Source organism: Equus caballus, chromosome 10, assembly GCF_041296265.1.
Source record: "Equus caballus isolate H_3958 breed thoroughbred chromosome 10, TB-T2T, whole genome shotgun sequence".
NCBI lineage: Eukaryota > Metazoa > Chordata > Mammalia > Perissodactyla > Equidae > Equus > Equus caballus.
Genome location: NC_091693.1, coordinates 22,732,625 through 22,991,127, shown reverse-complemented (window position 1 = coordinate 22,991,127; position 258,503 = coordinate 22,732,625). Strand labels below are relative to the sequence as shown.

General features: G+C 39.7%; 8 protein-coding genes, 2 long non-coding RNA genes and 4 pseudogenes across 32 annotated transcripts; 4 read left to right on the top strand and 10 right to left on the bottom strand.

Moving 5' to 3' along the window:
* Positions 20,545–21,485, bottom strand: EQUCABV1R-PS943 (vomeronasal 1 receptor equCabV1R-ps943 pseudogene; annotated as a pseudogene).
* Positions 26,074–72,500, top strand: LOC100064037 (zinc finger protein 677). Of its 8 annotated transcripts, XM_023651462.2 has the most exons (7): positions 26,337–26,745; positions 27,706–27,796; positions 28,833–28,893; positions 30,982–31,135; positions 39,568–41,164; positions 41,315–41,541; positions 70,142–72,493. In XM_023651462.2, the coding sequence occupies exons 3-7, from the start codon at positions 28,879–28,881 to the stop codon at positions 71,167–71,169; spliced, it is 3,021 nt and encodes a 1,006-aa protein (XP_023507230.2). In that variant the 5' UTR covers positions 26,337–26,745; positions 27,706–27,796; positions 28,833–28,878; the 3' UTR covers positions 71,170–72,493. The 8 variants fall into 8 exon arrangements, with proteins under 8 accessions (XP_023507226.2, XP_023507225.2, XP_023507227.2 ...); XM_023651457.2 differs by lacking the exon at positions 70,142–72,493 and having other exon boundaries at positions 26,295–26,379; positions 39,568–42,964; XM_023651459.2 differs by lacking the exon at positions 70,142–72,493 and having other exon boundaries at positions 26,295–26,379; positions 27,706–27,835; positions 39,568–42,964.
* On the top strand, positions 59,919–104,364 carry LOC106781577 (zinc finger protein 677). Of its 9 annotated transcripts, none has more exons than XM_070224831.1 (4): positions 59,919–59,996; positions 61,031–61,091; positions 95,831–95,957; positions 101,874–104,364. In XM_070224831.1, the coding sequence occupies exons 2-4, from the start codon at positions 61,077–61,079 to the stop codon at positions 104,042–104,044; spliced, it is 2,313 nt and encodes a 770-aa protein (XP_070080932.1). In that variant the 5' UTR covers positions 59,919–59,996; positions 61,031–61,076; the 3' UTR covers positions 104,045–104,364. The 9 variants fall into 9 exon arrangements, with proteins under 9 accessions (XP_070080932.1, XP_070080927.1, XP_070080933.1 ...); XM_070224826.1 differs by having other exon boundaries at positions 95,831–95,984; XM_070224832.1 differs by lacking the exons at positions 59,919–59,996; positions 61,031–61,091 and adding exons at positions 90,472–90,731; positions 93,740–93,800.
* Positions 104,365–106,521: 2,157 nt separating this feature from the next.
* LOC111775455 (uncharacterized) lies at positions 106,522–118,973 on the bottom strand. Its single transcript, XR_002811155.2, has 4 exons — positions 118,669–118,973; positions 117,106–117,236; positions 116,224–116,359; positions 106,522–109,172 (listed from the first exon to the last, which is right to left on the bottom strand). It is a non-coding gene; the product is annotated as an uncharacterized lncRNA (long non-coding RNA).
* On the top strand, positions 118,921–138,358 carry LOC106781581 (zinc finger protein 677). 5 transcript variants are annotated; one of them, XM_070224877.1, is made up of 5 exons: positions 118,956–119,028; positions 121,749–121,812; positions 126,110–126,213; positions 127,740–127,893; positions 135,118–138,358. In XM_070224877.1, the coding sequence occupies exons 4-5, from the start codon at positions 127,833–127,835 to the stop codon at positions 137,028–137,030; spliced, it is 1,974 nt and encodes a 657-aa protein (XP_070080978.1). In that variant the 5' UTR covers positions 118,956–119,028; positions 121,749–121,812; positions 126,110–126,213; positions 127,740–127,832; the 3' UTR covers positions 137,031–138,358. The 5 variants fall into 5 exon arrangements, with proteins under 5 accessions (XP_014585760.3, XP_070080978.1, XP_070080980.1 ...); XM_070224878.1 differs by lacking the exon at positions 118,956–119,028 and adding an exon at positions 119,314–119,370; XM_014730274.3 differs by lacking the exon at positions 126,110–126,213 and having other exon boundaries at positions 118,921–119,028.
* An 11,629-nt stretch (positions 138,359–149,987) lies between these two features.
* On the bottom strand, positions 149,988–175,265 carry LOC102150815 (zinc finger protein 665-like). 3 transcript variants are annotated; one of them, XM_070224815.1, is made up of 4 exons: positions 175,194–175,265; positions 165,360–165,595; positions 160,286–160,412; positions 149,988–155,120 (listed from the first exon to the last, which is right to left on the bottom strand). In XM_070224815.1, exons 2-4 carry the CDS (start codon positions 165,372–165,374, stop codon positions 152,797–152,799), a joined length of 2,466 nt encoding a protein of 821 aa, XP_070080916.1. In that variant the 5' UTR covers positions 165,375–165,595; positions 175,194–175,265; the 3' UTR covers positions 149,988–152,796. The 3 variants fall into 3 exon arrangements, with proteins under 3 accessions (XP_070080916.1, XP_014585765.3, XP_070080914.1); XM_014730279.3 differs by having other exon boundaries at positions 165,360–165,446; positions 175,194–175,259; XM_070224813.1 differs by lacking the exons at positions 165,360–165,595; positions 175,194–175,265 and having other exon boundaries at positions 160,286–160,445.
* Positions 175,266–175,590: 325 nt separating this feature from the next.
* On the bottom strand, positions 175,591–186,264 carry LOC138915958 (uncharacterized). Its single transcript, XR_011422510.1, has 2 exons — positions 186,117–186,264; positions 175,591–175,729 (listed from the first exon to the last, which is right to left on the bottom strand). It is a non-coding gene; the product is annotated as an uncharacterized lncRNA (long non-coding RNA).
* A 45-nt stretch (positions 186,265–186,309) lies between these two features.
* Positions 186,310–202,476, top strand: LOC102150861 (zinc finger protein 677). Of its 2 annotated transcripts, XM_070224839.1 has the most exons (5): positions 186,338–186,424; positions 188,380–189,334; positions 189,655–189,745; positions 192,928–193,093; positions 199,469–202,476. In XM_070224839.1, the coding sequence occupies exons 3-5, from the start codon at positions 189,731–189,733 to the stop codon at positions 201,529–201,531; spliced, it is 2,244 nt and encodes a 747-aa protein (XP_070080940.1). In that variant the 5' UTR covers positions 186,338–186,424; positions 188,380–189,334; positions 189,655–189,730; the 3' UTR covers positions 201,532–202,476. The 2 variants fall into 2 exon arrangements, with proteins under 2 accessions (XP_014585711.1, XP_070080940.1); XM_014730225.3 differs by lacking the exon at positions 188,380–189,334 and having other exon boundaries at positions 186,310–186,424.
* Positions 202,477–219,008: 16,532 nt separating this feature from the next.
* EQUCABV1R919 (vomeronasal 1 receptor equCabV1R919) lies at positions 219,009–220,076 on the bottom strand. Its single transcript, NM_001166863.1, has one exon. The coding sequence runs from the start codon at positions 220,074–220,076 to the stop codon at positions 219,009–219,011; it is 1,068 nt and encodes a 355-aa protein (NP_001160335.1).
* EQUCABV1R-PS945 (vomeronasal 1 receptor equCabV1R-ps945 pseudogene) lies at positions 221,404–222,131 on the bottom strand (annotated as a pseudogene).
* On the bottom strand, positions 236,426–237,460 carry EQUCABV1R920 (vomeronasal 1 receptor equCabV1R920). The gene has a single exon (NM_001166864.1). The coding sequence runs from the start codon at positions 237,458–237,460 to the stop codon at positions 236,426–236,428; it is 1,035 nt and encodes a 344-aa protein (NP_001160336.1).
* EQUCABV1R-PS946 (vomeronasal 1 receptor equCabV1R-ps946 pseudogene) lies at positions 239,371–239,875 on the bottom strand (annotated as a pseudogene).
* On the bottom strand, positions 248,757–249,773 carry EQUCABV1R921 (vomeronasal 1 receptor equCabV1R921). The gene has a single exon (NM_001167170.2). It carries the CDS (start codon positions 249,771–249,773, stop codon positions 248,757–248,759), a length of 1,017 nt encoding a protein of 338 aa, NP_001160642.2.
* On the bottom strand, positions 251,139–251,805 carry EQUCABV1R-PS947 (vomeronasal 1 receptor equCabV1R-ps947 pseudogene; annotated as a pseudogene).

Sequence of the window (258,503 nt, the reverse complement as noted above, 5' to 3'; positions counted from 1 at the left end):
ATAAAAAAGAAGACATTGGAATTCCAATGTTCAAGCTTCCAAAGTCCTTGGGATCCAGTTCTAAGGATGGTTTCAACCATCCAAATTCCTCCTTTTTCTTGTTCCTTCTCTCTGTCAGTCTTGCTAAAAGGTGGTGGGGTCTGGAGTTGCTGGGGCTTCCTTAGTTCCAGGCTCTCCTATTCCTTATTTAAGCCCAAGGGCTGGAGCACAAAAGCCCCACCCCTACACTTCACAGGGCAGCTCTGGGCCACCCTTCCATGTCCAAAGTCCTGAGATTTCTTGTGCATTATCTTTGGGTTGAAGAGGAAGGTGATCAGTGAGTCAGCATGAACCACAAGCAGTTTACAAAAGTTGACGTTAGGACGTACTTTTGGATTTGGACATTGGTTTTTCAGGAGGGGCCACAAACATGTGACCCATTAAGTGTCTGGAAATTCATGATGCAATAGTCATATCCATGACCTCTTTTAAATAGGGACACATGGAGAAAGGATCAAAAGGTCTGAGGATGATAATGATCCAGCTGTCCTTCTCAGCTCAGATTGTGGATTCTGAGAAAATTCCATGGGAAACCTTGGGACCTCCAGGATAACTGAGGCAGGGTACTAAGAAGGGGAGGTTTCCCTCTCCTGCTGACTTTTTTGTTGCCTCAGGATGCCCTGCTCAAGCACTGGTACTAAGCTAATCAGTTCACTGCAATTGCATTTGATCTAACCATCTGCCCCTTTCCCAAGATACGAAGGGATACTGAGTTCCTCTTTACTTTTCCTCTGCATTTTTATTTTATCGTACATGTGTCTACCTGATATAATCAACCATAATTTCATCATTCTCATTTCCAAGCATTTAAGAAATTTTAACAAATATATATACAATTTTTTTTTTCCTGAGGAAGATTTGCCCTGAGCTAACATCCCGTGATAATCTTCCTCTTTTTTTTGCTTGAGGAAGATTAGCCCCGAGCGAACATCTGTGCCAATCCTCCTCTACTTTGTACGTGGGACACCGCCAAAACATGGCTGGTGAGTGGAGTAGATCCACCCTGGGATCCAAACCTGCAAACCCGGGGCCGCTGAAGCAGAGTGTGCGGAATTTAACCACACCACCATGGGGCTGGGCCCTATATGTATACACTTTTAACACTATATATTACTTTCTGAAAGTGCAAAATATTTATACATATATCAATATACTGTCTAACTCTGTATCATGATTTTTCTCTCAATTGTTTCTGAAAAATTTCCTTTTACACATGGACCTCTAGTTCATTCAGTTTCACCACTGTGTGTTATTTCTTTGTGTCAACGTAGTGGACTTTTTGAGTTTAACCTCTGATCTCATAGATGGGCATTTATGTTGTTTCCAATATTTTCCTCCCCCTATTAATACTGCCACGAACACACTTAGGCAATATCCTTGTTCCTATGAACAGAAAGTGAGGAATTGAATTTCTGGATCCTCCTTTTCACACATCATCATGTTTAGTTCATGGGACCATATTGTCCCCTGAAGGAGTTAAGCCAATAATGCCCACACTAACTCTGGAGAAGAGTCTCCATTCCCCAGAGCATTGACGCGCTGTGTGATGGATGAAATTTTACTACTTGTATGTATGTGAAACAGTGGTGGTGTTCTAATTTGCATTTATTTTATTATTAGCAACGTTGTATGTAACATAGCATAATATTCATGAGTTTACTGACCTGAGAATTCTGTTTTCAAGTTTTTTTCAACTAATTGTGGCTTGGCTCCCTCTTTTTTGAATCAGTAGAAGCTAAATTTTTTATATTTTGGATATTGCTTCTTTATGACAGATGGGAAATGCAGGTATGCACTTCCATTTTGTAACTGGTTTTAAATTATATCTATAGATGGAATGTACCAGTTTTAACATTATAATAAGGAATACTAATGTAGAAACTTTGTTTCAATCCTTGTTCAAATAAACAACAATAAAAAATGTCTTTGAGTACTTTGGGAGAATGTGAATATGAACTGGGTATTAAATGATATCAAGAAATCATAAGACTAATTTTGTGTTATAATAACCTTGGATCCAATAGGAGTGAGCCACGCCCTGCTGAGGGGCTAATTAAAGGCAGGTCTATCAGGCCAAACCTCACTCTGACTCTGGATGCCTTGAAGAGAGGGTCTTTCGTTTGGGTTTCAAAATGGAACCAGCAACTGAAGTTCAAGACCACCAAAGGCCCGCCATCCCATGCCCCACTGAGCAGCCCCTTTTCCAACAGAACTCCCGTAAAGGGACTCAGATGTGGAAGAGAAACCATTTGAAGAAAGAGGCAAGACATTGTCTTCTCAGTTAAGAGACAGCTGTGTTACTGAAAGTTTGGTCTCTGATCCCCAAGTCAATCCAAATAATGAGAACAGAGTCTTGGGAGAAAAAGGAAAGGCTTTACTTTGCCAGGCAGAGGGAGCAAAGCAAGGGCTAGTGCCCCAAAAGTTGTTGCTCCCCATTAAGAAATGGGTAGGGGTTTTTATTTGGGGTTTTAGGTAGGGGAGGGGTGCTGTGGACTTCTTGGTCAGCATTTTCCCATTGGCCTGTGTCTGGGCCGCTTCCAGCAGAGGAGACAAAGGATTTCTCACATGAGTGTCCTTGGCTGTGTATCTCCATGGTGGAAGGTAGACTCTGACCTCAGGAAGCCCAGGAGTTGGGCCTGGGGACCTTCGGTTTCTTCATATTCTCTGGACATTAGTTTCTCCGTAAAAGAACTTCAGGGTCCTGGGATTAGCCACAACTTTAGTGGGAGCCCAGCTTGAGGCCATCTGGGCTTTAACAATTTGTAACTTCTATTTGGTTGTAAAGCTCAGGGAATCAGAGATTAAAGACACAAACATTTACATGTGAGTGTAACTAAAGACCCAGGGAACTAGGAATGCAGGTTTTTACTTTTAACCCCATACATGCCAGGTTCACTGTAGGGGAACCAATATCAGGGCTGATATTAACTAAGAGCCAGTAACAGCTGCACCCAAAGGCGAGGAAGCGACCCAGGTGTCTATGGAGACTGGAAGCAGGGATAGGATCAGGGATGCCAAGTATTGTATCTTTGGTTCGGTTTTATTTTGAGATTGGTGATAGGAAATGTCACCCAGCCTTCAGGAGGGCTTTGAGAAATGAAACTATGATACCCTGGAACCATATTACTCCAGTTCCCACTGGATACTGGCTGAACAGCTGCAGTGGAGAGAATTGCCAGCAAATATGAGTCAGGGATGGACTAGGGGGTTCTTTTGCCTCAAGGGAGGCCAGTCACCTAAACTCCCTTTTTCTCTAGGGTCAGAGCCCAAGACAGATGAAGAGATCTCCAAGGAAACTGAGCTCCAAGGTGGAAACAACTGCATTGCTCCATCAAGTAAGATTTGGTTTTTCTGAGGAAGAGACATGAGACATGGAGCCACTCAGTCTCCCTGAGAAGGGAACTGGATGCGCTTTGACAGCCAGCTTTGCAGATCCAGGACTCCAGGCACAGCCGGGAGTTTTGGTTTCAACCTTGCTTCCTTCTGTGTCCAGGTTGGACTAGGTTGCCAGGGTCTCCAGTTGCAGGAAGTCGCACAGACTCTGATTTATCCACAGAATCAGAAAACTGCTGCAATTAGGAAGAGTCCAGAAATTGGAAAAACCGTCTGGGGACAGTGCCTGTGATACAATACGTAGGATCTTCCATTTTGGTCCTGAGGTGTACGCAAAGAAAAGCAGGTGACCTATCCAGTGTGTGGGCGTGAAGCAGGGTGTTCAGTGTCTGAAGTGGGTTTCGAGACTCTGGAATCCAGGGAGCGTTTAGGGACCTATGATGGGCATGGCACTGCCTCATGCTAGAGATGGGGCGGGAAGGAACAGGAAATAGCTGGGGTTCACCAGAAGGCAGAATGCACCTGTTGGGATCCTGGGAATGGCGGTCCATGGGAGTTGATCTGGCAGGTCTCTCGCCCACATACTTCCTGTGCAGGCGCTTCTCTACATGAGTGCAACATGATTTTGGAAAACAAGAAACTGAAGGGCCCTGACGAAAGCCACGCCAGTTATGGGACAAGACCCCAGATGCCTGCCCCAGGAGACCCCAAAGGAGAAGTACTAGGCGCAGCAGGCGGCCCAGATCCAGGTCCCCAGGAGACCTGCTGCCTCCACTTCGGAAAACCCTGGTGACCTCCCTGCGCACCATGTCTGAGGCCATTTATCAGGACATAGTTCAGGTGCAGATGCAGCAGGCACGTTTCCCGCTGACCTGGGAGGAGCTCGCCTGGCTCGCCCAGCTCCGGGGGCCTCTGTACACCCTGGTGCAGATTATGCCATGGCCTCCCAGGCGGCCTATGCCTTCCCTGCTGAGGGCTGGCTGGTGCCAGCCCCACCACCAGGTCCCCAGGGTCCAGCTGAGAATGGAGGAGAAGCCCAGAGCTCCTCCTAGGAGGGAGACTGGTCCACCTCTTCCCCCAGCGGGAGACAGCTGAGGCTGTCAGAACACCGGATTAGTCTCTAGGGAAAGGACCCGACCGTTCCGCGGAAGACGCAGCGCTGGGAGGGAGAGCAAAGCCCTGCTACCCCTCAGATTCTTCCAGAAGACCAGCAGGGCCCATTTTAGACGCAGTGCGTTAATAAAAGGGAGAACTTGCGGTGGCCATAAGAAAGGAATTTGAAGAGTAGACTCAGAATGACTAGGATTAAGTTTAAGTTTCATGCTAGACATTTTATGTATTCCGACTATTTTAGGTCAGTTGGGCATTATTTTACAATGAGAACAAATATCAGGTTGTAATTCCCATGTGCTTATATATTTTAAAGTGTAGCCAAGTCAACATGGATTTATATCCACCCTCCCTCAAATTCTGAAAGGCTGTAACTCTTCCCTCTCTTCCCCGCTGTCCACGGAGGACTGATACTGACAAGCCTTTAACAGCCTCTGTGTGGAGAAAGCTTTCAATTTACCAGTTTCATGAAATCATGCTGAAGTCTTCACGTCACCTATGTGTGCTTTTCACTTGACAGAAAACCTAAGTTGAGATATATTAAATGCTATTGACCACATGTCTTTATTCTTCAGCTGTCTCATATTATATGCCGAATTTTTAAATTTCTTCTACTTTATAAATTTCATTTTCTCCCATTTAACTAGAGGATTCAGAGCTAATATAGATGTTGTCAATTATTTTGCATACTGTTATTTCTTATTGTATGTAGTTTTCTCTTTGCATTTTATACTAGGATAATGCAATCTTTCATCAGATGAATATATCTCATTTTATGTAAGAAAAATAAAATTAAACTTTTGCAATATTGTTTTATCCTTTGCCTTCTACTTTCCATAGTACATAGTGATGAAATAAAAACTAATGCTTTCCATGCATTGGATATTTTACATAATTACATATATGCACCCATATGGAATTTGTTTTGCTTCATGTGTTGGTTAAAAGGTTTTTTGCTTTCCGCATGACTTCCTCTCCACCTTGATTTTCCAACACCTAACAGCTCTTGTTGTAAGGAGAGGATCGCAGTTTATCATTCCAGTGAATGGGGCCAATTCAATGACACTATATTCCAAATCAATATGAACCCACGGCATGGCTTCAAAATATACTAAATAGGTGTCTGTATATGTACAAAAATTACAGTGTACAAGTCACATCTGGAGATTAGGGGTGCATCTACAAAATGATAATATAAAATACCTAAAATTAAATCTAATAAAAATGTATCAAGTGTATATGAGAAAAACATAGACTATTCCTGAAATATATGTAGGGAGACATAAACAGATATAAAATCACATCAGGTTCTTGGGTAGAAAAACTCAATATCATCAACACATCAATTGTCCCTAAGCTAATTTATAAATTTAATTTGATCCCAATACAGATAGTGCCATCAATTAGTTATTGGAGCCAGGGGTGCTATTGCAAGTAAATCATATAGGTGAAAATACAAATAAGGATAGGCAAGAAAACACTGGAAGTTGGAAAAAAAAAAAGAGGATAAGATTTCAGTTAAGCTAGCTCCAGAGATCTCTTGTACAAGACTATATGTATAATCATCAATATATTATACACTTAAAAAGTTATTAAGAGGCTAGATCTCATTTGTAGTGTTCTAAACACTTAAGTGTTCTCAACAGAACTATAACTACAGAAAGCGAGAAGTTTATGAGTCCCCACAAACAAAACCCCCAGGATCAGAGGGTTAAATGGACAGGTCCCACAATTCTTTTAACTATCTGATAACCCAATGCTGCTTACTCATTTTAACAGTAGTGTCACCTTATCACATTTTTCTACATCTATTTTTGGTCAAATTTTCAGCAATCAGCTCTTATCGCTTTTGTAATTAATGAAGAAACACAATATGATTTCAAATTAATCCTTTGTTTTTTTCCTAAACACAAATTCATAGGATGTCAAAACACAGATAAATGGGATCCATGTCCACTATCCAGTACTACCCATATCCAAGTGAGAGATTAGAGCCACCATGGTGGACAACCCACACTGCACAAACACACACACCAATACACAAACACACATAGATGCAAACACATGAGTGTGCACAACCCACATTCAAATACACAGTCAAATACCCTCATACACTTACACACACACCCACATACACTTCCCATAGCAAACTCACACTCACCCAGATGCTCATCAAATACAAGCACACACTCACATTGACACACACTCAGCCATACTCACACAAACCCATTTGTATAATCACATTCACACCATCAGCATTCGAGAGTGGATTTCCACATGCGCACGTATGGAAGAATACAGGCATCTCCTGACTTTGGATACCTAAAAATCGGGGAGGGCGCATGTTCCATCCTTTTTACTACACCCTGCAACAACCCACAAAGATGTAATGTACCTTGTTCGATATTTCAAAGTACTTTACTTTGTGATGAAGGCACACAGCATCCATCAAACTTGGAATGTTGCAAGTGAGTGAGAGAGGAGGGCACAATGAGGGCAGTGGGAAGGCAGGGTGCAGAGGGCACGGGGACTTGGAGGAATAGGGGCAAGACCCTTCAAAGACATAGAATGCCCTAATACCTGATAACTACAGACAGGGACAGAAAGCCACTAGGGAAAAGCTACAGTGGGCCCTGTGGCACTGGAGTACACTCAGGGACATCAGTACGAACACAGACTTAGCTGTAGACAGATCAATAGTCAGATAGATCCAGAGAAAATTATAGATATGTGTGTGAACAGATATTCCCTAGGTCCATCTGCTTAGAGGGACTAACAGGGATGCTACTCAGGTAGCAATGAGAACCCCCAGCACCTACATCCGGGTTTCAAATACCATTCTCCAATAAAAGGCTCCTTGGAGAAATGGCTGATTCTCAGGCAGCAGAAGGGAAGAGATAATAAGAGCCTGGAGGATCTTGTAGTTGCAAAAGCACCAAGGAAGTGCTCCAAAAGTGAAAGCTTGGGGACATATCAAAGGAACTCAGTGGCCACCTGAAAAAGCCCCAGTGTTCTATCACCAAATCTGTGACATCAAAGGGGTGTCTCCCAATTCACTTCAATTCTGACATTATCTGGCGTTAGTACAGACCCCACAAGGGAAGGGCAAAGTCCTTCACAGGACTGTCCCCAGGTCAGAACCACTGAGGAGTCTCAGGCATTCCCCAAACACCTGCACTTCTGCCAGACAAATACAAATGCAAGGCTTCACACAGGCCCCTGTGATTCAGATTTCTAGGGGATGACACAGAACTCAGGAAAGTGCTCCACCTGGGATGATCATTGATAAGGTTACTTCCTGTATCCGGATCCACAAATGGAGGCCACCCCAGTGTCCCGGCCACTTCACAAATCTAAACCTCAGTCAACCTGAACTTAAGGGAAACACCTGTCACGGAAACCTACCGTGTACCCATGACAATCCTCCAACTCAGCTTTGGCTAGCTTACCTTAGCCTAGAAAACGGGACCTGCTAGCTAATCATGCCCTGTTTGCCAGTTGCCCCTTCTAAGGCTCGATAAAACTCCCTTTCCCCAGATACCTCCAGAAGAGTCTCCACTGCTGTGGGACACTGCATCCCCCCAAACCATGGGTTGTCTTCCCCGGAAGAAAGGATATAAAAGTCACTACTAAACTGTTTTCGTTTTGTCATTTGACATTATTTTATTACAAAAGATACCAAGAAACAGCCAGATGAAGGGATCCATAGAGCGAGATCTGGGAGGGTCCCCAGCACAATAGCTTCTGTTCCCCACCAGGACTCTCCCTGGAGCTTCTCTATCCAGAGATTTTAATCAGGGTTTTGTCACCTGGGCATGACTGATTACATCACCGTCCATCTGATTGAACTTAATCTCCATCCTTCCTCCCCTCCCTGGATTTTGGCAGCTGACTGTTCCAATCCAATTGTGTGCTTGGTCTGTCTGGTGTCCAGTCCCCTGGTGGGACCAGACACACACACACACACACACACACACACTCACAGACACACTTCCATTTCCATTACCTCATTAGCATAACAAAGACACTCTTACCGTTAAGGAAATTCCAGGGGTTTTGAAGCTCTGTACCAGGGACCTGGGACAAAGTCCAGGGATATGTCACTTTATTATACCATGGCTCCAAAGGACCGAAGCTGAAAAATTTAAGCAACAAAATAAATAGCATAACATTGAGTTATGACACAAAGTACAAAATAAATATAAATGGGTTCATGCTGATATGAAGACATCACAGAATCAACAAATAAAGGAGTTAGAAGAGACATAGCTTTCACACAGAAGAATCACAAACAATACATGTGGCTACCTAGCCCTCCAGTTGGTGGAGCTTAATTCAACACCCATCTGAACCCCAAGCACACACCACACAGCGTTGTAACTTTACAGAGAAGAAGCCTGTAGACCCTCCCTCAACTCAACAAGATTAGCATCACCCAATATGACACAAGTTAATTGCATGAAACCTGTAACGGTATATGCCATAGTGAGATGCGTGCAGTATTCAACTGGGAAACCCATCAGCCAAATTCAGGTTCAGTTAGGAGAACTTGAGGCTAGGTTATAAAATTTATAAATCCTTAGAGAGATGGTAGTCACTTAAAACATGACTACTTGGAGGAGTGTTAGCATATTGAAAACGTTTTCATGTAGAAATGGCCAAACGGACCTGAGTTGGGAAAAGGAGAGAAAAAAACCCTGTTTTCACTGATCAAAAAAAAATGAAGAGAGTGTTGATATTTAAAAAAAAATTGTAAAACCACTTGTTACCTGGGATAAAATTACATGGATTTGTAGAAGGTAGATTTTTCTTTAAAATGTGAAGATGCCAACTGGCCATGCTGGAATGAGGTTGATTTTCGGGGAGCACTCTCAAATCCCTACCATGAAGAAGCAAGCAGAGCCTTCCTTTTCATTGAAGTTCTATTCAATGGATAAAGAAAATGTGGTATATATATAGTTGACTATTATTCAGCATCACAAAAGATGGAAATCCTGCTGTTTGCCACAACATGGACGAACCCTGAGGGAATAATGCTAAGTGAGATGTCAGTCAGATAAAGATAAATACTGTAACATATTACTTATATGGGATCTAAAAAGGCCAAACTCATAGAAACAGAGAGTGGAGTGGTGGTTCTCAAGGATGTGCGCTGGGGAATACGGGAAGATGTTGGTCAAGGATACAAACTTCCAGTTCTAAGATGAATAATTTTGGGATTCTAATGTACAGCATGGTGACTATAGCTAACAAATCTGCATTATAGAATTGAAAGTTGCTAAGAGAATAGATTTTAAGTATTTTCATCACACAAAAAAATGGTAATAATGTGAGGTGACAGAGGTGTTAACCAACTCTACTTTGCTACTCACTTCACAAGATGTATGAATATCAAATCATCACTTTGTAAAACCTTACGCTTACACAATGTTATACGTCGATTTTATTTCAATAAAACTGGAGGAGAGGGGGAAAGACTCATCATCCTCACACTGCTTCCTTAAGATGTTAGAATCCCTTTCATATTGTGGGGGATGCCAACCGTTTTGCCTCTCTCTCTGTTTCTCTTCATTGGGATGTTGTCCCAGGCACTGCAAACTTTGTGCATATTGTGACTACCAGCGTGGCAAAGAGAGTGGGATCCTGGACAAAGTGCTTGGGAGCAGCATGGGACCCATCAAGAAGTCTACCTCCATCCTTAGGCTGGTCCAGGAGGTAAGAGGAAACTCAGTTCAAATCTTTGGATGGAAAGCTATGCCAGGTGGATGGATCTCATCTGAGGTCTCTTGACATCCAGGACAGATCTATTCTTGGACGTATGGGCGGGCATCAGCATAGTAGGATGCTGTGTGAGAAACAGCATTCACGGAAAATGTGTTTTACTCTAAAGGAACAGTAAAATATAAACAGCTCAACTGAAAAAAAAAAAAAAAAAAAAAGAACCTAAGAAAAGATTTCAGAGTAAAACAAAACAAATGGTCAGTTCACATATAAAGAGGTATCCAATCTCAATAGTGATCAGAGAAAAATAAGTTACAAAAAATCATTTGTTTGTTGTGTGACCCTCAGTTGGTTAAATTAAAAGTTCACTAATATTGTCACTTTTTAAGATCAGTAGAAAAACATCATTTCATACTGGCTTGTAGAGGATATAGATGGGCAATGACTATATGTAACATAACATAATATTCACCACGAGTTTACCAAACTGTTACTTGCCTTTTCAATTTTTTTTCACCTTATTGTGGATTGTCTCCCTTTTGTTTTGAGTGGGTGGAAATAAATTTATACATTCTGCATATTGTATCTCTCTGAGTGATGGCAATTGCGTTATACACGTCCATTGTTTAACTGGTCTTAAATTACATTTGCAGACAGAATGTACCAGTTTTAATGTTATAATAAGTAATAGTAGGTAGAAACTTTGTGTAGGTGCTGGTTCCAAAAAACAACAATAAAAAAATATGTTTGAGTAACTTTGGGAGAATGCGAATATGAACTGAGTATAAGATGAAATTAAGAAACTTTTCAAAAAAAATGTGTGTTATAATAGCCTGGGAGTATTTGATTGTCTTTTATGTCCTTGAAGAATTATTTATTAGAGAAGAATTTTATGGCTCACAACTTATTTATTAGAGAGAGACATCATTCAAGCATTTGCATTCACCCTCTCTAGCTCTATTTCCCACTCAACCCCCATCCCAAAGGAGAACTTTGGAATGGATGCACAAGACTGGCAAAACATTGGCACATTTTGAAGTCATCTTAAGGGTAAACAAACGGCTGCTTTACTTTCCTTAATCCTGTGAAAGTTTAACATTTCCATAACAATAGCTTTAAAGAAAAGAAATCATCAGTGGGAAACTCTGTTTACAATTATTTATTTTTAGTTCACTGCTGGTTTCATTTTTATATAAAGAGATGATATTTGTCAGATACATTCAAAGGTAAAACTGACTTGTCAATTTTCCTACAGTGAAGTCTAGTCCTTAAAGATCCAGTGCAGGGGCCGGCCCCCTGGAGAGGGGTTCAGTTCTCAAGCTCCGCTTAGACGGTGAAGGGTTTCGCTGGTTTGGATCCTGGGCATGGACCTAGCACCGCTCATCAAACTATGCTCAGGCAGCATCCCACATAGCAGAACCAGAAGGACCTACAACTAGAATACACAACTATGTACTGGGGGTCTTTAGGGAGAAGAAGAAGAAGAAAAAAAAAAAAAAAGATTGGCAACAGAAGTTAGCTCAGGGCTAATCTTAAACAAACAAAAAAAGATCCAGGGCAAAGTTTCCACACTTGTTTACCAAGAGTGGCAACAGGAGATGGAAACACTTCATTTGCATAAAGCTTATGAAAACACATTTTTTTAAAGTTTAATTTATATGTAATTTGTATAAAGTGACATTATCAGAGAGAAGAATATTGAAAATACATGTATTTCATGGATATGGAAGAAACCTTTCTGATGAGCCTGTGTAATCCTTGCACCCTTGGGAACCCCTCACTTCCGGCTTCCTGGCGGAAGCAGCAGAAATCTACCAGGGTCTTCAACCGTTTTGGGTTGGAACTGGGTCAGAACTAAGATACTGAGGACTTCCCTCCCTTCCAGTCCCCATGTCCCCTAACTTTGCCATTTGACACCATGCCAGGACCCTGCAAAAGTGTTTCCCCATCTACATGGGTTTTTCCAGTACATCTACAACCAGCAACATTCCTCATCTGAGCTCAGCTGAGGCTCTGATGAATGGCGGGAAAGTATAACATTTTCAGCCAATAGGAGTGAGCCACGCCCTGCTGAGGGGCTACTTAAAGGCACTCCATCAGGCCAAACCTCACTTCTGAGTCTGGACGCCTCGGAGAGAGGGTCTTTCGTTTGGGCTTCAAAATGGAATCAGCAACTGAAGTTCAAGACCCCCACAGCTCCTCCATCCCATGCCCCACTGACCAACAGGACTCTCGTAAAGGAAGGGGCTCAGAGGTGGAGGAGAAAGCATTCGAAGAAAAAGGCAAGACATTCTCTTCTCAGTTGAGAGCCAGTTGCATCCAAAGGCGAGGTGGGGACCTGGGCTGTGTGCATGGAGGCTGGAAGGGGGGATGGGATCAGGGATACCGAGTTTTGTGTCTTTCGTTGGGTTTTTCTTTGCTATCGGTGATAGGAAACGTCACCCAGCCTTCAGGAGGGCTTTGAGAAATATAAGTATGACCCCCTGGAACCATATTACTCCGGTTCCCACTGGACACTGGCTGAACAGCTGCGGTGGAGAGAATTGCCAGCGAATACGGGTCAGGGACGGTCTAGAGGGTTCTTTTGCTCTGAGGGAGACAGTCACCTAAACTCTGTCTTTTTCTCCAGGATCAGAGCCCAAGACAGATGAGGAGAACTTCGGGGAAACTGAGCTCCAAGGCGGAAACAACTGCATTGCTCCATCAGGTAAGATCTGGCTTTTCTGGGGAGGAGAGACAGGGGAGGAAGCCACTCAGTCTCCCGGAGAAGGGAAGTCGGTGCGCTTGACCCCCAGGCCTTGCAGATCCTGCACTCCAGGCACAGCTGGGAGTTTGAGTTGCAACCTTGGCTCCCTGTGCGTCCAGGTTGGACTAGGTTTCCAAGGTCTCTGGGGCAGGAAGTCACTCAAACTCTGACTTTATCCACAGAATCAGAAGGCTGCTCCAATCCAGAGAGCTTCAGGAAGAGGAAAACCCGTTCCAGGGACAGCACCCGCGAGACAATAGGTAGGCTCTTTCATTTGGGTCCTGAGGTGTACAGACAGAAAAGCAGGGAACCTATCCAGTGCGTGGGCAGGAAGGGGGTTCTTCAGTGTCTGAAGTGGGTTTAGACACTCTGGGATCCAGGGAGCAGTTAGGGACCTAGGACAGGCGTGGCACGGCCTCATTTTAGAGATGAGGGGGCGGAAAGGAGCAAGAGATGGCGGGGCGGGGGGTTCACAGGAAAGCGGAAGGCGCCCGGTAGAAACCCAGGAATGGTGGTCCGTGGGAATTGATCTGGCAGGTCTCTCACCCACATACTTCCTCTGCAGGGGCTTCTCTACAGGAGCGCAAAATGGCTTTGGAAAACAAGAAACCGAAAGGTCCTGACGCTGGCCACACCAGTGAGAGTGAGGAGATCTGGGATGCCCGCCCCAGGAGACTCCTGAGGAGGAGCCGTGGGCGCAGCAGGCGGCCCAGATCCAGGTCCCCAGGAGACCTGCCGCCTCCACTTCGGAAAACCCTGGTGACCTCCCTGCGCACCATGTCTGAGGCCATTTATCAGGACATAGTTCAGGTGCAGATGCAGCAGGTACATTCCCCGCTGACCTGGGAGGAGCTCGCCCGCCTCGCCCAGCTCCGGGGGCCTCTGTACACCCTGGTGCAGACCTTTTATGCCATGGCCACCCAGGCGGCCTATGCCTTCCCTGCTGAGGGCTGGCTGGTGCCAGCCCCACCACCAGGTCCCCAGGGTCCAGCTGAGAATGGAGGAGAAGCCCAGAGCTCCTCCTAGGAGGGAGACTGGTCCACCTCTTCCCCCAACGGGAGACAGCTGAGGCTGTCAGAAGACCGGATTAGTCTCCAGGGAAAGGACCCGACCGTTCCGCGGAAGACGCAGCGCTGGGAGGGAGAGCAAAGCCCTGCTACCCCTCAGATTCTTCCAGAAGACCAGCAGGGCCCATTTTAGACGCAGTGCGTTAATAAAAGGGAGAACTTGCGGTGGCCATAGGAAGGGAAGAGACACAGGAATAGGAAAGGAATATTTGAAGAATAGACTCAGAATGGGGAATTCTGGGCGTCGTTGAGGACTAGGGTTACAAAGTCTAAGTTTCATGCTAGACATTTGATGTACTCTGAATATCTTAGGACAGTCGGGCATTATTTTACAACGAGAACGAATATGAGGTTGTAATTCCCATGCGTTTGTATATTTTAAAATTTAGCAAAGTGAACGTAGATTTATATCTCCCCCCCCCCCCCCCCCCCCCCGCCCCCGGCCAAATTCTAAAAGGCTGTAGCTCTTCTTTCTCTTCCCCGCTGTCCACGGAGGACTGACACTGACAAGCCTTTAACAGCCTGTGTGTGGAGAAAGCTTTCTACTTACCAGTTTCATGAATTCATGCTGAAGTCATCATGTCTCTGTTGTGTGCTTTTCACTCGATAGAAAACCTAAGTTGAGATATATTAAATGCTATTGACCACGTTTTTATTCTTCAGCTGCCTCATGTTATATGCTGAATTTTAAAATTTCTTCTACTTTATAAATTTCAATTTATCCAGTTTTCCTAGAGGATATTAAAGCTAATATAAATATTGTCAATTATTTTGCGTGTTATTTTTTACTGTATGTAGTTTTCTGTTTGCATTTTACACTGGAATATTACAATCGTTCATCAGATGAATGTATCTCATTTTATGTAAGAAAAATAAAATTAACCTGTTGGGATATTGTTTTATCCTCTGCCTTCTACTTTCCATAGTACCTAGTGATGAAATAAATACTGATGTTTTTCATGTATTGTAGATTTTATGGAATTACATATATGCACTCGTATGGAATTTATTTTATTGCATGTGTGGGTTTGGGAGGCTGTTTCCTTTTCACCTCCACTTCATCTCCACCTTGACTTTCCTACACCTAACAGCTCTTGTTGTAAGTAGAGGATCAGAGTTTATCATTCCAGTGAATGGGGCCAATTCAATGACACTATTTTCCAAATCAATTTGAACCCACGGCATGGCTTCAAAATACACTAAGCAGGTGCCTACATATGCACAAAAATTACAGCCTGCAAGTCACATCTGGAGATTAGTGGTCTGATTACAAAATGAAAACATAAAATCCTTAAAATAAATCTAATAAACTGTATCAAGTATATACGAGAAAGACCACAGAAAATTCCTGAAATATATGAAGGTAGACATAAACAAAGATAAAGTTACAGCATGTTCTTGGGTGAAAAACTCAATATTATGAAAACATCAACTGTGCCTAAGCTAATTTATAAATTTAATTTGGTCCCAATAGAGATGGCACCATCAATTAGTTATTGGAGTTAGGTATAATATTGCAAAAAAAATCCTGTAGGTGAAAATACAAATAAGGATAGGCCAGAAAACTCTGAAAAAGGAAAAAAAAAAGAGGATGAGATTTTATTTAAGCAAGCTCCAGAGATCTCTTGTTCAAGAATGTACCTATAGTAATTAATGATTTATACACTTAAAAATCTGCCAAGAGGCTGCATCTCATTTTTAGTGTTCTAAACAGAACAGTATTTATAGAAAGGGAGAAGTTTATCGCTCCCTCACAAATAAAAGCATCAGGATTAGAGGGTTAAACGGACAGATTCTGCAATTCCTTTAACTATCAGATAAACCAATGCTGCTTACCCATTTTAAGATTAGTAGACAATTACCGCATTTTTCTACACCTATTTTTTTGCTAAATTTTCAGCAATCAGCATTCATTGCTTTTGTAATTAATGAAGAAACAAAATATGATTTCAAATTAATCCTTTGTTTTTTCCTAAGCACAAATACACAGTGGGATCCATGTCCACTGTTTAATACTCCCCAAATGGAACTCGGGCATTAGAGCCACAGTGGTGAAACACCCACACTGCACAAACACACAGACCAACGCACAAACATTTGCACATAGGTGCAAACACATGGGTATGCACAACACACTCAAATACTCAGTCAGCTGCCTTCACACACTTACCCACATGCTCACATACACTTTCCATAGCAAACTCACCCTTACACTCATGAAATACAATCGCACACCCACATTTCCACACACTCACTATTAAACACACACCCACACTCACACATTCCCATTTGTATTATCACATTCACACAGTCAGCAGGCACAGGTAGACCTCCATGTGCTCATATATGGAAGAATACAGGCATCTCCTGAACTCGAATGCCTAAAAATTGGGGCAGGGGGCACTTTGCACCCTTTGTACGACACCATGCAACAACCCACAAAGATGACATTTGCCTTGTTCAGTATTTCAAAGTGCTTGACTTTTTGATGAAGAAACACAGCCACCGGCAAAGTTGGAATGTTGCCAGTGTTTGAGAAAGCAGGGCACAATGAGGGCAGAGGGAAGGGAGGCGATAGGTAGGGTGCAGAGAGCATAGGGGCATGGAGGAATAGATGCAAAACACTTCAAAGACATAGAGTGTCCTAATACCTGGTAACTACAGACAGAGACAGAAAGCCAAGCGGGAAAAGCTACAGTGGACCCTGTGACACTGGAGCAGAGTCAGGGCCACCACTATGAAGACAGACTTAGCTGTAGATAGGTCAGTAGAAAGATAGATCCAGAGAAAATTATAGATATGTGTTAACAGATATTCCCTATGTCCATCTGCTTAGAGGGACTAACAGGGATGAGAACCCCCAGCACCCACATCCGGGTTTCTAATACCATTATCTAATAAAAGGCTCCTTGGAGAAATGGCTGATTCCCAAGCAGGAGAAGGGAAGAGATTAAGATGAGCCTGGAGGATCTTGTAGTTGCAAAAACAGCAAGAAAGTGCTCCAAAAACAAAAGATTGGGGGCGTATCAAAGGAACTCAGTGGCCAACCTGAAAAAGCCCCAGTGTTCTATCACCAAATGTGACATCAACGGGGTGTCTCCCAATTCACTTCAATTCTGACATTATCTGGCGTTAGTACAGACCCCACAAGGGAAGAGCAAAGTCCTTCACAGGACTGTCCCCAGGTCAGAACCACTGAGGAGTCTCAGGCATTCCCAAAACACCTGCACTTCTGCCAGCCAGATACAAATGTAAGGCTTCGCACAGGCCCCTGTGATTCAGATTTCTAGGGGATGACACAGAACTCAGGAAAGTGCTCCACCTGGGATGATCATTGATAAGGTTACTTCCTGTATCCGGATCCACAAATGGAGGCCACCCCAGTGTCCCGGCCACTTCACAAATCTAAACCTCAGTCAACCTGAACTTAAGGGAAACACCTGTCACGGAAACCTAACATGTATCCACCACAATCCTCCAACTCAGCTTTAGCTAGCTTACCTTAGCCTAGAAAACAGGACCTGCCAGCCTTGTAAGGAAATCCGAGACCCCCTAGCTAAACATGCCCTGTTTCCCAGTTGCCCCTTCTAAGGCTCGATAAAACTCCCTCTTTCCCCAAATCCCTCCAGAAGAGTCTCCACTGCTTGTGAGACACTCCACCCCCGCCCCCCAACCATGGGTTGCCTTCCCTGGAAGAAAGGACATAAAAGTCGCTACTAAATTGTTTTGGTTTTGTCACTCGACATTATTTTATTATAAAAGATACCAAGAAACAGCCAGATGAAGGGATCCATAGAGCGAGATCTGGGAGGGTCCCCAGCACAATAGCTTCTGTTCCCCACCAGGACTCTCCCTGGAGCTTCTCTATCCAGAGATTTTAATCAGGGTTTTGTCACCTGGGCATGACTGATTACATCACCGTCCATCTGATTGAACTTAATCTCCAGCCTTCCTCCCCTCCCTGGATTTTGGCAGCTGACTGTTCCAATCCAATCGTGTGCTTGGTCTTTCTCGTGTCCAGTCCCCTGGTGGGACCAACACACAAACACACACACACAGACACACACACTTGCATTTCAGTTACCTCATTAGCATAACAAAGACACTCCTACCACTCAGGACATTCCAAGGTTTTTAAAGTTCTGTGGCAGGAACCTGGGACAAAGACCAGATATATATTTTTTTATTATACCACGGCTCCCAATGACCAAAGCTGGAACAATTTAAGCACAAAATTAATTGCATAACATTGAATTATAACACAAAGTATAAAATAGGCATAAATGAGTTCATGCTGATAGGAATACATAATTGAACTAATAACTACAGGAGAGAGAAGAGACATAGCTTTCACACAGAAGAATAGCAAATAATGTATATGGTTACTTAGCCCTCCAGTGGGTGGAGCTTAATTCAACACCCCATCTTGACCCCAAACATGCACCACACAGCATAGTAACTTTACAGTGGAGAAGCCTGGTAACCACTCTCTTAACTAACTGATCAAGGTTAACGTCACCTGAGATAACGAAAGTCAATTGCATGAAACCTCTGATAGCATATGCTGTAGTGAGATGTGATATTTCTCTCAAAAATCTATCAACCCAGTCTATCCATGAGAAAAACATCACAAATTTAACTTTAGGGACATTCTAAAATGGGTCAAACCGGTGTTCCTCAAACTTGTCATGAAAAACAAGGAAAGACTGAAAAAACATCAAAGAGCAGAAGTGACTGGGCGACAAGATGACTGAATAGAATGTGATTTCTCGGATTGGGTCCTGAAAGAGAAAAATGACTGTTGTAAAATGGGTGAAATGTAACTAAATTCTGGAGATTAGTAAATAGCAATGTACTGCCAACCTACAAAAACAGAAAGCAGTTAAAGAGGCAGTGTTTATCTGGGATCAAAGAATTGCCATTGGAGGAGCACAGATTCAGGTAGAAACGCAAAGTGTCCCAATTACAGAAAGAGGGCTCAGGGTTTTTATGGGCAAAAGGGACACAGATGAAGTAAGTTGTATTAAAGAAGAGTTCATTGGTGCTAGATGAGGTAAGGCTAGGTTTGTACTTCATAGATTAACTTGAGATTTTGTCATCAGGCCAAAGGGTAGGCTTGTACTTCCTTGATTGGTTGGTGACTCGGTCATCAGCCAAGTCCAATTTCATCAGTCCTTACAAACAGGATATTCTTGTCCTTACTGACTTCTTGGAACGTTGGCGGTTCGGTCCAGTTTGGAAGATAAGACAAGATGTGCAAGGTGATTCCTCTGAAATGGCTGCCATGGCTCTCCTTTAATATGGCTGCCCCCATGTCATCTTTCACAGTACCAACACTGGTTTCTTAGTTTTGAAAATGTACCATGGTAAAGTTAAAATGTTAACATTTCAGGTACTGGGTGAGGGATATTTGGGAACGTTCTGTGTTATCTTTGCAAATCTTCTGCAGATTTAAAGGCATTTCAAAATAAAACGTTTACTTTTAAAAATTGCAAACGTTTATTTTTTCATAACAGAATTATATTAAAATATTTCTACGTTTGAGTAAACATCCTGTTTTTTTTCTTTCGAAGGTGTCCATTTTCCTTCCTTGGTGATTTCAAAAGCAATAAAACTCTTATTAAACAAAATATGTTCATGTCTTTCAGCTCCAAATTGCTACTCATCTAGTGCTCCAAGCTTCGTGAAAGTTCCTCCACAAACTTGCATCCTCAAGTTGGAAATGCAGAAGTCCATCCTGAGACCTCTTTCTTGGCAATGTAGCCAAATGCCACAAGATTTAACAGAATAATCTACCTTCTAAACATCCCCCAAATCCATTCAATCTTTTCCCATATACCAATTCTCTGTTCACTTGCTGCATCCCACCTGCACCCTTTTTAAAATTCAGCTGACATATCTTCCTGCATTCTTTGTCCCCCGCAGTTTACTCTTCAAATGTATACCTGAAAATATTTTAATATGCTAATCTTCACCATAAACATTATCACATTTCAAATGCCCACAATTCCTCTTAGGATGTAAGGCACAATAGTCACAATCCAGCCTCCGAGGCCTGCAATAACTAAAACGTAATTTTCCCTCCAGTTTTGCCCTAGGCCATTTGTATCACAAATTGGGGCCATTGTCCCCACCCTCAATTTCTTGAAAAACTATCCACATGCTATTCCTTTTTATGCAACTTTCCTTACAATTCCAAGCTCAGGTACCTCTTGGAAAAATTTAATATCTCAGATTGAAAGTTACACATTCCAAGACATTTCCAGTATCTTTACATTATTTCAGGACTGTTTTATGAAATCTAACTTTTCCACTGCAAGCATTAATAAAAATAAAACTATATAAGTACATACATATTAATTACATGAGATTTCATTTACCATAACTATTGTTATTTACTATTTCATATTAGGCCAGTGTCAATTGGTCTTGTTCACCTTTTTCTCTGTAATGAAAATGGTTCATAATTGTTAAGGTTCTTGGAAGTCTGAGGGCATCAATGACTGAACATGGTGCAAGACAAACCATTTATATTTTTCTAATGAGATGAGGACATTGTGCATTTCTTCCACAGCAGACACAGTAGAGCCTGGATATGTTGGAGTCACGGCTCTTGAGAACAAAAAGGCTAATAGCTGGAAAACATGCAGTAATTAGTACAGCAATGTTCACCAGCCACCAGCTGGAATTATTAGAGAGCCAAATAAACATAAATGATGGAGCAGAGGGCATAAAATGATAGGAAGATGGTCCCCAAAACGAGGATGCTTTGGGTGGCTTTGGTCTCAAGGGAGGATCTGCGGGAGAGGCTGTTTCTACGAATGCATTGGACTTGCTGCTTCTGCCTGTACAGAATGAAAACCATGGAGATGCTGGCCCAGGTCATGAGTCCCAAACACAAATCATCATGGAAAGACGTCAATGCTGTACATACTGAGTCTACAACCTTGTCATGCAGTGGAGCAAGACAATATCCAAAATCACTCTCTGTAATGTTTTTGTTGCTCCATTTACCAGTCATATAAATAGGAAAAAAACATATTTAACAGCATGCGGAGCACCCAGCACAGGATATTGGAGGGGTCAATGTACTTTGGGGCTTTTACTTGAAGCTCTGCCCACCTGGAGTTCCCAGGGCTGACCGTAATGGCCTGGAAGACACTCAGGAGACAGCTGGTACCAATGGACACACCCCTGGCTACTATATGAACATATGAAAGAACTTTGTATCCAGAATTATTGGCAAAATGTTACAACTCCAAAGCTGCCATTGTCTCTGGGATTCCTCTAGAGAGAATGACCAAGGAATTGGCTGCAGACAGGTGTCTGAGAATCAAATCTGAGGATCTTGGCTTGCATCCCCCAAAGTAAAGGGACATATAATGATATAAGGGTGAGAAATTCCACAGGATTCCAACGACTACCTGGAGTAGGAAGATGGTTCCTATTTTCCAGTCCATAGAGACCATTCTGTCATTTTCTAAGGCTCAATATTCAAATCCACAAGCAGAGGGTTCTGAATGGAAACAAGAGTTCTGGGCTACATTTTCATGGAAAATAAAATCTCCTGCCCTCTTTGAATTAATATATAAAGTATATTTTCTTTTGTTAAGAAATTTCCCATATTTCCTTTGATAGCACTTATGCTGTTTGGTCACTTTTGTTAATGTTTTACTTATTCCAACTTATTTCACATTCACAACTCTGTGAGTTAGGAACTAATATTACTCTCCTTTTACAGACTAGGAGACTTTAACCAAAGAGAGCTAAAGTGACTCATCTAAATAGCACTGGGTAGGCTGGTTGCAATGACAGGCGTGTTTACTACTGTACTGTATTATTACAGTTACCTAGTTCTGCTCTAAACACATATATATATCTTGTCATATTTTAAATTTATATTACTTTATAAACTTGGTTTGATAATGTCCCATTTTTGTCTAAATATTTGTTCTTTAGACTAACATAACTTAGGGGTGAAGATTCAGAGGTCTTAATAAATTATAGATGCACTAAATAATTATACATGACCCAATTTGATTTATTTAATGTGGATAAATGTTAGGACGGCAACAGAAAAACTCCGTCCATTTTCCACCTGGACCAAAAATACAATGGCACTCATTACAGAAATTATTATACAAAATTGGACTGCGCACTAAAATGGGGGACACAAAACATACATGCAATAAGCACTTTAGGGCAGAAAATAAGTTAATCTTATTTAAAGATAATATATATTTAGTATTTTAGAAAAAACTAACTGGAACTTGAATTAATATTTGATTTGGGAAAGCTATTAAAAGACAATAGCAATAAGCAAACTGGAATTTGAAGGCATGGAATTTTTTTCTGATGAAATTATATTTTAAATTAATTTTTAAAAAATTTTTTGCATTCTGAAATCCTCTATTGTGACGTTAACATTTTTTAAAGGACCTTCCCTAATTTCACGAAGGAAAATAGTCTCTCCATGATCAGCAGACCACAGATATTCCCAGCCTAATTTCACGAAGGAAAATAGGCTTTCCATGATCAGCAGACCACAGATATTCCCAGTAGAGAAACATTTACTGTCTCCATTAAGCACATCACACCCGAATGACAGAAAAATAATTATATTTCAGCAATTGCCATTCAGTCACACTGTTTCTATTGAGAATTAGATCATTCCATTAGTTCCATGATACTCATTATCACATGTACACAGCTTTTACAGACATCATGACCCTGATCCTGAAGATGTCTCTGTGGCTTTTGCACACCGTATTGAGTAGTAGATTAACTCTGAAATTATAATCTTGAAGCATCTTAAAATTCAGACTTTGATAGCACTTGGATCAAACACCACAAACCCCATAAACGAAGATTTTATTAATCACATTAGCAGCAGCAGCCATGGGTTGTTTTAGAGTCTCAGACCTCCCGTCTCTCTCCACATGCTCGCCCCATGCCTCAGGAAGTATTCCTCCTTCCTGTACAGTTTTGCCACTGGATCGCATTTCCAGACACGCACACCTACCTAGATTCCTGATACTGCTCCTAACCTTCCCACTTCTCTCAGACTGAAATAGAAAATACTCACGGACTTCTTCCTGCTGCCAGGACTGAGAGCTCAGTGTAAGGATCATAACAGGCCAAGTGTGTGCGAGGGAGGAAGCCAGATCCTGAGATGCGGGGTAGTGATTCTGTGACCTCATTCCCACAAAGAACTGAAAAAAATATATTTTACCAACATTGACTTCAGCAGAGATAGCAACACTAAAGAGACCAATATCCATAGAGGAAAGGGAGGCATTTATAAGAGTCCCTCACAAATAAAAGCACCACGAACAGATTAGCAGGCAGATTCTTCCACTCTTTTAAATAGCACATAAGCCAATGTTATTTACTCGATTTAAGAGCATTAAAAGTAAATTTTCCAAATGATTTACAGGAACCAAAATACTGATACTAAAATGTCCCAAAAGTTGTACCAAAACAGAATACTACAGAAAGATCTCACATCTGCCTACAGATGGCAAAATCTAAAATAAAAATACAGCAAAAAACTGAAAAATACTAGAATACAAAAGTAATATATAATGACCAAGTAAACTCCATATCTGAAAATCAAGAATAAGTCAAAACTTGGAAATCCATTAATATAGTTCACCATATTTATAAGGAGAAATGAGGGGATCCTATTCATAGTTAAAAAAACATCTATTTGGAAGAATTCAATATGTATGGATGTTAAATTAAAACACTCAAAATTAGGAATTGATGCATCTTTCCTAACTTGAAAAACAAAGCCTTCATCTTGCTCATGGGGAACACTAGAGACATTCCACTAAGGTCAGAAAACCACACCAAGAAAGCATATGATCTCCTGTTGTATTCAGTTATCATTGTGTTGGAGGTTTAGCCAGAGCAACTGAAAACGGCATGAGAATTGGAAACAAAGAAGTAAAACTATGTTTGTAGATGATACACTTATACACCTGGAAACACAAATGAATTGACAGAAAATCTACTACAAAAAAATTCATTAAGCTCATAGAACATAATATTCATTTACAAAAACAATAGCTTTCATATATATAAATAACAATCATTTACATACATAAAAACAATTTACATATATAAACAATTTACATATATAAAAACAATCATTTACAAGTTACAGTGGGAGGGGTTGCAATTACAAAAGCATAAAATATAGTGACATAAACTAACCAGGAATAAATCTAACCAAAATATGTAAATCCTATGTGAGGAAAATTATAAAACATTCCTGAAATATATGAAAGTAGCTATAAATAAATGGAAATTCCCATCATGTTTTGGGTAGAAAAACTCAATATTATTTTAAAAAGTCAATTCTCCTTAAGCTAATTTGTAAATTTAATTTGATCCTGATACGGACACCACCAGTTAGTTTTAGGAACTAGCAATGTTATTGCAAAAATCTTATACAATAATGAACAAATAATAGCTACAAAAACTCTTATTTGTTTTTTTTAAGATTGGCACCTGAACTAACAACTGTTGCCAATCTTCTTCTCTTTTTCTTAAAAGATTGGCACCTGAGCTAACAACTATTGCCAATCTTCTTTTTTTTTCCTGCTTTTTCTCCCCAAATCCCCCAAGTACATAGTTATATATTTTAGTTGTGGGTCCTTCTAGTTGTGGCATGTGGGATGCTGCCTCAACGTGGCCTAATGAGCAGTGCCATGTCTGCACCCAGGATCTGAGCCTGGGAAAGGCTGGGCTGCCGAAGCAGAGCGAGGGAACTTAATCACTCGGCCACGGGGCTGGCCCAAAAACTCTTAAAAAGACACAAAATGAGTGTGGCTGTCCCCACGAGAGATGTTTATTCACGAATATACTGATGGATGAGTGAAGGTAAAAATTCGGAAATATGCCAAAGCTCATAAGAAAAGTTAATAAGCAGCAAAAACTACAGCGGAGATAACATTAATACTTGATCTTTGGGAAACGGAAATTCCTATCAAAATGACAATAAAATCGTCTTATTTATTGTCCTATAGCATCATAGTAAGTAAAAAAACAAGAGAGACAGAAATCTTCATGGTAAAAATAATTAAAATAGGGTTGAATTCCTTCCTAAGGCTGATTCTCAAGCACCTGACTGTAGTCAACTTCCTACTCGTTGCCTCTAAAGGCGTCCCTCCGATAATGACGTGTTTGGGGTTGAAAAATTTCCTCATTGATTTTTGATGCAAACTTGTTGTGTATGGAATACACAACTCCCTGAAACGATAATAAGACAGATGTAAATTTTTGTTTCTTTAAACAACGTGCAGTCATTTCCTCACTCATTCCTGACAGAGATTTAAGCGCTAGGATGAGCAGTCACATAACAGAGAGGCTGTGAAAAACAGACTGAGTCTGCGTTCACAGAATTCACAACGTAGTAGGCACAGTAGGTACTAAACTAAATACTATGTAGAATGTAATAAAATTTCCATTATATTCAATGTTGCAAAGGAGAAGTTTAGAGTCTAAGAATTCATTTAAAATTGGGATGTCTAGCACCTTGGAGTTACTAGACACTTACATGATCATGTAACTTCGAACTTGATTAATTAAAATTTCTCTGGAATCAACTGGGCAGAGAAGTGTGAGAAGAATTTAGTAAATGGAAAAGCCTGTGTGATGATCAGTGAACATGAGAAGGAAAAATAACGGCTCTGTAGCAAGTGGTCCTGGATGGAGGTGGAGATAAAGAATATATATCACACATGCAGGACACAGGAGATAAAGTTTTGTGTCTTTACCTCAAATCCTGAGAGGAAAGGTAATCAGCTGAAATATATGCTAGTTTGGGGTGAAGGGGAGCATATTTAAAATACTTCTTGGTTAAATGGACGGAAGGATCTGGTTGGGGAGAAACGTGCACTCCTGCTCCCACTTAATTAAATAAATTGTGGTAACTGTCCTGGGTCTCAGACTTTCCAGGATCAACCACCGCCTGCAACCCCCGTCCCCACCTCCAGGTGCCAGCGCTCCCGCCGCCTCACTCTTAGGACACGCGTCTCTATCAAGCTTCCAGGGAAACTGTTTTCAATTTGCTCAAAGAAAAAAACCTCCGCTTCCAGGATAAGTGCCCCCTACATGTCTAATTCTGCAGGTAGCCTGGCTCCAAAGGACACCAGACAGATTCAAAGGAACCCAAAAGCAGAAAACCAGAGGTTGTTGGCCTGGAGGACAAACAGGTCCGGCACATCGCGGGACTAAAAGGATGGCCTGACCTCGCCCCGCCGGGCCCGCCCCTTCGGCCCCGCCCCACTGCGCACGCGCGCGCGCAGTTTCCTGCAGGCCCGGAAGCGGATCGTGCGGAGCAACCGGCACGCTCGGGTCAGTGAGTCTGTTTTTCTGTTTCATACCTGCGTTTAGCGATCGTCAAGCCCCCATCCTCCAAACCCTGGTTCGGGGGTCGCTGCCTAAGTTAAGCTCTCTGAACCCGCTCGTCCCTCTGGCTGTGAGTTCGCCCCTCTCGCCTCTCGCGGCGTCTCCATATGACGCGCCGAGTCCTGTGGCTCCGCGCGGGTCCGGGAGTCGCGTCCGTTTCCGGTTAAAATCGCTCCGAGGCAGGTGCCGCCCGACCTTTCTTTCTTCGTTCCACGGAGACACCGACCGGCTGCCGCGTCGTTTTCCTGCTCAAATCCTTTGTCTGACGCCCGACTCCCCGCCCAACCGCGTGATAAAGGCCTCGCTCAGGAGGTGGATACAAGCCCTTCGTCCCCTCCAGGGAGAGCAGAGGGGGACAGGGATGGGGAGAAAGAGGCAGAAATATATGGAGTTAGAGGGTCACCAGAAAGTTTAGGGAGAAAGAATACCAGGCGTTGAAACAGAGGTTGCAGCAGAGGGGTGCCAACACTCTAGGAGGAGGAGGAGGAATAGAGAGGGAGGGAAACAAAAGGATGCGGAGAAACAGGGAGAAACGCGGAAATGGACAAAGCAGAGGAGAGAACCGGAAGGAAAGAGACAAATACAGAGAACAAAACACAGTGGTGAAGAAAGTCAGGGACCCAAACCCAAGAAATATTGAGTTGATTGGATATGGGATATTAGGTTGTGAAGTAGAACTGATTTGTGGCTGTGTAACCTAATTAATTTCAGATTTGTTGAACGGTTTAAACCATGCAGAAGAGAGTGAGAGTTACAAAACCAGGTGTTTGCGACATCTGCACTTTCTACTTATTGCACCAGAAGACAATTCCATTTGCAGCCCCTGTGCACCCTGAGGGCAGAGACTTAGCTCAGCCAATTCCAGGTCACCCTCTTCCCTTTCAAGAAATGGGGGAGGACTTTCTGTCACCTGTGGCTCATCTCATCCTTTTCTAAATGTGATGTGTCCTCACACTTGTTTTAACTTTAATATTTTTAATTTCCAAAATGTTATCCCTCTTAATTTTATCGTTCAGATGATGATGTTTGTATGCATTCTACTCTATTATATTGGAACTATTCTTTGATATCTGTAAATACCCACAGTATTTCACTATGCATCTGGTAAGGATGTTGATAATCTTTTAACACTGTAAACCTTGTTTAACCAGTTAGTTTTATAGTCAAGAGATTCTTTCTTCCCTGAAGTGATCTGTTAAATTAGTGACCTCTGAGCTGAAGTCTTCAACTAAGTAGATGTTCCTCTCAAGTTCTCTGTGTCTTTCTGTGCAGACGCTGAAGGATGGGCTGGATGAATGTAAAACTTTGTTCCAACAGAGCCCGTCTGTTCATGGTGAACAGATTGCTCAGAGCTCAGCTCCAGGTGACTCTCTTTCCTGTTTTCCAAGACTAATAACTGTTTGTAAGTTCATTTTGTAAATATTTTTCTGGAAAACAGGAAGTAAATGCTTGGGTTTGGTTAAAGCCATGAAAGAGAAGCTTCTCTTGCTCAGGAATATGTAAAGGAATCTGGAATTAGAGCAGACCCTTTCTACTGCCCTCTCCAGGCCACCACTTACACCCAGGTCTGCTCACTGAACTCAGCCCTCTGCAGGGTAACTTGGTAAACTTACTCCCCCTCTGAGCCTCGGTGCACCCACCTGTAACATGGAGATGATAGAGCAGACCAGGAATTCTGAGTCTGAGCAAATGGGAGCCCTGGAATGATGTTCAAAAGTGGGCATGTGTCTACATTTGGTAGTTTGCTGGGAGAGGGTGCCAGTTACAATTAGAATTTGGAATGTGACCCAGTCCTCCAAAAAGAATGAAAACCACTAAGAAAAAGGCAGGGACAGAGGCTCAGAGACAGAGGCATGCCTCTCTTTCAGCTTCACTCTCTGCCTCCCTGTGTTTCGTGGGTAAATCTTAAGTTTGATTGTGTCCTCTCCCGGCATTAAGCCCTGTTATGGTTCCTCCTGGTCCTCAGGACAAACATCTCAACTCCTCAGTTTATCTATAGCGGGGAGCTCTGGAGCTGGGTGGCCCTTAGAGTTGGTCCAAATTGAGGGAAGGGACAGGCTTCTGTCCCCTGCATCATCCAGGCATTGGATGCTGGCTGCCTATGGAAGAGCCAAGATTTTGGAAAGGCAGTTTCCGGCCACTTTGTGCCAACTGGACAAGGACAGTGCAGTTGCAGCAGAGTGTGTGGATTTCAGCAGGAGGGGAGGGCTTTCTGAAGAAATGGGTGAAAACTCACTTCTTGGTCCCTATATGGAGTTTACTGTCCCTGAATCCCTCCTCTTGCAGTGGGCAGCAAAGGGCCCTCTTTCCCCTGTGTTAAGGTTCTCCCTGTTTGTGTACTTGTGGCAGAGGAAGAGGGTGTGTTGATTCTAAGCATTGAACATGTTTTTGTCATACAGAATAATCTAAGCTGAGAATCCCAGAGGAAGAGGAAGGAAAGAAGGAATGGCTCTTTCCAAGGTAAAAGTTGTATTCTTAATGGATTGTTCTGTTTTCTCCTTCCTAAAATGCCTCATTTTAGTTTGTTAATCTTCTCTGTCTCTGAAGGGTCCTACCTAAAATGTTGACTTAGTGTTGTTCAGGTCACAGTACTCCCCAAAGTACTACCAAGATTCAGTGCAATCCCCATTAGAATCCCAACAGCCATTTTTGCACAAATAGGAAACCCAGTTTTAAACTTTATATTGAATTGGTAAGGATCCCAAATACCCAAAATAATGGTGAAAAAGAACAAAGTTGGAGGACTTGTAATTCCCACTGTCAAACCTTACTACACACCTAGAGTAATCAAAACTGTGGTTCCTGCATGAGGATAGAAATAGAAATCAAAGCGATAGAACTGAGAGTCCACACATAATCCCATACATCTGTAGTCAATTGCTTTTTCACAAGACTGCCAAAACTTTCACTGGGAGAATAGTCTCTTAAATGGTGCTGGGACCACTGCATATCCACAGGAAAAAGAATGAAATTGAACCTCTGTCTTTCCCCATATAAAAAAATAATTCAAAATGAACCAAAGACTAAATGTAAGACCTAAAACTAAAAAACCATTAGATGAATCGATGGAGGCAAATCTTCCTGACCTTGGATTTGGCAGCGCATTTTTAGATATGATCCCAAGAGGAAGGAGAGAAAACAAAATAGGTAAATTTGTCTCCATTAAAATAGAAAATGTTGGTGCACTGAAGGATGCTGTCAGCTAAGTGAGAACCCAATCTATCAAATGGGAGAAAATGCGAATCACATATCTGGTCAGGATCTAGTGTCCAGAGTATATGAAGAACTCTACAACTCCACAACCAAAATACAAAGAACTCAATTAAAAACTGACCAAAGGATTTTAATAGATGTTTCTCTATAGAAGATGGACAATGGCCAATAAGCACATGAAAAGATGTTCAATGAAATTAGTCGTCAGGAAAATGCAAAATCAAAGCCACAATAAAATATAGTTTCACACCCACTAAGATGAGTATAAGAAAACAGAAAATAACTAGTGTTGGTGAGGATGTGTAGATATTAGAATCCTGATACCTTGCTGGAAAATGTCACTACTGTGGAATACAGTGTGGAGATCCTTATAAAAATAAGCCACATAACCCAGTAATTCCTCTGCTAGGTATATACTCAAAAAAACTGAAAACAGATATGCAAACACATGTTCAAAGCAATACTGTCAACATTAGCCAAGAGGTGGTGACAGCTCAAATGTCAACAAAAGGATGCGTGAATGAATAAAATGTGGTATAGTCATAGAATGAAATTATTCAACCACAAAAAGGAGTGTAGTCCTGTTACATACTACACCGTGGATGAACCACAAGTAGTATTCTAAGTGAAAGAAGCCAGACACAAAAGATCACACATTGCATGCCGTTCCATTGATATGAAAATATCTAGAATAGGTAAATCCATAGAGACAGAAAGCACATTAGTGATTACCAGGGACTGGGGAGAGGGAAATGGGACCAACTGCTTAATGGGTAATGGATTTCCTTTGCGATGATAAAGATGTTTTTGACCTACGTAGAGGTGATGTTTCTACAACATTGTGAATGTACTAAATGCCACTGAATTGTAGTCTAAAATTGCCAACTTTATATTATGTGAATTTCACCTCACTTAAAAAAAAATCAGAGAAATAAACTTGTTCAAAATTATCTTACATGGGGCTGGCCCAGTGGCGCAGCGGTTAAGTGCACACTTCTGCTTCTGCAGCCCGGGGTTGACTGGTTTGGATCCTGGGTGCCGACATGGTACTGCTTGGCAAGCCATGCTGTGGCAGGCGTCCCACATATAAAGTAGAGGAAGATGGGCACGGATGTTAGCTCAGGGCCAGTCTTCCTCAGCAAAAAGAGGAGGATGGGCAGCAGATGTTAGCTCAGGGCTAGTCTTCCTAAAAAAAAAAAAAAAATTTATCTTACATGGATCTGTGAGAGCACTCACTGCAGCCAAGTCAGTCCTTACACATGTCTGCTTCTCTCATTTTGTGTCACGATAAGAGCCCTCTCCCTGTCCAAGTGGTGAAATGTGCTTTCCTTTCAGGGACAGTTGACGTTCAGGGACGTGGCCATCGAATTCTCTCAGGAGGAGTGGGAAAGCCTGGACCCCGCTCAGAGGGCCTTGTACAGGGACGTGATGCTGGAGAACTACAGGAACCTGCTCTCCCTGGGTGAGGAGAGCTGCCCTCCAGAAATTGGTAACTACTGTTGTACATCCTTGCGTTTTCCCTTGTGAGTCTCCTGGGAGCCCCGGACTTGCTTGTCTGAGTTTCAAAATCCCTGTTCTTAAGAGAGTGATTGAAGCTGTTTTCATTCAGGATGGAAAGCCTTCATAATGTGGCATATGGACTCTAAATTCCCCTTTCTTCAAAAGTTCTACCTGTTTTGTGCTTTGATTAGTGGCGGTTTCAGAACATTAGTAGTCAGAGAACCTTCTGGAAAATTTTAAAAATATCTGATTCTGTGTTTTTACCCTTGTGCATTTCATCCAGTAGTTCTTGGAGAGAGCTAGATACCTGCGTGCTGGAAATAACCCCTTAGCGTTCAGAAGGAGGCAGTCAGTTGACTGATTGTTGAAATACTTTTCTAGACCCATCTATAATGTCCTCTCTTCTTAGCTGAACAAAGAGCTGGGAATGTATTCTGGAAAAGCATAGCATATCCTGTTCCGTTTTTCTTTGTAAGTTGAAACCTCTCTTCAGTAGAATGTTACATCTATTTTGGAGCAAGGGAAACAGTGCTGGACCTCAGAGTGAAGGGAAAATAGGAAAAAATACAGACAGATGGGAATGTATGGAGATGTGAGCACAAGTAAGAGCTCAGATAGATTGGTTCAGAGTAAGCTGCCCCATTAAATATTGTTTGGGAAACTCTTCTCAATTTGGAAAGATCTTTGGGAAAATAAAGTTTATTTCTTATGAGTTCTCAAAAGGAATTTCCTCCCACACAGACACTTACCACTCTGTTACGCAAATGTGTAAAGTTTTAAACTCGCACCATACCATGATGCTCCAGCTCTAGCAGAGGCAGGCAAAGACTTTATCATGCCATACGACACACTATTATCTGGCCCCCCGACCACTTTGGTCCCTCCCTTGGAGGGAGACCAAGATGACTGTCTCTAAAGAGTCTTCTTTCCTCTTGATCTCTCTTGGTTCTCAGTCCATACAGATCAGAGCTGAGGCCTCGGTAGTCCTGAGCCCATGACCTGTTCAGTTTCCATTCACATTTCACATCCTTGGGAGGACTTCTCAGGAGATAGACAAACAAAATAGCTTCTTTTCCATCGTATCTGAGTTTCCATGAAACTCCCTGGGCTGTGTCAAGCCCTATCTGCCTGTTCAGGCCCCCTAGCCATCTCTTCATTTCTCTTTTTGTCACATGTTTGAGAAGAGGAATGGAATTTGAGATTCTTAAAAAGATTTTAAGATTTGAGATTGTTTGACACTCTGACTGAGCAGTAATATAAAGACTAGACACTTGGATCCTCTCTCTGGTCCCCATTGCTTCATCGGAGTATATCTCAGTCTTTCAGGAGCTCACCCCACAGCCTGTAGGCACAGCACACTGCCCCTTCTCAAGAGCCCCACAAATTCTGACTCTCTTATTTTAGTCCCATATCTTATATTTTTCTCCCTCCTACTCTTCTCCCTGTCAGGGAACATAAGAAAGACCTTGGTCTTCCTGATTTATTATTGTCCTAAGATTTTACCTCTGAAACTTGCTTTTGAAGTACACATTCCAAGGGTCTGAAGTGTCATTGTCTTTTTCTGTTGAGATAACTCATCTTCAGGTGATGGACAACTTCTGGTGGACTCTCCCATGGAGGGTGTTTACTGGCTAACAGAAAGTTGTGGGAGAACACTGATTAATATGTTACACATGCATCCTCTGACATACAGAAGTGCCTCTTGAAGCCACCGGGTAGTGGTCAGCATGTCCCAGGATACTGAGGTAGAAAGTATTAGGAGAGCCTGACTAATAAATGTTTTCAGTTGTCCTGTTTTTTGAGGAGTTTAACAGTGTCTCCAAAGGGCAGTATGACAATATTGATCAGACATAATGTGATCATCTCCTTTGAGCCGGCAATAAATGAAAAGTCTAGGAACTTAACCTATGAAGAACACTGTTAAAGTTCACAACCTAATTTCTATGAGAATGTTGACTAAATTGCTGTTTATTCCACATTGTTTCTCCCATGTGTGTGCTCTTGTTCATTCACCTTCAACAAATAGGATTTTGACACATTACGGAAGTTTATAAAGTTGAATGATGCCTATATTTTTTAAGTCTACTGTAATTTGTTTAAGCCACCGATTGTTTCATCTGGCAAATTTCTTTGCTATAACTGACCTTGTTTTCTATTTATTTAATCAGTTCCATATTTTTGATGATCCTCTCAGTGTTCTTTGTTTTGTACCTATAATTTGGGGCTGTGGGGTCATGGAATGAATATTGTTTTAGGTTTTTTATGAGATTTCTTCCTCAAGTGATTATGACTCAACGTTACTTCCCTCAAAACCAGTATAACCTCCAGAAGTTTTTGAAAAGATGTGTCTTAGTTATTCTTTTTACTTCTGTTTCATATTACTCTGTGCTTAGTAGTAACACACTTTTCTTTTGACAGTTTTTTGAGCAGTTTTTGTTTCACAGAAAAATTGGGCAAAGGGTACAGAGATTTCCCGTGTATTTCCTGCCCCCACACATGCAGGCCCTCCCCATTATCAACATCCACACCAGTGTGCTACATTTGTTATCATTCAGGAACCTACACTGACACATCATTATCACCCAAAGTCCGCATTTACCTTAGAGTTCACTCTTGGTGTTGTACATCGTATGGGTTGGACCAATGCACGGTGACACATATCTACCATAATAGTATCATGCAGACTAATATCATTGCCCTGAAAATCCTCCATGCTGTGATTGTTCATCTTTCCCTCCCTCCTAACTCCTGCAACCAGGGATCTCTTTACCTTCTCCATATGCCTTTTCCAGGATGTCATATAGTTGGAATGAGCAGTATATAGCACTTGCAGATTTTCTTCTGTCACTTAGTTATTTTCATTTCAGTTTTCTCCATATCTGTTCATGGCTTATTTCTTTTGAGTGCTGGATAAAACTTCCATTATCTGGATGAACCTTAGTTTATTTCTCAGCTCACCTACTAAAGGACATCTTGGTTGCTTCCAGGTTTTGGCAATTATGGATACAGCTGCTGTAAACATGTGCAAGTTTTATGTGGAAATAAGTTTTCAGCTCATTTGGGTAAATACCAAGGAGGATGATTGCTACATCGTGGTGTTAGAATATGTTCAGTTTTGTAAGAAACTTCTGTCTTCCAATGTTGCTGTACCAGTTTGCATTCCCACCACCAGTGAATGAGAGTTCTTCCTGCTCTACTTCCTTGCCAGTATTTGGTGGTGTCAGTGTTCTAGATTTTGTCTAGTCTCATACATGTGTCTTGGTATCCCATTTTTTTACATACTTTCCTTAACTAAATCTGTTGGATTTTTTTAAACTGAGAATTTTTGGTGTCTTAAAAACACTTTTTTTAATTAAGTTACTTAGCTACAGAAATACAATTCAGTTGATTTGCCATAGTTTTTTTTTTACTATAAAATACACTGTAATTCACCCAGTGTATGTAGTTTTCAAAAAATAACTTTTGGATTTTACTTTAATGTAACATTATATTTTTTTGCTACAAACACTTATTCTAATACTTATTCTCCTTGTCTAGATTCATCATGCACATCTTAGTCTACTAACTTAATATTTAAATATCTCAGTTTATTTGATGGAAAACTTAGGCAATTTTTTACACTCCATGGTTCTCTCATTACTACTGCTTCTGAGACTTTCGTTTCCCAGACAATTTTTGAAGTTCTTAGAATTACCTATTTCAGCTAACCCATGAAGTCTGTTTTGTTCCCTGTCCTCCTTTTCAACTGAATTCCATAAAAAGTCACTGGTCCTTGTTAACACACATCCCATTGCTGTCCTCTTATTCTGGATATTGCTGGATACTTATTTTGCTGACCACGTCTGCATGTAGACCTTTGCCGTGGATCACCATGGAAATGCCAAAAATTGTTTCTGCACTTAAATGCTGCTACCAACACCATTTTTCTATCCCAGCCATTCTGTGCTCCAGGTCATTTAGTCATACCCCTTGAGATACTGCTTTCTGATGATGTTTGTGAAGTTAGAATTCATTACTTTTGGATAAGTGCATATTAATTTCTATTAATGCATAATGATAACCGTATATCTCTAATACATGTAGTAAGAGCACTTCTCATGTGCTGTCTCCTGTATGTCTTGGACTGTAAAATTAAAGGATCCAAAGATATGATTTCTTTTCTTTTTTTTCCCATTCTTTATGTTTTTATTGTGATAAAATATATGTAACATAACATTTACTATCGTAACCATTTTAAAGTGGCATTAAGTACATTTATATTGTTGTGCAGCCATCACCACCATCCCTCTCCAGAAACTTTTTCATGTTCCCACACTGAACTGCTGTGCCCGTTAAAGACTAACTTTAGGGGCTGGCCCCGTGGCCGAGTGGTTAAGTTCGCGCGCTCCGCTGCAAGCGGCCCAGTGTTTCGTTGGTTCGAATCCTGGGCGCGGACATGGCACTGCTCATCAAACCACACTGAGGCAGCGTCCCACATGCCACAACTAGAAGGACCCACAACAAAGAATATACAACTATGTACTGGGGGGCTTTGGGGAGAAAAAGGAAAAAATAAAATCTTTAAAAAAAAAAAAAAAGAATAACTTTAATTATTCCCCCCTCCCCTGAATGTCCTGGCAACTGACATTTGACTTTCTGTCTCTCTGAATTTGACTAGATAGCTCACCTAAGTGAAATCATACAATATTTGTCCTTTTGTGACTGGCTTATTTCACTTAGCATAATGCCTTCAAAGTTCTTTATGTTGTGGCATGTGTTACAATATCCTTTCTTTTTAAGGCTGAATAATAAAGTCAGGGTTTTGTCTGTTAAGAATAAATCATACACACAGGACCTAAAGAACTATCAGTTAATAAAAAAGAAAAAGAATGTAAAATATTATGGACTTTAAAGAAAGTAACATAAACCCATAATGTACTGCTTCTCTGCCTTATGACAAAGTTAGTATTTTCAACATTTATCTTAAAACTCCTAATATTGCTTGGGTAAGTAGAATTCAGTAGGAGATTAAAAATAAAAAGAATGGCTGGGCAATAGCTAGAACCCATCATGTATACTGTAGCTACTTCTCATGATTCTCGCCTTTGTTTCCCTTTATCACGGTTTTTTCTGCTCCCATTTCCTTTTCCCTCTCATAGGGAAAGTAAAACAAAACCCTGTTTCCTCTCTCCTAGGAATGGCCATTTTATGGAACTGTTCACAATTTAAAAAGCAGATGAGTTGAACATTTTGCTCTGACTCTATAAAACAAAAGCCTAAACAAACTGCAGTACATTCTATTTGAGTATAATGTGTGCTTTTTTAGGGGGAGTGAGGACAGGAAGGAGAGTGGAGTGGTTGGGGTGGGTCATGGTCCTTGAGAAGGATGTGTATCAGAAAGATTCTCTTGTTATCCTGGGACCATACAGAGAACTCACCTATCAGAATGTGTTCTTGAATGACTACTACATGCTGGATGCTGCACTATGCACCGGGGGTATAGTGGTGAACACCTAGTCATGGCACCTGCCCTCACAGAATGCACAGACTAGTAGAGGAGATAGTTCTAGAGCAATTATAATACAGTGATGTGTGCTAGTGGGGGAGGGGGTAAAGGGAGGAAGGAGTACGGGCAGCTAGAGGAGGATATAAGCGAAGCATCTAACCCCAACTTGAGGGATCCAGGCAGGCTTCTCAAAGGAAGTGATAACAGACATGAACCCTAAACAACAAGCAGGAGTTGCATGGAAAGAGGTATACAGGGTGTGTTGTATGCAAAGAGGACTGCAAGTGCTAAATTCCAGAGGTGAGAGAGAGGGCAGTGAATTCAGAGAACTGAGGAGTCTGATTGGTCTACTTATCTGTGCATCCTCTCTCCTGATCCCATCTCCCACTGTCCCTTCCTTCCAAAACTTTCCCATGTACCCTCCTGTTTCATCCTTAACATCTTGGCTGAATGCTCCCTCAGCTTCCTTGAATGAATGGTCACAGTTGACTTTTCTCTCTCTTTTCCTCCCTTCTCATCATCACCACATTCAGCCAATGACTGAAATCCTGTGGATATTTTCTTGTGAAGGAAAATTGTCAGACTTTGAATTGGGCAAAAAGATTACTGGGTATCCTTGCCCAGGGCACCATTCCCAGTTTATGTGAGCCTTTCCTTGTTTTTGAAATATTTACAACTCTAAAATTGTAGCACGCATCTAGTAATGCAACTCATTCTTGTCCATAGAAATGCAAGTCAGTTGTATCTGTTGAGTGCAATTGATTATTAATGCCCTAATATTTACCAGTTTTGCCCCTAATTACAGATTCATTCAGCATTTCAGCATTCCTTATTGCCGACATATATGTGTGTTCTTTGAATTTTCCTTGTAACATCTTATTGGTTCCTTCATTCATTAAATAAAATCTTTGACCCGTTCATTTTATGTGTGTATCAATCATTATTTTAGCCTTTAAAAAGGATCCTTTAACATCCTGAATATCTCTTTGAATTTGTTCACTTCTCTCCATTGCAATAACTCTTTCTAGCACAGGTCATCATCATCTTTGCCTAGATTATTTTAACAATTCTCTAATTTTATCCTTTCTCCAGTCTCTCCATCCTATTCCATTCTCTCCATAGCCAGAGTGCTTTTTCTAGCATGTAATTCCAAACATACTACTCAGCTTTGTGAAATCTCCTGCTCCTAGAATAAAGTCCAACCCTCCTGGCATGATTTACTTCTCTAGCCTAATGTGTGATACAGCCCTGCAGTTCACCAAAAATATGATTTCAAATAATTAGAATATTGCAGCAAAAGAGACTCTCATATTTTTATATAACAAGGACATTTTGACTAATAAATTTAATGTGTCAAAATTGATAAATTTCTATTTTGAAAAATATGTAATGTAGTTCACAAGTTATATTCTACCAAATATAATCACATCCCCAAAGAGCTGAAACTGGCAAAAGCCTCCTGCTAACTTTGTTTCCAGCATACAACCTATGTGACCCCCAGTCAGAGATCATCATCCAGCACCCATGGTCACCCTCCATTGCGGGACCCTTGAGAGGGTTTTATTGCATCCATATAAGTTTGTAGAAAGTGGATTCATCCATTCTTGTCTTGGTGGTCATTTCCAGGTTTTTGCTGTTGGGTCTTACTGAGAACATTCTTGTATGTGTCTTCTGGAACATATATATGACTCTGTTGAATATATGCCTAGAAATAGAATTTGCGGGATATTCAGTTTGACCATTGTTAGAGCAAACATTGGAGTAAATTAAACATACATTCTTTCCATAATACTACACTATCTCCATTTTTAATCTCTTCCTTGTTTACCTCATCCCCATAGTGTAGTTCCTATAGAATGAGTCAGTATTATGCCTCTTGCTAAATGATTTCCTCTCTTTTTCCGAGCTCAGGATTTTAACTGCCTTAGCACAGTCATATTCCCATAGATTTGCAAGCATAAGGACTGCTCCCGCATTGCCCATTACTCTGCCCTTTACTCTTCCTGTTCTAAATCCCAGTCCTGGCCTTTCCCCAGTTCTTGCACTGATGTAAGTGAACTATACTGCACCTTTGTGTGTATTAAGTTTGAGTACCGGGGCACCCCAGTATCCACAGGACCCGCCCCTCCCCACACTGCATACATTGCACTATATCTTGTATGTTCCCTTTTCATAATTTTTTCTATATTAATGAGTTTTTTTGACTGTAGGTAAGTTTTCAAAGCACATCCTACATACTTTACACATTTTTTGACCTCTTAACTAGATAATTAAGTGATACTCCATAGTTACAGGTTGATCTTTGTACAGTGTGTTATATAACTGCAGGCATGAAATCATAATTGAGATTTCAGACATTCTTCCCTGATTCTTAATCTTTATAATAATATATGTTTACCTGAAACTCATATTTCAAAATTCACTGATTCTAAACATATTTTTCCTTTTTCCTATTGTTTGCTCCTTCTGGAATGTAAATTATTTCTTTATTTCTTTTAGGAAGAATTCTTTAGGGTTCCGGAGACTGTTAATTTGTATGACTGATTACTCATTATCTTATGGGCTATATTTATCATGGGTTACGAAAATGTTTTATTTATTATTGTGATATGCAGTTTTTTTCAGTATCTTTTTCTTGCATCCTACCAACACACCTTATTATAAGGATTAAGAATTAGAGAGGACTCCCTAACTATGGAGTATCATTTATTTACCTGGTTATATCACCATACAATAGGTATAGTGTATAATGTGTGCTTTGAAAATTTATTATCAAAGGTCAGAGAAAATATAGAAAAAATTATAAAAAAATTTAAGTAATCTGTATATCACAATGGTGTTTGAAGAGAATGCTTCAGAAATTTCATAACTATATTTATTTTTGTACAATGATCTAATTCAGTCTAAAATATTTCTCTTCCCACTCTACTTCATAGGAAGGCTTTCTGCTGGATTTTCAATAAAGGAATTATCACCAAGAGAGGACATTGAGAAAAGAGAATTATACCATTTAATGATATCAGAAAGCAATGACAGGCATGACATCAACAATTTTGACCTCAAGGAAGTCTGGGAAAATATTCATGAGCATCAGAATGAATGGGGATATGATGGGAGAAATTACAAAGGAGTGCCTTTGACTCATAACAAAAATTTCATTTGTAGAATAGATTGGGAACATAATAAATCCTCAGTTAACTTTCTACAAAAGCAGAGTGTTTCTATAAAAAATGATGCATACCAGTATTTCATGCATGATGAGCCATTTACAAAGAATTTGTTAAAACTGAAAAATAACATAAGCGATGCTGGAAACAAGTATAGAAAGTGTTTGGAAAACAGAACTGGATTAAGTGGGCAGACACAAGTGGCTGAACTGCAGAGATTTCAAACTGAAGAGAAAATTTATAAATGCTGTCAAGTCAAGAAGTCTCTCAACAATGGTTCCTCAGTTTCACCATTTCAAAGCGTTCCTCCTAGTGTCAAAAACATTTGTAATACATATAGAAAGTTTTTTAAATATCCTTTGTTACCTGCACAGTACAGGACAAAACACATTAGAAGAGAATCTTGCAAATATAATCAAAGTGGGAAGACTTTTAGCAAACACTTAAACCTCATGAATCATGAGACAGTTCATTCTGGACAGAGACCATTCAAGGGTAATGAGTGTGGCAAAGCTTTTAATCAGTGCTTGAAACTTAAGAGACATCAGAGACTCCATACAGGAGAAAAACCATATAAATGTGATGTAGGTGGTAAAATCTGTCGTCAAAATTTGAACCTTGCAATTCATCAGAGAATGGATACTGGCGAGAAACCTTACAAATGTAATCAATGTGGCAGAGCCTTTGCTGAACGTTCAAGCCTTACTCAACATAAGAGAATCCATACTGGAGACAAACCTTATGAATGTAATCAGTGTGACAAATCTTTTACCAGATTTCTAAGCCTTAGAAGACATCAGAAAATCCATACTGGAGAGAAACCTTACAAATGCAATGAGTGTGGCAAAACCTTTATAGCAGGTTCATATCTTACTCGTCATAAGAAAATCCATACTGGAGAGAAACCTTACAAATGTAATGAATGTAGTAAGGTCTTTAGTCAAAAGTCAGACCTTGCAATTCATCAGAGAATTCATACTGGTGAAAAACCTTACAAATGTGATGAATGTGGTAAAGCCTTTGCTGGGCATTCAAGCCTTACTTGGCATAAGAGAATCCATACTGGAGGGAAACCATACAAATGTAATGAGTGTAGCAAAGCATTTACGGAGAGTTCATATCTTACTCGACATCAGAAAATCCATACTGGAGAGAAACCTTACAAATGTAATGTGTGTGGCAAGTCCTTTAGAGAGCGTTTATATCTTACTCGACATAAGAAAATTCATACTGGAGAGAAACCTTACAAATGTAATGAATGTGCAAAGGTCTTTAGTCATAAGTCAAACCTTACAGTTCATCAGAGAATTCATACTGGTGAGAAACCTTACAAATGTAATGAATGTGGCAAGGTGTTCAGTCATAAGTCAAATCTTGCAATTCATCAGAGAATTCATACTTGTGAGGAACCTTGCAAAAACAAATGTGTAAAATCTGTGACCCAGTTTGCAAACCTTAGAGAACATCAAGAAATCCATCCTAGAGAGAGGCCTTATGAATGTAATCAGTGTGACAGATCTTTTACCTGCCCTGCAAACCTTAGAAGACATCAGAAAATCCACACTGGGGAGAAACCTTACAAATGTAATGTGTGTGGCAAAGCCTTTTGTGAGGGTTCTTATCTTACTCGACATCAGAAAATCCATACTGGAGAGAAACCTTACAAATGTAATGAGTGTGGCAGAGCTTTTGCCCAATTTTCAAGCCTTACTAGGCATCAGAAAACATATACTGGAAAGAAACATTATAAACTTAATATAAGAGGCAGTGTTTTTATTCAAAGCTCAAGCTTTGGGGATCATCAGAAAATTCATGGCAGAAAAAAACCTTACAAATATAATGACTGAGACAAAACTTATGCAAGTATTCAAACCTTACTCAACATCAGAGACTCAGTCATGGAGGGAAACCATATAATAGTAATGTATGTGGCAAAGCTGGTAACCAGGTCTCATATCTCACTTGATATCAGAATATACATCTCTGAGAGAAACCACACAAATGTAATGTATGGCAAGGCTTATACAAAGTTTAAGGCTTGTGGAACATAACAGAATTCTTACTAGAGAACACTTAGAAATGTAATGAGTGTGATCAGCTTTATCAAAAATGTACAATGTTGTGGTCATGCAAGAATTTGTAAAAGATGGAAACCATACAAATATTTAAAGGCCCTTTAAGCAGTGACCACATGATAGACCAAGGAATTCATACACCAAGGACAGAAATATTACAAATATAAGGAAGCTGATAAATTGTTTAACCATTTCAGTGGACTGCACATAAGAATATTCATACTAGAGGGAACTAAGTCTGTTAGTTTTGAAGATTAACCAATCTCAGATGTTAAATTCCACAGAGAATTAAAATGTTAAAATTATTTGTGACTCATGAGATGATTGTCCATGGGACAGGCACATCTGTGGAAAGGTCTAACTTTAGTTTTAAAAATGTTTTTATTGTTTGAGGTTTCTTGAAGAGACTACATTATTATTGATGAGTTACAACCTCATTTCAAACCTGTTGATGTTATACTTTCATTATATCCTTTTCATTTGTCACCAGGATGGTCTCAGGGAAGGGATTGGCAGTATGAAAGGATATACTTCATTAGGTTGAGTTTCTTCATATCCATGGAACCTGGGAAAACTTTGACACTAGTGTTAAGTTGTAATATGGTATAAATCTGAGACCATGGGGAGTGGCAGAGAACAGATGTAAAGCTGTTATCTAAATTATCATGCTAGCTGTGGCCTCAGCCCCTTCTCTAGGTTTGTTGGTGTGACTGTGGGCCTTCTTTGATGAGTATAGGAAGGCTTGCTCTGCTAGATGATCACAAAACCGAGTAGGCCAAGGCATTGAGAAGATGACATTTTCATGTGAAGAGAATGATGGGTTACTAGGGATGGCATATGTGGTTTAAAAAAAAAAATGGAGGGGAAATGATAGTCTCCCTCTCTTTTGAAATGTAATAGGTGTAGATTAATGAAAATTGTCTTATTTTTGGTAACTGAACAGACAATAGCACAGTTTAATCATAAGAACCAGGGAAGAGTGTGCTTGTAAAGGATTCAAGTTTGGCACTGGAATTGCATTTTCATGTCCCTTTGTTTATTATGTATTATACTTTCATATCTAAATAAGTAAAGTGTAATTTTTTTTGTAACCCTGAATGAGTCATGTACCTTCTGTTAACCCAAGCGTCTTCCACTTCATTGGGGTGCTTCATAAGGAACACTAATGATGCCTCATTAGGCTCTTTAGGTTGAATGGCATCTATAATAATTTCTTTCCCTGTTAGATTCATACAACTTAAGGTTTTGGAAATATGTATTCATAATTTGCATATGAGTTAGCTCCATAGTGTAGTTCAGATTATTTTTGTGGCTATAATGAAAATACCATCGCAGTGCATTTTAGACTCACCCCTGCTAAAACCTGCCTCCCTACACATAAATAGATAGGGAGGCATAAGATTGGCGTGCTCCACTTCAGCTGCCCAGGTTCAGACCTATACCACTCCGTGGTGGCCACACTGTGGCAGCATCTCACATAAAATAGAGGAAGATTGGCACAGATGTTAGCTCAGGGCGAATCTTGCTCAAGCAAAAAGAGGAAGATTGGCAACAGATGCTAGTTTAGGCTGAATCTTCCTCAGCAAAAAAATAAATAAAAGGCTTTATTGCCAAAAATTACGGACCATCATCTGAGCCTTCACAAGTCACTCTCTTTTAGCTGGTGGTGAGTCTTGTAAAAAAAAAAAAAAAAAAAAAAAACTGCAAAGCACAATGTAACAAAGCATGCCTGTCTACATTAAAAAAAAAAATGAAAGCAGGATCTTAAAGAGATATTTGCACACCTCTGTTCACAAAAGCATTATTCACAAAGGCTAAGAGGTAGGGACAACCTAAATATCTACTGACTGATGAATGCATAAATGAAATGTGGTATGTACATACAATAGAATATTATTCAGCCTTAAAAAAGTGATAAATCCTGTCATTTACTGCAACATGGAAGGTTGAGGACATTGTACTAGGTAGAAAAAGCCAGTCACAAAAAAGACAAATACTCTATGATTCCATTTACGTGAGGTACCTAAAATAGTCAAATTCATAGAAATAGTAGAATGGTGTTTGCCAGGGTCTGGGGAAACAGGAAAATAGGGAGAAAACAAGTGAGTTTAAGTATTCATGCTAATCAATTGACTCTATATATCAAACAAGAAAATGTATATGTTAACTCTGCTAAGCTCAAATGATGTAAAATATTATGAAAGTTATTTGACACAAGAAAGACATGAAGTCAGGGGTGCTCCTACTGTATCTGTTAATAGATACATAGTTACTATGAATCAATGAAAATGTGCACTTTTGCAAATTTAATAAATTAGACAATATCATCAGAAGAACATAAGTATCTTTTTGGAGAAAGTAAGTAAATGACCCACAGTGGGGAAGGATTGTATTACAGGATGCTCTAAGTATCAGCAGTTACAGGCTGAAACATTTCCTGGCAGTGGGGTGGAGGCCCATGGAGGAAGTTGATGTGCAGAGAGGTCGTGAGCAACATACACAGCAAATAAGAGCCAGAGAACAGGACACCACCAGCAAGTGGGACAAAGGGGACCAGCTGCATTCTGTATGACGTTCAGATGGAGAGGAAACCAGGGAACAAGACAGTTGTCATGTGTTCACTCAAGAGCACAATTTTCAGAACTTTAGAAATTCAGCAGAAAATACAGGTGTTAGAAACAACAGTGGAGAAGTCCATATAGAAGAAACTTAGCAAGAAATGGGCTAAGTTTCCTGTAAAATATGAAATATTTAAAAGTGTTAATTCAGTGTACCAACATGGACATGATTAATCTAGACAGGGAGAGTGATGATTAGAATATGGCAGATATACCAAGAAGTAAAAACTCAGTGAAATTTACACAAAACTCAAGAAATTATGTATAGAAAACTGAAAACATACTATATAAAGAGCAATGAATCTTATGTAACATTATGGCAGCCAATTTAATGGTATTCCTGGGATTATGACTAACAAAAATATATATATTCTCCAGATATGAAAATTTCCAATTTAAATACTGTAATAAACTTGACGAAAGTGTAACTTAATATTAGGTACTAAGGTGAAAAGATGTAGAAGGAATGATTAAAACACTTTTCTACATATTCTGGATTTCATGTAGCATTTAGGGAAACTGCTACTGAGCCATATTGTCAACACTAGAGAAGGAAATAATGTAAAATATGTGAAACAATATCCCTTCCCCAATTCAACTCTCTCATACTTTGGAAATGTAAAACAACACTAATAGCATCATCAAAAATAGTGGAATTGATGACTAAGTGAAAACTTCCTTTATAATGCAAAGAAATATATAAGATGAAAATAATGGCTTAAAGGAATTTACAGTAGTAAATTACAGTATTTATAGTAGTAAATTGAGGGAGCTTATGGGAATTTACAGTAGACTTCATTGAAGGCATCATTCAACTTCATAAGCTCCGTCAATAAGATGCCTCCAAGTTGTACTTGTTGAGGTAGGATGAACAGTGGCACTCATGGGATGGAAAATGTGGCAAGAATAATGGTTTAGTTGACAGCCTCAGAGAAATGAGGATGTGAACTTGGACGATGTCTTCCCAGGAGAAATTTGTATACTATTTATTGTCACTCAAAGGGGATGATCTATGATCAACACTGTCACAGTGCCCTTGAGAGATGCTTTGTGACACTCAAAACCAGAAAGACAACTGGAAACACATCACTTAGGCTCTCATGATACTTCTGTCTCACTGTGCTGCGATATACCACTCCCCTGCCTAGCTTCAAGTGGTGCTTCTGTATGTAGTAGGACAATATTGCAACATATTAGTGAAAGTATTCTCCATCAAGAATTGTCTTACCAAGAAAACCAGCCCATGGGAGAGTCCACCAGAAGCTGTCCATCACCTAAAGCTGGATTATTACAGTAAAAAAAAAAAAAAAAAGAAAAGAAAAATTTCAGACCCTAAGAATGTGTATTTCAAAAGCAAGTTTCAGAGGCAAAATGATGCAAATAAGAACATGAAATCCAGAAGACCCTACACTCCCAGACTAGGTAGAGTGGTGCAAGAGAGAGAGAAATACAAGATATGGGGCCCAGATATCATGGAATCCATGGGACCTGTACTCTACCCACAGACACCAAACTAAGAGCCTGAAAGTTTGATAAATGGTCTACATGTAGAACTGAGGATCAAAGAGAGCATCTCTCCACTGTCTTCACAGGTTTCCCAAGTAACAATCAGAGACTATCCAACCCACCTCCCCATTACATACAACCCTGAAGTGTGTGGCAAAAGCAAAGGAGCAAAAATGGCTGAGGGACCTGCATAGGCAGACAGGGCTTGAGTGCTCCATGTTGTTTCTGGGGCCCCAGATGGAAGAGAAGAGAAGCCAGGGTTATCCCATCCTCTGATTAGATCTTCCCAGGTCAGGAAATGGGGATGGGACTGGGATAGGTCCAGCAATTAGGACTATGGAGGCCGCAGCTGTGATCTACATGTACTGAGGAGTGAGCACCTGATGGGATCAAGTACAAAAGGAGAGAACAAGGTGGGCAAGTCACCTCTCTGAAACTGCCCACCCCGTGTTCCTGAAAGTCAAGGAAACAGTTCGCAGGAGCCGGATAACAGTGCTGTAGTGATAAAGACTTTGCCTTCATCTCTGTTGGAGATACAGCACCACCGGAGGGTGAAAGGACAAATTTTACATGTTGAGGGGCAGAGCAATAAGTTGGGAGGAAGAAAAATTTCCTTTGAGTGTTCACAAAAACTAAACTACTGTTTTTCCAAAGCATGCTCCCACTTGGGGAGAGTTCTCCAAACACTGTTAATGCTGTAGCTTCCTCTCTCCCTTTCTGAGCTCTTAGCTGTGTTCATACCTTTGGTACATTCCCACCCGTTTGGGTTTTTGCTATTTTCACTTCACTCTCCACAGACCAGGGCTCATTCTCTTGCTCCAAATTGGACATAATATTCACATCAAAAACAGAAATGCCTGCTTATGAGAAATGAACATGATGTTCTGTGGCTTTTCCAAAATCCCAGCCCTTCGTTCAGCTGAGGATGACATTACAGATGGGTCTAGAAAAATATTTCACAAATACATCCACTGCTATTTTTGGAATTCATATGGAACAATATAACATGCAGATACCTAGCTCTCTTCCAAGCACTACTGAATCAAAAGCACAAGTAGAAAATGGAACTGGATATTTAAACATTTCCATAGGGCTTTATAAATACTTAGGCTCTGGGACAACTGCTGATGTCTCATGAATTGGGCAGATCACCTGAAGAAAGGGCAAGTTTCAACTCCTTATGGCACATTATGAATCTTTTCATTTCTGAGTCAATAGGGTTTTGATCTCAGCCAAGCAATGTAGGGGCTCCCAGGAGGCAAATGAGAAAATTCAAAGATACCCAAGGGCATATCCTGACTTCTGGAGGGAAGTTTTCCTCAATGACAATTTTGGAGGATTTTTTTCATTATCATTTTTATTCATGTGTATTTCAGCATCTTTGGGAAAATAAAAATGTATCAATGGCATATAGTTTGTCAACATTATTCTATATTAGCCTAATAAAAAATAGTACACATATAAAGATATGGAATACCCTATATCAATAAAATGACTATATTCAAAAATACAAATATAAAATATCCACTTAAATTTATATTTGTAGGCATTAACAAAAGCCAGTTTATCCATTTATTCCACTAATAAAACAATGATTGAAGACTAGAAAAGTTATTAGTGTTATACAGTAATTTAACATATTAAGATTAAAAAAAATTGATCACAGTAGTAGATTCTTGCAAGAATTGTTGGATAATTAAAAATCATGACAAAAAATAATTTGGGAAGAAAATGGTATTAAGCAAGAACATTTTACAAAACATCATGATCAGCAGAAAACATTGAATGCATTTCCTCTGAAATTACACTGGGGAAGTTGGGCTGCACAGGGCTCCTGACATTGACCTCTGTACAGTATGCCTGAGCCTGACCAGTAGAAGAGGGAAAAGGAAGAAAAATACAGAGCAGGAGTGAGAGAGATTCAAAGAGCTGGAACTGTCAAAATTCACAAATCTAAGAACAAGAATAGGCTAAGAATGAAAGAAAAGGATATTCCATGTAAACGAGATCCTAAAGACAGCAGGGGCAGCTATATCAGACAAATAGACTATAAGACAAAAACTGTCACAAGAGACAAATGACATTATAATGATAAGAGGGTCAATTCAACAAAGAGATATAACAATTATCAATATATGTGCATCTAACACTAGAGCTCCCAAATATATGAAGCAGACATTGACAGAAATGAAGGGAGAAGTAGGCAGCAGCATGGTATAGTATGACTTCAATACTCCCATTTTAGTTATGAATAGAACAACCAAACAGAAGGTTAATAAGGAAGCAGAGGACTTGAACAACACTCAAGACTGATTGGACCTAAGAGACGTATACAGAACACTTACCCAACAACAGCAGGAAACACATTCTTCTCAAGCACCGTGGAACATTCTGAATGATAGACCACATGTCAAGCCACAAAACAAATCTTAATAAATTCAGAAAGATTGAGATAAGAAGTACCTTGTCTAATCACAATGAAATAAACAATAGCAGAAGTAAAAGAGAAAATTCCACAAAATGTTGAATATTAAACTCATTCTTTTTATTTTTTATTTTTATTTTTATTTTTATTTTTTTTTTGCTCAGGAAGATTAGCCCTGAGCTAACATCTGTGCCAATTCCTCTACTTTATATGTGGGTCACCACCACAGCATAGCTGACAAGGGGTATAGGTCTGCACCCAGGATCTGAACCCACAAACCGGGACCACCAAAGCAGAATGCACTGAACCCAGCTATGCCATGGGGCCAGCCCTCTAAACTCATTCTTTTTTTCTTTCTTTTTTTTTGGGGGGGGGGGAGGAAGATTGGCCCTGAGCTAACATTTGTTGCCAGTCTTCCTTTTTTTGCTTGAGGAAGATTGTCACAGTGTTAACATCTGTGCCAGTCTTCCTCTATTTTATGTGCGATGCCACCACGGCATGGCTTGACATGCGGTGCTAGGTCTGTGCCTAGGATCTGAACCTGTGAACCCCAGGCCACCAAAGCAGAGCGTGCAAACTTAATCATTATGCCACTGAGCCAGCCCCCCTAAACTCATTCTTAAACAACCAATGGTTCAAAGAAGAAATAGGAATGGAATTTTTAAAATATCTGGATGAAAATGAAAATAAAAGTACAACATAGCAAAGTTTATGGAATGCAGTGAAAGGAGCACTAAGAGGGAAATTTACAGTGGTAAATACTTACATTAAAAAAGAGGAAAGGGGGGCTGGCCCAGTCGCACAGCGGTTAAGTTGGCATGTTCTGCTTTGGTGGCTTGTGGTTTGCCAGTTTGGATCCCGGGTGTGGACCTATGCACCACTCGTCAACCCATCCTGTGGCAGGCATCCCATGTATATACAAAATAGAGGAAGATTGGCACAGATGTTGGCTCAGGGCCAGTCTTCCTTGGCAAAAAAAGAAGAGGATTAGCTGCAGATGTTAAGTGGCCAGCCCGGTGGCACAGCGGTTAAGTTCACATGTTCCACTTCCATGGCCCGGGGTTTGCCAGTTCGGATCCTGGTTGTGGGCCTAGTACCGCTTGTCAAGCCATGCTGTGACAAGCATCCCACATATAAAGTAGAGGAAGATGGGCATGGATATTAGCTCAGGGCCAGTCTTCCTCAGCAAAAAGAGGAGGATAGGTGGCAAATGTTAGCTCAGGGCTAATCTTCCTCAAAAAAAAGAGGAAAGATCTCAAATCAGGAATGTATTTTTATACCTAAAGGAAGTAGAAAAAGGAGAACTACAGTCAAACTTAGCAGAAGGGAAGAAGTAAATAAGAAAGATTAGAGCAGAGATAAATGAAATAGAGAATAGAAAATAGAAAATCAAAGAAAGAGTTTGTTTTTTTTTTTAATTAGCAAATTGAAAAACCATAAGCTAGACTAACAAAAAGAGAAGATTCAAATAACTAAAATCAGAAATGAAAGGGGACATTGTAAGTGCTGTCACAGAAATTATGTAAAAGAATTATAAGAGAGTACTGTGAACAATTATATGCCAACCAATTACATCACCTAGGTGATGGGGTAAATTCCTAGAAATATACAACCTACTAAGACCTAATCATGAAGAAATAAACCATGTGAACAGAATTATAACTAGAGAGCAGATAGAAGCACTAATCAGAAACCTCCAACAAAGAAAAACCCAGGACTGGATGGCTTCACTGCAGATTTCTACCAAATATTTACAGAAGAATTGACACTAATCCTGCTAAAAATCATCCAAAGAATGGAAGAGGAAACTCTTGCAAACTCCTGTAGAGCCTGCATGATTTGGATACCAAACCCAGAGAAGGACACCAGAAGAAAACTACAGACCAATATCCCTGACCAATACTGATGCAAAAACCCCTAACAAAATACTAGCAAATCAAATCCAAGAGGGCATTAAAATGATTATACATCATGACCAAGTAGAATTTATTCCTGTAAGGCAAGGATGATTCAACATACAAAACTCAACCAATGTAATATACCACATTAATAGAATGAAGAAAAAAACCCATGATCATCTCAATTAATGCAGAAAAAGCATTTGACAAAATTCAACAACATTTCAAGATAAAAACACCCAAGAAACTAGGAATAGTTAACTACCTCAACATAATAAAAGCCATATATTAAAAGCATACAGCTAATGTCATATTCAAGGCTGAAAAACTGAAGGCTTCTGTTAGATCAGGCAGAATGCAAGGATGCACACTCTCTCCACTCCTACTCAACAAAGTACTAAGTCTTAGCCAGAGCAATTAGACAAGAAAAACAAATAAAGGTCATCCAAATTTGAAAAGAAGTAAAATTATCTTTTTTCTCAGATGACTAGATCTTATATGTAGAAAACCATAAAGATTACCCAAGAAAACTGTTACAATGAAAACACAATTTTAGAGAAGTTCCAGGATACAAGATCAACACACAAAAATCGGTTGCATTTTTATACTCTAACAATGAACAATCTGAAAACGAAATTAGGAAAACAATCCTATGTAATATAGCATCAAAAGGGATGCAAAACTTAGGAATAAACTTAGCCAAGGAGAGGAAAGACTTGTACAATAAAAATTACAAACCTTTTGTAAAAGAAATAGAAGAAAATACAAATAACTACAGAGACATCCCATACTCATGGATGGGAAGACAATATTGTTAAATTGCCCATATTGCTCAAAGTCTTCTACACATTCAACGGAATCCCTATCAAAATCCTAATGGTGATTTTTGCAGAAATAGAAAAAAACACGCTAAAGTTCATATGGAATCTTAAGGGACCCCAAATCTCCAAAACACTAGAAAAAGAAGAAAGAGGCCTTACTTTTTTAGATTTTAAAACATATTACAAGGCAAGAGTAATCAAGATGATGTGGTACTGGCATAAACACAGACACATAAATCAATGGAACATGAGGGAATGCTCAGAAATAAACCTTTGCATATATGCCAAATGATTTTGACAATGGTGCCAAGACTACACATTGGGGAAGGGACAGTCTCTTCAACAAATGATGCTGGGAAAACTGGATATCTACATGCAAAAGAATGAACCTGGAAGCTTACCTGCATCAAACGCAAAACTTCTGCGTGTCAAAGGATACAATCAACTGAGTGAAAAGGTAACCTCCCAGGAAGAGATGTGATGAAAAGAATTTGAAGAATACAGCTGTCACAGATTTAGATCAATTTCACATTTTAAAACTGGTGATAGAACAAAACACCCTCTGTCACTTATGTCTGTTCCTCAACTTTCCATTCCATTCCCAATCATTAAGATTTTGAAGTCAGTGGCTCACTCATTTAACTTCAAATTTATTATAAAAACAGTCAGAACTGATTTCCTGTTATTGTTCTCTTTTCTAGAATTTATCAGGTATTTGTGCATATTAATACGTGACTTCCGTGTGCAGCTTCTTTAATCCTGGTCTACAGAGAGCTGACAGTGCATCCAGATGGGGCCCCTAAGTGATCCCTGGTGCCCAGCCACACTGTCACCTCATCTCCAGTCCATGGATGTGAAGCCCTGCCCAGGACCGTGCCCTATGGAGCCTCCTCACAAGTTCCATGTCACTGGGTCATGGTGAGATGGAATCTAAGTAGAGATGAGGACTGAGGGAGGGCCCCAGGTGACTGTGAATGAAGGAACGGGTGTCAGGCATGCCACTTCAGAGGCAGAAATTACCGAGTCCAAAGAAGGGCATTTCAGGAAGGAGTCAGACCAATCAACTAAGAATATTACTTTATCTGAGAAAGAGCCGTTCCTGACTCCCTTTATTTCCTTTTTCGACATTCGTCCTCAGGCAACATGAACCTTTAGAAGTCAATCTTGAAAGTTACTCCTACACAGAGACCAAGTGAGTTTTTCCACCACTTTCTTCGGAACTTGCCCCCCTGCTGGTGAAGCCCTCACATACACTGCAGCAGTGGGAATCTGGGCAGGACTGACTCTCCGTTTCAGGTCACAGACCTGGCCCTGATCAAACGCCATGAGGAGCAGAGCCCCCTCACCCTCAGCCCAGATCTCAGCCCTCAGGAAGGGAGGACACAGAGCCTTGGTGTTCAATGCTGGATACAGGTTAGAATCACCCGGGGCACTTTAAATATTAGTGAGGCCGGGCCCCTCCCCAAAGTTTGCAGAAGAATCTCTGGTCAAGGGACACGAGATGTATTTGCACAATGCTTCAGAAATCTAATGTGAAGCCTGGGTTGAGACCACTCAGAGGAAGCAAGCTCAGCACACCTCCCCCTTTCTTTTTCTTTTCCAGCATTACTGAGGTATAATTAACAAATGAAAGTTGTGTATAATTAAGGTGTGCAATGCAGTCACTTGAAATACATATACAAGGTGTAGTAATTATCACAATCAAGTTCATTAACCCATCCATCACCTCACAATTATCATTTTTTTGTGTGTCTGGTGAGAACAACAAGATTTACTATCAGCAAATTTCTAGCATATAGTACACTATTATTAATATAGTCACCATGCTGTATGTTAGGTCCCCAGAACTTATTCATTTTACAACTGAAAGTTTGTACACTTTGACTAACATCTCCCCATTTTCCCCACCTCCAAGCCCCTGGTAACCACCGTGTTACTCTGTGTTCCTATGAGTTTGACATTTTAAAACTCCACATATAAGCAAGATCATGCAATATTTGTCTTTTTCTGTCTGGCTTATTTCATTAAGCGTAATGTTCTCCAGTTTCATCTATGTTGTAAATGGCAGGATTTCCTTCATTTTTGTGGTTGAATAATATTCCGTCATATATACCATGTTTTCCTTATCCATTCATTGTCAACAGACATTTAGGTTCTTTGCACATCTTGGCAGTTGTGAATAATGCAGTAATGCTCATGGAGTGCAGAGATCTCTTGAAGATGCTGATTTTATTTCCTTTGGACATATAGCCAGAAGTGAGATTGCTAGATCAGATGCATGTTCTATTTGGTTTTTTGGGGAAACTCCATACTGTTTTCCAAGTGGCTGTGCCAATTTACATTCTCAACAACAGTGCACAACAGTTCTCTTTTCTCCACACCCTTGCCAACACTTATCTCTTGTCTTTTTCTAATAGCCATCCTAAAAGATGTGACACCTCCTTGTGGCTCTGCTCTCCCCTGGGGCCATGCTGTCACCAGGATCCAGATAGTGGAAGGGGAAGCAGCAGGAAGAAACATGCAGAGCAGGCAAATGGAGCTGTGGTGGATGTGAGGGTGTGGCTGGCATGTTAACCAGGAGACAGGTCAGAGGTGATATCAGAACAAGAAACTGGGGGAGGAAGAGGGTTTGCCACCTGCATCTGAGGAGCCAGAGGGTTCTAGGCAGAGGGACAGCCCCTGTGAGGGCCCCGAGGCAGTAGCAACCTTGGCCCCAGAAGAAGGAGACTTGTGTGGGTGGAGCAGGATGAGGAAGAGGAGGAGACAAGCAGGAGAGGAGGGCAGAGAGGCACTGGGGGAAGCTGCTGAGGAAGGGCCTTGGTCTTCCAATATTTTTCTTCCATATCTCAAAAGAATTTTAGAAACCATGTATTCCCTGACTCATTTTAAGTAAACATGTAATTTATCTTATATATTAAAACACTAACAAATAATCTAATATCTTATATATTTTGTATACATATCAAAATATTCATCTAAGCCCCAGGAAGTACAGGGTCGCCCTTAAACAAGATGTGGAAGAGTGCAGGGGGAAGGCGATTGGGGGAGGTCAAGAAGTCAGTTCTGGACATATTAAGGTGGAGATGCCTGTTAGATGTCCCAGCAGAAATCTCTAGAAACAGGATACTAAACTTCAAGGGAGAGATCTGGTCTTGAGGGGAAATTGGGAGACACGCAGGTGGTGCTGAAAGTCATGAGATGAGATGATGAGGAAAGGCAGTGGGTGTAGACAAGAGAAGAAGTTCAAGGACTAAGCCTTCGGATGCTCGAACATTGAGATACCAAGGAGTTCAGGAAAATCCATCAGAGGAAACTGAGACGTGAACAGGGAGATGAGAAGAAAACTGAAGATAATCTTTAAAAAAATAGATTTTTAAAGGTTAATGGGATGTTCTCAAAGCCAGACAAATCAGTCTTTTGAGGAAGAGGGAGTGATCAGCTGTGTGATATGCTGCTAATAGGACAAGTCAGATGAGAAGAGGAAATAGATTATTGCACTGAGAATTGAGGAGGTCATTGGTGACTCCGGAAAAGAAGGTATCAGAGGAATTGTGGATGTGAAACCTTGATTGGATAGGATCCAAGTGAGAATTGTAGGCAAGACTTGAAGGCAAAGATTATAAACAAGTGTTTAGTATATAGTGCTTTGAAATGATGCATAGAAAAGGGTACTTAATACAGGAGGAAATGTAGTTAACTGAGAAGTTTTCCTTTGAAAGATTGCAGAGTAGAGTGCATAAAAAGGTTTTGGGGTGTGCAAGATAGATAATACCACCATTTTTGTATAAGACAGACAACAGCATTAGTGTATGCTGATCAAAATAAATGTCAAAAAGCAAAAATATCTGATGCAGTGGAGGAAGGATGCCATACCATCCTGACACTGTCAGTGGGGCTGCCAACTGGGGTCCAATCACAGAGTCAGCAACAGCCAGGAGCAGGGACAGACCCTTCCCAGTCAATACCAAGTTGAGAGCGCATGCCCGGAGGCAGGGGGTGAGCCAGCTGTAGAAGGTCTCCTCCCTTTGCTCAAGGGGCTCAGTGGAAGAACAGGGTCTTTGAGAAAAAAGATGGAAGAGGATGAGCTGGACTTCCAAGGGGCTCTAGAGGACACATATGGATAGACAAATAGGGAAATGCAAGAGGAGTAGGGCCAGGGATTAAGTAAGACAGTCAGTTTGGGTGTATGTTTTCTCCAACTGTTACCAGCCACTTGGGGACAGGCACAGAGGAGGCAGAGTTGGATGTGATGACGTCAGGGAGAAGCAAGGAAGTAGGGGTCCTTTGGGAGAATGAACATTAGTCCTTCACTTTGGGGCAGTTGACACTGGTCTACAGCACTTTTTAGGGCTCAGTCCATCCTTTTGCTCCTATTCTGAATAAATAACTAGCCATAGGGGGTTTGGATCAATTAGAGTTGTAATTTTCAGAACAAGTATGGGAATCATCTTCATCACTGGCCCTAGCCTCTTGGTCTTCCCTGAGCAGTACTCAGCCCAAACCACAGCCAACCAGCCAGGATCCCTGAAGGAGGGTTTCCTCAGAACATTTATATGACTGGGACCCCATTTCTGAAATCTCCTCTGAAAACTCAAGAAAGATACTACAATCCTAGCCATGATCCCCAAAGGAATCTGAAAGCAAAAGAAAGTTGCTGGATTCCCGGCCCTGATTCCAAAAGGAATCTGAAAATCAAAGAATACTCCTAGATTTTCAGCAAGCCCACGCCCCAAAAGGAATTGTGCTACCTTCAGAAAACAACTGAGTATTCTCCAAAGACGACATCTTGAACTCAAGGACAGAGCTTTGAACTGGGAAGACAAAGTCCCTCTCTGGAGGGGACAGTGCCTCTCCTGCTCTAAGAAAGTCAGAAAGTTCAGAACACAGTGGAGTGGAGCTCGAAATCCAAGAGGAGCCTCGTCAAACTGAAAGTAGGCAACAACTCATGTAAGGAATGAACACAAGCGGCTTGGTCTGGGTACCTCACTAGATTCCAGGCGTTGCTGTCTCTTGGGGGGTTGCCTCCTTTTCATCCCCCTTCAGGCACCATATATATCAACCTTAAAAATAAAGCAGGCAGTTATGTTACCAGGGAAACAAGTTTATTCAGTAAAAGCCAAAAAATTACAATTCAGAAGGTGCAGGATATGGAAATCCACAGGCTACTTCAACAAACGAGAGATGAACGTTATTTTAGAGAAAAAGGAGGAAATTGGGAGGGGTAGTTTTGAATGAAAGACTATTGGAGAAAAGGAAGAGTTCAGGGGGCTGAGGGTTTCTCATGGGCCCAATTGCTGGGGTAGTCGATTTCCGTTTAGGATGCAATGTGCATTTATTCCTATAATTAATGATTCTTTCCTGTTGAGGGCTTCTGTTGGGGTCTGTAATTGACCTCAGGTGGTAGTGTGTGGGAGGTTCCCCTTCTGGCCTCCTGACTCCATTTTAAATGAGGTTTCCCTTGATTAATTATCACTCTATTAATAAAAATATAAAGGCAGGAAATTATACTAAAATGTGATCTCAGTGTTTTCACTCCTCACCTCTTATGATATCTAATTCCCAGTCAAGAAAAGAAGAGCCAACGAGGGGGTGACTAGACCTTGGTTTACTCAGACAGCATCCTGTGGGCTCACATTCTCTTGGGGAGCATGGGAGCCTCCAACCAAGAAGGTTTCTGTCTGAGTCCAAGAAAAATCATTTCAGCTGGTCAGGAAAATTACCAAACACATGTTATATGTAAATACAAGATGAGACTATTTGATTAAAAATGTGGGTTAGTGGCCCCCCTGGAAGGCAAAGTGACTGAAAAAAAATTAGATGTGGAATTCAGATGTCAGCACTTCTTGACCTCAAATGGTGCACAGTCCTGGCTCCTTCATGGAGATCCACTTCAAAGTCGGTCTGCATGGAGTGACCAGCGCTCAGGGAAGTGAGCTCAGCACTGGGAGTCTGGGGAGAGACAGGGACAGGGAAGGGTCACTTTTGTTTTCTTGCCCAAGAGAAATTTATCTGCCAAAGTTCCAATCCATTTGAGTGCAAGCATTTAATTACTTAAAGAAATAAAACCTCACCAAAATAATGGGGGGGGGGGGAACCTTAGAAGTTTGAGAAACTGGTATTAGTTCTGGGGAAAACAGAAGAGTGCTGTTTATTGAAAATGGTCTTTCAGAAATTTCTGGAGCATGTACAGATGTGATCCGGTTGATCCAAAATCCTGCCAGCACCACCTTCAGAATTTCCACGGGGAACAGAAAAGGAGCTATTAACTGGTATATTTCAAATTAAAAATTATTAAGGGTTTAAATGATGCTGTTGCAAATGTGAAAAACTAGTAATACTATTTGGGTTTGTTGTTCACTAAGGGAATACACATCCTTATCACACGTCTTTGGAAACATTTCAAAATTGATATTTCATTAGTTAAAAGCAAAGCCAAATAAATGTCTCCCGAAGAGTCCATCTTTTGCAAGCCTCATTAACTGCACGTGACATAAAACATGCGGAAACAGAAAAAAAAAAAACCCAAGATAGTTAAAATACCCGATTTATCTAATTTAATTTTCAAGGTAAAAATATTGTTCCAAATAACTGAGAATTTAGTTTTGTAAATTGAAATTGCAATTATATTTAGTAATTAATGACTTCAGCAAAACACAGGACGCCATCAAGCACGGTTCAAACGTATGTGGATTATTAATTCATCTCCAGAAGTGTGGATTAGTATAACACTTTAAATTTAAAGAGAAATTAATTTCTATCCATAAGCGAAGACATTTTTGTTCTTTTAAAGCACTGTCTCAGCTCTCTGTCCCCACAGCCCAGGGCCTGGCCCCATGAAGTCCCTGGAACCCAGCGCAGGGCTGTGTCTCTGCCTCCCACGTGCAAGGGGAACAGAAAGAAATTCCGTTCTGGGGGAGTTAGTATAAAACTGCACATTCCGCGCAGGCACAGTTTTGCATTTCATGTCACATTCTAGTTTCTGTCACCTACACAGACAACTCCGAATTTTGCTAAAAGCAGCAGCTGTTACTGTCCGGGGTCTCCGACCTTCCGGACCCCACCACCCCCCACAACCCCCCGCCCCGCCCCGGGTCCCCTCTTCAGAGCCGCGCTCATAGGACAGGCGTCTCCGCTCGTCAAAAAGCTCTCAAGGAAACCGTTTTCAATTTGTTGAGAGGAAATATCTCCACTTCCAGGATAAGCAGCCCACACATGTCTAATTCTGGACCGAGCCTGACACCAGCTTCAAAGGAACCCAAAACCAGAGATCCAGACACGCAGACGGGAGGACAAACAGACCTGGGAACCTGAGGGGCGGACGCGGCCAGACACCGCGCCCCTAGCCCCGCCCCGGCCTCGACCCCGCCCTGTCTGCCCCGCCCCGATAAGCAGGCGCACGCGCAGTTTCCAGCAGACCCGGAAGCGGATCGCGCGGAGGAATGTGCGTTTTCTGGTGAGTGAGTCGATTTCTGGTTCGTTCCCGCGCTTCGCGTTCTTCAGGCATGTGTCCTCCAACCCGGGCTCGGGGGTCGCCCAGTAAGCTAATGTCTCTGAACCCGCTCGTCCCTCTCGCTGTGAGTTCGTCCCTTTCTCCTCTCGCGGCGTCGCCATAAGACGCCCTGAGTCCTGTGGCTCCGCGCGGGTCCGGGAGTCGCGTCCGTTTCCGGTTAAAATCGCTCCGTGGCAGGTGCCGCCCGACTTTTCTGCCTTCGGTCCACGGAGACGCCGACCGGCTGCCGCGTCATTTTCGTCCTCAAACCTTTGCTCTGATGCCCGACTCCCCAAACCGCGTGGTAAAGGCCTCGCTCAGGAGGTGGATGCGTGCCCTTCGTCCCTTCCAGGGAGAGCAGAGGGGGACAGGGATGGGGAGAAAGAGGCGGAAATATATGGGGTTAGAGGGTCACCAGAACGTTTAGGAAGAAAGAACAGCAGGCGTTGAAACAGACGTTACAGCAGAGTGGTCCCAACACTCTAGGAGGAGGAGAAATAGAGAGGGAGGGAAACAAAAGGATGCGGAGAAACAGGGAGAAACACAGAAATGGACAAAGGAGAGGAAAGAACCAGAAGGACAGAGACAAATACAGAGAACAAAACACAGTGGTGGAGAAAGTCAGGGACCCAAACCCAGGGAGTATTGAGTTGATTTGATATGGGATATTAAGGTGTGAAGTAGTACTGATTTGTGGCTCTATAATCTAATTAGTTTCAGATTTGTTGCACTGTTTAAATTATGCAGAAGAGAATGAGAGTTACAAAACCAGGTATTTGAGGCGTCTGCATTTTCTACTTATTGCACCAGAAGAGAATTCCATTTGCAGCCCCTGTGCACCCTGAGGGCACAGACTTAGCTCAGTCAATTCCAGGTCACCCTCTTCCCTTTCAAGAAATGGGGGAGGACTTTCCCTGACCTCTGGCTCATGTCATTCTTTTCTAAATGTGATGTATCCTCACACTTGTTTTAACTTTGGTATTTTTTTTAACTTCCAAATTATTTTCCCTATTAATTTTATTGTGCAGAGTATGAGATTTATATGCTTTCTACTCTTATATTGGAACTATGAGGTCTGTAAATAACTAAATATTACACTATGCATCTGGTAAGGATGTTGATAATATTTAACACTGTAAACCTAGTTTAACCAGCTAGTTTAATAGGCAAGAGCTGCTTTCTTCCCTGAAGTGACCTGTTAAATTAGTGACCTCTGAGCTGAAGGCTCCAACTAAGGGGATGCTCCCCTCAAGTCCCCTGTGTCTTTCTGTGCAGATGCTGAAGGATGGGCTGGATTAGTGTAGAACTTTGTTCCAGCAGACTCCATCTGTTCAGGAGGAAGAGATTGCTCAGAGCTCATTTCCAGGTGACCCTCTTTCATGTTTTCCAAGACTAATAGCTATGTGTAATTTCATTTTTAAAATATGTTTCTTGAAAACAGGAAGTAATTGCTTGGGTTTGATTAAAGCCATGAAAGAGAAGCTTCCCTTTCTCAGGAATATGTAAAGGAATCTGGAATTAGAGCAGACCCTTTCTACTGCCCTCTCCAGGCCACCACTTACACTCAGGTCTGCTCACTGAACTCAGCCCTCTTCAGGGTAACTTGGTAAACTTACTCCCCCTCTGAGCCTCGGTGCACCCACCTGTAACATGGAGATGATAGAGCAGACCAGGAATTCTGAGTCTGAGCAAATGGGAGCCCTGGAATGATGTTCAAAAGTGGGCATGTGTCTACATTTGGTAGTTTTCTGGGAGAGGGTGCCAGTTAGAATTAGAATTTGGAATGTGTCCCAGTCCTCTAAAAAGGATGAAAACCACTAAGAAAAAGGCAGGGACAGAGGCTCAGAGACAGAGGCATGCCTCTCTTTCAGCTTCACTCTCTGCCTCCCTGTGTTTCGTGGGTAAATCTTAAGTTTGATTGTGTCCTCTCCCGGCATTAAGCCCTGTTATGGTTCCTCCTGGTCCTCAGGACAAACATCTCAACTCCTCAGTTTATCTATAGCGGGGAGCTCTGGAGCTGGGTGGCCCTTAGAGTTGGTCCAAATTGAGGGAAGGGACAGGCTTCTGTCCCCTGCATCAACCAGGCATTGGATGCTGGCTGCCTATGGAAGAGCCAAGATTTTGGAAAGGCAGTTTCCGGCCACTTTGTGCCAACTGGACAAGGACAGTGCAGTTGCAGCAGAGTCTGGGTTTCAGGAGGAAGGGACGGCTTTCTGAAGAAATGGGTGAAAACTCACTTCTTGGTCCCTATATGGAGTTTACTGTCCCTGCATCCCTCCTCTTGCAGTGGGCAGCAAAGGGCCCTCTTTCCCCTGTGTTAAGGTTCTCCCTGTTTGTGTACTTGTGGCAGAGGAAGAGGGTGTGTTGATTCTAAGCATTGAACATGTTTTTGTCATACAGAATAATCTAAGCTGAGAATCCGAGAGGAAGAGGAAGGAAAGAAGGAATGGCTCTTTCCAAGGTAAAAGTTGTATTCTTAATGGATTGTTCTGTTTTCTCCTTCCTAAAATGTCTCATTTTAGTTTGTTAATCTTCTCTGTCTCTGACGGGTCCTACCTAAAATGTTGACTTAGTGTTGTTTAGGTCACAGTACTCCCCAAAGTACTACCAAGATTCAGTGTAATCCCCATTAGAATCCCAACAGCCATTTCTGCACAAGTAGGAAACCCAATTTTAAAATTCATATTGAAATTCATATTTGGGTAAATCCCAAATAACCAAAATAATGGTGAAAAAGAAAAACAAAATTGGAGGACTTAAAATTCCCACTGGCAAACCTTTCTACAAACCTAGAGTAATCAAAACTGTGGTTCCAACATGAGGATAGAAATATAAATCAAAGCGATAGAACTGAGAGTCCGCAAATAAATCCATACGTCTATAGTCGATTCCTTTTTAACAAGGGTGCCAAAACTTTTCATTGGGAGAGGAACAGTCTCTTAAATGGTGCTGGGCCAACTGCGTATCCACAGGGAAGAGAATGGAATTGAACCTCTACCTTTCACTATATAAAAAGTAATTCATAATGAACCAAAGACTAAATATAAAATCTAAAACCATAGAACTCTTAGATGAAAACATAGGGGTGAATCTTCCTGACCTTGGATTTGGCACTAGATTTTTTGATATGACACAAAAAGCAAAAGAGAGAAACAGAAAATAGATAAATTGGTCTCCAACAAAAGCGAAAATGTGTGCATTGAGATGCTATCACCTAACTGAAAATATAATCTACCAAATGGGAGAAAATATTTGCAACTCACATATCTGATCAGGGTCTAGTATCCAAAATATATGAAGAACTCCTACAACTCAACAACTAAAATAAAAGGACCCAATTAAAAAATGGTCAAAGGGGGCTGGCCCCGTGGCCAAGTGGTTAAGTTCGCACACTCCGCTGCAGGTGGCCCAGTGTTTCGTTGGTTCGAATCCTGGGCGCGGACATGGCACTGCTCGTCAAACCACGCTGAGGCAGCATCCCACGTGCCACAACTAGAAGAACCCACAACGAAGAATATACAACTATGTACCAGGGGGCTTTGGGGAGAAAAAGGAAAAAATAAAACAATCTTTAAAAAAAAAAAATGGTCAAAGAACCTTAGTGGACATTTCTTCATAGAAGATATACAGTGGCCAACAAGCACGTGAACTCATGTTCAATGAATCAGTCATCAGGAAAATGGAAACTCAAAACACAGTGAGATACCATGTCACACCCACTAGGATGAGTATACTAAAACACAAAATAGCAAGTTTTAGTAAGGATTTGGAGATACTGGAATTCTGATAGACTGCTGGAAAATGGTAGCCACTTTGGTAGGTCGTTAACCACTGTGGCAGGTCCTTAAAAGATTAAACTGTGTAACCCAGTACTTCCAGTCCTAGGTATAGAGCCAAAAAAATTGAAAACAGATATTCGAATACATGTTTATATCAGCATTATTAACATTAGCTAAAAGGTGGTGACAAATCAGGTGTCCGTGAAAGGATGAATGAATAAATAAAATATGGTATAGTGATATAGTGAAATTATTCAGCCATAAAAAAGGAATGTAGTGCTGACACATATTACACCATACACGAACCAAGAATATCATTCTAAGTGAAAGAAGCCAGACACAAATTTCGCACGTTTCATACCATGCCATTGATGTGAAAATATCCAGAATAGGTAAATCCATAGAGACAGAAAGCACATTAGTGATTCCCAGGGACTGGGGAGAGGGGAATGGGACCAACTGCTTAATGGGTAATGGATTTCCTTTGCGATGATAAAGATGTTTTTGAACCAAATACAGGTGATGTTCGTACAACATTGTGAATGTACTAAATGCCACTGAATTGTACTTTAAAATGGTTGACTTTATCTTATATGAACTTGACCTCATTTAAAAAAAATTAGAGTAATATAACTTGCTCAAAATTCTCTTACATGGATCTGTGAGAGCACTCACTGCAGCCAAGTCAGTCCTTGCACATCTCTGCTTCTCTCATTTTGTGTCACGATAAGAGCCCTCTCCCTGTCCGCATGGTGAAATGTGCTTTCCTTTCAGGGACAGTTGACGTTCAGGGACGTGGCCATCGAATTCTCTCAGGAGGAGTGGGAAAGCCTGGACCCCGCTCAGAGGGCCTTGTACAGGGACGTGATGCTGGAGAACTACAGGAACCTGCTCTCCCTGGGTGAGGACAACTTCCTCCAGAAGTCCATAACTACTTTCGTATATCCTTGCATTTTCCCTTGTGAGTCTCTTGGGAGCCCCCGACTGACTTGTGAGAGTTTGAAAATCCCTGTTCTTTTTTTTTTTTTTTTTTTTATTTTAAAGATTTTATTTTTTCCTTTTTCTCCCCAAAGCCCCCCGGTACATAGTTGTATATTCTTCGTTGTGGGTTCTTCTAGTTGTGGCATGTGGGACGCTGCCTCAGCATGGTCTGATGAGCAGTGCCATGTCCGCGCCCAGGATTCGAACTGACGAAACACTGGGCCGCCTGCAGCGAAGCGCGAACTTAACCACTCGGCCACGGGGCCAGCCCCTGAAAATCCCTGTTCTTAAGAGAGTGATTGAAGCTGTTTTCATTCAGAAAAGAAAGGCTTCATAATGTGGCGTATGGACTCTTAACTAGCCCTTTCTTTGGAAGTTCTGCCCATTTTGTGCTTTGATTAGTGATGGTTTCAGAACATTAGTAGTCAGAAAACCTTCTGGTAAATTTTAAAAATCTCTGATTCTGTGGTTTTACCCTTGTGCGTTTCATCCAGTAGTTCTTGGGAGAGAGCTGGATACCTGCGTACTGAAAATAACCCCTTAGCATTCAGAAGGAGGCAGTCAGTTGACTGATTGTTGAACTGCTTTTCTAGACCCATCTATAATGTCCTCTCAGCTGAACAAAGAGCTGGGAATGTGTTCCGGAAAAACATAGCATATCCTGTGCCATTTTTCTTTGTAAGTTGAAGTCTCTGTTCAGTAGAATATTATCTTCATTTTTGAGTGAGGAAAACAGCTCTGGACTGTGGAGAGTGAAGGGAATATAGGAAAAAATGCAGACAGATGGGACTGTATGGAGATGTGAAGACAAGTAAGAGCTCAGATAGATGGGTTCAGGGTAAGCTGCTCCATTAAATATTATTTAGAAACTCTGCTCAATTGGGAAAGATCTGCGGGAAAATAAAAATTTATTTCTTAGGAGTTCTCAAAAGAAATTTCCCCACACACAGACACTTACCACTCTGTCGTTCAAATGTGTAAAAGTTTAAACTCACATTGTCCCGTGATGCTCCAGGTCATGCAGAGGCAGGAAAAGACTTTATCATGACGTACGACACACTCTTAACCGGGCCCCATGACCACTTTGGTCTCCTGGTGTGAGGGAGACCAAGATGGCTGTCTGTAAGGAGTCCTCTTTCCCCTTGATCTCTTGATTCTTGGTCCATCCGGATCAGAGCTACGGCCTCTGTAGTCCTGACCTCAGGACCTATTCAGTTTCCATTCACATTTCATGTCCTTGGGAGAAGTAGTTAATGACAGACAAACAAAGTAGCTGCTCTTCCATTGTATCTGAGTTCCCATGAAACTGCCTGGGCTGCGTCAAGCCCTGTCTGCCTGTTCAGGCCCCTCAGCCGTCTCTTGAGTTCTGGTTTTGCCACATGTGTGTAAAGCAGAATGGGATTTGAGATTGTTTGGCACTGTTACTGACCAGTATTATGAAGACTGGATGCTGAGATCCTCTCTTTGGTCCCCATTGGTGCATGCAAGTATATCTCAGTCTTTCAGACTCTCACCATACACCCTGTAGGCACAGCGTTCTCAAGAACTGCAGAAAATCTGGCTCTCCTATTTTATTCCCATATCTTTTATTTTTCTACCTAATGCTGCTCTCCCTGTCAGGGAACATAGAAAGTCATTAGTCTTCCTGATTTCTTATTCTTCTCTAAGATTTTGCCTCTGAAACTTGCTTTTGAAATACACATTCCAAGGGTCTAAAGTTCCATCCTCTTTTTCTGCTGTGATAACCCACCTATAGGAGATAGACAACTTCTGGTGGACTGTCCCAAGGAGAGTGTTTACTGGATAACAGAAAATTCTTGAAGGAGAACACTGATTAATATGTTACAGTATTATCCTGATACATATAGAAGTGCGTCTTGAACCCCCAGGGAAGAGTGGTCTGCATGTCCCAGGATCCTGACGTAGAAAGTGTCAGGAGAGCCTGACTGATAAGTGCTTCTGGGTTTTGTGGAGTTCAACCATGTCTCCCATGGGCAATGCTACAGTAGTGTTCAGACAGAGTATGATCATCTTCTTTGAGCCCGCGATAAAAGGCGTAGGAACTTGTTCTAAAGAGAACACTATCCAAGTTCACAACCTAATATCTGAGACTATTGACTAAACTACCATTTATGCCGCATTGTTTACCCACTGTGTGCTCTTGTTCATTCACCTTCAACAAATAGAATTTTAACACGTTTTGTTGAAGGAGTTTATAAAGTGGAATGATGCCTCCGTTTTTTAAGTCTGCTGTAATTTGTTTAAGCCGCTGATACTTTCATCTTCTAAATTCATTGTTATAAATGAGCTTGTTTTCTGTTTATTTAATCATCAGCTCCAGTATTTTTGATGATACCCTTAGTGTTCTTTGTTTTATATCTACAGTTTGAGGCTATTGGGTCATGGAGTGAATATTTTTTATATTTTACAGGATTTCTTTCTTAAGTGTTTATGACTTAGCATTAGTTTCCCCAAAACCTGTGTAACCTCCAGAATGTTTTTAAGAGTCTTAGTTATTCCTTTTACTTCTGTTTCATATTACTTAGTACCTACTAACACGCACTTTTTTAATAGACTATTTTTTTCTAGAAGTTTTAAGTTCACAGAAAAGTTTTTTATATAAGATTGATTGCTTTTCCCATATATATGTACTTTTCTAAAATTAACTTTTGAACTATATTTTAATTTCATTGACTTTTTTTGCTACAAATAATTTATTCTAATAATTACTCTCTGTGTCTAGATTCATCATGCACATCTTGGTATACTAACCTAATCTTTAAATATATCATTTAACGGAAACTTAACCAATTTTTTACACCCCATGGTTCCTCATTACTACTGTTTCTGACATTCGTGTTTCCCAATTTCTTAAGTTCTTGGAATTTCATGTTTCAATTAACACAAGAAGCCTGGTTTGTTCCCTGTCCCCCTTTTCAGCTGAATTCCATAAAAAGTCACCTGCTCCTTGTTGACACATATTCCATTGCTGTCCTGTTGTTCTGTTGTAATTGGATACTTACGTTGCTGACCACATCTCTGCACATAGACCTCTGCCGTGGATTATGATGGCACTGCCAAAACTTGTTTCTACACTTAAATGCTGCTTCCAACGCCGCCCTCCATACCAACCATTCTGTGCTCTAGGTCATTTAGTTATGCCCCTTAAGATACTGTTTTCTGATGATGTTTGTGAAGTCAGAATTCATTACTTTTGGATAAGTGCATATTAATTTCTACTGATTTGTAATAAGAATAACTATATATATATACTACATATATATAGATGAGCACTTCTCACCTGATGTCTCTTATGTGTCTGGGATGGTAATGTTAAAAGATCCAGGGCCGGCACACTGGCGCAGCGGTTAAGTTCGCATGTTCCGCTTCAGCGGCCTGGGGTTTGCCGGTTCGGATCCTGGGTGTGGATGTGGCACCGCTTGGCAAGCCATGCTGTGGCAGGCATCCCACATATAAAAGTAGAGGAAGATGGGCAAGGATGTTAGCTCAGGGCCAGTCTTTCTCAGCAAAAAGAGGAGGATTGGCAGCAGATGTTAGCTCAGGGCTAATCTTCCTCAAAAAAAAAAAAGATCCAAGGATATGATTTCAAATAATTAAAAACTTCCAGGAAGATTCTGTTATTTTTTTATTTTATTTTTTTTTGTAAGGAAGATTGTTGCTGAGCTAACGTCTGTGCCAGTCTTCCTCTACTTTATGTGGGGTGCTGCCACAGCATGGCTTGATGAGCACTGCCAAGTCCGTACCCAGGATCTAAATCCACGAACCCTGAGCCACCAAAGCGGAGCATATGAACTTAACCACTACTCCACCAGGCTGGCCCCTCCATTATTTTTATATAACAAGCATGGACATTGGGATTAATAAACTCAATGCATCAAAATTGATAAATTTCTATTTTGAAAAATATATACTTTAGTTCATAAATTATTTTTTACCAAATATAATCACATACCCAAAGAGTTGAAACCTTGACAAAAGCCTTGTGCTAACTTTGTCCCCACCGTACAACCTCTGTGACCCCCAGTCGAGATCATCATCCAGCACCCATCGTCACCCTCCATTGCTGGACCCTCGAGAGGGTTTTATTGCATCCATATGAGTTTGTAGAGAGTGAATTCATCCATTCTTGTCTTGGTGGTCACGTCCAGGTTTTTGCTTTTGGATCGTACTAAGAACATTCTTGTACGTGTCTTCTGAAACATGTGTCACTCTCTTGAAGTATATGTCTAAAAATGGAAATCATGGGATATTCAGTTTGATCATTCTTACAGCAAATACTGGAATAGAGGTAAACCTACATTCTCCCCTAACATCACACTGTCTCCCTTTTTAATCTCTTCCTTGTTTGCCTCATCCCCATGGTATAGTTCCTACAGAATAAGTCAGTATCACACCTCTTGCTAAATGACTTCCTCTCTTTTTCCAAGATCAGGATTTTAACTGCTGTAGCACAGTCATTTTCCCATAGGTTTGCAGGCACAAGTGCTGCTCCCACATTGCCCATTATTCCTTGACCTTCACTCTTGCTGTTCTAAATCCCAATCCTGGCCTTTCATTACATCTTTTATTAGTCTAAATGAACTATACTAGTACCTCCATGTATATTAATTTTTAGCACCTAGGCACCCCAGTATCCAGGGGACCGGCTCCTCCCCACATTGCATACACTGCATAAGGAAAGACCCCCACTCCTACACACTACAGCTTGCTCAGGATAGAAACATGCTCTAGTCACTGTCTGCATCAACAAGTGTGGGACATGGTGACTCATGCTGTCACCTGGGTATGGGGGGGCAGTCACACTATAAGTGACATAACTCAGGTCCTGTATCTCCCTCGAAACATTTCTTTGTAAGCTCCTGGTAGTTGCTGTGACCTGTTGTGATCTGTATGCCTGGATGGGCACTGGTGCTTGATGCTTATGAACATTCTGTCTTAGTCTGCACACCCAGATTCAAATCCTGGCTCTTGAATTTGCTTTCTTTGTGAGTTAGGATAGATATATAAACCTCGTTGGACCCTTTGTTTTTATATGAAAAATTGTAATGATTTACCTCAAGAATAATTAAAGAAGTTAATGGTGTTAGAGGGCTTAAAATATTGCATGGTATGCAGTAAGGATTGAAAAAGTTACCTTTAGTTAGTGAGAACTGTCACCTTTCTGTAATGTTTATTATGACATTGACCTTGGCCTGCATTATATCTTATATGTTTTCTTTTTGTAATTTTTCCGATATTAATGTTTCCTCTGACCTTAGATAAATTTTGAACACACGGCCTATATACTGTCCATATTTTTCACCTTCTAACTCGATAATTAAATAATACTCCATAGTTAGAGAGTTGATCTTTGTACTGGCTATTATATAACTGCAGGCATGAAATCATGATTATTTCAGACAATCTTCCCTAATTGTTAATCTTCATAAAAATGTGTTTACTTGAACCAATTGATATTTCAGAATTCACTGATTCTGAACATATTTTTCCTTTTACCTACTGTGTGCTCTTTCTGGAATGTAAATTCTTTCTTTAGTCCTTAAGGAAGAATTCCTTAGAATTCCAGACACTATTATTTTATATAACTATGCTTACTTAACTTACCTGCTAGATTTAATATGTGTTACTAAAATGTTTTATTTATTATTATTGTGATATGCTTATATTTTTTATCTTTTTTCTTGCATCATATCCCCACACATTATTAAACATACATTATTAGTAAACAGATATTAATATAAAGGTTGAGAATGAGGGAAGAAAGTCTCAAATCTGAATTATAATTTCATGTCTGCAGTTACATAGTAGCTAGTACATAGATCAACTCCCTGCCTGTGGAGTATCATTTAATTATCCAGGTATATGGCCAAACAATATGTACAGTATATAATATGTGCTTTGGAAATATATGATCAAAAGTTAACGAAATTACTAATATGGAAAAAATTATGTAAAGGAAAATTTTAAAATCTGTATATCACAATAGTGTTTGAGACCACACTTGAGAAACTACATAACTATGTTCATTGTAAGTATTATTTTTTGTGTAATTATGTAGTTCAATATAAAATATTTATCTTCTAATTCTATTTAATAGGAAGCATTTCTGCTGAATTTGCAATAAACAAATTATCACCAAGAGAGGACATTGATAAAGGAAAATTATACCATCTAGTGATATTGGAAAGAAATGAAAGGCATGGCGTCAAGGATTTTGACCTCAAGGAAGTCTTGGAAAATATGTATGAGCATGAGAATGAGTGGGGATATGATGAGAGAAATTACAAAAGAGTGCCTTTGACTTATAAAAAAAATCTCACTCATAGAATAGATCAACAACATAATATATCCTCAATTAATTTTCCTCAAAAGCAGCATGTTTCAGTAAGAAATAATACATACGAATATTTCATACATGACAAGCCATTTATAGGGAATTTGTTAAAACTGAAAAATAACATGAGCGATGCTGGAAACAAGTATATAAGGTGTTTGGAAAATAGACCTGGATTAAGTTTGCAGGCCCACCTGGCTGAACTGCAGAGATTTCAAACTGAGGAGAAAGTTTATGAATGCAGTCAAGTTGGGAAGTCTATTAACAATGGTTCCTCAGTTTCACCACTTCAAATAATTCCTTCTAGTGTTAAAAACATTTGTAATAAATATAGGAAGGTTTTTAAATATCCTTCGTTACCTGCACAATATGGGAAAACACACACTAGGAAAAAGTCTTACAAATGTAATGAGTGTGGGAAGGCTTTTAGCAAAAGCTCAAACCTCACGAATCATGAGAGAATTCATTCTGGACAGAGACCTTACAAATGTAATGAGTGTGGCAAAGCTTTCAATCAGTGCTCGAACCTTACTAGACATCGGAGAGTGCATACAGGAGAGAAACCATGTAAATGTGATGTAGGCAGCAAGGCCTCTAGTCAAAATTCAAACCTTGGAAGTCATCAGAGAATGGTTACTGGAGAGAAACCTTACAAATGTAATATATGTGGCAAGGTCTGTAGTCAAAAGTCAAACCTTGCAAGTCATCAGAGAATTCATACTGGTGAGAAACCTTACAAATGTAGTGAATGCAGCAAAGCCTTTGCTGAGCGTTCAAGCCTTACTCAGCATAAGAGAATCCACACTGGAGAGAAGCCTTACAAATGTAATGAGTGTGGCAAAGCCTTTGCTGAGCGTTCAAATCTTAGTCAACATCAGAAAATCCATACTGGAGAAAAACCTTACAAATGTCATGAGTGTGGCAAAGCTTTTACCCAATTTGCAAGCCTTACTAAGCATCAGAAAATCCATACTGGAGAGAAACCACACAAATGTAATGTGTGTGGCAAGGCTTTCATTCAAAGTTCAAGCCTTATGGAACATCAGAGAATTCATACAGGAGAAAAACCTTATAAATGTAATAAATGTGATAAGGCTTTTATCCAACATTCACACCTTTGGGGTCATGAGAGAACTCATACTGGAGAGAAACCTTACAAATGCAATGAGTGCGGCAAAGCCTTTATGGAGCGTTCACATCTCAATCGACATCGGAAAATACACACTGGAGAGAAACCTTACAAATGTAATGAGTGTGGCAGAGCTTTTACCCAATTTGCAAACCTAACTAGGCATCAGAAAATACATACTGAAAAGAAACATTATAAACCTAATATATGTGGCACTGCTTTTATTCAGAGGTCAAGCTTTGGGGATCATCAGAGAATTCATAGCAGAAGGAAACCTTACAAATATAATGATTAAGACAAAACTTATGTACGTGTTCAAGCTTTATTCAGCATCAGAGACTCCATCCTGGAGAGAAACCATATAAAAGTAATGGATGTGAGAAAGCCAGTAACCAGGGCTCACACCTCACTTGATATCAGAATACGCATCTTTGAGAGAAACCACACAAATGTAACATGGTAAGGTGTACCCAAAGTTTAAGCCTTGTGGAACAGAATTCTTACTAGAGAGAAACCTTATAAATGTAATGAGTGTGACCAGCTTTATCAAAAATGTACAACTTTGTGGTCATGAAAGAATTCATATAAGATGAAAACCATACAAAGCTATCCAGGTCTGTAAACAATGACCTCATGATACACCTAAGAATTCAGGCAGAAATATTCAGACAGAATTAGTACCCATGTAAGGAAAGTGATGAATTGTTTCACCAATTCTCTCAATGAACTGTACATAAGAAAATTCATAGTAGAGGCAACTAAGTCTATTGTTTTCGAAGATTAACCAACCTCAGATGTTAAATTCCACAGACAATTAAAAGTGAAATTGTTTAAAACTCGTGAGATGATGTGTGTCCATGTAGTAAGGACATCTGTGGAAGGGTCTAATTACCTTCAGTTTATAAAATGATTTCATTCAGTTCTTTGAGGTTTCTGGAAAAGCCTACATTTATTGATAGCTTACCACCTGAAGTTTGAAACCTGTTTTGTTATACTTTCAAACATGCTTTTCATTTCTCACCATTATGGTCTCAGGGAAAGGATCCGTAAGATGAAAGGAGCTCCTTCATTAGATGGCATTTATTCATATCCGTGGAACCTGGAAAAACTAGGACAGTAATTTTAAGATACAATCTAGTATAAATTTGAGAACACGGGAAGTGGCAGGGAATAGATGTAAAAGTATTATCTAAATTATTATGCTTTCTTAGGTCATTGGCCCTTCTCTAGATTTGTTGGTATGACTCTGGACCTCTGTTGACAGTTATAGGAGAGGATTGCCGTGCTGGTGATCATGAAACCGAGTAGGCCAGGATATTGAGAGAAGGACATTTTCACTGAGTAGAATGATGGGGTGGCGTATGTGGTACAAAAATGGAGGAGGAACCATGGTCTCTCTTTTGAAAAGTAATAGCTGGTGCGTATCACAGATTAATGAAAATTAGTCTTATTTTTGGAAACTGAAGAGACATAGAGGACAGTTTAATCAAAAGAACCAGAGTACAAGATGCTTGTGTAAGATTCATATTTGGCCACTGAAATTGTATTTTGATACTCTTTTATTTAGAATGTATCATACTTCTCATGTCCACGTAAGTAAAATAAAATGTTTTTTGTAACTGTGAATGGATCATGTGCCTTCTATTCATCCAAACATTGGGGTGCTTCATTAGCTCTCTAGGCTGAATGGCGTAAATATTTTCTTCCCACGTTAGATTCAAAGAACTTACAATTTTGGAAATACATATTCATAATTTGCATTTTATTGGCTGAGAAATTAGGAGACACATGGCTTTGTATGCGAAGCTATTAGTAGAGTGAAGAAAGTCATTATGTTGGAGTGATCTCCACCACATATAAAAAGCAAAATGTAGAATATTCTGTATAGCAGGTATTTGTTGTAAAAATAAACCTCAAAATCATACCAAAGGTAACTTACTGAAGAATAGAGAGTGTTTGAGAATGCAGATTGGAATTGGGGATACTCATAGTATATGTGTTTAATATAGTTTTAACTTTTAAGACAAAAAATCTTATGTGTGTAAAATAACAGTAAAAAAATTAAAAATTATAATGTAACAAAGAATTCCTGTCTTTAGGAACAGACAAATTTAAAATATGCATTTTAAATTTTCACCCTCAATTGAATGTATTCTGTGTTTCCAAGGAGATAGTATTGAAGTATCTGCTGGTTCATGGGAAATATTTAATGTAGGTTCCCCAGTTATGAACACCCTTGAGTTATGATATAACAGCCAAATTACTATTAAGTTATAGTCTAATATTAAAGTAGCTTTGGAGGTGGTGTTAGATTATTCCCAAGTTCAAGCCTTTTTTTAGCTCTAACTTTAAGGTGGGATGGCATGAATGAATATCTCTAAATGGATTCTTTAATTTTCCTAACCTGACACTAGAATCAGAATATCCATAATAAAAGTTAGAAAATTATTTTAGTTTGTGTAGATTCCGATAGATACATCTCAAAGGAAATAAATCTGTAAGTTAGAAAACACTAAGGACTCAATTTTTGCATCTCATTTGGAACACTAAGGAGACTGGCCACGGGTTACATGGAATATTATACTCTCAGGATAAAGAACAAAGTCAGACGATAAAATCTGTCTCTTCCCACAGTTATCCTTGACTACCTTGTCATTTAATATCTTTAATAAGGGGTATTTTAATTTTGTAGCTAAATATTTTCTCCAACATCTTTTTCCTTTACTTTTCTCTGTTCTTGAGGTGTGAATATAAAATTTGAAAATTCCCATTGCTTATTAAGATTGTGGTGGCCATGTAAGAGAACTAGCTAATAATATTTGGAAAAGATTCTTGGGATTATCATTTCCTTGTAAACAAGACAAAACCTAATAATGAGAAGGGTTTTGCCCGTCACCCTTCACCCTTCTTTTTCATACAGCAGCCACATCTTACTTTAAGGAGACTGAGGGCTGAGTGCTCGTGAAGGTGGAGCAGGCAGAGAGGACTGTCCAGAGGACCCATCACGTTCACACTGCAACCTCTGGACTTCCTGTATGTGAAAATGATAAGCCCCCTACTTGTCTCAGTCACAGTTTTCCAGGCAGTTCTGTCACTTTCAAATAAAAACTGTCCTACCTGAGAAATAAGATGATCATTTTGTGTTGGGAGTAGAATGGCGTATTTGAGAGGGAATCTTGAATTTAAAATTTTGTGGCTTAGAAAAACTTAATAACATCCCTTCATGTATGAGTCAGATGTTTTTAGCTCACGTTGCCTAACAATGTGTGAACAAAATATAGCATCAGAATTTATGACAGATGTTCAGAACACTACGTTGGAAACTTAAGGAAGGAAGGAATTTGGTGCCACAAATATAATTACATGCTTTCTTGACCATTTGACCTCCTAATCTATGAGCCTAAGCATTGCAGTAATTTTCTCCTTTTCACTGATGAAATGCATTTACTCATTCTGTCATTTACTTATTCTGTCATTGAGGAACTATTGTAATCACATGATGTAGCAGGAAACAAATTCAGCTTCCTACCTAAGTAGCTTATATTCTGTAAATGTAAGTAAACAATAATTAAAAATATAATGGTGTTAAGTACAACGAAGGTGTACATGTACAATGATAGAGGGATAGAGTGTCCTAATTTAATGTGTTCAGGGAATACCTATATGATGAGATTTTTGAGCAGAATCATTAATTAATTGAAAGAGTATATCATGCAAATACAAATGGGGAAGGGCAATTGGGCGGAGAAAATTGTCAAGGTGGGAACATATTTAAATGATTGAGGAATATCCACAGTTGATGTGTGGCTTGGTGTTAATTTAACAAAGCCCCAACGTTAACACTAGACAGTTCTATCGAATGTGTAAAGAAGAATTAACAGCAATTCTACACAATTTCTTTCAGAAAATAGAAGAGGAGGGAAGACTTCCCAACTCAATTTATGAGGCCCGTATTACCATGATACCAAAACTAGACAAAGGTATTGGGGGAAAAAAAGATAAGTACCAACTGAATTTCACATGAAGGTGCAAAAATTCTTAAAATATTAGCAATAGAAGTCATCAATACACGAAGAATTGCACACTGTGACTAAGTTGGGTGTATTTGAGGGATAGAAGGCTGGTTGTGCTATGTGGGGTGGCGCCTCACCATGGCTTAATGAGTAGTGCCATGTCCACGCCCAGAATCCGAACCGGTGAAACCCTCGGCCGCCAAAGTGGAGTGTGTAAACTTAACCACTCGGCCACGGGGCCGGCCCCTCAAGATTTCTAATATAATAGCAATGAAGACTGTGTGGTATTGGTGGAGTGACAGACACATAGATCAATGGGACAGAATAGAGAAACCAGAAATAGCCCCACACCAGTACTTCCAACTGACTTTTGACTAAGGTACCAAGGCTATTCAATGAAGGAAGGATTTTCAAAAGCTGGTGCTGAACCAATGGAGTAGCCATAGTGGGGAAAAAAGGAATAAAACAATCTGCCCCTGAACTTCATACCTGTACAAATATTACCTCAAAAAGTATCATAGCTTTAAACGTATAACTAAGATATTTAGGAAAAAAATGTAGAATAAAATCTTCAGGATCTAGGGCTTGGTGAAGAATTCTTAGACATGGCACCAGAAGCATGACCCATAGAAAAAAATTGATAAAGTGGACTTCAACAAAATTAAAAACTTTAGTGTGTGAAAAACCACATTAAGAGGATGAAAAGAGAAGCTACAGAATAGTAGACAATATTTGCATACCATATATCTGCCAAGGGACTGATGTGTAGAGTGTATTACGAATTCTACAACCATGACAGTAGAAAAAAACAAGACTCGAATTAGAAAATGGGCAAAATCCATGAAGAGACTCTTCACTGAAGCAGATACACAGACAGAAAATAGGCAAAAGAAGCTATTTTCGACACCACTATCCATCAAGTGTCAGACACCAGCATTTTCTGCTTTCTCCATGTGAACCCTGTCTGTCTTCAGGGGTCATAGAAAAAGAAGGGTCTCTAGTGAACATTTCAAAATGTCTCTTTGGTGATGTTCATTAGGCACTTGTAATTGTTTGTGGGAACTGGCAGTAGGAACAAAGATTTCAGAAGTATTCTCAGCTTACCGAGTGTGCACTGCCATTATCACTACAGTTGAATGGATCATTGCAGTTCTGTGAGAAGATGTGTCAGAATCACAAACATCACAGAGACTGGCTTTCTCCCTCCCCACCACGCACACACTGGTACATTACTCTAAGCCCACAGTCCTGGCAGCAGGAAGGCACCACATGAGTATTTTCCTATCAGTCTGAGAGGCAGAGTGTATAAGGGAAAGAGGTGTACGAGGAGTTGGGGTAAGTGCTCACGTCTCAAAAAAGGATTCCTCTGGGATAGAAACTAATCCGATGGCAAAGACACAGAGGTGGGAGGAATAATTCCTGAGAAATGAAATGACTTTGTGGAGATCAACCAGAGGTCCTAAACCCCACACTCATCCCTGAATGCTGCTAATGTAATTTGATGTAATCCTCTCTGTTGGTGGTTGATGTGTTCTCTCTGTAGCATTTAATCCAGTATTCAATATCTCTATGGTTTTAACTGATTTGCCTGACGTAAAAGAGCCTGTGACGCTATTTTCAGGGTGGGTAGAGTAGTTGCTGTAAAAATTCCATGCATATAATGATTTTTAAAAATGGAACTCCAATACAATAGTTTAATCACTTAGAGAAACTATGTCTTAGTGAAAATGGGTAGAATATGTGTCTTTTCTCTAATGCTGCACATATGATGTGCTTAATGGGGACAGTAATTGTATCTAGAAAGGAAACACTGATGGTCTGTTGACTATGATAAGAATAATTTCCCTCTTGAATTTAAAGGAGGAGCTTTTCAGAAGTTAGTGTCATCAAATGTGGGTTTCATACCAAGGCGCGGGTAGGGGAAGACTGGTACTACAGCAATTTCTACCTTTCAAATATATCATAGGATATTTTTCTTTTTTGGTTGAAAATATTTTTGGGGGGCTGATAAAAATGTTCTAAAACTAAATTGTGGGGATGATTTCCCAACGTGGTAAATGTACTAAGAATCCTTGAATTCTGTATTTAAAATGAAACAATTTTATGGTATGTAAATTATATCTCAATAAACTTGTTTATTTTTAAAATTCAATGTCACCTCTAGACATGCTACAAACCTTCATTTCAATTTATTTAATGTACATATTTCCATAGCTTTTAGATCAATTTTACATGTCTTTTGAGTCTATTTCAAAAATTATTACATTGTTTCTATAGTTTGTTAGTAGCCTTTCATTAATAAACACATAACTATATGACCTATAATTAATAATTTAGTCTTTACCCTAAAATGTTTTATCTCTTACTCATGTTATGGTTGTATACCTCAGCTAGCCACAATATTGTGCAATTATTTCAGTAGTTGGTATCATTTTACTCTTGTTCCTGCCTAAAGAGAAACGTGTCTTCAGTACCCATCATAATAGTGAACCATTCTTGCTTCAATGACTCCAACTTCATCTCTCATAATCTCTCATGTAGGATGGCATGGTAATCAATGTATTTACATCTTATTTAAATACTCATTCATTGGTAATATTGGCCTATGAAATAAAAGCATAGACATAATAGAAAGTTACCATAACCACAATTATATATGAAGACACCCATTTAAAAGTGACAAAAGATACTCATAAAATTAAGTACGGATGTTGAGTAGTTGAAGGAAAGATATATTTTGCCTTGTTAGTGTAGCACCATGGTTAAGAAACTTGTCTTTGCAGCAAACATGGATTCAAATCCTGATTCAGCCACTTGCTGGGATGTGATTGAATGCGTCTTTAAACCTGTCTTTGTCCTAAGTCCTTTCATCTGTGAAATGAGAATATCATCAGTACTTCAACTCTCATTGAAGATTCAATCAGTTATGATATGTAAAGCACTAATAACAGTGACTCTTACTCTAGTCTGATATAAAAAATAATGTATATCAAAATTAAGATTCCTTATTAAAGGAAAATATATTTATCATTTGGGGATGGGAACAAATTGTAAGTGGAGGATATTGGGTGTCAGTTCCCATGGCAAAAGTAACACAAACCTCATTTTCCCTGCAAGAGCCTCTGGCTCTGAATATGAACACCAGTCACTGGGAAATGGCAGAATGGCCTCCAGGCATTTGGCAATGGAGATTGTCTCCTTGTCATAAACTATAATTAGAATCTTGGGGACTTCCTGTCTTATTCATCATTATATTTTCATTTACTTCACTGCGTATTCGTCAACCTCCACACACTTGATTTTCAAGCACCTGACCGTAGCCGACTCCCACATTAAGAGACTTCATGTTGTATGTCAATTATATCTCAATAAAACTGGGGAAAAAATCAGACAAAATTACCCAGAACTTAAACAGGAAAATGATTTAAAAGAATGGATTTCAGTTCACTGCCTTGTGTCAGTTCTTTCATTGAACTAAAGACTTCAAGGAACTCTCTTTCTTCATATTTATAGAGCAGTTACTTTGTACTTGTCGTTACCTTATGTGGACTTTCACGTCACAAAAATCTCAAAACAACACGTTGACTTATGTATCCCTTGGTGTAAAACAGGGAAAAAATGTAAATTAAACATATAAGCTAGGTCAGAATACGTGAAAGGAAAATTTTTTAAATTATATTAAAAAGCAAAAATTTTACTAGAGTTGAATATTATAATAATATAGTAATATGATATTTAGATCAAAAAGAAATTCCTGCTTATAAGAACTTGAACAACATCATAGACTGATTGACCTAATGGACATATATAGAACACTTCACTCAACAACAGCAGAAAACACATTTCTCAAGCACACATGGAACATTCTCGATGATACACCACGTTAAGTCAAGGAACAAATCTTAATTTAAGAAGTTTAAAATCATAGAAATATCTTCTCTAACCACAGTGAAATAAAACTAGAAATAGCTGACAGAAAACAGAAAAATTGACAAAATAGGAAATTAAACCACTTATTCTTTTTTTTCTTTTTTTAAGATTGGCACCCGAGCTAATAACTGTTGCCAATCTTCTTCTTCTTCTTTTTTTTTCCCCCTGGTTTTTCTCCCCAAATCCCCCCAATACATAGTTGCATATTTTTTAGTTGTGGGTCCTTCTAGTTGTGGCCCACTTATTCTTAAACAACCAATGCATCAAAGAAGAAATCACAAAGGAATTTTTAAAATATCTGGGTGAAAGTGAAAATACAACATACCAAACCTTATGGGATGCAGTGAGAGCTGAACTACACTAAAAGGAAGGAAGTCTACAGTGGTAAATGCTTACATTAAAAAAGAGGAAAGATCTCAAGTCAAATATATTTTACACCTCAAGGAAGCAGAATAAAAAAAACAAACTGAACCCAAATTTAGCAGAAGAAAAGAAGTACACAGAAAAAATTAAAGCAGAGTTAAATAAAACAGAGAATAGAAAAATATAAAAATTACCAAACCAAGACTTAATTTTTGAACAGATTAACAAATTGACAAACCCTTGGGTAGACAAAGAAAAAGAGACAAGATTCAAATAACATCAGACATGAGAAAGGGGACATTGCAGCTCATGTCACAGTAATTCTTTAAAAGGATTATAAAAGAGTACTATGAACAATTATATGCCAACAAATTATATAACGTAGAAGATATGGGTAACTTCCTAGACACATATAACCTACTAAAACCTAATCAAGAAGAAATAAAAATGTGAACAGAATTGGGGCTGGCCCCGTGGCCGAGTGGTTAAGTTTGCGCTTTCCGCTGCAGGCGGCCCAGTGTTTCGTCAGTTCGGATCCTGGGCGCGGACATGGCACTGCTCATCAGACCACGCTGAGGCAGCGTCCCACATGCCACAACTAGAAGAACCCACAGCGAAGAATACACAACTATGTACCGGGGGGGCTTTGGGGAGAAAAAGGAAAAAATAAAATCTTAAAAAAAAAATGTGAACAGAATTATAACGAGAGATTCAAGCAGTAATCAAAAATCTCCAACAAAGAAAAACTCAAGACCAGATAGCCTCACTGCCAATTTCCTCTAAACATTTCCAGAAGAATTAACACTAATTCTGCTAAAATCTTCCAAAGAGTGGGAGAGGGAACTCTTGCAAACTCATTCTATGGAACCTGCATAATTCTGATATAAGACCCAGAGAAAGAAACAAGAAGAAAAGCAAACTACCAACGAATATCCCTAATCAATATTGATGCAAAAACCCTTAACAAAATACTGGCAAACCCAATTCAACAGCACATTGAAATAATTACATTTCATGACACACTAAAATTTATTCGTGTAAGGCAAGGATGATTCAACATACAAAAATCAATGTAATACACCACATTAACAGAATGAAGGAGAAACAAACCCGCATGATCATATCAACTAATGCAGAAAAAGCATTTGACAAAATTCAACAACATTTCAAAATACAAATGCTCAGAAAAGTAGGAAGAGTAAACTACCTCAACATAATAAAAGCCATATATGAAAAGCACAGTTAACATCATACAACGGTCAAAGACTGAAAGTTATTCCCCTAAGAAGAAAAGGAAGAATGCAAAGATGTACACTATCTGCAGTCCTATTCAACAAAGTACTGTAAGTCCTAGCCAGAGCAACTAGACAAGAAAAAGAAATAAAAGTCTTCCAAATTAGAAAAGAAAATTATTTTTTTGCAGATGACAATATCTTACATATAGGAAACCAAGAAGATTGCACACGAAAACTGTTATAACTAAAACACAATTTTAGAAAAGTTGCAGGATACAAAATTAGCACACAAAAATCAGTTGCATCTCTATAAACTAACAATGAACAGTCTGAAAAGGAAATTAAGAAAATAATCCTGTTTAATATAGCATTAAAAAGGATGAAATACTTAGGAAAAACCTTGGCAAAGGAGGTGAAAGACTTATGCACTGAAAACTACAAAACATTCCTAAAAGAAATCAAAGAAGATACAAATAAATACAAAGACATCCCAAATGCGTGAATTGGAAGACCTAATATTGTTAAAATGGCCATACTACCCAAAGTTTTCTACAGATTCAGTGGAATCCCTATCAAAATCCAAATGGCAATTTCTGCAGAAATAGAAAATAACATGCTAGAATTCATACGGAATCACAAGGGACCCGAAATAGCGAAAATACACGAGGAAAATGAAGTTAGTTGGAGGCCTCACTTTTTTAGATTTCAAAACATATCATGAAGCAAGAGTAATCAAGATGACGTGGTACTGGCCTAAACACAGATACATAAACCAATGGAACAGAATAGAATGCACAGAAATAAACCCTGGCATATATGCCAAATGGTATTTGACAAGAGTGATAAGACTACACAATGGGGAAAGGACAGTCTCTTCAACAAATGGTGCTGGGAAAACAGGATATCTATGCACAAAGGAAGGAACCTGCACCAAACGTAAAGGCTTCTGTGTCCAAGGGTACAATCAACAGAGTGAAAAGGCAAGCTCTGAGGAATGGATGTGATGAAAATTGAAAGAATCTCCAGCTGTCAGACATTTAGGTTAATTTTGCATTTTCAAATCAATGATGGAATAAAAGACCCTCTATCACTTACGTCTGTTTCGGAACTTTCCATTGTGTTTCCAATCATTAAGATTTTGAAGTCAGTGACTCATTCATTTAGCTTCATATGTCTTATAAAAGTCAGAATGATTTCCCTAACAGGTCACTTTTCCAGAATTTACCAGGTATTTGTGTACATTAATGTGACTTCCATGCACAGCTGCTTTTATCCTTGTCTACAGAGAGATGGCAGTGCATCCAGATGGGGCTCTGCTGTTTAATCTCACAGACACCATGTGGCTCACATTCCATCTCCAATCCACAGATGTGAAGCCCAGGACCCTGCCCAGTGGAGGCTCCTCACATTTCCATGTCACTGGGTCGTGGTGAGATGGAATGTAAGGGAGATGAGCGGGACTGAGGGAAGGCCCTGAGTGAGTATAAGAAAACAGGTGTCAGGGGGGATACCTCAGAGTCAGAGATTAGCAAGTTCAAAGAAGAGCACTCAGGAAGGAGAGACAGTACACCCAATTGAGAATATGACTTTACCTGAGAAAGAGCCATTCCTGACTCCTTTTCTTTCCTCTTCCTCCTCTTCGGGGCTTCTTCCTCAGGCAACATGAGTCTTTAGGAGTCTTGAAAGTTGAAAATATGCTGCCTAATGCTTAGAGTCAGCATACCTCCTTCCTGTGCCACAACCACACACACAGGAAAGGCCTCATCATGTGGAAAAAGGGTCCTCTGATGCCGACAGCCACAGGAGGGATTCAGGGGCAGTAAAATTCTAGAGACCAATAAGCAAGTTTTTCCATATTTTCTTCAGATCATGCTCCCCTCCTGGTGAAGCCCTCACATACACTGCAGCAGTAGGGATCGGGGCTGGACTGACCCTCCTCTTCAGGCCACAAACCTGGCCCTGATCAAACGCCATGCGGAGCAGAGCCCCCTCACCCTTAGCCCAGATCTCAGCCCTCAGGAAGGGAGGACTCAGAGCCTTGGTGCTCAATGCTGGATACAGGTTAGAACGACATGGGGCGCTTTAAATATTATTGAGGCCCGGCCACACTCCAACTATTTGCAGCATGACCTCTGGTCAGGGGACACAAAAGATGTATTTGCAAAATGCCTCAGCAATCTAATGTGAAGCCTGGGTTGAGCCCACTCAGAGGAGCAAGGCCAGCACACCTCCCCCTTTCTTTTTCTTTTCCAGCTTTATTGAGGTAAGTGACAAATGAAAATTGTGTGTATTTAAGATATACAACTGGATCATTTGAAATATGTACACACTCTGAAATAATTATGACGATCAAATTAATTAACACATTTGTCACTCACAATTACCATTTTTGGTGGCGTGTTGAGAACTGTGAGCCTTCCAGATGGACTCCATGTTCCCAACGTTGGGTAACAAGTGTACTGTGGGGTGTTCATCATTCATAGAGGAGCTGAGGAGGAGGCCACTGAGGTGAAGGCCACTGAACGGTGTTGTTTATGGAGGAGTGTTGTTCCTTTGAAATATCCAAGGTATAAAATTTACAGAATTTTATATAGGGAGATAAAATGGACAATCCCTCATTCATAGTAAAAAAAATCAGAAACTTCCTTTAATTATTGTTAGATAAAACACATGAAATTTATTAAAGTTTCAACAATTTGAAAAAATATAAGGAATGAGTTTGATATTGTAGACATATGTTTGACCTGTGTTATATATCACAACTTTTAGCACATATAGAACAATAAAAAAAATCAGACCAGAAAGAAAAATTTTAACACATATAAACCGTTCATAATAAGATGTATTATATTTGCTCCCATTAAATAATATTTGTAAAACTATACATTCAGTAGTATTAAAATATTAAATATTTTTTTAAAGCTGGTCAATATTTCTAATTATAACTTAGAATGTTTTAGACTAAAAGTCAGTGAAATGTTCCCTATCGATATTGTGCAATGCATTTAATTCAAGAGTAGTTGAGGGAAAGATTCTCATGCTAGAATCTGTATGGTTCAGATCCTGGGCACGGACATAGCACCACTCATTAAGCCATGCTGTGGCGGCATCCCACATAAAATAGAGGAAGATTGGCACAGATGTTAGCTCAGTGACCAAAATTAGGTGAGATTAGTACCCTGACTTTAGAAAATGGGCATGCAGAACAATTTAAACATATAATACCATCTGCAATTCCAGTGAAATTTCTTATGGGGTGAACTAAGGAGTCATTATTGTCCTGAACAGATCAAGGTTTCTGATGGCAAATCCAGTAATCAGAAAGGCTTCCCCCTTTTGTGAGGGTTTGGGAATATGGACAAGGGTACTGTCCTTTCATGGAAGGGAGGGAGGAAACAAAGTGAGAGATAGCAGTGAAAGAAAAGCACACAGGCCTGGGCCAGACACCTTGGGAACGCTGTCTGACTCAGAAGTCAGCTGCCTCTCTTCCTAGTCAATTTGATTCGGAGGTCCCCAGCGTTTGTATGGGACAAGATGTCAGGTGGAGCCTTCTTTACCTGTGAGATTTGTACCCAAGGCAGGAGTCCCTGAAGTTTCACTGCTATCTGGGTACTGAGACGGCCTAGTCTAGTCCCTTCCAAGGATATTTCAAGGGCAGTAAAAATGGAAAACAATAGTTTGGAATATCATAGCCATACATTTAAGAAAACTAGAATGTAGCATCCAGTCTAGCTTACAGGTATATAACAAAACATTAAAGATGATTAATAGGACTAGAATTTAATATTAACAAAGGTGAAAACATAATTTCTCTCTCCACAATTATCCCCATTTTTATTAAAGGTAATCATAGTAAAACTAATTTATTCCTATTAATCTTGGGCAGATTAGTTATAGAAATGCAGGAAAAATAAATATTGACCATATAAACTCCTTTTTAAGACTGCTTTGCTGAAACCTCATAAGCAAGATACTAGGCTGATTTTTCCAAGGAATTCTTTAAAGCTGTCAGGTCATTTCTGAGTCTCTGTACATCCTTCTTGAATGTGACATTCTAGTCAAAGCCTTGCTAATGTAGTCAGTTTCCAATTGTGTTTTCCTTTGAGGAGAGCAGAGCTTGACTGACGCAAATATATATATTGTCATGAAAAGAATAGTTAAGAGTTTTTGAATTCTGGAGGATCAGGCAGAGAGAAAAAGACAAATGTTTTAACCTTTGTTGCAAAGACACACTTTACAAAATTGCTGTAAGTTATAGATGGCTTAAAGGAGATGACAAAAGGGGTCCTTTACATCTGGAAAAGAAAACATCAAAGCAATCAGTCTTCCACTTGAGTTCCAGAAATTTCCACCCAGTTCAATGTTATGATATTAAAGTTATCAAAACCTGTATTCCAGTATAGCTGTCAAAATCTTTTTCATAAATCTTTTTGAAAGCGAAAAATATTTGTATAAGCATCAGAGTAGAAAAAGGACTGTTTGTAACTGACAAAAGACTTTTTAAAAAGGCGATGTGTAAATGTAATTGACTAGGAAATTTGGGTATTTTTGTGATGTACATTTTAGATAGTAACTAGAAGTACAGGTAATAACATTATATTAAGACATATTAGATGTTTAGGAACTTTATACCTTTCTAGAATACTTTTGAGTTACAATCTCCCATACAATCTAACCTAAAAAAGTTTATGATTGCTTATTCAGCCATGCTTTTCATGTAATTTAACGTACCAAATAAGCCAGATGAATGTAATCTCTCTTTTTGTAAGGAAAGGTGAAAAATTTTTCAAGCTCTCTCAGATGCCCTCTGGAAAATCCCAAAGTTACATCCAGCTTGAAGACTTCATTTAGAATTTGAATATTTTGAGAATCTTATCAAAAATATCAAAAGCTTTGGACCCTTGACCAAATAGGATCACAGATCATTATGAAATAATAGTTAAGTGTCTATGTGACCAAAGTAAAACTAAAAGATTTCAAAGGCAAGTGTAAAAAATTACATAGTTGTAAGGAAAATTTAAGTCCTTTAATACTAAGAAGACTCAGTTATCCTAAGTAAAGACCTGAGAGAAACAACAAAGGGAGTTATCTTGAGAAACACAAAAATCTGTTTCCTACATATATTACTTAAAGGTAAAGAAGATTTCACAATCTGTTACTAAAAGTAGACCAATAGCCCGATAATTCCTTGTCCTTTCAACAGAAAAAAAAGCCAGTTTTTCATTTTGCATCAGCTTACTTAGGTATTAAAACTCATTTTAATAAATTTATTTTAATCTTAGCCAGCTTGACCACGCATCAAAATTCCTTTCCCAAGGTTCTTCTCAACAAAGCTTCTACATTTTTTTTATTTCAATTTTGTCCAATGTTTTTCGCTCTCCCATTCTGAAATAACCAGCCTCTCTTTAGGACAAAATTACTTTCTTTTCCCTCAACAAAATGGATTTCCCATCTTTATAGCTTCTTTTATCAAAATATCCTACTTTCCTTGCACACAGAGGTGTTTTCCTGATTATTACATATATTGATTAGAATTCTTATCCCTTAGAATCCTTACTTCCTAGTGAAAACCTAAGAAATAAGCAATTGTGAATCATTTTAGCATTTTATGCCTTGGCAAAATTATAAATACCTTTTATAAATGTTTAGAAACATGTCTTTTTTCATAGTAAATTTAGGCCATAGTGTGACATAAAATGTTACTGTAGACTCAAATATATTTAGCTTCTCTGCAATAAGAAACCAAAAATAGATAAACCTAAGTTCAGTAATTAATGTTCACCTTATTTGGAAATGATTTAGATATTCAATGACTATCCATTATTTAGTTTAACTTAGTATAAACTTTGATCTTATTTGCACTTATTTAACTTACTTGCTTTTAACGATCACTTCGATTTCACATTAAATAGGCAACCATCCTCCTAAGTTCCTTTTTTGCTGATAGAGACAAAATGAGCTTAATAAACACACGTAGAATGAAAGTTGTATTGTCTGTACTATTTTCAGCACTGATAACTCTAAAGCCAGGCCTGTTTCCATTAAACCAACAAGCTTTAGCTAGATTTTATGTACTAAAGACTAATCCTACATCACATATACTTGAAAACATGAGGGTTAATTTCCATTGTATTTCTGAGGTTTAGGAATACTTAATTTATAAGCACTTAATTTCAAGCCAATTAAATAGGGCTCTTTTACTATCCAGAGGTAGAAAAATATCATAGACATAAATAATATATACATAGACACAGAGACCTTATAGCTCTTGTTCTAAAAATTTCAGCCATGTCTCACATACAAACTTCAAAGAAATAGTTGGATCAAAATTGTTTTTGGAAGATGAATTAAATTAAGTTTACTTGCTCAGATGGACCAAGTTTCAGCACTAGCAGGGGTGCAGAAGGGAAAGCGGAAGCTGGACCAGAGGTGGGTCCTGAGCACATGACAAAGAAAACGGGAGAAGGGAAAGAGAAGTCTAAGAAGCCATTCTATCTTCCCACAGCTTTTTAGTTGTTTTGGTTTCCTTAGATATGGTATCTTGTAGTGATGCAATTTCAGAGTTTTCTGCACATTTGGAAGACTCCAGGTCCCAAATAAAATAAACATACTATTCATTTTGCTTCATTTTAGAGCCATGGTCTTCCAACTTGGTTTTAAGAAAAATAAGTTTGTGCGCAGATCTACAGTTCCCTATGATGGCCATTGTAATTTTGGACTATTCTTGGTCAGTGTGGCCCAGTTCATTAAAAATGTGCATGTAGGGGGCCAAAGTTCTCAAACATAAACCTCACCAGGGTCCCTGAAGGAGGGTTTCCCTCACAACATGTAGGTGACTGGGGTCCCATTTCTGAAATCTCTGAAAACCCCAGAAAGTTACTAGAATCCTAGGCCTTGATCCTTGAAGGAATCTGAAAAGAAAAGAAAGTTGCTAGATTCCCAGCCCTGATTCCAAAAGGAATCTGAAAACTAAAGAAAACTTCTGGAATTTCAGCAATGTTGAGCCCCAAAAGGAACTGTGCTACCTTCAGAAAACAACTGAGTACTCACCAAGGATGATGTCTTGAATCCAAGGACAGAGCCTTGAACCAGGAGGACAAAGTCCCTCTCTTGAGAGGACAGTGCCTCTCCCAATCCCGAAAAAAGTTGGAGCACTCAGGAAACAAAAAGTGTGGGGCTTGAAATCCAAGAGGAGAATCACCAAACTGAAAGTAGGCAGTGACTCGTGGAAGCAATGAGGACGAGGGGCTTTGTGTGGTCACCTCGCTAGATTTTGGGGATTGCTATCTCTTAGGGGTCACCTACTTTGTATCCCACTTGGGACACTCTATATATCAACCTTAAAAATAAAACAGGGCTGTCCCCATGGCATAGTGGTTAAGTTCACAAGCTCCACATTTGTGGCCCCAGCTCAGTTCCTGGGCCCAGACCTATACCACTTGTTGGTACGCATGCTGTGGTGGCGATCCACATACAAAATAGAGGAAGACTGGCACACATGTTAGTTCACAGCAAATCTTCCTCAAGCAAAAGCAGAAAGATAAGCAACAGATGTTAGCTCAGGGTGAATCTTCCTCAGCAATAAATAAATAAATTAATTAATTAATTTAATTAAATAGGCAGTTATTATACCAGCAAAACAAGTTTATTTACGAGTAGCCAAATAATTACAATTCAGAATGTACAGCCTATGGTGATCCACAGGTAAATCCAACAAATAAGAAAGAGGAACACCGCGGCCGGCCCTGTGGCCGAGTGGTTGGGCTCACGTGCTCTGCTTTGGCGGCCCAGGGTTTCACCAGTTCAAACCCTGGGCGCGGACATGGCACTGCTCATCAGGCCATGCTGAGGTGGCATCCCACATGCCACAACTAGAAGGACCCACAACTAAAAATATACAACTATGTACCACGGGGCTTTGGGAGAAAAAGGAAAAAAAATATGAAAAAAATCTTTAAAAAAAAAAGAGGAATGCTATTTTATAGAGAAAAAGGAGGAAACTACAGGGGTAGTTTGAATGAAAGTCCATTGGAGAAATGTAAGAGTTCAGGAAGATGATGATTTCTCATGGGTTCTGTTGCTGGGGGCTAGTTTCTGTTTCAGATGCAATGTACATTTCTTCCTGTAATTAATGATTCTTTACTGCTAACGACTTCTGTTAGGGTGCATGATTGATTATCTTCCTGTCAATGACTTTTTTTGGTTGGGGTCTGTAATCGACTATCTTCCCTGTTATTGACCTCAAGTGGTACTACATGAGAGCTTCCCCTTCTGGTCTCCTGACTCCATTTTAAATGATGCCTGCTTATTAATTCTCACAATATCAATAAAAATATAAATATAGGAAATTCTAATAAAATGCCATCTCACCTTTTTCATCCTTCATCTCTTACCAAAACTAATTCCCAGCCAAGAAAAGTAGAGCCAGCGAGGTGGTAGCTAGACCTTCGTTTACTCAGACACTATCTTATCAGTTCAGATTCTCTTGGGGAGCATGGGAGCCTCCAACCAATAAGTTTCCTGTCTGGGCCCAAGAGAAATTACTTCAGCTGGTCAGGAAAAGTATGAAGCACATTATATGTGTAAATACTGAAGAGAATATTTGATAAAAAATGTGGGTTAGAGGTCCCTATGTAAGGCAAGGTGGCTGAAGAGAAGCTGGATGGGGAGTTCAGATGTCAGCACCTCTTGACCCCAAATGGTGCACAGTCCTGGCTCCTTCATGGAGATCCACTTCAAAGTCGGTCTGCATGGAGTGACCAGAGCTCAGGGAAGTGAGCTCAGCACTGGGAGTCTGGGGAGAGACAGGGACAGGGGAAGGGTCACTTCTGTTCTCTTGCTCAAAAGAAATTTATCTTCCAAAGTTTCAATCCATTTGAGTGCAAGCATTTAATTACCTAAAAAAAAAAAAGAAAGAAAGAAAAACCTCTAAAATAATAGAGGGAAAAGAACCCTTAAAAGTTTGAGAAACTGAGCTTAGTCCCGGGGAAAACAGAAGAATGCTGTTTATTGAAAATAACCTTTGGGTAATTTCTGGAGCATGTACAGATGTGATCCGGTTAATCCAAAATCCAGCCAGCACCACCCTCAGAATTTCCACAGGGAACAGAAAAGGAGCTATTAACTCGCATATTTCAAATTAAAAATTATTAACGGTATGCCATTGCAAATGTGGAAAACTAGTAATAACATTTGGATTTATTGTTCACTAGAGGGCATACACATCCTTATCACATGTCTCTGGAAATATTTCAAAATTGATATTTCATTAGTTAAAAGCAAAGCCAAATACCTCCCAAAGAGTCCTCCTTTTACAAGCCTCATTATCGGCACATGGCATAAAACATTCAGAAACAGAAAACCAAAAAATGGGGATAGGTTAAAATACTTGATTTATCTAATTTAATCTTCAAGTTAAGAATGTTCCAAATAACTGAGAAGAAAACTTTTAAAAATTGCAGTTGCAATTGCAATTATATTTAGTAATTAACGACTTCAGCAAAATCCAAGATGCTATCCATTAGCTCTCAAAAGTACCTGGATTCTTAATTCCTCCGAGGAGGTGTGGATTAGTATAATAATTTAAATTTAAAGACAGAGAAATTAATTTCCATCCATACAAGACGAACATTTTGTTCTTTTAAAGCAACGTGTCAGCCCTGCATCCCCACAGCCCAGGGCCTGGCCCCACAAAGTCCCTGGAACCCAGCCCAGGGTTGCGTCTGCCTCCCACGTGCAAGGGGAACAGCAAGAGAAATTCCGTTCTGGTGGAGTTAGTACAAAATTGCACATTCCGCGCAGGCACAGTTTTGCATTTCGTGTCACATTCCAGTTTCCGTCACCGACAGAGAAACATCAACTACTGCTTAAAGAAGCAGCTCTAACTGTCTGGGGTCTCAGACCTTCCGCCCCGCCCCGGGTCCCCTCTTCAGAGCCTCGCTCACAGGACAGGCTTCTCTCTCCGCTCGTCAAAAAGCTCTCACGGTAACCGTTTTCAATTTGTTGAGAGGAAATATCTTCGCTTCCAGGATAAGTGGACCAGATATGTCTAATTCTGGACCTAGCCTGACCCCAGACAGATTTAACGGAACCCCAAAGCAAAGACGCAGACACTTGGGTTGAAGGACAACGCGACCTGGAACCTGAGAAGCTGCAGAAAACTCCAGGCCCCGCGCCCCCAACCCCGCCCCTACGTCGACCCCGCCCACACCTGTCCTGAACGAGTCCCGCTCTGTCGGCCCCGCCCCGAAACGCGCGCGCACGCGTAGTTTCCTGCAGACCCGGAAGTGGATCTCGTGGAGCACCTGCACGGTCGGGTCAGTGAGTCTGTTTTTGTGGTTCGTACTTGCGCTTAGCGGTCTTCGGGCCCCCATCCTCCAACCTGGGCTCGGGGGTCGCCCCGTAAGTTTGAATCTCTGAACCCGCTCGTCCCTCTCGCTGTGAGTTCGTCCCTTTCTCCTCTCGCGGCGTCGCCGTAAGACGTCCTGTGGCTCCGGGCGGGTTCGGGAGTCGCGTCCGTTTCCGGTTAAAATCGCTCCGAGGCGGGTGCCGCCCGACCTTTCTGCCTTCGGTCCACGGAGACGCCGACCGGCTGCCGCGTCGTTTTTCTGCTCAAACCCTTTGTCTGACGCCCGACTCCCCGCCCCCCGCCCCGCCGCTTGGTAGCGGCCTCACTCAGGAGGTGGATACAAGCCCTTCGTCCCCTCCAGGGAGAGCAGAGGGGGACAGAGGTGGGGAGAAAGAGGCGGAAATATGTGGAGTTAGAGGGTCACCAGAAAGTTTCGGGAGAAAGAACAGCAGGCGTTGAAACAGAGGTTACAGCAGACACTGTAGGAGAAGGAGGAATAGAGAGGGAGGGAAACAAAAGGATGCGGAGAAACAGGGAGAAACACGGAAATGGACAAAGGAGAGAAGAGAACTAGAAGGAAAAAGAGAGGCAAATACAGAGAAGAAAACACACAGTGGTGGAGAAAGTGGGGGACCCAATCCCAGGGAGTAGTGAGTTGACTGGATATGGGATATTAAGGTGTGAAGTAGTCCTAACTTGTGGCTTTATAATTAGTTTAAGATTTGTTGAACTGCTTAAATTATGCCGAAGAGAATGAGACTTACAAAACCAGGTGTTTGTGGCGCCCGCATTTTCTAACTATTGCACCAGAAGAGAATTCCATTTGCAGCCCCTGTCCACCCTGAGGGCAGAGACTTAGCTCAGTCAATTCCAGGTCACCCTCTTCCCTTTCAAGAAATGGCGGAGGACTGTCACCTGTGGCTCATCTCATCTTTTCTAAATTTGATGTGTCCTCGCACTTGGTTTAACTTAACCATTTTTTTTAATTTCCAAATTATTTTCCCTATTAATTTTATTGTGTAGGGTATGAGGTTTATATGCTTGCTACTCTATTATATATTGGAACTATTGTTTCATGTCTGTAAATAAGTAATAGTATTTCCCTATGCATCTGGTAAGGATGTTGATAATATTCTAACATTGAAAACCTAGTTTAACCAGCTAGTTTAGTAGGCAAGAGCTTCTTTCTTCCCTGAAGTGACCTGTTAAATTAGTGACCTCTGAGCTGAAGCCTCCAAATAAGTAGATGTCCCCCTCAAGTCCCCTGTGTCCTTTCTGTGCAGATGCTGAAGGATGGGCTGTGTCAGTGCAAATAATCTATAACCAATGTATAAATCAAAATTTGGGCGAGTTTATTATGAGCCAGATCTGTGGACTAGCCTTGGACCTTCCTTCCTCAAGGAAAGAAGGGCACCGGAGAAGTGGGTGTACAGAGTGGCTATATGCCATCTTGGAACAAAGAGCGTACGTCATGTATGATAGGAATGTCCCTTTTACAACAGTCATGAGATTGCCTGGCCTGCACAGCACAGGTATTCACACAGCAGGTAGCAGGTCTGTTGTCTTGAGCTGGGTGGACACGGGGTGGGCGCAGCAATTAATCCCTAGCCTCGGGAGAGATGCTTATCCTTAAGGAAATGCCAGTGTAGTGGAAGTCATGTCTTAAGGGCATTTGTTCTTGTCTTCGGGACATAGCAAGTGCTTAAAGCAGATATACAATGCATGCTCAACGGCCACATCAGGCCCTGTTGGAAAAAACAAGGTCAGGCTGAGTTATTTTTACACCAGATGGATTCCTCATTTACTCCAATATCTCCTATTACTTGCCATTTATTTATCAGCTGGATTAATGTGGAACTTTGTTCCAGTAGAGCCCATCTCTTCCAGATGATCTGACTGCTCAGAGCTCATCTCCATGTGATGCTCTTTCATGTTTTCCTAGACTGTTAACTATTGTAACTTCATTTTGTAAATATGTTTCTGGAAAACAGGAAGTAAATGCTTGGCTTTGATTAAAGCTGTGAAAGAGAATCTTCCCTTTCCCAGGAATCTGTGAAAGAGAACTTCCCTTTCTCAGGAATAGGAAAGGTAATCTGGAATTAGAGCAGTCCCTTTCTACTGCTCAATCCAGACCACCACTTACACCCAGGTCTGCTCACTGAACTCAGCCCTCTTCAGGGTAACTTGGTAAACTTACTTCCCCTCTGAGCCTCGGTACACCACCTGTAACATGGAGTTGAGAGAGCAGACCAGGAATGCTGAGTCTGAGCAAATGGGAGCCCTGGAATGATGTTCAAAAGTGGGCATGTTGTCTGCATTTGGTAGTTTTCTGGGAGAGGGTGCCAGTTAGAATTAGAGATTGAAATGTGTCCCAGTCCTCCAAAAAGAATGAAAACCTCTGAGAAAGAGGCAGGGGCAGAAGCTCAGACAGGCATGCGTCGCTTTCAGCTTCACTCTCTGCCTCTCTGTGTTTCATGAATAAATCTTAAGTTTGAGTGTGTCATCTCTTGGCAATAAACCCTCTTATGATTTCCCATCCCCCTCAGGACAAAAACCTGAACTTCTCAGTATTGCTACAGCAGGGAGCTCTGGAGCTGGGTACCCCTTTAGAGTTGGTCCATATTGAAGGAAGGGACAGACTTTTATATGCTGCATCAACCACTCATTGGATGCTGGCCCCCAGGGGAGGAATCAAGCACCTGGATGAGGCAGTTTCCTTATGCTTCGTGCCAACTGGATAAAGGACAATGCAGTTGCAGCAGAGTGTGTGGGTTTCAAACAGTAGGAGGGGCGGGCTTTCTGAAGAAATGGTTGAAAAACTCATATAACTGGTCTCTGTATGGAGTTTATTGTCCCTGCATCCCTCCTGTTACAGTGGGCAGCAAAGGGTGGTCTGTCACCTGTATTAAGGTTCTTGTGGCAGAGGAAGGGGGTGTGTTGATTCTAACTGGAGAACAACATATTTTTGTCATACAGAAGAATCTAACCTGAGAATCTCAGAGGAAGAGGAAAGAAAGGTGGAATGGCTCTTTCTCAGGTAAAAATCCTATTCTTAGCTGATTGTTCTGTTTTCTCCTTCCTAAATTACCATATTTTGTGCTTGCTAATCTTCTCTGGCTCTGAAGGGTCCCACCTAAAATGTTGACTTAGTGTTGTTTGGGTCACAGTACTCCCCAAAGGACTGTCAAGATTCAGTGGAATCCCCACCAAAATCCCCACAGCCATTTTTGCACAAATCAGAAACCCAATTTTAAAATTTATATTGAATTGGTAAGGACTCCAGATAACCAAAATAATGGTGAAAAAGAACAAAGTTGGAGGACTTAAAATTCCCAATGTCAAATTTTACTACAGATCTAGAGTAAGCAAAACTGCGGTTCCACCATGAGGATAGAAATATAAATCCGAGCAGTAGGACTGAGAGTCCTCAAATATACCCATACATCTATAGTCAATTCCTTTTTCACAAGGGCGCCAAAAACTTTCAGTGAGAAAAGAATAGTCTCAGAAGTGGTGCTGAGACAACTGCATATCCACATGAAAGAGAATGAAATTGAAGCTCCACCTTTCTCCATATAAAGAAAAGAATTCAAAATGAACCAAAGACTAAATGTAAGACATAAAACCGTAAAACTCTTAGATGGAAACTTAGGGGTAAATCTTCCTGACCTTGGATTTGGCAGTGGACTTTTAAATATGACATCAAAAGGAAAGAGAGAAAGACAAAATAGGTAAATTGGTCTCCATCAAAATTAAAATTTAGGAAGGTGAAAGGTGCACATGTGTGTGGTGATGGATTGTAATTAGTCTTTGGGTGGTGAACGTGATGTAAGCTACACAGAGTTCGAAATATATTACAGTGTACCTTTGAAATTTATATCGTGTTATAAACCAATGTTACCACAATAAAAAAATAGGAATAATTATTAAAAAAATAAATGAAGAGAATTAAAAATTATGTCCCTCGAAGGACACTGCCATGTAAATGAAAACACAGTCTACTAAATGGGAGAAAATGTTTGTAAATCGTGTATCTGGTCAGGGTCTAGTACACGGAATATATGAAGAACTCATACAATTCAACAACCAAAACTCAAGAACTCAATTAAAAAATGGTCAAAAGACATTAATAGACATTTCTCCATAGAAGATATACAGTGGCCAACAAGCACATGAAGAGATGGTCGATGAAATTAATCATAAGGAAAATGCAAAGTCAATATTGCAATGAGATACCATGTCACACCCATTATGATGAGTATACTAAAACAAAATAACAAGGGTTGGTAAGGATAAGAAGATACTAGAATCCTGATACATTCCTGGAAAATGTTGTCTCTACTGTGGAAGACAGTGTCGCAGATCTGTAAAACGTTAAACCATGTACCCAGAAATTCCACTCCTAGGTATATAACCAAAAGAATTGAAAACAGATATTCAAACACCTGTTCATAACAGCATTGTCAACATTAGCCAAAGGTGGTGACAACTCAAATGTCCATGAAAGGATGAGAGAATAAACTAAATGTGGTATAGTCATACAATGAAATTATTCAGCCATAGGAAAGGAATGTAGTCCTGATAGATATTACACCATGGATGAACCAAAAATATTCTAAGTGAAAGAAGCCACACACAAAAGGTCACCCATTTCATAACATTCCATTGATATGAAAATATCTAAAATAGGTAAATCCATAGAGACAGAAAGCACATTAGTGATTACCAGGGACTGGGGAGAGGGGAATCGGAAGCAACTGCTTAATGGGTAATGGATTTCCTTTGCGATGATAAAGATGTTTTTGAACTAGATAGAGGTGATGTTTGCACAACATTATTAATGTATTAAATGCCACTGAATTGTACTTAAAATGGGTAACTTTATGTTATGTGAATTTCACCTCAGTTAAAAGAAAATTAGACATATAACTTGTTCAGAATTATCTTACATGATTCAGTGAAAACACTCACTGCAGGCAAGTCAGTCCTTGCACATCTCTGCTCTCATTTTGTGTCAGAATAAGAGCCCTCTCCCTGTTCACGTGGTGAAATGTGCTTTCCTTTCAGGGACAGTTGACCTTCAGGGACGTGGCCATCGAATTCTCTCAGGAGGAGTGGGAAAGCCTGGACCCCGCTCAGAGGGCCTTGTACAGGGACGTGATGCTGGAGAACTACAGGAACCTGCTCTCCCTGGGTGAGGAGAACTTCCCTCCCGAAATTGGTAACTACTATTGTATATCCTTGCGTTTTCCCTTGTGAGTCTCCTCGGAGCCCCTGACTTGCTTGTCTGAGTTTCAGATTCCTGTTCTTAAGAGAGTGATTGAAGCTGCTTTGACTCAGAAAGGAAAGGTTTCATAATGTGGCGTATGGATTCTTAAGTCCCCCTTTCTTCAGAAGTTCTGTGCATTTTGTGCTTGTTTAATGGTGATTGCAGAACATTAATAATCAGAGAACCTTATGGCAAATTTTTTAAAATATCTGATTCTGTGGCTTTACTCTTGTGCTTTTGATTGAGTAGTTCTTTGGAGAGAGCTGGGTGCCTGCATACTTAACCTCTTAGCATTCAGAAGGAGGCAGTCAGCTGACTGATTTTTGAAATACTTTTCTAGACCCACCTATAATGTCCTCTCTGCTGAACAAAGAGCTGAGAATGTGTTCTGGAAAAGCATAGCATATCCTGTTCCATTTTTCTTTGTAAGTTGAAGTCTCTCTTCAGTAGAATATTATCTCCGTTTTTGAGTAAGGGAAACAGCCCTGGACTATGGAGAGTGAGGGGAAAATAGGAACAAACGCAGACAGATGGGAATGTGTGGAGATGTGAGCACAAGTAAGAGTTCAGATAGATGGGCTCAGAGCAAGCTGCCTCGATTAACTATTGTTTGGGAAACTCCTCAATGGGGAAAGATCTGTGGGAAAATAAAAGTTTATTTCTTGTGAGCTCTCAAAGAAATTTCCCCCCACCAACCACTTACACACTTAGCAGTGTTATTGAAGTGTGTAACTGTTTAAACTTGCACCGTCCCGTGATGCTCCAGCCCACGCAGAGGCAGGCAAAAGCTGTATCATGACATACGATGTGCTATTATCTGGCTCTTCTCACCACTTTGGTCCTTTGGGTTGAGGGAAAGCGAGATGGCTGTCTCTAAGGAGTCTTCTTTCCCCTTGATCTCTCTTGGTTCTCTGTCCATATGGATCAGAGCTCCGGCCTCTGTAGTCCTGACCCCAAGACCTATTCAGTTTCCACTCATGTTTCACGCCCTTGGGAGAACTTCTCAGGAGATAAACAAACAAAATAGCTGCTCTTCCATTGTCTCTGGGTTTCCATGAAACTCCCCGGGCTTTGTCAAGCCCTGTCTGCCTTTTCAGGCCCCTCAGCCATCTCTTCAGTTTTCTTTTTGCCACATATGTGCAAAGCAGAATATGATTGGAGATTGTTAAATAGATTTTAAGATTTGAGATTGTTACTGAGCAGTAATATAAAGACTGGACACTTGGACCCTCTCTCTGGTCCCCACTGCTACATGGGACTCTATCTCAGTCTTTCAGGCCTCTGCCCCACAGCCTGTAGGCACAGCACATAGGCCCTTCTTAAGAACTAAGCAGAATCTGACTCTCTTATTTTTCTCCCATACCTTATATTTTATCCTTCTTTCTGCTCTCTCTTTCAGGGAACGTAGAAATACCTGGTCTCCCTGATATCTTATTTTCCTAAGATTTTGCCTCTGAAACTTGCTTTTGAAACAACACGGTCCAAGGGTCTGAAGTTTCATCCTCACTTTCTGTTGAGATAACTCATCTTTAGGTGATGAAAACTTCTGGTGGACTCTCCCATGGAGGATGTTTACTGGGTAACAGACATTCTGGAAGCAGAACATTGATTAATATTAGAACATCATCCTCCTACGTACGGAAGTGCCTCTTGAAGCCACTGGGTAGTGGATAGCATGTCCCAGGATACTGAGGTAGAAAGTATTAGGAAAGCCTGACAAATGTTTCCAGTTTCCTGTTTTTTGAGGAGTTTAATAGTGTCTCCCTAGGGGCAGTATGACAGTATTGTTCAGACATTATACAATAATCTATCTCCTTTGAGCCAGCAATAAATAAAAGGTGCATGAACTTAACCTAAGGAGAACACTGTCCAAGTTCACAACCTAATTTCTGTGAGACTGTTGACTAAACTACTGTTCCTGTCACATTGTTTATCCCGTGTGTGTGCTTTTCTTCATTCACCTTCAACAAATATGCTTTGACACGTCTTGTTGAGGGAGTTTATAAAGTGGAATGATGCCTACATTTTAAGTCTACTGTAACTTGTTTTAAGTTACTGATAACTTTCATCTTCCAAGTTTCAATGTTATAAATGACCTTGTTTTCTATTTATTTAATCAGTTCAATATTTTTGATGATATTTTTAGTGTTCTTTATTTTATATCTGCAATTTGGGGTTGTGGGGTCATGGAATGAGTTTTGTTTTATATACTTTATATGATTTCTTTCTTGAGTGGCTATAACTCAATATTAGTTTCTCCAAGACCTGTAGAACCTCTAGGATTTTTTGAAAATAGTGTTAGTTATTATTTTTACTTCTGTTTCATATTACTTAGTGCTTAGTAGTGTTGAGACATGTTTTTTGATAGACAAGTTTTTTGAGCAGTTTGTTTCACAGCAAAATAGAACAAAAGGTACAGAGATTTCCCATGCATTTCCTACCCCCACATAAGCAGACCCTCCCCATTATCAAAATCCCACACCAGTGTGCTATATTTGTCACCATTCATGAACCTACACTGACACATCATCATCACCCAAAGTCCATCTTTACCTTAGTGTTCACTTTTCGGGTTGTACATTCTATGGGTTTGGCCATTGTATAACGACACATATGTACCACAATAGTATCTTACAGACTAATGTCATTGCCCGAAAATCTCTGTTCTGTGCCTGTTCATCTCTCCCTCCCTCTTAACCCTTGCAACCACAGATCTCTTTACTGTCTCCATATGCCTTTTCCAGAATGTTCTATAGTTGGAATCAAACAGTCTATAGACCTTTAGGATTTTCTTCTTTCACTTAGTTATATGCATTTCAGTTTCCTCCATGTCTTTCATGCCTTAATAGCTTGTTTCTTTTTAGTGATGGATACTTCCATTATCTGGATGTACCTCAGTTTATTTCTCCATTCACCTTCCGAAGGACATCTTGGTTGCTTCCAAGTTAATGGCAGTTACAGATAAAGCTGCTATAAGCATTCATATGCAAGTTTTTATTGGAAATAAGTTTTCAGCTCATTTGGGTAAATACCAAAGTGTATGATTGCTACATCGTGTTGTTAGAATACCTTCAGTTTTTAAAGAAACTATAAGCTGTCTTCCATTGTTGCTATAATATTTTGCATTCCCACCAGCAATGAATGAGAGTTCTTTCTCCACATCCTTGCCAGTATTTGGTGTTGTCAGTGTTCTAGGTTTGGTTTATTCTCATAACATGTAGTGGTATCTCATTGTTTTTACATGCTCTCCTCAATTAAATCTATTGAATTGTTGAAACTGAGAATGTTCAGTATGTTGGAAAGTAAATGAAGTTTCTTACCTACAGAAATATCATTCAAGTGGTTTTTCCATATTTTTTTATATAAGATACTGTAGTTTTTCCATATGTATGTACTTTTCTAAAAAATACTTGGATTTGATGTTAATTTCACTGACTTTTTTTTTGCAACGAATAATTTATTCTAATAATTATTCTGTCTAGATTCATCATGCACATCTTGGTATACTAACCTAATATTTAAATATCCCATTTTATTTAATAGACAATTTAGGCACCTTTTCTACTCCGTTGTTCCCTCCTTACTACTGCTTCTGAGACTCATGTTGCCCAGACAATTTAAGTTCTTCAAATTATGTATTTCAGTTCACCCATGAAACCTGTTTTGTTCCCTGTCCTCCCTTTCACCTGAATTCTGTAAAAATCACCTGGTACTTGTTGACACACATCCCATTGCTGTCCTGTGGTTCTGAGTATTATTGGATAGTTATGTTGCTCTCCACATCTCTGCACATAGACCTCTGTCGTGGATCACCATGGTACTGCCAAAAATTATTTCTACACTTAAATGCTGCTACTAACATCCTTTTTCCTTACCAGCTATTCTGTGCTCTAGGTCATTTAGTTACACCCTTAAAGGGTACTGCTTTCTGATGTTTGTGAAGTCAGAATTCATTACTTTTAGATAAGTGTGTATTAATTTCTGTAAATTCATAATGATAATTAGTATATACCTAGTAATACATATAGTAAGCGCACTTCTCACATGCTATGTCTTATAACTTTGGGATTGTAATATAAAGAGATCCAAAGAAATGACTTCAAACAGTTAAAATATTAAAGCAAAAGAGACTCTTATTTTTGTATAACAAATAAGGACACTTGGACTAACAAACTCAATGTGTCAAAACTTATAAATTTCTAATTTTAAATCTATATAATATAGTTCATAAGTTATGTTTTACCAAATATAATCACATGCCCCAAGAGTTGAAACCTTGACAATAACCTCCTGCTAACTTTGTTCCCACCGTGCAAGCTCTGTGCCCCCTGTCAGAGATCATCCAACACCCGTGGTCACCCTCTATTGCTGGACCCTTGAGCGGGTTTTATTGCATCCATATGAGTTTGTAGAGAGTGAATTCATCCATTCTTCTCTTGGTGGTCATTTCCAGGTTTTTCCCTTTGGGTCTTACTAAGAATGTTCTTGTACATGTCTTCTGGAATTTATATGTGACTCTCTTGAGTATATGCCTAAAAATGGAATTTATGGCATATTCACTTTGATCACTTTCAGAGCAAATATTGGAAAAGATGTAAATTTACATTCTTCCCATAACACCACACTGTCTCCCTTTTTAATCTCTTCTCTTGTTTGCCTCATCTCATGGAATAGTTCCTACAGAATGAGTATTACGCCTCTTGCTGAAGGAGTTCCTCTCTTTTTCAGAGATTAGAATTTTAACTGCCGTAGCATAGTCATATTCCCATACGTTGCAAGCACAAGCACTGCTCCCACATTGCCCATTACACCCTGCCCTTCACTCTTCTTGTTCTATATCCTGGTCCTAGCATTTCCTTAGATCTTTTATTGATCTAAATGAATGACACTGGTGCCTTTCTGTATATTAATTTTGATCACCTAGGCACCCCAGTTTCCATAGGACCTATGCCTCCCCATGCCACATGCGCTGCATTATATCTTGTACACTTTGTTTTCATAATTTTTTTCTATATTATTTTCTCTCATCTTACATATTAAATTTTCAAACTATGTCCTATATACTGTCTACATTTTTTGAACCTCTAACTGCATAATTGAATGATACTCCATAGTTACAGAGTTGGTCTATATACTAGCTATTATATAACTGCAGGCATGAAATCATAATTGAGATATCTGACAGGCTTCCCTAATTTTTAATCTTTATAATAATATGTGTTTATCTGAAACCAATATTTCATATTTACTGATTCTCAACATATTGTTCCTTTTTACTTTTGTGTGCTCCATTTTGAATATAAATTCTTTGCTTAGTACCTTAGGAAGAATTCTTTAGAATTTCAGAGACTACTATTTTATGTAATTGTGGTTAGTTATTAACTTACCTGGTAATTTATCATGGGTTAGAAAATGTTCTATTTATTGTTATTGTTTTATACATTTTTTCTTTCAGTATCTTTTTTCACATCATGTCAACACACCTTATTATAAAGATTAAGAATTACAGAAAACAATCTCAAATCTCCATTATCGTTTTATGCCTATGGTTATATACTAGCCAGTAGGTAGATCAGCTCCCTAACTATGGAGTATCATTTAATTATCCAGTTATATGGGCAGAAAATATAGTATATATGGTGTGTTTTGAAAATTGATTATCAAAGATGGGAGAAAAATATTAATATGGAAAAGATATAAAACTAAAAATTTAGAAATCTGTATATTACAATGATATTTGAAGACTGCATCAGAAATTTCATAACTATGTTCATTATAAGGATTATTTTTTGTATAATTACCTAATTCAATATAAACCATTTATCTTCCAACTCTTTTTAGTAGGAAACCTTTCTGCTGGATTTGCAATAAAAGGATTATCACAAAGAGAGGGCATTAATGAACGAGAATTCTATCATCTACTGATATTGGAAAGAAATGAAAGCCATGGCATCAAGGATTTTGACCTCAAAGAATTCTTGGAAAATATGCATGAGTTTGGGAGTGTGTGGGGATATGATGCAAGAAATCACAAAGGAGTGCCTTTAATCCATAATGGACAGTTCATTCATAGAACAGATGAATGTAATAAATCTACAACTAATTTTCTTCAAAAGCAGAGTGTGTCTGTACGAGATAATACATACCAATATTGCATGCATGGTGAGCCATTTATAGGCAATTTGTTAAAACTAAGAAATATTGTAAGTGATGCTGGAAATGAGTATATAAAGTGTTTGGAAAATAGAACTGGATTAAGTTTGCAGGCACACTGGATGGAACTGCAGAGATTGCAAACTGAGGAGAAAATTTATAAATGCAATCAAGTTGAGAAGTCTGTCAATCGTGGTTCCTCAGTTTTGCCACTTCAAAAAATTCCTCCTAGTGTCAGAAACATTTGTAATAAATATAGGAAGGTTTTTAAATATCTTTTGTTACCTGCACAATATGGGAGAACACACACTAGAGAAAAATCTTACAAACGTACTAAGTTCAGGAAGGCTTTTAGGAAAAGCTCATACCTCTCAAAACATGAGAGAATTCATTCTGCACAGAGACCTTACAAATGTAATGAGTGTGGCAAAGCTTTTAATAAGTGCTTGAACCTTAGTAGACATCAGAAAATCCATACAAGAGAGAAACCATATAATTGTGATGTGGGTGGCAAAATCTTTCATCAGAATTCAAACCTTGCAAGTCATCAGAGAATGGATACTGGCGAGAAACCTTACAAATGTAATGACTGCAGCAAGGCCTTTGCTAAACACTCAAGGCTTACTCAACATAAAAGAGTCCATACTGGAGAGAAACCTTACAAATGTAATGAATGCAGCAAAGCCTTTGCTAGATGTTCAAGCCTTACTCAGCATAAGAGAATCCATACTGGAGAGAAACCTTACAAATGTAGTGAATGCAGCAAAGCCTTTGCTGAACACTCAAAGCTTACTCAACATAAAAGAATCCATACTGGAGAAAAACCTTACAAATGTAATGAATGCAAGAAAGCCTTTGCTAGACATTCAAGCCTTACTCAACATAAGAGAATCCATACTGGAGAGAAACCTTACAAATGTAATGAATGCAGCAAAGCCTTTCCTAGACACTCAATGCTTGCTCAACATAAAAGAATCCATACTGGAGAAAAACCTTACAAATGTAATGAATGCAGCAAGTCCTTTGCTAAACGCTCAAGGCTTACTCAACATAAAAGAATCCATAATGGAGAGAAACCTTACAAATGTAGTGAATGCAGCAAAGCCTTTGCTAGACATTCAGGTCTTACTCAACATAAGATAATCCATACTGAAGAGAAACCTTGCAAATGTAGTAAGTGTGGCAAGGTATTTAGTCAAAAGTCAAGCCTTGAAAGTCATCAGAGAATTCATACTGGTGAGAAACCTTACAAATGTAATGAGTGTGGCAAATCTTTTACCCATTTTGTGTGCCTTAAAAGACATCAGAAAATCCATACTGGAGAGAAACCTTACAAATGTAATGAGTGTGGCAAATCTTTTAACCGATTTGAAAGCCTTACAATACATCAGAAAATCCATACTGGAGAGAAACCTTACAAATGTAATGAGTGTGGTAAAGCCTTTATGGATGTTTCATACGTTACTCGACATAAAAAAATCCATACTGGAGAGAAACCTTTCAAATGTAATGAGTGTGGCAAAACTTTTATGCAGGGTTCACATCTTACTCGACATAAGAAAATCCATACTGGAGAGAAACCTTACAAATGTAATGAGTGTGGCAAGGTCTGTAATCAAAAGTCAAACCTTGCAATTCATCAGAGAATTCATACTGGAGAGAAACCTTACAAATGTAATGAATGTGGCAAAGTGTTTGCTGAGCGTTCAAGACTTACTCAGCATAAGAGAATCCATACTGGAGAGAAACCTTTCAAATGTACTGAGTGTGGCAAAACTTTTATGCAGAGTTCACATCTTACTCGACATAAGAAAATCCATACTGGACAGAAACTTTACAAATATAATGAACCTGGCTAGGTTTGTGGTCAAAAGCAAAACATTGCAATTCATCAGAGAATTCACACCGGAGAGAAACCTTATAATAGTAGTGGATGCAGCAAAGCCTTTGCTGAGATTTCAGGCATTACTCAGCATAAGAGAATCCATACCGGAGAGAGACCATACAAGTGTATGAATGTGGCAAATCTTTTACCCACTTTTCAAGCCTTATGAAACATCAGAGAATCCATACTGGAGAGAAATCTTACAAATGTAATGAGTGTGGCAGACTTTTACCCAATTTCCAAGTGTGACTAGGTATCAGAAAATACATACTGAAAAGGGACATTACAAACCTACTATGAGTGTCAGTCCTTTTATTCAAAAGCTCAAGCTTTGAGGAATCTCAGAGGATCATAATAGCAAAAAAGCTTACAAATATAATGATTGGCACAAAACTTATGCAAGTGTTCAAGCCTTACTCAACATCAGACACTCCATTGTGGAGAGAAGCCATATAATAATAATGTATGTGTCGAAGCTGGTAACCAGAGCCCACACCTCACTTGATCTCAGAATATACATCTTTGAAAGAAACCACATAAGTGTAATGTATGGTAAGGCATATCCAAAATTTAAGCCTTGTGGAACGTAAGAGAATTCTTACTAGAGAGAAATCTTATAAATGTAATGAGTGTTACCAGCTTTATCAAAAACGTACAACTTTGTGGTCATGAAAGTATTCATATAAGGTGGAAACCATACAAATGTGTCAATGCCTTTAAGCAATGACCTCATAATATGCCAAAGAATTCATACTGGAGGGACATATTATAACACATTTGAAATGTAATGAAGGTAATAAATTGTTTAACCAATTCTCTTAATGGAATAAAATAAAATTCATACTAGAGAGAAGTAAGTCCTTTAGTTTTGAAGATTCAGAAACCTCAGATGTTAAATTCCACAGAGATTAAAAGTTAAAATTCTTTCTAACTTAAGATGATGTGTGTCAATCTTCAGTTTATAAAATATTTTTGTTCAGTTATTTGAGGTTTCATGAAAAGGCTACATTATTATTGATGACTTACAACCTGAAGTTTGAAACCTGTTGATGTTATACCTTCATTATTTGCTTTTCATTTGTCATCCTATCATGATGGTCTCAGGGAAGGGATTGGTACGATGAAAGGACTTGCTTCATTAGGTGGAGTTTATTCATATCCATGAAACCTGGAAAAACTAGGTCACTAATTTTAAAGTACAGTGTGGTATAAATTTGAGAGCACAGGGAGTGGCAGAGAATAGATGTAAAATATTTAAATTATCATGCTGTCTGTGGTCACAGCCCCTTGTGTAGATTTGTTGTTAGGACCGTGGGCCTTTGACAATTGTTATAGGAAAGGATTGCTCTACCAGATGATCATGAAAAAGAGTAGGCCAGAACGTTAGAGAATGACATTTTCATGTGAATAGAATGATGGTTACTGGGGATGGCATATGTGGTACAAAAAATGGAGGGGGAATGATGGTATCCCTCTCTGTTGAGAGGTAATAGGTGTTGTATATCATAGATTAGGGAAATTAGTCTTATTTTTGGAAACTGAAGAGACAGGATTATAGAGGACAGTTTGATCAAAAGAACCAGAGTAGAGTGTGCTTCTGAAAGATGCAATTTGGCCACTGAAATTGTATTTTTATACCCCTTTATTTAGCATATATTATACTTCTCATGTCTAAATAAGTAAAGTGTAAATGTTTTTTGGTAACCCTGAATGAATCATGTGCCTTCCCTTAACCCGAGCATATCCCACCTCATTGGGGTGCTTCATAAGGAACACTAATGATAGATACATCATTATGCTTTCTAGGTTGAATGGCGTCTATAACTCTTTCTTTCCCTGTTGGATTAAAACAGTTTACAGCTTTTAAAATATATATTCATAATTTGCCTATGAGGTGTGCACTCCATCATGTATCCCAGACTATTTCTGTGACTATAGTGAAAATATCATAGCAGTGCAATTTCAGACTCTCCTGCCCCTAAGACCTGCCTCCCCAGTCATAAATATACACCATATGTTTATACTTTTAATGCCATTTTTTGTGCTGAAATAAGATCCATGGCTCGCACCATTACATAATAGAAAAAAAGAAATACAGCTACCATATGAAAAATAGGAAATCAAAGAAAATTTCAGAAATAAAGATAAAAATAATACTATTTTTTGTACTTGGAGCACTCGGAATTAATTTCAAAAGATTAATGTTCATGAATTTCTTAAGAATGTATAATGGGGATTGTTTTTTGATAGATAAACTAGAAATTTCATATACAGGCAAACTTCAGAGATACCATAGCTTCGGTTCCAGATGACTGCAATAAAGAAATATTGCAATAAATGAGTCACAAAGTTTTTGGTTTCCCAGTGTGTATAAAAGGTATGTTTACACTTTACAGTAGCCTATTAAATGTGCAATAGCATTGTCAACAAAAAATATCTGGAACATGAGAATGTAGTTAGGGAATCTTTATTGCTCATACAGTTTGCAAACCAGGGAGATGCAGCCTCTGGAATAAACTGGAAGCTCGCTCCAGAGAGGGTATCAGAAGCCAGAGTTTATAAAGGCAAAAACCATAGACCACAGGGATTATTTTCAAAGTCCTCTGATTCATCAGTTCCCCTATAGATACTGGTGTTCTAAGATCAGTTATATCAGCCTTCTGGCCATCTGCCAGGAAGGAATGCTGTTTCAGGTATGAGTTGTAGTTTTTCTGAGAAGAGACTGCGTGACTGCACTTTGCAGGGCCATTTGACTGTTTTTTTTAGGTCCCAGTTAGCCACAGAGAGTTCATTTTGTCTTTCTCTTTTCAGGGTCCTCTTTTTTAAAAATTCTAATTCCATAATTCTCCCTTTTGTTCAAAATCTGCCACAGGCAGCACTGATGATCAGTTTGGTGTTTGTCCCATTTCGGTGCTGAAGTGGCCTCTGCCTACCTCGGGTCCATCTAGTTCCACAGAGGGACTCGTGGGCTTAGTGGGACTCAGTTATTGAATTGAGTAACTTGGGTCATGCAGGTTAGGGATCCATCCAGGTACCTGTCATAGGTCAATTGAGGTCTCAGAGTGGAAGTTCTTGGAGGTTCTGGTGATGGTTACATTTATGGTTGGAAAATGTTGAGTCATCATGATTCGGGTTGGTGTTTCCCAGAGGCATGTGTGGAAGCAAGCTGGAATTATTTTAAAGAAGAACCAGATGCTTAGTTCTAAAACCAATGATAACACAAGGCCCTGGAAATCCAATCTTACAAGGTAACCCAGACTTGAGGGTAATCAACTAAAAAGATCTGGAAGGCATGGAATGGGGAAATAGGAATGAGGTTCTACATGTAATCTCTTACTTATCGTTAGGCAGGGCCACATTTGAGCAGCAAGGCAGACAAGATGAGGGAGAGCCAAATTCAATAAGATGTGCCTATACATTGATGAGATCGTCTTGAAGAGACCTTGAAGTTGGGGAATCAAGTGTATTGGCTCTCGTCATCACGAGACCATCACTGTAGCCTGAATGCTGGTTTTACAGCACTGAGTAAAGACAACAATGATTAGTTTAAATATGCTTAATACCTGGATTCGAAGGAATAACAGAATTAGGAGATAAAATCTGGATCACAGAAGTGTGCTGATGCCCATAGAAAGACAACTAAATAAATCATTTAGACTAGGGGTAGGATCGCTAAGGTCATTTACTTGCTTTTTCATGAGATTTAGCAGAGATGACACATTGGGATACTCTTCAGGTATAAAAACACAGCATTGAGTTTGCATGATTGCACATGTACCAGCCTGTGATGCAGTTATAATATCGAGGGCCATTCTATTTTAGAGGAAGGCTTTACTCGTTAAAGACATTTTAGTATTCAATAATGATAATTCAGTTTGACTATCATTAAGGGCCTGTTGAGTGAGCTTAGTCAGGGCTTCTATATGTGATATGACATCCTCTAATCCTATAGAAGGAATATAGCACCCCGGTGATGATACCAGTGAAAAATTGCATGAGTCCATCTGGGTTTGAGGAAAGGGAGATTAGTGACAGTTGTTAATTTAGGGTGAGTCCTTCCTTGCATCCAAAAGAAAGCAGCGTGCGATGCCCTAGCCAGCCAGGTGGAAGCCAGCGCCAAAGGTTTGTTCACATCACCACTGAAGTCTTTTATTGGTCACTCAGTAAATGCTTGGTTGTAGAGACAAGTCTGTCCCAAACCAGTCACCTTGTTTAAGTCTAATGGTATTTTTGCATGACTCAGGATATCCATCCCATGTCTCGAGTGCAGTTAGGTTGACTTTGTCTAGAATGATTTCCTTGTTCCCAGCATAAAGGTGCCAGTATGTCTAAAGTTCCATAGCTAGGAGTCAGCCAAATATATCCATCCAAGATCTGAGTGAAACCTGTCATGGTTCTGTTCATAGTATCTAGTTTCTTTGCTGTAATTGAAAATTGTTGAGATAACTGGGTGGTTTTGGCAAGAGAAAAAAAGTAGTTATGCACTGTATCATTAATAGGATGGGCTATTGGCCAGGTGTCAGGGTCAAAATTAGAAAGGTCAGATGTGCTGTGAATGCTTGAACTAGATCTTTCCATCACAATAAATTGTTTCAGAGCTTTCCAGTCTGCCCTGAAGGGGAATAATCTACCAAGGTAACCCAGATGAACTAGAAAGAGGGAGTTGCCCACATATCCAACAGGTAGGTTGATTTTTGTGTGTAGCAAAGGAATGAGCCCACTGTAAAAGGACATTGCTATCTGGGTCCCGTTCAGATGTGGATTGGAAAAACAAACACAGTATCAGAAATATCTTAAATAACATTTGAAAAATGTGACTGGTAATATTAAGTAGTTGTGGAAGTGGAAATACAGGTCTTGGGACAGCTGTCTACAACAGATGTCGGCTACTTCTCTTCCTGGAAGTTGTTTTTGTGAGCCAGCTTTCCTGTGGTGTCTGAAGGCAGACTGGCTTTCCGGTCATCTGAAGGAGTTGAGAAGGCCCTTTCTGATGGGGCTCCGTGGCTGTCTTCCTCTAATGATGTTTCCAGATACCCAGTCATGGGCTCTAGGCTGTGATCAGTGGGGCCCTTTAAATTGGAATCTGGGAAAGGTTCTTTAATCTGTTGATGATAGGTTCAGGCATAAGACTTTAGAGTCTTAGAGTAGCTGGTCATACTAGCATAAGACAATAAGGGATCAGCAGAAGCTTGTATACCAACAGACATTGATCTGTTGGTGATCATCCCACAAGGGGTCAGTTCATGTTTTCCAAAGAGGGCACTGCAAGCAGTCAGTGAGACCAAAGGCAATACCTTAGGCTAGGAGAGTCCAGTCTCTAGGTATACAACAAAACCTCAAAGAGAATTAACAGGACTAGAATCCAGTATCTACAAAGTTATAATTTTTCTCTCTGCAATTACTTTCATTTTTTTTACAAAGATAAATACAGTAAAACTAATTCACTTATATTAAAAATTTGGTCTGATTTTTATGTAAGTGAAAATAATACTGAGAGTTTCTGAATTATGGAGGAATCAGGAAGGGAGAAAAAGTAAATGTTTCATCCTTATTCATGAAGGTACATCTTACCAAATCATTACAGCTCAAGAGAAAAGATTTTTTTAAATCTTGAAAAGCAAAACTTTGGTTCATGTGGTCCTGTGTAATTAATATTCTTTCTTGATCTTTTGTAGTGAGCTTTTTTTTTTTTAAAGCCATTCGTTTCTTAGCATTCTATAATTTTGTACCCAGTTCAGGTTTATGATCTGAAAGTTCTTCAGGAACCTCTATCTAGAATGTTTCCTGAATCTTTCTGAAGATAAAAGATGTTTGCAAAAGCATCAGAGTAAAACAGCTATCTGTATATAACAAAAGACTTCTTATAATGAAATTGACAAGGAAATTTGATTATTTCTGTGACGTAAAATTTTAAGATAAGTAGAATTGCAAGTGATAACATTATACCAAGAGGTATTGAAAATTTTAAAACTTTATATGATTTTAAAAATATTTACATTAATAACATATATGTATGTAAAGATCCTATAAAGGAGGCTTAGCAGCACCTGTTTAACAATGCTTCCAATGCGGTTTAACATACCAAATAAGCCTGATTAGCTTAATATTTCCCTTTTTATGAGGAGAGAACAAGTTCTTTGAGGAGTTCTAGAGGCTGGCTGGAAATTCTCAAAGTTGCTTTCAGGTCAAAAGAGAGACTTAATTTTGAATTTGAATTTGGGGAAGTTTGTCAAAAACATCAAAGTGTTTTAGAACACTTGGTCAGATAGGATCATAGGTCACTGTGAAACAAGGCCTACTTATCCATTTAACCATGGTGACAATTAAAGACTTTCAGGCAAATACAGAAATTTTAAAAGCTGTGAGGAAAAATCTTTGCTGTTATGGGTAAAGACCTGATCAAAACAACACAGGAAATTAATTTTGATAAAACGTAAAATCTCCCTCTTTTCCTTTTGCAGGGAAAGCTTCACCCTGAGCTAAGATCTGTGCCAATCTTCCTCTATTTTATATAGGATGTCGCCACAGCATAGCTTGATGAGCAGTGCCAGGTCCACGCCTGGGATCCAAACCTGTGAACCCTGGGCCACTGCAGCAGGGCATGTGAACTTAACCACTAGGCCACTGAGTTGGCCTCACATGATTGTATTTTAAATGAAGTTTCACTTTATTAAATTTCACATTTCCCCTTTTGATCAAGATCTTTCACCAAAAGCATGGATGATCAAGAGTCAGGTTGTCTGGACATAGTGGTTTTGTTCACTGATGCCAGGAAGGACCATTCCTGGTTATCATGTACCATGTTGGAGGGGAAGTGCAGAGTAATTAGAAACCATTTAGGCCACATCTGAGTAACAAGAAAGGTCAAGAGAGAGAACTCCCAGGTACCTCTTATTCAGTCTATAGTTGTCTGTGGTTGTGAAAATCAAAAACCATTTAAAATTGTTGAGCTAACATCACCTTAGGTACATCATTTTTACAAAGGATTGACAGGCAGTAAGTTCAGAGTTTCACAACAAGTATGCAAGGCAGAATTAAGACTACAAGTTCAGTTTGTATGATAGTTTTAAAGCAGGAGCCCAGACTTGATGGGAGCAAGCGGTATAAATCAAAAGACAGGGTTATTGGGTGAAATTTGTTGCAGCCGATGTGCTTGCTCTCTACTTCTCCAGAGGTGTTTATCCATGTGCAACAGGATGGGTTTGTTCCCACACAGACCCTTCCCCACTCAGCAAGCAGGTGATCAAGAGCTATATGGTTATCTAAATTACCCTGGCCAATGACTTAAGTGATTGTTTTGGGGTCACAACTACTTTAGGTGTGGAATCGGCCAACTCTTCTAGTGTTACAGAGAGCTTCCTGATCATTTGTTCCCTGGCACTCACTCCAATCCGTGGGAAGAAAGCTTTTCCCACAAAGGCAAACTCAGAATCGTGCACACCTCCTGGAAGTTCTCATTTCACGCAATTATATGAACTTAGTGCAATTGCTTAATGAGAGGCTTCTGATGGTTATGCAGGGAGAACAGGGTGGTGAATATGGCAAGGGCACACTGTCCTTGTACTCTCCAGTTGTCAAGCAATTAGATGCCCAAGGATAAAGTCTATTGTGGGAGTCTCCACATATGAAAGTGTAACCAGGGGGTATACATAAGGCTTCAGCATAAGTAACAGTATCTACAGAATCATTCACCAGCAGAGAGGCATTACCACCATGTAACCAAGGCTCAGACATTGTGTTGTTATATATGAGAGGGTGCCAAACTATATGGGTATACCAACAATGTATAAATGATCTGATTTACATTGGCCATCCTACGAACTCATAATACAAATATTCATAAAATCTTGTCCTTCCCTCCCAACTTTAGGTTAATTTAAAGCAAGAAACGAAATTAGGTGGGATTGGTACCCTGACTTTAGAAAATGGGCATGCAGAACAATTTAAACATATAATACCATCTGCAATTCCAGTGAAATTTCTTAGAGCGTGAACTAAAGGGTCCTTATTGTCCTGAAGGGACCAAGGTTTCTGACGGCAAATCCAGTTATCAGAGAGGTTTCCTCATTTTGCAGGGGTTTGAGAATATGGACAGGAGTGTTATCCTTTCATGGAAGGGAGGGAGGAAACAAAGTGAGAGATAGCAGTGAAAGAAAAGCACACAGGCCTGGGCCAGACACCTTGGGAACGCTGTCTGACTCAGATGTCAGTTTCCTCTCTTCCTAGTCAATTTGATTTGGAGGTCCCCAGCGTTTGTACGGGACAAGATGTCAGGTGGAGCCTTCTTTACCTGTGAGATGTGTATCCAAGACATGAGTCTCTAAAGTTGCACTGCTATCTGGGTACTGAGACGGCCTAGTATAGTCCCTTCCAAGGATATTTCAAGGGTAGTAAAAACGGGAAACGTTAGTTTGGAATATCATAGCCAGACATTTAAGGAAACTAGAGTTTAGGATCCAGTCTAGCTTACAGGTATATAACAAAACATTAAAGATGATTAATAGTACTAGAATTTAATGTTAACAAAGGTGAAAACATAATCTCTCTCGCTACAATTATCCCCGTTTTTACTAAAGACAGTCATAGTAAAACTAATTTGTTCCTAGTAAACTTGGCCAGATTATTGACATAAGTGCAGCAAAAATAGTGATTCATCATATAAGCCCTTTTTTAAGATTGCTTTGCTAAAACCTCGTAAGCAAGGTACCAGGCTGATTTTTCCAAGCAGTTCCTTAAAACTGGTCATTTCTGAGTCTCTGTACATCTTTCTTGAATATGATGTTCTAGTCAAAGCCTTGCTAATGTAGTCAATGTTTCCAATTGTGTCTTCCTATGAGGAGAGCAGACCTTGACTGATGCAAATACATATATTGTCATGAAAAGAAAACTTAAGGGTTTTCAAATTCTGGAAGGATTAGGTGGAGAGAAAAAGATAAATGTTTCAACCCTTGTTGCAAAGATACTCTTTATCAAATTCCCATTACAGACAGCTTTAAGGAGAGAAGAAAAGGGGTCCTTTACATCTAGAAAAGAAAACATCAAAGTAATCAGTCCTCTACTTGAGTTCCGAAATTTCCACCCAGTTCAATGTTAGGATATTAAAGTTATTAAAACCTGTATTCCAGTATAGTTGTCAAAATCTTTTTCATAAGTCTTTTTGAAAATGAAACATATTTGTACAAGCATCAGAGTAGAAAAAGGACTGTCTGTAACTGATGAAAGACTTTTAAAAAGGCAATGCGTGAATGTAATTGACTAGGAAATGTGGGTATGTTTGTGACATACATTTTAGATAGTAACTAGAATTACAGGTAATAACATTAGGACATACTAGATGCTGAGGAATTTTGTACAATTTCTAGAGTACTTTTTAGTAACAATCTCCCATATAACTTAAAAAGGTTTATTATTGCTTATTCAGCCATGCTTCTCATGTAATTTAATACACCAAATAAGGCTAATTAGTGTAATAGCTCTCTTTTTCTAAGAAAAAGGAACAAATCTTTTGAGCTCTCTCAGATGCCCTCTGGAAAATCCCAAAGTTACATCCAGTTGAAGACTTCATTTAGAATTTGAATATTGGGGGAATCTTATTAAAAATATCAAATGGTTTGGACACTTGACCCAATAGGATCACACATCATTATGAAATAATAGTTAAGTGTCTGTTTGACCAAAGTAAAAATAAGAGGTTTCAAAGACAAATACAAAAAATTACATGGTTGTGAGCAAAACTTAAATCCTTTAATACTAAGACTCAGTTCTCTTAAGTAATTAAAGACCTGACAGAAACAGCACAGGAAATTATTTTGATAAAACACAAAATTTCTTTACTTCACATATTACTTAAAGGTAAAGCAGGTTTCACAATTTAAAAAAACAGACCAATAGCCTAAGGAAAGCTTGTCTTTTCAACAGAAAAGAAAGCCAATTTTTAATTTTGCATCAGCTTACTTAGGTATTAAAACTCCTTTTAATAAATTTATTTTAATTTTAGCCAGCTTTACCACATCTTAAAATTCCTTTCCCAGGGCTGGCCCCATGGGTAGTGGTTAAGTTGGTTGATCTCCGCTTTGGCAGCCTGGGTTCACGGGTTCAGATCCTAGGCACAGACCTACACCACTTGTCAGCCATGCTGTGGCAGCGACCTACATACATAATAGAGGACGATAGCACAGATTTCAGCTCCTCAAGCACAAAGAGGAAGACTGGCAACAGATGTTAGGTTAGGGTCAATCTTCCTCACCAAAAAAAATTCCTTTCCCAAGATTCCTTCCAACAAACCACCTACACTTTTGTTCATTTAGATTTTGTCCTATGTTTTCCTCTTTCCCATTCTGAAAATTCTTTAGGACAAAATTACTTTCTTTTCCCTAAACAAAATGCATTTCCAATCCTTATACCTTCTTTTATCAAAATACCCTACTTCCCTTGCACCCAGAGATGTTTCTCTGATTATTTCATATATTGCTTAGAATTCTTAACCCTTAGAATCCTTAATTTGTAGTGAAAACCTAAGAAGTAAGCAGTTATGAACTATATTGGGGTTTTGCAGCTTGGCCAAATTATAAATAGCTTTATAAATTTCTAGAAACGTATGCCTTTCCTCATTGTAAATTTCTCAGCATAGTATAAAACATGTTCATTAATAGACTCAAATAGCTTTAGTTTCTCTGCAATAGGAAGACAAAAGTAGATAAACCTATGGTCAGTAATTAATGCTCATCTTTGGAAATGATTTAGATATTCAATGACCATACATAATTTAGTTTACCTTAGTATAAACTTTGATCTCATTTTCACTTATTTAACTTAACTTGCTTTTAAAAATCATGCTTTGATTTGATATTAAATAGGCAACCAGCATCTTAAGTTCCTTTTTTGCTGATAGAGATAACATGAGCTTAGTAAACCCACATGGAATGAAAGTTGCATTGTCTGCATTATATTCAACACTGGTAACTCCAAAGGCATGCCTGTTTCAATTAAGCCAACAACCTTAAGCTAACTTTTATGTACTAAAAATTAATCCTAGATCATATAAACTTAAAACATGTGGGCTAATTTCCATTGTATTTCTGAGGTTTAGGAATAATTAATTTATAAGCAGTTAATTTCAAGCCAATTAAATAGAGTTCTCTCACAAATCAATCTTACCATCCAGAGATAGAAAAATATCATATATATACACAGACATATACAACATATACATAGACATAGAGATCTTACAGCATTTGTTTTAAAAATTTCAGCCATGTCTCAGATACAAACAGCCAAGGAATAGTTGGACCCAAACTGCCTTTCTGGAAGATGAACTAAGTTAAGGTTACTTGCTCAGATGGACAAAGTTTCAACACTAGAGGGGGTGAAAAAGCCAGATGGCACCAGAGGTGGGTCCTGAGCATAAGACAAAAAAAAACAGGAGAAGGGAAAGATAGGCTTTAGAAGCCATTTTGTCTTCCCTCAGCTTTTTAGTGGTTTTTGGTAATTTAAATATGGTGCCTTGTAGGGAGGCAGTTTTAGAATTTTGTGCACATCTGGAGGCCTTAAGGTCCCAATTAAAATAAACATACCGTTCACTTTGCTTCATTTTAGAGCTGTGATCTTCCAATCTGGTTTTAAGGAAAATAAGTTTAGGCAGATCTAAAGTTCCCTTTGATGACCACTGTAATTTCAGACTACTCTTGGTCAGTTTGGCCTACTTAGTTAAAAGTGCACAAGTAGGGGGCCCGATGTGCTCAAAAGCCAGGGTCCCTGAAGGAGGGTTTCCCTCAGAATGTTTAGATGACTGGGATCCCATTTCTGAAATCTCCTCTGAAAACCCCAGAAAGTTACTAGAATCCTAGCCCTTGATCCTTGAAGGAATCTGAAAAGAAAAGAAATGTAGCTGGATTCCCAGCCCTGATTCCAAAAGGAATATGAAGACCAAATAAAACTCCTGATTTTCAGCAAGGCTGAGCCCCAAAAGGAACTGAGTTACCTTCAGAAAACAACTGAGGACCAACCAAGGATGACTTTCGGAACCCAAGGACAGAGCTTTCAACCTGGAGGACAAAGTACCTTTCTGGAGAGGACAAAGCCTCTCCTGACCCCAAATAAAGTTAGAAAGTTCAGAGCCCAGAGGGAGCAGAGCTCAAACAAGAGAAGACTCACCAAACAAAGTAGGCAGTGACTCATGGAAGCAGTGAGCACGAGGGGCTTGAGCTGGGTACCCTGCTAGATTCCAGAGGCTGCCAACTCTTGGGGGTTGCCTCCCTCTGATCCCACTTCAGATACCTTATATATGAACCTTAAAAATGAAACAGCCAGTTACTTTACCAGCAAAATGAGTTTGTTCAGGAGTCACCAAAGAATTGCAATTGAGAAAGTGCAGGCTGTGGCGATCCACAGGTAAATTCAACAAATGAGAGAGGAATATTATTTTATAGAGAAAAAGGAGGAAATAAAAAAAGAAGGGAGTAGAGTTGAAAGTCCCTTGGAGCAAAGCAAGAGATGAGGGCAGTCATGGTTTCTCAAGGGTCCAGTTGCTGGGGTAGTCAATTTTCTTTGGGTTACAATGTATATTTCTTCCTGTAATTAATGATTCTTTCCTGTTTATGACGTCCGTTGTGGTCAGTAATTGACTATCTTTCCTGTTACTGACTTTAGTTGGTACTGCAAGAGAGCTTCCCCTTCTGGCCTCCTGATTCCATCTTAAATGCAGTTTCCCTTTGTAAATTATCACAATATTAATAAAAATATAAGTAGAGGGGGGCTGGCCCAGTGGCGAAGTGGTTATGTTCAAATGCTCTGCTTTGGCGGCCCAGGGTTTCTGGTTTCAGATCCCAGGCATGGACCTACACACCTCTTATCAAGCCAGGCTGTGGTGGTGTCCCACATACAAGAGAGGAAAATTGGCATAGATGTTAGCTCAGGGACAATCTTCCTCACCAAAAAGAAAAACATACATATATATTTTTTACATATATATATGTATATATTAAGGAGGATTTAGACTAAAATGCAATCTCACATTTTTCACCCCCCACCTCTTACCAGAAATAATTCCCAGCCAGGAAAAGGAGAGCCACTGAGCTGGCGACTAGACCTTGGTTTACTCAGACAGCATCTTATGGGCCCAGCTTCTCTTGGGGAGCATGGGAGCCTCCAGTCAATCAGTTTCCTGTCTGGGCCCAAGAGAAATCACTTCAGTTGGTCAGGAAAATTACCAAGCACATGTTATATGTCAACACAAGAGGAGAATATTTAATTAAAAATGTGGGTTAGGGGCCCCCATGTAAGGCAAGGTGGCTGAAGAAAAGCTAGATGGGGAGTTCAGATATCAGCACCTCTTGACCCCAAATGGTGCACAGTCCTGGCTCCTTGGAGATCCGCTGCTTGCAAGTCATCCGTATGGAGTGACCAGAGCTCAGGGAAGTGAGCTCAGCACAGGGAGTCCGCGGAGAGAGAGGGACAGGGGAGGGGTCGCTTCTGTTTTCTTCCCCAAGAGAAATTGATCTTCCAAAGTTTCAATCCATTTCAGTCCAAGTATTTAAGTACTTAAAACAAATAAAACCTCAGTAAAATAATAGAGGGAAAAAATCCTTAAAAGTTTGAGAAACTGGTGTTCTGGGGCAAATGAAGAGTGCTGTTTACTGAAAATAACCTTTGAGTAATTTCTGGAACATGTACAGATGTGATCCGGTTGATCCAAAATCCAGCCAGCACCACCCTCAGAATTTCCACAGGGAACAGAAAAGGAACTATTAACTCGCATATTTCTAATTAAAAATTATTAACGGTGTAAATAATGCTATTGCAAAAGTGGAAAGCTAGTAATACTTTTGGATTTATTGTTCACTAAAGGGATACACATCCTTATCACGTGTCTCTGGAAATACCTCAAAATTGATATTTCATTAGTTAAAAGCAAAGCCAAATACCTCCCAAAGAGTCCCCCTTTTACAAGCCTAATTATCTGCACATGGATAAAACATTCAGAACAAAAAAGAGGTTAAAATACCTGATCTATCTAATTTAATTTTCAAGTTAAAAATAATGTTTCAAATAACTGAGAAGAAAAATTTACAAAATTAAAATTTCAATTACATTTAGTAATTAATGACTTTAGGAAATCCAGGATGCTATCCAGTAGCTCTCAAATGTATTTGGATTATTAATTCCTCTGTAGAGGTGTGGATTAGTATAACAATTTAAATTTAAACAAAGAAAAATGAATTTCTATCCATACAAGAACAAAATGTTGTTCTTTTAAAGCAACGTGTCAGCCTTGCATCCCCATAGCCCAGGGCCTGGCCCCGCAAAGTCCCTGGAACCCAGCCCAGGGTTGCATCTGCCTCCCACATGCAAGGGGAATAAAGAGAAATTCCGTTCTGGTGTAGTTAGTATAAAATTGCACATTCCGCGCAGGCACAGTTTTGCGTTTTATGTCACATTCTCGTTTCTGTCACCCACACAGACAACTCTGACTTTTGCTTAAAGAAGCAGCTGTAATTGTCCGGGGTCTCAGACCTTCCGGATCCCACCGCCTCCCACAACCCCCTGCCCCCCCCGCCCCCCCGCCCCCGACAGGTCCCAGCGCTTCAGAGCCGCGCTCACACGACAGGCGTCTCTCTCCGCTGTCAAAAAGCTTGCACGTAATTCATCTTCAATTTGTTACAAGGAAATATCGCCGCTCCCAGGGTAACTGGCCCACATATGTCTAATTCTGTAGCCAGCCTGGCTTCCAGGGACACCGGACAGATTCAAAGGAACTCAAAAGGAGAAAGTGGTTGGGCGGCAGGACAAACACCCACAGAAACCCGAGGGGCGGACAAAAAGGCCAGACACCCGGCCCCGCCCCTAGGCCGCCGGGTCCCCACCCGGCCACCGTGCCCGCCCCGCCCCGATGCGGGTGCGCACGCGCAATTCCCACCAACCGGAGGCGGATCTCGCGGAGCAACCGCCGTCGTCGGGCGAGTAAGTCTGTTTTTCTGGTTCGTACCTGCGCTTTGCGGTGCTCAGGCTCCTGTCCCTCACACCCGGGTTCGAGGGTCGCTTCCTAAGTTAAGATCTCTGAACCCGCTCGTCCCTGTCGCTGTGAGTTCGTCCCTTTCTCCTCTCGCGGCGTCGCCATATGACGCCCCGAGTCCTGTGGCTCCGCGCGGGTCCGGGAGTCGCGTCCGTTTCCGGTTAAAATCGCTCCGAGGCAGGTGCCGCCCGACCTTTCTGCCTTCGGTCCACGGAGACACCGACCGGCTGCCGCGTCGTTTTCCTGCTCAAACTCTTTGTCTGACGCCCGACTCCCCGCCCAACCGCGTGGTAAAGGCCTCGCTCAGGAGGCGGATACAAGCCCTTCGTCCCCTCCAGGGAGAGCAGAGGGGCACAGAGATGGGGAGAAAGAGGCGGAAATATGTGGAGTTAGAGGGTCACCAGAAAGTTTCGGGAGAAAGAACAGCAGGCGTTGAAATAGAGGTTGCCGCAGAGTGGTCCCAGCACTGTAGGAGGAGGAGGAGTAGAGAGGGAGGGAAACAAAAGGATGGGGAGAAACAGAGGGGAGAAACCCAGAAATGGACAAAAGAGAGGAGAGAACCAGGACAGAGACAAATACAGAGAACAAAACACACAGTGGTGGAGACAGCCAGGGACCCAAATCCAGGGAGTATTGAGTTGACTCGATATGGGATATTAGGTTGTCAAGAAGTACTGATTTGTGGCTGTGTAACCTAATTAATTTCAGATTTGTTGAACTGGTTAAATTATGCAGGAGTGAGAGTTACAAAACCAGGTATTATGAGATATCTACATTTTCTACTTATCGCACCAGAAGAGAATTCCATTTGCAGCCCCTGTGCACCCTGAGGGCAGAGACTTAGCTCAGTCAATTCCAGGTCACCCTCTTCCCTGTCAAGAAATGGGGGAGGACTGTCACCTGTGGCTCATGTCATTCTTTTCTAAGTATGAAGTATCCTTACCCTTGTTTTAAGTTTAATCTCAGAATCTAATGGACAATTTGTGTTTCCAAATTATTTTCCCTTTTTTTTAAATATTGGCACCTGAGCTAACAACTGTTACCAATCTTCTTCGTTTTTTTTTAATTCTTCTCCCCAAAGCCCCCCAGTACATAGTTGTAGATTCTAGTTGTGAGTGCCTCTGGTTGTGCTGTGTGGGACACTGCCTCAGTGTGATCTGATGAGCCGTGCCATATCAGTGCCCAGGATCTGAATTGGCGAAACCCTGGGCTGCTGAAGCAGAGCTTGGGAACTTAACCACTCGGCCATGGGGCTGGCCCCTCCCTCTTAATTTTATTGTTCAGAGTCTGAGATTTATCTGCTTTCTACTCTGTTGTATGTTGGAACTCTTCTTTGATGTCTGTAAAGAACTTCACAGTATTCACTAGGCATCTGGTAAGGACGTTGATAATCTTTTAACACTCAAAACCTACTCACCCAGTTTAATAGTCAAGAGCTTCTTTCTTCCCTAAAGTGATCTGTTAAATTAGTGACCTCTGAGCTGATGTCTCCAACAAAGCAGATGTTCCCCTCAAGTCCCCTGTGTGCTTTCTGTGCAGAGGCTGAAGGTGGGCTGGGTGGATGTAGAACTGTATGCCAGGAGATCCCATCTGTTCCATATGAAGTGATTGCTTAGAGCCCATCTCCAGGTGACCCTTGTTCATGTTTTCCAGGCCTAGTAACTGTTTGTAATTTCATATTTTTTTATATTTTTCTGGAAAAGAGGAATTAAGTGCTAGGGTTTTATTAAACCAATGAAAGAGAAGCTTCTCTTGCTCAAGAATATGAAAGGTAATCTGGAATTAGAACAAACTCTTAGTACCCTATCCAGGTGCCGTCTGCAGGCCACCACTTACACCTAGTTCTGCTCAGTGAACTCAGCCCTCTTCAGGGTACCTTGGTAAACTTACTCCCCCTCTGAGCCTCGGTGCACCCACCTGTAACATGGAGATGATAGAGCAGACCAGGAATTCTGGGTCTGAGCAAATGGGACCCCTGAAATGATGTTCAAAAGTGGGCATGTTGTCTGCATTTGATAGTTTTCTGGGAGAGGGTGCCCAGGTAGAGTTAGAATTTGGAATGTGTCCCAATCCTCCAAAAATAATGAAAACCATTAAGAAAGAGGCAGGAGCAGAGGTATGCCTCTCCTTCAGCTTCTCTTTCTTTCTGTATCATCTATAAATCTTAAGTTTGATGGTATCATCTCGTAGTATTAAAACCTCTTAGGGTTTCCCATCACCCTCATCACAAAAGTCTAAACTCCTCAGAGTAGTTACTTCAGGAAACCCTGGAGCTTGGTGGGCTGTCAGAGCTGGTCCAAAGTGACTGAAGGGAGAGGCTGCTATATCCTGCATCCACCAGGAACTGGATGCTGGCTATCTAGGGAGGAGCTAAAAAAAAGTTGGATGAGGCAGTTTCCTTTGGCTGAGTGCCAAGCGGACTAAGGACAATGCACCTGCAGCAGAGTGTGTGGCTTTCAACAGGAGGGGAGGCCTTTCTGAAGAAACGGGTGAAAAACTCACTTATAGGTCTCTGTATGGAGTATATTTCCCTGCATCCCTCTGTTGCAGTGGGCAGCAAAGGGCCATCTTTCGCCTGTATTAAGGTTCTCCCTATGTGTATACTTGTGGCAGAGGAAGTAGGAGTGTGTTGATTCTAAGCATTGAACAACATGTTTTTGTCAAACAGAGTAACCTAAGCTGAAAATCCCAGAGGAAGAAGACAGACAGAGGGAGGAATGGCTCTTTACCAGGTAAAAGTCATAATCTTAGTTGATTTTTCTGTTTTGTCCTTCCTAAAATGCCACGTCTTACACTTGTTGATCTTCTCTGTCTCTGAAGTGTCTTGCCTAAAATGTTGGCTCACGTGCAGGCCCTTCCCTCAATCTCCTCTCAGCTCCATGGAGATTCCATCTCATTGTGACCCAGTGACATGGAACGTGGAAAGAGGCTTCTTTTAGGTGATCATCCTGTGAAGGGTTGTATACTCAGCATGGATTAGAGATGGGGAGTGGGCTCTGTGGTGTCAGTGAGGTTGGGCACTAAGGATTGTGCAGGGGCTCCATCTGGATGCCCTTTGCGTTCTGTGTAAACCAGGATTAAAGAGACCACTTATGAAAGTGATATATTAATGTGCATAAATACCTAGGAAACTCTGGAAAAGAAGACTGATGGGGGAAACGTGCTTTGTCTGATGTTATAAATGCATTTGAAGATAAACAGGTGAATCGGTGTGTTCCTGACTCCAAAATATTAATACTTTGGAATAGAATGTGAAGTTCAGAAATAGAAATAAGGAATAGAGAGGGTGTTTTATTACATAATTAATTTTAAAATGTAGAATCTAGCTAATAGTAAGCATTCTTTAAATTATTCACAGCACGTCCATGTCACAAAGACCCTAGTGTTCATTTAGGGACTTTCCTGCAGTAGGTTTTTTAGATAAAAATGGTTATAATTTAGCCAAGACATAGGAGCAGAACTTCCTGTCATCAGAGAGACTGGAGCCTAAATCTGATTCCACTAATTGTTTTAAATGTTACGCTTTTTTGCATTAAATATCTTGTGTATGTTTTTGTGGTTCAGCTCAACGCAGTGATACAGTGTAGAAACCAGTCAAATAGCCCCTTCCCTGTCACGTGTTCCACTATGACTTACTGTCTCTGTCAGGAACAGAGTTCTCGTTTTCCTTAGTGCTAGTCTTGTAAAAATGCATTTACATATCATAATGTGATTTTAGAAAATATCCTTTGGTAAATATTTTGTGCAGATTTTTATTCCGCAAATTTCAGTATTGAGATACCATATGTTTTGGAGTTGTTTTCATGTTAGTAAACATAAGGATAACGTGCTGTTTTCGATCTTCATTGGAGCATTCTGTTAATGAAGACACGTGTAATTTATGGTTTTTCAGTCTTGTAAAGGATGCCACAGTGGCTGCTTGTGAGCAGGCCAACTTAACTACCGATATCTGAAGATTTCTCCAGTTGGGCAATATGACCATGATTGGCTGGGTTAATGATGGGGTTCCTGAGGAAGCACAGACGTTACACTTACTAAAGAAAGATTTTAAATCAACTGTTTTAATCATGCTCAGAGAACTAAGGGAAAGTAGGAGAACAATGTTTCAACAAAGAGAAAATATCAATAAAGAGAAATTATAGAAGAGCGATGAAATAGAAATTCTGGAGCTGAAAGATACAATGACTGAAACTGAAAGTTCACTGAAAGATGTCAACAACAGATTGATAATCAGAATAAAGAATCAGTGAGCTTAAACATAGGTTAACTGGAATTATCCAGTCTGAGCAGAAGAAAGGGGAAAAAAGAAAAGTCAACAGAGACTTAGAAACATTTGGGACACTATCAAGCATGCTCTAACGTACACATGATAGGAGTCTGAGAAGGAAAGGAGAAACAGGAAAGGGCACAAAGAATATTTGAAGAAATAAGAGCTGAAGACCTCCCAAATTTATTTTAAAAATATGAATTTACAGGGGCTGACCCCTTGGCTGAGTGGTTTGGGTTCACGCGTTCCGCTGCAGGCGGCCCAGTGTTTCGTTGGTTCGAATCCTGGGTGCGGACGTGGCACTGCTCATCAAACCACGCTGAGGCAGCGTCCCACATGCCACAACTAGAAGGACCCACAACCAAGAATATACAACTATGTACCGGGGGCTTTGGGGAGAAAAAGGAAATAATAAAAAAAAAATCTTTAAAAAAAAAAAAAAAGTTGACAGTGAAATTAAGAGACTCCTAGAGAAACAAAAGCTGAAGGAGTTTATGCTGATGCTTATCCTACATGAAATACTAAATGGAGTTCTTTAGGCTGAAAGGAAAAGACACAAACAGTAACTCAAAACCGTAGGAACAAATAAAGGACACTGGTAAAGGTAACTGCATAGGTAAATATAAAAGCCAGTATTGTATTTTTTGGTTTTCAACTCTTTTTTTCTTATATGGCTTAAAAGGTAAATGTGTAGTGCAATAATTATAAATCTCTTATGAGTGCAAAATGTATAAAGAAGTAATTTTTGACAATAACAGTATAAGGGAGACATTATAGGAGCTATTCTTGTATTAAAACTAAATATCAACTGAAACTCAAGTATTATTAGTTTCATATGTGCAGGCATCCCTCAGAGATACTGGAGGTTCAGTTCCAGACCATGGTAATAAAGTGAATATTGCAATAAAGGGAATCACACAAAGTTTTTGGTTTCCCAGTGCATATAACAGCTGTTTATGCTATACTGTAGTCTCTTAAGTGTGCAGTAGCATTATGTCTAAAAAAACAATGTACATACCATAATTTAAAAATCCTTTATTGCTAAAAAATGCTAAATGACGTCTGAGCCTTCAGCGAGTTGTAATTTTTTTGCTGATGGAGAGTCTGGTAAACAGCACAGTATCTGCAAAGTACAATAAAGTGGGGCACAATAAAATGAGGTGTGCCTCTAAACTGCAATCCCCCAGGTAGCTACCAAGAAAATAACTAAAAACTGTACAGAATAGTAAATATGAAGGGAATCAAAGTGGTAGGCACACCCTGACATACACACACAAAGAAGGAAGTTAGGGAGGAATTAGAAAACAAAGAAGACATTAGACATAGAAAACAATAGCTAAGTGGCGGTGGTAATTCCTCCTTTATCAGTCATTACTTTCAATGCAAATAAACTCTTCATTCAAAGGCAAAGATTGGAAGAATTAATTTTTAAAAAAACATGATTCCGTTGTATCTGTCTACGAAAGGCTCATTTTAGATATAGAAATAGATCGAAAGTAAAAGGATAGAAAAAGATATTCCATGCAGATAGCAAGCTGACCTAGCTGGGTAGCTACACAAATATAAGACTGCATAGACTTGTCATAAAATTGTTAACAGAAATGTTGAAGAAGGTTGTATATCAATAAAAGGGTCAACCCATCAGAAGATAAAACTATGAACCATATACATATAATGAGAAAGCCCCGCATTTTTTGAAGCAAAAATTGAAGATAGGTAGACAGTTCTGCTGTAATATTTAGAGACCTCAGTAGTCCCCTTTCAATAATAGATAGAATAACCAGACAGAAGATCAATAAGGAAATAAAGGACTGAGCAACACTGTAAATCCACTAGACCTAACAGACGTATACAGAACATCCATCCCAGAATAAACAGAGAGCATTCAAAACGGAATGAAAGAGAACGGTCTCACTGTGAAAAAGGATATTTATTAAAATCCCACAGCTAACATCATTCTCATTGGTGACAGACAGCAATCTTTCCCCTGATATGAATAAGGCAAGAGTGTCCACTTTTGCCACTACATTTGAAAATTGTACTGGAAGTTCTAGCCAGAGAAAATAGACAAGAACTAGAAATAAAAAGAGTCAGAATCGGAAAATAAATCAAACTATCTCTATTCACAGTATACATAATCTCATATTTAGAAGTACATAAAGAATCTTCAAAAAAAACTTTAGGGATAATAAGCAAGTTCACTGAAGTTGTAGAATACAATATCGACACTCAAAATTCAGTTGTATTTCTGTACAGTGGCAATCTACAAATTGAAACTAAGTAAACAGTTCCATTTACAATAGCATCACAAAGAATAGGAATACATGTAACCAAAGCAATGGAAGATTTATACACTGTAAATCAGGAGGTATTGCTGAACAAAATTTAAGAAAACTTTAATAAATGTCAGGATGTCCAACATTCATGAATTGGAAGATGTGGTATTGTTAAGATGGCAGTACTCCCCTAAGTGATATAAAAGTTCAATGTAATCCCCAGCAAAATCTCAACACCCTTTTTTGCACAAATGGGAAACCTGCTCCTGAAATTCATATTAAATTGATAAGGACCCCAAAAGATCAGAATAAACATGAAAAAGGACACAGCTGGAGGATTTACAGTTCTTGACATCATATCTTACTACAAACCTAGAGAAATCAAATTGTGGTTCTAGCATGAGGATAAAAATATACATCAGAGTGATAGAACTGAGATTCCACAAGTAAACCCATACATCTATAGTCAATTCCTTTTTTACAAAGGTGCCAAAAATACTCAGTGGAAAAAGAATAGTCTCTTAAATGGTGCTGGGAGAACTGCATATCCACATGAAAGAGAATGAAGTTGAACCTCTGCCTTTCACCATGTAAGTAAATCAATTCAAAAGGAATCAAAGACTAAATATAAGAGCTAAAACTGTAAAACTCTTAGATGGAAACATAGGGGTAAATCTTAGTGACCTTGGGTTTGGTGCTGGATTTTTAGATATGACACCAAAAGCAAAGAGAGAAAGACAAAACAGATAAAATAGTCTCCATCAAAATAAAAAAATGTTGGTGCAGGGGCTGGCCTGGTGGCGCAGTGGTTAAGTTCACACACACTGCTTTGGCAGCCTAGGGTTAGCCGGTTCACATCCTGGGTATGGACCTAGCAGTGCTCATCAAGCCATGCTGTGGCAGTTGTCTCACATGTAAAGTAGAGGAAGATGGGCACAGTTGTTAGCTCAGGGCTAATCTTCCTCAAAAAAGTAAAAATAAAAAAAAGAAATGTTGGTGCATTCAAGGACAGTGTCACCTAAATGAGAACATAATCTACCATGTGGGAGAAAATACTTGAAAATCACATATCTGGTCAGTGTCTAGTATCCAGAATATATGAAGAACTCCTACAAGTCAACAACCAAAATTCAAAGAACCCAATTAAAAAATGGTCAAAGAACTTTAATAGACATTTCTCCAAAGAAGATATACAATGACCAACAAGCACATGAAAAGATATTCACTGAAATAAGTCATCAGGAAAATGCAAAATCGAAACCACAATGAGGTATCATTTACACTCACTAGGATGAATATACTAAAACAGAAAATAGCAAGTATTGGTAAAGATGTGGAGAAATTAGAATCCTGATTCACTGCTGGAAAATGGTGTCACTACTGTGGCATACAATGTGCAGATCCTTAAAAAATTAAAGCATGTGACCCAGTAATTCCACTCCCCTGTAATACCCAAAATAATTGAAAACAGGTATTCAAACACATACTTGTACATTAAAGTTCATAGCACTGTTAACATTAGCCGAAAGGTGGAAATAACCCAGATGTCCGTCAATGGATGCGTGAATAAATATAATGTGGTATGATCATGAAATGCAGTATTATTTTGCCCTAAAAAAGAATGTAATACCGATACATACTACACCATGGACGACTCCAAAACATTATTCTAAGTGAAAGTAGCCAGACACAAAAGGTCAGACATTTCGTACCATTCCATTGATATGAAAATATCCAGAATAGGTAAATCCATAGAGACAGAAAGCATGTTAGTGATTACCAGAGACTGGCGAGAGAGGAATGGGAAGCAACTGCTTAATGGGTAATGGATTTCCTTTGCGATGATAAAGATGTTTTTGAGCTAGATACAGGTGATGTTCGTACAACATTGTGAATGTACTAAATGCCACTGAATTGTACCTTAAAATGGCTGACTTTATGTTATGTGAATTTCACCTCAGTTAAAAATAATAAACATGCTCAAAATTCTCTTACATGGATCCGTGAGAGCACTCACTGCAGCCAAGTCAGTCCTTGTACATGTCTGCTTCTCTCATTTTGTGTCACAATAAGAGCCCTCTCCCTGTCCACGTGGTGAAACGTGCCTTCCTTTCAGGGACAGTTGGCATTCAAGGATGTGGCCATAGAGTTCTCGCAGGAGGAGTGGGAATGCCTGGACCCCGCTCAGAGGGCCTTGTACAGGGACGTGATGCTGGAGAACTGCAGGAACCTGCTCTCCCTGGGTGAGGAGAGCTTCCCTCCCGAAATTGGTAACTACTGTTTTACATCCTTGCGTTTTCCCTTGTGAGTCTCCTCGGAGCCCCTGACTTGCTTGTCTGAGTTTCAGATCCCTGTTCTTAAGAGAGTGATTGAAACTGTTTTGACTCAGAAAGGAAAGGCTTCATAATGTGGCGTATGGACTCCTAACTAGCCCTTTCTTCAGAACTTCTGCCCATTTCGTGCTTGATTAGTGCTGGTGTAAAACAGTAGTAGTCAGAAAATCTTATAGCAAATTTTTAAAAATATCTGATTCTGTGGTTTTACCTTTGTGCTTTTGATTCAGTAGTTCTTGGGAGAGAGCTGGATACCTGTATACTTAAAATAACCCCATAGCATTCAGAAGGAGGCAGTCAGCTGACTGATTTTTGAAATACTTTTCTAGACCCATCTGTAACGTCCTCTCAGCTGAAAAAGAGCTGGGAATGTGTTCTGGAAAAGCATAGCACATCCTGTTCTGTTTTTGCTTGTAAGTTGAAATCTCTCTTGAGCAGAATATTGTCTCCATTTCGGAGCAAGGGAAACAGCCCTGGACTGAGGAGAGTGAAGTGAAATAGGAAAAAATGCAGACATATGGGAATGTACAGAGATGTGAGCACAAGTAAGAGCTCAGATGGGCACAGAGTAAGCTGCTCTGTTAAATATTGTTTGGGAAACTCTCAATTGGGAAGGATCTGTGAGAAAATTACAGTTTATTTCTTGTAAACTCTCAAACGAAATCTCTCCCCTGCCAGCCACACACACACACTTACCACTCTGTTATTCAAACATGTAAAAGTTTAAAATGACATTCTACCATGATGCTCCATCTCATGCAGAGGCAGGCAAAGGATTTATCATGACATACGCCACTCAGATATCTGGGCCCTCTGACCACATTGATCCCTTGGTTTGAGAGGGACCGAGATGGCTGTCTCTAAGGAGCCCTCTTCCCCCTGATCTCTCTGGGTTCTCAGTCCGTATAGATCAGAGCTGAGGCCTCTGTAGTCATGACCCCAGGACCTCTTCAGTTTCCATTCACATTTCGTGTCCTTGGGAGGACTTCTCGGGAGATAGACAAGCAAAATAGCTGCTCTTCCATTGTATCTGGGTTTCCATGAAACTCCCTGGGCCTGTGTCAAGCCCTGTCTGCCTATTCAGGCCCCTCAGCCATCTCTTCCATTCTCTTTTATCCACATGTGTGGGAAGAGGAATGGGATTTGAGATTGTTAAAGGGATTTTAAGATCTGAGATTGGTTGAGTTTGTTACTGGAAAGTAATATAAAGACTAGAAATTGAGATCTTCTCCTGGGTCCCCATTGCTGTGTAGGAGTATATGCTCACCCCATAGCCTGTAGGCATAACCCACAGCCTCTTCTCAAGAAACCCCCAAAATCTGATGCTCTTATTTTACTCCCATATCTTGTATTTTTCTCTCTCTTCCTGCTCTCCCTGTCAGGGAACATAGAAAGACCTTGGTCTCCTTGATTTCTCATTCTCCTAAGATTTTGCCTCTGAAACTTGCTTTTGAAGTACACCATTCTAAGGGTGTGACGTTTCATCCTCTTTTTCTGCTATGATAACCCACCTTTAGGTGATAAACAACTTGTGGATTCTCCTATGGAGAGTTTTTACTGGGTAACAGAAAATTCTTGGAGAACACTGATTAATATGTTACAGTATTATCCTGCTACGTAGAGAAGTGCGTCTTGAACCCTTTGGGAAGAGTGGTCAGCATCTCCCAGGATACTGACATGGAAAGTATCAGGAGAGCCTAATGATAAGTGCCTCCAATTGTTCTGGTTTTTCTGGAATTTAACAGTGCCTCTGTAAGGCAGTGTGACAGTGTTGATCAGATAATATGGTTATCTGCTGTGAATCGGCAATAAAAGGTGTAGGAACTTAACCTAAGGAGAACACTGTCCAAGTACACAATCTAATTTCTGAGACATTGACTGAACTACTCTTTACGCCACATTGTTTATCCCCTGTTGTGCTCTTGTTTATTCACCTTCAACAAATACGTTTTTGACACACCATTTCAGGGAGTTTATAGCGTGGACTAATGGCTACATTTCTTTTTGTGTGTGTGTGTGTGTGAGGAAAATTGGCACTGAGCTAATATCTGTTGCCAGTCTTCCTCTTGCTTTTTTTTCCTTCTCCCCAAAGCCCTAGCACATAGTTGTATATGCTAGTTGTACATCATTCTAGTCCTCCTATGTGGGATACAGCCACAGCATGGCTTGATGAGCAGTGTGTAGGTCTGTGCCCAGGATCCGAACTGGTTAATCCTGGGCCACTGAAGCAGAGCGTATGAACTGGGTCATGGGGCTGGCCCCAATGCCTACATTTTTTTTTTTAAGATTTTATTCTTCCTTTTTCTCCTCAAAGCCCCCCAGGACACAGTTGTGTGTCTTTCATAGTTGTGGGTCCTTCCAGTTGTGGCATGCGGGATGCCACCTCAGCATGGCTTGATGAGCGGTGCCATGTCCACGCCCAGGATTCGAACTGGTGACACCCTGGGCCGCTGAAGCAGAGTGCACAAACTCAACCACTTGGCCATGGGGCTGGCCCCTAATGCCTACATTTTTTAAGTCTACTGTAATTTGTTTTGTTCAAGCCACTTTCATCTTGCTAATTTCACTGTTATAAAGAACATTATTTATTTAATTATTGGTTTCGTATTTTTGATGATATCCATATGTTCTTTGTTTTATATTTACAATTTGTGGCTGTGGGGTCATGGAATGAATATTGTTTTATATGTTTTACAGAATTTCTTCCTCGAGTGTTTATGACTCTGTATTTCCCGAAATCCTGTGTAACCTCCAGAATTTTTTGAAAAGATAGTCTTACTTGTTACTTTTACTTCTGTTTCATATTACTTCATATCTACTGTTTACATACACTTGTTTTTTAGTAGACTATTTTCTCAAGCATTTTCAATGTCACACAAAAATTAAGTGGAAGGTACAGAGATTTCCCGTGTATTTCCTACGCTGACACATGCAGACCTTGCCCATTATCAACATCCTACACCAGTGTGATTACATTTGTTACCATTCATGAACCTGCACTGACACATCATTATCATCCAAAGTCCATCTTTACCTTAGAGTTCACTGTTGATGCTGTACATTGGCTGGCCCAATGTTTAATGACACGTCTACCATAATATCATCTTACAGAGAAATTTCACTCACCTAAAAATCCTCTGTTCCACCTCTTCATCTCTCCCTGCCTCCTAACCCCTGCAACCATGGGTCTCTTTATTGTCTCCATATTTTTGCCTTTTCCAAAATGTCATATACTTGGACTCAAATAGTATATAGCCTTTTCAGATTATCTTCTTTCACCTAGTAACGTGCATTTAAGTTTCCTCCATTTCTTTTCATGGCTTGATAGCTCATTTCTTTTTAGTCTTGAGTAATATTTCCATTATCTGCATGTACCATAGTTTATTTATCCATTCACCTCCTGAAGGACATCTTAATTGCTTCCACGGTTTGGCACTTATGGTTAAAGTTGCTGTAAACATTCATGTGCACCTTTTTGTGTGGACATAAGGTTCCATCTCATTCGAATAAATACCAAGGAGCATGATTACTAGATTGTGTTCTAAGAGTATGTTTAATTTTGGAAGAAACTGCTAACTGCCTTCCAATGTGGCTCTACCATTTTGCATTCCCGCCAGCAATGAATGAGAGTTCTTTCTCCACATCCTTGCCAGTGTTTGGTGTTGTCAGTGTTCTGGATTTTGGCCTCTCTGTTAGATGTATAGTTGCATCTCGGTTTTACACTTTTAACTTAAATCTATTCCTTTTTTTAAACTGAGAATTTTTGATATCTTGAAAACAGACTTTTTTTTTTATTACATTACCATCTTAGTCACAGAAATACCACTCAATTGATTTCCCATGTTTTTTTTTTATATGACACTTTGCTTCTTCCATATATTTAGTACTTTTCTAAAAACAACTTTTGAATTTTATCTTAAATTCACTGAATTTTTTGTTTTTGCTACAAATAGTTTATTCTAATAATTATTCTCCGTGTCAAGACTCATCCTGCATTATCTTTGTCTACTAACCTAATACTTAAATATCTCATTTCATTTAATACAAATCTTAGGCAATTTTTTCCACTCTCTGGATTCCTTATTAGTACTGTTTCTGACACTTGTGTTTCTGGGCAATTTCTTAAGTTCTTCGAATTATATATTTCAGTTAACCCATCAACCCTGTTTTGTTCCCTGTCCTCCTTTTCAACGAATTCCATAAAAAGTCACCTGGTCCTTATTGACACACATCCCATTGCTGTCCTGATAGTTGACCTACTGTTGGCTGCTTATGTTCCTGACCACATCTCTGCACATAGACCTCTGCCATGGATTATGACAGCACTGCCAAAAACTTGTTTCTACACTTAAATGCTGCTACTTACACTGCCCTTCATACCAAGCATTCTGTGCTCTAGGTCATTTAGTAATGTCCCTTAAGGCTATTATTTTCTGATGATGTTTGTGAAATCAGAAATCATTCACTTTTAACCAATATTAATTTCTATAGATGCTTAATGATAGCTATAAATCTACTAATGCACATAGTAAGCGGCGTTTCAGCTGATATATTTTATATGTCTTGGATTGTAATGTCAAAAGATCCAAGGATATGATTTCAAATAATTAAAAAATTATAGCAAAAGAGACTCTTAATTTTTTTTTTTTTTTGAGGAAGATTAGCCCTGAGCTAACTACTGCCAATCGTCCTCTTTTTGCTGAGGAGGACTGGCCCTGAGCTAACATCTGTGCCCATCTTCCTCTACTTTATATGTGGGACGCCTACCACAGCATGGATGCCAAGCCATGCCATGTCTGCACCTGGGATCCAAACCGGCGTACCCTGTGCTGCTGAGAAGCGGAACATGCAAACTTAACCGCTGTGCCACTGGGCCGGCCCCAAGATTCTTATTTTTATATAACAAACAAGGACACTGGACTAACAAATTTGCTGTGTTAAAATTGATAAATTTCTAATTTGAAAAGTATACAATACAGTTCATAAGTTATGTTTTACCAAATATAATCGCATCCCCAAAGAGTTCATACCTTGGGGAAAGCCTTCTGCTAACTTTGTTTCCACCATACAACCTCTGTGCCCCCCAGTCAGAGATCATCAGAACCCACTGTCACACTCTTTTGCTGGACCCTTGAGAGGGTTTTATTGCTTCCATGCTATGTTTGTACAGAGTGAATTCATCCATTCTCCTCTTGATGGCCATTTCCAGCTTTTTGCTTTTGGATCTTACTGAGAACAATCTTGTACATGTCTTCTGAAACATATATGACTCTCTTAAGTATATGCCTAGAAACTTATTTCATGGGATATTTAGTTTGATCATTTTTAGAGCAAATACTGGAATAGAGGTAAACCTACATTCTTCCTATAACACCACACTGTCTCCCTTTTTAATCTCTTCCTTGTTTGCCTCATGCCCATAGGACAGTTCCTACAGAAGGAGTCAGTATTATGCCTCTTGCTAAATGACTTCCTGTCTTTTTTGCAAGGTGAGGATTTTCACTGCCATAGCACAGTCATATTCCCCTAGATTTGCACACACAGGCACTGCTCTCATATTGCTCATGACTCCCTTCCCTTCACTCTTGCTGTTCTAATTCCCAGTCCTGGCCTTTCCCCACATTTTTCATTGATCTGAAAGAACTATAGTGGTACCTCTGTGATACTAATTTTGAGCACCTAGGCACCCCAGTATCCACGGGGCTGGCTCCTCCCCACACTGCGTACACTGAGAAGGAAAGACCCCCACTCCTACACAGTACAGCTTGTTCAGGACAGCAGCACACTCTAGTCACTGTCTGCGTCAACATGTATAGTACATGATTCATGCTGTTATCAGGCAATAGGGGGCACAGTCATACTGTAAGTGATGCAACTCGGGTCTTTAGCTCCCTTGAAACGTTTCTTCCTAAGCTCTTGGCGTTTGTTGTGACCTGTTGTAATCTCTATGCCTGGATGGCACTGGTGCTTAAAGCTTATGAACGTTCCATCTTAGTCTGCACACCCAGGCTGAAATCCTGGCTCTTGAATTTGCTTTCTGTGTGAACTAGGGATAGATATATAAACCTCATGGGCCACTTTTTTATGTGAAAAATTATAATGATTTACCTCAAGAATACTTAAATAAGTTAATGCTATTAGGGGGCTTAAAATATTGTATGGCATGTAGTAAGGACTGAAAAGTTACCTTTCATTAATAAGATATGTCAGTTTTCTGTCTTATTTATTATGACATTGACCTTTACCTGCATTATGTCTTGTATGTTTTCTTGTTGTAATTTTTTCCATATTAATATTTTCTCTGACCTTAGATAATAAGTTTTGAAAGCACATACTATTTACTATACATGTATTTGACCTTATAACTGGATAATTAAGTGATGTTCCATAGTTACAGAGTTGATCTGCATACTGGCTGTTATCTAACTGCAGGCATGAAATCATAATTGAGATTTCAGACAATCTACCCTGATTCTTAAACTTTCTAATAATATGTGTTTTCCTGAAACCAATATTCCAAAAATCACTGATTCTTTACATATTTTTCATTTTTCCTATTATGTGCTCCTTCTGGAATGTAAATTCTTTCCTTAGCTCTTTAGGAAGAATTCTTTAGAATTACAGAGACTATTATTTTGTATAACAGTGGTTGCTTATTAATGTACCTGCTAGAATTATCATGGGTTACTAAAATGTTATTAACATAATACTATCAAAAGTCTTTATATCACAATCATAATTGTGATATGCAAATTTTTTTAGTGTCTTTTTTCTTGCATCCTATCAACACACATTATTAAACACACATTATAAGGACTAAGGATTAGGGAAGACAGTCTGAAATCTCAATTATAATTTCATTCCTGCAGTTATACAATAGCAAGTACGTAGATCAATTCCCTATCTATAGAGTATCATTTAATTATCCAGTTATATGGCCAAAAATATAGTATATAATATGTGCTTTGAAAATTTAGGATCAAGTTCAGACAAAACATTAATATGGGATGAATTATTAAATAATTTTAAAAATCTGTATATCACAATAGTGTTTGAAGACTGTGCTTCAGAAACTTTATAACTATGTTCATTGTAAGTGTTATTTTTTGTATAATTATGTAATCCAATATAAAATATTTATTTTCCACCTCTGTTTAATAGGAAGCCATTCTGCTGGATTTCTTATAAAAGAATTATCACCAAGTGAGGACGTTAATAAAGGAGAATTAGACCATCTAGTGATGTTGGAAAGAAATGAAAGCCATAGCATTAAGGATTTTGACCTTGAGGAAATCGTGGAAGACATATGTGAGCATAAGAACGAATGGGGATATGATGTAAGAAATTACAAAGGAGTGCCTTTGACTCATAACAAAAATCTTACTCATAGAGTAGATCGAAAACATAATAAATCCTTGATTAACTTTCCTCAAAAGCAGAGTATTTCTATAAGAAATAATACATACCAATATTTCATGCATGACAAGACGTTTATAAGGAATATGTTAAAACTGAAAAATAACATAAGTGATGCTGGAAACAAGTATATGAAGTGTTTGGAAAACAGAACTGGATTGAGTTGGCAGGCACACCTGGCTGAACTGCAGAGTTTTCAAACTGAGGAGAAAATTTATGAATGCAGTCAAGTTGAGAAGTCCATCAACAATGGTTCCTCAGTTTCACCATTTCAAAGAATTCCTCCTAGTGTCAGAAGCATTTGTAATAAATATAGGAAGATTTTAAAATATTCTGTGTTACCTGCACAATATGGAAGAACAAACACTAGAGAAAAGTCTTACAAATGTAGTGAGTGTGGGAAGGCTTTTAGTAAAAGCTCAAACCTCACAAATCATGAAAGAATTCATTCTGGACAGAGACCTTACAAATGTAATGAGTGTGGCAAAGCTTTCAATCAGTGCTCAAACTTTAATAGACATCAGAGAGTGCATACAGGAGAGAAACCATATAAATGTAAGGTATGTGGCAAGGTGTGTAGTCAAAATTCAAACCTTGCAAGTCATCAGAGAATGCATACTGGAGAGAAACCTTACAAATGCAGTGAATGTAGCAAAGCTTTTAACCAGTCTTCAAAACTTATTCAACATCAGAGAATTCATACTGGTGAGAAACCTTACAAGTGCGATGCATGTAGCAAAGCCTTTGCTGAGCGTTCAAGCCTTACTCAGCATAGGAGAATCCATACTGGAGAGAAACCTTACATATGTATTGAGTGTGGCAAAGCTTTCAAGCAGTGCTCACACCTCACTAGACATCAGAATATACATCCTGGAGAGAAACCACACAAATGTAATGTGTGTGGTAAGGCTTTTTTCCAAAGCTCAAGCCTTATGGAACATCAGAGAATTCATACAGGAGAAAAATGTTACAAATGTAATAAATGTGATAAGGCTTTTATCAAACATTCACACCTTTGGTGTCATGAGAGAACTCATACTGGAGAGAAACCTTACAAATGTAATGAGTGTGGCAAAGCCTTTACAGCACATTCAAATCTTACTCAACACAAGAAAATCCATACTGGAGAGAAACCTTACAAATGCAGTGAGTGTGGCAAAGCCTTTAATCAGTGCTCAAACCTTACTAGACATCAGAGGGTCCATACAGGAGAGAAACCATATAAATGTGACGTATGTGGCAAGGTTTGTAGTCAAAATTCAAACCTTGCAAGTCATCAGAGAATGCATACTGGAGAGAAATTGTACAAATGTAATGAGTGTGGCAAGGTCTTTACAGAGCATTCAAATCTTACTCAACATAAGAAAATCCATACTGGAGAGAGACCTTACAAATGTAATGAATGTGGCAAGGCCTTTACGGAGCGTTCAAATCTTACTCAACATAAGAAAATCCATACCGGAGAGAAACCTTACAAATGCAATGAGAGTGGCAAAGCTTTTATTCAATTTGCAAATCTTACAAGGCATGAGAAAATACATACTAAAAAGAAACATTATAAACCTCATATATGTGGCACTGCTTTTATTCAGAGGTTAAGCTTTGGGGATCATCAGAGAATTCATAGCAGAAGGAAACCTTACAAATATAATGATTGAGACAAAACTTATGCAAGTGTTCAAGCCTTACTCAACGTCAGAGACTCCATCCTGGAGAGAAACCGTATAAAAGTAATGGATGTGGGAAAGCCAGTACCCAGGGCTCTCACCTCACTTGATATCAGACTATACATCTTTGAGAGAACCCACACAAATGTAACATATGGTAAGGTGTACCCAAAGTTTAAGCTTTGTGGAACATAATTCTTACTAGAGAGAAACCTTACAAATGTAATGAGTATGATCAGCTTTATCAAAAATGTACGATTTTGTGGTCATGAAGGAATTCATATAAGATGGAAACCGTACAAAGGTATCAAGGCCTTTAAGCAATGACCCCATGATACACCTAAGAATTCAGACAGAAGTATTCGGACGGAAATATTACCAACATAAGGAAAGTGATGAATTGTTTAACCAATTCTCTCAGTGGACTGCACGTAAGAAAATTCATGCTAGAGACAACTGAGTCTGTTACTTTTGAAGATTAACCAACCTCAGATGTTAAATTCCACAGACAATTAAAAGTTAAAATTATTTAAAACTCTTGTGTCCATGGAGCAAGGACATCTGTGGAAAGGTCTGATTACCTTTAGTTTATAAAATATTTTCAGTTTTTTGAGGTTTCTTGAAAGGCTACATTATTATTGATGACTTACAACCTTAAGTTTGAAACCTGTTGATGTTATACTTTCATACATGCTTTTCATTTCTCACCATGATGGTTTCAGGGAAGGGATCAGTAAGATGAAAGGAGCTCCTTCATTAGATGGTATTTATTCATATCCATGGAACCTGGAAAAACTAGGACACTAATTTTAAGTACAACATGGTGTAAATTTGAGAGCATGGAGAGTGGTAGAGAATGTGTGTAAAACTGTTATCTAAATTATCATGCTTTCTCTGGTCACAGCCCCTTCTCTGGATTTGTTGGTATGACTCTGGGCCTCTGTTGATGATTGTAGGAAAGCATGGCTCTACCAGATGATCATGAAACAGAGAAGGCCAAGACATTGAAAATGACGTTTCCATGTGAATAGAATGACGGTTTACTAAGGACGGCATATATAGTAGAAAGAATGGAGGAGGAACGGTGGTCTCCTCTTTTTAAACTTAATTCTTGTGTATCATAAATGAATGAAAATTAGTCTTATTTTTGGAAACTGAACAGAGTTACAGAGGACGGTTTAATCAAAAGAGCCATAGTATAGTAGAGAGTGCTTTTGAAGGATGCAAATTTGGCCACTGAAAGTGCATTTTGATACCATTTTATTTAGAATGTATCATACTTATGTCTCAATAAGTAAAGTGTAAACTTTTTTTGGTAACCTTGAATGAATCGTGTGCCTTCTATTAACCGAGGCATATTACACTTCATTGGAGCACTTCATAATGAACACTAATGATGCATCATTTGGCTTTCTGGGTTGAATGGGATCTATAGCAATTACTTTCCTCTGTAGATTAAAAAAACTTTCAATTTTGGAAATATATAGTCCTAATTTGCATTTGAGTTATTCGCTCCATACTGTATCCCAGATTATTTCTGTCACTGTGATGATAAAACCATAGTAGTAATTTCAGACTCTCCCTCCCTAAAACCTGCCTCCCCCTTCATGAATATGTACCATGTGATTATATTTCTACATGTCTTTTTTGTTCTGAAATAAGAACCATGGATTACACCTTTACATGAATTAAAATTAAAAATAAAAACATAGTAAAGATATGAAAAATATTAGGAAATAAAATTCAGAAATAAGGATAAGAATAATGCAATCTTTTTTGTGCTTGGAGTATTTAGGGAAATAATTTGAAAAGATCAGTGTTCATGACTTTCTTCTTAAGAATGAAAATACACAATGGATTTTTTTGTGATAGATAAATTAGAAATTTCATATGTTCACCCTTCAACACGTTTTTTGTTAGTTTGCACTTGGGCTTACTCTGCTGGAACAGGACGGAACCCCACTCGAGTTTAGTTTGGATGTCAAGACTGATGACTCCATAAACTAAAGTGTTTGAGAATGTTTTTTTTTACATAGTAAGGCTTTCTTAGGAGAGCAGGGTAGACTTCACATGTTCCAAAAATGGCTAGACAGAGCAGGGAATGGTGACCGACTTGTGTTATGGCAGATACCACGGGGCTGGGGTGATGGTACTCATGTGGTGTGAACCTACAGCTTGTGCTAAGGGAAGGGGCACTCGGGCTTTATTATCAGCTTGTCCTGCCCAGGTAGGCAGAATAGGAAGAGGGTGTAGTGAGGCTTAGGTAGTCAGACGTCAAAAATGGAATTAGACTCTTTAATATAAAACTGAAATTTTACTCTTGAAACTTCTTACTGGTTGGCAAAAACTAATGTTCCTCATGCTAATGACATTCTACATTGCTTTTCCTGATGCAGACATAGATCTCATTGAGCAATAGGAGTCTTGAAAATGTTTCTGAATACTGTTTAGATAAATTGCCTAAGATGTTTTTACACTTGCTTCATGAAAATGTGTGGAGGTGTTTATCAGACAATAATATGATTCGGTAATTTTTCAGAAGAGCCATTTTTGAAAGGATATAAAAATCTCTATGAAGTTATGGTAATAAGCATTATATTCCTTGACTTCTTGACCATAGTAAAGTTCCATTTTGTTAATCATATTTTTATTATAATTAGTTTTTGAAATGCCTTTTAGCCCAGTTTATATATTATATTGCATTTCTTTTTACTTCTCTGCAAAACCTGGAGGATACATAAATCAAGGGTTTGTTTTCAGATTCGTGTGGCATGAAAATGTACATAGAGCAATGACATGCAAAGTATGTTTCATAAACGTAAAGAAAGAGGGTCCTCACGTTTTAAGTTCAGTGAGAGTTGGAATGTCTTATAATGTGGGATCAAGAGATGCGTTGCTAATGTGTAAGTGTATCACCGGGATTTGGGAAGCATGTTTTTACCTTAAAATGTGTTTCTCCAGTTCTTCCCCTTCTTGGCATTACCATTGCCATCATCATAGAATAGGAACTGGAACTTGTCTCTCCAGTGCCTTGCAGGCTGTGGTTAGTAGAACTGTCTTCTGAATTTAATATGGAGATATTAGACCATGGTTCTTTTATTGAGATATAAGTTACATACAACAAAATTCACACTTAAGTGTGCAAAACAGAGGGATTTAGTATACAGTCATGCTCCACAGGATGATGTTTTGGTCCATGACGGACCACACATACGATGGTGGTCCCATAAGATTAGTACCATGTAGCCTAAGTGTGCAGTAGACTATACCATCTAGGTTTGTGTAAGTGCACTGTATGATGTTTACAGGATGGAACTGCCTAGTGGCACATTTCTTAGAATGTATCCCTATCATTAAGTAATGCATGACTGTATTTACAATGTTCCCCAACCACAGTATTTTTATTTTTTATCACCGCCCCCCCAAAATAACCCATACCCTTTAGCAGTTATTCCCTACTCCAGCCCCCCAACCCCCTGCCACAAGCACACAGTAAGCTCCTTTCGCTATGGATGGGGCTATTCTAGACATTTCATATAAATTAAGTTATACAATATATGGCCTTATTGCTCCCTTCTTTCAGTCAGCATAGTGTTTTCAAGAGTTATTATGTTGGAACATTTATTAGTGCCTCATAACTTTTTATTGCTGAGTAATATTCCACAGCTTGTTTATCTCCTCATCATTTGCTGGAGCTTTGGGTTCTTTCCACATTTTGGCTATTATGGAAAGTGATTCTGTGGACAATGTTTTACAAAATGTTTTTGGGGATATATGCTGTCGCTTCTCTTGGGTATATATGTAAAAGTGAAATTGCTGGGTGTGATATTGTGATTTATGAGAAATATATATTTGGTCATTCAGATGAGTAATGCATGACTTCCACTCACAGCCTATATGGCACAACAGGCCTTTGGTATGCTTTATATCCCACATTTTATAGTAATTCAGATACATGATGAAAATGAGACTGTGAGGAATCAGCAAACTTTTTTTGTAAAGGGGCAGATGGTAAATATTTTGTTGCTGTTACAACTACTCTGCTTCCCCTTTACTGGATCAACAGTACTTAAACATGGGTGTGGCTGTATTCCAATTAAAGATCATAACAAAAAAGATGGTGGGGTGTATGTGGCTCATGTTCTGTAGGTTGCAGAACACTCATCTACACAGGAATTTAGAGCACCAGAAACAGTAACTACATTGGTAAGTTTAAAATGTCTTTAAAATATAATTGTTTAAATAATAGCCTACAGTCATGCATCACTTAACATTGGGAATACATTCTGAGAGATGTGTTGTTAGGCAATTGTATCTTTGTGCAAACATCACGGAGTGTACTTAACAAACCTAGATAGTATAGGCTACTACACACCTGGGCTACATGGTAGAGCCTGCTGCTCTTATGCTGCAAGCCTGTACAGCATAGTAATATACTGAATACTGTAGGCAATTGTAACACAATGGTAAGTATTTGTGTATCTAAACATATCTTCACATAGAAAAGATACAATAAAAATATGATACAAAAGATAAAAAATGGTACACCTGTATAGGGCACTTAACATGAATGGAGCTTGTAGGAGTGAAAGTTGCTCTGGATGAGTCAATGAATGAGTGGTGAGTCAATGTGAAGGCCTAGGACATTACACTAATGTAGATTTTATAAACACTGAACACTTTTATACATTATAAAAAATTTTTTTTGTTCAGTAATTAACCTTAGTTTACTGTAACCTTTTTAATTTATGTTTTTTGATTTTTAAAACTTTTTAACTCTTTAGTAAAAACACTTAAAACACTAATACATCGTATAGCTGTACAAAAATATTTTCTTTCTCTGTATCATTATTCTATATGACTGGCAGTGTAGTAGGTTTGTTTACACCAGCATCACCACAAACACGTGAGCATTGCCTTGTGTTATGAGGACTATGACATCACTAGGCAAGAGGAATTTTTCAGCTCCTTTATAATCTTCGGGGCCGCCATCACATATGTGGTCTGTTGTTGACTGAAATGTCATTATGCTGTCTGTGACTTGAGTATGGGGTTATAGCATATGTAAAAATAAAATCTATGATGATAGCACAAAGAGCCAGAGTGGAGAAATGGAAGCAGACACGTGCAAGGGTCTGATGCTCTATACAGAGTATAAAATCACTTAAAGGTAGGCTGTGATTAGTTGTGTAGGATAACCCCTAAAGCAAACACTGAAAAAATAGTTATAGCTAACACTAATAAACCAAAAAGGGAGATAAACCCGTAGAAAATATCAGGTATTCCAAAGAAGACAGAAAAGAGGGAAAAAGGAAGAATAAAGGAGACAATATAAAACCAGTAGCAAGATAATTTAAATCTAACATAAAGTAATGTCTTTAAAAGGAAATGGTTTAAAGACCTCAATTGAAAAGTTAAAATTGTCAATTGGATTTTTTTAAAGACAGACAACAGTCTGTTTTGTACATGTTCTTTAAAAAATAAGGAGACAAATTAAAAACATAGGAAAAAAACTATTCAAAATACAGTGGCTATATTAAGGTCAAAGTAGATTAAAGAGCAAATAATATGATCAGGGGTAATGAAATCTATTTCATAATTACAAAAGGGCAAATGCATCAAAATGACATTACAATAAAAAACTATGCACCTAGCAGCAGAACTTAAAAACCCCTGAAAAAGACTGACAGGACTGCAGTGAAAGATAAATCCACACTTAGGGTCAGAAATTTCCATGCCTCCTCTCTCAATAATAGAGCAAGTAGACAGAAAAATCAGTAAGTACTTAGAATACTGTAACAATACTATCAAGGAATGAAATTGACCTGACATTTACAGAACTCTGAGATAATAGAAAATATATATGTGTGTGTCTGCCCCAGCTCCTGGCACAGAGCTCTGAAACCCTTGTAATTTCCTAAGTGCTAAGAGCACTAGGAGCATCTTTTGTTCTATTGAAGCGACTCTAGGTGGGCTCCTGGGTGCCTCCTTGATGGGGCTGGTCACCAGAATGGCTAAGCTGTGATTAGAAGCTTGGAATTTTGAGCCTTAACCTTATCCTCCAGAGAAGAAAGGGGCTAGAAACAGAGTTAATAACTGATCGTGCCTATGTGAGGAAGCCTTCATAAAATCCCAATTGTAGGGGGTTCAACAAGCTTCTAGGCTAGTGAACAAATATGCACACCGGGAGGGTGATGCATCCCAACTCCATGGGGACAGAAACTCCTGGGCTTGGGACCCTCCCAGACCTCACCTTATGTATTTCTTCATCTGGCTGTTCATCTGTATCCTTTATTATGTCCTTTAATAAACTGGTCAATGTAAGTGTTTCCCAGAGTTCTGCAAGCCACTCTAGCAAATTAATCGACCCCAAAGGGGGAGGCTGTTGGAACCTCTAATCTATAGCCAGTTGGTCAGAAGCACAGGCAATAACCTGGACTTGTGACTGGCATCTGAAGTGTGTTCGCAGAGGGAAGTCTTGTGGGGCTGAGCCCTTAAGCTGTGAGATCTGACACTATCTCTAGGTAGATAGTGTCAGAATTGGGTTAAATTATAGGACACTCAGCTGGTGTTGGAAAGAATTGCTTGGGGTGGGGAAAAATCTCCACACATTTGGTGACCAGAAGTGTCAGAAGTGAAGTATTCCGTGTGATTGTTGTACGAGTGTGTGAGTAAAGGAGACACACAGGGAAGAAACACAGAGTAGGAAGGAACTGGATTTTTCCCTACAAAAGAGGAGGAAAACTGAGTTTTTCATTTGTAAGAACACTCCACCTAACAAAAGAATTATACACAATCTTTAAAAGTGCACACAGTACTTTATCAAGATAAGCCATATTCTGGCCATCAAACAAGATAAATTTTAAAAGAATTCAAGTCACACAAAATATGTCTATGGCCACACTGGAATTAAGATAGAATCAATAACAGAAAAATTTCTGTCAAACAGAAAAATATTTTCCAAATATTTGGAAAATAATAACCTACTTGTGACTAACTGGACAAAAAAGAAATTAGAAAGGAAATCAGAATGCATTCTGAATTGAATAAAATTACTAAGGAAAAAGAGGAAAATTACATAATGATAAAAGGGTCAATCTACCAAGATGACTTAGGAATCCCAAGTGTATGTGCACCAAAGAACAGAGCTGCAAAATATGTGAAGTAACAACTGAGAGAACGAAAAAGAGAAATACACAAATCCACAATTAGAGTCTGAGACTTCAATACATCTCTCTCAATAATTGAACAACAACATAGAAAATCAACAGGACATGGATGAATTCAGCACCACCATCAAATCACAGGATCTAACCAACATTTTTAGAACACCATCCAAAACCAGCAGATTGCACATTTTTCTCAAGAAGATATGCCAAGGGGCCAGACCAGTGGCCCAGCAGTTAAGTTTGCATGTTCTGCTTTGGTGGCCCAGGGTTTGCCAGTGCAGATCTAAGCACTGTTTGTCAAGTCATGCTGTGGTCGGCATCCCACATATAAAGTAGAGGAAGATGGGCATGGATGTTAGCTCAAGGCCAGTCTTCCTCAGCAAAAAAGAGGAAGATTGGCGGCAGATTTTAACTCAGGGCTAATCTTCCTCAAAAAAAAAAATTTTTTTTTAATTTAAATAACATATGCCAATATGGATCACATTGTGGGCCATAAAACACCCTTGAATGAATTTAGAAGAATGGAAATCATACACAATATGTTCTCTGCCTACAGTGGAATCCAATTACAAATCACAAACAGAAAGTTAACAGGGAAATCTCCAAACACCTGGAAACTGAACAACATACCTTTAAATAATCCATGAATTAAAGAGGAAGACTCAAGGGAAACACATAGGCTGAAAGAAAATGAAAATACAACATGTCCCAATTTGTGAGGTATAACTAAAGTAGTACTGAGAGGAAGATTTATAGCATTCAATGTTTACACTAGAAAAGGGGGAAAAGTATTCAAGAATAGTCTAAATTGCAGTTAAGAAATCTGAAAAAAACAAAATAAACACAAACCAAGCAGTAGCAGTAGGAAGGAAATAATAAAAGCAAGAAGAAAAAGAATTAAAATTGGAAACAAAAATAGAGGAAATAAGTGAAATAACTGATTCATTGAAAAGATCAATAAAATTGACAACCCACTCCCTAAACCACCAAAGAAAATAAGAGAAAACACAAATAACTAATATCAAATGAAACAGGTAAAATTACTAATATCAAATGAAACATAACCTGCAGACATGGAAAGGATAATAAGGGACTATTACAAAACTCTACACATATATACTTGACAACTTAGATGAAATAGGCCCATTCCTCTAAATGTACAACCTACCGCAAATCACCCAGATAATTAGAATAAACTCTGAATTACAAAGTGAATTTGTAATTTTAAAATTCCCCTCCCCACCAAGAAAAGATTCTGCAGAGACGGATGGTGATTGTTGAGAGTTTAGCTAAAGTACTCCATGATATCGCTTCCTTGGCATCCATTTTGTGTGGCCAAGTGGTCTACAGGGGCCTTGAACTGACACTAGTCCCTCTGTTGAGCACATGCTCTAGATAACAGCCCACAGAGTCACAAGTGTATGTAAGTTTCTGATATGACTACCTCAACCACCCTTGTGAAAAGCATTCTCCCCTGCCTCCCAGGGCCTCCCCCTTATGTGCCCTTTAGATAAGACTGCTCCCCCCCACACACACACACACACACAAAACTTACCAAAGCCTTGCTCTTTTTGGTTTGAATTGACCAATCTGGACAGCCCAGTAACCCCAAACCACCCCATTCTTGGACCCTAATAAAAACATGTGCCCCAGGTCCTGCCCCAAGCACCCTGCATTGACTTCCCTACATGGCCCCTTTAGGTGTGCCCTGTAGCTCCTCCAGGACCTGTGAGTAATAAATGTCAGTCTTTCACGTTCTCTTCCAGTCTTTTACTGAACCCCAGCTCACTATCTGACATCTGGGGGCTCTTCTTAACAAAAGTTGATTTAACAGAGTCATAACAGTGACACTAGACAATTCTATCAAATGTATAAAGAATGAATAGCATTTCTACGCAATTTCTTTCAGAAAATAGAAGAGGAGGGGATACGCTGCAACTCAATTTATGAAGCCAGTATTACCATGATACGAAAACTACACAAAGGTATTACAAAAGAAAAAAGAAAACAAGGAAGATAACTACAACTAAATCCCACATGAAGATGCAAACATTCTTAACAAAATATTAGGAATAAAAATCAACAGTACACAGAAACATGGTACACCATGACCAAATGGATTTTACCTGGGATAGACAGCTGTTTCAGTATTCAAAAATGAATCAATCTAATCCACAATGTTAACAGGCTGAAGGAAAAAAACACAGGATTCTCTCAATTCATGGAGAGGAAGCATTTGACAAAATTCAATATCCATTTATGCTATAAACTTTCAGAAAACTAAGAATAGAGGGAAACTTCCTCAGCTCAATAAAGACACCTACAAAAACTTACAGCAAACATCATAATTAATGGTGAAAGACTGAATCATTTTCCCCTGAGATTGGGAACAAGCCAAGGATGTCCACTCTTACCACTGTTATTTGACATTGTATTAGAAGATATAGCCAGTGAAATAAGGGAAGAAGAGTAATTTTATTCAGAAGACATGGCTGGGGTAGGCTAAATAATGCACCCTCAAAGGATATCCATGACCTGCTACTTACAGAGTGTTACTTTAAATGCCAAAAGAAGTTTGGAAATGTGATCTAGTTATGATCGTGAGATGGGAACTTGTCCTGGGTGATCTGGTAAATGTGATATAATCCCAAGGGTCCTTCTAAATAAGAGGGGTGCAGGTAGAGTTAGAGTCATGTAGGAGTTAATGATACGATGGAAGCAGAGGGACTGAGATAAAGAGTTTTTAAGATGCTACTTTGCCAGCTTGAATGTGGAGGAAGGGGATGGTAAGGCAAAGGATGTAAGTGGCCTCTGAAAGCCAGGAGAGGCAAGGAAATGGATACTAACCTGGAGTATCCAGAAGGAGCACAGTGCTGTGATCCATTTTACACTCTATTCTCCAAAACTGTAAAAGAATAATTTTTTGTTTATTTAAGCCACCCAGTTTGGGGTAGTTTGTTGTCACAGCAAAAGAAAAATAATAAAATGATGTAGAAAATCCAAGGGAATCTACTAAAATTTCTAGAAAAAGTAAAAGTTGCAAAGTGTCAAGATATAAGAACAACATACAAAAATCTATGGCATTTCTGTATACTAGCAATTTACACATGGAAGCTGAAATTTAAAATGCAATACCATGTATGATTGCTCAAAAAAGAAAAAGTAGAAGAAATATGTGTAATTCTAACAAAACATGGATGGGACTTTAAGGCTGAAAACTACAAAATGCTGATGAGAGAAGTCAAAGATGACCTAAGTAAACATATTCATATACCATATTCATTGCTTTGAAGACACGACATAGAAATGATGTCAATTCACCCCAAATTGACATATAGGTTAAATGCATTTCCTATCAAGATTTTTTGTAGACAAATGAGATTATTCTAAAATTGAAATGGAAAGGCAAAGGAACTAGAAGAGCTAAAATATCTGAAAAATAAGGTGTTTGGAATCACTACACATGATCTCAAGATTTCTAATATAGTAACAGCGATCAAGACTGCATGGTATTTGCAGAGTGACAGACAAATAGATCAATGGAACAGAATAGAGAAACCAGAAACAGTTCCACATTTTAAAAGATGGAGTACAATAGTCTAGTTATGTAAGAAACTATGTGTCCTAGTGAAAATGGGTAGAATATTGTGTCTTTTCTCTAATGCTGCACATATTATGTGCTTAATGGGGATAGTAATTGTATCTAGAAAGAAAACACTGATGGTATGTTAACTATGATGAAACTAATTCCCCTCTTGAGTTTAAATGAACTTTTTAGGAAATGTTAATGTCATCAATGTGGGTTTCAAACCAAGGCAGGGGTGGGGGTGGGGCAGGTATTTCAGCAGTTTCCACCTTTCAAATATATCGTGATTTTTTTTTTTTTTTTTGGGGAAAAAGTATTTGGGGGGGGAGATGATAGAAATATTCTAAATTTAGATTGTAGGAATGATTTCACAACTTTGTAAATGTACTAAAAAATACTGAATTATATTCTTAAAATGAAACCATTTTATGGCAGGTAAATTATATCCCGGTGAATTTGTCTTTTAAATTCATGTTCATTCCTAGGCTCACTGCAAATCTATCTACTATTTCAATTTACTGTGCCCGTTTTCATGGCTCTTAGATGCAGTTTTACATGTATGTCTTTTGAGCCTATTTCAATCATTATTACATTATTTCTAATCGTTTCTCTTGTAGCCCTATATTAATAATTATATGATCTGTAATCAAGAATTTAGTCTCTACACTAAAAAGTTTTATTGCTTACTCATGTTTTGTTTCTAAACCTTAGCTAGCCACAATATTGTTGCAATTATTTCAGTAGTTGGTATCATTTTACTCTTGCTCCTGACTAAAACATGTCTTCTGTATCCATCATAATGGTGAACCACTCTTGTCTCAATAAATCCAGCCTTATCTTGGATAATCTTTCTTGTAGGATTATGTGGTAATCAGTGTACTGACATTTTATTTAAATATCCATTCACTGCTAATATTGGCCTATGAAATAAAAGTATAGACATAATAGAAAGTTACCATAACCACAATTATATATGAAGATAACCCCTTTAAAACTGACAAGAGACTCATAAAATTAAGTACAGATGTTGAATGGTTGAAGGACAGAAATAATTTGCCTTGTTAGGGTAGCACCATGTTTAAGAGATTTGTCTTTGCAGCAGACAACATGGATTCAAATCCTGATTCAGCCACTTGCTGGGATGTGATTGAATGAGTCTTTAAACCTGTCTTTATCCTAAGCTTCATCTGTGAAATGAGGATATCATCAGTACTTATTTCAGAGAGCTGAAAGTTCAACCAGTTATTACACATATTGCATTAACAGTGGCTCTTACTCAGTGTGATAGAAAAGATCATATCAAAATTAAGATCACCTACTAAACAAAAATATATTATTTTGGGGTGGGAACAGATTCTAAATGGAAGATATTGGGTGTCAGTTCCCATGACAAAAGTAGCACAAACCTCATTTTCCCTGTAAGATCCTCTGGCTCTGAATGTGAACACCAGTCATTGGGAAATGGCAGAATGGCCTCCAGGCATTTGGCAATGGAGGTTATCTCCTTGTCACAAAACATAGTTGGAATCTTGGGGACTTTCTATCCTACTCATCATTATATTTTCATTTACTTTACTGCATGCTTGTTAACCTCCACACACTTGATTTTCAAGTACCTGACCATAGCCATCTCCCACATTAAGAGATTTCATGCTGTATGTCAATTATATCTCAACAAAACTGGAAAAATTCAAAGTCACCCAGAACTTAAATAAACAGTAAAGTGATAAAAAGATTTTAAAGAGATTTCAGTTCATCTTGTGTCCTTCTAGTTCCTCCATTGGACTAAAGACTTAAAGGAACTCTTCATATTTATAGAACACCTACTTTATACCTGGCATTGCCTTGTATGCATTTTAATGTCACAAGAGTCTCAATACAGGGCCAGCCACAGTGGCCTAGTGGTTAAGTTTGGCGCATTCCACTTTGTCAGCCCAGGTTCAGTTCTGGGGCACAGATCTACACCACTCGTCTGTTAGTGGCCAGCTGTGGGACTGACTCACATAAAAAAAAGAAAAAAAGAGGGAGATCGGCAATGAATGTTAGTTCAGGGCAAATCTTCAGGGGAAAAAAAAAATGTCTCAAAACAACTCACTGATTTCTGTATCCCTTGGTGTAAAATGGGGAAAATGTGTAAATTAAACATATATTCTGGGTCACAATGTGTGGAAGGAAAAAATGCTAATAAGAAAATTTTATTTAAAAAACAAACGATATTTTAATACAGTTGAAAATGAACTATGTTACATATTGGTTAATACCATCATTTGAAATTGACATTTTAATATCCTTTGAAAAAATGCTCTTCTAGTAATATTATCTAGTAAACATTTCCTAATATTGCTTCATTAGTGTAAAAACATCTTAGGCAATTTATCTAAATAGTATCTTAAAGCATCTTTAACAAGCATATATTACGATGAAACCTATATGGGCAGCAGCAAAAGGAATATAATAAATTATCAGCATGAAAAAAATTGATGTTTCCCAACCAAGAAATTAGGAATTTCAAGAGTAAACATCCAGTGTTTTATTAAAGAGTCTGACTCCATTTTTTGATGTTTGACTACTGACACCTTTTAAACCTCACTATAACCTCTTCCTATTCTCCTTATCTGGGCAAGCTAATAAGAAAGGCTGAGTGCTCCCTCCTTTGCTATGTTGGAAGTTCAAACCATAAGTGGGTACCCACACCCCAGCCCCACCCAGTAACTACCTAACATACCAAGCCAGTCACCATTTTCTGTTCTGTCAAGCCATTTTTTGACAAGCTTGGAAGTCTACCCTGTTCTCCTTAAAAGCTTTATTAAATAACAGACATTCTCATAACACTTTAGTGTATGGCATCAGTCTTGATATCCAAACCAAATTTTGGGTAGGTTTCCATCCTGTTCCAGTGGATGGCCACAAGTGCAAATTAGCAACAACAAAATGTTTTGGGAGTGAATATATGAAATTTCCAGTTTATCAAACAAAAAATGTCCCTATTGTATATTGTTCCTTCTTATGAGGAAACTCATGAACATTGATCTTTTTAAATTATTTCATGAGCACTCCAAGCACAAAAAAATTATGTTCTTTTTATCCTTATTTCTGAAATTTTCTTTCATTTCCTATTATTTGTCATATGCTTACTATATTTTATTTTCACTTCATGTGAAGAAAGGTGGATGTCATGGGTTTTATTTGGGCACAAAAAAGGACACGAAGAAATATAACCATATGGTGTATGTTCATCAATGGGGGGGCAGGTTTTAGGGGATCAGAGTCTGAAATTGCACTGCTATGGTATTTTCCTTATAGCCACGTAAATATCCCCGACAGAGTGTAGAGAGAATAACTCAAGTGCAAATTAGAGTATATAATGTCAAAATTGCATGTTGTTTGATTCCATCATGGAAAAAAATTGTTATAGATCCCTTCACCCTTGAGAACCTAATGGTACAAGGTTAGTTTACGTTACAAAGTATTCTACTGAGGTGGAATAAAACTGTGTTGGTAGAAGGAACAATTCATTCAGGATTATGGAAAAAAAAAAAAAGATTAAATTTTATTAATTAAAACACGAGACCTATGATACTGCCAATAGTTAAACGTGACTCATACACAGGCACATACTATTCTGGTTCTTTTGATTCAACTTCCCTCTCAGATAACTGTTCTCTCTTTAATTTCCAAGACTAAATTTTATTAATCATTGATATACAATAGCTATTGCCATTCAATGGAGAAAGTGACTACAATTTCCCCTGCATTATTTCTACTGCAGAATCAGTCCCTAGTAACCCACCACTCTCCTCCCATGAAAAGTCCAGTCCCTTAATGTCCTGGCCTTCTCTGTTTCATGGTCAGTTGGCAGAGCATTCATTCCTATAACCCACAGTGGCCTGACTAGAGAAGTGTGCCCTGAACATAATAAGCATGATGACATATTGTAGTTTTACATTATTCTCTGCACCTCCCTGATGTTAATTCATACAATATTGAATTTGACAATTCAGTGTCCTTGTTTTTCCATGGGACATGGCTATGAAGGAAGCACACCTAATGAAGCAGGCCCTTTCATCATATTGATTCCTCAAGACCATCATGAAAGGCCTCTAAAGAAGGGATAAGATCAAGGGACTTCAAATTTCACCTTGAAGGTCATAAACAGAAATGTAACCTCTTCAAGAAAACTCAAGTAATTAACTAAAATACTCTATACACTGAAGATAATGGGCCATTTCCACACGTCCTTGTCTCCATGATATACATCATGTCTTATGTTTTAATGTATTTTGACTTGTAATTATTCTGCAGTATGTAATATCTCAGGTTAATCTCAGAGAACTAGAGACTTATTATTCCCAGTATTCATTCTTGGATGTATGGTCCATTGTGAGAATTGGTCAAAAATTCTACCAATTTATTACATTTCTAAGGATTCTCCCCAATATGAATTCTTTGGTGAATGCTGAGGAGATATTGTTTCTTAAAGGTATTTCCATGTTCAGTATACTTGAATAGTTTCCGTCCTGCATGAATTCTCTCATTACTTAAAAGGTGTGGACATTTGATGAAAAGCCTTACAACACTCACTACATTTGTAAGGTTGCTCTCCAGTATAAAGCCCTGATGATGTTCTAGTTTTGATCTTTGGGTAAAAGCTTTAGCACACACATCACAATTGAGTGGTTTCTGTTAAAGATGTATATTCTGATGCCTACTGTCCATTGGGAGGCCTGGACAGAGGCTCAGCCATATACATTTACATGGTTTCTCTTCAGTATGGACTCGTTGCATAATACTTGAACTCAAGGTAAAGATTTTTCCACACTCATTGCATTTGTAAGGTATTGCTCCAAGATGTACCCCAACTTTTGATTCTTTGGGTAAAATCCTTACCACATACCTTACATTTGTATGGTTTCTCTACAGGATATATATCCTTATATCTATTAAAGAGTGAGCACTCATTAAAAACTTTGTCAAATTCATTGCGTTTGTAAGTATGAATGACCTATTTGGTGAACCCTGAGTTTAATGCAATACCTAAAAGCCTTGCCACATTCAGTACATTTGTAAGGTTCTCTCCAGTGTGGATTATCTGATGATTGGTGAGGTGAGAGCTCCGAGTAAAGGCTTTGCCACACTCATGGCATTTGTAAGGTTTCTCTCCAGAATGAATTCTTTGGTGAATCCTAAGGTCAGACCATTGTCTAAAGGCCTTGCCACATTCAATACATTTATATGGCTTCTCTCCAGTATGAATTTTCTCATGAAGCCTAAGGTGTGAACACCTGCTAAAAGCCTTGCCACATTCATTACATTTGTAAGGTCTCTCACCAGTATGGATTACCTCATGTTTACTTAGGCTTGAATACACACTGAAGGATTTACCACATTCATTACATTTGTAAGGTTTCTCTCCAGTATGAATTCTCCGGTGATTTACAAGGTGTGAATTTTGACTGAAGACTCTGCCACATTCATTACATTTGTAAGGTTTCTCTCCAGTATGAATTCTATGATGACTTGCAAGGTGTGAATTTTGACTGAAGACCTTGCCACATACATCACATTTATATGGTTTCTCTCCAGTATGGATTATCTGATGTGTAGTGAGGTGTGAGCCCTGAGTAAAAGCTTTGCCACACTCATTACATTTAAAAGGTTTCTCTCCCACATGAATTCTTTGGTGAATAGTGATGTCAGACCATTGCCTAAAGGTCTTGCCACATTCAGTACATTTATATGGCTTCTCTCCAGTATGAATTCTCTCATGATGCCTAAGGTGTGAACGCTTGATAAAAGCCTTGCCACATTCATTGCATTTATAAGGTTTCTCTCCAGTGTGGATTATCTGATGGTAAGTTAGGCTTGAACGCACACTAAAGGTTTTCCCACACTCATTACATTTGTATGGTTTCTCCCCAGTATGAATTCTCCGATGACTTGCAAGGTGTGAATTTTGACTGAAGACCTTCCCACATATATCACATTTATATGGTTTCTCTCCAGTATGGATTATCTGATGTTTAGTGAGGTGGGAGCGCTGAGTAAAGGCTTTGCCACACTCACTACACTTGAAAGGTTTCTCTCCAGCATGAATTCTTTGGTGAATCCTAATGTCACACCATTGCCTAAAGGCCTTGCCACATTCAGTACATTTATATGGCTTCTCTCCAGTATGAATTCTCTCATGATGCCTAAGGTGTGAACGCTTGATAAAAGCCTTACCACATTCATTGCATTGGTTAGATTTCTCTCCAGTGTGGATTATCTGATGGTTAGTTAGGCTTGAACGCAAAACAAAAGCTTTGCCACATTCATTACATTTGTACGGTTTCTCTCCAGTATGACTCTTCTGATGGTCAGCCAGGCTTGAACTTTGGATAAAAGCTTTACCACATTCATTACATTTGTGTGGTTTCTCTCCACTATGAATTCTGTAATGTTTTATAAGTTTGGAACTTTGGAAAAAACTCTTGTTGCATTCATCACATTGGTAAGGTTTCTCTCCAGTATGAATTGCTTGATGGTTCATTAGGCTTGAACGCACTCTAAAGGCTTTGCCACACACATTACACTTGTAAGGTTTCTCTCCAGTATGTATTCTCCGATGATTTGCAAGGTGTGAATTTTGACTAAAGACCTTGCCACACTCATTACATCTGTAAGGTTTCTCTCCTGTATGAATTCTCTGATGACTTGCAAGGTTTGAATTTTGACTAAAGACCTTGCCACATACATCACATTTATACGGTTTCTCTCCTGTATGGATTATCTGATGTCTAGTAAGGTGTGAGCCCTGATTAAAGGTTTTGCCACACTCATTACATTTGTAAAGTTTTTCCCTATAAGCTTTCTGGTTTTGTGTCAGTATTGAAGGATGCATAAAATCATCCCCACAGTTATCAGAAATGTCGGTTTGGACACTAGGAGGAGTTATTTGAAGTGGTGAAACTGAGCGGCTATTGTTGACAGACTTCTGAACTTGATTACATTCATGAATTTTTCCTGCTGTTTGAAATACCTGCAGTTCATCCTGAAGGCTTAATCCAAGCCTATTCTCAAAAAGCTTGTTTCCCGCATCTGTTCTACCATGTTGATCTCTTCTGTTAGTGAGATTTTTTTTATGGGTTACAGGCACTCCTTTGTAATTTCTTTCATCATTTCTCCATTGACACTCAAAGGCATGCATGTTTTCCTGGATTTTCCTGAAGTAAAGATCTTTGATTTTATGGCTTTCATGTCTTCCCAACATCAATGTATGGAATACTTCTCCTGTATTACTGTTCTCCTTTGATTGTAATTTCTTGGTCGCATGTATAGGAGAGACACCTACAAGATATAAAGAAACAGAGATGTTGTATTAATTACTGTCCATAAATCTATGTTTCATGTGGAAAACATACCAAAAGTAATACTTATATTGAACAGAGTTATGAAACTTCCCAATCATCATCCTCAAATTTTTAGGAACACCAAAGGAATTGATTCTTTACTAAAGAAAGAGTGATCATACACAATTCAAATTAATTTTATGGAAGCCTAGTTTCAAACATCCTATGACAGAAACACTTATCTTGTGCAACCTTATGTTAGCTCTCAAAAACAGAGAGTATTTTTCCACCATGACCCCAAGGCACATATCGATGGGCAGTAAACATATTGCTATCTCATAAGGTAGGAGAAAGAAATATTATAGTGTGCTTACTTATTGTACATAAAAAAAGCTAAAGAATAAACAATTTATTGCAATGATAAATAATCCAAATGAATGATCTAGATAAATGATCTAATGAATGATCTAAATAAATGTCAATTTTGAACTGCCAACAAATACAGCATTGAAAAATTAAGAATTCAACAAAACAATGTTTAAAAATAAAATACTTTTCTAAATATTTTTTATAAAGCTACCCATGAAGAATACGCATTTTACAACATTAATTTCTGTTGCTAATAACTCACTCAGTCTATGGAACTTTGGTATAGAAGCTGAACTAAGACATCATATAATCCAGCAATTCCGCTTCTGGGCATACATACAAAAAAACTGAAGGCAGGATCTCAAAGATATATTTCCATACCCATGTCCACAGAAGCATCATTCATACCAGCCAAGAGGCAGAAGCAACTGAATGTCCACTGATGGATGAATGCACAAACAAAATGTAATATACATGCACAATGGAATTTATTCAGCCTTAAAAAAAGACACAAATCCTGTCATTTGCTACAACATGGATGAACTTTGAAGACATTATACTAAATGAAATTAGCCAGTCACAAAAAAGACAAATGCTGTATGATACTACTTATGTGAGGCATCTAAAATAGTAAAATTCCTAGAAATGGAAAGTAGAATGGAGCATGCCAGAAGCTGGGGAGAGGGAAAAATAGGGAGAAATCAAGTGAGTTTAAATACTCATGGTAATCAATGGAATCTATCTTCAAACAATAAAAAAATATGGTAGAAATTAATTTGCTAAGCTCAAATGATGGTAAATGTTATGAAAGTTATTTGACAGAATACAATTCCATACCTTTGAGTAAAACATGCTAATTCAAAATAAGACTGCTTGATTTCCAAGCCTACTTCTCCTGATAAAGATTACTTAGTCTCTAATTAGCCCAGAACTACATCAGACTCTAAAGATTTTCTGGACTAAACAAGCCCTTTTTCCAAACTAATCTCATCTGGAACTACAAGTCTCCTGGAAGAACAAGATAAACAATGTCTAGAGAAATCTGTTAGTTTCCAATATTTCTCAAAATATTAGAACATTCACTATGCTATGGTTGATCCATATGATCTGTGAGGACAGCAGCCTTATCTTTGGTACAATGCGATAGTAAGTACGTACACTCCAAATAGATACTTCTTGATTGAATCAATTTTCAAAGTAGATTTAGAATTATCTTTTTGTGTGATGAGGGGTCATAGATTTTTAAATTCATAAACAAATGTGACATATTAAAAATGATCCACTTTTGTTTTCATAACATAACCTGCAATAAATTTTATAGGAAATTAAAAATAAAAAAAGACATGAGGTGACGGGTGCTCCTACTGTATGTATTAGTAGATATATAGTTGTTATTGTGAATCAATGAAACAATGCTCACTTATCCAAAATTAATAAATTAAGACTTCATAAATATGAGAAGAACATAGGTAACCTTTTGAAAATAATAGGCGACACACGGTAGGGAAGGACTTGTATTAGAGGGCACTGTAAGTAGCAGCAGGTATGTGCAGAAACATTTTCTGGCAGTGGCATGGAGACCCATGGAGGAGGGATACGCAGAGAGGTGGTGAGCAACCCAGACAGCAAACAAGAGCTAGAGAACAGGACAACACACGTAACTGGGACAACAGGGACCAGGTGCACTCTATATGAAGTTCAGATAGAAAGAAAGCCAGGGAACAAGACTGTTGTCCTGTGTTCACTCAAGAATGCAATTTCCAGAACTTTAGAAATTCTGCAGAAAATACAGCTGTCAGAGACAACAGTGGAGACAAACCCCATAAAGTGCAAGAAATGGCCTAAGTTTCCTGTAAAATGCGATGAGATATTTAAGTATTCATTCAGTGTACCAACATAGACACGATAATCTAGACAGGGAAAGTAATTATTAGAATATAACGGTTATACCAGAAATAAATCTCAGTGAAATTTACACAAAACTCAACAAATTATGTACAGAAAACTGAAAACATACTATAGAAGAAGCAATGAATCTTATATAACACATGGCAAGTCAATTTAATGGTATTTTGGGGAAGAGACGACAATAATAAAAATATATATATTCTCAACATACCAAAAATTCTCAATTTAAAAACTGTTTCTTAAATTTAAATTTAAATTAATAAATTTAACTGAGAAAAAGGTAACTTAATATTAGGTACTAAGTGAAGTGAAAAGAAGTAGAAGGAATGATTACAGCTATCTTTTCAAAACAGTCCGGACTTTGTATAGGATTTAGGGAAACTGCTGCTGAGCCATACCCTCAACACTAGAGGAGGAAATAACGTAAAACATATGAAATGATATCTATTCCCCAATTCAAACCTTCCACATGCTGCAAATGTAAAACAAAGAATACTAAGACATCATCAAAAATATGGAACTGATAAATACATAAAAATCAAGTTCCTTTATAATGCATAGAAATACACAAAATGAAAGTAGCAGTGGCTTAAACAAAATAAATTACAGTAGACTTTACTGAAGGCATCGTGCAACTTCATAAGCTCCGTCAATAAGATGCTTCCAAGTTGTACTTGTTGAAGTAGGATGAACAATGGCACTCACGGGATGGAAAATGTGGCATGAATAATAGTTTAGTCGACAGCCTCAGAGATACGAGGATGTGAACTTGACCAATGTTTTCCCAGGAGAAATTCCTATACCATTTATTGTAGCTCAAAGGGGATGATCATTAGTGTATGTGATCAACAGTGTCACAATGCCCTTGAGAAATGCTTTTGTGACACTCCTCAAAAGCAGAAAGACAAGTGGAAACACTTATCACTTAGGCCCTCATGACACATTCTATCTTGGTATCCAGGGACATGCTGACCACTCTGAGCGGCTTCAAGTGGTGCTTCTGTATGCAGCAGGATAATATTGCAACATATTAGTCAGTGTTCTCCTTCAAGAATTTTCTGTTACCAAGTAAACCCATTCCATGAGAGTCCACCAGAAGTTGCCCAGCACCTAAAGTTGGATTAACACAACAAAAAATAGCAAGACAGGGCTGGCCCCATGGCCAAGTGGTTAAGTTCACACGCTCAGTGCAGGCGGCCCAGTGTTTCATTGGTTCGAATCCTGGGCGGACATGGCACTGCTCATCAAACCACACTGAGGCAGCGTCCCACATGCCACAACTAGAAGGACCCACAACGAAGAATATACAACTATGTACCGGGGGGCTTTGGGGAGAAAAAGGTAAAAAATAAAATCTTTAAAGAAAAAAAATAGCAAGACATTTCAGACCCTAGAAACGTGTATTTCATACAAACTTAAGAGAACATAAAATCAGGAAGAGTCTATACTCCCAGACTAGGTAGAGAGGTGGAAGAGAAAGAAAATACAAGTTATGGGGTCAGATATTGTAGCATCTTAAGATGGGAACATGTGCTCTACCCACAGATGACAAGCTAAGAGCCTGAGAGATTGATAAATGCTACCTGTGTAGGACTGGGGATCAAACAGAGGATCTCTGTTTACTGTCTTTATAGTTTTCCTAAGTAACAATTACAGGAGATCCAATTTACCTCCCTATTACATACACCCCTGAAGTGTGTGGCAAAAGCACAACAGAAGAAATCGCTGAGGGATGTGAATAGGCAGACAGGGCTTGAGAAGCTCCATGTAGTTTCTGGGGCATCAGATGGAATGGTAGAGCAGCCAGGGTTATCCCATCCTCTAATTAGGTCTTCCCAGCATAGCAAATGGGGATGGAACTGGGATAGGTCCAGGGATTAGGCTTACAGAGGCCTCAGCTCTGATCTATATGGACCAAGAACTGAGCATCTGATAGAATCAAGTGCAGAAGGAGGAGACCAAAGGGAAGAGAGACCCCTTTAAAACAGCCCACTCCATGCTTCTCAAAGTCAAGGAACCAAGGAGTTCACAGGAGCCAGATCAGTGTTACAGATCATGATGAAGAATTTGCCTTTGTCTCTATTGGATCTGCTACACCACTAGGGGTTGAAACGATAAATTGTACACACTGAAGGACAGAGTGATAAGCTGGGGAGAAGAAAAAGTTTCTTTGGGAGTTCACAAAAACTAAACTTCTGTTTTCCCATAGAACTCTCCCACTTGAGGAGAGTTTCCCAAACACTATTAATGGTGCAGCTTCCTCTCCCCCTTTCTGAGCTCTTCTTAGCTGTATTCACACCTTTGGTACATTCCCACTCATTTGGTTTTTTGCTATTTTCACTTCACTCTCCACAGTCCAGGGCTCTTTCCCTTGCTCCAAAATGGAGATAATAATCAGACCATAAACAGAAATTCCTGCTCATAAGAAGAAAGGCACACGATATGCTGTGGCTTCCAGAAGCCCAGCTCTCTGTTCTGCTGAAGAGGACATTACAGATGGGTTTAGAAAATATTTCACAATCTTATCCACTCTTGAATCCATATGAATATAGGGAAGAGTATAATATGCAGATATCTAGCTCTCTTCCAAGAATTACTGAATCAATAGCATAAGGGTAAAAATGAGGGAATTGTATATTTTAAGTTTGTCATAGGTTTTATGCCTACTTAAGCTCTGGAACCACCCCCGATGTTTCATAAAGTGGCAGATCACCTGAAGAAAGGGCAAGTTTAAAGTCCAGATGCTGTAGCGTGAAGCTTTTCATTTCTAAGTAAACAGGGCTTTGATTGCAGTCAACTAAGGCAGGGGCTCCCAAGAGGCATACAAAAGACAAGGAAAAGATATCCAGGGATAGATCCCAACTTCTGGAGGGAAGTTCTCCTCACCCAGGAAGAGCAGGTTCCTGTAGTTCTCCAGCATCACATCCCTGTACAAGGCCCTCTGAGCGGGGTCCAGGCATTCCCACTCCTCCTGAGAGAATTCGATGGCCACGTCCCTGAATGTCAACCGTCTCTGAAATGAAAAACACATTTCACCAAAGTGGTCATGAAGAGAGTTCTTATCTTCACACAAAATGAGAAGAGGAGAGAGGTGTGAAGATGAATTCAGTTAAATGTGTTTTGACAGATCCACATAAAGCTATTTTAAGCAAGTTATGTGTCTCTAATTTTAATTTCTCATGCTTTTCTGTAAGATATTATGATATACTCCAAGTCAGTGTGAATTTCTCATTTTTGTTGACAATACATGAAATACACAAATAAAAATTCAATACTGGGTTGTCTATACAGAAGTGTTAGATATTATCATCTACACATTGAATGACATTCAATATCTAGATCATTTAGAGCATGAGTGGTGTCTTCAGAGACGACAAAGTCCATAGTGGCTCTAAAGAAAGGTGAGAATCTAAAAATTGTGATGATAATAACAAGAGAAATGACACTTTCTATATACTAAGCATTACTCTAAATGCTTTACATGTATTAACCGGTTATCAATGTAATAGCTCATTAGAGAAAAACTTGTTTCCATCTTACAGAGGAGAAAACTCTGTCACAGACATTCTAAGAAACTTGCCTCAGGTCAAACAGCTAAGAAATAACACAACGAACACCTGGCCTCAGGAGGTCACGTTTTAGAATTGAACCTAAAGAATCAAACAGTTAAGTAACAGCTGAACATTAAAAGCACATTCATAGAGGGCTCCCTCCCTGAGAAATGTGAAGTAAGTTCAAGGTTAGAAACAAAAAGCTGCATAAAAGGTTATTATATCCATACAGACACACACATTCATGCACATAATACACTACGATTATTACTATTTAAATCATTAATGTGATAGTGTAGAAAAAATTTAACATTATAGAATATATTTAAAATACAATTTCAACTGCTAAAAAATATAAAACTCACTTATGAAATGATGATGTCTTTTCTAATAACTACAGACTTGCACATACGTAAACAAAGAAAATTAACTGAAATGAGAAGAGCTGTCTCTGGATGACATATTATCATTTTTATTCATGTGTATTTCAGCATGGTTGGGACAATAAAATGTATCAATTGTACTTAATTTAGTTTGTCACCATTACAGCAGGCTAGTAAAAAAATTGTACAAACGTGAAAAAAATAGAATACTTTCTTTCAATCTCTACAAACTACCTATATTCAAAAATATAAATACAATTTTATCCATTTAAATGCAGATATTTAGGCATTAACAAAAGCTAAAGAGTTTACTCCATAATAAAACAATGATTCAAGATTAGAAAAGTTATTAGTGTTATATATTAATTTAACAGAATAAGATAAAAAAATTATCACAGTAGTAGATACCTGAAAAAGTTCTTGGATAATTAAAAATCATGAAAAAAGGAAAATGGAGAAAAAAACTGTTATTAAACAAGAACATTTCACGAAATGTCATGATTAGTATAAAACATTGGGTGCATTTCAACTGAAATTACAGTGAAGAAAAGGGGGCTGCCCAGGGACTCTGCTATTCACTTCTGTACAGGATGCCTGAGCCCAACCAGTAGAAGAGGGAAAAGGAAGAAAAATACAGAACAGGAGTGAGAAAGTGTCAAAGAGCTGGAACTGTTAAAATTCAAAAATCTAAGGGCAAGAAAAGGCTAAAGTGAAAGAAGGAGGAAAGATAGTCCATGCAAAAGAGATCCTAAAGAGAGCAGGAGTGGCTATATTATATCAGACTAAACAGATTATACGACATAAACCATCACAAGAGACAAAGAACATTATATAGTGATAAAATGTTCAACTCACCTGGAAGATATAATAATTATAAATCTATACGCATCAAACACTAGAGCTCCCAAACATACGAAGCAAACATTGACAGAAATGAGGGAGAAGTTGACAGCAGCATAGTAATAGTACACAATTTCAATACCCCAGTTTTTGTTATGGATAAAAGAACCAAACAGAAGATCAATAAGAAACAAAGGACTTGAACAACACTATAGACCAACTGATTTAACAGACATATACAGAACACTCACCCAGCAACAGCAGAAAACACATTCTTCTCAATCACACATGGAACAGTCTCCATGATACACCACATGTCAGGTCACAAAACAAATCTTAACAAATTTAAGAAGATTGGTATCATAAAAAATATATTCTCTAAACATAATGAAATAAAACTAGAAACAAATAGCAGAAGGAAAAGAGAAAAATCCACAAAATGTGGATATTCAGCAACTCATTCTTAAACATCCAATGGGTCAAAGAAGAAATCACAAGGGAATTCAAAAAGTATCTGGATAAAAATGAAAATGAAAATAAAACATAGCAAAACTCATATGCAGTGATAGCAGCACTAAGAGGGAAGTCTATATTGGTAAATGCTTACATTAAAAGAAAGGAAAGATCTCAAATCAGAAACATCATTTCACACCTCAAGGAAGTAGGAAGGGAAGAACTAAACCCAAGTTTTGCAGAAATAAATAAATAAATAAGAAAGATTAGAGCACAAAGAAGTGAAATAGAAAACAGAAAAACAATATAAAATGAACAAACCAAGATTTAGTTTTTTGAAAAGAGTAACAAACTGACAACCCCTTAGCTAGATTAACTAATAAAAAGAGTGAAAACTCAAATAAGTAAAATCAGATATGAAAGAGGGGATACTGCAACTGATGTTACAGAAATTTTATAAACTATAGTAGAGTACTATGATGTTACAGAAATTTTTAAAAACGATTTTAAGAGCTTACTATGCCAACAAATTACATAACATAGAAGATACAGGTAAATTCCTAGAAACACACAACATACTAAGACCTAATCATGAAGAAATAAAATATGTGAACAGAATTATAACTAGAGAGGAGAGTCTAGCAGTAATCAGAAATCTCCAACAAAGAAAAATCCAGGACCAGATGACTTCACTGCACAATTCTACCAAACATTTACAGGATTAATACTAATCCTGCTAAAAATCTTCCAAAACTTGCAAACTCTTTCTATGGAGCTTGCATGATTCTGATACCAAACTCAGAGAAAGAGACAAGAAGGAAAGACGAATATCCCTGAAAAATACTGATGAAAAAATCCTTAACAAAATACTAGCAAATGAAATTCAACAGCATATTAAAATTATTATACATCATGACTAAGTGGAATATATTCCTGTGAGGCAAGGCTGATTCAATATACAAAAATCAATCAATGTAATACACCACATTAATAGAATGAAAGAAAAAAATGATCATCTAAATTGATGCAGAAAAGGCATTTGACAAAATTCAACCACCTTTCAAAATACAAACACCCAAAAAACTAGGAACAGTAAACCACCTCAACATAAAAGCCACATATGAAACCAACACAGCTAACATCATACTTAGTGGTGAAAGACTGAAAACTTTTCCTCTAAGAAGGAAAGAAAGAAGGCAAGTATGCACACTCTCAGAACTACCATTCAGTAAAGTATTGGAAATCCTAGCCCAAGCAATTAGACAAGAAATAGAAATAAAAGTCATCCAAATTGGAGAAGTAAAATGATCTTTTCTTAAGATGACAAGATCTTATATATAGAAACACAAAACAACTGTTACAACGAAAACACAATTTTAGAAAAGTGGCAGGATACAAAATTAGGACACAAAAATCAGTTGCATTTCTATGCACTAACAATGAACAGTCTGAAAAGGAAATTAAGAAAATAATCCTGTTTAACATAGCATCAAAAGGAATGAAATACTTAAGAATGAACTTAGCCAAGGGGGTGAAAGACTTGTACACTGAAAACCACAAAATGCTGCTAAAAGAAATTTAAAAAGACACAAATAACTAATACAACATCCCATCCTCATGGACTGGAAGACTTAACATTGTTAAAATGTCCATACTATCAAAGTGTTCTACAGATTCAATGGAATCCCTAATAAAATCTCAAAGGCAATTTTTGCAGAAATAGAAAAAAAATGCTAAATTTATATGGAATCTGAAAGGGACCCCAAATAGCCAAAACACCCGATGAAGAAGAAAGTTGGAGGCCTCCCTTTTTTAGATTTCAAAACATATTACAAAGCAAGAGTGATCAAGATGGTGTGGTACTGGCATAAACACATATATAAACCAACAGAACAGAATAGAACGCTAAGATATAAACCCCTGCACATATGCCAAATGATTTTTGACAAGGCTGCCAAGACGACACAATGGGGAAAGGACAGTCAGCAAATGGTGCTGAGAAAACTGGGTATCTACACACAAAGGAATGAATCTGGAACCTGACCTGCATCCAATGTAAAAACTTCTGCGTGTCAAAGGATACAATCAACAGAGTGAAAAAACACCCCACCCCCCCAGGAACAGATGTGATGAAAATAATTTAAAGAGTCTCCAAATGTTAGACATTTAGGTTGATTTTGTATTTTAAAATCGATGATGGAATAAAAGACCTTCTATCATGCATGTCTGTTTCAGAACTTTGCATTCCTAATCATTAAGATTTTGAAGTCAGTGACTCATTCATTTAGCTTCAAATGTATTCTAAAAACAGGCAGAACAGGTTTCCCCTTATTGATCTCCCTTTCCAGAATTTACCAGATATTTGTGCACATTAATACATGACTTCCATGTGCAACTTCTTTCATCCTGGTCTACAGAGAGCTGTCAGTGCATCCAAATGTGACCCTTAAACAAGCCCTGCTGCCCAACTGCACTGACACTACAGGGCCCACACCCATCTCCAATCCATGGATGTGAAGCCCTGCCCCGGATGATGCCCACTGGAGCCTCTTCCTAAGTTCCATGTCACTGGGTCAAGGTGAGATGAAATCTGAGTGGAGATGAGAGGAGTGACGGAAGGCCCTGGGTGACTGTGAAGGAACACGTCAGGCAGGACACTTCAGAGTCAGAGATTAGCAAATCCAAAGGACATTTCAGGAAGGACGGAATAATCAAGCAAGAACATGATTTTACCTGAGAAGGATCCATTTCTGACTCCTTTTTCTTTCCTCTTCCTCCTTTTACGGGCTTCTTCCTCAGGCAACATGAGTCTTTAGAGCTCTTGAAAGTTGAAAATATGCTGTTGAATGGTTAGAATCAACATACCCTCTTCCTGTGCCACAACCACACAAACAGGGAAGACGTCATCATGTGGAAAAACAGGTCATCTGCTGCCACTGCCACAGGAGGGATTCAGGGACAGTAAACTCCTACACAGAGACCAACAAGTGAGTTTTTCTACCACTTTCTTCAGAACTCACTCCCCTCCTGGTGAATCCCACACATAAGCTGCAGCAGTGGGAACCTCAGCTGGACCAGACACCTCCCTTCAGGTCACAGACCTGGCCCTGATCAAACTCCATGCAGAGCAGAGCCCCCTCACCCTCAGCCCAGATCTCAGCCCTCAGGAAAGGAGGACTCAGAGCCTTGGTGCTTGACACTGGATACAGGTTAGAATGACATGGGGCACTTTAAATATGAGTGAGGCTGGGCCTCACTCCAACTATTTGCAGGAGAATCTCTGGTCAGAAGGCATAAGAGATGTATTTGCAAAATGCCTCAGCAGTCTAATGTGAGGCCAGGATGAGCACCACTCAGAGGAGGCAAGCCCAGCACATGTCCCACTTTCTTTTTCTTTTCCAGCTTTATTGAGGTAAGTGACAAATGACAACTGTGTATATTTCAGGTGTACAATGTAATCATTTGAAATACATATACAATGTGAAATAGCAATTACCATGAAGTTAATATATTCATCACCTCACAATTACCATTTTTTGTATCTGTGTGGTGACAGATTTATCCTCAGCAAATTTTGAGTATCTAATACAGTATTATTAACTATAGTCACGGTGCTGTACATCAGATCCCCAAAACTTCATCATTTTACAACTGAAAATTTGTACCCTTTGGCCTACATCTCCCTATTTTTCCCTACTTCCCAGTCCCTATTCCCAACCACTCTACTCTGTTTCTATAAGTTTGACATTTTTAGATTCCACATATAAGTGAGATCATACAGTATTTGTGTTTCCCTATCTGGCTTATTTCATTTAGCCTAAAGTCCTTCAAGTTCATCCATGGCATCACAAAGGGCAAGACTTCCTTCTTTTTCATGGCTGAATAATATTTCACTGTATATATGTACCACATTTTCCTTATGCTTTCATCTGTCAAAGGACATTTAGGTTTTTCCATATCTTGGTTGTAGTGAATAATGCAATAGAGACATGGGAGTGCAGACATCTCTTCAAGATACTAATTTCATCTCCTTTGGATATATAGCCAGAAGCGGGATTGCTGGATCATAAGATAGTTCTATTTTTAACTTTTTGAGGAACCTCTTTACTGTTTTCCATAATGGCTGTACCAATTTACATTCCCAGCAATAGTACACAAGGGTTCCCGTTTCTACACATCTTCATCAACTCTTGTTATTTCTTGGTCATTTTGCTAATAGCTATCCTAATAGGTGTGACATCTCCTACCTTCTGTCACTGTTTTCCCTTTGAAGCTTTGTCTCCAGTAGCCACACAGTGGAAAGAGAAGGAAAAGAAACAAACATGCAAAGCAGGCAATATGGACCAGAAGTGGGGGTAAGGGTGTGCCTGACATGTTAAATGGGAGGGGGGTCAGAGAAGGCTCCAATGAGGTGATATCAGAACAAGGACTTGGAGGAGAGAGGATGTTTGCCACCTGCATCTGAGGAGCCAGACAGTTCTAGGTAGAGGGACAGACTCTGTCAGCACGCTGAGGCAGTAGCAACCTTGGCCCCAGGAAAAGGAAGGAGACCTGTATGGCAGGAGCAGGGTGAGGAGGAGGAGACAAGCAGGAGAGGAGGCCAGAGGGGCACTGGGGGAAGCTGATGAGGAAGGGGCTTGGTCTTCAAACATTTTTCTTCTGTATCTCAAAAGAATTTTAGAAACCATGTATTACTTCACTCATTTTAAGTAAACATCTAACTTTTTCTTTATCTAATTATTAAAACACATACAAATAATGTAATATCTTACATATTTTATATATATGCTAAAATGGTCATCTAAGCCCCAGGAAGTACAGGGTCACCCTTAACCAAGATGTGGAAGACTGCAGGGGGAACATGATTGTGGGAGGTCAAGAAGCCAGTTCTAGACATATTAAGGTGGAGAGGCCTGTTAGATGTCCCAGCAGAAATGTCTAGAAACAGGACACTAGACTTCACAGGAGAGATCTCGTCTTGACAGGAGAAAAGGGGAGACATGTAGCTGGTGTTGAAAGTCACGCGATGAGATGATGAGGAAAGGCAGTGGGTGTAGACAAAGAGAAGTTGTTCAAGGACTAAGCCTTCACTCCCACATTCAGAGACCAGGGATTTCAGGAAAATCCATCAGAGGAAACTGAGAAGAGAACAGGGAGGCGAGAAGAAAATTGAAGCAAATAGATTTTTAAAGGTTAATGGGATGTCCTCAAAGTCAAGAAAATCAGCCTTTCAAGGAAGAGGGAGCGATCAACTGGGCAACAGGCTGCTAGTACGACAAGTCAGATGAGAAGAGGAAATAAATTATTGGATTGAGAAATGAGGGGGTCATTGGTGACTCTAGGAAAGAAAGTGTCAAGAGGAATGGTGCATGTGAAAGCTTAATTGGATGGGGTTCAAATGAGAATTGGAGGCAAGAATTGAAGACAGTATACGCAAATTTTTAGTGTATTGTGCTCTGAAATGAAGCATAAAAAAGGGTATTTGGGGAGAAATGTAGTTAATTGAGAAGGTTTTCTTTTAAAGATGGTAGAGTGTATAGAAAGGTTTTGGGGTGTGTGTATCTGCGTGTGATAGAAAATACCAATGTTTATGTGTAAGACAGACAATACTACCATGTGTGTATGATGATAAAAATAAATCTCAAAAAGTAAAAATATGCAATGCAGTGGAGGAAGGATGCCATGCTGTCCTGACACTGTGAGCGGGGCTGGCAACCGGGGCCCAACTGCAGGGTCAGCAATGGCCAGGAGCAGGGACAGACCATTCCTGGTCAATACTGAGTAGAGAGCCCACATTCTGAGGCAGGGGGGTGAGCATGGAAGGGAGAAGATCTCTTCCCTTTGCTCCAGGGGCTCAATGAAGAAGAAACAAGGTCTTTGAGAAAAAAGATGGAAGAGGATGAGTTGGACTTCTGAGGGGCTCCAGAGGAGAGAGATGGATAGACCAATAGAGAAATGCAAGAGGAGCAGGGCCAGGAATTTGAAGTGACACCAGTCATTTAGGGTGTATGTTTTCTCCTGCTATGATCAGCCACATGGGGAGAGACGCAGAGGAGGCAGAGTCGGATGTGATGATGATGTCAGGGAACAGCAAGGAAGTAGGGGGCCTGTGGAAGAATGAACATCAGTCCTTTGCTTTGGGGCATTTGAATTGCACGGCTGTAAGTAACTGAAAGGGTGGGTTTGTCTCCATCATTTAAAAACAACCTGGATGAGGCAGGGGAGCATATTCCGTTGGTTTATCATTTTATCCCCGGTGAAGACAAAAAAAAAAAGACTGGAATATAGTATATATTCCATATGCAGTGAATAAATGAATGAACAAGAAGGACACAAAGTTTAACTAGCACACCCTCTCGCAAAGTCTTCACTTTGGGGGACTGATGTGTGCAGGGGTCCTTTGCCCTGGAACGAGTGAGAAGGGAGGTGACCAGAAGCAGCAGCAGAGAGTAGAGCCAAGGGTCCTTCACCCAGACCATTGTCCTTGCCCTCAACAGGTATGAAGGGAAAGAGTAAGTACAACTAGAAGCATGGTGAGCTGACCCATGGGGTAGCTGCCTGAGGCTGAGCATCCCTACTTCGGCAATAAAAGAGCCTAAATTCAGCAGAAAGAGAAGAGGTTTCCTGGCTGCCTAGACCCATTGATGGAGACAAGTTCCTATTGTCTAAGATTTCTCACTTTTCAATGACAATGACTTAAAAATTCATAGCCTCAAATCCTGACTTGACTGGGTGTTGGGATTGTGCAAAGCAGCCGTAAAAGAACAACAGGAAGTGTCTGTCTGAACAAACAGTAGAGGGGAAGCTGGAAGATGAGGGAGAGGACACAGGAGAGGCACCAACAGACAAACCACTTTTCCTACTCAAGTCACCTACCTGGGGAAGCACCAGCTCTGCCATTCTAGAGAAGACAATGGAGAAAGGGAGAAGTGTTTACATAGGGTGAGAGTGTGTTGGTCAGAAAGACAAGATCCTTTCTCTGAATGTGACCCCATTAGTTCGTCCCATTCTATTCTAATAATTGCTGAGCATGGGCCCACCCAGGGAGGATGATCCAGTTCCTGAGTCTCCTTGCCATTACTAGGGCTCTAAGTCTCCAAACAGTGATCCCCTTCTTGTCCCCAAATTCCCATTCTAGAACATAGTAGCTCTCCTATTAGGGACACATCCTTGTTCCACCTTTAGTTTAAAACATCTTGCCCCTCAGCTCACCAGCTACCTTGCACTGTGAGTGTGTGTGTGCACCTGCACATGTGTGTGTTTTGGGACAGGCAGGGAGAGGACAGTAGAGTAACCATGGCAGGCCTAGCAGTAAGAAAGTGGCAGCTGCATCTTCCCAAAGACAAGCTACGGTGCTGTAGGTCCCTGTGGTGCTGATGGCTCTCTGATTCTTGGAACAACCTTTCCCTAAGTCACAGGCCCCTGTAGCCCCTCTCAAGTTGTACCCATAAACCCACCCCCAGCAGGCCCTCCCTAATGAAAACCTTCTGCCATCTGAGGCTTAGGACCCACTGTTTCCCATCTGGACTCAAACAAACCCAGGGGTTCAATACATTCCCCAGACACTCCTTAATGATCCCCCCATACTGCTATGAAATCCCAGAAAACATTCCAAACCCTAATAACTCATGCATTCATGATGGAATAATCCACATGAAGACATCCAAGGACCCATCAGATCCAAGACACTATATTTTCATTCACAATGACCCCAGCCCAACACGGTCACCTCCAAAATCTACTAATAAAAGAGAGATGTCCGCAGTGATGCAAATGTTCCAACGATACCCCAACATCTTCCAAGGAAACACTCCAAATTCTCTTTTGTATTTTCCAAAATGTATCTGAAACTTTCTTCACTTGAAACTCAAAATACTCCAAAATACCAAAGGTAACCTATAAAAGGATCCCTGATTTTCCCTACAGTTACTCTGTGGGTTGCACGATGATTCTTGCTCTCCCCAAAGACCCCAGAGAAGTCACCCTGTGGAGTAGATGCTGTGGGGCACCCCCTGGATCCACCCCTCAGGACCAAGGAACCCATTCTCTTGCAGCCAGAGCTCCGTGTGGGCTCAGCTCAGGCCTTGGTTCTAACTACAATGCAGGATAATATTTCTCTCTGCCTAATTCCACTGCCTTCATTCCTTCTCAGGTGTGATCATGAGTTTCCCAATTAAACCCATGCATGCAAACCTCAGTCTCAGCATCCTTGTCCCAGGGAACCTGAGCTAAGATACTGTGGCACCCCAAACCAATCCATTCAGCCCCACAACTACCCATAAACCCACTTCCAGGTGTTCCAGCCTGGCCTGAGACGTCCCTTTCCAACTGTTCCCCATACCCCTTGATCACACAACTATGCTTGGGACAGGTGCACACACCATTCACTGGGCTCATCTAGAGGCCCACACTTGCTTCCACAACCCTCCTGCTCCTGTCCAGTGTTCCCCATTTTTCTACTTCTTCTCCATGCATGCATGAGCAAATGGGGCTAAAAGGCAAAGGGACAGAGGCACCAGGCATTGCAAGAGGAATGGACACAAGCTGCAAATGGAACGACACTGGGCCTTCAGTGTGGAGATCAAGAAGTTGGCCTTCCTGTAAAACTTGCCAGCAAATGGGGAGATTGTGGAGTCCAGTTTTAAAGGCATTTGTGGACTAGTTGGATTGACTTCAGTGAGGACGCCACAAATAAAGCGAGGCCCCAGATCTCACTGTTTCCTGTTCTCCCCACTCACAGCAAATTTCAAGACAACCTAGCTCTTTAATGGGGGCCTCTTTGACACCCCCTTAGGCTCCTGACCTTCTCCCCATCCTTACCAAAGTGAAATCATTATCCCTTATTCAGAGCAGATGAATTGCTGGAAGGTAAAGCTCCTGCCCAAGACGGCAACTGGTGCCTGGACGTGCAGAGCCTGGAAGATCTGGGAGGTACAGGGGAGCAGGACACAGCAGGCTAAATATGGAGATATCTCAGCCGACTGTGTGAGGACACCAGTTCTGGAGAGCTTTTCAGGCTTCAGTACATCTTTTTGCTCTTATTTTGAGCAAATAAGTAGCCACAGGAGGTTTATATCAATTAGCGATGCAATTTCCAGAACAAATAAGGGAATCATCCTCATCACCTGCCCTAGCCTCGAGGTCTTCCTGAGGCGGACTCAGCCCAAACCACAGCCCCTGTTGTGTAAACACAACCCAAAAGTAAAGTGCCACAGCCGTCCTGGGAAGGAGACAGAGACTGTGCGCCCTCCAATGGAGGGAAAACAGGAAAGACTCAAAATAATCTATAGAGAAGGACAGTTTAGATGTAGGTGATTGATATGGAGGCAGGAAAACTTGAGTAAGGTGACAGAGATTGACGGGTCAACGGAGCTTTAGATGGTGGGTGGGAGGGGGTGGGGAAACATCTCTGAGCCTAGACCTGAAGGGGAAGAAAGGGTCAGAGCCAAGACGATTCAGGGACAGAGGGTAAGAGCAGGAACGAAGATCTGAGACAGAAAAGGTGTGGTGTTAGGGAACAGAGAAATGGCAAACGTGACTGGGGCAGAGTGAGCCATGAGAAGACGGTAAGCTCCCAGGATGAGGCTGGAGACCCTAGCAGGCGTCCTGGTGATACAGGGCTGTGTAGCCACAGTGAGGAGCCAGCAGAGGCCAAGGAGTGACAATCTCCCTTCAAGTTTACCCTTAATGCTGAGAAAGACAGGTCACAATGGTCTCCCTAATTCTGAGCCTATGTCCCGGACTTCATGCTGGTGTTTTGGTTTTTCATTTTTGGAGGAGTAGGACCTATTTACAATTCTAATTACAACTGGGCACTCTCTCCAAGAAGAACGGCCACACACTCAATTTGCCCAATCATTTCAGAGATGAGTGTTGCTCAGACTCAGAGCTTCTGGTCTAGTCTCTCATCTTCATGTTACACATGGGTTCACTGAGGTCCAGAGAGGGAGACGTTTCCAAGGTCTGAGTTGAGTGAACAGAAGTAGCTGTACCTGAATTCTGAAATGGTGGCTGGATGGACCAGTGGGCAGGTTGTCCTTATCATCTTTCTATTTAAAATACCAGGGCCATCTTTCACATGCCTGAGCTAAGGAAACTTCTCTTTCAAGGTCTGATCACACTGATACCAAGCTCTTAATTCCTCTGTTCCAGAAAATCACACTAAAATATTTTTAAAATACAGAATTGCAAAAACATAACTATTAGTGTGGAAAACGCTGAAAAAGGGTCAGGTGTAGAAATAAGCTCTGAGCAATTCTTTTAATTTTAATTTCACCTTTATTGAGGGTTTTGTTTTTTTGAGCAACTTTCTCCATCACAAATAGATACGCTCTTTTGGAAAAAGGTTCCAACTCAATCCAGCCATCCTTCAACATTTGCAGAGAGCAGACAAGAGGCACTTGAGGGGAACATCTACTTGGTAGCTCACAGCTCACTATTTTAACAGATCACATAAAGGGAAGAAAACTGAATATTAGACTGGTTAAACTAGGTTTTGACCGTTAAGATAAAAGATCATTGACATCATTACCAAGTCCTCATTGAAATAGTCTAAAATTATTCACTAGTTACCAAAGAACATTTCCAATATAGAAGATAAAGAGGAGAAATTTAAACCAGGAAAAATTTAAAAGGGAAACAATTTTTAATTTTTTTAAAGCTAAATAATTCTAGTGTCAAAGTAAAAAATATTGAGAGTCTATCATATTTAGAAAAGAATGATGAGTTGATTACAGGAGGCCACCAAAGCTTATTTCAGAAGTTATTATTTGTAGGAAAGCAGAAATGGAACGAACTAAGATTTATCTCAAGCTACAAAAAGACTAATGAATTAAATGTATATGTCACCAAATAGTGACAGAGTCTTTTCTTGTTCCACTCCCCTCCACCAAACACACACACCCTCCCCCATCCCAGGCAAAGGGTAGAGGGTGACCCGCAGCTGACTCAGTTAAGTCATTGCCCTCTGGCTGAATAGGGATTGCAAAGGGAAGTTATCTTCTGATACTAATAACTATAAAATATGCAAGCTTTACAGAGAGGAATTGTGCAACTCTCATCCTCATTTACATAATTTAGGCAAAATTTTAAATTCTTAGATTATAAAGTCATGAACCAATATATCACAAGTTAATCAATCATATCTAATCAACTCATCTGGATATGGGTCCCATCTCTTCACTACGATGTGTTTTCCTCTCTCATTCTGTATATCTATTTCCTCATTTCTTTCTCTTCACTCTCTTTCTGTCTTTTTTTATTCTCTACTCTCCTGCTCTTTCTGCTCTTCTCTGTATTCCTTCCTTCACATCTGGTCCGCCCCACTCTGCAACCTGTTTCCCCTCTTCTTGCTCTTTCTCCCAAACTTTTCTGATTGTTTTAAATCTCCATGTATTTCTGCCTGTTTCTTCCCCCATCCCTGCTCCCTCTCTGCTCTCCCAGTTCTTTCCCTGTTACTCTCCTTTGGTCTTCACTCTCTGGCACCCCCAGGTGGCTATACTTTCTGCTCTGCTATTCTGCTCTCCTTGTCACCTCTGGTCCTTTCTGTCCTAGCACCAGGTGGCTCTGTCAGCCATAGCTCCAACTCTTTTATCATCTCTTCCTGGCCCTCTGTCTGAAGTACCTCACCCCTGTTGTCCCCGCGCCTACCGCTCATCAAGGGCCCCTCTCCTATCTTCCTCACCTTCATCACCCTGGTGATCCGCTTTTCTCTAACTTCTCTATTTTATCCACCTGCTACTTTCTCCGTTTACTCTCTTTCACTCTCCTTTCACTGTCCTTTTGCAAGGCCCTCACCCATCCTCTAGCTGACATCTCTTCTCACTCATTCTTTTCTCCTTCTCAGTTCTATTTCTGTCTCAGCCCCTCTCTGTCTCGATTTCTCCAGATGTCCCTCGCCCAGAAATTCACAGGGATGGCGAAGGAATATGACGCTCGCCTCCCAGAAGAGCACGTTTTCCATTGGAGTGGAATTTAGGACGGAAGAACACTGGGTGTCAAACAGCAGGCCCAGGTCACCTTCCCCAACGCGGGGTCAGGGGAAGGGGTGACTAGGAAGAAGAGGCCTGGGGAGCAGACGCACCCGCTGGAGGAGGAAACAAGGAGGGGGCGGGGAGGGTGTCTCAAGAGAAGCGTGGGGTCTCCAGAATCCCAGGACCCGGGACACGGCGGGGCCTCTCCCGGAGCTGGGCGGCCAGCGCTGCCCCCAGGGGCCGAGAAGGACGAGGCTTGGGGGACGCGAAGGGAATACACGCACCTCGCGAAAGAGGACTGTACAGGGCGCGGGGCGGGCGGACAGGTCAGAACAGGGATTTAAAAGCAGGAAAAAGACACGAAAGGCGGTGTCTACGTGGACCGAGGGCAGAAAGGACGGACGAGCCTCAGGGGCTTTAAACCGAAAGAGAAGAGCTCCCCGCCTCCCCCCAGCCTCTCACGGCGACGTCTGAATTTACTTGAGGTGGAGAGGCGGGTGTAGAGATTTTAAGGTCCGCAGCGACCCCGAGACCCCAGGTGTGGAGGAGAGAGGACTGCGAAACCCAGGGTTAAACTGGAAAGACAGAAACTCACGCTCCACAGAGTGACCTTCGCTCCGCTCTCCCGCTTCCGGGTCTGCGGGAAACTGCGCGCGCGCGCGGAAGAAGCGGGGCGGGCCGGGGGCGGGGCCTGGGCGGGGCGCGACCGTCAGGGGGCGGGGCGCGGAGAGAGGCGTGGCCTGCGCCGCGACCGGGAGTGGTTGAGGCGGGGCCTTGTGGGCGGAGCACGCGGGGCTTCAGGGGCGGGGCCTGTGCGTCCCCCGCCTCGTTCCCAAGTCGTCTCTTCCGGGTTTGGAAACGCTGGAGCGTGTTTCGTGGCCTGTGGAGCCGCTTTGCTTCCTGGTTATTTTTAGTTACTAACGCTAACAGTTTTAAGGTAAAAGCTTAGAGTTGTGTTGGCCAGTTATGTTGGAAACTAAGACGTTTTCCTCTTAAGTTGAAAACGGTTTTTAAGTCAAAAGCTGTTTTGCCAGCGGTTGCCCAGGAGTCCTACTAGCCAGGCTGAAGCAGTTCAATGGTCTGGGAACTGGGATCTCGGTGGAGGGTCGATGGTTGGATCCAGGAACTTTCCTGCAATTAGAATCAATTTAAGGAGTTTAATTAAAGAAGAACTGGAGTGGTTAGGGTTAGGGTTAGGGTTAGGGTTTGTAAGGATTACAAACTAAAATGTGAAATAGAAAATTTTCCCTGGTAGAATGGGCAATTTCCTACAGACACCCAACAGAATTCTATTTCCCATTCAGTAAGGCTGCCGAACTCAACACTGTGCTCAGTTCCAGAAACTTTCATAGGGACAAGACCTGGGGTATGAGGCGTGAAGGACTAAGGCATGTGATTGTTTAGGTCACTAACAATTGCATTAAAAAGAACAATAACTTTAAAAGAATTGTTATAAATTGCAAGTTTTTTATAATTGTTATTCTCTTCCACACTTGAGATGAATTGCCTTCAAATACCTTTGAGATAAACTTGTTTACATCACAATATCCTTAAATCAATATCTAAATATAACGTAATTTCAGATTCACCCTACGCTCATTCTGAAAGTAATTAGAAGTTTATTTTTTATTTAAAAGTTGTAATATATTTTAGCTCTTTTATTTGTTATCTATTTTTGAATGTTCTGTCAGGTGTGGATAACAAAGCCTGTGAAATATATAGTCTTTAGAAGACATTGGGATATATTTTCACCTAAAGAATAATCAATTTTGTAATATTTCTAAGGGCATTTAGTAAGGAGGTATTTTCTCTTTAATACGAACCATAAAGAAAGTAAAACTAGATTATCAAATATCCAGTAACTTCACTGTGTGAAAATAAAGGAAAACCCTCTATTAAATGCGTCAGGAAGCCCTGAGAGGGGAGCTTTCAACCATGTATTACTCTTGCAGCCTACATAACCAGCAAGAAGGAAGACAAGTATTTTGACAAGGTCTGTTTGTATAAAATGTTTTCATGTCAACTTCTTATCCGTGATGATAAGCATGTTACTTTTCTTCTGGTAAAGGGGAGGACATTTTTCACATGGGAATTTCATCTCCCCTGCTTTTAGGGAAGGAAGATCCCTTCCTGCCCCCAAGACAATGCACTAGCCACTGCTTGCAGCCAGTAAGAAACCATCACAACCTCTAACTCTGGTTCTTCTCCAATGAACTTTTATTCAAAACAACCCTTCCCAATTTCTCCCTAAATACCTTGTAAAAGTTGACCTTCCCTTTGTCTCTTTGGACTTACCTCTTTGGTTCACCCATAGTTTGCTTGTCCCAAAATGCAATTCCTCTGCTATTCCTGAATAAACTCAACTTTGCTTTTATACGTTGTTAATTATATTAATTAAGGCTGATAATTTCTACCACTGATAATTTTTATTGAAGTATAATTGACATACAACAGTATATTAGTTTCATGTGTACAAAAAAGCAATCCTGAGAAAAAGGAACAAAGCTGGAGGCATCACACTCACTGACTTCAAAATATACTGCAAAGCTATAGTAATCAAAACAGCCTGGTACTGGTACAAAAACAGGCACATAGATCAATGGAACAGAATTGGAAACCCAGAAATAAAACCACACATCCATGGACAGTTAATCTTTGACAAAAGAGCTAAGAACATACAATGGAGAAAGGAAAGTCTCTTCAGTAAATGGTGTTGGGAAAACTGGACAGCCATATGCAAAGGATGAAAATAGACCATTATCTTTCGCCATTCACAAAATGGATCAAAGACTTGAAGGTAAGACCTGAAACCATAAAACTCCTAGAGGAATATATAGGCAGTACATTCTTTGACATTGGTCTTAGAAGGATCTTTTTGAATACCATGTCTACTCAGACAAGGGAAACAAAAGAAAAAATAAACAAGTGGGACTTCATCAGACTAAAGAGCTTCTGCAAGGCAAAGGAAAACAGGATCAAAACAAAAAGACAACCCACCAACTGAGAGAAAATATTTGCAAATCATATATCTGACAAGGGGTTAGTCTCCAAAGTCTATAAAGAGCTCACACAACTGAACAAGAAAAAAAGAAACAACTCAACCAAAACATGGGCAGAGGATATGAACAGACATTTTTACAAAGAAGCTATACAGATGGCCAACAGGGACATGGAAAAATGTTCAACATGACTAATCATCAGGGAAATGCAAATCAAAACTATACTTAGATACCACCTTACACCCATTAGAATGACTATAATCACCAAAATAAAAAATAGCAAATGTTGGAGAGGTTGTGGAAAAAAGGGAACACTTATATACTGCTGGTGGGAATGCAAACTGTTGCAGCCACTATGGAAAACAGTATGGAGATTTCTCAAAAACTTAAGAATAGAAATACCATATGATCCAGCTATCTCACTACTGGGTATTTATCCAGAAAACCTGAAATCAACAATTCAAAGATACTTATCACCCCTATGTTCATTGCAGCACTATTCATAATACCCAAGATGTGGAAGCAATGCAAATGCCCATCAACTGAAGATTGGATAAAGATGTGGTATATATGTACAATAGAATACTACTCAGCCAGAAAAAAGATAAAATCGTCCTATTTGCAACAACATGGATAGACCTTGAAGGTATTACGTTAAGCAAAATTAGCCAGACAGAGAAAGACAAACAGTGTATGATTTCCCTCATATGTGGAAGATAAATGAACACATGGACAAAGAGAACAGATTAGTAGTTACCAGAGGTTAAGGGGGTTGGGGGTGGGCCTAAGGGGTAAAAGGGCACATTTATATGGTGACTGACAAATAATGTACAACTGAAATGTCACAATATTATAAACTATCATGACCTCAGTAAAAAAAGTGGTATTCAAATCATTGAGATAAGGTTTTAATAAAGGCTTTTGGATAAATTATATAGCTATTTGGAAGAAGATAAAGTTAGATCTATTCCTCACACCATATATAAGAATAAACTTGGTGCTATAAATATTAAAAGAAAAAAAAACCTTTAGGTAAATTACCACTATTTTTCCAATAAGGACAGTAGACCCACAGGGTTTATGTATCTAATCCCAATTTACACAGAATGTGAGTGAGAAAAACAGAATTTAACCCCGGACCTGCAAACTCAGACACCACGTTCTTAAGCACAACTTCCCAACTACTTAGTACAAATAACAACTGGTCACAGCAAATACCAGGAGCTTAGAAAGAAATACTTCAAAAGAGATACAAGAGCTGAGTTGTCTTGCTAATAATGTTACTGTATTAGAAAAACTCAGTTGGGTCTTTCTTTCCTGTGTAGGGAAAACCCAGTTCTTCCTCACCGTGTGTCTTCCTTACTGTGTCTCCTACTGTGTATCTCCATATGTAAAAGTAACATAGAACACTTCACTTCTGACGCTTCTGATCACCAAATGTGTAGTGGTTTTATTCTGTACATCCACCAAGCAATTCTCCATGACATCAGCTGGGTGTCCTACAATTTAACTCAATTCTAATATCATCTACATGGAGATAGCATCAGATCCCACAGGTTAAGGTCTCAGTCCCAAAAGACTGTTCTCACCCCACTTCAGATGCCAATCACAAGGAGTCGTACCCCAGGTTACCCACAACTTCTGTCCAACTTGGCTACAAATTGAAGGTTCCCATGATCTCCTCCTTGGGTTCAATTAATTTGCCAGAGCAGCTCACAGAACTCAGAGAAACACTTACATTTACTGTTTTATTAAAAGATATGATAGAAGATACAAATGAAAAACCAAGTGAAGAGATGCATAGGGTGAGGTCTGGGAGGGTCCCAGCAGAGGAGCTTCTGTCCCTGTGGAGTTGGGGTGCTTCACTCTTTCAGTGTGGATGTGTTCGCCAACCTGGAAGCTCTCTGAACTCCCTACTATTGGGATATTATGGAGGCATTTTCATGTAGGAATGATTGACTATTAACTTCATTTCCAGCCCCTCTCCCCTCTCTGGAAGATGGGGGGGGGGAGCTAAAAATTCCAAGCTTCTAATCATACCTTGATCTTTCTGGTGACCAGCCCCCATCCAGGAGCCATTCAGGAATCTACCCAGAGTTGTCTCAATAGGACAAAAGATGCTCCTAGTGCTCTTATCACTTAGGAAATTAGAAGGGTAATAGGAGCTCTGTGATGGGAACTGGGACAGAGATTAATATATATATATTTCTTATTATTTCACAGTTACTCAGCCATCCCTCATGGATAATACTATCTGAGTCATCACCCCGTACATACTGATTTAGGCAGTGTCCTAAGAAAGCTGTCCAGTGGATGAGTAGTGGTCTTTCCTTACACAGTGAGAGTAGAGTGGGGATTGAGGGATCCCTGTGAAATTTGAGGTGTTCAGGAGTACAAAATTATATACTAAAAAGAAACAGTGTATTCAATGTGAATTCAAGTAACAGTATTTCAGTGTGTTTTATTGAAACTGTGCTTACGATTTGCATGCTATCTCAAAAATCCAACCTAGAAACACTAGTTATTTTTACATGTAATAATTATAGTAACCTACATAGGAAACAATAACTTCAGCTGTTCTGTAATTTTTCAGAGTGAAATATATGTCTGACGTCATTCTACTTTTTTCTTATTCTCTTGTTGTTTTTCTTTTTGGTAAGGAAGATTGGCCCTGAGCTAACACCTGTTACCAATATCCCCTCTTTTTTGCTTGAGGAAGATTGTCCCTGAACTAACCTCTGTGCCCATCTTCCTCTATTTTGTATGTGGGTTGCCACCACAGCATGGCTTGATGAGCGATGTATGTCTGGGCCCAGGATCCAAACCTGCAAACCTGGGCTGCCAACGTGGAGCACGCTGAACTTAATGACTATGCCACTGAGCAGGCCCCTCAATCTACTTTTTAAAATATGTTCATATGAAATAAATGAGCTTTGTTTACAGCTCTTCTCTGCTCCATTTTTCCTAAAGGCTACCACTACTATTTTGTTCATGAGGGATTTTGTTGCTTGTAAAATTGTAAGAGCAAAATAGATACATTCACAAGAAATGAAAAAGGATCTTTCCTCAATCCCAGGAGTATTTTGACACATGTCTCCTTGTAATATCATGAAGAAACAGATGCCAATTATTAAAAATTCAAAAATATGAAAAACACAGGGAACTAATTGGACCTAAGGAATAGATCTTAAAACCTGTGACACAAAAATAGAGAATATACATTTTCTAGAACAAATGAAAAACTGAAATATTTACCACTGCCAAATCAAGAACAAATATGAACTTAGATAAAGAGAGGTTTTATTTGAAAGGGTTGTTAACAATAGGGAGAATGCTCCAACCACATGATCTGCAAATGTCTCAAAAGTCAGACAGAAAAGAGCTTTTCTTTTATAAAGAGGGGTAAGCAAGGCTAGGAAAAAAAGGTATCGGAGAGTAGATGAGCATGTGGCGTGACCTATAATTGATCAGGGAATGTTTCACCCTGAAGCCTGCTAGTGAGAGGGGCTGTTATGATGGAGAGGTTGTTCTGAATTACAGTGTTCCAGAGGAGGCTAAAACTCAGGGACGTTTGGGAAGGAGAGAAGCTTAAGTAAAGTTTGATTAAGTCATATTAATAAGCATTGTTCTGTAAGGGAAGAAAAATTCTCCTCTACCTTCTTTGGGTCTCTGGCTGGGCCTAAGAATTAAACTGACGTAAGACAAGTTAACAGGGGAAAAGCATACATGTTTTATTAAATTTTTACATGTACATAGGAGCCTTCACAAGAGAATAAAGGCCTGAGGAAGTAGTCAGAGCAGGAAGCTTTTATACTGTTTAGACAAAAAACAATAAATTTGTGAAGAATTGAGAAGAGAAAGGGGTTTGGGTTAGGGGTAGTAAGATAAGGGCTAGTTTAACAAGGTTTGTTTGTACAGATTTCTCAGCCCCAAATCCCCTGTCTCGGGTGATAAGAATGTCTTCTTTCCTCCTGGTACAAGGAAGGTAACTTTCACATGAGAGATTGATCTCCTGCTTTCAGGAAGACAATAGAGGGTCAGTGTCTTTCTCTCATTGGCTGTTTCTTAAGTGCCTTTAATTCAAAATAATCAATATGCTTAAGTGGCATATTTTGGAGTGACATACTATTCTGGTTTTCTTCAGTTTGTATTCATCAGTGTGGACAAAACATTGATGAGACAACATTAATGAGACAAAGGATGGGGTTCTGGAGCATCTGTATCTGTCTTGTTCCTAGGTAAACAAGGGGCCTATCATGAGTCCTATTGAAGTCATTTAGGAAGCGTGGTTCCTCGCAATAAGCTGTTTCCTGCAACATGTGGGTGAAGGTGAGGGGTTCTTTAGCCTTTGCTATTTTCCAGAATTAGAGAGTTGGAGTAAAGTTCAACATTGTCATTACATATTATGACACCAAGTAAAGTACAAAAAGTAATAAATACACATTATATTTAAACAATGGAACATTAGAAACTTTAATGATAAAAAATTTGCCGAAGAACCTTGGTATACCCTTTGAATGGCATTGAAGGGCCCTGTGTCTTCATTGTGGCTCTGTTGTGTCCCTGTCTGAGTTGGAAAAACACATTCCTGTGTTTCTCTTTTACTCACACGCATAATACTTCTGACATTTCTGATTATCAAATGTGTGGTACTGTTTCTCCCACCAAACAATCCTCTGTGACACCAGCTGGGTGGTCTACTATTCAAGTCAAATTGGACACTATCCACCTGGAGATAGCTTCAGATCCCACAGGTTAAGAGCTCAGTCACACAAGACTCTCCCCTCCTCCACTTCAGATGCTAATCGCAAGTCCAGGTTGTCAGCAGCTATAAATTCATAAGACTCCCTCTGGTTCAATTAATTTGCTAGAGTGGCTCAGAGAACTCAGGAAAACAGTTTAGTAACTAGATTACTAGTTTATTATAAAAGGATATAACTCAGGTACAGCCATTTGAAAGAATGCCTGGGGCAAGGTATGTGGGAAGGGGTTTGGAGCTTCCATGTCCTCTCTGGGCGCACCACTCTTCCAGCACTTTCATGTGTTCACCAACCCAGAAGCTCTCTGAACCCCATACTTTTGAGATTTTTATGGAGGCCTCATCACATAGGCATGATGGATCACCAACTCCATTTTCAGCCCTACTCCTCTACCAGGAGGATTGGGGGTGGGGTGGAGGATGGGGGCAGAAAGTTTCAAGCTTCTAATCATGGCCTGGTCTTTCTGGTGACCATCTCCCATCTAGGAGCCAACCAAGATTCAACTCACTAGAAAAAAAGACAAAAGACACTATCATCCACAAAATTCCAACGAATTTTGGAGCTTGGTGCCAGGAGTCAGGGTAAGACCAAATAGAACAAAAGATGCTCCTAGTGCTCTCATCACTTAGGAGATTACAAGGGTTTTAAGGGCTCTGTGCTAGGGGCCAGGCAGGGACAGAGACCAATAAATATATTTTCTATTATCTCACATTGTCATACATGAGCCATCATTAACTGCTGGAAGACGTTCTAAGTCACCAAACTCAGAGGTCTCTGTGACTGTTAAATTGAACAAGAACCTAGAAGCTGTATTAATAAATATATTTTCCCCTTTGCCATTTTTTCACTGATCATGGAAAAAAACCTGATAACAGCATCATAAATTTTATGGTCACAATTAGACAATACAAGCACTATAACAAAATCAGGGTCACTGGGAGAGGGCAAGACCTCATCTGAGCACAGGTCTTTGGGATGCATCTTCTCCAGGGAATTTAGGGAGGGAGGATCCTTGGGTACCTAACTTGAATGCCAAGCCACCACACAGCACTTTGTGCCTATGCCCACGCATGTGCACAGGACCTTGGTGTGGCTCTGTCCCTCTTGGGACCAAACTCTGCCCATGGGAGCCCCACTGTGCTACTATAGGTTTCTGCCCAAGTTGCTGCACTTCTGCTCTGAAGTCTTATGTCATATGCACCCCTTTCTCAGGATCCAAACATGCAGCGAATTGGTCCATCTACCTGATTTAGGGCTCTGATCATCCAACCAGAATCCAGTCTGACCCCAAGCCCTTAGGAAGAAGCTGCAGAGCTCAGCCCTGCCTGGACATGAATCTGTAGCACAAACCAGTTCCACCACCATCCCACACTGTCCCCCAGGGTACTTGATTTCCCCTGCTCTCCCCCTTTCTGCGTCTTCCTTCCTGCCCAAATCCTCTGGCATGCACACATAGGAAAGTGGGCAGCCCCTCAGGGCATCCTACAATACATGTCCCTAAGGCTGCACAGGGGCTGGGACTGGCTGCCCAGAATTATCCTGTGCTATGTAACATATAACTAGCCCATAAGTCCTGGCTAAAACTACTCCTCCCAAAACTTCCTGAATTTCTACTCCATACTTCTGGCATTCCACAACTGTGTGCACAGAGCTCAGCTGCCTCCAGAATCTGCACCCAAGAGGTGATCGTCTTTGCTTAGCTGGGGTCGCTATGGTCTAACATGGCCTGTTGAGCATGTATTGTCCATCAGTCCAGGAATCATCAGTGCAGGTCCCCTCTAAAATAACCTCTTAGATGCCAAATTTGCCTTTCGCACCCCTCCCATCCATCCCATCCCCCTCAGGTCTTCCCTTCTCAGAACTGTTTAGAGCAGAACCTAGTTCAAGATGGCTCCTCCTGCTGCCCGCCTGGAACTGGGACTCAGAATTTCCAGACACCCAGATGAACATGAAGGGGAGTGTCAACAGGAATAATCCCTAATCAATCTATAAATCAAAATTGGGGTGAGTTTATTATGAGCCAGGTCTGAGGACTATAGCCCGGGGCCTTCCTTCCCAAAGGAAGGAAGGGAACCAAAGAACTGGAGTGTACAGAGTGGTTATATACTGTCTAGGAACAAAGAGCATGCATCACCTATGACAGGAATATCTCTTTTACTACTGTCATGAGATACTCAGTTGGCACAGCAGGTCAGTGGTCAGCTGGCTAGTGGTCAACAGGTGAGCACAGCAGGCTAGTAATAAATCCTTAGTTTCTAGGAAGAGATGCTTATCCTTAAAGAAATGCTAATATGGGTGGAAGCTACATCTCTATCTTTAAGGGCATCATTCTTGTCTTTGGGACATAGCAAATGTTTAAAGCAGATGTATAATGCATGCTTGACAGGCCACGTCAGGTCCTTTTGGAAAAACAAGATCAGGTCAAATTATTTTTACAACAAATGGCTTCCTCATATACTCCAATATATCCCATTGCTTTTCATTTATGTGTCAGGAGCAAAGGACTTAAAATTTGATAACAGAATTTGCTTCTTTGGTTATAACCTATGAGTAGAGAATTCCTGGAAGCATCATGTATCCAACTCCTGGGGGCCCATTGGTCACTCTACATGTTAAAAACAAACAAAACACATGAAGACAAATGGACAAACCATCAAAAAATCCCTCAGAACCACTAACCCCACCATTCCTTTCTGCCTTCTCGCTACCATCACATGTAAGACCATTTTAAGGATCAGTGATAAGAAAACAGAAGAGACATAGAGAATTTCTACCCCTAGAAAGGCAAAGCCCAGCACCTAATCCTCCTGGGGAGGATGGACACATAATACTGAATTCCCAAGGTATTTACAAGGATTAACTCAATTTATGTGAGGTTCCGAGCACAGTTCCCGAGGCAGAGCGCACACTACTATTCTTGTGAACATATAGTAGATGTTCAAAAAGTATTGCCTTAATGAATGAATGCATGAAGTTTCTATAAGGACAAATACAAATCAAAAATAAGAGGGGAAAAAAAGACAATTCTCTGTTGAAAGAAAGGGAAGAGACTTCTCCGCCTCCCTTTTCTTAGAGCATTTCCTTTAGAAAACTTGTAATTCTTTCTCTGCCTCTTTGAAATGTGTGTCTTTTAAAAAGCTAAATAAGGCCCTTTCCAATTTTGTAACCCAGGAATGTTTCTTTAAGGACCTGGGAGGCATCTCTTAGAAATGTAAATCAAGGGGGATAGCACACTAATCTGGTTTCCGGTGGGAGGGTAGGTGCTTAACTCAGCAGGTGCCTTGCGAGATGTGAGAAGTTTGTTTTTCCTTTGGATAAAGCCAATTAACTGACACGGATGGTCACCCCAATTACCTGATGAAGTTAGGATGAAGCATGTTTGACAAATGGTGCTGTCACGTCTTCTTACATGAGGACTAGTTATTTTTTTTATCTTGAGAACATGTATGTAAAAAGTAATGGGTTGTATCTGCTTGGCTTATACGACACTGTGAGAGTTCTTTCTGTCTTTGCAATCTCTTAGCCGACTGCCTGTGATCCCCATCACAGTCTGGTTTAATGCTTATTCAATAATGAAACTGTTTTCTTTTTCTGCTAGCTTTGTGGAGAGGATTTCTGGGTTGGGAAATGATTTTATTTTTAACTATATGCTCCACCACTACCCGCTGGCAAAAAGAACTTTGACTTCAACCGTTTTCAATTAACAAGAAAACATCTCAGCTTCTAATATAAGCAACCCTCACAACTCTAATCTTTTACCTTAAATAGGTTTTGACATTGCCTTAAAATAGCGAGGAAGAGCCTCGGTCCGCGGGACGACAAAGAGATTCATGAACACTTAAAAGCTGAGAAGCAGGTACAGCTCCGGAAAGGTGCGAGGGCGGGCGTAATCCCAGATCCCTCTGCCTCCAGCCCCCGCCCCTACTTCGGCCCGCGCCCGTCTCGCAGCGCACTTTGTCTCTTCCGGGCCACTGTCCACGCCCCGCACCTCACCGGCCCCGCCCCCTGTAGCGCCGCGCACGCGCAGTTTCCTTCAGACCCGGAAGAGGAGCGAGGGGCACGATCGGGTGAGTCAGTCTCTGTTTTCTGCTTCAACCCTGATCTTTGCGGCGCCCTCAGACTCAAGGAACCGTAACAGCCAAGGTTTAGGGGTCGCCGCGTACGTTAAAACCCCTTCATGGCCTCTTTCCGCGCCCGATGAGTCCCGGCAGCACCGCGAGACGTTCCAGGCCCTGTAGCTCCGCTGCGGGTCCGGAGGTCCCGGTCTGCTTCGGTTTAAAATCGCTGTGAGGCGGGTCCCCGTCCCTGGCCTTCCCGCCTTGGGTGCAGTAGACACCGCGTGCTGCGTCGTTTTCCTGCTCAGAACCTTTCGGTGACTCCCGCAGGCTCCCGTCCCCTTCCCCTCGCAGCCGCGCTGTGTGAAGTCCTTACTCCGCAGGTGGATTCTCTTTCTCCCTCCCTTGTTCCCCAGCCTCGCCCCTCTCTGCCCCTCCAAGGCAGAGATGGCAGTGCATACATGGACGCCACATCTCCTTGGCCTTGGGATTCCGCAAACCCCACCGCTTTCCTGACACTTGCTCCATCTCTTTGTCCTCCGGAGTCGGGCTCCTCCCCTCCTTAGTCCTCCACTTTGCTGTCACCGCCTTAGGGGAGATGTCTGATTCTTGCACTGGGGGAGGTGAGCTGCACCCATTCGGTGACACTGTGTTTCTCCTGCACAAATCGCATCCCCCTGGCTGTGCTTGCTGTGGTGTGTTTACATTCCTGGAGCTCTGCTGGAAAGCTCTGTTCCCGGGCAAGGGACGTCTTTATTCCATATCTGTGAATGTGCACGGTAGGGGGCGGAGTAGAGACAGTCTGAGGGAGAATGGGAAAAACCGTGAGAAAGGAAGAATGAAAAAGGCCAAGCATTGCTGAGGGTGTCACATGTGTTTTGTGGGATACAGATGACATTTTGGGGTGTTTCATTAGAAGATATCGGAGTCTTGTTGGAAAATGTGGGTCGTTGGAGACAGTACTCTTGTATTTTGACATTATGGCAGTGCCTGACTTTAGGGTAGTCTCCAGGAAGGAACGTATGGGATCCTGGATTTGGTGGGTGTTTTCCTGCCACAACAAAAGATTGATGTTAGGAATGCGGTGTGGGATTCTATGGGAAAGTGTATAGATGATCACAGGGTTCTTTCCTGTAATATTGTGGGGTGTCCACTGGGAGTATAGAACACCATGGGAGCTTGTAGGAGTGTCTGGGTCAAGAAGAGAAACAGTGGGTGATGGGTGGCTGGGGTTTTCATTGGGATGGGCTTGCTGGAGGTGGGTCTCTGAGCACAACTGTGGAGGGGTTATAAGGGCTGGCAGTACAGCAGTCTCAGGACAGTATAGCATCCTTTGGCCACTGCCACTATGTCATCAATTTTTACCTCTAGGCCATTGTTATGTTCAGCATATACAGATGGCGATGTTGTCCCATTTTCAAAAAAAAAGAGGAGGCTTTTACTACATTCTCCCATTTTTAAAACAAAAAATCCTCTGTTAGCTACATTTGCCACTCTAATCAGTGCTCTTTCTTGTGCTCCATTTCAGAGCAAAATACACTAAAACCTTGTTTATACTCTCTGCCTCAATTCTTGCTTCCAGCTCTCATGTTCACATCCACATTCCACTGTTACTTTCCTTATCAGAGTCATAGTGAGCTCCCCATTTCTAAATCAGTAGTTTATTCTTAGTCAGCATCTCGTCCTCTCACCAGCATGCCGCACTCTCTCTTCTTGAAGTACTTTTTTCTTGGCTTTCACATCACACTGTTTTTAGAAAATGAATCTATCTACCAGTCACCAGTGTTAATTTTTTTCTCCCTGTTTATGTCTCAGCTTCCTGTGCCTGTTTCTCCTAACCCCCTACTCTCTGAGAGCATTTCTGCACTTAGTCCTTGAACCTCTTCTCTTCTCTGTCCACACCCACTGCTTTTCCATCGCATCTCTTGACTTTAAACACTAATGTCTGTTTTCGCCTCTCCACCCAGACTTTTCCTCTGAAGCCAGAGTTCTGTATCCAGCTGTCTCCTCAACATCTCTGCTGGGATAATGACTGGCGTTTTCATCTTCATATGTTCAAAAATGGTCCCCTGAACTCCGCCAGATGTGTTCTTCTGCAGTCCTCCCGCTACATCTCAGCAGAGGGTGACCCTGTACTTCCTGGGATTTAGATGAGCGTCCCAGCGTGTTTTCAGAATATTATAAGATATTATTTTATTTGTTAGTATTTTAACTTAGGACAAAACAAATAAAAAAATGATTAAGGGAATACTTGGTTTTCAAAAATCTTGGGGACAGGGAAGAATGTTTGAAGACCACAGCCCTTTCTGATCTTAGCTCTTACTTGGCTCCTCTTCACTCGGTCTACTCCAGCCACACAGGCTGCTTTTCCCTTTCTGGAGCCAGGAACACCACCGCCTCAGGGCATTCACTTTGGTGTCCCTCTGCCTAGAAGTCACTGACCCCTCACTTGCAGGTGACAAAATCCCTTCTTTCCTCAGGTCTGTGTTCTGATATCACCTCTCAGAGGCACCTTCTCTGATTTCTGTCTCCTCTCCCTGCCTCCTTTTAACATCCAGCCACCCCCTCACCCCCACGTCTGGTCCGTATTGCCCACTCTGCTTGTTTCTCTCTGTTCCTTCCCTTTCCTCTGGCTGGATCCACATGACAGCAGTGCCCAAGGGGAGAGCAGAGCCACAAGCTGGGAGGTGTGCTGGGCTTGCCTCCTCTGAGGGGTGCTCAACCCTGGCTTTGTGTTGGATTGCTGAGGCGTTTTGCAAGTATATCTCTTGTGCCGAGTCCCCAGAGAATCCACTTCAGATGGTCAAGTGGGATGGGATGTTTTAAGTGTCCCAGGTGATTCTGATCTGCGTGCAGCATCGAGCAGCGAGGCTCTGGGTCCTCCGTTTCTGAGGATGGGATCAGCCTGTGATCCAAGGACAGGTGAGGGGGCTCTGCTGTGAATAGGGTTTGATTAAGACCAGGTCTGCGACCTGAAGGGGAGGGTCAGTCCATCTCACGTCCCCGCTGCGGCAGTGTATTGAGGGCTTCACCAGGAGGGGAGCGAGTTCTGAAGAAAGGGGTCAAACCCCTCACTTGTTGGTCTCTGTGTGGGAGCTTATTTTCCCTGAATCCCTCCCGTGGCTATGGGCAGCACAGGGCTGTCTTTGCTACGTGGTGAGGTCTTCCCTGTGTGTGTGGTTGTGGCACAGGAAGGAGGCATGTTGATTCAAAACATTAAACAGCATATTTTTGACACTCAGGGTTGACTTCTCAAGAGCAATCTTGCCCGAGGAAGAAGCCTGGAAGAGGAGGAAGAGGAAAGAAGAGGAGTCAAGAATGGCTCTTTCCCAGGTGAAGTCATACTCTCTGTTGATTAATCTGTCTCTCCTTCCTGAAATGTCCTTCTTTGGACTTGCTAATCTCTGACTCTGAAGTGTCCTGCCTGACATGTTCCTTCCACTCACCCAGGGCCTTCCCTCAGTCCCTCTCGTCTCCACTTAGATTCCATCTCACCGCGACCCAGTGACATGGAACTTGTGAGGAGCCTCCACTGGGCGTTGTCCCGGGCAGGGCTTCACATCTGTGGATTGGGGATGGAGTGTGAGCCACGTGGTGTCTGTGAGGTTGGGCCACATCTCGGTGAAAGAAGCTGCATGTGGGAAGTCATGTATTAATATCTAGGAATAGTTGGACAATTCTGGAAAAGAAGAGTGATAAGAGGAGACCAGCTGTTCCTGACTTTATAATGCCTTCAGAGCTACACAAATGAATCATGGTGTTTCTGGTTCCAAAATGTTAATGATAGAGAATAAAGTTCAGAAACAGACATGAGTGATAGAGGATGTTTTATTCCATTATTGGTTTTAAAATATAGAATCAACCTAAATATCTAACAATAAGAGGTTTTACAAAAATCATGCTTAGCACGTCCATCCCACAGAAACCGTGGTCTTCCTGCAGGGTCTCTCGTGCAGCAGGTGTTTTAGGTAAAAATGGTTATAATTCAGCCAAGACGTGGAGCACAGAACTTTGTCTTTGTCATCAAAAAGGCTGAATCCAAATTCTTGCTCCATCATTATTATTAACTATTATATGTCTTTTATTTTAAACATTACATGATATATGTATTTGTGTGTGTGTGTGTGTGTGTGTGTGTGGTCAAACTCTGAAAAAAGAAGCAACTTAGGCACTAAGATATAATGTATCTCCTGCCCTGTTACTTCCTTCACCATCCCTCATGTCTCAGTGAGGGACCACTGTTGTCAGTTCTGTGGCAAGAGTCAGCTAAATCTTGTAAAAATGAATTTACATGTTCTAATGAGGTTTTGGAAAAAATTCTTCAATGAAGTTTGTTAGAGTAACATTTTATTCTGCAAATATGAAAAATTTACATAATGGATGTCTAGAAGTTATTTTCATGTTAGTAAACACAGATATAGCTTGCTCTTTTGTAGATGGTTATTGGAGCATTCTCTTTATTGAAGCCACACGAGACCTTTACAATTTTTCACTAGTGTGAAGAATGCCACAGTGGCTGTGTCTGAGCAGGCTGACCTCTCTGCAGATGTCTGAGGATTTCTCTAGGTTGGGAAACTTGACATGTGATTACTGGGTCAAGGATGGTGTGTTTGGTATTTTGATAGAGTCTGTCAGATGCCCTCCCCTAAAGCTGCAAAGGTACCCTCTCCCACCAACAGCACATGAGATTTCCCCGGATATAAGCAAAACTTGGTGCCATTATCTTTTTGTATTTTGAAAATTTAGAGGAAAATGATAATCCCTTGTTTGTGCTTCCATTTTCCAACTACTTGTGAGTAACTTTCATTGTTTTGTGGAAATAAAACATGGATTTTCATACTTTGCTGAGTTTTCCTTTGATTTATTTTAGGAGCTATTCTGTATTTTGTACTTTAATTCTTTATGTGTGCCCTGGTGTCTTTCTTAGTTTGTCATTGTTTTGCAGTGAAACATACATCTCTTTCCTTCTTGTCTTCTGCTTTCTGATCTTGCTTGAAGGCCTCACCCAGCATAATTTCAAAATACTGTGTTCTCTTTAGTCCTAATCTTTCTTTGTTTAAAATTCTCTCTTTAATTTGGATTTACTGAAATCTTTTTAATTTGGCCTTTTTGTGGATATCTTGTAGCCATTTTATTTCATTGATTTCAAAGTTTCGTGTAATCCACACTCGCGCACACACACGTGTACACGTATACTAACAGGTTCACATATTATTTGCCAGGGCCCTCCATTTTATTTTTCTTTTCAAAATTATTTATCTCTCAACGAAGTGGAGACTTTTTATTTGAAATTCCACATTTCTTTTATATTTGAATTGCGCCGAATTTCTAAATGACTGACGTCTTTATGTCACCACATCTTCCAATAAGAATTAGGTCTGTCAGTCTTTGATTATGTTTTTGTTATCTCCTTCAATAAAGTCTCCTCATTTCTTCACATAGCTTGGGAAATCTCTTCTAATTAGGTGTCATGATAAAATTCCTAACTGGCATTTGCTTTTCCCTCTTCTGGTTCTGGCTCAGGCATCCTGTGCAGTGGCGAATGGCAGGCGCCTGGCTGGCCCACTTACCTCAGCCTTACCTGTAGTGGAAATTCTTCTAGTGCTTACTGCAGATTATGATGCCTGGTGAAATTGTCTTGCTTGATAACAGTTCTTTTAATTTTTTGCCTGGCATAGTTTTTTTTTGAGGAAGGTTAGCCCTGAGCTAACATCTGCTGCCAATCCTCCTCTTTTTCCTGAGGAAGACTGGCCCTAAGCTAACATCCGTGCCCATCTTCCTCTGCTTTGTATATGGGACGCCTGCCACAGCATGGCTTGACAAGCAGTGCATAGTTCTGCACCTGGGATCTGAACCGGCGAACCGTGGGCCACCGAAGTGGAACCTGCGAACTTAACTGCTTCGCCACCAGACTGGCCCCTGGCATGATTTTTAATCATCGAGTATTTCTTCAAAGATCTACTGCTGTGATAAATCTTTGTTCTATTTAATCTGCTACTTTAACATACGATAGTACAGTTTTTCATTTTGAATCATTTTTTTATTAGTGGATTAAACTCCATCAGGCTGATAAACTCCATAATTGCTAAATATCTCACTTTAAATGGAAAGTTCTATTTATATTTGTGCATGTCTGTGGACTTTGTCATCCCTGAAGGTACCACTCATGCATTAGCTTGTCTAGATATTGAATATCACTCAGTGTGTAGAACATAATATGTACCATGTCCGTGTAAACAACCCTGTGTTGAATATTTTTCATGTATGTGTCTTTTTTATTGTCCACAAAAATGTGAAATCTACTGTGATTTCGTGGATTTGATATCCTCTGATGGAAAAATATAATAAAGCAAAATTAGGGCTATATAACTTGCTCACAATTATCTTGCTCAAAATGATCTGTCAGAACATTCACTTCAATTGAATCAATCCTTACACCTCTCTCCTGCTCTCATATTGTTTGAAGAGAAGAATGATTCCCATTGTCCCTTAGTGAAATGTGTTTTTCCTTTCAGGAACTGCTGACGTTCAAGGACGTGACCATCGAGTTCTCTCAGGAGGAGTGGGAGTGCCTGGACCCCGCTCAGAGGGCCTTGTACAGGGACGTGATGCTGGAGAACTGCAGGAACCTGCTCTCCCTGGGTGAGGAGAGCTTCCCTCTAGAAGTCAGGATCTGCCCTGGTAAGTCTCTCGGGAGACCCTGCCATGCTCACTTGCGATTGATGCTGGGTTGACTCTGAGATGAAAAGCTTCATGATGTAGCATCTAGACTTTCACCTTCCTTTTTCTTCAGGTGATCTGCCCACTCCACATTAGATTAACGGTGGTTCCCAAAGTCAAGTAATCACAAAACCTTATGGCAGACGTTTAAAAATATCTGATTCTGGTTCTGCTTTACGCCTGTCCTTTTGATTCAGTAGTTCTTGGAGGGGAGCTAGACATCTATATTTTAAAAATATTCCTTAAGCATTCAGAAAGAGATAGTCAGTGAACAAATCTGTGAAATATTTTTCTAGACGTGTGTGTAATGTCCTCTCTCCTCAGCTGAACAAAGGGATGAAATTGTATTCTGGAAAAGCCACAGCATATCATGTTCCTTTCTTATAAGCAGAAATGTCTCTTTTTGGCCTGAGTATTATCTCCATTTTGGAGCATGGGAAAGAGCCCTGGACTGTGCAAAGCCAGGTGAAAATAGTGAAAAAACTAAGTGGGTGGGAATGTATCAAAGGTGTGAACAGAGGAAAGAGTTTAGCTCGACGGAAAGGAAGCCGCACCGTTAATCATGTTTGGGAAACTCTCCACAAGTGGGAGAGTTCTGTGGGAAAACAAAAGTTTATTTCTTGTGGGCTCTCAAAGGAAAGTTTTCTTCCCTTCCATTTATCACTGTTTTCTTCAGATGAGTAAAAGTTCCTCCTCCCACCCACCAGCTCGTGCAAAGACCAAGGCAAAATCTTTATCATGACATAGAACGTTCTCTTACCTGCCCCGGAGGATCTCTTTGCTAGCTTGACCTTGAGGTGCACCAGGAGGGCTGGTTATAAGGGGTCCTCTTTCTTCCTTGTTCTCATACACAGTTCTCCGTCCACACAGATCAGAACTGAAGCCTTCACAGTCTGGGCCCCAGGCCTTCTCCAGCTTCTATTCCCATTTCATGTACTTGGGAGACCTTCTCGCAGGATGGAAAAATGTCAGCATCTGGGGCCCCAGGAAAGTGCACGGGGCTGTTTCAAGCCCTCACTGCCTCTTCAGATGCCCCAGCCATTTCTTCAGTTCTGCTTTTGCCTCACATCAAGGAGTGTGTGTAGGGGTCGGCCTGGTGGTACAGCGGTTAAGTGCGCATGTTCTGCTTCGGCGGCCTGGGATCCGCCAGTTGGGATCCCGAGTGTGGACATGGCACTGCTTGGCAAGCCATGCTGTGACAGGCGTCCCACATATAAAGTGGAGGAAGATGGGCATGGATGTTAGCTCAGGGCCAGTCTTCCTCAGCAAAAAGAGAAGGATTGGCAGCAGATGTTAGCTCAGGGCTTATCTGCCTCAAAAAACAAAAGGAGCGTGTGTAACAGGGGAGTGGGGTGGATCTTTTGATCCAGCAGTAAAACTGCTTTTACTCAGCAGGAGTATAAGCAGTGCCATGCTATACCGTATCATAAGTTTTGGTACATTGTGTTTTTGTTTCTTTCCTCTAAAATTATATTCTAGTTTCTCTCGTGAGATCTTCTTTTATCCACTGGTTTTTCTAAGAGTGTTTTCAAAATTTCCATATATTTGTGAACTTTCCAGTTTCCCCGCAGTTACTTCTTTCTTCTTTCTTTCTATTATGGTTGGAAAAAATATTTTACATAGTTTCAGCCTTTTTCAGTTTATTGAGACTTGCTTCATGGTTTACTGTATGGTCTATCCTGGGGAATGTTCCATGTGCATCTAGAGAAGAATGTGTATTTTGCTGTCATTGGCTGGCGTGCTCTGTATGTGTCTGTCAGAGCTAGGTGCTTTATAGTCTTGCTCAAGTCTTCCTGTCCTCATTGAACTTCTCTCTGGCTCTCCTCTCGCTTATTGAAAGTGGGGTCTGGAAGTCTCCAAATATTCTCAAACTATTTTTATTTCTCTCTTTAGTTTTGTCGATGTTTGCTTCGTATATTTTAGGGCTTTTTTGTTTAGGTCTATATAAGTTCATATTTGTTGTAATTCTTTGATGAGTTATCTTTTTTTAATTTTTATTTTATTTTATTTTTTTCCTTTTTCTCCCCAAAGCCCCCCAGTACATAGTCGTATATTCTTCCTTGTGGGTCCTTCTAGTTGTGGCATGTGGGACGCTGCCTCAGTGTGGTTTCATGAGCAGTGCCATGTCCGCATCCAGGATTAGAACCAACGAAACACTGGGCCTCCTGCAGTGGAGCGCGTGAACTTAACCACTCGGCCACAGGGCCAGCCCCGAGTTATCTTTGTTTAAATATACAATTTTCTTCGTCTCATAGAAATTTTTGACTTAGATTCCGTTATTAGTAGAGCCACTCCAGGTCTCTTCTGGTTGCCTTTTGCATGGAATCTGTAATAGTTTGCTAGGGCTGTAATAACGAAGTACCACAGGCTTAAACAACAGGGTGGCTTAAACGACAGACATTTACTTTCTCATAGTTTTGGAAGTTAGAAGGCCAAGATCAGGGTGTCAGCAGGGTTTTCTTCTCAGGCTGCTCTCCTTAGCTTGTAGTTGGCTGTCTTTCCTCCCTGCTTTTTCACATGGTCTTTCCTGTGTGTGTGGGTCTCTGTCTTAATCTCTTCTTATAAAGAGGCCAGGCATTGGATTAGGGCCCACTCCAATGACCTCATTTAACCCTAATTACCCGTTTAAATACCTTATCTCCAAATACAGTCACATTTTGAGGTACTGGAGGTTAGGACTTCAACATATCAATTTCTTGGGGGAGGATGCAATTCAGCCCTTAACAGTTTTTTTTTTTTTTTTTTTTGAGGAAGATCAGACCTGAGCTAACATCTGCCAATCCTCCTCTTTTTGTTGAGGAAGACTGGCCCTGAGCTAACATCCATGTCCGTTTTCCTCCACTTTTATATGTGGTACACCTACCACAGCATGGCTTGCCAAGCAGTGCCATGTCCACACTCAGGATCTGAACCGGCGAAGCCTGGGCCACTGAAGTGGAACGTACACACTTAACCGCTGCGCCACTGAGCCGACCCCTTGGCCCATAACAGAATCATTTGCTGTCCTTTCACTTTCAACATATTTGTGTCTCTGTATCTAAAGGGAATCTCCTACATACAGAATATAGTTAGATCCTTTTTTTCTTTATCCATGCTGCCAACCTCTCCCTTTTAATTAAGAGTTTAATCCATTTACATTTAATTTAAATAGTGATAAAGAATAACCTCTGCCCTCTAGCTATTTGTTTTCAGTGTGTCTTATATCTTTTTTTCTCCTCAGTTCTTCCATTACTGCCTTCTTTTGTGTTAGGTGTGTTCTAATGTACCATTTCGATTTACTTCTTGTTTCCTTTACTATATATTTTTTAATTGTTTTGTTAATGGTCGTCCTGGGCATTACATATAAAATATTAGTTTATAAAAATCTAGTTCAAATAATACCAACTTAATTTAAATAGTATATAAAAACTTTGATATACTATATATACACACATACATCTCCTGCCTCTCCTTCCTCTATTGTTTTTGTCACAAATTGCAGTTTATACATTGTTTGTCCATCAATGTAGATTTAGAATTACTGTTTTATGTTGTTGTCTTTTAAATCGATAGGGAAAAAAGGAATTACAGACCAAAACTATGTTAATACTGGCCTTGTATTTACCTATGTAGTGTCTTTATTACTTTTCCTTATTTCTTTATGTGGATTTAAGTTACTGTTTCTTCTTTTATTGTAGCCTGAAGCATTCCCTTTAGTGTTTTTTGTAGGACTAGTCTGCTTACAAGGGACTTTCTCAGTTTTTGTTTTTCTGACAATGTCCTAAGTTTTCCTTTATTTAAAGGATAATTTTGACGTACATAGAATTCTTGGTAGATAGTTATTTCTCTTTAACGCTTTGAAAATTTTATCTCCTTGCCTTCTAGCCTCCATGGTTTCTGATGTGAAATCAATGGTTAATCTTATTGAGGATCTCTTTCACCTGAGAAATTGCCTCTTACTGCTTTCAAGATTGTCGTTGAACAGATTGATTATAACGTGTCTTACTGGGGATCTTTTTCAGTTTATCTCACCTGGGATTTGTTGAACTCCTTGGATATATAGATTTGTGAATTTCATAAACTTTTGGAGTGTTTTTGCCTTGTTGCTTCAAATATTTTTCCTGCTCATTTCTTTCTCTTATTTCTTTCTGGAACTCCCATTATCTATGTTGGTACACTTGAAGGTGTCCCGCAGTTCTCTGTTCATTTTTCTTCATTCTTTTTTCTTTATGCGCTGAGATTAGGTAATCTCAATTGATTTATCTTCAAGTTTGCTAATTCTTTCTTCTGCTTGTTCCATTCTGTGTTGAAACCCTTTAGCTTTTTTTTATTTCAGTTTTTGTACTTCTCTTTTGCAGAATTTCTATTTGGTTTCTTTTTATAATTTCTCTTTATTGATATTCTCTATTTGGGGAAATAGTGTTCTCATTGTTTCCTTTAGTTCTTTACACTTGGTTTCTTTTAGCTCTTTGAGGATATTTAATATAGTGATATAAATTGTTTTGTCTAGTAAAGTCCAATATCAGGGCTTCCTTGGGGATAGTTTCTGTTAAATTTCACTTTTTCCTGTGTATGGACCATACATCATTGTTGGTTTCATGCCTTGTAATTTTTTTTTAAACTGAATATTTTGAATTTTATTATATGGCAACTTTGGAAGTCACATTGCTCCCCACCCCAGCATTGGTTTGCTGCTATTCCTTATTCTTTGTCATGTGTGGCTACTCAAGTCTCTGTTTAGTTAGCTTAGTGGTTAGGTAGTGGTTCAACATGGAATTTCTCAGACACCTGGAACCACGAAAACCCCCGAATAAATCAAAACAAAAAACCAAAATAGTCAACTCCCAGTCTTTGGTGACAGACTCTGTGTGTTTGGGAATACCTGTAAAACTCAGGTTGACAATTTACAATGCTGCCTTCACCTTTACCTCCTGCTTTTGCTGAGACTGAAGATTAGCTGGAGGTAAGACCTCAGGGCCTTCTCATATGTTTTCTGAACATTCACCCAGCCCTGGGCATGTCTATGACTTAGAGTTCTATGAATATGTGGCAGTTTTTAAAAGCCCTTATTCCCCAAAGCATGTTACTCTCCAGCCTTTTTTTGTTTTGATTTGTTTTGGGGTTTTTTTTGATGTTGTTCTTGTTTTTACATAGGTAAAATGCCCATACTTCCTAAAGCAATCTGTAGATTCAATGTAATCCCAATCAAAGTTCCAACATTTTTCACAGAAATAGAACAAAGAATCCTAAAATTTATATGGAACAGCAAAAGACCCCGATAGCCAAAGAAACCCTGAGAAAAAAGAACAAAGCTGGAGGTATCACACTCCTTCATTTCAAAATATACTACAAGACACTAGTAACCAAAACAGCATGGTACTGGCACAAAAACAGACACACAGATCCATGGAACAGAATCGAGAGCCCAGAAATAAACCCACATGTATATGGACAACCAATTTTCAACAAGGGAGCCAACAACATACAATGGAGAAAGGAAAGTCTCTTCAATAAATGGTGTTGAGAAAACTGGACAGCAACATGCAAAAGAATGAAAGTAGACCATTATCTTACACCATGCACAAAAGTCAACTCAAAATGGATTAAAGACTTGAATGTAAGATCTGAAACAATTAAACTTCTAGAAGAAAATGTAGGCAGTACACTCTTTGACATCCATCTTAGCAACACTTTTTTAAATACAATGCCTGGCTGGGCAAGGGAAACAATAGAAAAAATAAACAAATGGGACTACATCAAACTAAATAGCCTCTGCACAGCAAAGGAAACCATCAACAAAATGAAAAGACAACCTAACAATTGGGAGAAGATATTTGCAAACCATATATCGGATAAGAGGTTAATATCCAAAATATACAAAGAACTCATAGAGCTCAACCACAAAAAAACTCCCCAGCCTTTCTTCCCAGGCTTTTCAGTGTGTCTGCTGTTTTTAATGGATTATTTATCATAACCTCATATAATGCTGTACTTTAGCATTTTTTTGTGCAATAATTATGTAAATGTGCATTTGTATAATATCTTTTTCTCTTGAAATGTGAGACACCCGTTTGTCTGTTGCCACTCTGTGTTTTTGTGTGGTAGTGAAATAATACACTTTCTTTCAGAGCTTATTTGTTTACATAGTGTGAGCAATTTGGTTATAACATGTTTGAAAGTAGGCTTCTCTTAAAAATAATTTAAAATACAGGTAATCATTTATTAACGTGTTCTGTTATTAAACATTTGTAGACCTATGTTGAGAAGTTTTTTTCTATTCTATGTAAATATTACTTTTAGTGTAGTATTCATCTGCCAACTCTAGTTAATATGAAGATTTTTTTCCCTATCTTTCAGATATCTCTGCTAGATCTATGATCAAGGAATTGTTACTAAAGGAAGACATTAATATTGGAGAATTATACCAACCAGTGGTCTTGGGAAGACATAAAAGCCATGACATTGAGGATCTTGACTTTGGGGAAGTCTGGAGAAATATGTATGACTTTGAGAGTACGTGTGGATATGAAGAAAGAAATTCCGAAGAAGTGCTTATGACAGATAATGTAAATCTCAGTAGTAAAAAAGAGAAACAAGGCAACAAATCTTGCATTAATTTATCTTTAAAGCAGAATGTTTCTTTAAGAAAAAGTGCATATCAACATTTCAAACATGCGAAGTCATTTATAAAGAATTTGTTAAAGATAAAAAACATAGTCTCCTCAGGAAACAAGTATATGAAATGTTTTGAAAATAGACTTGGATTAAGCTTTCAGTCACATCTGGCTGAATTGCAGAGATTTCAAACTAAAGAGAAAATTTATGAATGTAATCAAGTTGAGAAGTCTATCAAAATGTATTCCTTAATTTCACCACTTCAAAGATTTCCTCCTCCTACTATCAAAACCAACATGTGTAATAAATATAGAAAAGTTTTCATGTATCCTTCATTGCTTACACACCATCAGAAAATAAACAGAGAAAAGCCACACAGATGTAATGAATGTGGAAAGACTTTTAGCCATTATTCAGTCCTTACTAGTCATCAGAGAATTCATTCTGAGCAGAGACCTTACAGATGTAATGAGTGTGGTAAAGCCTTTAAGCAGTTCTCAAACCTCACAAGACATCAGAGAATCCATACTGGAGAGAAACCATATAAATGTAATATATGTGACAAGGTCTTTAATCAAAATTCCCATCTTACCAATCACTGGAGAATTCACACTGGAGAGAAACCACACAAATGTAATGAATGTGGTAAGGCTTTTATCAAATGTTCAGACCTCTGGCGTCATGAAAGAATTCATACTGGAGAGAAACCTTATAAATGTAATGAGTGTGGTAAGGGATTTTCCAAACATTCGTATCTTTGGGATCATAAGAGAATTCATACTGGAGAGAAACCATACAAATGTGTTGAATGTGGCAAGGTTTTTAGGCAGTGGTCTACGCTCAGGATTCACCGAAGAATTCATACTGGTGAGAAACCTTATAAGTGTAATGAATGTGGCAAAGCTTTTAAGCAGTGCTCACACCTCACTAAGCATCAAAATATACATCCTGGAGAGAAGCCACACAAATGTAGTTTATGTGGCAAGACTTTCATCCACATTTCAAGCCTTGTGAAACATCAGAAAATTCATACAGGAGAAAAACCATACAAATGTAATGAATGTGGTAAGGCTTTTATCCAAAGACCAAGTCTTGTAGAACATCAGAGGATTCATACTGGTGAGAAACCTCACAAATGTAATGAATGTGGCAAAGCCTTTACTGTGCGTTCAAGTCTAACTAAACATAAGAGACATCATACTGGAGAGAAACCCTACAAATGTAATGAATGTGGTAAAGCCTATACACAATTTGTACACCTTACTAGACATCAGAAAATGCATACTGAAAAGAAACATTATGAATCAGCTGTACGTGATAATGCTTTTATTCAAAGCTCAAGCTTGGGGGATTATCAGGGAATTCATGGTAGAGAGAAATCTTACACCTGTAATGAGTGTGGCAAATCCTTTAACTGGTGTTCACGCCTTACTCGACATCAGAGAATCCATACTGGAGAGAAACCATATAAATGTAATGTGTGTGGCAAGGCCTTTAGTCAAAATTCAAACCTTACAATTCATCAGAGAATTCATACTGGAGAGAAACCTTACAAATGTAATGAATGTGGCAAGGCCTTTAAACAGTATTCAAGCCTCACTAGACATCAGAATATACATCCTGGAGAGAAACCACACAAATGTAATGTGTGTGGTAAGGCTTTTATCAAACGGTCACACCTTTGGGGTCATGAGAGAATGCATGCTGGAGAGAAGCCATTCAAGTGTATTGAATGTGGCGAGGCCTTTAGACAATGGTCTGACTTCAGGATTCACAAAAGAATTCATACTGGAGAGAAATCTTAGAAATGTAATGAATGGTGTAAATCGTTTAACCATTTTTTACAATAGACTATACTGCAGAGAATTTATGCTAGGGAGGACTAAGTCTGTAGTCCTAGAAGATTAATCATCCTCAGCTATTAAGTTCTTCACTGTAATTAAAAGTCAAAGTCATTTGAAACTCATGAAATGACGAGTATTGTGGAGCAAGGAGATCTTTGAAAGTGTACCATTTCTTCATGTTTAAGATACTTTTATTATTTGAGGTTTCTTGAAGAGGCTATGTTACTGTTGATGTCTTCCAACCTGAAGTTTGAAGTTTGTTGACCTTATGCCGTCATCACATATTTTTCCTGTGTTGCCATGATGGTCTGTTGGAGGAGATCAATGAGATAGATAAACAGGCGTACTTTATTAGGTGAGGATCAATCATATCCACGTTTCCTGAGAGAATGAGGACTCTGAATTTTAACTTACAATAATGTGTGGTTTTGAATGAGAGCATAAGCTTTGGCTGAGAATATATGCAAAATGTTGTAAATCGCATGTTCAGGATCCTCTTCTACAAATTTGTTGGTACAACAGAGGGCCCCTGGATTATCAGAAGTCATTGCTCTACTAGATAAGCACGAAACAGCAGGCCTTAAGATTGAGAGACTGAGATTTTGATGAGAATAGTATGATAGGTTAGTAGGGACTGCTTCTGTGGTAGAAATAATGGCAAAGAAATGATGGTCATCCTTTCTTTTTAAAGAAAATAGCTGTTGTATGTATCAAAAAATGAGTGAAAAATTAATCTTATTCTTGGAAGCCAAAGAGAGCAATTATCAGAGAGGAGAATGTAATCAAAAAACCAGAATATGGTGTACATGTGTAGGATTCGCCTTTAAGCACTATATCACTGATACCATTTTACATACAGTATATCATAGTTGTCATGTTTAATAAAATTTAATCATTTTCCCAAAACTTGAATCATATTTTTTCTATCAAATCAAATATATCCCACATCATCGTGTTACTTCATAACAAGCACTAACAATATGTCTTTAGGTTCTCACGGTTGAAAGGCATATGCAACAGTTTCTTTTCGTGGTGGAATCAAACAACATGCAGGCATCCTTTGTTTTATTGTGCTTTGCTTTATTGTGTTTAAAAGGTACTGTGTGGTTTCTTTTGCAAATTGAGGGTGTAGTGGAAGATGTGACTGAATTGCTGCAATGTCATGATAAAACTTTAATAGGTGAGGAGTTGCTTCCTATGTGTGAGCAAAGAAAGTGGTTTTTTGAGATAAAATCTACTCCTGGAGAAGATTCTGTGAAGACTATTGAAATGACAACAAAGGATTTAGAATGTTACATGAATTTAGTTGATAAAGCAGTACAGGGTTTTAGAGTATTGACTCTGATTTTGAAAGGAGTTCTACTGAGGATAAAATGCTATCAAACAGCATCACATGCTACAGAGAAAGTGTATGAAAGGAAGAGTCAATGAAAGTGGCAAACTTCATTGTTGTCTTATTTTCAGAAATTGCCACAGCCACTCCAATCCGTCAGCTACCATCAACGTTGAGGCAAGACTTTTCACCAAGCAAAAGATTATGACTCCCTGAAGGCTCAGATGATGGTTAACTTTTTTTTTTTTTAGCAATAAAGTATCTTTAAATTAAGGTGTGTACACTTTTTTAGAGGTAATGCTGTTGCACACTTAATAGACTACAGTATAGTGTAAACATAACTTTTATATGCACTAGGACACAAAAAAATTTATGTGACTCACTTTATTCTGATATTTGTTTTATTGCAGTGGTCTGGAGCCAAACCCACAATATCTTTGGGTTATGCCTGTACAATTTTGTCAATATGTACTCATAAGTTAGTTGAGTTACTGTCTCCACACACTGCCCCTTGGATATTTATGTGGCTATGATTAAAATACCATAGAGGTGCAACTTTAGACTGCCCTCAACATCTGAAGTACTATTCATAAGTGTGGACCATATGATTATATTTCCACACGCCCTTTTTTGTGCATACTTAAGACCCATGGCTTGCATTGGCCTTGATTTACATGAGGTAAAAAATAAAAATATGTTAAGTATATGAAAAAGTGTTAGAAAATTTAAAAAATTCAGAAATAAATATATAAACAAAGTTTTTTTCTGCATGGAGCTCTCACTGGAGTAATTTGAACAGATCACTGATCGTGAGCTTCCCCTTAAGAATGAATAGACTCACTTAAGGGGGAAAGATTGATTTTGTTTTGTTTTGTTTTGTCTCTAGGCTGACTAGGAACTTCACATATTGACTCCCTCAAAAATAGTTAATTTGCACTTGCATATATCATGCAGACACAGGATGGACCCCTATCCAAAATTTAGTTTAGATTTCAAGATTGATAATGTCAGATGCCAAATGGGGATGAGAATGTTTAATGCGTAATGAGACTTTCCAAGGAAAGCAGGGCAGCCTTCTGAATTAGAACAAAAAATGGCTTGGGAGCAAGGAAAGTAGATTTGTTTTGGGTTTATATAGAGTTTATGAGTTGGCCCTGGGGTCAGGATCCTGCAGGTCGTTTGATCTTCCTGTGGGCACCAAACAAAGGAGCAACTGGGCTTATAAGCTTGCACACCTATAGAGCAGAAGAAGAGGGAGGATGTATTAAATATGAGCAGGGTTTTTTTTTTTTTTTTAAATGTAGCAATTACACCTCAATAAGCTGTACCAAAAGTGGGGAGGGGAGTTGAGGGAGGGTTGAGGCTTAAAAGCTGTCCATAGTCAGATATCAAAAAATGGAGTAAGACTTTAACACAACACTGAATATTTTACTGTCAAACCTCTTGATTCCTTAGTTAGGAAAGAGCACAGTTTTCCTCATGTTAATAACTTCTTATATGTCTTTCTTGCTGCCTACATAGAACCCTTTGCCCAATATAGTTGTCAACAGTGCTTCTGAAATACTGTTAGATAAACTGCCTAAGATATTTTTTACAGTAGTTTCATAATAATTAATGGAAGTGTTTATAAAACAATAAATATGATTCAATAATTTTACCAGGAGAGTTTTTCAAAGGCTATAAAACTCTCAATTTGTGATTATAGTGTTATTACATGATTCTTTTCAACTCTATTAGAAATCCTTTTTGCTCCTTTAGAATTTTTTCTTACTATTTTTTCTTCCACACCTAACACATTTTTTATATTTAACTTATATTTTTCCCCCTGTTACTTCCATTAGAAAATTTGAAGATACATAAACTAAAAATTGTTTTAAGGCTGTGTAACATGAAAACGTACCTATGACAATAACAGGTGCAAAGTAAGTGCTCTATGATATAAAGAGGGAGACTTCCTTTACATCTTTAGTTCAATTAAAGAAGTGGGACAATACAAAATGGTGAGCTGGAATCTAAATCTGGTAAGGTGGAGTCGGGAAACCTTTTGGTACCCCACAAATCTAATAGTTGGATTTGGGGAAAACAATATATTCGTTTTACCTTAAAATAATCTCCAGTTCCTCTCATTTCATTCTCATTGCCATAATCATTATCATCTCTGGCCTCCATTATTGTAATGGATGCTGGACCTTGTATCTCCAAGGCTTTGTAGGACAGGGTCAGCGCGTTTTTTCTAAGTTCAACGTGAACCTAGTAGATGTTTCTGCTTGATTGTTTAAATGAAGTATATGTCACATACCACAAAATTCACTCTCAAAGTGTACGATTCAGTGACAAGAATGTCTTCTCTCACCATTCTTTTTCAACATTCTAGTGGGAGTCCTAGCTAGTGCAATAAGAAAAGGAAATGGAAAATATGCATCTTGGGAAGGAAGAAGTAAAACTATCTTTGACATTGATATGTAGAAACTCAGGAATCAACAGAAAAGTTTTGGAACTTTTAAGTCATTATAGCATGATTGAAGGATACATGGTTAATACAATGGACAGAATGTTTGTGTCTCCCACCCAAAATTTATATGTTGAAGTTATAACCCATGGTGTGATGGTATGTGCAGGTGGGACCTTTGGGAGGTAATTAGTTCATCAGAGTGGAGCCATTGTGAATGAGATTAGAGCCCTTATAAAAGGGGCCTCAGAGACTCTCTTACTGTCTGCCGTATGAGGATACAAGAAGAAGACAGCCATCTGCAACCAGAAAGAGGACTCTCACCAGACAGAAAATCAGCCAGCACCTTGATCTTGGATTTCTCAGCTTCCAGATTAGTAATACACATCTGTTGTTTATAAACCACCTAGTCTCTGATACTTTGTTATAGCAGCCCAAACTGACTAAGACGTTTAGTATATAAAAGTCAATAATTTTCTTATAAATCAGCAATGAAGAAGTGGAATTTGAAATTAAAACCAAAATAACATTTACATTAGCACCAAAAAGGGTAATATACTTAGATATAAATCTAACATAGTATGTACAAGATCTACATGAGGGGAGCTATATAAGTGAAGGACAAAATCAAAGAAGAACTAAATAAATGGAGAGACATTTCATGTTCATGGATAGGAAGACTCAATATTGTCAAGATGTCAGTTCTTCCCTACTTACCTACAGATTCAATGCAATCCCAATCAAAATACCAACAGGTTATTCTGTGGATATCAATGAACTTTGATATCCTATATCCTAAAGTTTATATGGAGAGTCAGAAGACCCGTAATAGCAAGAAGACTGAGACTACTTGGCTTCAAGGCTTACTATATATATACAGTGTTTGTTATCCATACAAAGAACCTGGTTATAGTGGAGTCATAACTTATAAGCAGAAAGGGGCTGACAGTTGAAATACACACATATTAGGGAAGCAGCATTCAGCAACCACCAATTGGGATTGTAAATAAGAGCATTGCAAATATGAAAGATGGAGGAGAGGGAATAAAAAGATACAAAGGTGCTCACCAGGACAAGAATGCTTTGGGTGGCTCTGGACACAGGGGGGAGGATCTGGGGGAATCATTTTTCCTGTGAATGTGTTGAGCCCACTGCTTATGCCTGTACAGGACAAAATCCGTGGAGCCACTGGCCCAGTCAGTCAGCATAGAAAATGAAACTTCAGAAAATACTATCAATGCTGCATGTACTGAGCCTGTGATTTTCTCATGATCTATAGCAGAACAGTATCCCAAATCTCTTTTCTTAGTGAGGTTTTTGGTGCTCCATTTGCCAAACATATACATAGGAAATATTCATTAAATTTAAAAACATGAATTGGCTCCTGAAGAGGAAAATGGAAAAGCCTCTGTGCTTTGGAGCTTTGACTCTAAGATCCTTCCAACGGGAGTTCATGGGGCTGATCATGATTGGCACACACTCAAGAGGCAAGAGCTGCCAAAGGATACACCCCTGCCAACTCTGTGAACATAAAAAGAAGTTTGCATGAAACATCACTGAAAAAATATTTAAACCCAAAAGCTGCCATTGTCTGGGAGATTCCTGTAAAGAGAATGATCAAGGAGTTGGACATAGTCAGGTGCTTGAGAATCAAATCTGTGGCCCTCAACCTGCATTCAGTGTCGTAAAAGTATACGTAATGGTAAAGAAGAGAGATGTTGTCCAGAATTCCAACTATAGTCTGTGACCAGAAGATAGTTGCTACCGTGATGTCCCTGGAGGCTATTTTCTCACTCAACATGTTTTCCTTTAAATTACGGAAACAGTCATTTCTCTGAGCCAAAAGGCTCATTGAAGATTTTTTTTTTTTTTTTGAGGAAGATTAGCCCTGAGCTAACATCTGCTGCCAATCCTCCTCTTCTTGCTGAGGAAGACTGGCCCTGAGCTAACATCCATGCCCATCTTCCTCTACTTTATATGTGGGAGGCCTACCACAGCGTGGCTTGGTGAACAGTGCCATGTCCACACCCGGGATCCAAACCAGGAACCCTGGGGCTGCTGAAGCAGAACGTGCGAAATTAACCGCTGCACCACTGGGCTGGCCCCCATTGAATATTTTTGACACCAAGAGTAACTTGCATTGCGTGCTCCTGTTTGATTGCCAAGACATCATGAGACAAGAAGAGAGAGAGAGATAACCAGTACTTTTCAAGGGAAAGTCGGCACTAAGGATGAAGCCCTGTTAACCTGAGGGAAGTAATGACAAGTGAGACATATCGAAAGAAAGCATAATACAACATTTTCAGAATAAGCTGAAATTTGCTAGCCATGTTGAAAAAAGAAAAACCTTGATCATTACCCACTTCATAAAACCAGTCAACTCTGAATGTATTGCTGTTCTAAATTTTAAAGATAAATCGTATTTTTTTAGACAAAAAAAAAATTTCCCTATGGTCCTAGAACAAGGAAATATATCCTAAACAGTGCAGAACATATTAACCATATGGAAATATTAACCATATGAAATGGCTTCAGATTTTATTAAAATTCAGAGATGGTTCTCAATAAAACACACACATACACACACACAAACACACACAGACAAAGACGTATGACTTATAAGCAGCACAAAGAATTCTTAAGGACCAGACAGTAGAATAAAAAAATGGGCAAATCATTTCAGCTGAAACATCTGTTGATGAAAATAATCCACAACCAATTAATAGATGAGAGCTATGTAATGAGTTAATTAGAGGACTAGCCTAAGAGTGTTGTTTTTCCCAGAGAAGAAAGCACGCCAGAGAAGCATGGTTTATAGCATGATCATATACCCTGTCAGAACAAAGAACATACATCAAGCACAACAGGAATACAATTTTTTCCCCAAAGTCACAAGGAGATGTTTTGCCCTAATTTAGCACATACACAGCAGGTCAACTTGAACTTGGTTCTCTCAGAAGAAAAGCTTATCTTCAAAGAAGTGCTGGTATTAGCCTCAGAGAAAGGGAAATATTACATTTCTATCTTTAAAGAGTGCATTCTTTGGGAAAATGTTTGAAGTAGATGTACAATGCCTGTTTGGTGGGCCATAAGTCAGGCTTCTCTGCGAAAACCAAGTTTTAGACTGAATCACATTTAAACCAGAATGGCTTTCCCATAGACCTCAATATGTAAAAATGCTTTCTTATTATTATTTTCATCATTTTCCCCCTTTTGATTGATAATCTTTTGATAGAAAGCATTGATGATCAATGTATTGTCCCTCAGTGCCAAGGTGGTTGCTGCCTGCCCTGGGTCCATCATGTCCCTTGAAACTTGGCTTTTATTTTATTGATTTACCCAGTTATCCATGTTGGGGGGAAATAGCTGAGTTTAGTGAGCCGCCAGGTATATTATGAAAGAGGAATCATCCCATAGGTCAGTAATTCTGGATTGTCACATAAACATTGTACATGTGCTTCAAAAAAGTTTTGTAATCATCACTTATAACAGTAATATTTAGAGAGCAGATATAGTAATAATGTTAATAAAACATTTAGTTCAAAAGAATAAGTCTTAAGTATAATCCTTACCAGAAAAAGAGGGTCATTCGGAATTATAAGAATGATCAACCATCTCAAGTTGTTAAGCGATCATTACTCTATCTTGCTTATCAGTTTTACAACATTGAGTAAAGAAAACCATAATTAGCTTGAATATTATGATTAACACAAGAATTCCAAGAAGTAACAAAAATTAGAATTGTAATCTGGATCACAGAAGGGACCTAGTACCTGAAGTGAGCCAACTTAACAAATTGAAATTTGGTGAGGGATTGCTTAGGTCATTCACATTTTTTTTATGTGTTTAAAGAGATATGACGCATTGCAAGATTCATCAGGTATAAAAACACAACCTTCAGTTTCAATTATAGCACATGTACCACCTTGAGATGTAGTCAAAATATCTAAGGCCATTCTGTTTTGAAGGACGGCCTTTCTCGTTAAGGACATCTCAGAATTCCATAAAGCTATTCCTGTTTGGCTATCATTAAAGGTCTGCTGAGTAAATTTAGTCAGGACTTCTATAGGTGATGACATTTTCTACTCCTATGGAGGGAAAAAATATAGTGCTAGATGGTCATACCAATGGAAGCCCGAATGAGTCCATCTGGCCCTAAGGAAAGAAAGATTGCCAACAGTTGTTAATTTAGAGTGAATTCTTCCCTGCCTCCAAGGGAACCCCAGGGTGCAGCAACCTAGCCATTCAGGTGGGAGCAAAGGCCAAAAATCTGTTCTACATAATTACTGAGTTCCATTGGGTACCAGCCAGTAAATACTTGGCCTTTAAGACCAATCTGTTCCAAACCAACCACTTTCTTTAAGAATGACAGTATTTGGACATTATTCTGGATGTATCCATACCATATTTCAGGTACAGTTAGATAAGTTTTATTTCCAGTGGTTTCTCTGTTCCCAACATAAAGGTGTTGATGTCCTTAGAGATCCGTAACTAGGAGTGAGCCAAATGATCTGTCACAGATTTGGGTGAAACCTCCATAGTTCTTGTTGCGGAATCCAATTTCTCTTGTTTAGTGGCAGATTGTTAGGATAATTGAATAGTTTGAGCAACATAAAAGGAATAAACATGTATTGACTATTGGCCAGGTTTCAGGATCATAATTAGTAATATCACGTGAACGGTGAACACTGGAACTAGATCTCTCTATCATAGTAAATTACTTTAGAACTTTGCAATCTGTACCTTGAAAAGGAGAAACCCATCAAGGTAACTCAGCTGTACTAGAAAGAGGAAGTTGGCGACGTATCCATCAATTGGACTGATTATAATGTGAAACAAGAGAATGAGGCCATTTTAAGAAGATATTACCATTAGGTCCATTCAGATGTGGGGTGAATAAACAACCTTAGTTGTTTATAGTGTCAGAAAAACCTTAAATGATATTCTGGTAATTAATGAAAAGATTTTGTACTTAAGCTCTGATCTATTTTAGTCTAGCAGGATAGAAAGTATTAGAGTTATAGGAACAATAATTAAAAGGTACCAAATAGGCAACCTGAAACACAAGAAAGGTGACTAGCATGACATAAAAGTGTTAAAATTGCTAATATACTCAAGAGTATGATTACTATAGCAATCATAAATGGGCATCCAGTGTACGAATTACAAGGGTTAAAATGAGGAGATGGAAGGTTGGGAATACAAGTCTGGTCCAGGATCTTGGGACAGCTTTCCAAAACTGATGTTGGCTTCTTCTCATTCGGGTTTTGTAGTACTTGTCATAGTACATCGAAGCTGGGTGTCAGTAACTGGAGTTGAAATCCACTCAGGAGGAAGGGTCTTTTTAAAATCAGAAATGTAAATCCATGAGTTTATGTCTTTTAATTTTTCAGAGCACGGATTGGGTAAAAGTACCTAGGATGGTCCTTTCCAATGAGGCTGCAAACAGACTTTAATTTGGTGTCTCTTCCAATAAACAAAATCTCCAGGCTGTAGTCCATGATCCTCAAGGTGTCTGTCTCCCAGGAGTTTGCTGTGAAAAGAATCTGTTGTGAGTGTTTAATTTCTTTTTAGTGGCTCAATAAGAACTTGACGATATTGCAAGATATCTCTTTTGAGCAAAGTTGGTTCATACATTTCTTCATCTAATTGCATAGGCTGTCCTATTATTATTTCAAAAGGAGACAGCCAAAGTGCACCAAAGGGTATAGCTCCAAGATTGAGGAGCACTAGTGGAAGAGCTGTTGACTATGAGAGATTAAATGCGGCTGAAAGTTTTGCCACTTGAATTTTGACTGTGCCCTTAGTTCTTTCCATCAATCTTGAGGATTTGGGATGATAAGTGCAGTGAAAGTGATGCATTTTTGGCGAAATGTCACAAATAGATTTAACTATTTGTCTGGTGAAATGAGTTCCCCAGTCACCGTGTAACTCTATAGAATTCCCTAAGCTTGAATTATTCTTCCTAGTAACAACTTACCTAGTGTTAATGCGGTTGCTCTCCTGCAAGGCAAAGCCTCAACCTCTGGGAAAAACACACAAATAATTACAAAGAGATATTTATGTCCTTGAGTGGTGACATTTGAACAAAGTCCAATAGCCATACCTCAAAGGGTCCCTTAGGAAGGGGAAAGTGATCTTATGACCCATGAGGTGGTTTTCTGGGATTATATTTAGGACATACGGTACAATGATCATAGGCTTTATGAGCCACTGTAGGAGAAAGTTTCCAAAAATATCAATTCCCCACAAAATGATCTTTTCAGGTGCCCAATGAGTTACTTGATGTATATGCTTCAGCAGTGGAATTGTGCTTCAGTAGGCACTATGAGTTTTTTAATTGGCCGAAACCACATTTGTGTGGTGGGGTCAAAAGTTCTCCCCGTTTTGTTGCCAGATTTGTTTCTCTTCTTCTATAGCAATTTCTAAAGCCTGTAGAAGGAAACCTTTCTTTGGCTTAGCAGGGTTAACAGAGAGCAGTGGGCATTCTGGAGGCTGAATAGAATAAATTTTTAAAGCTGCCTGCTTAGCACCTACATTTGAAAGCTGATTTCCTTTAGGTTCCAAATGTCAGATTTGGAACAGCCAGGTATTTTAATAATTGCCAATTGTTTTGGTAGTGGCATAGAATTTAGTAATTCTGAAACCTGCTTTCCATTTTTATGGGTCTCCCTGAAGGTATTAAAACCCCTGGATGTTTCCAGAGCATTCTAAAATCGTATGCCACTTCAAAAGCATAATGGCTGTCAGTATAAATATTTGTCAGTATAAATAAATAAATAGTCTGTAGCAGATTGACAAGCCCTAGTTAAAGCAATTAATTCAGATTGCTGTGCTGACTTTATTTCTGGTAAGTAAGTGCTCTCACTTATGTCCAGGATGTTATTGCATTTCCAGCCCAGTAATGTCTTTGCTAATCCTTTGCAAGTAAGACCTATCTGTAAACCAAATTAGGTCAGCATTATCAATAGAAGTTTCTTGAAGATCATTCCTAGGAGCAAGCAGGTAATCTGTTATTAAAATGCAGCTGTGGTCACTTTCCTTCTGTGGTGTTGGAATCAAAGTACAGGGTTAAGATTACTACATTGGGCTAAGGTAATATTAACTGTAGAAAGCAAAAAAGAGGTTAATTGGCTCATAGAGTAATGCTGAGTGTGCAAGAATTTAGAAGAAATTCAATTGGAGTTGTCCCCAGTTTTCTGGTACTGGACCTGGAGCAATGCGTGTGTGTTCCTAGTAGTCCAGTGTGTGAGAACCCAATTAGGGAAATGTTTTGGTTTGGATTTAATCACCTTCTCAAGAAGGGAAAGTGACCTCCCTGTAGCAAGGGCTGCAAAAGTGGGTCAAGATAGCATCAAAAAACCAAAACAACGCAAATATATTGCAGTGCATTGTTGGTGTATGGATGCCCTGCGAGTAGTTAGTGTTTCAAGGCAGAGACAGGGGGTGAGAAGGTGAGCTGGAGCCTTGCAGGGGGGTGATGGGCACAGGGAGACAAAACGGTTTTAGGAGATGAAGTCAGCTGAGGGAGGACTAGGCTTGAGGGCAGCTGAAACACCCAGAGCAAGGGCTAATATGGGGTCATGAATTGGGGACATGGGGAGCTGATAGCACCCAATATTTGAGGGCTGGGATTTTGAGGGAGGGGCCAAGAGGCCAAGAGAATTGAGCTGAGTTCACTGAAATTGGGGCAAATATAATTCAAGGGGGAAGAAGGATGGGGAGGTGATGGAAGGCAGGAGAGATGGGAGGAAGTTCCTGGGAGCAAAGGGGATGGAGTTGACAAAGGGATGGAATGCAAAGTGGCTGCAGGGTAGAGGTGGTGTGTGGATGTGTAGAAGTCAGGTGGAGGTGGGAGGGGACAGGTGCAGGTCCAGGGATTGGACAGTGATGGTGCTGGATCAAGGAATTAATGACCTAAGTGGGGGTGGAATGGAAGTGGGGGGTGGTCATGGTTGGTGGAGGTGGAGAGAGAGGCAGTATCTATTATAAGTGGATGAAGGTGGCAAGAATACATGATTGAAGGTTATTAATTCATTCTTCCATTCAAAAATGCCCTCATTTACATTGGACTCACAACTTAACCACAGTTTGTTTCTACATTCAGCCCATGCTGCAAAAATCTTGCTCATATAAAATATGCCTGCAAACATTTATATTTTACATACCGTAGGACCACAGGGAGAACTTTGAGTGAAAAACACCACCACTATTTCTCTCTTTTATTGGAATTCCTGGTAGAAGTTGTGACCACCGTGTGTCTGGCAGGAAGGCTGGTTTGCTAGCACTGGACATTCATTGTTGGCATAAGATATGTCACTTTCCAAATGCTTATGTCTTAAAGAACTTTTTAAACCCAATACTGAATTGATGAAAGTCCTTCTATTTCTTGTAGTATTTCCAAAAGTTAACACATGCTTTGTGTAAGAAATAAAATATAACAAAAGAGAACTGAAATACTGTAAGTAATGTTTTCCTTTGTATGAAACAATCCAAAGAGATAACTTCTGGTAATAGTTTGTCTGTATGACAACAATAAAAAGAAAATCTTTTAATTGCAAAAAATGGACTGGTCTCATACTGAAATAGGCTGATCTCCATTCCCTGGTGTTAGTACATCGGTCATATTACATTACGTGGCAAGAGGGACTTTGAAGTTGTAATTAAGGTTACTAATCATCAGATTATGTTGTGGACCAAATGTTTGTGTCCCCCCAAAATTCATACATTGAAATTTTAACCCCTAATGTGATTGTATGATGAGGCAGGGCCTTTGGAGTTAATTGTGTCACGTGGTGGAGCCCCCTGAATGGAATTAATGCTCTCACGAGGCTACAGGAGAAAACTTGCTTTCTGTCTCTCTCACCACATAAGGATATGAGAAATCAAGGGCCATTAGCAAACCACGATGAGTTAGATGATTTATCTCACCAGATCCCAAATCTGCCTGCACCTTGAGCTTGAAATTTCCCAGCCTCTGGAAAGTCAGGAAATCAATGTTTGTTTTTTAATCCACTCAGTCTGTGATGTTCTTGTTGTAGCAGCCCTGACTGACTAAAACAGGAGATTGTCCTGCATCATCAAGGTGAGTCCAATGTAACCACATGATCCTTAAACAATGGAACTCAAGTAGAACAGAAAGCAAGAAGAGATTCAAAACAGGAGGGGCGTTCAATTTGCTAATGAAGGCTTTCAAGATGGAGGGAAGCACATGGAAGTCCCCAAAGGAAATTTATTCTGCCAACAACGTGAATCAGCCTGGAAACAACGCTCCCCCAGGTTCCAGTGAAGAGACTGGGATGGTCGACACCTTGATTTCAGCTTTCTCACCTACCAACCTGTGAGAAGACAAGCTTCTGGTGTTTTCAACTGCTAAATTCACAGAACTTTATTTCAGCAACAGTAGAAATCTAAAAACATAGAAACACATTTAATGAAAAATATTAACACAACTGATTCCATTTTGATCTCTCGTCGTAACAATTTTCCTGTTTTAGGTTTATCCTCCTTTTTATGTAGTTGAGGAGTATAGCTGATATTTTTCATGCAAATGCACATGAAGGGGAAAACAGTTTTTCTCTACTGTGTGCTTCTTTCTTGTGAGTCTACTTTTACACAGAACACAACTTCTGACACTTTCGGTCACCAAATGTGAGGAGATTTTTCCCCACAACAAGCAATTATCTGGTCATCAGTAGGATGTTGTGCAATTTGATTCAATTTTAACACTTCTTGAAAATAGAGTCAAATCCCACGGCTGTAGGGCTTTTCCCAGAAACTGCTACAACACCATTTCAGATGCCAATTAGAAGTAGTGGGTCCACATGTTAGCCACAACTTCTGTCTGACTTGACTACAAATGTAAGTTTCCAATGACCTCCTCCTTGGGTTCAATTAATTTGCTAGAATGGCTCATAGGTTTCAGAGAAACACTTAGGTTGCCAGGTTATTAAAGGCTGTAATAAAGGATACAGATGAAGAGACACAGATGGCAAGATCTGGAAGGGTCACGAGAGTAGGACCTTCTGTCCCAATGATGCAATGTGCTTTGCTCCTGGCCACATCTCCCTCTCCCAGGCAACACTTGGGTCTTCACCAAGACAGTTGCCCAGCTGTGCCATTCACATAACCAAACTGCAACACAGAATCTCTCCTAAAGTGTCTGTTCTATTACATGTGCCCTTTCCCCAAGCCTGCACCTGTGTCCAAAATTGTGGAACATTCTGGGCCCTCCCAGCCCAGAATCAGCAGCAGCAACCTGTTCTCTCCACCAGCCTGGGACCCTGAACCACTCACTGAGAATCCTAATGCTACCCAAGTGCAAATTTCAGCCCTACCTGGAAGCAGGATCCATAGTACAACCTGTCCTCCTGCTAACATGGGAATGCCCTGGTGGAGTCCTGGTTCACCCTCATTGCAATCTCTTAATTTCAGTCCAAACTTTTGCACCTGAACACATACAGGGTATCTGGGGCATCACCTAATGAACCTGAATGCAGGGCCTCGTACAATCTAGATGTCCTCAAGGGCAGCATGAGAGTCTTGGGACTGAACTTTGAATAGAAACAAATAACATAAGGCCTCAGCATAACTTACTCCAATACAGTATCCCGTGCATGACAATGAGACTCCCACTTCATGGGGGTAGCCAGACAGGAAAGTGTGACCACATCTCAGCTGCACCTATAATCTGCACCCAGTGCACAGTCCTCTACCTTTTTGGGGTCTGGAGGCTGTGAAAGAGCATCATCATCTGAGATTTTTTCAGAAGTAACCACCAAATTGTACAATCTGCTGATCTAATCCATCCTCTCATCCAAGATGGCAACCTTAGATATGTAACTACTGCAGAGAAAGCAAGAGACCACCTTATCCACAACCAAATGTCCATGCAATGCAAATGCAGGCAGTCAAGCCCCTTCCCACCAGCCCAGGTGCCTCTCCCAGGCCATGTTACTAAATGCCCCTGCTTGCACTTAATAATGCACTGCCCTTCCTAGCATCTGCACTGGCAATGCCAAAGATTGCATCTTCTTTTGGTGTCCTCAGACTTTTGCTATAGCAGCCCTCTCGTGCTCCACAGGGATTATCGGTCTAGGTTTCATTCCTTCCCCATCATATGAAAAAAGAAGGGAACCAATAGTATTTCCATTGAGATGTAATGGTAGTGTGTAAGGGGGTCAGATGTGCTGTGCTAGCTTTCTCTAGCTTAGTGCTACTGAAAGGGGGATGGGAGTGAGTACTTTGAATCAGGGATCCGGGGAGCGAAGCATCAGCACCACCTGGGATTATATTACAGATGCAGATTCATGGTCCCCACCTCAGAAGGAAGGCTGTTGGATTACTAGGATTCTACAGAATGGGATGACAGAACTATCTGGCTGCAAACATGTGTTGTTCTTCAAATAAAGGGAAGTATGAATTTGAAAGTGATTCAGAGAACAGCACGATGCCACTGCTACAGAGGCCAGGCTTTGGGTACATGGTTTTTGCTCAGGGTGTTGGGGTCATTTCTGATGCTCCATTGGGCCCAAAATGAGGGCTGCCACCCCTGTGGGCCCAGAAGACAAACATCCAGCCAAACAGCATAAAAGATCAGCCTCAAAATGTAATGGAATTTGTCTTGTAGTTTTAGACTTGCTTGGAAACCATGACTTTGTTCTTCTTTCCAATTTTTCCATTTGGAATAGGAATGACTATCATATACCTCTCAGATAATTGTATTTTAGATGCAGACAACTTCCCTGATTTCACAGGTTCACAGCTGGAGTGGAATTTTGCCTTGGGATGAATCATATCGGGAGTCTTACCCTAGATTTAGATGATTTTTAGGTGAGATTTGAGCCTTACAGTTGATGCTAGAATGAGTTAAGCCTTTTGGGCTTTCAGGATTGGGGAATACGTAGTTTGCATGTAAGAAGGACATGAATTTTGGGGATTGAAAGGGCTGAATGTTATGGGATGAATTGTGCCTACCCACAAATTTATGTGTGTTGAAGCTTTAACCCCAGTATTTCAGAATGTGACTGTCTTTGGAGATACGGCCTTTAAAAAGGTGAATAATTTAAAATTAAGTCAATAGGGTGAGTTTTAACCAACACGACTGGTGTTTTTATTATAAGCTGAAATTTGAACACATACAGAGATACTAGACCTGTGTGGGAAAGACCATGAAGGACGTAGCAGGAAGGCGCCATCTCCAAGCCAAGGAGAGAGACCTCAGAAGAAACCAAACCTGTCCACACTTTGATCTTGGACTTCTAGCCACCGGAAATGAAACAAAATAAATTCTGTTGTTTAACCCACCCAATCTATGGTGTTTTGTTACAGCAGCTCTGGCAAGGTAATAGAAGAGGTAAGGATCTGCCTGGTCAAAACTTGGACTTTCAAGGGTTACACTCCTTTCTGTGGGGTTCCAGGTCCCTGGTCTCTGAGGATGTCAGCTGTGGGATCCTGATCCTTCAGCTAGCCAAGCCCTTGGAGGGAGGTCATAGAAGAAAGGAGAATCTGGGGCATTTCTCCTATCATATAGTCAGCCCATCCATGGGAATAAAAGGATAATAGAGTCAGCAAAGGGCTTTCTTCTGTAGGGGATATGTTAAGATGTAGTGGGAGGATTGTTGGTTGTTTTTGGAAACAGAAGTATCTGGTCCTGATTTTGGACACAGTGGTAACTTCCCTCACTCTCAGAATCTTGTGGTAAATGGTATGTTTCCTGCGTTCCTCACAGGAATATTGTAAGTCTCTTCAGTGAAAGCACTTGGTAAATATAAAGCACTGCACATGTGTGAGCCTTTATATTATAGTCTTAGACCTTTTGTCCTTGTATCCTTCTTCCTCATGGTTTCAGAATCTACAATTACTTGTCTCTTTGCAAAAAGGGCATTCTTCTCACCCTCCTATAAAATCCCTTTGCTTCTGTTTTTACCATATGTAAACCAGATTCCTATTTGCTGTCTTGGAGAGAGTTTTGTGACTGGGTCTTAATTTATAAAGGTGATTGAATGAGATAGCAGAGAGACAAATGCCACTGAAAGATGATGTTTATTACTTATATTTTCCCAAGAGGAGGGTCACATCTGGCCATGCAGGGACACACTGAAAGCATCATGTATTTGTCAGGATGTAGAAGCAGGAGTGATGGGAAAGTCTCGGCCAGAGCCTTTATTGAGGTTTACTGGGTAAAGGCAGGACAGGACAAACAGCTTCCAATTGGTCTGTCTGAATATTTCCGATGTCCCAAATGACCAGGATGTACAACTCGGAATACAGCATGCCCAGTATTCTTAATGGTGCGGCATGCTGTACGTGCATATATTTTGGAAAACGATGGAGTTTTGCCTTCCAACAATATGCAACACTCATTTCCTAACTGTTTTCTCTCTGCCTAATATTCCCACAAGTATACCACTTGTTCAACCACTCTGATTCATTTCATTCAGAGGCTAGGCCCAAATTCATTCAATTTGCCTCAAGCAGAATTGGAGTAAGACTACACTCTTTAGGATACTAGTCATCAAAATGATGCAAAGCTGCTTTATTCACTTTAACTATCCTCGTGTATCTCTCATATTCAACAAGCTGAGGAAACATCAATCTTCATTAAGGTCTTCCTTAGAAGGACATGTGTCTTCTCCTTAGACTCTATTTAACTTTTCAAGTAGGATTAGTGAATAAATAACTGAACATGGTGCCAAAATCTACCATTTCCATTTTTCTGATTACATTAGCAAATTTTGTATTTCTTCTCCGTGCAAAGCTGAGCCTAGATACAGTGGAGTTACGGCTCATGAGCAGAAAGGGGCTGACAGTTGGAAAACACACAGAAATTAGGCGAGCAGTGTTCACCAACCACCAATTGGGATGATCAATGAGAGCAATACAAAGGTGAACAGTGGAGGAGAGGGTTTGAAAAGATACAAAGGTGATCATCAGAATGAAGATGCTTTGCGAGGCTCTAGACTCAGGGGAGGATCTGTGGGAAACATGATTCCTGTGAATGTGCTTGACCCGCTGCTTGTGCCTGTGCAGGGTGAAAACCATGGAACCGCTCGTCCAGATTATGACCACAGTAAAGGAAACTTCAGGGAATACTATTAATGCTACATATACTGAGCCACTGATTTTCCCCTGGTCAGTAGCAAAACAGTATCCAAAATCTCTTTTCTTTACAATGTTTTTCCTGCTCCATTTGCTAGACATGTACAACTCTGACACCAGAAAAATTAAATTTACAACCATGTAAATGATCCAGCAAAGGGAGATTGAAAACCCAATGTACTTTGGGGCTTTGATTTTAAGATGCTTCCAACAGGAGCTCATGGGGCTGATCACGATGGTCTGGAACACACTCAAGAGGCAAGTGGTGCCAATGGATACACTCCTGCCCACTCTCTCAACATACAAAAGAAATCTGCATCCAAAATAATTTAAAAAATGTTTCAGCCCAAAAGCTGCCACTGTGTGGGGGACTCCTGCAGAGAGAATGATCAAGGAGTTAGATATAGTCAGGTGCTTGAGAATCAGATCTGTGGCCCTCAACCTGCTTTCAGTGTGGCCGTGCAGGAGGTAATGGCAAAGCAGACAGAAGTTGCCCAGTGTTCCAATTACAGTCTGTGACAAGGCGATTATTGCTATTGTCATCTTACTGGATTCTATTGTGTCATTCTGCATGTTTTCCTTCAAGTTGTGGGAACAGTCATTCCTCGGAGCCCAAAGATTCATTGAAGATTTTTGACACCAAGAGTAACTTGCCTTGTGTGCTCCTGTTCGAGTGTCAAGCCTTCATAATTCACAAAAAGATGGAGAGGTAACAGATATACTTCATGGAAAAGTCAGCACTAAAGAAGTGGTCTGATCCTGGGGGAAGTAATGAGAAGTGAGAGTATATGGAAGGAAAGCATGAAACCACACTTTGAGAATAAGCTGAACTTTGCTAGCTATATTGGAAAAAAGAAAAATCTTGATCATTAACATCATTACAAAACAAATTAACTCTGAATGCCTTGCTGATCTAAAATTTGATAAAATTTATTAAGAAAATATTCTTATATCCTAAGCAGCACAGAACATATTAACCATATGGATGCAATATCATTCTTTTATAATAAAAATAGGAGCTGATTCTCATCAACACACACACACACACACACACACACACACACACAAACACATACTTTTAAGAAGCACAAAGAACTCCTAAAGACCTCCAGTAGAATAAACAATGGGCATATCATTAAGACAGAAACTTCAGTAAGAGGATAGTCAAAGGATAAAACATGTCTAAAATATATTCAACTTCCTAAGTAATCAGAAAAATACAAACATATCTCTATCTGGTATGATCAAACATCACCTAGAAATCTAGAATGAAACAACACAACACCAAGTTTTGTGAAGGATGAAAATAAAGCAAGAATCTGGTACACTGCGGATGAGTGTTAAAATTGGTCCAAATATTTTGGGAAACTGTATGGTACCTACCTTAGTGGACCAAAGGTAATCCTCTGTTCCCAGCAAATTCACCTCATATGAATATACTCAACAGAAATTTGTAGTCATATCACGAAAAAAATAATCACAGAATTTATGTATCAGCACTCATTATTACTCAAAATATCCCCAAATGCAAAGCAACCAACTTGTCTATTAAAAGTAAATTGAATCAATTAATTGTTTGATATTTACACAAATGAGCCCCAAGTAGAAATGCTAACGAATGCCAACAATAATACGGAACAATACAGATAAATTCATAATAATCATGTGGAACGGAAAAAGCGTCATTATTAACCATTTCATGCTGTATGATTCCATTTATATAAAGTACAACACAGACAAATGTGATCTAATCTTTCAAATGTTAAGATGGTAGTAAACCTGTTCCCAGGTCCTCTAACTATACCCACCAGAACTACACCCTTGGGAAGAGTGACTTATATGGGGCACAACAGGGTTTAGGAGGACTGACAACATTCTGTTTCTTTATCTAGGTGTTGTGAACAGAGGAATGGTCGTTGGTGAAATTCCACAGAGCTGTGCACTAATGACCAGTAGATGTGTCTTTAATTTTTAAAAAATACATTTCTTCCCCCCAAACTTGGGATTTGTTGGGGGAAAGGTTATTTTCACGAATGTGTGTGGCCTGTTGACTGTGTCCAAACAGGATGAAATTTATGGATCTATGGGTCCAGACTGTGAGGCCAACCATGAAAGGGGATCAGGACAATGCTGCTTAGAGTGAATCTGTGATTTTCTCTTGAAATTCAGCACAGCTTATCCTAAATCTTTGTCCTTTGTGATGACTTATTGCTAAATTTGGCAATCATTTACATAGGGAAAATGATATTTATTTACCATTTATACGCTGCTATTTATATGCTGGATGTTTATCCATCATGTACAGCGTCCAGCAAAGGAAAATGGAAACCTCAATCCTCTCTGGAGCTTTTACTTAAGTTTCACCCACCTGGAGTTCATGGAGTTGATCTCAATGGCAGGAGATGCATAAGAGGCAGGTGGTGCCACTGGACACACCCTTCCAGGTTTGTGAGGATAGAAAACAATTTGCTTTCAAAAATCACCAAAGAAAAGCTTCAACAAAAGGCTGCCATTGTCTTGGAGACACTGTAAAGGAAATGATCAAGAAGTGACTATAGACAGGTGCTTGAGGATCAAATCTATGAACCTCCAACCACATTCATTGTAGTAAAGGAAGAGATAATGGTAAATCAAAGAGAAAACACCCACAATGCTGACAATAGCCTGAGATATGCAGACCGTTCTTGTCAAATCCCTGGAGGCCTATCTGTCAGTTCTCAGTGACTGATACTTGTCTTCAGAGCCAGAAGATCCTGCAGTTTAACCTGTTGTGTGGATTACATGCATCATATGAGCTCAAATCCAATACACTTTCTCAGAAATATATACCTAAGTTCTGTTCAGAAGCTTCTCAGAGTGGAATGTATAACTTTTTAGTCACACTTACAATGTCTGAGTCACTGCTACAATGCCCTACGTGTGGTACTTTGTTTGATTTTCCTAACTGCATTACATAAGCACTGGCATTATTTTCATTGTAACGATAAGAAGTCTTAGATACAGGGTGGTCAAATATGTTTAAATTCACATGCTGCTTAAGGGCTGAATGGAGATATGAACTTGGCTATTCTTGTGGCCAAGACAGTAGCCTAACTGCTCTGTCACAATAACAAACCACGTTAGCTGTGTCTTCAAATAATCCATACCTGTGTATAGCTTTCAATTTCATACTTTTCCATTTTATTTCATATGGTTGTTATTTTTTTGTAATTTTAATTATAAAAAGTTTCAATTTTTGTTTAAAAATTTTTTCTCTAGGTCAAAATCAAAAATGAATGAAATGTTAGAGATGATAAAAAATTGGAGATGCAGTAATTACAGGTTAATCGTGAAGGAATGTTTCAGTTGTCCATATTAGATTTAAATAATGCAAGATTTACTCAATATTAGTTTGGGAGCAGAAAGACTCATTTGCTATCATGGCAGGATAAAAACCAAAGTGGCATCTATCAAAAAACTTAGTGAAAAATATCACCTTGTTCCATAAACTATGATGCAGGAAATGCTATTATGTGATACGTCAGTGTAGAATAGACACCACGTTATTAAGAGTCTGGTTCAGATGCTTAGGTATTTCTTAATACCTAGGTTATGGAAAACTATTAGGAATAAGGCAAGATTTTCAAGTGATATGCTGAAACAAGAGACGTGCAATAGGGAATTTTAAGACTATGGACTCTTGTGAACTGTGTAAATTACAATCTTAAGGAAATGAGTTGTGACCTTGGGATTGATGTTAAATCTTATTAAAGCAGAGAAAATAAGACAAGATAGATTTGGTCCTGTAAACTGTTGTCTGAAACTCATAATTATAAAGTTACTTTTTCCTCATCATCCTTCTCGCACTTCAAGAGGGAAAGCAATGCTGCCATGGTCATCAGACCTCAGGTGTTTTCACTAGAGACACAGTGACTGTCTCCAGTAGGTTATGGACTCACGTGCTCAGTGTCAGATAAAATATAGTTTCTTGATTCCAGAGAAATTCATGTACATGATTTCTGTAGAGGATTAGAAAAATTGTGACAGTCCTATGCTACTCTGTGTTGCAGGCATGAACACATTATAAGCACGCCCCTAATAATACTGAAAATTTAATCTATGATTCCTCTAATGTAATGTGAACAGCAGAATGATTTCCTAACTACAGTCCTTAAGCACCTTGAAATGATTCTTCATTATCACTGGGATTATTCATCCCTAATCATCCTCACAGAGGATTTTATTAATTCCCTTGCAGGACATCAGGGATCGGCGTAGGGCCTTGAATCCTACTCACTCTTTAAAATCTCAGCTCATTGCTAAGGAATTACTCTGCCTCCCTGTCTAGCTTTGCCACTGGATCTCTTTCTAACCCCAGAAGCCCATTTCCAGACAGGAACGCTTACTTAGACTTCCTTCCTTACAGACTGTGCCCTCAGGCTGATGTCAAAATACTCACCCGACTCCTTTCTGCTGGGAGGACAGTTGGTTCAGTGTGATGGTCATGATGGAAAGCACATGTGTGGGAGGGAGGCAGGCAGACCCTGAGATATGGCTTTGTGACTCTGTGACCTCACCTCCTGTGAGAATGGCAATTTTCATTTCACCTGTGGCAGCAGTGGCATTGCAGTCATGAGGAGTGGAGAACACTTCTGAAAAACTTTTTTCCGGTTGCTAATTACCAAAACCAATTACAAGTTTTTGTGATTATCTCCAAAGAGACTGTTGACGCATTTGGAGACACCTTACTCTTTTGTGATCTATGAGTGAAACAGAGTCTCATGTGGAAGGAGCAGTAAAAATTGATGTCTGCCTCATCGGAGACTATCAATGAGGTATGTGTGTCTCAGAGGAGTCCTTGAGAAGTTCTTCCACTAAAAATCGTGTTCATTCTTCATCTTTAGACTCTGAGGCTGCATCATTATTAAGGTATTCTGCAGATGCCTGGAATCAGACAGAATCCAGGAAGAATTTCTAATGAGATAAGAGCAAAAGAAAGAATATGTCAATAGTTGACATTAGAAATCATTGGCCTTGTTTGTTTAAGTAAATGCAAATTAACTTGGAGATGATAAGATGGAAACTTTTCGAATATTGTACTTCACCAATATTGACCCAGCGGTGGTATGAAGTGCAACGAAAGAAATATCCCCAGAAGAACCCATAGTGTTTATAAAATGTCCTTCAGAAATAAAAGCATCAGGATCAGATGGTTTAACAGATAGTTCTACAATTCTTTTAAATATCAATTAAGCCAACACCACATTCTCAATTCAACTGCATTGAATGGCTACTAGAGATGTTTTCACTTATCTTGGCTGCATTTTCATTAAGGAGCATTCATTGGTTATGCAATTAATGAAGACAGACATTTAAGAGCCAAATGCACTACGCTGGATTTTCCAACCGAGAAATCTACCGTTTGAATAAGGTCCGTCATCCATACCCGCTGTGAGAATTTTCAGTCCAACTGAGAAGTTAGAAGGACCACAATTCGCTGGAAACCACACTCACTTTTGACACCAACTTCAAGTGTGGAGGTTCCCCAAACTACCCTCAGTGTCGATCATTCTCTAGAGGGACTGACAGCCCTCATTGAGTCCGGTTCTATTGTTTGTGATGGTTTATTACAGTGAAAGGATACAAGTTAAGATCAGACAAGGAAGAGATGTATGAGGCAAACCCAGGATAGTGCCAAAAGCAGAGCTCCAGTTGTCTTGTCCCAGCCTAGTGATGATGTGTTACTGTCCTGACATTGTTCTTTGACAACTCCAAGAGTATTGCCACTAGGGACATTCGCCCAAGTGTTTATGTCCAAAATTTTTCCTGGAGCTTGATTACATACATTCTGGGTAGCTGACTTTTATTCTCCAGTTGTAGTGAAGGTTGCACTGATCACTTTTGTCTCCAGCTCCTTCAGAGGCAGACCTGATCCTGCAAGACCCAAAGCTGCCAAGCAAACAAAGACACTCATTTCCAGCATGACTTTCTAAGGGTCTGGAGATCATCTTCCAGTAGTGGAGGGCAAAGACCAGACCACACTTTGAGTAGGTTATTTCTTCTCTATTCACACCTTCTATTTCCAAGTCATGGAATGGAGCCATGTGGTTGACAACACATACTCCAAGCTCATAATACATGCAAAGAGTTTTATACACTCAGACATACCTGCAGGCACAGAATATCCACACTCACATATTGAAAAACACTCCAATATACAACTACACAGTCCTTCTGTTATTGATGCCCTCAGTTACACACTCAGCTTATGCACACACATGACTCACATTCACATTCTTACACACGCACAATGCACACTTGCACACAAGTGACACACTCCAACTCACTGTCATACAAACATTCACACAGTCACCAGGTGAATCAGTATTTCATTATGTGCTCCAACATGGATAAGGGTGTATCTCTCCTGGTGCAGGAATACCAGAAAAGGAGCAGAAATGTCAGCCCTTTATACTCTTTCCAACTTGTCAGTGCCCACGGGAAAATGTTTCAAATGCACAGCATTCATAAACTGCTAAGAGCTTTGCCTTTGGAGGTGGGGTGTGTTGAGACAGTCGGACTGTGTGGGGATGACTGAGAATGAGTGTGATAGAGAGGGTGAGATGAGAGGGGGCAAAGGGGAAGGAGTCCAGGGTAAGGTTAGGGCACAGAGAGCATGAGGACTTGGGGAAATAGAGTGCAGGAGGAGAGATGGTTCAGAGGGGGTAAAATGCACATGGGGGTTAAATGGTGTAGTGTTTTTAGAGCACACTGTTGGGTTTAAGGGCACACAGAAATAAGTGTGCAAAGAAGTGAAGGGTGTTGCACGTGTTTGTCTCCATTGGGATGAGGTGTACAGAGATCATGGGAATAAAGGGGATAATGGGATGTAGGGACGGTGGGCAGATGTGAGATTAGGGCAGAGGTGGGTAAAAGGCACAAAAGAGTTCATGTATACAAGGTGTAAATTAATACAGTAGGAGGAGGCATATATGTTTTGTAAGATGTAAAGATTCCTTTGATGGTGGGACACAGCACACTAACACTTTAATACAAGCAATGAAGAACTCTATTAGTTAGAGTTCCACATGAGAGAAGGATGCCAGGCAGATCATGCAGGAGGTATAACTGGGACAGAGTAATACAATAGGAAGCCATAGGTGTAGCATATGTAGGGCAAGTGAGGTGGGGTTAGCTGGAGTTCTCAGGCACTCTGAGAATTGGATAATCTGAATAATTTCATGGGCTCTGGGATACAGGGTTTGTCCACAGTTTTCCGGTACCTGGACCAGTGAAATGTGCGTGTGTTCTTAGTAGTCCATTGTGTGAGAACCCAATTAGGAAAATGCTTTGGTTTTGAGTTTAATCACCTTCTCAAGAAGGGGAAGTGACCACCCTGTAGCAAGGAGCTAAAAAGTGGATCAAGATAGCATCAAAAAATGAAAACAATGTACATATATAGCAGTGCATTGTTGGTGTATGGATATCCTGCTAGTAGTTAGTGTGTTGAGGCAGAGGCAGAGGGCATGAAGGTGAGCTGGAGCCTTGCAGGGGGGTGATGGGCACAGGGAGACAAAACAGTTTTAGGAGATGAAGTCAGCTGAGGGAGGACTTAAGGGCAGCTGGAACACCCAGAGCAAAGGCTAATATGGGGTCATGAATTGGGGACATGGGGAGCTGATAGCACCCAATATTTGAGGGCTGGGATTTTTGAGGGAGGGGTCAAAAGGACATGGGAATTGAACTGAGTTCACTGAAATGGGGGCAAGTACAATTCAAGGGGAACGGAGGATGTGGAGGTGATGGAAGGCAGGAGTGATGGGAGAAAGTTCCTGGGAGCAAAGGGGATGGAGTTAACAAAGGGATGGAATGCAAGTGGGTGCAGGATAGAGGTGGTGTGTGGATGTATAGAAGTCAGGTGGCAGTGCGAGGGGACAGGTGCAGGCCCAGGGATTGGAGGGTGATGATGCTGGATCAAAGAATTGTTAAGGACCTAAGTGGGGATGGAATGGAGGTCATGGTCAGTAGAGGTGGAGTGAGAGGCGGTATCTATTATAAGTGGATGAAGGTGGCAAGAGCAGATTGGAGGTCATTAATTCATTCTTCCATTCAATAATGCCCTCGTTTACATTGGACTCACAACTTAACCATAGTTTGTTTCTACATTCAGCCACACTGCAAAAATCTTGCTCATATAAAATATGCCTGCAAACATTTATATTTTACATACTGTAGGACCACAGGGAAAACTTTGAGTGAAAAACACACCACCACTATTTCTCTCCTTTGTTGGAATTCCAGGTGGAATGTGTGACCACAGTGATGTTTGGAAGGAGGGCTTGTTTCATAGCACTGGGCATTCATTGTTGGCAAAAGACATGTCCCTTTCCAAATGCTTATGTCTTAAAGAACTTGTTGTTGTTGTTGAGTTCATAATCCTTTACATCAGTGTGAGGTTTCAATTGTACATTATTCCCTGACTGTGACCAGCTAAGTGCTCCCCTTCACCCCCTGTGCCCCGCTGCCACTGCCTTTCCCCTGGTAGCCACTGAACTGTTTTCTTTGTCCAAGTACTTGTTTATATTCCACATACGAATGAAATCATCTGGTGTTTGTCTTTCTCATACTGGCTTATTTTGCTTAGCGTAATTCCCTCTAGTTCCTTCCATGCTACTGCAAATGGGATGAATTTGTATTTTTTTCTGGCTGAGTAGTATTCCGTGTGTGTGTGTGTATAGATATATACACACACACACATATACACACACAACATCTTCTTTATCCAATCATCGTTTGGTGGGCACTTAGGTTGCTTCCATGCCTTGGCTATTGTGAATAGTGCTGCAATGAACAGAGGGGTGCATATGTTAGTGTGAATAGTTGATTTCAAGTTGTTTGGGTCAATACCCAGTAGCGGGATAGCTGGGTCATATGGTAGTTCTATGTTTAGTTTATTGAGGAATCTCCCTACTGTTTTCCATAGTGGCTGCACCAGTTTGCATTCTCACCAGCAGTGTCTGAGGGTTCCCTTCTCTCCATACCCTGTCCAACATTTGTTATTTTTAGTCTTACTGATTATAGGCGTTTTCACAGGCATAAGGTGGTATCTTAGGGTAGTTTTGGTTTGCATTTCCCTGATGATTAGTTATGTTGGGCATCTTTTCGTGTGTTTATTGGGCATCTGTATATCTTCTTTGGAAAAATGTCTGTTCATATCCTCTGCCCGGTTTTTGATCGGGTTGTTTGCTTTCTTACTGTTCAGCTGTGTGTGTTCCTTATATATTATGGAGATTAACCCCTTGTCAGATATATGATCTGCAAATATTTTCTCCCACTTGGTGCGTTGTCTCTTTGCTCTGATCCTAGTTTCTTTTGCATTGCAGAAGCTCTTTAGTCTGATGAATTTCCATTTGTTTGATTTTTTTCTTTTGTTCCTCTTGTCTGAGAGGACATGGTATTTGAAAAGATCCTTTTTAGTTCAATGTCAAAGAGTGTACTACCTGTATTATCTTCCAGGAGTTTTATAGTTTCTGGTCGTATCTTCAAGTCTTTGATCCATTTTGAGTTTATTTTTGTGTATGGTGTGAGATAGTGGTCTACCTTCATTCTTTTGCATGTGGCTGTCTACTTTTCCCAACACCACTTGTTGAAGAGACTATCTTTTCTCCATTGTATGTTTTTGGCACCTTTGTCAAAGATTAGCTGTCTGTAGATGTATGCTTGTATTTCTGGGCTTTCAGTTCTGTCCCATTGATCTGTGTGCCTGTTTTTGTACCAGTGCCATGCTGTTTTGGTCACTGTGGCTTTGTAGCACATTTTGAATTCAGGGATTGTGATAACTCCAGTGTTCTCTTTTTCTCACGATTGCCTTAGCAATTCAGGGTCTTTCATTGCCTTATATGAATTTTAATATTCTTTGCTCTATTTCCATGAAGAATGTCATTGGGATTCTGATAGGGATTGCATTGAATCTGTAGATTGCTTTGGGTAGTGTGAACATTTTAACTACGTTTATTCTTCCAATCCACGAGCAAGTAATCTCTTTCCATCTCCTTCAGTCATTAACAATTTCCCTCAGTAATGTCTTATAGTTTTCATTGTATAAGTCCTTCACCACCTTAGTTAAATTTATTCCGAGGTTCTTTATTTTTTAGTAGCGATTGCAAATGGAGTTATATTCTTGAGTTCTCTTTCTTTAAGTTCATTATTGTAGTATAGAAAAGCAACTGATTTTTGTAAGTTGAGTCTGTACCCTGCAACTTTACTGTAGTTGTTAATTATTTCTATTAGCTTTCCAATGGATTTTTTTGGGTTTTCTATATATAAGATCATGTCGTCTGCAAACAGCGAGAGTTGCACTTTTTCACTCCCTATTTGGATTCCTTTTATTCATTTCTCTTGCCTAATTGGTCTGGCCAAAGCCTTCAGTATTATGTTGAATCAGAGTGGTGATAGAGGGCATCCTTGTCTTGTTCCTGTTGTCAGGTAGATGGCGCTCAGTTTTTGCGCACTGAGTATGATGTTGGCTGCAGGTTTGTCATATATGGCCCTTATTGTGTTGAGGTAATTTCCTTCTATCCCCATTTTGTTCAGAGGTTTTATCATAAATGGCTGTTTGATCTTGTCAAATGCTTTCTCTGCATCTATTGAGATGATCATGTGGTTTTTACTCCTAAATTTGTCGATGTGGTGTATCACGTTGATTGATTAGCGGATGTGGAACCATCCCTGTGTCCCTGGTATGAATCCCACTTGATCATGATGTATGATCCTTTTGATGTATTGCTGAACTGAAGTTGCCAAAATTTTGTTGAGAATTTTTGCATCTATGTTCATCAGCGATTTTGGCCTGTAGTTCTCTTTGTTTGTGCTGTCCTTGTCAGGCTTTGGTATCAGAGCGGTGTTGGCCTCGTAGAATGTGTGAGGAAGAGTTCCATCCTCCCTAATTTTTTGGTATAGCTTGAAAAGGATAGATATTAAATCCTCTCTGAAAGCTTGGTAGAATTACCCAGGAAAGTCGTCTGGTCCTGGGGTTTTATTCTTTGGGATGCTTTTGATTGCTGTTTCAATCTCTTTCCTTGTGATTGGTCTGTTCAGTTTGTCCATTTCTTCTTGACTCAGCTTTGGGAGGTTGTAAGAGTCTCAGAATCTATCCATTTCCTCTTGGTTATCCATTTTGTTGGCATAGAGTTTTTCATAATATTCTCTTATAATCCGTTGTATTTCTGTGGAGTCTGTTGTTATCTCTCCTGTTTCATTTCTGATTTTGTTTATTTGAGCTTTTTCTCTTTTTTTCTTTGTAAGTCTGGCTAGGGGTTTGTCAATTTTATTTATCTTCTCAAAGAACCACCTCTTGAAGATCTTTTTTAACTCAACACTGAATTGATGAAAGTCCTTCTATTTCTTGTAGTATTCCCAAAAAGTAACACTTGCTTTGTGTAAGAAATAAAACATAACAAAACAGAACTGAAATAGTGTAAGTAATGTTTTTCCTTTGTATGAAACAATCCTGAGATAACCCCTGGTAATAGTTTGTCTATATAATAACAATAAAAAAATCTTTTATTCCCCAAAATTGACTGGTCTCATACCGAAATAGGCTGATCTCCATTCCCTAGTGTTACTACCTTGGTCATAATACACTACGTGGCAAAAGTGACTTTGAAGTTGTAATTAAGGTTACTAGTCATCAGATTATGTTGTGGGCCAAATTTTTGTATCCCCCCAAAATGCAGACATTGAAATTCTAACCCCTAATGTGATTGTATTATGAGGCAGGGCCTTTGGAGCTAATTATGTTACATGTAGGAACCCTCATCAATGGGATTAGTGCTTTTCTAAGAGACTACAGGAGAAAACTTGCTTTCTGTCTCTCTCACCACATAAGGATATGAGTAATCAAGGGCCATTAGCAAACCAGGATGAGTTATCTCACCAGACCCCAGATCTACCTGCTCCTTGCCCTTGAAATTTCCCAGCCTCTAGAAAGGTGAGAAGTCAATGTCTGTGAGGTTTCTGTTGTAGCAGCCCTTAGTGACTAAAACAGAAGATTGTCCTGGATCATCAAGGTGGGTCCAATGTAACCACATGATCCTTAAAGAGCAAAAGTCAAGTACTACGGAAAGAAAGAAGAGATTCAAAACAGGAGGGGCGTTCAATTTGCTAGTGAAGGCTTTGGAGATGGAGGGAACCACATGGGAGTCCCAAATGAAATGAATTCTGCCAACAACATGAATCAGCCTGGAAACAATTCTCCCCCAGGTTCCAGTTAAGAGACTAGGACAGTCCACACCTTGATTTCAGCTTTCTCATCTACTGACCTGTGAGGCGACAGACTTGTGGTGTTTTCAGCTGCTAAATTCATGGAACACTATTTCAGCAACAGTACAATTCTAAAGACATAGAAACACATTTAGTGCAAAATATTAACGCAATGAGTTACTCCAAAACGAATTCCATTTTGGTCTCTGGCAGTAACAATTTTCCTAGGGTTCAAGTTTAACCTCCTTTGTATGTTGTTGCACAGTGTATCTGATATTTTAACATGCAATTCAACAAAAATGAAATAAACATCAGCATATAGGAAGAAGTCAGTTTTTCCTTCTGTGTTCCTTCAGTTTTTGTCTGCTGTGTGTTTCTTCCTGTGAGTCTTCTTTACTTTTACACAGAACACTTAACTTCTGACACTTTTGGTCACCAAGCATGAGGAGATTTTCCCCACAGCAAGCAATTATCCAGTCATTAGTAGGATGTTGTGCAATTTGATTCAATTTAACACTTCCTAAAAATAGTGTCAAATCCCACGGGTTTAGGGCTTTTCCCAGAAACTGCTCAAAGCCCACTCCAGGTGCTAATTAGGCATAGTGGGTCCACATGTTGGCCACAACGTCTGTTTGACTCGACTACAAATCTAAGGTTCCAATGACCTTCTCCTTGTGTTCAATTAATTTGCTAAAGTGGCTCACAGATTTCAGAGAAACACTTTGGCTTGTCAGTTTATTAAAGGCGGTGATAAAGGATATTGATGTACAGACAGATGCAGAGACACAAAGGGCCAAGCCTGGGAGGGTCTCCAGAGTAGGAGCTTCTGTCCCTTTTGAGTAGGGGTGCATCGCCTTACTGGTGTGGATGTGTTTGCCAACCTGGATACTCTCTGAGCAGCATACTATTGGGATTTTTATGAAGGCTTCATCATGTAGTCATTATCAGTCATTAACTCTGTTTTTAGCTTTTCTCCCTTTTCAGGAAAATGAGGAGGCTGGCCTGAAAATTCCAAGCTTCTAATCATGGTTTAGTCTTTCTGGTGACCAGTCTTCATCTTGATGCCATTCAGGGGCCCACCAAGAGTCACTTTATCAGAACAAAAGATAATCATAGCACCCTGGAAATTACATGTGTTTCAGGAACCCTGTGTTTGGGTCAAAAACCAAATATAGAACAAAAGATGCTCTTCATGTTCTTATCACACAGAAAGTTACAAGGTTTCCAAAGGCCATTTGTCAGGAACTGGGAGCAAAGACCAATATATATTTCTTATTATCTCTTAATCACAAGAACGGTCTATTAATATTATTCTTTTCTGGTTCAAGTTGGTTACAAAATATTATCATAGTGGACTGTCACTCCAATGAAACTGCTTTCCTCAATCAGTGGTCTATGATGTAAATATTTTATTGTTGGTAGAAATAGGTCTATCTTATTTACTGAAATACCACAAATCATCCCACAGCCATCATTAATGAATCATCTTTATTGAAACACTCCCTGTATATACGTTTAAAGAGTTGAATGCCCTCTATCATAAACATCATGGAATGTGGATCAGTGCTCATGTCGACTTGTGCACTTGTGGAATATCTTGCTTATGTGAGGTAGGGGACTGCAGCCCAACCATGATGGCATTCTCACTGTGGATGCACGTTTCCTGCTATGGACTGAATAGCTGTGTCCTCCAAATTCATATGTTTAATCTCTAATGCCCATTATGATGGAAATTGGAATTAGGGCCTTTGGGAGGTGATCCGGTTTAAATGAGTTCATGAGAGTCGAGCTCTCAGGTTAGGATTAGCACCCTTAGAAGAGAGTGGAGCTCTCTCTCCCTGCCAAGTGAGGAACAGGGTGATGTTGGCTGTCTGCAAAAGAGGAAGAGGATCCTCACAAGACATCAAATATGCCGACAATTTGATCTTGGATCCCCTAATGTTTGGGTCATTTTGTTATCGAACACAATATAACCATCACAATTGACAAATCATCAATAGGCAGTCGATTTAATAGAGTCCATGTACAGATACCCAGAGTGATACAACAATGTCTTCATAAATCTAGGATTCAGTCATGGTACAGGGATTGCATTTGATTTTCTGGGCTCTTTAGTTTCTTTAATCTAGATCGGTTGCCGCTGCTTTGTCTTCAGTGATCCTGACAATTTTGAAGAATGCAAAAGAGTTGTTTGCAGAGTGTCCTTCAGTGTGGATTTCTGTCATTTTGGCTCTTATCCTTAGACTCAGTTACAATATTTGAGTAGAATGTCTACACACAAGCGATGTTGGGAACTTCTTGTTACATCAACTCAGAGGGACAGATAATGATTATTTTTTATTATTAGTGGAGGCTAGGACATGCACCATGTATATCTGGCCCAGGGGAAGGATGGCACATTCAGGAACCTGCGTACCTGCTGTCTGACCAGATGCCCCACTGTTATTGGCTGGACCTTAGGACTCTAGATGTCTACATGTATGTTTTGTCCTGAAAGCAATGTGCTTTACACCTGGCCACTTGTCAAGGAAAGCATCACCTTTTCATCAGGAGGCAGAAGCAGGAGAGAGGGGAAAGCCTAGGTCAGGGCCTTTATTGAGGTTTCCTGGGAAAGGATAGGATGAATAGCTTACAAGTGACTAGGATGAATATTTCCCATGGGCCTTGGACTACAGCGGCTTGCCAAAATGTCTGTTACTTGGTCCTGTGTTGATTTAGAACAGTGAAAATATTGGCTTGTTGTGGGAGAATTGGATCAGAAGATGGATTGAGGTGTGAGCCCTATGTTGGTTACTGTGCATATGAAAGCAGTGCCTGGTTTAGCCCTTTTCTCTTCCTAAAATTGGCTTGTCTTGAGAGAGGCAGTCTCTCCCTTCTCAGCAATTCACAAATGGCACTGTACCAGGAAAACAGAAAATAAGAAAATATAGTAAAAAACAATTGGCCATGTGATGAATAGATGCCATGTAGAAAAGTGCAGCGTCTAATAAAACAATAAGGGCAGAGAGTTTGTCTGAAAGAAAGAAAACAGAGTTCCTGTGCGACCCACTTTCTCTTTGTTAGAATGACTTCACCTCTTTCTCTCTTTCTGCATCTCTATTACTACACTGGCCTAGGCAATTCCACATCCCCAGTGAGGCTTTTGTGGTGACATGAACATGAGAGAGAGAGAACTTACAGGGAAATGAAATGTCTGGCTCTCTGAGGTGGCGTTTTGGATGTTGAATGTATCACTCATCACTACCTAATGCTCACAATACGACGGAGGCTTCTAGTCACTATCACATCCATTCCTGGCCCCTCTCTGGGTCTGGAGCCACTTCTTGAACTGGCCTTCCTCCCATGTTTGCAAAGATACCTAAACTCCACTTTCTTCCTAGGACTGGTCCAGTGACTGTCTTGGTCTCCTGAGTTTCAGTATCTCTACTGTTCCTGAAGAAAGTTCTGGTTTTAAGTGGATTTGGACTATGTCAGAGAATAAATATGGCTAGGATTTTTGTAAAGGAATTTGCAGTTATTTCTTTTCTGTGGCAAAGTTTCTGATACATATGTCTGACCATTTCTCACTGTTTAAGTTCTGGAAGACCTTGCCCCCTTGCCCTTTCCATGGGAGGGATGGATTATTTGCTCACAAAGTTTTCCACTATACATTTGAATGAGGCAGGGGGAATCTTCTCTCTGGAAGAGCAGATCCTAGTTCTGTATTCTGCCCTTAATATGCTCTCGATTTCAATTTTCTAGGATAATGTCTCCTCCCTTCAGTAGTGCTTGAATTCCTATCCTGGATGTTTGGAGTTTGCATTTTTGGGGTAGAGTGATCCAAGGACACCTGGCCTTTCCTTCTACCCTAAAATTGGCCACACATCACCTGGTAGCTATGATATTTAGACCAAACACAGTCTGGAGATGTGGCATGAGACATTAAAAGCAAAGGTTTCTGAGGCAGGGGCATTGCAGTGGGAACCTTTGAAGCTAGCTCTGGGGCTCTACCTGCAACTTTAGCTTCCACTCACCAGCAAGACCTATTTCAAGGAATGACTGTCCTAGTACACAGGCAACCAGCATTCATGGTGCCAGACACCATAGTGTGGTTACTGGAGCCCTGGTAGGTCTTGATCCTCATTTAACTTTTGGATCTTTTCCACTATGTCTCAGCACTCATCTTAATGTTGGTTGAGAACTAGGGGACTTCTCAAGCTTAAGTTTCTTTTTGAGTCTCCAAAATTTTTGTCACCTTGAGCATTGTTATTCCTTGATTAGCGTCTTTCATTTTCCTGTGCAGCAAAAAATCTGTTCTCTGCCAAAAAGGTGACACTACCCCCATATTCCTGTGTTTTTCTTTTAGACAAACATCTGTGAACTACAATTCATATTAAAAGCTGCTCATGCTACTTACAATGAGACATTTACACGCATTGGAAACCCATGGAGTATTGTCTTCGAACAATTTCCAACACTCATTTCCTAACTTTATGTGCTCTGCCTAAAATTCCCATAACTACCTCACTTGGTCAACCACTCTGATTCATCCCATTGAGAGGCTAGGCCCAAATTCGTTCAATTTGTGTCATGTAGAATTGGATTAAGACTACTCTCATCAGGATATTAGTCATCAAAATGAGACAAAGCTGCTTTATTACCCATCACTATGCCCACATATGTCCCATATTCAACCAGCTGATGAAACACGGATACCCATAAAGGTATTCCTTAGAAATACAAGTAGCTTCTCCTTAGATTCTGAGTTGATATTTCAAGTGTGTGAATGCATAAAAAACTGAACATTGTGCCAAAACAGTCAATTTACATTTTTTGATAAGATTAGGAGATTTTCTATTCCTTATCCACACAGGGCAGAGCCAGGATACACTGGAGTGACGGCTCATGAGCAGAAAGGGGCTGACAGAGGGAAAACACACAGAAATTAAGGAAGCAGTGTCCACCAACCACGAAGTGGGATTATAAATTAGAGAAATACAAAGTTGAAAGATGGAAGAGATGGATTGAAAAGATAGAAAAGTGCTCACCAGGACAATGATGCTTAGGGTGGCTCTGAACTCAGGGGAGGATCTGGGGGTACTATTTTTCCTGTGAATATGTTGGACACGCTGCTTGTGCCTGTACAGGGTGAAAATGATGGAACCACTTGTCCAGATTATGATCACAGAAAAGGAAACTTCAGGGAATACTATTAATGTTACATATAATGAGCCTGTGACTATCTTATGATCATTAGCAAAACAGAACTCAAAATCTCTTGTCCTTGTGATGTTCCTCAGGCTCCATTGGCTAGACACATACAACGCATACATAGGAAAAATTAAATTCACAAACAAGTAGAGGATCCAGCAGAGGGAAATGGAGTAGCCAACGTACTCTGGAGCTCTGACTTTAAGAGCCTTCCAACAGGAATTCATGGGGCTGATCATGATGATCTGGAACACACTCAAGAGGCAAGTGGTGCCAATGGATACACCCCTGCCCACTCTGGAAACATACAAAAGAAGACTGCATCCAAAATCAGTGAAAAAGTGTTTCAGCCCAAAAGCTGCCATTGTCTGGGAGACTCCTTCAGAGAGAATAATCAATGAGTTGGCCAGAGTCAGGTGCTTGAGAATCAAATCTGTAGCCCTCCACTTGCATTCTGTGTGGGAAAGGAACAGGTAATGGTAAAGAAGAGAGAAATTGCCCAGAATTCCTACCATAGTCTGTGACCAGAAGATAATTGCTATTGCCCACTTCCTGGAGGATATTTCATCTTTCAACATGTTTTCCTTTAAATTATGGCAACAGTTATTCCTCTGAGCCAAAAGGTCATTGATGATTTTTGTCACCAGCAGTAAGTTGCATTGTGTGTTCCTGTTCGATTGCCAAGTCTTCATAGGCAGGAAGAGATGGAGAGATAACCGGTATATTTCTCAGGAAGGTCAGCACTAAAGATGAAAGGGTGTTAAAGGGGAAGTAATGAGAAGTGAGCCATATGGAAAGAAAGCATAACACAATATTTTCAGAATAAGGTGGATTTTGCTAGCAATAATGGAAAAAGGAAAAACCTTGAACACTATCCACATCGTAAAACCAGTCAATGCTGAATAGATTGCTCACCTAAATTTTAAAGATATAATGTAACTTTATTAAAATAAATATTTCTATGATCTACTATAAACAACACAGAACATAATAATCATACAGGTGAAATGACTTTGGATTATATTGACATTAATGGCCGATTTTCATCAAACCACACACACACATGCAAACATGCACACAAACAAAGAAATGTAACTTGTAACAATCACAATGAACTCCTAAGGACCATAAAATAGAATAAACAATGGGAAAATTCTTCCAACAGAAACAACTGTTGATCCAAATATTCAATTTATAGATAAGCGAGATGTTTAATGAAGTATTGTGAGGACTAGCCTGCAAATGTTCTCTTTCCCAGGAAAGAAAGCACTCCAGAGAAGCTTGGATTACAGCATGGGTATATACTCTTTCAGGACAAAGAGCATAAAACAGGGATGACAGGCATACAATTTATTTTTCCAAGTCACAAGGAAACATTTTGACACAGTTTAGCACATATGCAGCAGGTCAACTTGACCTTGCTTCTCTGGGAAGAAAAGCTTACTTTCAAAGAAGAACTGGTATTAGCGTCAGAGAAAGGGAGCTATTACATCCCTATCTTTAAAGAGTGCATTCTTTGACATGGGAAAATGCGAGAAGCAGATGTACACTGCATGTTTTCTGGGCCAGAAGTCAGGCTGCTCTGGGAAAAACAAATTTGAGGCAGAATCAGATTTAAATAAAAATGGCTTCCCCATATATCTCAACATGTGAAAACATGTTATTCTTATTCCTTGTCACTTGAACGATAGGTTGTTCAATGGACGATACATGTGTAAGAAATATGCAATGTCCTCAGTAATCAGTGAAATTCAAATATAGCTCTACCTGGTATCATCAAATAGCACTCAGAAATCTAAAATGAAAATGACAGAAATATCAAGTTTTGTCAAGAATGTGAATAAACCAAGAATCTCATATACCATTGTTGGCGGTTAAAATTGGTGCAAACATTTGGGAAAGTGATGTGATAGTGTCTATTTTAGGTGACTAAATATAATACTGTGTTCCAACAATTCCACTCCTATGAAGTTACTCAGAGAAATCTGTACAAGTATCACCAAAGACTACTGACAAAATTTATAGCTAAGCAGTACTATTACTCAAAATAGCCTCAAATGCGAAAGTACCACTTGCCCATTAACAGTAAAATGAATCTATTCACCATTTGATACTCATACAATGGAGTCCTATATAGCTGTGCTAATGGCCAACAATAACATGCACCAATATAGATAAATTCCCAAAATAATGTGGAATGGAAAAAGGATCATTATTAAATATTTCATGCTTTATGATTCCCATTTATATAAAGTACTAAGCAGGCATAAATGATCTAATCTTTCAATTGTAAGAGAGTAGTAAACTTATTCCCAACAATTCCAGTCCCACAAATAAATCCAACAAAACTAAACCCTTGGGAATAGTGACGTAGACAGGGCACAAGAGTGTTTTGGGGGACTGACAAGATTCTGTTTTCTGATCTATGTATTGCGTACAGAGGTTGGTCATTTGTGAGATTCTGCTGAGCTCTTCACTTATATGTGTATGGGTATTTAATTTATAAAAATACACTCTCCCACTAAGAAAATTATTGAAGGTTGGTGGGAGAAATGTTGTTCCTGACTGTGTGTGACCTGCTGTGTCTCTATACAACACTTATAGATATACAGACGCAGATGATAAGCCCAACAATGAAACATCAAGGAATAACAATGTGGAATAAAGTGAGTTTGTGATTTCGGGAGGAATTCAGCAGAGTAGTATGCTAAATATTTGTTCTTTGTGATGATGTGCTACTCCATTTGGCAATCATATGCAAAGGAAAAACGATATTTATTGATATATATAGGGTCCAGCAGCAGAAAGGAAAATGCCAATATCTGTGGAGATTTATTTTAAGTTTCACCCACCTGGAGTTCATGTGGTTGATGGCAATGGCAAGAGACAGGTAAGAGGCAGGTGGTGCCAATGGGCAGACCCTGCCAGCTGTGGGAGGGTAGAAACAATTTTCGCTTAAAAAACTGAAGAAATGCCTCAACTAAAGCTGCCATTGTCTTAGGGACACCTTTAAAGGGAAGAGTGACTTCGGACTATCCTCTGAGATAAGCAGACCATTCTTATTGCCAAATCCCTGGGGGCCATTCTTCCAGTTCGCAGTGACTGATATTTGTGTTCAGAGTCGGAGGATCCTGCACTGGAACAGGTGGCGTGCACTAGCTTTATCACATCAGCTGAAATCTAGTGTACTCTCTGAGAAATTCTTACGTAAGTTTTGTTTTGTTAAGAGGCTTCCCACAATGAAAATGTGTAACCTTTCAGTATCACTTCTAAAGTGAGAATCACTGCTACACTGCTGTACGTGTCGTACGTGTGGTACCTTCTTTGATTTTCCTAACTGCATCATGTGGGCACTGGCATTATTGTCTTTGTAATGATAGGGAATCTTAGGTACGCATAGGTTACATGATCTGTCTAAATTCATACACTGGGTAGGGGCTGAGTGGAGATATGAACTTGGCTGCTCTGGTTGACAAGATAGTACCCTAACCCTGTGTTACACTAGCAAAACATATTAGCTGTGCCTTCCAAAAATCCAGACCTGCATTTACTATTTCCCTTTATACTTTTCCAATTTATTTCATATTATTTTTATTCTATTTTATAATTTTGGCTGTAAAATCTTCCCTTTTTGGTTTAACAGTTTTTTCTCTAGGTAAAAACCAATATGAATAAAGTTTTAGAGAGCATAATAAAGTGTAAATGCAATAATTACAGGCTAATCCCAAAGGAAACTTCCCTTTATCCACTTTAGATTTAACAAATGCAAGATTCACTCAATGGTAGCTTGGCAACAGAAAGTTCCATTTGCAGTCATGCTAGGAATAAAAACAAAATGGAAACTGTCAAATGAATCATTGAGCAATGTTACCTTGCTTCCTAAACTGTGCGTGAAATACTAATATGTGTTAAAACAGTGTTGGATAAATACTAAGTTATGAAGAATTTTGGTTTAAATGCTTAGGTATACATTAATACCTCCTTTAAGCAAAATTATTAGCAATGAGGCAAAATTTGTGAAAGATAGGAAAATAAAACAGAACGTCAGTTGGATTCCCTAAAATTCATAAGTTGAAATCGTAAGAAAATGAGTTGTGAGCTTGGAATTGATGATGAAATATTATTAAACCAGAGAAAATAAGACAAGATCCATTTGGTCCTGACAACTGATTTCTGAAACCCATAAAGATACTTTGTCCTTAAATGCTGCTTCTCTGACTTCAAGAGGGAAGGTAGTCCTACACTAGTCACCGGACGTTTTCAATACATTCGATGACTATCTCCAGTAAGTTATATACTCACAAATTCAGACAGATAAAAAACATGTTTCAACTCCACAAAAAATCACATATTTGGTTTCTCTAGAGAATTGGAAAAATTGTGACCGTTCTATCCTAGCCTGTATTATAAGCATGAAGGCATTATAAGCACACCTCTACTAATTAAAATCTAATCTGTGATTCCTCTAGCATAATATGAATAGCAGAATGATTTCATAACTACAGTCCTAAGAACCTTCATGGTGATTCTTCCTTACTATTGAGATTAGTCATCAATAATCATCCTTAGTGAGGATTTCATTAAATTACATTAGAAGACATCAATATGGTTTAGGATCCTCATCTGTCTAAATAAGCTCAGCTGATACCCAAGGAATTGTTCTGCTTCCCTGTCTAGCTTTGCTACTTTATCTGCTTCTACCCCCTGAAACCCTTTTTCAGACATGAATACTTAGACCTCCTATTACAGACTCTGGTTTCAGGCTGATATAGAAACTACTCACCTGACTCCTTTCTGTTTCCAGGACAGTTGGCTCGGTGTGATGGTCATGATGGGGCAGTATATGTGTGGGAGGGAGGCAAGAAGACCCTGAGATATGGCTTTGTGACTCTGTGACCTCACCTCCCCTGAGAACTGCAATTATCATTTCACTCGTGGTGGCAGTGGCAGTGCAGTCTTGAGGAGCTGAAACTACTTCTGAAAAACTTTTCCCGAGTTGCTAATTACCAAAACCAATTACAAGTTTTGTGAGCATCTCCAAAGAGACTGTTGATGCACTTGGAGAGACTTTCACTCTGTTATGATCCATGGTGGTGACATGGTCTCATATGGAGGGAGCAGTAAATATTGATGTGTGACTATGTGGGACTGGCAGCTGGGTGTGTGTGTCTCACAAGATTCCCTGATTCTCCAAGAAGTTCTTCCACTAAATATCAAGTTCATTCTTAATATTCAGACTCCTAAGCTGCATCATGATTTAAGTATTTAGTAGATACCTGGAATCAGAAAAAGTCTAGGCAGAATTTCTAATGAGATAAGAGTAAAGAAAGAACATGCTAATAGTTGACATTAGAAATCATTGAACTCATTTATATAACTCCATGCAAATTAAATTGGGCATGATGAGATGGAAATTTTCTAGGAAAGTATACTTCAGCAATGTTGACCCAACAGTGATATGAAGTGCAAACATTGAATTGTCCATAGGAGGAAGCGTGGTGTTTATGAATTGTCCCTCAGAAATGAGGCATCGGGATCAGATGGTTTAGGAGAGAGTTTCTCCCTTTCTTTGAGGTATCAGATAAGCCAATGCTACTTTCTCAATTCAACAACCCTGAATGGTTAGCAGAGCTCTTTTCACTAATCTTTGCTGAGTTTTCATTAAGAAGAATTCGTTGGTTATTTAATGAATGAAGACACAAAAATTTAAGAGCCAAAATCACTCCTTTGGATTTTCCAACAGAGAAATCCACTGTTTGAATAAGGTCCATTCTTCAACCCCATGAGAGATTTCAGTCCAACTGAGAAGTTAGAGGGAACACAATTTACGGGAAACTACACACACTTTTGACATCACTTGCAAGTTTGGGGGTTCCTAAAACCGCCCTTTGTGTTGATCACACAAAGTGTGATCCTCTAGGGGGACTCATAGCACTCATAGAGACCAGTTTTACTCACTGTTGTGGTTTAGTACTGGGAAAGGACACACATCAATATCAGACATGGAACTCATGCATGAGGCAAAATCCAGGAAAAATGTCCAAATCAGAGCTCCAGTGGCCCATTCCAGTGCAGTGATGACATGTTCGTGTCCTGACATTTTTATTTGAGAACTCATGGAGTATTGCCACCAGGGAAGCTCACCCAAGCCGTAGTACCCAGAGTTCTCACTACACCTTGATCACATACAGGCTGGGTGGCTGACTTTATTCTCCAGTTGTTGTGATGGTAGGGCTGATAACTTTCTTTCCCAGCTCCTTCTGTGACTAATCGGATCCTGCATGGCCCAAGGACTCCATCATTAATCACATTGTGAGACAGTGTGGTGGCCACTCTCCCAAGCAAACAAAGACACGTGTATCAAGTATGACATTCCAAGGCTCTGGAGATACCCTTCCCATATCTGAGGGCAAATGCCAGAGTACAGTTTGGGTGGGTTATTTCTTCTCTATGCATGCCTTTTATTTCCAAGTCATGGAATGGAGCCATATGATTGACAACACGTACTCCAAGCACATAGTACATACACACATTCATTTATTCATTCAGAACTACCTGCAAGCACAGAGTATCCACTTATTGAAACGCAGTCAAATATACAACTACACACTCATTTCCATAATGGTGACTCAGTTGTATACTCGCACTCGTAGACAAATGACATGACTCACATTCACATTGTAACACACACACAGTGCATACACATTCACAAATGACAGTCCATCTCACTGTCTTAGAGTCACCAGGAGGATTAGTATTTCAAGCATTTGATCATATATGGAAAATTGCGCATATCTCCCGGTGCAGGAATGGCAGAAAAGGGGCAGACCTGTCAGGCCTTTATACGCATTCCTACCTGCAACAGCTCACAAGGATAATATTTTTAAATGCACAGCAATCCAAAACTGCTAAGAGCTTTGCCCTTTGAGGTAGACGTGTGGTGAGAAAGATGGGCTGTGTGGGTATGACTGGGAATGGGTGTGATAGAGAGGGAAGGATGAGAGGGGCCACAGGGGAAGCAGTCCAGTGCGAGATGAAAGCACAGATCCAAGGAGGACTTGGGAGGATAAAGAGTGCTGGAGGAGAGAGTGTACAAAGGGAGGAAAATGCACGTGGACATTAAATGGTTCAGTGTGTTTGACGTGGAATGTGGGGTCTAAGGGCACGCAGAGGTAAGTGTGCAGAGAAGTGAAGGGTGTAGCGCATATGGGGCTCTGTAAGGATAAGGGGTACTGTGGTCATGGGAACAAAGTGGGCAGTGAGATGTAGGGAGAGTGTACAGATATCAGTCCAGGGGACGGGTCGGTAGAAGTCACAAAAGAGCTCATGTCCAGAAGAGGATAAAAACCCAGCAGGAGGAGGCATATATGTTTTGTAAGATTTAAAGATTCTTTTGATGGTGGGACACAACATAGTAACACTTGAATACAAGAAAGACAAAACTCTATTAGTTATTCTCTTCATAGGTGGTTGATCTGCTATCTTTACTGTATTTTTGCCTGTACCAGTGATTTATTGTCTTTTTGGGGATAATTCTCTTATTCCTATGCATCGCTTCCTCTTTCCCACTTACATAAGTCCCTTTAGGATTTCTTGTAAAACTGCTATCTTGGTCATAAACTCCTTTAACTTTTACTTGTTTGGCAAAATATTTGTCTCTCCTTCCATTCTGAATGATTACCTTGCCTGGCAGAGTATCCTTGGCTGTAGGTTTTTTCCTTTCAGCACTTTAAATACAGCATGCCACTGCCTTCTAGCCTGCAAGGTTTTGGCTGAGAAGTCAGCTGATAGCCGTATGGTGTTTCCTTTGTATGTCACTTATTGCTTTTCTCTTGCAGCTTTTAGGATTCTCTCTTTATCTTTAATTTAGGACATTTTAATTATAATGTGTCTTGGTGTGGGCCTCTTTGGATTTATCTTGTTTGGTGCTCTCTGTGCTTCCTGTACTAGGATGTCTATTTCCTTCTTTAGGTTAGGAAATTTTTTAGCTATTATTTATTCAAATAGATTCTCTATGCCTTTGTCTCTCTCTTCTCCTTCTGACACACATATAAAATGAAAGTTAATGTGCTTGATGTTGTCTCAGAGTTCCCTTAGATCACTCTTGTTCTTTTTAATTCCTTTTCCTTTTATCACTTCAGCTTGGGTGATTTCCTCTAGTCTTCCATCCAACATGCTGATGTGTTCTTCCATGTCACCTACTCTACTATTGAGACCCTCTACTGAATTTTTCATTTCTAGTGTTGTATTCTTCATTGCTGATTGATTCTTATTTGTATTTTCCAATTCTTTGTTGACGTTCTCACTGTGTTCATCACGTATTCATCTTCCAAAATCAGTGAGCATCCTTATGAGCTTTTACTTGAACACTTTCTTGGGTATATTGTTTATTTCTGTTTCATTTAGTTCTTTTTCTGAGGGTTTGTCCTGTTCCTGTGCTTGGAATGTATTCCTTTGACTCCCCATTTTGCCTGTTTCTCTGTGCTTCTGTCTATGTATTAGGTGGGTCAGCTATGTCTTCTGATTGTGGAGAAGTGGCTTTATGTAGGAGACACCTTTTGAGACCCAGCAACGTACTTCCCTCTCATCACCAGGTTGAAGTGTTCTTGGAGTGGCCCCCTGTGTTGGCTACTTGTATCCTTCTGCTGTTTCAGGATTGCTCTTACTTAAGCTGCCCAGGGAATCTAGGGGGTCCCTGAGGCAGGCTGCTTGTAGTGCTCAGCTGTGTGTTGCTCCTATGGACCCCTCAGTCAGTTTATTGTGTTTAGGGAGCCCCAGTACAGTTGGCTGCAAAGTCTCATAGCATATTCCTGTTGTAGTTTTTCTCTTAAGTGAGTAGGCTCCAGCATGAGTTGTTGTGAGACTCAGGGGTTTACAATTGCTGTAGGCCTCTGGCATGCAATGTTGTTGTCCATGCTCTCAGGATTGCAACTGAATTGGGCTGGCCTCAGGCATTGGACTACCCGAGTATTTCAGGCTCTGGAAGGTGGGGCCAATCCCCTATGTGGCTCTTTGTGAAGCACAGGTCTTCTGTTCTTGATCAGCTCTACAGCCCATAGATCCACAACCACTGTCAACAGACTCCTGTCCTGTGTACTCTTCCTGACCCCCTGGACCAGACCCAGTCACCCCACTGCTGAGACCCCCACACACTCCACCAATGTCCCACACTCTCCACGTGCTCTTCACACAGCCCAGCCCCACAGAGGCAGACCCACTCCCCTGCCTGCAGAGGATCCTGACACCCAGTCTATGTAGGCCAAAAAGCTTCCTGAGGGCTTGCTGTTCGGTGGCCCATCCCTAGGGCACACTGCCTGTCCTGGCTGAAATGGATTAAGTTGGCACTCTAATGGGCAGAGCAGACCCTGGGCTACCAGGCCAGGGGAAGAACTCCAATGGTGTCTGCCGGTGTCTGTGTCAGCATGCCTGTACTAGGTCACAATAATGGCTGCCACCAATTTTTCAGTGCCTGGAGAGGTCACACCTCTCACTGAAATGCACCAAGAACCTATCAGGTGAGTCTCTTTTCACCAAAGCTCTGTGTACCTTTCCTTCTGGTGATTTTAGGTTGCTATCCAAAATGAGTGAATTTGTTTGTGGATGCTTTAAGGGCTGGCTTTTTTTCCATTTATGTCCAATTGCTTTTCTAGTGATATTCCTCATTGTAGTTAATAGCCAGCAAAGCCACATATTATGAGATTGTCTCAATTGTGCTGAGTGTAAAGGATGTTTATAACAGCAACACTCCCATGCTAAGTTCCCCTGCTTCTCCAGGGAAGGCTGTGCACCCAAGGATTGCTCCTGGGTAGCTGGTCGTGAAGCTCCATGGATCACAAAGTTTTCTGTTTTCTCTCCAGACAGGAATTTCAATTTTTTTCTGCCTCAGTCAAGACTGTTCCTTATGTGAGTTTTCTTTTTATCCAATTTCCAGTCCTTTCTCAGAGGGACATGTTCCAAAAATAGTTGTAACTAAGTTGTGTTTCTGGGAGGAGGTGAGTTCAGAGCCTATACCTCTAGCTCAACACCCTCCCACATGGCAAATGTATCTTTCATAGGAGGACATGAATTTTGGGGATTCAGAGGGCTGAATGTTATAGGCTCAATTCCCCCCCCACCCATAAAATTATGTATTTTGAAGTCTTAAGCCCAGTATTTCAGAATGTGACTGTATTTGTAGATATGCCTTTTAAAAACATGAATAATTTAAAATTAGGCCAATAAGGTGAGATTTAACAAATACGGCTGTTTGTATAATAAGCAGAAGGAAGGAATTTGAACAGAGATATACTAGACCTGTGTGGGCACAGAGGGAAGACCATGAAGGACATAGCGGGAAGGGTGCCATCTGCAAACCAAGGAGAGTGACATCAAAAGAAACCAAACTTGTCCACACCTTGATCTGGGACTTCTAGCCACCAGAAATGTGAGAAAATGAAGTCTGTTGTTTAACCCACTCAATGTGTGATATTTTGTTACAGTAGCTCTAGCAAGCTGATACAAGAGGTGTCTTTCTGTCTGCTCCATACTGGGAACTTGAAGGGTGACCCTTAATCTTTCCATTCTATGGAGATCCAGATCACTGGTCTCTGAAGATGTCAACTATGGGAAGATTATCCCTCAGATAGCAAAGCCCTTGGAGGGAAGTCATAGGAAGGAAAGAGAATCTGGGTTATTTCTTCTATATTGTAATCTTCCCATGCATGGGAATAAAAGGATACTGGAGTCAGCCAAAGGTTTTCTCCTCTAGGCGATCTGTTGAGAGGTAATTGGAGGTCAAGTGGTTGGTTTGGTAAAGAGACGTTTCTGGTCATGATTGTGAACATATTGGTAACTTCCCTAATTCTCAGAATCTTTTATTTAGATGGCATGTTGCCTGCAATCCTGAAGGGAATATTGGGGTCCCTTGGATGATTCCACCTGTAGTCACTTGGTCAATATAAAGCACTGCACATGTGTGAGTCTTTGCATTATAGTTTTAGATATTTGGACCTTGTATCCTAGTTCCAGATGGTTTTAGAATATAAAATTACTAGTCTCTCTCAAAAAAGGGGATTCTCCTCATTCTTCTATAAAATCCCCTTGCTTCTGTCTTTGCCACATGTAAACGAGATTCCTATTTACTGCCTTTGACCATGTTTTCTAACTGGGACTTAACTTACAAAGTTGATCGAGTGAGAACACAGAGAGAGTAATGCTCCTAAAAGATGAGTTTTATGAGTTACTTTTCCCAGGAATAGGGTCAAATCAAGACATACAGGGACACAGGGAAAGCATGATGTTTTTGTCAGAAGGCAGAAGCAGAAGAGATGGGAAAGCCTAGGCCAGAGCCTTTATTGGGGTTTCCTGGGTCAAGGCAGTGCAAGAGAAATAGCTTACAGTTGGGGTGTCTGAACATGTCCCATTTCCCAAACATCTAAGACCTACAATTCAGAATAAAAACTGCCCATGCTACTTAATGGAAAGGCATGTTGTACATGCATACACTTAGGAAACCCATAGACTATTGTCTTCCAACAATATGCAACACTCATTTCCTAACTGTATTTTCTCTGCCTAATATTCCCATAAATCTACCACTTGGTCAAGCACTCCGATTTGTCTCATTCAGAGGCTAGGCCCAAATTCCTTCAATTTGCCTCAAGCAGCATTGGATCAAGACTACACTCAACAGGATACTAATCATCCAAATGATTCAAAGCTGTTTTATTCACCACCCGTGTGCCCATATATCTTCCATATTGAACCAGCTGATGAAACATCAGTATTCATTAGGGTATTCTTTAGAAGGACATGTGGCTTGTCCTTACACTTTCTTTTGACTTTTTGAGCAGGATTAGTGAATAAACAACTGAACATTGTACAATAACATACAATTTATATTTTTGTGATAAGATTAGGAAATTTTGTGTTCCTTATCCATGCAAAGCAGAGCCTAGATAAAGTAGAGTCAGAACTCATGAGCAGAAAGGGGCTGACAGTTGGAAAACACACAGAAATTAGGTGAGTAGCATTCACCAACCACCAATTGGGATGATCAGTTAAAGCAATACAAAGGTGAAAGGTGGAGGAGAGGGTCTGAAAAGATAGAAAAGAGCTCACCAGAATAAGAATGCTTAATATGGCTCTAGACTCAGGGGAGGATCTGTGGGAAGTGTTATTCTTGTGAATGTGTTGGACCTGCTGCTTGTGCCTGTACAGGATGAAGACCATGGAACCACTTGTCCAGATTATGATCATGGTAAAGGAAACTTCAGGGAATACTATTAATGCTACATATATTAGGCCATTGATTTTCTTCTGCTCATTCGCAGAACAGTATTCAAAATATCTTTTCTTTACAATGTTTTCCACACTCCCTTTTCCAAACATGTACAACTCATACATTGGAACAATTACATTTACAACCATGTAGAGGATCCAGCAAAGGGAAACTGAAAAGCCGATGTACTTTGGGGCTTTGAGTTTAAGATCCTTCCAACAGGAGTTCATGGGGCTGATCATGATGGTCTGGAACACACTCAAGAGGCAAGTCATGCAGATGGATACACTCCTGCCAACTCTCTGAACATACATAAGAAGTTTGCACCCAAAATAATTTAAAAAATGTTTCAACCCAAATGCCACGACTGTTTGGGGGACTCCTTCAGAGAGAATGATCAAGGAGTTAGATATAGTCAGGTGCTTGAGAATCAGATCTGTGGCCCTCAACCTGCCTTTAGTGTGACCATGGAGGAGGTAATGGTAAAGCAGACAGAAGTTGCCCAGTATTCCCATTACAGTCTGTGACAAGCCAATTATTCCTATTGTCATGTTACTGGATTCTGTTCTGTCATTCAACATGTTTTCCTTCAAGTTATAGGAACAGTCATTCCTCTGAGCCAAAAGATACATGGAAGATTTTTGACACCAAAAGTAACTTGACTTGTGTGCTCCTGTTGAATTGTCAAGACTTCATAAGACAGAAAGAGATGGAGAGTTAACCAATATATTTCATGCTACAGATGAAGTGGTGTTTTCCTGGGGGAAGTAATGAGAAGTGAGAGCAAATGGACACAAAGTATAATACATAGTTTGGAGTATAAGCCGAAATTTGTTAGCAATATTGGATAAAAGAAAAAAGCTTGATACTACCCACATCATGAAACAAATTAACACTGAATTGATTGCTCATCTACATTTTAATGACATCATGTATTTTTTTTGTAGAGAAAATAATATTTGTATGGTCTTATAATAAGAAAATATTCTTATATTCTAAACAGCATAGAACATATTAACCATATGTATGAAATGTCTTTCTTTTATATTAAAAATAGGTGGTGGTTCTCATCAAAACACACAGACACACACACAAACACTGGTAACAGGCCAAAGAACTCCTGAAGACCTACATTTGAGCAAACAGTGGGCAAATCATTCTGACAGAAACATCAATTAGAAGATATTCAATGGATCTGTTTGTAAAAAATATTCAACGTGCTAAGTAATCAAAAAAATGCAAACATAACTCTAGATGATAGCATCAAACATCACCTAGAAAACTAAATGAAATGGCAGAGTGATCAAGTTTTGTGAGGGAAGTAAATAAACGAACAATCTTGTCGACTGCTGCTGGACGTAAAATTGGTGCAAACAGTTGGGAAGCTGTATGGCATCTACATTAGCTGTCCAAGTGTAATCTTGTGTCCCAACAATTCCACTCCTATAAATACACTCAACAGAAATTTTACTGATATCGCCAAAAATTAATCACAGAATTTATATACTAACACCACTTTTGACTCAACAAAGTTCCAAATGCAAATCAATGCACTTGCCTAATAAAAGTAAAATAAATCAATTAATTCTTTCATATTCATACAAATGAGTCCCCCATGGAAATGCTAATGAATGCCCAAAATGATGTGCAATAATACAAAGTGATTCACGGAAATCATATGGATTGGAACAAGGGTCATTATCACACATTACATGTTGTATGATTCCATTTACATAAAGTATATAATTGGAAAAGGCAATCTAATCTTTCAAATATTAGATAGTAGTAAATCTATTCCCACCAATTCTGGTCCTCAAATATACCCACCAGAACTACACTCTTGGGAACAGTGATTTAGAGGGGGCACAACAGGATTTTGGAGGAGTGAAACATTCTGTTTCTTGATCTGGGTATGGTGTACAGAGGTATGGTCATTGGTGAAATTCTCCAGAGCTGTGCACTAATGACCAGTGTATGTATCTTTAATTTTAAAAAATACATTTCATCCCCACAAAATTGGAATTTTCTGGGGAAATGTCATTTCCGTAAATGTGTGTGACCTGCTGACTGTGTCCAAGCAGGAAGGAATTTATGGATCTACAGGCCCAGATTATGAGGCCAACATGAAAGGTCAGTGAACAATGACAACACTGCTTAGAGTGAGTCTGTAATTTTGTCATGAAATTCAGCAGAGCTTATCCTAAATTGTTGTCCTTTGCGATGACTTATGGCTCAATTAGGCAATCATATACACAGGAAAAATGATATTTTCCGGCATATACTTGTCCCAGTAGAAGAAAAATGGAAACCTCAAAGTCCTTAGGAGCCTCTAGTTTAAGTTTCACCCATCTGGACTTCATGGAGTTGGTCTCAATGGCAGGAGACACGTAAGAGTCAGGTGGTGCCAATGGACACATCCTGCCAGCTTTGTGAGGATAGAAAACAATTTGCATTGAAAAATCACTGAGGAAAAGCTTCAACAAAAGGCTGCCATTGTTTTGGAGACATCTCTAAAGGAAATGACCAAGAAGTGACTATAGACAGGTGCTTGTGGATCAAATCTGTGAACCTCCACCTGCATTCGTTGTAGTAAAGGAAGAGATAATGGTAAAGCAAAGAGAAAATGCCCACGATTCCAAGTACAATCTGAAATAAGTAGATCATTCCTATTGTCGAGTGTCTGGAGCCCTAACTGTCAGTTCCCAGTGATAGCTATTTGTCTTCAGAGTCAGAGGATCCTGCACTGGAACATGTTGTGTGGACTCCACGTATCATATCAACTGCAATCCAATGTACTCTCTCAGAAAAAGTCACTTAACTTTTGTTAAGAGTCTTCCAGTGAGGAATGTATAACCTTTCAGTCACACTTACAATGCATTAATCACTGCTGCAATGCTCTACGTGTGGTACCTTGTCTGATGTTCCCACCTGCGTGTCATGAGCACTGGTATTGTTTTCATTGTAAACATACTGAGTCTTAGACACAGAGTGGTTAAATAATTCATTTAAATTCACATGCTGCTTAAGGGCTGAATGGAGATATGAACTTGTTTTTTCTTATTACCAAGACAGTATCTCAACTGTTCTGTTACAATAACAAACCATATTAGCTGTGTCTTCAAATAATCCAGACCTATATATAAATTTCAATTTCATACTTTTCCATTTAATTTCATCTTGTTTTTAATTTTACTTGTAAAAAGCTTCCAGTTTTGTTTAAGAATTTTTTTTATCTAAGTCAAAATCTAATGTGAGTGAAGTATTAGAGATCTTAACAAGTGGAGATGCAGGAACTATAGGTTAACCCTGAAGGAATATTCCCCTTGTCCATATTAGATTTAACTAATGCAAGATTTACTCAATATTAGTTTGGGAGCAGAAAGACTCATTTGCTATCATGCCAGGAAAAAACCCAAAATGGTACCTATCAAATAAGTTATTGAACGATATTACCTTGTTCCCTAAATTTTGATCCGTGAAATACTAATACGCAAGAAGACAATGTAGACTAGACACTCAGTTCTTAGGAATTTTGGTTCAAATGCTTAGGTACCTATTAACACTTATGTTACGGAAAACTATTAGCAATAAGGCAAGATTTTTCAATGATATTCTAATAAGAGACACATAATACAGAATTTGAAGAATATAGAGTCTTGTCGATGGTATAAAATAAAATAATAAGGAAATGAATTGTGATCTTGGAGTTGATGTTGGAATATTATTAAGCCAGAAAAAACAAGACAAGATAGATTTGGTTCTGACAACTGTTGTCTGACCCCTAAGTGTAAAGTTACTCTTTCCTTAAATGCGGCTTCTCTGACTTCAAGAGGCAAAACAATCCTGCCATGGTCATCAGACCTCAGATGTATTCAGTAGAGACACAAGGAGTGTCTCCAGAGTGTTATGTACTCAGGTACTCAGTGTTAGATAAAATATATTTTTAATTCCGGAAAAATTCATGTACGTGCCTTCTGTAGAGAATTAGAGAAGTTCTGACAGTTCTATCCTACTCTGTATTACAGGCATGAAGGCAGTAAAGAACACCGCTCATAATACTGAAAATTTCATCTGTGATTCCTCTAATGTAATGTGAACAGAAGAATCATTTCGTATCTACAGTCCTTAAGCACTTTTGAAATGATTCTTCATCACTGGGACTAGTCATCAATACTCATCCTCAGTGAGGATTTTATTAAATTCCTTTATAGGACATCAGGGATTGCTGTAGGGCCTGGGATCCTAATCTCTCTTTATAAGCTCAGCTCATTTCTTAGGAATTATTCTTCCTCACTGCCTACCTTTGTCACTGGATCTGTTTCTAACCCTAGAAGCCCATTTGACAGACATGAACGCTTGCTTAGACTTCCTTCCTTACAGACTCTGCTCTCAGACTGACAGAGCAAATACTCACCTGACTCCTTCCTGCTGCCAGGACTGTTGGCTCAATGTAGTGGGCATGATGGGCAGCACCTGTGTGTGGGAAGGAGGCACGCTGACCCTGAGATATGGCTTTGTGACTGTGACCTCACCTCCCCTGAGAAGTGCAATTTTCATTTCACCTGTGGCAACAGTGGCATTGCAGTCGTGCAGAATGATCACACTTCTGAAAAACTTTTTCCAGTGGCTAATTACCAAAACCAATTAGAAGTTTGTGTAAGTATTTCCAAAGAGACTGTTGACGCATTTGCAGAGACCTTACTCTTTTGTGATCTGTGATGGAGACAGGGTTTCATATAGAAGGAGCAGTAAATATTGACGTTTCCTTCATGAGGGATAAGCAGTAAGGTGTGTGTGTCTCACAGGATTCCCTGAAAAGTTCTTCCACTAAAAATCAAGGTCATTCTTAATCTTCAGACCCCTAAGTTGCATCGCTATTCAAGTACTCAGAAGATACCTGGAATCAGACAAAGTCCAGGAAGAATTTCTAGTGAGATCAGAGTAAAAGAAAGAACATGTCACTAGTTTACATTAGGAATCATTGGCCTTATTTGTATAACCAAATGAAATTGGAGATGACAATATGGAAATTTTCTAGGATGGTGTACTTCGTGGATATTGACCCAACAGTGATCTGAAGTGCAAGAGAGAAATATCCACAGAAGAAAATGAGGTGTTTATAAAACATCCCTCAGAAATGAAAGCATCGGGATCAGATGATTTAACAGATAGTTTACACATTTTTAAGTATTTTTTAATTCCACAATTTTAAGTAATTTTAAGCATCAGATGCCAATACTACTCTCTCAATTCAACAGCTTTGAATGGTTATCAGAGCTCTTTTCCATTATCTTTGTTGAATTCTCATTAAAGATCATTCACTGCTTATGCATTAATGAAGACACATAAATTTAAGAGCCAAACTCACCCCTTTGCGTTTTCCAACAGAGAAATCCACTGCTTGAACAAGGTGTGTTATCGATTCTCCCTGTATAATTTTTTTTTCCAACTGAAAACTTAGAAGGAAAACAATCCACCTGAAACCACACTCACTTTTAACTCCAACTTCAAGTTTGGGATTCACAAAACCATCCTTCCTTCTTTTCTTTCTTTCTTTTTATTTTTTGTGAGGAAGATTGGTCCTGAGTGAACATCTGTTGCCAATCACTTTTCGCTTGAGGAAGAGGGTCCCTGAGCTAACCCCCATGCCAATCTTCCACTACTTTATATCTGGGGTGCTGTTCCAGCATGGCTTGATGAGCAGGAGGTATATCCATGCCCAGGATCCAAACCATCAAACCCTGGGCCGCTCAAGTGGTGAGTGTGAACCTAACCACTACAACACCAGGCTGGACCCCAAAACACTGTTATTTTCAATAAACTTCTGGAATCCCCCACAGCACTCATTGAGACCAGTTATACTCATGGTTATGGTTTATTACAGGGTAAGGATACAGATTAACATGTGATAAGGGAAGAGATCCAGGGGGCCAGATCCTGCAAAAGTACTAAAAGCAGAGGTCCAGCTGTCCTGTCCCATTGCCATGATGTTGCATTATTGTCCTGTCAATGATATTTGATAACTTATGGTGTATTACCACCAGGCTAGTTCACCCCAGCCTTGGGGCCCAGAGTATTTACTGGAGCTTGATTACATACTGGAGGTCACTAATTCATTCCTCTATTCAATAGCGCCTTCATTTACATTGGACTCACAGCTTTCTCATGGAGTATTTCTACATTCAGCCCATGATGCAAAAATTGTGCTCAAAAAAAGAACCCCTGTGGAACCTTTAAACTTTACATACTGTGGGACCATAGGGAGAATTTTGAGTGAATATCATTCTGCTATTGTATCTCTCTTTTAATGGAATTCCAGTTATTTGTGACCTCAGTGGGGCTGGAAGGAGAGCCTGTTGACTGGTACTGGGTATTCAATGTTGGCAAGTAGTCTGATCCCTTCCAAATGCTTGTGACTTAAAGATCTTTTTTTTTCCTTCTTTCTATTCTTTTCTTTCTTTTGTTTTTGCTAAGGTAGATTTACCCTGTGCTAAGATCTCTTGCCAATCTTCCTCTTTTTGCTTGAGGAAGATTCACCCTGAGCAAACATTTGTGCCAAAACTTCCTCTATTTTGTATGTGGTTTGCTGTCACAGCATTTCTGCCAACAAGTGGTGTAGGTCCATGCCCAGGAAGCAAACCTGGGCCGCTAAAGCAGAGTGGGCTCAACCTAATCACTAGGCCACGGGGCCAGCCTCTTAAAGAAATCTTTGGAGCTAAGACTTGAATAAAGCCTGTTTATTTTTCTAGTATTTGTATTATATAGTACACGCTTATTTAAGAAATAAAGCATAAAACAGAATTGAAATATGGTAAGCAATGTATTTCCTTTGTATGAACCATCCCAAGGGGTAACCTCTGTTAATAGTTTTGTAGATATGATAACAATTGAAAACATTTTTTACTGCAAAAAATCTGTTGGTCTGATAATGAAATTGGCAGATCTCCATCCCCTGGTGTTACTGCCTTGGTTATATTACATTACATGGCAAAAGGGACTTTGAAGATGAAATTAAGTTTACTAATCATCAGATTTTAAGATAGGGAAAAGTTTTGGACTGAATTATTATGTTCCCTCTAATTCATACATTGAAGTCTTAATGACTATTGTGATGGTATTAGGGTGGGGTCTTTGGCGGTAATTATGTCCCTTGATGAAGTCCTCATTCATGGCTTTAGTGCTCTTATAAGAAGCTATTGGAGAAATCTTGCTTCCTCTTTCTCTCTGTGCCACAGGAAGGTACAAAAAGATAGCCATTAGCAAACCAGGAAGAGTTCCCTCACTGGACACTGATTCTGCCTTATCTTGGACTCTCAGCCTCTGGCACAGTGAGAAATGAATGTTTGTTTTTTATGTCAACCAGTCTGCGGTCTTCTTGTTACAGAACCCCTAAGTGACTAAGAGAGAGGATTGTCCTGGCTTATCAAGGTGGGTCCAATGTAATCATATGAGTCTTAAAGAACAGAAGTCAAATTGATAGGACAGAAAGAAGAGATTCAAAACAGGAGGGGGATTCAATTTTCTAATGCTAGCTTTCAAGGTGGAGGGAGCCAAATTGGAATCCTCAAAAGAAATAAATTCTGCCAACAACTGAATCAGCTTGGAAGCAATTGTGCCCCAGGTTCCACTTGGGAGACAATGGCAGCTGGCACACTGATTTCAGCTTTCTGAACTACCAACAAATGTGAAAACAATAGGGGGTTGTTTTCAGCTGCTAAATTCATAGAAATCTATTACAGTCACCATAGAAATCTAATACACATAGGAAGACATTTACTGAAAAATATTTTTTTTATAAATTTTTTTTAAAATTAATGTTATGATAGATTACAACCTTGTGAGATTTCAGTTGTACATTTTTGTTAGTCATGTTGTGGGTACACCACTTCCCCCTCTGTGCCCTCCCCCCACCCCCCCTTTTCCCTGGTAACCACCAACCAGATCTCCTTATCAGTATACTAATTTCCACTTATGAGTGGAGTCGTATAGAGTTCATCTTTCTCTGACTGGCTTATTTCGCTTAACATAATACCCTTGAGGTCCATCCACGTTGTTGTGAATGGGCCAATTTTGTCCTATTTTTATGGCTGTGTAGTATTCCATTGTGTATATATACCACGTCTTCTTTATCCAATCATCAGTTTCTGGGCATGTAGGCTGGTTCCACGTCTTGGCTATTGTAAATAATGCTGCGATGAACATAGGGGTGCAACGGACTCTTGAGATTTCTGATAGCAGGTTCTTAGGATAGATACCCAGTAATGGGATGGCTGGGTCATAGGGTATTTCTATTTTTAACTTTTTGAGAAATCTCCATACTGTTTTCCATAGTGGCTGTACCAGTTTGCATTCCCACCAACAGTGTATGAGGGTTCCTTTTTCTCCACAACCTCTCCAACATTTGTCACTCTTGGTTTTGGATGTTTTTGCCAATCTAACGGGTGTAAGGTGATATCTTAGTGTAGTTTTGATTTGTATTTCCCTCATGATTAGCGATGATGAACATCTTTTCATGTGTCTATTGGCCATATTCATATCTTCTTTTGAGAAATGTCTGTTCATGTCCTCTGCCCATTTTTTGATCGGGTTGTTTGTTTTTTTGTTGTTAAGCAGTGTGAGTTCTTTGTATATTATGGAGATTAACCCTTTGTCGGATAAGTGGCTTGTAAATATTTTTTCCCAATTAGTGAGCTGTTTTTTTGTTTCAATCCTGTTTTCCCTTGCCTTGAAGAAGCTCTTTAGTCTGATGAAGTCCCATTTGTTTATTCTTTCTATTGTTTCCCTCAACTGAGGAGTTATAGTGTCTAAAAAGATTCTTTTGAAACTGATGTCAAAGAGTGTACTGCCTATATTCTCTTCCAGAAGACTTATTGTCTCAGGCCTAATCTTTAGGTCTTTGATCCATTTTGAGTTTATTTTGGTGTGTGGTGAAAAAGACTGGTCAATTTTCAATCTTTTGCATGTGGCTGTCCAGTTTTCCCAGCACCATTTGTTGAAGAGACTTTCTTTTCTCCATTGTAGGCCCTCTGCTCCTTTGTCGAAGATTAGCTGTCCATAGATGTGTGGTTTTATCTCTGGGCTTTCAATTCTGTTCCATTGATCTGTGGACCTGTTTTTGTACCAGTACCATGCTGTTTTGATCACTGTAGCTTTGTAGTAGGTTTTGAAATCGGGGATTGTGATTCTGCCGGCTTTGTTTTTCTTGCTCAGGATTGCTTTAGCAATTCGCGGTCTTTTGTTGCCCCATATGAATTTTAGGATTGTTTGTTCAATTTCTGTGAAGAATGTTCTTGGGATTCTTATTGGGATAGCATTGAATCTGTAGATTGCTTTAGGTAGTATGGACATTTTAACTATGTTTA

What these genes read in the sequence shown, in the direction of transcription:
- LOC106781581 (XM_014730274.3), top strand. An exon ending in GAGCTTCCCTCCCGAAATTG is followed by an intron (nt 127,894 to 135,117) that starts GTAACTACTGTT and finishes TCTGTTTAATAG; the next exon opens with GAAGCCATTCTGCTGGATTT.
- LOC106781577 (XM_070224826.1), top strand. An exon ending in GAACTTCCCTCCCGAAATTG is followed by an intron (nt 95,985 to 101,873) that starts GTAACTACTATT and finishes AACTCTTTTTAG; the next exon opens with TAGGAAACCTTTCTGCTGGA.
- LOC102150815 (XM_070224813.1), bottom strand. Translation starts at nt 160,430, where the DNA reads ATGTGTTTTTCATTTCAGAGACGGTTGACATTCAGGGACGTGGCCATC. An exon ending in CAGGAACCTGCTCTTCCTGG is followed by an intron (nt 155,121 to 160,285) that starts GTGAGGAGAACT and finishes TATATCTTGTAG; the next exon opens with GTGTCTCTCCTATACATGCG.
- LOC100064037 (XM_023651462.2), top strand. An exon ending in GAGCTGCCCTCCAGAAATTG is followed by an intron (nt 31,136 to 39,567) that starts GTAACTACTGTT and finishes TCTACTTCATAG; the next exon opens with GAAGGCTTTCTGCTGGATTT. An exon ending in GGCAAGGTGTTCAGTCATAA is followed by an intron (nt 41,165 to 41,314) that starts GTCAAATCTTGC and finishes TCAGTGTGACAG; the next exon opens with ATCTTTTACCTGCCCTGCAA.
- EQUCABV1R921 (NM_001167170.2), bottom strand. Translation starts at nt 249,773, where the DNA reads ATGTATCTTTTGGCTCAGAGGAATGACTGTTCCTATAACTTGAAGGAA.
- EQUCABV1R920 (NM_001166864.1), bottom strand. Translation starts at nt 237,460, where the DNA reads ATGTTGAAAGATGAAATATCCTCCAGGAAGTGGGCAATAGCAATTATC.
- LOC102150861 (XM_014730225.3), top strand. An exon ending in AGAAGTCAGGATCTGCCCTG is followed by an intron (nt 193,094 to 199,468) that starts GTAAGTCTCTCG and finishes CCTATCTTTCAG; the next exon opens with ATATCTCTGCTAGATCTATG.
- EQUCABV1R919 (NM_001166863.1), bottom strand. Translation starts at nt 220,076, where the DNA reads ATGAATCTTTGGGCTCCGAGGAATGACTGTTCCCACAACTTGAAGGAA.